The sequence below is a fragment of a genome, unplaced genomic scaffold (genome assembly GCF_019419815.1).
Source record: "Pyrus x bretschneideri cultivar Hongxiangsu unplaced genomic scaffold, Pyrus_bretschneideri_v1 Contig13, whole genome shotgun sequence".
NCBI classification, from domain to species: Eukaryota; Viridiplantae; Streptophyta; class Magnoliopsida; order Rosales; family Rosaceae; genus Pyrus; species Pyrus x bretschneideri.
Window position 1 is genome coordinate 6,372,030 of NW_025999424.1, and position 230,321 is coordinate 6,602,350.

A 230,321-nucleotide genomic window follows, 5' to 3' on the forward strand; every position below is an offset into this window, starting at 1 on the left:
AATAGATGAATCTGATGAATTTATGAACTCAATGAATATGAGAAATCAAATTACAACTTGAACTACACGACTAAAGAAGAGTCCTTAATTATTGAACTTGGAATGTGTTGCAGACGAAGAGAAACCAGTACGCTTCAGGAATTAATCACGGGTTTATCAACTGACGCGTCCTCTCCAAATTCAGACTTTGCTTCAAAATTCGAAGAGGAAGAATCATTGGACGATTTGACCAATCCCAATAAGGAAGCACGAAACTGTTTTGGGTTTAGGGTTCATATGAAATAATGGGGTACCGTTGCTCATCGGGAGACTTTGGGTTGTGAGACGTGGGTGTGGAAAAAAAAACACCACTATTCTCTATTGTTGGGTGTAAAGACAGTTCGTAAAGACGAAATTTTTTTTTTTATTCTTATTTCGTTAAGGATGATTTTGTAATTAGGTGTAAAAATATATAATCTGGGTTTAAATAATTTTTTTCATATATATTGGAGAGCTTGCATTTGAAATCTTCTCAAATAATGTGCATCCAAAAGCACCTATATGAAAATCATAGCTTTAGTTGTACCCTTTCTCTGAAGAAACCCTAACTCTCTCTCAGAAAAAACCGTAACTCTGCAAAAGCTTTAGTTGCCGGTCCCTTGCTTTGGCTTGGGCCGGCGGCAACCTCTCTCCCCCTTCCTTCTAGCCCCTCTTCCCTTCCTTTTTACTCCCCATCTCTTTTCCTTTTTCTTTCCAGTTCTTGGTGTTGTGAAGCATCTCTTCTTCCCTTCCACTCTGTGGGCAACCAATTTTCTCTGCATTGTTGCAGCCTCCCGTCCCCAATTTCCGTGATCTTCTACTTTATTGGCAAGATTTGCGGGTTTGGGTGAATTGTGGTTGTTGGTGAGTCGGATCCCCCTTTTTTGGTTTGTTTTTCAGAGCTTCATGACTCCTCTTGACGAATTCGTGGCAGCTCCGCCTACCTTATCCCGATCAGTGGCCAGTGATGGTTGAGGTGTTCTGGCTACGTTTGGGTTTGGATCGCTTTCTCGCTTTTTCGAAGAGAGATTTTGCGTTTGTGTCGTTCTCGAGGAAAGCCGTTTTGGTTGGGTTGCGCTCTCGCTTTATTGTAGAGAGCCTTTGTGGTTGTGGTTGTTGTTGTGATTGTGGTTGTGGTTTAGTGTTTTTATTTATTGTTTAGTTTGTGATTTTGTTGTTTGTACCTGGCAAAGGACTATGTCACCTTCTCCATGTTGTCTTATAGCAGGGCTTCTTTGCTTAGGTGCATTGTCCTGTGCAAGTTCATCAGAAAGTGTTGTAAAGGTTTTGCTCTCGTGAGCGTCTTCCACCTGGTTTGATGTGGTTATGTGGGTTAGGTTTTGTTTCATCTTTTTGTTGTGTTTGTAATCTGGGATTTTATACTTGAAGATGATGTATCTTGTTCTATTATTGAATAAAATTTCTACCTTAAAATTAGAAACACTTATACACTAGTAGAAAAAATAGTTTGCTCGACAAAAAAATTTCATCGCTTAAGTGGCTCTTGCGTGACGAAAAAAAAGATTGGTCGCGCAAATATGGCAAGATACAAACAAATATATATATATATATATATGTGACGAAAATATTCGTGGCGCAAGAAAAAGCAGGAAAAATTTGTTTGTAGCCAAATGTTTGCGCGACGAATATTTCCACATATTCATCGTGGAAAGTTTCACTGAAAATGGTCAGATGCCCTTAACCACTCTCATTTAGTGCGTATTGGTCGAATCTAAAATTAAGACACAACCTAGACGTTGTGCATGTTGAGAAAAATGTATTTGACACATTAGTGGGCACCATACTAGATATCGAGGGCAAGACAAAGGACACGATTAAAGCTTGTCTTCATTTGGAACGAATGGGAATACGGAGGGGTTTATGGATGAATGGGGACAATGATAAAGCCATAAGGGATCTTGCGTTTTTTTCCATGAAACCAAATGACAAAAAAGAGTTTTTAAAGTTTTTATCGTCTGTAAAGTTTCTCGATGGGTATGCTTCTAATATGGCGTGTTGCGTGCAATTGCTTTACAAAGACCAATGCCTAGTGATCATTTTTAAGTGTCGACGGTTTGATACATACCCAAATAGGCATGGAAGTGTTAAAATCGACCATGGCTTACTATCTGTGAACACTAGCAAAACTTAGTACGATGGTGACCCTTACATTTTGGCAAACATGGCAAAACAGATTTTGTATCTAGATGACCCTAAAGTCGGGAGAGGTTGAAAATTTGTTCAGAAGATGGATCAGAGAAATGCGTATGCTATACCAGAACAAGATCCTACTAACGACGACGTCACTAACCAATGTTTAGAATTTTCAATGGAAAATGATACGAAAACACACTGAGATACAAATCTTATCCAAGAATTGTTTCAAATACAAGGAGTGGCTTTAATTGAAATACTGATTCAGTCAATTACAATTGACCTCGGTAATCTTCCGCGATACAATACTGTAGTGGGCTCGAACGACGACTATGACATACCTATCGATGAGGAGGAATGGGAGACTGAAAATGATAATAACGACGATAGTGAAAGTTATTATAATTCAGATGATGATGAATAATGCAATTTATTTGTGACTTGCTTTGTAAAACATATTAAATGATATTTTTGTAATTTATTTATCTTATGTTATAAATAAATTGTTTTTATTTGAATAAATTTAAATTAAAAAAATTTTGACCTGGGTAAATTAAATTTTCAGTTTATTACGCGACGAACATGAAGGTATTCGTTGCGCAAATGTTCTTTGCGCGACGACTACGTTCCTTTTTGTCGAGCAAGGAGTAGAAAATTTGACTTTCTGGGCGGGCACCAAAATAATTTTGTAAAAATTTGAATTTTTTGTGCGACGAATACATTTCTCTTCGTCCCGCAAGAATCTCGGGATTTAATTAAAATGCCAAACACCTTTTCCCCTCAGTTTTTCCTCTTTGTTTTTCTCGACGCTGTAAACTCTCTCTTACTAAACCTTTCTCTCCTCTCTCCCTCTGACAGCCCTCACTCTCACTCAATCTCTTTCACCCTCTCAACATCTCACCATCTAGCCATTAGACCCCGTTGCACTCTCTTCCTCCTCCGATAGTCCTCTCTCTCACTCAATCTTTGTCACACACTCTCTCTCTCTGAGGTAATTTTTCAATTTGCTTAACTCTAGTGCTATACTAGTAATTAGGGTTCTAGGAAGTAGTAATTGTAGGATTATTTCTTAATTTCAAATTAATGATAGGAATTTGTAATTTTAGGATTTAGTAAAGTTAGGAATTAGGATTTTAGAAAATTTTAGGAATTAGAATTCTAGAAAATTTTAGGAATTTGTAATTTTTGTAATTTTAGGATTATTTCCTAATAACATGCATATCTGCTTTGCATTCATATCTATCTTGATTGCATATCTGATCCACATTTTTATTGCTTACATTGGTTCCCTACACACACACACACACCCATATATATGGGCATTAGATTAGGTTTTCATTGTTGCGGCTGCCGTATCACATTCACACACATATGAGAGCAACTATTAATTCTTGAAAGACATTACTGCATGCATTTTCACATATCAGCATCATAACTCTTACCTTTGTTTTTCTCTCATGTATCGCATTAGATTAGGAGTTTTGATTTTGGCTGTTGATATAGGAATTATGCATTGAGAGTCTAAAGTTAAAGAAAAAGAAAAAAGCATCGCAAGCACATAGCATTGAGAAAGAAATTGGTTAGCAGCATTGCATGTCTTTTATATATTTTAGTTCGAGAGCGAGTATGTTTTGAAGTTATATATAAAATATAGTAGTTTGCATTTGTGGCAACATTAAGACACCGAGGGCATTTATATTGCAGCAGATAGTTTTTCCTTCAAGCTAATCAACATCATATTTTTGAAAGAAAAAATCTTTTGTGCATTGGTATTTTGAGCAGCCCCAAAACCAATGTCTTGTATTTCAGAAAATTCGGTGTTTGAACTCAAGTGTTTTAAATTATTTTAATCACTGTTTTTTATAAGCTTTAATTAGAAATCAATTATGAAAATGTACCTTGTGATTTTCGTAATTGATTGTTTTTCAAAAATCACACCATTCATTCATTCTGCATGATCACATTAGTATCTTGCAAAGTTCGAAAAAAAGTTAATTGACGACCTCGTTAATGTCGTGCATACCTGATTGGCATGTATATATGATTTGGTTGAAAACAGTTTTCCTAAGTCAGCATGTTTCTATTGATTTTTTGGAAGCCTATATATATAGGCATTAGATAGGATTTTCTAAAGGCTGCTGTAGTTTTATGATTACAAAAAAAAAAAAAAAAAGGAGGTTTCGTGTTGCTGCCATATCACAACATATATATGCATTGAATTTTTTTTAATTGTGCAGATGTCGCATCTTATTAGAAGTTGTAAGGCGGTGACAAATGCACCCCGTTCGGTTCCCCCGCCTCCTACTTCAACCGCCACTGCTCCGACAGAAATGATCGGTTAATCTGGTTGGTCCTTGGGTCTCCCAAGTGCCAGCGTCATCGACCTCTTTAGTGGCGCTACCTATTAGTGTCAAGCGTGCTCATCATCGCCCCCGCACGACATCGGTATCCACTACTAATGCCTCAAGGCCACAGCCATGTACAGTTAAATAACTCCCTTTATTTCCTTGTGAATTTAATTATTCATATATTAAGTTCAATCAAAATTGTTACATACTACAATTGTCCAAATTTGGCTTATTCAACTATTGTGATTGTTGTTGGATATCATAGATTATTCATTACAATGTCTGGGGTTTGGGAAATGTTATAATCTTAGGGGAGGTTCTACCGAAATTTCAGTATAATTTGTAGTGTTTGTTTGACTTTTTTTTTTTTTTTTTTTCAGCAAAGAAAAATGCTCTGGGACCTTGTCGCTAGTTAAAGACAGCGAAGGACACCCAGGTGACCAACGAACGTATCATAATTGGATATGACGATCGGCATCAGGCTACACCAACTGCGGATCAGCATAGCGCATTGGCCCACGACATTGGTCACATCGTTCAGACCTATTGCCCTTTGCGATGGAAGTCTTGGAAGGCAATGCTGGATGAGGTGAGCACGAACGTGCACGATTATTTATTTGTCAGTACCTTGACTTTTTATTGCTTTTCCCTTAAAGTTTATATATTTATATTAATTAATGTATGTAATTAATTTGTTACATTGCAGACGAACTACAATTTCGACAACATCAACGACAATATGTTGGTGTACGTCAACATGCTTTTCGCTAAACGATACAAGCAGTGGAAGAGCGACTTGCACCAATATTTTGAAATGTTTGATGATCCGCAAGTCGCTCTTGAGGAAGGTTGCCCGAAAGAGTTTGAGGACCGGGAAGAATATTGGGTGTGGCTCTATAGTCATTTTCAGGAGCCTGCCTAGTGAGTCCGGCATTCGTCTCTGGATATTCGTACCCCGTCAATGTTCGAGCCCTTCCAACTCAAGCATGCCCAGAACTCAGCCCCTTTGACCTCTAAGCTTGTCCTCATCCTCGAGGCCTTCTTGCCCCAAGATATACAGCTGTCTCCAAACGACGACCCCGTAGATTATTCCACCTTCTTTTCTAAGTTTTTTACTCCCTTACATTATTTTTATTGCAATTTAATTTCATTATTTTATTACAAAATTAAAACCAAAAAAAAAAAAAAAAATTAAATTTTTTGCACTACAAATACCTTCGCCTTGCATAATTTTTAGCGATTAATCTGTTTTCATCGCTCAAGAATAACATGTCGTCATGCAAAGTTCTTAGAGACGAAGATTAGTCGTCCCATGTACGTATCCTGACGACTGCTACTCGTATCCTAGCATTTTGTGCGACGAAGATCTTCGTTCCTAAAAATTTGGTGCGACGAAGTTTTCGTCGCTTTGACGTTTGTGCAACGGGGATAAACATTGCGCGACCAATTTGTGTTCGTCACAGTAAAGGTTAAACATAGTAGTGATATGAATAAAAACCTCACAATTAACGAACATAAGAAAAAGATAAGGAACCTTGAAGCTCAAAGAGCAAAAATAATAATTATTTATCCAAAAGATTTAAGGCTAAAAGCTTTAAGTACATAAATTCAAATTAAAACTTCAATAGCCATGAAAACGAAAATTTACGAGAGGAAGAAGAGATTCTGCAAGTTAAAATCCTGCTGGAGTGCATCTATAAAAGTTAAGGTAGTGTCAAATCTGAAGATATTGTGATTGACATATTTGTAGGTGATAAAGTTAATATCGAACTAAATGTTAAGAAACAAAAAACTTTGGGGTACAAGACTTAACAATCAAGAATGAAACTAATTATCAAGTTGCATATTCCAATCTTGTTTATGGAGTAGGGTTCATGATAGTTCCGTCAAGATATGATGAAGCTTGGTCTCATAGCTGCTTGGTAAAGTTATTTTATTTTCAGTTTTGGCTCAATAACAACTTCTATTCAAGGTAAACTCGGGGTCGAGTTCTTTACAAGTGGGACAGACTAATGTAGGATAGATACTGGGTTATACATGCAATAAAATTAAATGTAGAAAGCAGCAATATCAATCAAGAAAAATGATTGGGGAACCGGAAATTCAATGGTTAGTAGATTATTTGCTACTACCATATCCTGGGAATAGCGGGAATTCCAGGTTGTCCTTGACAAGTGATCAATCCAAAGAGCTTCGATCGATGAAAGAAGATATGTTCGACTGTTCAAAGTAATATAACTTTCATTTGGCAAGTCAGTTATGGGCCCGTAATATATGGATTGGAAGAGAATGATGAGATCTACAAACAACGACTCCAGTTGGAATGAGCAAACTATATCGTTTACCATGTTTAATTCAAATTTTAATATTTTAGGATTTTTTTTTATTTTGTTATTTATTTCATTTCTTTTCTATTTGGATTTCTAGGGTTTTCAGGGTTAAATAGATCATTTTAGTCTTGGATTTGTAATATTTCAATTATTATTCAATAAACACGAATTTTCTCTTTATTTTCCTAATAGACTCTCAAGCTAGGGCTTGCTAGTAGATTTTAGCATAGAAATTTTGTTCGATTTCCCTTGTCATATGTGCGCTGCGACCCTACTTGCTAAGTGTTTACCATATGTATGAGTTGAAAAAGAAACCTACTTGAACAACACTTTGCAATTAATGGATAACCACGTCTACTCGCAGGCAAACTCTGAAAACCACCCTTATAAAAGAGTGAAAATGGCAATCCAAAGTGGTGAAAGAAAGTCTTGAGCACATATATGCATGCATGCCATGTTTATATTCCTTGTGACGTTTTGCATGCTAAAATTAAGCTGATAGTGATTTATAAACTGAGTTAGACCTTTAATCTACCACTCCACAAGTTGAAATCACATTATTCGTGGTAGTTAAGTACTATGTGATCGACCACCTAACTTTGATTTGCATGCTAATCAATTTAACTCAGAATGGCTCGCCAAAAATTGTTGACACACAATATCAAGATAATTGCCCATCGATTGGACACTAATGCTTATCCAATTCCCTATTGTGATGATATATGACTGCAAATTTAACGTAAAAATAAATGAAAGTATTAGAAGGTTTCCAGAATCAATAATTAGTTGTCTAATCCAACCATCCACCAATAACAGAGAATTAATTTTGCTTTGATGTTACGTGTCTTTGAGGGAGTATGGAGAAGAACTTAAAGTAGCACCTAAGCACTCTGTATCACATCATATTCATAATTATGACTTGGTAAACTTATCACATCATATTCATAATTATGACTTGGTATGCTATTACATATACATCTAAATTAATTAAACGAAAACTAATGAAAATGATTTGAAAACTTTGAGTTTTAGTGTTAAGGACAAAACAAAGGGTAAAATGAATAGTACCAGAATTGTTTTTTAGTGTTAAAATGTGATTTTTCGTTAAAGTGAACAGTATAATAGATTTTTCGTTAAAACTCTCATTAATTAATTACAGGCGGTTACATACTTCAGTTCAGAAAAGTTTGCTACAAACGGTGTACAAAACCCTTTGCTTTCACCTTTGAATCCACCTTTCTATAATTTTAGATGAAATCGTTTAAACTATTCGTCAAAAAAACAAAAAACAAAAAACAAAAAAAAACCACACACACACACACACACACACGAGATGTAGTTCACAATTACTTATACGATGGATTTGAATAATTAGAGGAGAATATGCGAAGGATAGTTGGTCACACAAAGGCGACTTATCTTGGATAACTGTATATAATTAAAAAGAATCATTAGTATTCTAAAAATTTAATTGTGCACTATTTATAAGAGTATTTTTCTTACTAAATATAAAAAGTTTAAAATAAACAATTAGATGTTTCATATTTAAAGTGTCAATAACAATTTCTTAATTAATTTACATATAATTTAGACCATGGTAGGCCAACTGTACACTATCCACAATCCACTTATAGCCTAAATTTTTCAAGAACTTCCTCAACTATTGATGACGATTCAAAGAATATTTGCTTAATTAGGGTCTTTTGTTGTCACTTCCTTTTTTAGGACACATTTAGAAAGTTTTTAAAATGATTGAAAGTGTTTTTAGAGAAAATTATTTTGAGTTCCAAAAGCACTTGAAATGCTTCTTGCTATTCTTCTTGCATGAAGCACTCCAAGTGCTTTTTGAGGATTCACTTGCAGTTATACCAAAGATTGATTCCAAAAAAAAAATTCATTAAAAACCTTTTCAGCCATTTAAAAGTCATTTTCCAAATAAACCCTTAATATCCTCTTTTGGCGTTTTAATATTTATGTAGTATATATGGTATTGCATAAATTACCTCCATATGGTAGACTATCAAGAGAGGATTTATTGAGGAGGGCTAGTGTTACCGGTGGAAATCAAGCACCCTTGTGGCCCTCTTTGTTGACTCTCCCACCCCTTTTCCCCTCCCTCATAACCCTACCAAACTATTGAAAATAAAATTGAGAGAGAAGTTATTAATTCAAATTCTAGTTAAGAATTTATTGAGGAGGATCTTAGATAAGGTGAATTTGAATCACATTATTGCTAGTTTATTGTGAGATTAAGTCAACCCCCCTTCCCCTTTAAGGTAGATACTATCGTTAGTTTAAAAAAAAAATTTCTAATTAAGAAAATAATACCTAGCTTACCCGATTTTACAACAAAGCAAATAAAAACTATAATTTTTCTCATCTCTAATAAAACTATCAAATTCAGTGGTGGAGGTACATGGAAACCAGGATATAGACCTAGCTAGCCCCCTTCTGCGGCTCCACCGTGACTTAGAGCATGTTTTACAAAACTGTTAAAACTCCCACACATATTGAGTTGAAAGAAAACTGATACAGTTATTAAATAAGGTCCTTGTATAGTGTGTTGCCACCATGTCTTAGCCATTAATTTCATGCTTATGATATAATGTTCCCAATACTAAGGTTTCATTAAACATTTAAAGGTTCTTTCTTCTCTTTAGTATATAATTACTTATGCTAATCTAATTAACTAGCATCATGCGTATTTTTTTTAAATTATGAGGTCTTAAATTGGCCTTTCATAGATGAAGATTTCAATTCTGGTTTCGCCATTGAGTTAGTCATTGGTTTATGAGATTTGAACTGTTTATGAAACAAACAGAGAGCTTGACTTTATAATAGTAGAGACAACGTTGTATCAAAATACATTCATGCTACCAAAAACAAAAACCTCTAAATTTCCTCATTTATTTTGTTCAATTATGGTTTCTTCTAAAGGCCCGTCCTAACCTCGATTTTCTGGATTCGCAAGTCATAATATTGTTTAAATAGTATCGTGTAGTTACAACGCACCTAGCTAGTCATTCAAAATATTACATTATATATATCCCTAGTCTTTTTTTTTTGGAACAAACGATATTATCTACACTAAGATTTGTTGAGAATGAGTCTCACATTGATGGAAGGAGGGACCTTGCATGAGCTTATAAGAGGTTGGGCTACTCCCAATATTGCCAATTGGTTTTATAGTAGAACCTCAACTGTTTTCATGGTATCAAAGCAGGTTGTCCTACGTGTGAAGTCAAGTGGCCACATGTGCTCTACGTCACCCTGTTGTGTTATCCACGTGTTAAGCTTCAAAATTCACCACACGTGAGATGACTTGTTGAAAATGAGTCTCACATTGATTGAGGAGGGATCTTGCATAGGCTTATAAGAGGTTGGGATACTCCCCTTGCCAATTGGTTTTATGGTGGAATCCCAACTTTCTTCAAGATTGAGAGGGTGAACTTAGCCTCACAATAGGCTAGCAATAATGTGGTTCAAATTCTCCTTTTGGTGAGAATCGAACCTAAGACCTCTCACTTACAAGTGAAAAAGAATACTACTAGGCCGTAGTACTAAGTGGGCTATCCCTAGTCTTTTTAAATACATTATATATTTATTGTCTTTATGTAGCCTTATTAGTCATTTTTCGTGCAGTGATAGTCTTACAATTATCTAAAACATCGATATCAAATTTATGTGCATGAAATAGTAGTTATTTTGTTATTATGGGAAAGAAAATTAAACTAGTTTAATTAAATAACACTGATCCAAGTGCGTACGTACTACGTAGTCAGTAGAGAAAGTATTATCCATTACGATCAAGTTGACAAACGCATCAAGAACATTGTTATCTTACGTTATAGCACTTATAAAAAGTAGTTGTATATGTACCACGAACCTTTTTCTAGACTAGAGTGACAAACATCCATATAGCTATAGCTAAAAGTTGATGAAATTGGTATTTCACTATAAAGTCAATTGATAATATGAAGAGTAACTCAAGATCATGTAAGTCCTTAGCTAAAATTGTCCCTTACCAATGTGGGACATACTCTCCATGCACCATCAACTCTCAACACGTCACTGCACGTGTGGCCGATTTTGAAGCCTATACTTAGACAACAAGTGAGTCGCACGTGAGCACGTGTGGCCCTTTGGACTTTCACACGAGAGAAAACCTACTCTGATACCATGATAAAATTGTGATTTCACCATAAAACCAATTGGCAATATAAAGAGTAGCCTAAGAGAACATCATTAAGCCCCTAGTTAGACTTGTCCCTCACCAACGTGGAACAAACTCTCCACACACCATCAACACTCAACAAAAGTGTCCATTAATACCCACTTTTGACATTCTTGTGGATTAATAATGCCTTGTTTGGTTGATGAGAAAACTAAAAAGAAAATATACTTTCGGTCATATCCACCGTATAACACATAATTCGTTAACGGTCCCGCATTTTAAGTAGTCAGAGAATGAGATGATCATAATACACATGATTTAAGTTTCATCCACACTAAAATTAGAATTCCTCGCAAAAAATTCCTAACGCCATATTAGACAATTAAAAAAAATAATAATAAATAAATAAATAAAAAGGACAATCACTAGCGAATTCTTAAAACCTTAGATATTCAAAGAATAAATCGACAATGCATATATCAATGAGGTTTCATTCAGATACCCTTTATCCAAAAACACAGGAAGCACATATATAGGTAGCATCTTAATCTTTAATTATGCAGAGAAGAATCGGATCGAAAGGTTTAGAAGAGGAATATAATAGAATATGAAAGAGTCAAAGGGCAGCAGCAGACTAAATTGATGGTGGAAATATATAGCTGTACTGCTGATCAATATTGTTTCTAAACTAAACTAAGCAAGCTAGCTCTTATGAATGCCGTCTCACCTGCTTTTAGTGCTCCTTGCACATGGAGGGGTCTTGTATTGCGGCCGTTTCTGCTTTTTCTTAATACATGAATGGCCTGCAGGAGGTTGGAGCTGAATTAATAAATAAACCTATCAATCTACTTCCCCCCCCCCCCTTTTTGAACTATTTCTAGACATTTTTAATGTTATTTCGGACGTACGAGGAACTTGCATCCTTCAGGATTTAGTTGTTGCGATATTCTCATGCCTTTTGCATATATATTCATATATCATGTATCAATTATTAGTAGTCACCAAATATAATACCCCATTAGAATCTCTAGAATAAGAATTACTTAAATTTTATCATATTTTATTTGCAAGTCATGTATCGTTTTGGTTGGTTAATAGGACATTTTGTTTTAATTTACTACGTCCTGAGTTTTAACATTTTTTTTCTCAATATAACTTAGAATAATAATGTTGTTTGTAACAATGAAAAAAATATATATATATCTTATTTGGTACTATCTATATTTATACATGGGATCAGTGGATGAGTCGATGAGAAGAAATGTAGCAAGGGCGGCGCAAAAGGGCGGCCTTGTTTGATGACTGTTAATTAACCACAATCACTTTCATGTGCTACTTTCATTACTTTTTTTTTTTTGTTTTAATTAAAATGAACTGTTATTAGCATTCCAAAAATCTTATTGTACACTCCTCACAAGTGTATTTTTCTTTCTAATTATAGTGAATTTGGAGTGTAAAATAAGATATTTTTTTTAGTACTAATAACAATTTCCTTATTAAACTGTTGAATTTTAGGGTTACTTTTGAGGGAAGCTTCCAAAAAATAACACGATTTACGTTATATAATTTGGCTTGGTTGATATTAAGACACGTTGTGGCATCAAATGAAGATCTCCAGTCTAAGACATTGCATCCAAGTTAATTGATAAAATTGTTTACTAGTCTTAGCTACTTCATGTAACTTCAAATCCATTAGTAACTATTTATATTGCTAGACAAACACTTATGTTAATTATCAGACTTAAATATTTATAGAACACGCATTCAGGAAAGTACACAACAGTCGTTAGGTTTATTCAAGCAACATAATACTAGCAAAAGAATATTTTCCAGTTATTTACTATGGTAAGATTTATCTATACATAAATTAGCTAGTTTAGTACTATATATTGTGAAATAACAAACCCATATAATATAGTTCATGTTATTATACATGATGGAAGATTGATCTGGCAAAAATCTGGACTATAGAAGAAATGAAAGGTACACACACACATATATAGAGAGAGAGAGAGAGAGAGAGAGAGAGAGAGAGAGAGAGAGAGAGGGAATGACCACATATTTTACAAGAACTATATATACACTATATGGACAGATATTTCCTTTACACAGTAAGTTATGGAAGAGGAAGAAAGCATCTGCAACTAGCAGAGAGGTTGAGATAGTGATTCTTCTTTGAAAAATGTGAAATTAACCAAGATAGTTCACCAATAAGGACATGGGAACCAAGCACAACCCTTTTTTCTTTAAGTCCGTACAGTCACTAGGTTTTTCATCATCTGCCTGTTCCATCTCTGCAAAATGTCCTATAGTAGTCTCCTCCTTACCCTACAAAACCATCAGGACAAAACAAAATGATTATAATTAATCAAATAATTAATCTCTTTTCAAGAGAGTATTAATAGAAGAAATAATAAGGAAAAGAAAAGAATAGTACCAAATAATTCATACTCATAAGAAGATCATCTATCTCTATCTGGGTTTATACCAACTGGCCTCGAATCAGCAATCTATTAAAATAATAACGACCGCAGAAGAAAAGTCAATTCCCACAAACTAACAGAAATTGCAAAAAGAAAAGAAAAAGGGAACAATTAATTTGTATGTGTGGATCTAAATAAAGAAGGACCTTGGGACTATTAACCGGAGAACTAGCAGTGTCCTCCAAATCATCACCAGAAATCTTTTTGGTTCTTGTATTCTTGAAGCTTAATTTCTTGGAAATGTTATTGGGTGGGACCCCAATAGAGCCTGCATGGTTCTGATTGTTGTGGGAAACTAATTTCCATGCAACACCAGAAGCAGCATCAGAAACCAAAGAAGAGGTGCAGCCAAAACTTTGAGCTCCTCCTCCTCCTTCTTCTCTTCTGTTATTATTGTTGTTTGAGAAGTCTTCAAAGTAAGCAGTCCAACCACTCTCCTCCTCAGTGCATGAGTATGTGGTTTCTTTTGAAGGAACAGCTTTGAGCAGAGATGAATCGCAAGACTTCTCCATGACAGAGAGGGCAGCTGCAATATATTTGCTGCCTGGCCTTTTGATTCTAAAAAGAGAGATTTTTATATAACTGAAAGAAATGATTAAAATAATGAGGAAAAAGGTGAACCCATGGTGCGGTATCTTAGCGTGGGGCAGAGAGAGAGACTGAAGGAAGTTACTAAAAAAAAAAAAAAAAAAAAAAAAAACCAGAATCTCGACATAACACCAAGGGGTCAGAAATGGGAGAAAAATTTGTGCGGGGCTTGTCTTGCCACTAGATTTTGCTGAGCGGCACTACAATCCAATCAAAACTCACCGCATGGAGAAAAACTTGTGTGGGGCTTGTCTTGCCACTGAATTTTGCTGAATGGCACTACAATCCAATCAAAACTCACCGTATGACAATTCTATAATATAAAACTTTTATTACTTTTTTATATTTAAAGCTCTCATAATTATTTTTTCTATGAGATTAATCTAATGTTTTTTTTTTCCTACTCGTGTCTTCCTTTCCTTTCTTTATAAGAATATGATAAAAAAAAAATTAAGCCATCCAAATTTTCTTCCCAAGTCCTTTCTATTGCTGGGAAAAAGGAAAATGGAGATGGAAGTTTGTTCCTTTTTCCTTTGTTGAGTAATATTTTTCAAAATCTATTTTTCCTTTTTAACTTTTCACCTTCCTCAATGTATATATAAAAATATAGTTTTCTTCAGGTATGTGAACTCACCTTGTATCAACAGCCGGTTTTGGTCACTGGGTTTCCAACATTTGCAATCTTAATTACTGTAGTAAGTTTTGTGTTTAAAATATCAAAACGTTCATTATTATTTATAATATTGTTAAAAATATATAATTGAATTTTAAATGAACGAACAACTCTTGTAAAAATACAGCTTTTGTAAAATATGAAATATGTGTTGGATTTTTTTTTTTTCCATTTCATGATAGTGGGAGAAGATGACTTAATTGTTTTTTTTCCCATATTCATATGAAGAAAGGAAAGACAGAATGGGGAAGAAGACAGTAGAGAAAATTTGGGAAGAAAAAAGAGAGAGAGGAGAAGAGGAAAACAAAACCATTAAAAAAAAAAAAATTTATAAGAGCTTTAAATTTAAAAATAAAAGATTATATTTAGACTTACCATGTGGTGAATTTTGATTGGATTGTAATGCCACTCAATAAAATCCAATGGCACGTCAAGTCCCACACAAGTTTTTCTCCAGAAATGGGGAAAGAAATAAGGAGATGGAGAGAGATATAACAGAGAACTTGCAAGGAAAAATAAAAGTTACGGAGGAGGGAGGAGTTGACCTTTGTAGAAATTTTTAATTATGACGGAAATATGAGTGGTATATTAATTATTTTTATACAAATAGTGAGATTTTTTATTTTTTAAGTTATTAGTTTTTTAACATACATATCTCATCATTTATATAATAACATATAATGTACCACCTCATATGCTGTTTACACTGAAAAATCTCTATGTGGTAATGATCAAATGGGATTTTCACAATTCACATAGTAACCAACTTTTCTTTGTACGACTTGTGGGCCTGTGGCATCATGGGTTTCGACTAGGGTTGTGATTTTCACACACCCTTAACTACTTTTCCCATGCTCTTTTATATTTTTTAATACTTAATTTGTATCTTACTATTTAATCTTCCATATATGCCCCTCCCTATTTAATCTTTCATTAATTACCATAAAAAAGTAGGAAGGGTATATATGGAAAATTAAATAGTAGGATATCAATTAAGTATTAAAAAATAGGGATAACTTGATATAGATCCAATTTTGCGAGCCATTAGTAGAATTAGTCCACTTCATTGAAATAGCCATTAGTAGCATTAGTCCAACTTTGTGATATAGATCCAATATGTTTATTTGTGGTTTATACCATATTTACCCCTTAGACTTTCGAATTGTAGTAAATACACAAAATTTCTTAATTATGAGATAATTTGTGGTTTAACTAATCCCTTAATTGTAGGATTAGTTATAGCCATATAATCACCTCAACCCCCAGTCCGTTTCATCCCTCCTTTTTTCCTTCTTCCAAACAATTCCCTCTATCGATCCTCCTCTTTTTTGTCTCTTCTTTTCATGGGTGATATTTTGTGTTCTTCCCTCCAAATTCGTTCTTTTAATGGAGGTATATTATATCATATTTATATTTTTATGTTCCGCCATGTAGGTTCTCAGCATTTTTCTTCCAATACAATAGGTAGTTTATTTTTGTTTTACGGGTAGATTATATCTGCTTTGTAGGTATAAACCATTTTCTTCCTATACAATAGGTAGGTAGTTACTAGATTATATCGGTCTTGTTTTCTTCATAAATATTAGATAGTTACTAGGTATATTTAGGTTGAGTATTAAAGATTCAAAATTAAAACCTGATAAATGATTAAAAAAATTAAAAAATTAAATATTTTATCTGAAGGGACAAATGATATCAAAATATGTATTGAATAACTGGACTTGGTCCAAAAACTAACTAAGTTTTTAGACCTAGATCCAAAAGCCCCTAAAAAATAGAGAGGGATGTGAGAAAAGTAGTTAAGGGTGTGTGAAAATCACAACCCTTTCAACTAAATCCGATCAATGAGTGACCAGAACAATCATTGGGTACTGCCTTGTCAGTATCCAATTTAATCACCCTCTTAGTTGGCCCACTAAAATCACAACACCTGTAAAAAAAAAAAACAAATTAATACAAACCTACAACCAAACAGGATCTTCTTCTCTCTAAACCTATAACCAAACGCCATCATCTTCCTTCCCTTTCTAGGTTACCGTGGCAAATCTGTCATGGTTGCCGTCAGCCCCATCCCCTCCTCTACGCATCTCGCTCCTCGTCATCAACACATGCTTCATAATCAAGATCATTTGAATCTTTACGCAGAATTAATGATTTTTTATGCTTTTAAAGTTAAATTTTGACATGTTACGGGAAAAAAAAGGTTAAATTTTTACCGCAACTAAGAGATTAGAGTTTGAAAAATCACATCAAAATGGATTTCTACCACACCTATTTCGAATTTATTGGTTTTTATCAGTGTTGCAGTTGAAGGGTGACGATGGATGAGAGATATCGGAGGTCTGGGGTGGCTTGACCATTGGAGGATGGAGTGGAGTGGAGTGTGGGGTGTGATCGATGGAGCACAGAGGTTGGAGGAGAGATGGGAGTGGGGAGTGGGTAGTGGGTGGTGACTGGTGAGGCTACTTGAAAGTGTGTGGAAAGTGGAATGTCTGCGTCCAGGAAGAAGAAGATGAGTCTTTCGTTTATGGTTTAATGTGAAAGGATGTTTTTTTGGAGACAGGTGTTGCATTTTTATTGGGCTACTTAATAAGGTGGGTAAATTGAGTACTGCCTAGCCTGTACCACTTGTCCCTTCCGTAAGTCTCGGTAATGTGAAAGTCCTCCTTGCCGTTTCATGTGACATTACTTTGATCGCACAAATTTTAAAATTAAAATTGTTAATTTTCTTTATCATTATCTAAAGATAATTTCTCAAGAAAATTCATTCAATTTTGAGTGTGTTTAGTCATTTATATTTGTCAAACACTCACAATAGCATTCTTGTGATGAATAATTGTCAATTTGTTTGACCTGCATGAATGACGAAACGGTTTTCAAATCGAAAGATTTTTCTAAAAGTAATATTTAGGTAATGATATAAAGATAAATTATCTCATTTCAATTATAACATTTGTACCACTAAATGAGGCGATATTAGTGGGGCAAGGAGGAATTTTCTCTTACTGGGAAGGAGAAGTGTTGTCCCTTAACTGAGGCCATGAGAGATTGAGCTTCAAAACCCTATTTCAAAGCTCAAAGCCCAAGTTGGAATTTTGAGTCAAATTTACAATCCAAATTAAGTTATCCTAGACAAACAACAGTGATTGGTCATTTGACTCATTTCGCACGAACTCATCAAATTCTGAGCCGATCTGTGATTGGAAAACACAAGTTGTGTTGAACACACCCGTCCCTGCCATAACCAATTGGTTATAGGTTAGGCAGGTTGTTCCGGACCAATGCAGTTCGTGCAAAGGTGTCAAGAAATTTTCAAATATTTCATTACTTTGGCCAGATTTTTCCTGGCAAGCGATTATTGAATAAACGACTTGAATTCCATCTAACATGACAGAACAATAATGATTTATCACTCTGTCAAAGTTGTGATCATCGTTAAACTTGATTATCAATTAAAACCCCACCCCATCCCTCCCCAAAAACAAAAAGAAAAAATATCAAACATTATTAACCACACAAATGAAATGCCATTTTGAGTAGGACAACAAAATTTTGGTTCAGCTGGTATATGTTTAAGTACAAAAATCAAATTCTTCATGACAAACATGTGTTGATGTTTATATACAATCAGGGATTTTTTTATTTTTGGGACAAGTGGAAAAAGCCTAAAACAACTAAGTAACAACTGGGATCGAGTGCAAAGCCTATCCCGTGGTCATGAATAATCGGACATAAACACTCGAAGGCTCCTCCAAAAGCTACGAAAATGTCTCTTTAGGCCCAATTTAGCAAAAGCAACATCTACAACATTTTCCCATTTAGTTAGGTTACGCATGAATGCGTGATTATTTAGTGACAAACAAAAAATGGAATGAGTTGTGTCATTAGAGACTTAAAGACTAATATCCATACAAGTCATCCGCGCAAACAACGACTATACATCATATTTAGGCTTTGCGCATAGTGTACATATTTGGTGACCAACCTCAGATAACAGGTGCACCCAATTAGATTGTCCTCTTATGCCGACACCCAGGGCCCAAAGACAGGCCCATGCCCAAGATGCCTTTTAAGGTTTTATTTCAGGTTAAGGAAACTGCTCAAGTAGGGTTAGGAATAATTAATATTTGCCCATCTTATAGAGCAAAATAATAACCATACCCAAATTTTCTTCTCATGTACACTCATCATTAATTTTAATCATAATTTTCGTTTAATCAAGTCAGTTTCGGTGACTTAAATAAAAAGAGGTGTGTAGGAGAGAAAAATTAATGATGTGTGGTTATCATTGTGCAAATATGTTCTAGGCCTGCATTTGCTTTTACCAATTGTGCAAAGATCTATATCATGAAATAATAAAAAATTAAGAAAAAAAAGGTGCACGAATACCTTTCTCGGCTAGTGTTGAAGTGTTCTTTTTCTTCTGGTTGGAAAAGTTGAATTGTTGTTAAGTCCAGAGGGATTGAAATGTCCTTCTCTCGACCTACAACCTGAGGAAATAAAAAGTGAGATGTCAAAGTAATTCTTGTCAACGAAGAATGCCATATTTCAATGAAAAAAAATATTTAAAAAAGATATCTAATATTTAATCGTCACATTATGTGATCTATAAAATATAATTTAAATGTGATAGTTTTATAATATAATGTTGATAAGACAATATTTCTCATGCCCTAGTGAGTAACCTTTGCAACTTCAGCATATTCTATTTCTTTTGAAGTACAGAGGTGCATGCCATGCACGTGCACTGCTAATGATATCAGGAACGTCGAAGATAATCTTGGTATTGTATTTTAATACGGGTAATGGTATAGAGATCAAAATTTTAAGCTAATTTTGTAACCCATATGATGTGGACATTGATGATTAAATTATTACTCAGGTGTTGATTGATCGTGCTTATTTCTTATTGGTAACACATCATTTTGTTTAAAAATTTGGTCTACCTAGTATTATCTATTTTAATACTCACCAATAACATGATTATAGGTACACGGCATGCCTAAGGTATGAGAAAATGAGGTCAAAATGAAGAGGTATGGGAAATCAATCGGAACAAAAGAAAGCTCTACGTACATCTACGTACGTACGATCTTATTTTCTTGGCTTGCTAGCTCAATGTGGTCGATATGGCTCCATGGGCACAGAAATGTAAAAGTTCCATGAAAAATTACACAATATACATACGCAAAGCAGAGAATCCAAATATTCTTCTTCACTAAATATATAGTTATTATCTCTTGGTCGACCTTATAGTACCTAACACTAAATTAATGAAGCAAATTATATAATATGTAACAAGACCTTGAGATCAATGTCAGTAACCGTGAGAATCTGAAATATTGCACAAAATGGCCTAAAAACTAAGTTTGTTTTTACTTATTAATGGTGATCGATCTGCAGCTTCTGCAAGTTATGAAAAGTATCTAGGTTTGACTTGATCAACTAATTAATCAGACGGCTTATTTGATGGTTGGCTGTGTGAGGATCCTAGAAGATATTATTGTATGCGCAAGAAAAAAAAAAAAAAAGAGAATTGAAACCTTCAACTGCGCTAGTGGATTGCTATAGACCCTAATATTAAAGGGGCCAATTACCCTTGGGCATTGGCAGAAGAAAGGGAGTGTACTGTGTTATGAGGCTTTTTTACCTTGACTGCAGTTTGACCTCATTCAATCAGAAACTTGAAAATCCGTAACATTCTCTGACATTAATACAATGTTATGTGAAGAAAATTTTATGCATATCATTGTAGTATACATATGAGAAGAAATTGCCCAAGACTTCTTTGTGGGACTTTCCTGTATTTGACTTGACTCAGCAATTAGGGAGTGCAGCTCTACCAACTGAGCTATATCCCCATGAGCTAAGTGATGCGAGCAATAACTCGTTTCAGTTGATCAATAAATTCAATAAACACTGGGTCCAGCGTAGAATATTGATCAGTCTTGGTTCGATATAATTTAAGCGTTACTGGTTTTTAAAACTCATTCTATATAAATTTTCTCACTTGTGTTTGCATGAAAAGCTGTGTTTATGTTTGGTTTTTACTCCAATATAATGATGATCATTTTTTGCAGTTGAATAATGACTAAAGAGAGAAAACCCAATTACTTGCCTTTGCCCCCGGGTACATGACAGCTACAGAAGAACCCATTAAAGCGCGCCCAAGACGGATATGCATGGGGAATTGCCCTGAAATCAGGATGGCCGACAAGGACATGGTTTCTTGGCAGGACTTGCAATGTGTGCATGACTGGGTTGAATATTGTGGCATATATATCATGACAGGCACAACACAAATTTATGAATCAAGCATTCCTATTTACTTCATGGCATGCAACTTGTTTTCCTTTTTGATAAGATGAGGAATAATATTTAGTTATTTCACTGTACATCGATATATTTATATTAAAGGGTTTGAAATTTAGGCTAAACTGCACAATGAGTTGACTATAATAAATTAGTATCAAATTCATCATTCACGGTAGAACTTAATACCTTCTACTTATAACCGATGAGAAATGTCACTAGATCATATTACATTTTGAATTAAACAAAATAACGTATATATCATATTCATATATTCAGAAATTTGAAAAAAATATTTATCGAAAAACAAATAGGCTTTTTAGCCAAAATGGTCCTTGAGATTTGCATAACTTCTCACTTTGGTCCCTGAGATTTGAAATCGATAAAATTGGTCCTAAGTTTGTCCACAATAAATTATTTTGGTTATTCCATGAAAAATCTCCATCAAATAAGGGCAAAATGGTAAAAATATCCTTGATTTTTGTCAAATCACTTTGGCCTAGTTGTTTATTAAATTGAGGGTAATTTTGTTATTTTAATCCTTATTTAACATAAGTTTTTACACAATGACTAAAATGATTAATGGTGGATAATTTCAGTGACCAAAATGAGGAGTTATGCAAATCTCATAAACCAGTTGACTAAAATAGGCTTCATAACTTCACAGTTTAATGGTGTTAATTTCAACATAATGTAAAGATTCAATGTTTGAATCACAAGGATGTAAAATTACAATATAATTGTCAAATTTTACAATCCAATGTTACATAATACTAACTTGACTATATTAAAGACACATAGTGACTTTGTTATTACTGTACACAAGTTGATTTGTAAATTATCAAATTGGATGAAAACAAATATATGTCACTAGAACTACAACCCCTGAGCATCCAAATATATAGAGTAAATTGTGGATTTTGTCCTTGAATTATTATTCGAGTGAAAGTTAAGTTCTTAAATTATTATTTTTTCAACAAAAAGAAGTCCTTAAACTCGTTAGAAATTGTCATTTCATCCATACTTTTTTTTTCTTAACAAACGATATTATCTACACTAAAGGGGTATGAGAGTGGGCCAAACCTCACAATGGGCTAGCAATAACGTGGTTCAAACTCGTTTTTAGCAAGAATCGAACCTAAAACCTCTCACTTACAAGTAAAGATGAATATTACTAAACTAGTGCTAAGTGGCTCATCCATACTATTAGATTCAAACTATTCTATCTATTTTTCCGTTGATCTAAGATATGTGACTTGCACATGACACACATTTGAAGGTAAAAATCATAATTTTCTCGCCTGTACCCTCCAAAGTGTATTACATGCAAATCACTTGACTTAATTTAAGGACAAATTAAATATAAGAGCATCTCCATTAAAAATATGCAAATTTGAGTTGTAAAAGCTAGATTTACATTAATTTTATATTTTCAAGAGATGTATATTTTAGTTCTACTTCGATGGAAGAGGTGCAAATTTAGGGTCCTATTTATTTTTCTCTCTTAAACTGGTAGTGACACACCCCAACAGAAATCAGGGCATGCTGGCCGTCATGTGAGGGTGACGTAACCATATGCACAGTGCGGAAGCAAATCAATGGTGAACTCCACGTCTCGGTTTGGCGGCAAACCAGGTAAATCATCAGGGAAAACATCAGGAAAATGTCTGACTACCCTTACATCTTCCACACTACTAGGAGCAACATCGTTCAACACCACATGAGCTAAGTATCCCTGGCAACCCTTTGATAACAACCTTTTTGCTTGCACGGCAGAAATAACGCCATGTCTCACCCCACTCTGCTCACCCACAAAAGTAACCACAGGTAATCCAGGACGATGGAAGGTAACTATTTTCCCATAACAATCAATATTGGCACGATTGAAATGCAACCAATCCGTGCCCAAAATCACATCAAAGTCAACAATATCTAACGGGATAAGGTCAGCTGGCATAACAACATCCTCCACCATCACTGGACATCCTGGGTACACGCGATCAACAATACACCTCTCCCCTCTAGGTTCTCGATGGCATTGTTAGATCCCACATGGCCTAGGGGAGTGATCCTTATATGTTTATTCTTATCTCTACCTAGCACGAGGTCTTTTGGAAGCTCACTGGCTTCAGAGTTTATCGAAACTCCGAAGTTAAGGGAGTAGCGCACAAGAGTACTCCCATGATGGGTGACCCACTGGGACGTTCTCGTGTGAGTTCCTAGAAATAAAACCATGAGGGTGTGCCCCTAAAGTGGACAATAACGTGATACGGTGGAGTCGGGCCCGAGATGTGACAGGCAGGGTCCACCTCATAAATATAATTAAAAAAAACGTAAATTTGCATTTTTATTTACATCTTCATGTCATGTTTACATCTCTCCCACTTGAGAGTTTTTTGGCCAACAAAAAATGTAAAGTCGTAATTACATGCATTTTGCATCTTCTATCGGAAATACTCTAACAACTTCAAATCTTATAGTAGGGGAAACTGACAGTTAAAAAAAAATATTGACATTTTTTCAAAAAAAATTATAAAATCTAATAACTTAGTTTTCAGTTAGGTAATAATTCAATGACTGAATCGCACATTACTCAAATATATATGGGCTTGTTTTAGTGATAGAGCGTAATTACCTCTTTATTCAATACCTAAGTTGAAATTAATCTTCTTTCCTATTCGTTTTCATTGTACTAATGTTGACAAAATATTTGATAAACAAATTTGACAACTCTAGCATTATTGATTATTATTGATTTAATTGTAACAATAGTCATTAAACTTTACGCCTAGTTTAAGTATAGTCCTTGAACTTTCACATTAGTTTTCTTACTCAAACTTAACAATGTGTTTTACCATTGGTCTTTTTCACTACCCCGTCCTTTTTCCGTTAAATCTAGGAGTATATTAGAAATTTCATCCCACATCACTAAAAGTGAATTTAAAAATAAGAAAGAAAAAAAACCTAAAAAAATCAGGTTTTGTTTGTAAGAAAATTAACTGATACATAGGAATTTTTTTTCGTAGTTCAATATGTGATTTGTTAGTTGTTTAAGTTCAATCATAGTACGATCTCCTACCAACTTTAAAATCACGTTGCCTAATCTAGCCTCAAATTTAAAACAGACATCATTAATGAAAATGATGAATGGTACAACACATTGTTAGATTCAAGGACTAAATAAACTAACATGAGAGTTTAGGAACTAAAACTAAACTAGGGTTAAAGTTCAAGAATTAATGCTACAATTAAGCTTTGATTATTAATTATTCTTTAATTTATCACAAAATCCATTAGACCAAGGTATATAATTACGCAGTATAGAATGTCTTTTTGCCGGGAATAAATACATCGGAATTTGTTGTGATCTTAGATAAACAGATGTTTGAGATTTCAATTGGGTCACCAAAGCATCACGAGATCGAGATCGTATATTCAATTCTTATTCATGAGCAATAAAAACAAATAAGCTTAATAGATTAAAAAGACGTTACCTAATTAAATAAAGAGAGGTCCCACATGAAATTATTGATTACAAGATGTGCTTGCTAAAGAGGAGAGTTAAAAGAAGTTCAAAAATAGGAAAGTTCATATAATATTTTTGCGTAGACAAGGACACTATGGTTGCAAATGGCACCACGTAACATCTTGCATGGGCGGGACTGGGTATAATTGCATCACAATTTTTAATTTGTTTCTGCTTATCGCCGTAAATGAGCACAATTATGTGATACATTAGTTATCTAAAATCCCATCGGTAGGGTTGTGGTCCTTGTGGATTATGCAAAAGTATCAAAATATTAACAATTTTATAGAATTAAGGCCAACCTTACAGATGTAGACTACTAAACATGTTCAATTCTTTTCATCTCAATTTTGGTTTTTTTAATCAATTCAATCAATGCTAAACAGCATTGAACACAATCTCGTTTTCTGATCGCCATAATATATGGTAGTATATTAGGGCTGGTTTCAGTTCAGCTCGAATCGTAAATATTGGAATAAGGAACCAATCCTGAATTGAAATTCTGTTACCGAAAATCAGTAATCTTAAAATTATTTCGGTTTTTTTTTTATGCGGGAAATCGGAATCCCTTGCAGCTTCAAACTGTAGGGGATTCAAACCTCGACCATCGACAACCGATAGCCATAAATAATAAAAAACAAACCACATTAAACCCAAACTGAAATTTAAAAACCCTAATTGGGGTTTTTTTTAATTAAATCCCCAATTGAAAACCTCGATTTTAAAATCCCTAAATCGAAAGCGATAATTCGATTTTTAAAACCCCAAATCGAAAACCCGATTCAATCCTCAAATCGAAATAGAGCGAAGGAGTCAGAGTCGAGAAGAAACAGAGAGAGGGTGTCGGAGTTGTTGGAGAAGATGAACTTTGAGGTGTGTTGTGGTGTGGTGTGGGCTGTGGTGTGGCCAGAGAAGAAACAGAGAGGGGGAGTCGGAGTCGAGAGAGATGATGGAACTGGGAGGGACTTCTGAGTGAGAGAGGGAGTTTTAGTTTTTACAAAGGGTTCAAATTCAATCTCATGCAAATCCAACGACCACTGATATTTCAAATACATATTATATAATAAAAAGGATTAAGTACCTAAACCCCCCAACTTTTTAGTGCTATTCCAAATCGATCTCAACCTTTTTAACAAATAAGTACCTAACCTATTGAAAATGTCATTTCCGTTAGGCTCTAGTTAATATCCCATATATAGATTATATTCAAAACCCACCAATTAAGTACATCATGGTCATTATTAGTATTAGTTGGCTCAAAATTCAAATTTCAAACATATATTAGATAATATGGAACCCTATGATCAAACAAGTATTGATTGAATCGAAAATGAACCAAACTTGAAATTACATTAGGAGGGCAATCTCCTAACAACAAAGAGCGTTAAGAACAATTAGGGTTTCAAGGAGCTTGTTTATGCTCATGTAATTTTCTCATTTGCTGATTCTTGGCTCGTAAAGCTTCTAGTTCTTCTTTGTGGGCGGTAAAGATGGTGGTGGCCGCGTCATGATGGTCTATACCATTTCAGCAACCTCCATGACCTTCTTCTCAATGTTGGTGGCTTGAGTTGTAGGGTGGAGTTGGTGGTTTTGTGTTGGGTTTGGAGGTGATGGCATGATGGGGTGGTAGTGACCATTAGTTGGTGGAGGTTATGCTTCCATGAAGTTCTATTAATTTTGGAGATAAAGTAAGCCCCAGTTAATTAACAAATTTTAATTGGGGCTTAACGGATATAACATTTTCAATAAGTAGGGTACTTGTTTGGAATGTTTAAAAAAGTTGAGATCAATTTGGAATGATACTGAAAGGTTGAGGGGTTTTAGATACTTAATTCTAATAAAAATTACTAAAATATATATTTATTGTTGGGATTTTTTTGGTATCGATTACCGAATGATTTGATATTATCGGTTTGAAATTTTTTCGGGCCTTGGTGCTAAGGTTCGAGAAAGTTGAAAATAACGTTTGTAGTAGATGAATGTATACACACACACACATATATATATATATATAATATGTATAATTGTGAATCTACCCTGGCCACGTCTTGGTTAAATTTTAAAAACGAAATTTTTTACATGAAGAAATTTTGAACGATTGAAATATGATCAAATTATTGAAATGATAATATTTGGATACTAATCTTTGTATGCACATATGACAATGATGTACACTTAAGCATGATTTTCCTAAATCCTTTCAAAACAAACAAATAAATAAATTTTTAGATCCAAAAAACCGTGTCGCGTATTATACTCTCCACTGTTTTTAATTTGTTTGTTATATTGGAATTGGATAATGTCAAAACCTAAACAGCCTACTCATAGTTTCAATGCAACCAAATTATTCTTCTTTTTTTTATATATCCAATTATACAATATTGTTTGTTTCCATAATATACTGATTTTGTGTGAATATAAGCCTAATTAATGAAAAAATAAATTATACAATAAATCTCAGTAAGTAGGGTCAATTATATGAAATCTAAAACGCGATTGCGCGTGAAAAAAAATGATGGAACAAGTTAAATAAGCTTATAATAAATGCAATAGTTCATTACCAATCGTGCCATGTACCCTAAACTCTTGAGTTTCTTTGCATTCTCGGAATGTTGTTGATTCCTAAGAGTTAAGAAAAGGAGGGGTGAAAGAGATGCTTGAGCTATTATTTCCTCTATGGCTAATGAAAATGACTTGAAAACTTTGAGTTTTAACAATAAGGATAAAATAAAGAATAAAGTGATTAGTATTAGGATTGACTTTTTAGTGTATCAATGTGATTTTTCATTAAAGTAAATAGTATCAGAATTTTTTCGTTAAAGTTCTTTTTAAAGAAAGCTTTAAAAAGGAATTTTCCTAGAACAAAAGAAAATTGATGATTGATCTGAGGGGAATAGACTTGGTAGCACCTAGACCGTCTGATGAGGATAGAACAACGACGTGGACCATAGAATTAGGGGCCCAATTTCCTTGTGAATAACAAGATGCTACATCCCATTCCCATGATAAGGTTGCTTTGATGTAGATTGGTTTAATTGGTCAAATGAGGTGGATTGTCTACCCTTTTATTTTCATACTCTTCACATATCTTTCTGTTTGTATGATCATGGTTAAGCCATGTTAACATTTTATATTCTTATTACATTTTGTTTTATTATTTCTATAAAAAAATTAATATAAAATGTTGACGTGATTTAACCGTGACCACACATCACAGGAAGACATAAGAAGAGTATGGAAATAGGAGGAAAGACAATCCACCTCTTGGTCAAAAACCAAATGGGAATTTAATTAGTTATATCCTTAATCTCTAGTCTATACGGTAGTATAATACTGTCACGGCGGAATAGTGATCGTGGCATTAGTAATAGAAGAAGAAATGGTACGAAATTACAAAATTTAGAATTGTAAAAAACTGAAAGTTAAAGCCAACTTTTCAACGAGAAAATGACACGAAGGAAATGTTCGTAATTGTAAAGAGTCAAATACACTTTACTCCACACAATTTGGGGCAAATCACTCTTTGATTGTGATATCTATTTTAAATTTTTAATCCACTTGAATATTACACTAAGGCCTCGATCTGTATATATATAGAAAACTAAATTAAAAGGGATAAACCACTACTTTCAACGTATATTGAAAGAAGAGGTAAAAATTTTGTGGCAACTTAAAGTTGGAGATGAACCACTAAAAAAAATTATCCAATTCAATCCTTCCACAAATTGAGGATTAGAAGCGAGAAATTTTGTATGAAAAAGATGACTACCTTGAAAATATTTTGAATTAATTTAGAATGGTTATCATTTCCAAGTCAATCTTCTATACCAAACAAGCCCTAAGAGATTGATTGGTGATTTTCTAATGAGTAGTTTGATTCGATTTTTTACCATCAAAACCACTTGAATCGTATTAGTTCAACTCGGTTGCGGTTTTGATCCTCTATAAATCTCACCCCCTATTGAAATTATCGTCCATTTCTTATTTTATTGTTTCTTTGCAAACTTTCAGTTGTAATAACTAAACTAGCCTATACACGTTGTGTCTCTGAATACTTTTTATTTTTGTTTTTAAAATGAGAATGAGGGAGGGAGAGACAGAATGTGAGTGGGACTGTGGGAGGTTTTTCTTTTTTAAATATTAGATATATTTTAACATCATCTCTAGGTAAAGTAAAAATTGTTTTTTTAATATTAGATATATTTTAACATCACCTCTAGGTAAAGTAAAATTTGGATATGTAAAATTACATTTTACCCTTTTTATTATGTGATAGAAGACTAAATAGTCTTTTCACTCTCTTTTAGTTAATAAACAGGGTTCTATTAATAGGTAGTTTAGAGTATATGGTCTTGAACTTTATTTGTATTAATGTGTTAGTATGTTAGGACTTATGACAATGTCTGTTCTTTTGTATCCAAATTTAAATCTTATTCTCTTAAAATTAAATTAATTTTAGATTATTTCTTTGTAGAAATACATTTGTATTTATATACAAATTGTGAGTATGTAAAGGTAAACGAATTTCACATCGGTGAAAAAAACATTGCAATGGCTTATAAGATGTTGAACTACTTTTTATTTTGGCCATTAGTTTTATTGAAAACATGACTTTAGCCCCTGAAACTCAATTTTTGTTACATAAAACCCGACATAATTTTTTTTACTTGATTAAAACCCATTGACTAGGCTCCACACAAGCAAATTCATTAACTACGTTTGACTTCACCATTGTACATTTTTTGAATGCCTAATATACCCTTAGCTACATTTTTGACCTATACAATTAATTGTATGCGGATTAAAAGGTGGATTAATGATTTTTGAAAAGAGAAATAACCATTAATATTCATATTATGATTCGATCACAATATATATGATGTAATTTAACAAATATGTGGGGAATCAATAAATGTGCCTAATGGTTGTGCTAATATATGGAGAATAATTTACCTACAACATAAAGAAATGCTATTTGACTCAAATTTATTTTACATATAAATATAGGTAAATTATTTTACACACATATATTGTGATAGCCCGTCCCGAATTATTTGTACTGTAGATGTGAAATGACGTTTTTGCCCCTTGTGGATATTTGTCATTTGTGTGATTGTTTTGGGGTTTTGGCTGGTTGCATCTGGGCCACACAATTCATCCTTATCTCCATCACCTTCTCCCAATTACCTTCTCTGTTCTGAATACTCTCCCCCTCTTCTTTCTTTTTTTTTTCGTACGGACAAGTACCAAAACCCTTGAAAACGTTGCAGATCGAGGTGGAAAACTATACCTTTGTGTTCGTGAGGACGATACGAGTTCAACCATACCCATTTCACGTAAGGAATCATTCGATTTCACGTTGAACCAAGGAACCCCGATTTTGGTCACTGTTCATGCACACGTGAAATGTTGTGTTTCAGGGAATTTGAAGCTTATCGGAAGCTTAGTGAGGTCCTTAGTCGTTGGAAGGATTTGGACGTCTGGATCTTGAGTTACAGGTTTGGCCGAATTTTGTGAAGTTTCTCTGGTGAGATTTCATGAATTTCAGAGCTTGAAAGTGGTAAGGTTTTGTTCTACTTGTTGTAAGCTTCATTTTGGTACCAATTTCATGGAATTTGGTTGAAAAACGAGTGAGAAATGAAGGTTTGAAAATTGTCCTGTTTTTCGGCGACGGCGACGGCACCGGAGGTGTGCCGGAGAAGAAGACGGAATATTTCGTTAGTTTGGATGGAATATTCTTAACGGCGTCAGGTTAACTTTAACGAAATCTGTTAGTTTTAACGGAATATTTCTGACGGTGTTAACTAACGCCGTTAGTGTGCCTGGCACATGGCCGTACATGGGGGGCACGTAGGGCCGTGCCCTCTCCGGCGCGTGGTGGCGCGTTGGGCATCAGAAAATTATTTTAAAAATATGGGGATGTTCGTGAGGTTGAGTAGATCACGTTGGTGTATTCACACACCCCATTTGAGCATTGTATGAGAAGTTATTACATAGTTTTGGTTATGAGCTTTAAATTGACGTTTTTATAGTTATTTCGCATATAGGTAAGACCTATCCCGAGGACGAGTGCAGTCACTCGAGATAAGGGGGTTACGACCCTTCCACATACCAGTAAGTGGGCTTTTGGTTTTCCGTATATACCTATTTACTTGTAGTTTTTCCCAGAAAATGATATAGAATGTTTATATGTTTTAAATGCCATCCATTGCATTTGCCTATTTATCTATGCATTAGTAGTAGCATATATGTATGTTTGGTGCTGCGGACGCACAGGTAAGTGCCAAGTAAGTTATAGTTTATAGTTGTGACGTAGTGGTTATATGAGATACATAGAGAGCTCATAACTTGTACCCCCGGTGTTAGTGCTCCCGCCTAGAGTAAGGCATAGTCCTTTACGTGATGTTCACATCCCGTACCACACGCTCATCTTGGATCCAAGTTAGGTGCACAGTCCTGTTGTATAGACCATTATAGGTGGTTCCGACTCGTAGGTGACTCGCGATTATTCAGCCAGTTTTCACGTGATCGTAGCACTTGAGCGTATTTATTTACACCCAGTCCTATCGTACAAACCACTTTAGGTGGTTTCGACTCGTGTGCAGGCATAGTTAGTGAGTTGGGGATTTGAGCTCTAACTTCAGCCGTATAGGTCACGTTAGGTGACTTCGGCTGACATGTTATTTGCATTGATTGATATTACCTGGGTTACTTACATTTTATGTGGAGGCATTCGCCATGGCATATTTCTAAGCATGTTTTCGATATATGTGTATATTCTATTTTCTAGGAAACTATAAAGGTTTTACGGCAAGGGATTAGAACTTTTGATATTGAAATGATTTTGAAAAACTTTGTTTTTGCCCACTCATACTTTCTGTTTTGCGCCCCTCCAGGTTCTAGTTGGTTTGCTCTTTTGGTGGCTTACGAGGAATCCACGGCATATCTGACAGATTATCATCAGTGTAGGACCACCTTTGGGTGTGTTTAGTTAGTGTTGGTTCCTCTGGACTGCACTAGGCTCTCAGTGCTCTGAATATTATTTTGCACACTTATGCTTGCACTTGTATGTTAACTACTCTGTGTATAGTTTGGTTTTTATTTATTTGTATTTTTATTATTATATTTTGCTTCCGCACACTGTGCATATGGCTACATCACCCTCACGTGACAGCCAACACGCCCTGATTTCGATCGGGATGTGTCATATATAATAATAATATTTTACATATAAATATAGGCAAATTATTTTACACGCACATATATAATAATAATAATAATAAAATGTGTGTTTTATATATATATATATATATATATATATATATTAATACATGTAAAATAATTTATGTTCAACATATAGAAATGTTATTTTATTCAAAGTTCATTACCTATATTTTACATATATATAGGTAAATTACTTTACACAGACATATATATGGTCACAATAAAATGTGCCTAACATATGTGCCTAATACACGCAAATTAATTTACCTACAAAATTAATTTACCTATATATTACATATAAATATAGGTAAATTATGTTCCACACCATTATAATAATGTGACAAATATATATATATATATATGTAATGGTTTACCCACAAAATATAAAAATATTACATTATTTCAAATACATATAAATTACAATTACAAATGGCTTAAAAAAACGTCAAGAGGAGTAATTAGAATTTTGTGCTCATATTATGTAGGCATGATTGAAGCCAAAATCGGAAGGTTGTGTGTGAGAAAACGTTAGAATGGTTGTGGTATATGTTGTAAATTATCTGAAGTAATAGGTCATTTAATGTCTTATGTGGTAACATATTTGAATTTTGGGTTTATATTGGATGTTTAAAGATAGGTGGGTTTTAATCTAAAAATTATGAGTTGTATGTGTAACATCCCACATCGACAAACGGAGATGGGGTGATGTGCCTTATATGTACATGCCCACCTCCATATAGCACGAGGCCTTTTGGGAACTCATTGGCTTCAGATTCCATCAGAACTCCGATATTAAGCGAGTTTGGGCGAGAGCAATCCTAGGATGGGTGACCCACTGGGAAGTTGCTCGTGAGTTCTCAAAAACAAAACCGTGAGAGAATGGTAAGATAAAAGCAGACAATATTGTGCTACGGTGGAGCCAAGACTGGAATGTGACAGTATGAGCCTATATCTAACGGACCCTTAGTTTTATAGTGAAATCCCAATTTTCTTTATGGTTATAAAATTCCTTTTTTTTTTTTTTTTTCTTTTGATGTAGGAATGATTTTTAGGATGTTATAGATGTATAAATTATAAAATGATGTTTTGTCAAGCTATAGAATTCGGATAAGTAGAAAAATTGTAAAATAACATAAGGATTGGGTTTAGGCCCTAATCGACTAGACCAAACCGCCCAATAGTTGTCTACTTTGGTTTTATATCATCTTCTTCATATTTTTTTTTAACAAACGATATTATCTACATTAAAGGGATGAGAAAGTAGGTTAAGTTTCATAATGGAAGAGTCATAATAATATGGTTCAAATTCGTCTTTGACTAAAATCGAACCTAAGTACTTACAAATGAAGAGGAATTCCACTAGACTGTAATATTAAGTGGCAAAAACATACATATTTTGAACTACCGTTTTGATTAATTGGCTTAACACACATAATCATTTGTCAACCAAATAGTTATAATCTATATAGTAATTTGTTTGGGCACATTTTGAGTGTGAAACCGACGTGGTTTTGGGTTTAATCGAATTGGGATAATTCAGTCTGGGTCTCATTCTTCTCTTCTGTGCCTGAGTCTCGACCTTCTCCATTTGAGTATCGGTTTCCTTTTTTTGTTTTGTCGTCGGCGTCGTCTTCTTGGGCGGGTCGTTTGGATTTGCCGAGAAAGACAGTCCACAAGGAATTGAAGTGTTTAACAGTGTTTAGAAGAAAGATTGACCTTTTTGTTTTTATTATTATTATTAATTTTTCAATGTTTTAACAGTGTTTATGACTGTAGTTAGTGTGGACGCACGTTAAAAGTTAAGAAAAGCCACAGAGAGGTTACATGCAAATTTAGGTAAAGAAGATTTGAACCCATTCAAATCGGCCCCTGGTTACCCGACAGCTTAAATATTATATGCAAGGAACCATGAAGTAATTTTGTGAATATAGCAACATTATATGATAAATCATTTTCAAGCACATTATTTTTGTTTTCCCTAAAAACTAATATTGGAACAACCGCTATTCAGCAAATTTCATACCACAAGAAAACTAAAGTTTATTGTAAATCAATTCATGGATACCAAAAATTAAAGGGAAAAAGATAATAATGCTACGCCTGGTTCAATCCACATGAGATATGATCTATAAGAGAAAGAGTCGAGTTGCTCGGATTCCAACCACTGGCATTTGACATGCAGTTGCGTGAAATATGAACCATGGGACCTACTAACCTCCCACCAGTCCCATTCTGGTGGTTGTTGCGACTGGCTAATGACAATGTGTTCCTAATTTTGTATGGAATGGAACGCAGCGTTTGACTTTGGTTCAAACTTAGATGGAACACACAGGTTACAGGTAAACCCTAATGATGTTGGGTAGGAAACGTTGCCATCAATATTTCACAAATCTACACAACTATGGAAAGTTGAAAATTTTGGATAAATTACCGGTACTACATTCACAACGATAGCAAGTTGAGTGTTCTCTTCTTCTTTTTTTTTTTTTTTTTTTTTCGAGTGAGTACGAGCAAGTTGAGTGTTATTGTTAATTATGAATTCTTTTTTCAAATAATAGAAACTTTATTATAAATATTTACATCTAAAGTTGTCACATTAAAAACTCAAAAAAGTGCTATTACTAATCAGTGCTCGTACTAGTTACTACTACCGATCAACGTGACAATTAACTATATTAAGCGAGCTACTTGCATGACATAATAATTATCAATCTAAACTATGTAAATTTTGGCGATGTCATATCAATTCGAGAACTAAACTGTAATGAGCATGTAATACAATATAGTTATGCATACTAGACCAAAAAAAGAAAAAAGACAGTGATATCCACACACCTCTTTTTACCTTTCGCATACCCTTTTTAATTCCTGATTATTGATCGAGTAAATTAAAAAATATTAAAAGACATAAATTATAGAAAGTGTGTATGAAACAAAGAAATTAATACGGTATTTTGTTAAACAAAAAAACAAAAACAAATTCTATGCAAGGGATTGGGATGGTATACAACACATGGATAAGGTAGACAGATAAATGGTTGGTAAATTATGTGAAATCGAAGGGGGTATGCAAGAGAGTCATGAATGTAGTAAATGCCATTTGTCATGCAGACCCTGCGTGGGATCAGTTTCTAATTTATTGCGAGAGATGATTTTGCACAGGCAGAGAAACCGATTGTATGAGGAAGGGGGTACTCTACTACGTATATAAATCCAATGGATATCACAGCTAGTGGAACCCCTTTTACCCCACCGCACATACATGAGTTTTACACTGCCATGCACCAATCATCTAAAATGGTCTGTCATGAGATTCGCACAACTTAGTCCTTGAAATTTAAAATCGAGAAGTGGTTTTTGAGATTGTCAACTGTCAATTATTTTAGTCATTTTATGACAAATTTTCGTTAAACCAAGTGTATTTTTGTCAAATCAATCTCTCCCCTTAAAATGGTGCTTTTTGCAATTTAATGGAGATTTTTCATAAAAGAACCAAATTTATTGACGATGGTGGACAATCTCTAAGAATACTTCTATCGGTTTTAAATCTCATAGATCAAAGTGAGAAATTATGTTAATCTCAATTACTATCTTTTTTTTAAAAAAAAAAAAGTCGATTTATTATGATATGGTCAAACCATGAAGGGTCAATATAATTACCTTGAATCAAAGACCTTAAATTTGATAATAAAAGCCAATATAAATATCATTTGGAATAGCAATTAAGAAGAGGAAAATATGTATATCAATTATATCATATTAAACATTTGTATTTTGAAATACCCTTAAAAATTCTGACAATCCTTCACATATTTCAAAATACAAAGAAATCAAGAATATTGAGAATAAGGAAGTACCAAAGGAAAGTGAGAATCAAATACATCAGAAAGTGATTAATAAGAATAGAAGAAGTAGATACTGAAAGAGAAGCAGAAGCTTTTAGAATACTCTGCATTTGTTAAATCCAAAAAAACTACATAAAATTAAACAGAGAATTGTAACATCCCACATCGTCCAGGGGAGTTTAAATGTATATTCTCATTCCTACCTAGCGCGAGGTCTTTTGGGAGCTCACTGGCTTCGGGTTCCATAGGAACTCTGAAGTTAAGCGAGAAGGGGGTTAGAGTAATCCCATGATGGGTGACCCACTGGGAAGTTGCTCGTGAGTTCCCAAAAACAAAACCGTGAGGGAATGGTAAGCCCAAAGCGGACAATATCGTGCTACGATGATGGAGAGGGCCCAGGAAGTGATCCGTCCCAGGCCGGGATGTGACGGTTTAGTGAAAGTAAACTTTATAGTCATTATCAAGAACAAATTATACTAGTGGTAGACAAACAAGACGTAAGCAGAATTAATTTAATCACAAGAGAATCTCATAATAAAATAGATAAGAAATATAATCTAATACATTTAGGAACAATAGTGGTAGGAGTTAAGAGTTTAACCAGACCACAATTAGGGGTTAAAGTTTTATAAAAAATTATATCAATAGTTGCAAAGATATTTTCGATAAAAATTGACAATCTAGAAACATATATGACTGTTGTATAGAATTATATCAATAGTAGAATAGAGTTGTCACTTGGCAAACTTGGGACACAATATGACGTTGTGTTTTCACGCTTTGAAGAATCCTCGTTTGCCTATTTTTTCTATTTTAACTTAGGGTTAATTTTTAGTCCCTAAGTTATCACCTGAGTGAAAAATTAGATTCTTAAACTATTTTTTCAAAAAAATCAGTCCTTTAATTATAAAAATTTGCTAATTACATCCCTAATATTATATTCAAAGCTACTATATACATTGGAGGGTAGATGAGTAATTTTACATAAAGAAATAGTGTATGAAATTAACTTTGGAGGGGCAAATTAAATGTTAGATTCACAACCTATATAAAATCTTAAGGGTTTATAGGCGAGAAAATAATGGTATTATACTCTAAAGTGTGTCAAGTGACTTAAGTTAACGGAAAATTGGAAAATAGCTTTGAATATAATAGTAGGGATGAAATTAGCAATTTTTAATGAATTTAGGGACTTATTTTACCCAAAAAATAATTTAGAGACTTAATTTTCACTGAGGTGATAATTCAGGGACTAAACCAGCACTTCACCCTTCACTTATGATAGATCATTCTGCTGAAAATTAATAATAATAAGGGTGGAAAAGTTCAAATTTGTAGGCTTTTGTTTGGTTGCAAATGATTAGATGGAATATGATTACTTTACAAAACACTTGTATTAAACTACGTATGGAATAGCATCACACAGAGTAAATATAAACGAAATGTTCATATCATCGAGTAACTTGACACATTCTATGCATGTACTATGAGATAGTAATTGTTGAGAAGTTGAAAAGAAGTAGGAAGAGAAGAGTAGTGGAAGAAAATATGGGTGGATTTTTTCTTCGATTTTTTAAATAATTTTTAATTATTATAATTTTATGTTATTATATTAACTTTTTTATACTGCCACTTAGTACTACGGTCTAGTGATATTCTTATTCACTTGTAAGTGAGAGGTTTTAGTAACCAACACTCTATCAAAAATGATTGAGTATGAGTCTTCTCTAAATAATAGCACAGGTTTAACTCAACTGTATATGATATGATCGTCCTCGTTACTAAGAGCTTATAATTTGCATGTACAAATTGGTTAATCTTGACGAATATCACTATTTTGTCATTGCTTCACATCACAGTCGTTGTGTTAATTTTGTAGCATTTACTTTCTCCAAATTAAATATGCATTCTATATTGGAACACTTATGCTAGTAGGTTATCCTTTGTTAGTATAGTGTTACTTCGGTAGCTACCAATATTAATTAACCATAATATTATATGCGCAAACCAAACTTCATATCAAAATCAGTAGTGAAGATGAATATTGTTTGGTTCATTTAATTCATGAAATATTCTTATTTGTACGTTATCTTCTTTTGGAAGGCTAAGCTTTTTACATCACATTAAATTGTTGATTAGATATAGGATAATGCTATTCATACATTGTTTTATCTTCTACGCAGTCTTGTTAGGTTTTGTTCATTAATCTTCCTCAATTCATTCGATCCGATGACCGAAAATTAAAAGGAGTGTGTTAAAAGTAAAAATGAGTGCGTAAATAGCACCATCCTAATTATAATAGTGCTGTAGACAACAAAAATACAGATATTCATACTCTAGTATTGTGTTCAGTAAAATAAAATAAAAAAACTCTAGTATTTGATAAAATAAAATATAAATATACATCCCGTCAACTACGCTCATGTTTTTTTTCTTATGAAAAAAATGATTCATCTCAATGATTTCAATTCTATGACCATTTTTTCCACGGCAATTTGACAGTGTTTTTTACCTGCAAAGTTGTTTTCAAAGACAATTTGTTCATCTCTTTTCTTAACCTATCACCATTTGGACTTTTAGTATTTAGTTTCTACTTTTTGTTTATCATCGTATCTAGTTCAATGAATCCTGCAAACAAAAATTGCTTGAATAAAAGAAACCGCCCACACACAAAGAGTGTGTGGAATTTTTTTTATTTTTATTTTAAAATTAAAGGAGCAAGGAAGAGAGAGGGAGAGAGGCTTATTGTGTACTTTTTATTTTTTTTATTTTTTAAATTAGAGATGATAAAATTACATGCAGATCAGGCTTTAACAAAAAAAAACAAAAAAGCACAATTTTATTTTGTGAAATTACTTTATTGTCTTTAATTTTTTTAATTGTGATAGAAGACCAAAATGTACTTTCATTCTCTTTTGATTGACAAAGAATGTTTCATTAATATATAGCTTTGATATAATTACCGCCAATAAGAAAAGGAATAAAATTTCTTTAGCCCTTAAAACTCAATTTCATTCATATAAAACCTGACATAGTTTTTTACTCAAATAAAACGCAGTGAATGGTCTCCATATAAGCAAAGTCATTAATTCTTTTTTACTTTACACATTTTACATTTTTCCAGATGCCTAAAATACCCCATTACAATTTTTAACCTATACAGTTAATTGTATGAAGATTTGAAGGGAGGGATTAATGATTTTAAAAAAATGCATTAATGTTTAAATATTAATTGCATATTATCACCAATTGGAGATTAATCCTTCTGGAAAAGAAAAAAAAAGCATTAATTCTATTTTACTATTCTTAACACTTCGTAATTGTTTCCCAAATTTACATAATAATAGGCAATTTTAATTTAATTTTTCCCTTTTCTTACCAAATGAAAATGACACACCCCGACCGAGATCAGGGCATGCTGGCCGTCACGTTGAAGTGATGTAGCCATGTGCACAGTGCGGAAGCTAATAAAGTAGTAACGTAAAAGTACGAATAAATAAAAACTAGCATACATAAGGTCAAAGTAATAAGTGCTAGCGTAAGTGAGACACAAATTCAGAGCAGAAAGCCTAAAGCAGTCCAAACTAAAATAGAGTTACAACAGTGCACCCGAAGGTGGACATACGCTGGTGATCGTCTGTCAGAAATGCCGGAAAAGCCCTCTAGGAAACCACCAAACCAACTGAAAAGCTAGAACCTGGAGGGGCGCAAAACAAAAGCGTGAGTGGGCAAAAACAAAGCTTTTCGAAAACCAATTCAATAAATAAGTTCTAACCCCTCGCCGTAAAACCTGTATACTTCCCAGAAAATAAACATATGTACGCATATATAGATATGCCAAATCATGCTCAATAGTATGCCATACCAAATCTCACGGTGAAATGCAAGTGCTCAGGTATAAATCACATCAAAGTATATATAGTTTGGCAGCTGGAGTCACCTAACGTGACATGTACGGCTGTATCTAGAGCTCAAATCTCAATAGCAATAACTAAACCTGCCCACGAGTCGGAACCACCTAAAGTGGTCTGTACGACAGGCCTGGGTGTAACACATATAAACGCTCTAGTGCTACGATCACGTGAAGGCTGTGCGAATAATCGCGGGTCACCTACGAGTCGGAACCACCTAAAGTGGTCTGTACGACAAGACTGTGCACCTAACTTGGATCCAAGCTGAGCGTGTGGTGCGGGAGGTGAACAACACGTGAAGGACTGTGCCCTACTCTGGGCGGGAGCACTAACACCGGGGGTGCAGGTTATGAGCTCTCTAAGCATCTCTAACCACTATTGAATGCAAATATGAAATAACGCTTACCTGGCACTTACCTGTGCATCCACAACACCAATTATGCATACGTATATATATACGATTAATAAAGCCACTAATGATGCATAAGGAATGATAATATAACACATGGCATGTAACTAATAACATTTAAATCAATTTCTGGGAAAATAATAGTATATAGGTATATACGGAAAACCAAAAGCCCACTCACTGGTATGTGGAAGGGTCGTAGCCCCCCTGCCTCGAGTGACCATGCTCGTCCTCGGGATACGTCTCACCTATATGCGAAAATACTATAAAAACGTTAATTTTAAAGCACATAACCTTCCCTTCGTAATAACTTCTCATACATTGCTCAAAATGGACAATTGAATATACCAACGTGCTCTACACAACCTCAGGATCACACCCAAATTTTTAGAAAAATTTTCCACCACTGCACGCGCCGCCCACGCGCAGGCACGTGCCTGGCACGCTGACAGCGTCAACTGACGCCGTTAGGAATATTCCGTCAGTTTTGACAGATTCCGTTAACGGCGTCAGGAATATTCCGTCAGAATTGACGGAATATTCCGTCTTCTTCCCTGGCTAATCTCCGGTGCCGTCGCCGGCGCCGGAAAACTGGAAAATCTTTAAAACATTCTAACTCCTTCATTTTTCATCCAATTTTCACGATTTTTGTACCAAAATGACGCCTAGAACTAGGAGAACAACGATATACCACTTTTAAGGGTTAAAAACTACGAGATCTCACCTGTCCACACAAACCAAATCCGGCCAACTTCGAATACGGTGATCCCGACGCCCAAATCCTTCAAGCGAACTACTCCAAGACTCCTTGGGACCTCACCAAGCTACCTACGAGCTTCATTTCCCCTAAAACGTGAGAATTTACGTTTGCATGAATAGTACTCAAATCGGACAACTTCGAATCGACGTGAAAACGTTGATATTCTTACCTGAAAATGGTGTGGTTGGGTTCCCACGAGCCTCACGAGCTCGAATGTGTGCTTGGTTCCTTCGATCTGTGAGTGTTTAATGGGTTTTGGTGTGTGTCCGTACGTTTTCAAAGAAGGAGGAAGGGAATGGGGCTCGGGGAACTTACAGGGAAAGGGGACAGAGGGTGGTGCAGGTGTGAGAGTGTGTGTGTGGCCCAAAGACATGCCAACACAACACAAAAACACCCCATAAACGTAACGAAATTCAAACGTACATTTTTGATATTTTCGGGACGGGCTGTCACAACCTACCCACCTTAATAGAATTTCGTCCCAAAATTCAAAACAACCAAATGTAACCCCTAGTGACCAAAGAACAACCTAGGATACAAATCCCTCATCCTATCCTCCGTCTCCCACGTAGCTTCCTCGACCGAATGATTCCTCCACAAAACCTTCACTAAGTTCACCGTCTTGTTCCTCAGAACCTTTTCCTTCCAATCTAGTATCGTCACTGGTTCCTCGTCATAAGTCAAATCTGGATTAATCTCCAAGGGTTGCGGAGGTATCACGTGAGACGGATCAGCAACATAATGTCAAAGTATGGATACGTGAAACACATTATGCACTCTAGCCAACTCCGGAGGCAACTCCAACCTGTAAGCTACCTCACCAACTCGCTCGGTGACCATGTATGGTCCGATGTACCTGGGACTCAACTTCCCTTTCTTTCCAAACCTCACAACACCTCTCCATGGTGAAAGCTTCAGAAATACCCAATCTCCGACCTCATACGCTCTGTCCGTAGCATGCCGATCTGCTAAGCTCTTCTGCCTGTCCTGGGCTGCTTTCAAGTTAGACTTAATTACCTGAACATTTTGAGTAGTCTCCTCAACAATCTCTGGACCCACTAAGACTCTTTCTCCAACCTCTGACCAACACAACGGTGTGCGACAAGCTCTACCATATAATGCCTCAAACGGCGCCATGCCAATACTCGAATGAAAGCTGTTATTATAGGCAAATTCCATCAAATCCAACCGTTGGTGCCAAGCATCACCAAACTGCAACACCGAAGCTCGTAACATATCTTCCAAAGTCTGAATAATTCTCTCTGATTGTCCGTCCGTCTGAAGATGATACGCCGTACTGTAAAGTAGTCTCGTACCCAAAGCTTCTTGAAAAGCCACCCAAAACTTGGATGTAAATCGTGGATCACGATCCGAGACAATACTCACAGGGACACCATGGTACTTCACAATTTTCGAGATGAACAACTCCGCTAATCGGCTCAAGGAATACTTCTCCTTCACTGGAATAAAATGTGCCGACTTAGTAAGCCGATCAACGATCACCCAAATGCCATCAAAACCATTATGTGTACACGGGAGCTTGTACACGAAATCCATGGTAATATTTTCCCATTTCCACTCTGGAATGGGAAGCGGCTGCAACAACCCAAACGGCTTCTTTCTTTCTGCTTTAACTTGCTGACAAACAGCACGCCTACTCACATACTCAGCTATCTCTCTCTTCATACCCGGCCAATAATAAAATGGTCGAATGGTATGATACATTTTAGTAGCTCCTGGATGCATGGCATAAGCCGAGATATGTGCTTCATCGAGAATTTCTTTCTTAAATCCAAATTATTCGGCACAAACATTCTCCCCTCTTGCATCAACATGCCATCCGAATCACGAACTCTGAGGTCTCTCCTCCTTCCTTGATCTCGAGCTTGGATTAATTCCTGAATCTCCCTATCAGCCACATGGGCTTCACGTACCCGATCAACTAAAATTGGCCTAACTTGAAAATTAGCAAGTAAAGCCACATCTCGATCTTCTGCTTCTAACCTCACTCCCGTAAAACGCAAGTCTGCCAAAAGAGGAATACGACTTGCATACAACGCATTAATGCGGCCCTGAGACTTCCGGCTGAGTGCATTAGCAACTACATTTGCACGACCAGGGTGATAATCAATCGTACAGTCATAATCGCTGAGCAACTCCAACCACCTCCGTTGACGAAGATTAAGTTCCTTCTGAGTAAAAAGATACTGAAGACTCTTGTGATCTTTAAAGATCTTACATTTCTCTCCATAAAGGTAGTGTCTCCACAACTTCAACGCAAAGATAATAGCGGCCAACTCCAAATCATGTGTAGGGTAATTCAACTCATGAGGTTTCAACTGTCGCGAGGCATAAGTAATCACCCTACCATGCTGCATCAACACACATCCCAGACCACTTAAAGAAGCATCACTATAAACCTCGAAATCACCACTATCGTCCGGGAGTGCCAAAACAGGTGCATGAGTGAGACAATGCTTCAACTGCTGGAAACTCTGCTCACACTTATCATTCCACTCAAATTTAACATCTTTCCTCGTCAATCTCGTCAGTGGTAAAGCAATCACGGAGAAATCCTTAACAAATCTCCGATAATACCCCGCCAACCCAAGGAAACTTCTCACCTCAGTGACGATTCGCGGTTGCTCCCAATTCTCCACAGATGCTACCTTCTGAGGGTCCACCAAAATACCCTGAGCAGAAATGACGTGCCCCAAAAACACAACTTGGTCTAACCAAAACTGGCACTTGCTAAACTTAGCATACAATTGGTGTTCCCTCAACCTCTTCAACACCAAAGTAAGATGTCGAACATGCTCCGCCTTAGACTTCGAATACACCAGAATGTCGTCAATGAAAACAATAACAAACCTATCCAAATATGGCTGGAATACTCGGTTCATCAAATCCATGAAAGCAGCTGGTGCATTCGTCAACCCAAATGGCATAACCAGAAACTCGTAATGACCATAACGAGTCCTGAATGCCGTCTTAGGAACATCATCCCTATTAATCTTCAACTGATAATATCCAGATCTCAAGTCAATCTTGGAGAATACACAAGCACCTCGAAGTTGATCAAACAAATCATCGATACGTGGTAACGGATAACGGTTTTTAATCGTCACCCGATTCAATAATCGATAATGAATGCATAGTCTCAAAGTTCTGTCTTTCTTCCTCACAAACAGTACTGGAGCTCCCTACGGTGAAGTACTAGGCTGAATGAAACCTTTATCCACTAATTCCTGCAACTGAACTTTCAATTCCCTTAACTCAGCGGGAGCCATACGATAAGGGGTCAAAGAAATAGGATTAGTACCTGGAAGCAACTCAATGGTAAATTCCATGTCTCGATCTGGTGGTAAACCAGGCAAATCCTCGGGAAAAACGTCGGGAAAGTGTCTGACTACTCTCACATCCTCAACTCTACTAGGAACGGCCTCATCCAACACCACATGAGCTAAGTACCCCTGGCAACCTTTAGACAACAACCTTTTCGCTCTCACAGCAGAAATAACGCCATATCTTACCCCACTCTGCTCACCCACAAAAGTAACCACAGGTAGTCCAGGACGATGAAACATAACTATTTTCCCGTAACAATCAATATTGGCACGATAGAAATGCAACCAATATGTGCCCAGAATCACATCAAAGTCGACAATATCTAACGGGATAAGATCAGCTGGCATAACAATACCCTTAACTATCACTGGACACCCTGGGTACACCCGATCTACAATACATCTTTCTCCTCTAGGCATAGCGAACTCTAAATCATACCCTAGAGGTGTGGGGCGAGGTTGCGTCACTTGAGCAAATGTATGAGATATCACAGAATGTGTAGCACCACAATCAACTAATACTCTAGCAAAATAACCAAGTATATTTAACGTACCCATGATCAGATTCGGATTGTTCTGAGCGTCCTGCAGCGAAATATTATGAATACGCCCCTGGGTCTGCTGTCGTCCACAGCGACCTCTGCTCGTCTGACCACTGCGACTCTGAGTACCACGCCCCTGACTGGGCTGACCAGACTGCCTCGAAGACCCCGCACTACTCGAAGCAATCTCACCCTGCTGAAACTGTCCTCCCTGAAACCACTGAGAACCGCCTGCTGGAGCTGGAGGATACGACATATAGCCGCTAGAGTACGGAGGATAACCACCCTGAGAATATGGGTCCTGGGGATACTGATACTGTCCCGGGGCATAAGGAACAACATCACCCTGATAGTGATAGGCCCCACCTCGACCTGCCTGCCCGTAACTACTCGGACCCTGAATCTGCTGAATCGGCGCAGGTGGCGGCAAGAAAGTCTGCTGCGACTTCTGCTGCTGACTCTGGGGACAATTCACAGCTCGATGTCCCATCTGCCCACAAGTAAAACAACCATTGCTGCCACGCCTGCACTCACCAAAGTGCCGATTATTACACCTGCGGCAAAGTGGGGCCCTACCTCGGCCACCATCACCCTGTCTCTGGCTTCTAACACCACCAGCAAACCTACCTCCACGTCCCTGACCAGTGGCGCTGAAACCACCGCTAGAAGAGCTAGAACTAGTACCACCCTTCTTGAAATTCTGAGTTTGACGAGGCCCGAGCGACGCTTGACCTTTACCCTTAACATCTTTCTTCTGATTACCATTCTTCTCTTCCTCATCACTCTTGCTCGACATGTTTTCAGAGTCCTCAACTCTCAGAAGAACCTCATAAAAATCCTGGTAAGTATCACAGTAGGTAATAGTCGCCATCGAACGCCATTTCTTCTTGGTGCCTAAGCGAAAACGACGAAGCATCTCCGCCGGATTACCAGCAATCTCAGGATGATAGCGAGACAAATCAGTGAACTTCCGATAGTACTCATTCACTGTCAGCTTCCTCTATTTCAACTCAGTAAATTCCTGCTTCTTACGATCGATGTACTCAGGGGGCACAAACCTTCTCTTGAATAATTTAATGAAAACATTCCAATCCGTCTTCTCAGCTGGAGTCAAACGATGAAGCTCCTGCTCCCACCAGGCTGCAGACTCCGAACCCAGAAACCACGAGGTCGTCTCTACCCACTTCTCGACAAGAAGATTCCCCTGACTGTGCAAAACACGGAAAGTCTTCTTAATATGCTCTAACCATCGCTCTGCACCCTCATGACCTTCATTACCCTCAAACTTATCCAACTTCAAATTATACATAGTCTCCAGAGGAGTCCTCTGGGGAGGGCGAATCGCCGACTGAATGGCTGTAGCAATAGCTTCCCCCAGCTGAGCGATATCGGGGAAACTAGGCTCAGCAGAGCGACGTGGTTCCCGACGAGGCGGCATAGTTCTGACAGACGGCACCAAAACCATTAGAATACTCACAAAGACACAAGACTGCCAAACCTAGGCTCTGATACCAAACTGACACACCCCGACCAAGATCAGGGCATGCTGGCCGTCACGTAGAAGTGACGTAGCCATGTGCACAGTGCGGAAGCTAATAAAGTAGTAATGTAAAAGTACGAATAAATAAAAACTAGCATACATAAGGTCAAAGTAATAAGTGCTAGCGTAAGTGAGACACAAATTCAAAGCAGAAAGCCTAAAGCAGTCCAAACTAAAATAACGTTACAACAGTGCACCCGAAGGTGGACATATGCTGGTGATCGTCTGTCAGAAATGCCGGAAAAGCCCTCTGGGAAACCACCAAACCAACTGAAAAGCTAGAACCTGGAGGGGCGCAAAACAAAAGCGTGAGCGGGCAAAAACAAAGCTTTTCGAAAACCAATTCAATAAATAAGTTCTAACCCCTCGCCGTAAAACCTGTATACTTCCCAGAAAATAAACATATGTACGTATATATAGATATGCCAAATCATGCTCAATAGTATGCCATACCAAATCTCACGGTGAAATGCAAGTGCTCAGGTATAAATCACATCAAAGTATATATAGTTTGGCAGCCGGAGTCACCTAACGTGACCTATACGGCTGTATCTAGAGCTCAAATCTCAATAGCAATAACTAAACCTGCCCACGAGTCGGAACCACCTAAAGTGGTCTGTACGACAGGCCTGGGTGTAATACATATAAAAGCTCTAGTGCTACGATCACGTGAAGGCTGTGCGAATAATCGCGGGTCACCTACGAGTCGGAACCACCTAAAGTGGTCTGTACGACAAGACTGTGCACCTAACTTGGATCCAAGCTGAGCGTGTGGTGCGGGAGGTGAACAACACGTGAAGGACTGTGCCCTACTCTGGGCGGGAGCACTAACACCGGGGGTGCAAGTTATGAGCTCTCTAAGCATCTCTAACCACTATTAAATGCAAATATGAAATAACGCTTACCTGGCACTTACCTGTGCATCCACAGCACCAATTATGCATACGTATATATATATACGATTAATAAAGCCACTAATGATGCATAAGGAACGATAATATAACACATGGCGTGTAACTAATAACATTTAAATCAATTTATGGGAAAATAATAGTATATAGGTATATACGGAAAACCAAAAGCCCACTCACTGGTATGTGGAAGGGTCGTAGCCCCCCTGCCTCGAGTGACCACGCTCGTCCTCGGGATACGTCTCACCTATATGCGAAAATACTATAAAAACGTTAATTTTAAAGCACATAACCTTCCCTTCGTAATAACTTCTCATACATTGCTCAAAATGGACAATTGAATATACCAACGTGCTCTACACAACCTCAGGATCACACCCAAATTTTTAGAAAAATTTTCCACCGCTGCACGCGCCGGCCACGCGCAGGCACGTGCCTGGCACGCTGACGGCGTCAACTGACGCCGTTAGGAATATTCCGTCAGTTTTGACAGATTCCATTAACGGCGTCAGGAATATTCCGTCAGAATTGACGGAATATTCTGTCTTCTTCCCCGGCTAATCTCCGGTGCCGTCGCCTGCGCCGGAAAACTGGAAAATCTTTAAAACGTTCTAACTCCTTCATTTTTCATCCAATTTTCACGATTTTTGTACCAAAATGACGCCTAGAACTAGGAGAACAACGATATACCACTTTTAAGGGTTAAAAACTACGAGATCTCACCTGTCCACACAAACCAAATCCGGCCAACTTCGAATACGGTGATCCCGACGTCCAAATCCTTCAAACGAACTACTTCGAGACTCCTTGGGACCTCACCAAGCTACCTATGAGCTTCATTTCCCCTAAACCGTGTGAATTTACGTTTGCATGAATAGTACTCAAATCGGACAACTTCGAATCGACGTGAAAACGTTGATATTCTTACCTGAAAATGGTGTGGTTGGGTTCCCACGAGCCTCACGAGCTCGAATGTGTGCTTGGTTCCTTCGATCTGTGAGTGTTTGATGGGTTTTGGTGTGTGTCCGTACGTTTTCAAAGAAGGAGGAAGGGAATGGGGCTCGGGGAACTTACAGGGAAAAGGGACAGAGGGTGGTGCAGGTGTGGGAGTGTGTGTGTGGCCCAAAGACATGCCAACACAACACAAAAACACCCCATAAACGTAACGAAATCGAACTAGGGGCAAAACTGTCTTTTCACACGTACGTTTTCGATATTTTCGGGACGGGCTGTCACAGAAAATCTGAAGGGACACTGTAAAATAATTTACATAAAAATATAGGTAAATCAATTTCCATTTTTAGTAAATTAATTTTAACACACATATAATGAGTGGTGTTAAGCCCACAATGTTGTTTTATCACTCCACCCACTCTAAAATATAAATGCCAATGACAAATATCTCTTCTTATAAAATGACATTTATGGACTTAAACAATAACCACTAACATTTTGCCACATCAACATTAGTTGAAATAGCACAAAAGAAAAAAGGAAAAAAATAATTTAAAAACCCACGCTACTATACAAACCCAACCAGTCCACATCTGCACGCCTCCCTCACGGCGGTGTCGAAGCCAGCAGCTCTTCCCTCTTCAAATTCCCTTTCTCTCTCATGACAGGTTGCAGCCTTAATCTAATTCCAGCGAAATGGAGATTGTGTACGGTGAAGGGGAAAATATGGGTAAAATCGTGGATGTGGATGGTTGTGAGGCTACAACAGTGTTGTGAAGGGTGGCATGGGGTAGGGCATGGGTGTTGGTGTAGCTAAAGTTTTTTTCTTTAGATAAATATATTACATATATGTTGATATATACCTATTACAGAAAATAAAATTTAAAGAACTAAAAGATATTTAAAAGGTTATAAGTGGAATAAGAGTAATGGTAGGAAAACTAAATTTGTAGACAAAATTGTGTAAACTAAATGACATATAAGTTGGTGATTGGATTATTACTTGCACGTTGATAAATGTGCTCATTCCTATTGGTGGCACATCATTTAGTTTGTAAATTTTGTCTACAAATTTAGTCTCTCTAACATCACCCTTGGAATAATGGTGGGGGAAAGAATGGTGTTATTATTTACCTTTTTATAGTGGGTGGAAGATAAGACAATGGGGTGGACTTAGTACCACTCCATATGATACACACACACAGACACACACACACACACAATAACAATACAATGCGAATAGTCTATGTAATCATACATGCAAAAAATGTATTTGATTAAAAATTAATTTACCTATATTTTACGTATTAGTATAGTTAAATCATTTTACACACCACATATAATAACAATAAAATATCCTGAATATATGTAATAATACATGCAAATTAATTTACCTACAAAATAAAAGAATGATATTTGATTCAAAACTAATTTACCTATATTTTACATATAAATATAGGTAAATTATCTTAGACACACATATATAATAACAATAAAATATACCTAATATATGTAATAATACATACAAAATTATATATCTATAAAATAAGAAATGTTATTTGATTCAAAATTAATTTTACATATAAATATAGGTAAAATGTTTTTTGCACGCATATATAATAATATAAAAAGTGAATAATCCATGCAACATAATTTACTCACATAAAAGATTAATTATTTGTTTTTTTCAAACAATATTATTTGATTCAAAATACTTGATTGTACGAAAGAATTCTTTTTCATACGATAGATGCCTATTATTTTTTGAATGTGGGTAAATTAATTCATATATGTTACTAACATTTATGATATAAGAAGGTAAAATTTTCATATAGGTTTAATTGTCATCATAATTAGGATGAGTAATAACATATTGACATAATTGGGTTTTGTAGCAATAAATAGTGAATATGTTACATATTTGTCTACATGACAATCTGTTTGAAATTTAGGTTTTATCTGAATGTTGAATATTAGGTGGGTTTTTGGGCCGGATTTGTGGTTATTGGTGGGTCAGATCTATCACATACAATTGGTTTCGATGGGTGAGCTTCCTTACATAGCCATATGTATGGCGGCTCCGCCTTGCTTAGCTCGTGGTCACTATAGATCTCTCTAGATGCGATGAAGTTGCTGGTGGTCTTGCCAGTGTGTCATAATCCTATGCATTTGAGTTTCCTTCTAGGATTAGTTTAGATAACTTGTTTATAATGTTGTCCCACTTTGCAAATAACGTGGTCTTACTTTTTAGCGATTTGGCTTCTAGTCTATTGTGGTTGTAGTCTTTAAGGTTATATCTCCACATCAAAACACCACATACTTCACAACTTCCTTGTATTGCGCATCTTAAGGATGATCATTCAATCACGCGGGTAAACCTCTTAACTAATGATTATTTTAGTAGTAAATTTTGTTTTCATGACTACATCACTCCAATCCAAGTATAATAGCTCAATGGATTTTTTCTATATAGGTCGGTCACTCAAGCGTATATGTGTGACTGAAAATTATGTTACTGACAGTTGCCTATCCGAACTTCTGAACGCCCACACTGATGTTAACAATTGCATATATACTCAGTACTATTTCATAATCAAATGTGCTCATACATCTTTACTTTTTATGTATCAGTACACGAGAAATCAAGAACTATGGAATTATTCCCAACATGCAAACACCATACACCAATAACCAAGATCACCAACAATTTGTCGATAATCCAGTTAGAAAGCGTCTTCTCTTGTTCATAGGGATTATGATTCTCTTCATAGGGAAAGTAAGCACTGTTGGAAAAGATTCGGATATAAATTTGTATAGGATTATTGCGTGGTAAAAATTCAAATACTAGGCAGTAGCAAATAGATTGGGAGAGAAAAAAAAAATAGAGTTTGGTAGCCGTCATCCATTGCATACATACACTTCCTAGCAGAAAATTAAGCTCTCTCCCTATATATGTCTCCCTCTCTCTCTCTCTCTCATTCTCTCACGCATGGCAATTACACCTTTCTCTCCCACCATTAAATGCAATTGCACCCTCTCAATACGCTCTGCAATTACTCCCTCTGCCCCCCTATCTCCTTCCTTGCCTTTCTCTATTTCCTAAAGCCACTTCCCTTTCTTCTTCCTCATCTTCTCCTTCTTTTTCTTTACCTTCTCCAACTTCCAAAACCTTTTACTACTCCAGAGTTGACAATATATATATATATATATATAAAAATCTTACACACCAAAATTCGGACGCCGGAAAACCACTTTTGGGGCACCCAGAAGTGGTTAATTTCCCGGCACCAGGTTAAGCCCAAAACCAGATCTACAGCGCCTCGCTCTCTAGGGGTTTTGATCAGGTGCAGATACACAACATCATACATCTATAGGTACATATTCTTCCAACCTAGATTTTCGCATGCCCTAAACTTCTCATTTTCTTTTTCTATTTTTGTCCGAAGGCTTCTGTCTTCTCAGTATTTGTAACGCTTTTTACAATTTTTGTTTTTTGAGTTTTTCTAACATTAATTTGGCTTTTTGTGCAGCTAGGGCAAGACCAGAAAATATAAGGAGAAACTTGGGTTGTTACAGTTTGGATTACTCCCGAGATATTCGTGTGCGTTATATGTTTGGTTTAGATCGATCGATCGATTTTTTTTTTTTATTTTTTTGAAGACTCAAGCCGTATTGAAATCGTCAACCCCTTTAATCTCTTCATATACTCACACTCTCCAGTTCATCACCAAGTGCAAAATTGAACCGTGTGACAAAACCTCATTTTGTCTTCTCTCTGTCTCTTTGTTTTTTCACCTGAACATTTTCACATTTATCCCTCTGTCTAGAGCAAACTCAAAAGTCCAAATCAACCTCAAACCCACTAAACTAAGAAACTAATCCCCACAAATTAAAATTCAGGTTGTTTTTGAGTATTTTTGGCCTTGAAGTATGCCAGCCGGGCTTATGATTCCTACGAGAAACATGCCTTCCATGATGGGAAGCAATGGGAACATTACTGGGTTTGCATCAACTTCAGGACTCACACTTGGTCAGGTCAGTGTGCTTAAATTTGAGTTTTTTGTGTAATTGGTATACTGATTTACAAATCTACGCCTTTGCTTTTCAGGCAAATTAGATCTAATTTTTTCCAATGATTCGGCTATTTATCTAAAATAAGTTATTTTTGAACCAAGAGAAAAATTAACAAGTGGATTTTATAAATCAGTACGTCAAGATCCAATTTCCTAGTTTTTATCCTTATCCATCTTCGTTTCGGTATTTTAACATTTTAATTAATTAATTTTATAACGTAAGATGGGTTTGACTACTCAGGTAGTTCAAAAAATACTTTTGTGGCAAAATCCGTCTCGGTATTAGAAAAAAGTTGGAATGGTTTCCACTACAAACACGGGCACAGAGATCTAAGTTCAACGCGTTTTCTTGTTCATTATTTCAAAGAATATTTTAGTATTGACCTAATACACAGGTCAGCGTGCGCTAAGAAACTACTATATAGGAGATGCGTATTGGTTTTTTTTTATTTCCTGTTGAGTGGATACATTTTTCCATTTTGTTGTTATTAGATTGAAAAACCATAAGCTTGCTAAGCCCTTGGGACAAAAATCAATATCTTAAAGATCTCTGGATATGTTGCAGCCAAATATGATGGACGCCGGTAATCTGCACCCGCTAGACATGGCTCCAAACACCTCTGAAAGCGACATTCCTCGGTTCCGAGATGATGACTTCGACAGTGCTAACAAATCCGGCAGCGACAACCCTGAGGGCGGTTCCGGTGATGACCAAGAAAACCCCCGACCCAAAAAGAAGCGTTATCACCGCCACACTCAGCATCAGATCCAAGAAATGGAAGCGTAAGTAATATTTATTAAGTAGTCTCAAACCTCCTAAACAAGCTTATGTTAAGCAGTTGTTCGAAATCTTTTAGTTCACCTTTGAATTAGTCTTGTTTTGGTTGTTTTATTTAGTTTTTTCAAGGAATGTCCCCACCCAGATGACAAGCAGAGGAAGGAACTGAGCCGGGAATTAGGTTTGGAACCATTACAAGTCAAATTTTGGTTTCAAAACAAGCGCACCCAAATGAAGGTATATATTTGTTCATGAAATATCTTTAATAAGGGCTTTGGAATACTTAAACTTTGTCTTTTTTAATTTTTCCTTTGTTGAAGCTACTAATTGACTGTTTTTGTTTGCTGCTAATGCTACATTACAGACTCAGCATGAGCGGCATGAGAACACACAACTTCGGAACGAAAACGAAAAGCTCCGTGCTGATAACATGAGGTACAGAGAAGCGCTAGGTAATGCCTCATGCCCCAATTGTGGCGGCCCAACAGCTCTAGGGGAGATGTCTTTCGACGAACACCATCTGAGACTCGAAAATGCTCGATTACGAGAAGAGGTAGAGAAAATTAAAGATCAAGAAAATATCAAACACATTTATTACTTGGTGGATATTTTACCTATTTTAGTATAACAAATTAGGATGACATTCTATTGGCAGATGCGCAGAATGTTACATATATGTTTCAGATTCGTGGCAAATGATATGTCGTCTGATTGATAACTTATTTCCTTTATTGTTCAGATTGATAGTATATCAGCGATAGCTGCGAAGTACGTTGGCAAACCATTAGGAACCTACCCTCTCATGTCTTCTCCTGTTCCTTCCCGTGGTCAACTTGATCTTGGGGTTGGGAGCTTTGGTGGTCAGCCAGGCATGGGCGGTGAGATGTATGGTGCTGGAGACCTTCTCAGGTCAATCAGTGCACCAAGTGAGGCAGACAAGCCAATGATAATTGAGCTTGCTGTTGCAGCTATGGAGGAACTCTTCAGAATGGCCCAAATGGGTGAACCCTTATGGATGACAAGCTTTGATGGCACCACCACCGTACTCAATGAAGATGAGTACATCAGAACATTCCCTCGTGGAATCGGGCCAAAACAAAATGGCTTCAAAACTGAAGCTTCACGTGAGAGTGCAGTTGTTATCATGAACCACATTAACCTTGTTGAGATTCTTATGGATGTGGTAAGCTTAACAACTCCATTACACATTTACATACGTGTCTTCATTAATGTCATCATCATATTGTTCTATTAAAAAAAATTAATAATAACGTCTTTGAATTAAGGAATCACATGAACCCTAACTATTACTTGTGATTTATAACGCGTAGAATCAATGGTCGACTGTGTTTTCTGGGATTGTGTCAAGAGCTCTGACCCTTGAAGTCCTATCATCTGGCGTGGCTGGAAATTACAATGGAGCCTTGCAAGTGGTATGTAAATTTTCCCCTCAAAATTCAATTTTAGCTCTCCTTGTTTTATCATGAATTGTTTAGATTTCGTGCCACATATATTCTTGCATTAAAATACTGTTTGTGATTAATTGGTAGATGACGGCAGAATTCCAAGTTCCTTCACCACTTGTTCCAACTCGTGAGAGTTATTATGTGAGGTACTGCAAACAGCATGCCGATGGCACCTGGGCTGTGGTTGATGTTTCATTGGACGACTTGCGCCCCAATCCTGCGCCTAGATCTTGTCAAAGAAGGCCCTCGGGATGCCTAATTCAAGAAATGCCAAATGGATATTCAAAGGTATACAATTAAACACTATATAATGCGTGTTTCACTTTCATGTGACATTTAATTATGGCCGAATTTTTAAAGTAAATATATTTCATCAATTGATAAAGTTTTGGTGCATTAGGTTACATGGGTTGAGCATGCTGAAGTGGATGAAAGAGGTGTTCACAACCTCTATAAGCAGCTGGTTAGCTCCGGCCATGCATTTGGCGCGAAACGATGGGTTGCCACATTGAACCGCCAATGCGAACGTCTAGCTAGTGCAATGGCATCAAACATCACTACTGGTGATATTGGAGGTAATAACAATTTAGTTTGCTATTTCATTTTTCTTTTGTAATATTTTCGGGGAATGGTATAAGGCACTAATTTTGCATGGGGCTATTCTGCTACGTTTTAGTATTCACTAACAAAATAGTCCGTTAAAAGATTACGCGTCTCGAAAATGACATAATCTGTTAATGCCCACATGTTAATTTAAGCCTAATTATTTTCGATATAAATTCATTAACCCTAATTGTTTCTATTTGTTACGTTCATGGTTAATTAGTGATTACAAATCAAGAAGGGAGAAAAAGCATGCTAAAATTGGCTGAAAGAATGGTGATTAGCTTCTGTTCTGGAGTGAGTGCATCAACCACTCACACATGGACCACACTGTCTGGAACCGGTGCCGATGATGTCCGGGTGATGACCCGAAAAAGTGTGGATGATCCCGGAAGGCCTCCAGGTATTGTGCTCAGTGCCGCCACATCTTTTTGGCTTCCAGTTCCTCCCAAAAGAGTCTTTGAGTTTCTCCGCGATGAGAACTCTCGCAGCGAGGTACAGACACTTCAACTAGTCTTCAAACTTAATTAGTTGTGCTCTGATTCTTGGAATAAATTTACCAAATCTAATACAGGACCCAAATTAATGCGTACCTACATTTTGCAGAAGCCTGAGAATTATATTCCAAATTATAAATAAATATTACCATGCATGTGTCTCAGAAAAATGTAACAGAACTAGTACATGAACCATTACTAAAACATACCATATACGGACTAGCATACACAGACACCATTTGCACAGTAAGTAATTTCAATGGAAGATCAAAAGCATATTTGTCACATCCCACATAATATAGAAACAAATACCACAGAAAACCTAGGCTTATTTTGTGTCAACGTCAGCCGAAAAAAAAAGGAAAGGAAAAAAAAAAAACCAAGATGGAAGTTTGGTTTTTACAAACAATCAGCTAATTAAACTGAAAGCACACATTTATCCGCCCTAAATTGTTCTAATTGAGTAATTGTGATGGTCACTTATGCTTGCAGTGGGATATTCTTTCCAATGGGGGAATTGTTCAAGAGATGGCACACATTGCGAATGGTCGCGACACTGGGAATTGCGTGTCTCTACTACGAGTAAATGTAGCTTTATGTTTTATAATAATTTTGTTTTCCCTAATTAAGTATATTTCTTGCTCTTCACATAACAATTGACATAGTAACATAAAATTAATTTGTAGAGTGCCAATTCAAGCCAGAGCAACATGCTGATACTGCAAGAGAGCTGCACTGACCCAACAGCTTCCTTTGTGATTTATGCACCAGTTGACATTGTTGCCATGAATGTGGTGCTGAATGGGAGTGACCCTGACTATGTTGCCCTTCTTCCTTCTGGGTTTGCTATACTCCCGGATGGAGCCGGCATTGGAGACTCTGGCTCTGGTGGTGGTTCCCTTCTCACTGTTGCTTTTCAGATCTTGGTTGATTCAGTCCCAACTGCTAAGCTGTCTCTCGGGTCGGTTGCAACAGTTAACAATCTTATTGCTTGCACTGTTGAGAGGATCAAAGCTGCATTGTCATGCGACAATGCGTGAACTTCATGACTCAATTAGTTAATTTAAATAGGTAATCTAATTATACATGGCACATGTTACAAGTTAATTGCATGTCACATATTTGGTGTGTAATATTAGTCAAATAATCGTTTGCCCTTATTTTGTTGCAATATTTTGAGGACGAGGAAGGGAGGTGAAATGAGAGATACAGCTGGTGGTAAGGAATTTCGGCAGCTTATACCCGGGAGGGGAGAAGTCAAGAGCGCACCCTACATGATCTTTTTGTATAATCTATAGAGATTAGGGGTTCGGGTATTGACTTCGTTGAACTATGTTAAAGGCAAATTAAGCGCTTGAGACCTTATTAATTTTTTGTTTTTGCTTGTATTGAACTTTCTCCTTTTCCACCTCTAACCCTGTACACAAGATTAGGGTTTTGGCCATATATTGCTTTTCTTTATGGTCAAACGTTCAGGGTTTCTTTTTTGAAAAAGGTTTTTAAAAGTATGGTTTTATTTTAAGAATTTTCTTTTTTTTTTTAAGTAATTTGTGTTGAATGATTGTGGATTGTTTGCCTTTGTTGGTATTCGCGACTTTTGATTTAGGCTGTTTATTACGGAAAAAGTTATACAATGCATCAGTGTTTGAGATGTAACATTGCATTCAAAAATTGGATTTTGATAGTTACAATCCGACTGCTCAAACGCTAATACATCTTATATGCTGGTGCATTTCAATGCAATGCACCAATGTAGAAAAAAAAAGCAGTTTTATAATCCCAAATGTATAGAGTTATGTGATACCTTAAATACAAGTTGTTGATAAAAACGTAGCCCTTCATTAGCTCAATTGGTTAGGGGAGGTAGTGTAAGGATATAGACAGTGGCTAGGATTGTGCCATTTGTCACAAGATTGTAAGCCTTAGTTAGTTTGTTAGAGAGTGTGTTCTCTATATAAATACATCATTGTAATAGCTTGAAGTTAAGAAAACCAATATAACAGTTCTGCAGTTTCTCTTTCTAAAACCTTTCTCTCTCTAGTTCTTGAAATTCTTATCTTTTCACTCGATCTCTCCTTTCTACATTAACATGGTATCAATCGCCATTGTTGCTCATGCTGCTTTTTCCGATCCTTCGGCTGCTTCCGCTCAACTTCTCGATCTTTGATTCTTTCTGTTTCTTGACAACAGTACATTGTTGCGTTCTTGGACGAATTCTGGTATTTTCTTCCTCTGTGATTTCTAAGGTTTCCGAATTTCTTGATCTCCTTCTTTCTGCAATTACAAGATTGTGCACACTAGGTGTTTGTGAAATCTCTTCTATCAATTTTCCATCTCAATTATGCAAATATGGTTATTTCATCTCAATTGCAAATTCTACAATCGCCTATTACTGGTCTTATATCTACAATTTCCACGTCTATGAATGTTAAGCTTGATGATTCTAATTACTTGAATTGGCAATTCCAAATGCAATTGTTACTTGAGGAACAAGGTATCATGGGATTTGTTGATGGCTCCACTCCTTGTCCATCTTGCTATATTACTTGTTCTGCTACTTCCAATGCTTCTGGTGCTGATGCTGATTATTCTTCTACTCAATCTAAGAATGAAGATTACATTGTTTGGAAGATGCACGATCGTGCCTTTATGCAGTTGATTACTGCAACTTTGTCACCTGTTGCAATTTCATGTGCTATTAGAAGCACAAGTGTCTGTGATCTTTGGACTTGGTTAAAGGAACAATTTTCTATTGTCTCTTGGACTAGTATTTTTCAGCTCAAGTCGAATCTTCAAACTATTAAGAAAGGGGCTAATTTTGTGTCTCAATATCTACAAAGAATTAAGGAAGCTCGCGATTACCTCTTTGCTGCTGGAGTTACTTTTGCAGATAAGGATATTGTTATCTTAGCACTAAATGTTCAACCTCCTAAGTTCAATACTTTTCGCAGTGCTATAAGGGGTTGTGAGAGTGTTATTTCTCTCCAAGAATTCAGGGTGCAACTTCTTGCTGAAGAATTGATTGTTGACAGCAATGTGAATTCTCAATTTATGTCTGCCATGATGGCTAATAACTCTGGTGGTTCTAAATTCTCAACATCAATTTGGTGGTGCTAATCCTGGTTTTTCAGGTCATAATTATGGGGTGGGTATCGATCTTTCAACAATAACAATAAGGGTAAAGGAAAATATAATCAGGGATATATGTATCCTAATCCTAATCCTAGACAACAGTTTCCCAATCATGGTTCACATTCAGGGGTTTTTGGACCTTCTCCATCACAATAAGTTCCTTATCAATTATGTAATCAGCTTGGCCACACTGCTCCATTTTGTCATTCAAAATAGTTGGAAATATAGGGATGCCAAATTTGTGGTAAGACAAATCATACTACCTGGTATTGTTTTTTCAATGATAAATGTCCCAACTGTGGTTGTCCACATTATCCTCAAATGTCCAGCAATGCTTATGCTCATTCCGCACCAACTTTTTCTCCTCAATCCAATATCCAAGCTATGCATACAGTATCTTCTCAGTCATCTTTAGCCACCACACCTCATCGCCAACCACAAATTTCGCTCACTAACTCGGGGGCTACAAATCATATGACTACAGTTCTCAGTAACTTGTCTTTGGCATCTCTTTATCTTTCTAATGAGAGAATGCAAACTGGCAATGGTAAAGGTTTGAAAATATCACATATTGGTAGCTCCATTATTCAAACACCTGTGCAACCATTAAAATTGAATTCAATTCTCTATGTGCCTAGACTATCTCACAACTTGTTATCAGTTCATCACATTTGCCTTGATAACAATTGTTGGTTAGTGTTTAAAGCTTATTATTTTTGGATTCAGGACAAAGCCACATGGAGGATATTGTACAAAGGACAATGTAGTAATGGACTTTACCCTATTCCATCACTTGTCAATCATTATTCACTTTATTCTCAAGGTAATTCTACAACTTCTGCATTGCTTGGACAACTTGTTACCTCTAATCTCTGGCACAGTAGGTTAGGGCACCCCTCAAATAATATTGCCTCTGTAATGCTAAATAAGTCTCATATATCTTGTACAAAGGATATTGTTCATATGCTTTGTCATAGTTTTTTAGAGGGCAAGTTCACTAAATTGCCCTTTGGATATTGTTCATATGCTTTGTCATAGTTTTTTAGAGGGCAAGTTCACTAAATTGCCCTTTCAGTCTAGTGAACACAAATCTGTAATTCCATTTGAAATTGTACATGGTGACCTTTGGGGTCCTCCATATAATTTCATTGATGGTTACAAGTACTATGTGACTCTTATTGATGAGTGTACTAGATATTGTTGGTTGTTTTCTCTTGTTAATAAATTAGATTTCTTTGAAACTTTTGTTGCCTTCCATTCGTTTGTGCAAACTCAATTCTCTGCTTGTATTACAACTTTGCAAATTGATGGTGATGGGGAATATATTAACAATAAACTTCAAACCTTTCTTCACAGTAAAAGGATTATTCACCATAAGTCTTGTTCACATACCCCAGAACAAAATGGCTTGGCTGAGAGAAAATATAGACACATTGTTGAAACCACTGTCACACTGTTACAATCTGCAAAATTACCTTCTTCTTTATGGACCTTTGCTTGCCAAGTTGCTGTCTATCTTATAAATAAAATGCCTACACCAGTTTTGAAAAATTGCTCACCATTTGAAATACTTTTTGGGACTCCTCTTGTTTTGACACATCTTAAGGTGTTGTTTTCCTCTATTGAGACCTTACATTCAGACAAAGTTACAAGCTAAAACCATAGAGTGTGTTTTTCTTAGGTATGCATCCAAATACAAAGGATTTATTTGTTTTGATGTGTTAAAGGATAGGTTCTCAATTTCTAGGCATGTAGTGTTTGATGAGTCTAGATTTCCTACACTCGTTTGTCTTTATTACCTAAGCACAAACCTATGACATCTTTTTTCTCTCAGTTATTGCCACCACTTCCAATTCCAAATATGGACAATGTCTTAGTTCAATCTCAGATAACACCACTATCACCACCACACCAAGGAGCATTCTCACCAATAGTCTTACCTCCACCAACAGACTATTTATCCACTGAGATAATATCCTCGCTATCAATTTCTTCTGCATTACCTCACATTTCACCATCACACCAGATAGTATCTCTTCTCTGTCCTTTATTGTTACTACAAGTCTTACTCCTCAACTCCTTATGGACTCTGACTTTAGTCTTGGTCTACTTCAAGTGGTTTTACCAAATGCTCCACTCAATCTGCATCATATGCAAACTAGAAGTAAGAATGGCATCATCAAGAATAAGGTGTTTTTGAGCCAAGTAGCTGAATCTAGTGCTGTTGATTCAACTTTGGTGGAACCTGCAACCTATAAATCTGCAATGAAGGTACCAGTTTGGTTTAAAGCTATACAAGAAGAGATTGATGCATTGAATAATCAACACACTTGGAGTCTTGTACATTTGCCTCTTCCCAAGAATCTTGTTGGCTGCAAATGGGTTTTCAAACTAAAAAAGAACTCAGATGGGACAGTGGCTAGGCATAAAGCTAGACTTGTTGCAAAGTGGTTTAGTCAAGAGCCTGGCTTGGATTATGGTGAAACCTTTAGTCCTGTGGTTAAACCAACCACTATGAGATTAGTTCTAACTTTGGCAGCTCACTTCAATTAGACTCTCAAACAATTGGATGTCAAGAATGTTTTTTTTTTCATGGATTGTTAAATGAAGAAGTGTATATGGCTCAACCTCCTGGTTTTGGAGATGTTGCACATCATGAATTAGTTTGCGAACTTCACAAGTCACTGTATAGGTTGAAATAGGCTCTTCGAGCCTATAATGACAGATTTACAAGCTTTTTTCCCTCTCTTGGGTTTCAATCCACATATTTTGATTCTTCTCTATTTGTTAGGGCTATTGGCAAGGATATTGGGGTGTTTTACTCTATATCGATGATATTATCATCACTGGCAATTCTACTTTAGTTATTCAACAGGTGATTCACTTTTTAACCTCTGAATTTGACATCAACGACTAGGGAGAGCTCCATTATTTTCTGGGAATTCAAGTTACCAAAACTGCCAAGGGGTTATTTTTGTCTCGATCCAAATACATTTAGGATTTGTTGCAGAAAGTTAAGATGGTGGATTGTAAGGCTTGTGACACTCCTTGTTTACCTTACAATCGGTTAATTAAAGATGATGGTACTCCTACAACAATCCAATAGTATATAGAAGTATAGTTGGAGCATTACAATATCTCACCTCCACTCGACCGGATATTGCATTCTCAGTTCATCAAGTCTACCAATTTATGCATTCTCCAATGGTGTCACATTTTCAAGTAGTTAAGAGGATTTTAAGGTATCTAAAGGGGACATTATCTGTTGGCATTTCTTATACTCAAAGAGATTTAACATTGAAGGCATTTAGTGATGCAGATTGGGCTGGTGATCCCAATGATAGGCGATCAACTACTAGTTTGGTTGTATTTTTAGGAAACAATCATATTTCTTGGTCTTCCAAGAAACAAAACACTGTTTCTCATTCATCAACAAAACTATAATATAAAGTTATGTCTACTACATCTGCTGAGATTGATTGGATTCTACAATTGCTGGAATTTATGCATGTCAAGTCTGCAGTCCACTCCTGTTCTCTTTTGTGACAATCTTTCTTCCATAGCATTGTCCTTTAATCCTGTTCAACACTAATGCACGAAGCATATTGAGATTAATGTGCACTTTGTGCGTGAAAGGGTTACTAAGAAGAAACTTTTTGTTCAGTTTGTCTCATTTCGAGAACAATTTGCAAATATCTTAACTAAGGGTTTCAGTGCTCCTCTTTTTCAGTCTCATTGTGTCAATCTCATGCTTGGATCATCGAATCATGAGTTTAAAGGGGCATGTAAGGATATAAACAGTGCCTAGGATTGTGCCACTTGTCACAAGATTGTAAGCCTTAGTTAGTTAGTTTGTTAGAAAGTGTGTTCTCTATATAAATACATCATTGTAATAGCTTGAAGGTTAAGAAAACCAATATAACAGTTCTACAGTTTCTCTCTCTAAAACCTTTCTCTCTCTCTCTCTCTCTAGTTCTTAAAAATCTAATCTTCTCTCTCGATCTCTCCCTCTCTACATGAACAGGTAGGGGGAGTTAGGATGAGGATGGGCCAAGGGGTTTGCTTCTTCCCATTTTTACTAGGAAAAAAACAAGCAATTAAAGCAAGTCTCCAAGATGAGCGAAGAAGCTTAATCTTAGTTAGGGAGGAAATTATCTCAAAGGTGACAAATTTTAAGTTGAAAAACGCTTAAATGTAAATTATATGTGGATAAATTAGGTAATCCAATAATTTCATATGTGCCACCGGTTCTTTAGATTGCGAAGATATATACTCTATGTAACTTGCTATTTATTATCAAACAATCAATTAAGAACTATTTATCAAATGAGTACAGATCATGTCTAAATGTATGATTCTAGTTGAGTTTAATAATTGTCCGACAACATTTGATCACTTAACCATAATTCTTTTTGCTTTTTCCAGTCCATTTTAATGTAGGCATCACATCATCAGATATAAAGATTATTCCATTAATTAGTTACACATTTTGAACATCTGCAACGTAATATTTAAATTGTACATACTTTTGTACAGCAAGAAAACTCACTGATTGACACTTAATAACTAGAAATATGAACCTCTCTAAACCCTCATTGACTCTTAGTCCTCCATGGTGCAAGAGAAATTGCAGTTGTAGTACAAAATTACTAATTGGAATAAATGCGGCTTTTATAATTAAACAGGAAGGCTTGTTGCTGGGTTCTGGTTCAACATGCATATGTAATATTGTCAGCAGTGCTTTGTATTCATTTCATGGTGTGAATTCTTGGAAGTAATGTTACAATTAATGTATCTTCAAACTCTGTATCATCTCATAAAAATGATGACCTTTCTGCACTATATCTAGAAAGAAAATGTAAAAACAAGAAGTCAAGTTGAAAAGTTTTCACGATATTGTTTGCCATGAACCATTTGAGACAATGCGCGGGCACACGCACACATACATACGACAAAAATTATCCATACCCACAAATTGTGATGCACTTTTCAATAGAAAAAATGGATGTCTATTAGACTAAGTCTTGATGACCGTATGATTTGTAGAAAGAAAAACAACGGAAATATCTAAAATGAATGGAGGAACCCACAATGAACTGGCATGTTTAACTGACATCACACCAATAGTTTTCTAGGCATCACGCTTAGGGTTAGATTGCATTACACGAACCTGGAGAAATGAAGCTTCTTGAAAAGTTCTGTTAAATCTATCTTCATCCAAATGTGCTCTAATACAACGACTCGTGTGTCCAAATATTATGATTTTTATAATTTTAAAGCGTGAATTTACAAAAATGCCCTTTGAGGTGAAAAACGTTGACTTTTGTTGACCGCCTTGTCATGTCACGTAAGATTCGTTTCCTTGGCGTATTCTAGTAGTAATCATCATTACAAACGAATGGGATTAAGCATAATGAAATTTAGAGTTATAACAAAAGAGTTATGAACGAGCAAAGATAGGGATGAAATGGTCATTTGACCATAATCTAGAAGGCTCCAGATTTGCTAGAGCAACAATTTGGAAGCCACGTATGTGGTTGTGATGAAAAGAAAAGAAGAGAAATAAGGGGAAAAGAGGGAGAGAAGACCAATCAGGAGAAAGAAAGGTGGGATGTTGCCCAATCAGAAAAGAAAGAAAGAAGGGAAAGGAGAGAAAAGAGAGCCCAACCTTTAAGACCCCTATTCGACCCGTTTGCCCATTGCGACTCGGTTCCCTGAATCAGTTCTTGGTGCCATTTTCAGACAAGATTTCGTTGGTTTTTTTGGCAATTCGTAGCCACCCCTCCCCCCCCCCCAACCTGGAAACAACTCTACATCAACTCCTCTTCCATTTCCACCTAAATCCCACTTTGTTTAACCCCATATTCATAAAGAACGAAACCCGTTGGGTTTATAGGTGCACGGCGGCAATTCGCCGTTCTTGCAAGCACCATCGTCGACCACCACCCTTGTTCAACTCCCCTTAAGGCATGGATCAAAGCCCAAACACGTTTGGGGGCGGCGGAACGTGCAAATTCGACGAATCGAAGAACAACCATTTTAGGGTTTTCCAGCTAATCGAGGTGGTTTTTCAAGCGTTTCCCAGTCGAATTGGACTTCGTCTAGGTATGAAAGTTCTTCCCCTTAATGAGCTATACATTCCTGTAAAATTTGATAATTTTTGGAGTTGGTCAAAAAATTGGATTTCCGACCGTGGCCTTCTAGGTCACCGCCTCATGGCGGCTCATGCGGCAGCGCGTGGGGTGAACCCAAAGTCCTTCTTTAGGTTTTTCAATGTGCCAAATCCGAATTCACTATCTATTTTCCCAAATTTGACTATTTTAGTAAAGTTTTACTAAATCGTCCCTATTTGTGTTTAGGTGCGTTGGTGGGAAGTGGCACCATCCTGGCTAGTTCGAGCAACTTCTAGGCAATGGAATACTTGTGAGTGGACCCCTTCTTAACTTGCATGGTTTTTATAAAACATTAGGTTGCATTCACGAAAAGCATGATTTCTTGATTTTACATTTATGCATTATTTACGATTTATTTAAATTGCTTTTACGAAATATTTATTATTTCTCGAATTTATGTTTTACGAAAGGTTATGAATATTTGGATGTTCGTATATGAAATTCTATGGTTTTCAAATGTGATCTATTTTACGGATTTATGAATATGAACTATTATGGATTTATGAGATGAGGCTTTGAGCTTTTTAGCTCCGGTGATTGGATATGAGATTGCGAGGTATATTTTTGGTACGTATCTAGTAGGTTATCATACAACACATCCACACAACACAGGTATGTAGATGTCTATGGCTATAGGACACAGTTGAGGATAATTATGTCATACCCCCCAGCTTCACTAGCCACAGCTAGTGTCAGTGTTATGATGTTATATGTTTCTTCTCTAGCGTAATCCAGAGTTATATAGCTTCACCTTTGGGTGATGGGGTCTACCATGTTTCTTCACTAGCGTAACCCAGTGTCGTAAAGCTTCATCTTCGGGTGATGGACAGGTACTGCCTTCGGACGACTATGATACCCATAGAGAGTACAACATTGATGGGATTCAAGAAGGTTTTCCGGATTTGCCTTCGGGCGGCTATATTCATTTCTGACCATGGTTTCATACGTACCGATTTGATGAACGTTTTCATGGCATGTAGAGTTTTCAGAAAAGTACTATGTAGTATTATATATATGTGTTTTCAAAATAGGGGGTTAGTATGTTAAAAAAGAAAATGGTTTTCTTATTATTATTAGTATTATTATTATAAACTTTGGTCCACTCACCTTTTTTGTTTTTGCGCCCCCCTTAGGAATTAGAATTGAGGCATACAGTCTCGGCGTCAGGGCAATTCAACGTAAGGATCTTCGAGTCTTCTTAGGCTAAGACCCATTCTTTTATTCATACCTTTTTATAATAATTCTTCCACATTATCTTTTAGTAGTTGTATGCTCTAAACATGGTTCTGCATTCGTATATTTCTTTCTAATCACATATTTTCATTCGTATACATGTCTAAAATGGTTTCGTCACCCTCGAGTGTCAGCCAGCACATGCCTATTATGATATTTGAGGATATCGGGATCGGGGCGTGTCATCTAAGGACTGACAAAGATGTAACTTACAAAGTCTTTAACTTAATAGAAATATGAAGTAATATTTTTTTAGAAAAGTAGGAAAGTAATTTTTTTTTTTTTTTAAAAAAACAATATTATGTATCCTAAGATTGGGGAAGTAATAGAAAATTACTTCTTATTCGTATAGAAATAGGATTGGACCTGCTGTAAGGCCCATTCTTTTTCAAAACCCTAGACATGAAAAGACTAGAAAACCCTAGAATCATGACTTGCGTTCTTCATTTCGTCTCATAGGCTTAGATAATGACTTTGAAGAACAAAATAAATTATCAAAAAGAAGGGAATTATGGAGAATTTTATGAAACTCAGATTTTAAGCTTGTCACATTACTTAGAATGAGCATCTATCTCAAATTAATTGACAATAAATGAAAAAAATATTAACCACTTAATGCGAGACTTTAATGCATGATTTCCATTAAAGTCATTTGAGAGATGTCATTCGACGAACTACCATTTGAGACAAAATATTCGATTATGAGAAGCGGTAAAGAAAATTTAAAGATCAAGATAATCTCAAACACATTTATTATTTGGTGGATATTTTACTTATTTTGTTATAACAAATTCAGATAACGTTTTATTGTCAGATACGTCGAATGTTACATATATGTTCTAGATTCGTGGCACGTGACAAGTCACCAAATTGATAACTTTCTCCTTTATTGTTCAGATCGATCGTATATCAGCGATAGCTGCGAAGTATGTAGGCAAACCATTGGGAAGCTAATTCTTCTCCTTTTCGCAGTCCACTTGATCTTGTGGTGGGAGCTTTGGGGTTCAGGTCAAGCATGGCCGGTGAGATGTATGGTGCTGGAGACCCTCTCACGTCAATCAGTGCATCAAGTGAAGCAGACAAGCCAATGATGATTGAGCTTGCCGTTGCAGCTATGGATGAACTCATCAGAATGGCCCAAATGGGTGAACCATTGTGGATGACTAGCCTTGATGGCAGCACCACCGTACTCAATGAAGATGAGTACATCAGAACATTCCCTCGTGAAGTCAGGCCAAAACAAAGCGGCTTCAAAACTGAAGCTTCGCGTGAGAGTGCAGTTGTTATTATGAACCACATGAAACTTGTTGAGATTCTCATGGATGTGGTAAGCCTGCCAACTCTATTAGACATTTACATACGCCTTCATTAGTGTATTTATATCGTTGTATTGATAACACTTTTGAAGGAAAGAATCGCATGAACCCACAGTATTATTTGTGTGGATTTTGTAACGTGTAGAATCAGTGGTCGACTGTATTTTCTGGGATTGTCTCAAGAGCTCTGACCCTTGAAGTCCTATCAACTGGTGTGGCTGGAAATTACAATGGAGCGTTGCAAGTGGTATATATATTTTCCCCTCAAAGTTCAACTTCAGCTCTTCTTATTTTGTCGTTAATTGTTTAGTTTTTTGTGATACATACTTTTGTATTAAAATACTGTTTGTGGTTTGGTAGATGACGGCAGAATTTCAAGTTCCTTCACCACTTGTTCCAACTCGTGAGAGTTATTATCTGAGGTACTGCAAACAGCATGCCGATGGCACCTGGGCTGTGGTTGATGTTTCCTTGGACAACTTGCGCCCTAATCCTGCACTCAAATCTTGTCAAAGAAGGCCCTCAGGATGCCTAATTCAAGAAATGCCAAATGGGAATTCAAAGGTTTACAACACACTATATATACATATCATACATGTTTCACTTTAATGGGATATTTTAAGGCCCAATTTTTACAGGATACATTAATTTCATCTAATGATAAATTTTGCTGCCTTAGGTTACATGGGTTGAGCATGCTGATGAAGTGGATGAAAGAGGTATTCACCACCTCTACAAGCAGCTGGTTAGCTCCGGCCATGCATTTGGTGCAAAACGATGGGTTGCTACCTTGGACCGTCAATGCGAACGTCTTGCTAGTGCAATGGCTTCTGACATCCCTACTGGTGATGTTGGAGGTAATAATAATTTGGCTTGCTATTTCATTATTCATTTCTTTAATATTTATATGGCGCGAAATTTTACATGAGACTATTATGTTGCGTCATCCTATTGACTAACAGGATAGCCCATTAAAAGATTGGTCATATACCGTTAATGCATGTCCGTTAGTTAATTAAGCCTAATTCTTTTCGATAAAAATTATATAACTGTTATTGGTTATATTTGTTAAATTCCTGGTTAATAAGTGATCACAAATCAAGAAAGGAGAAAAAGCGTCCTGAAATGGGCTGAAAGAATGGTGATTAGCTTCTGTGCTGGATTGAGTGCATCGACCACACACACATGGACCACAATGTCCGGAATAGGGGTTGATGACGTCCGGCTGATGACCCGAAAATGTGTGGATGATCTCGGAAGGCCTGCAGGTATTGTGCTCAGAGCCGCGGCATCTTTCTGTCTTCCAGTACCTCCCAAAAGAGTCTTTGAGTTTCTCCGCAATGAGAAGTCTCGCAGCGAGGTACATACACTTGAACTAATCTTAAAGCTGAATTAATAGTCATCTGATTCTTAGAATAAATTTACCAAATCTATTACATGAACCAAATTAATGCACATATATTTTGCAGAAGCGTGAGATCATATTTCTATTTATAAGCAAGTATTTTAATGCGTGTATCTCAGAAAAATGTAACAAACAAGTACACTGAACCATTACTAAAACATACCATAAACGGACAACAGATGCATGGATAGAAACAATTTCCACATTAAGTAACTTGGATGGAAAAGGAAAAGTACATACTTTCACATCCTACCTAATACAGAAACAAATACTAGAGAAAATCTAGGTTTCTTTTGTGTCAACCACAGAAAAAAAAAAAGATCATCAAGATAGAAGGTTATGTATTTTACAAATAATCAGAAGCTAGATATAGAAAGCTGATCAGCATCTGCTAAACTGGAAACACAGTTATTCTCCTTAAATTGTTCCAGTTGTAATTGTTATGATCACTACTTGTGCTTGCAGTGGGATATTCTTTCTTATGCGGGAATTTTTCAAGAGATTGGGCACATTGCTAATGGTCGTGACACTGGAAATTGCGTGTCTCTACTACTAGTAAATGTAGTTTTATCTTTTATATTATGTTTTTTTTTCTCTAATCAACTACATGTATCTCTCTTCACATCACTAATTACAAGGTAACATAAAATTTATTTGTAGAGTGCCAATTCAAGCAAGAGCAACATGCTGATACTGCAAGAGAGCTGCACTGACCCAACAGCTTCCTTTGTAATTTATGCACCAGTTGACATTGTTCACATGAAAGCCGTGCTGAATGGGAGTGACCCTGACCATGTTCCCCTTCTTCCTTCTGGGTTTGCGATACTCCCCGACGGAGCCGGCATAGGAGACTCTTCCTCTGGTGGTAGTTCACTTCTCACTGTTGCTTTTCAGCTCTTGATTGATTCAGACCCAACTGCTAAGCTGTCTCTTGGGTCGTCGGTCACAGCGGCTAACGATCTTATTGATTGCACTGTTGAGAAGATAAAAGCTGCGTTCTCATGCGACAGTGCATGAACTGCATAACTCAGTTAGTTACTTTCTAGGTAAGCTAATTATACATGTCACATATTACAAATTAATTACGTGTCACATATTTGATGATCGTTTGCCTTTACTTTGTTGCAGTATTTTGAGGACGAGGAAGGAAGGTGAAAGGAGAGAAACATAGATGGTGTTAAGGGATTTCGGCAGCTTATACCCCTGAGGGGAGAAGTGAAAAGCGCTTAAGACCTTTCCTTTATTTTTATTTTTTTGGATTGAATAACTTTCTCATTATTCACCTTGTACACAGTAATTGATATTGCTAGTATTTGGATTGAACTTTCTCATTTCTCATTTATAAAGAGATTAAGTGTTCTTGTTTTTTAATGGATATTGCTTTTCTTTATTGTCAATCACTCTTGGTTTCTATTTTGCAAAAGATTTCTTTTGCAAAATAATGGAATGTGGATAGTTTGCCACTGTGTTGGTATTGCATGGCTTTTGATTTGAGCTATTTATTATGAGAAAATTTTGACATGAGATGATGAGAGGGGGAGGAGCGAGAGAGAGAGAGGAGAGGGATGGGGGTTGGGAGACGAAGCGAGAGAGAGGAGAGAATGAAGTATCGTGATGCCTTCATTAGTTTGTCGCTTTCTTTCTTTGGGAAACGTTTAATTGTTCCGCCTTTGAACAAACATCTCAAAATGATGGAATTGACGTTTTTGGCCGGAAAGGCGTCACTGATGTCTTCGATCGGGCGCCGGCATGGATGACCAGTTTAATTTTAGTAGTGCCGGATGTGAGATTATGACATCATTCCAACAAATAGTAGGTCAATTTAGGTAAAGAAATGGAAGGAGAAATTGAACATATAGTGAACTTCCTCTTTTGTTTAGGTAAGAAATGAAAGGAGAAATTTAGCAGAGTAGTCAAATACAAACCGAAACCAAATCATCTTGAACTGATAAGATCCAAATCTCTAAGCCCTTAATCAACCTGCAAGTAACACAGAGGCTAGAGAGGAAGAGAGAGAGAGAGAGCAGAGCTCCTGAAAACAAATTCTGATCTCATTACAAACCAAAGAGCAAGTGCTCTTATACACGAAGAGTGACTACTGCCAGTTGGCACTTCTAACAAATAACATGTAAAACCCTCAATTACAACTAACTTGACTCTTAATTTGTGATTAAGATAATCACAATCCTAAGTTCATAACATGAACGAAAGATTTCCATGTAACTCTCTGGTTTCATATACTGTAGATGACATCAATTGCCAAAATCTTCCGATCAATCATCATAAGAGTTTGAATGATATTGATCACTCTCACAATGACTACAAAATCTGGATCAGTTTTGTATCTCAAGCCTTCTTTTTCCTTCCCAATGTCGGTCTCTTGCCAATGGTTGAAGTAGTCTTGCGGGATGCTGGCAGAAGCCCCCGCAGTACGGCCAAAACAGCTAACCCAAGAAAAGGGAAGTAAAAATATATCAGCATATCAGACGCCTTGCCGGACTGAACCAGCTCCGATAATTCAGTAATCTGAAATTTTCACAAAACCAGAATCTGTTATAAGAAAGTAAGGTTGAAGAAAGGGGTTGACATTGACACTTGACAATCCGATATGAAATAGAAGTTCAATATTACGGACTTTCATTGGTGCAAATCCAGAAGAACTCCACCTCTCAATCTCATATAACCCAATTACGATTCAATTGCTTATCTGGTGACTGCAGTGGCGTTTCGTTTCACATCCAATGCATGCATAGATCAGGATGCCAAATGCATCATCACAGTAACACGTTATATTCGAGCTTGGTAGAATTTGATCGAAAGATAACAAACACATGTTCAAATATCATACTTTGAGAATTCTGTAAGCGGATTGATTTCTGTCACGAACTTTGTAATTGTATAGTCTAATAACAAGATCTAAGCAAACCAAATGAAAACGTGAAAAAGAAAAGAGATGTAGCAAACACAAGTTGTAAAATCAAACAAAACAATCAAATTGGCTATAAATTATAACGTGAATAAAGACACAAGGAAGAAAACTTTACAATGGAGCCGAAGAAAGAAACTCCATAGATCAAGCAGGTGGTGTTGAACCAAGACTTGGCGGCCAAAATTCCGTACAAGTTGGCCAGCGCAAGAGGCCACTGAAGGAGTAGCTGCAGCCAAACGAGGCCAACAAAGAAATGAGGTTTCTCGGTCACAAGATAATGGCCTAAGATGCGCACGTATAACCAGCTCTGGAGTTCAACCAGCCAGTCTGGGAAGAGGCACCGAGGCAGAATTATCTGCGAGTCGAGCAAGGGCGCTGCCACCGCAATTACGATGAAGAAGACGATGAGTGTGGCATCTACAAGCTTCAACAAAGCACCCATTTTGGTTTTTGAGGGTAGATAGCTTTTTCTTTGAAACTCTTCAACCTTTCTTATGGTGAACCCTTCAACCTTTGGTTGGTGTGGTTTAGAAGGAAATAAGCAAAGAGATGAGAAGCAATCAATGTCAACTTTATCTTATTCGAAAGAAATCAGAGATAAGATTTATATGATCTGTATATAGATAGGGTACAAGTTACAACAACAATCAACTAATTTTTTAATGGCACTGTACATCTGCTACAGAAACCAGATTTCTCCCAAAGTACACAGCAACTTACAACTCGTAGAAATAAATGTGCGTGGGGTAGAGAAGCTATAAGGACTTGGCTACGGTACATGCATTTACTTAATGCATTCACCATCTAACGGTTAGATTGGTCAGAAATTATAATCTCTCTTTTCGAAAATATAGGAAGAGAAGAGATTCAGGACCCAAAGAAAAAGCTAAAACACAGCAATTTGTGAGGAACTTCCATCTTTTTTTTCTAAGTAATTAACAAGAGAAGAAAGGAGAAATTCAGCAAAATATTGAAATACAAAGTATACAAAACTGGAGAATAGCTACAACGTTAAAAGACGATATGCAATTAACCGAACCAAGTAATAGTGAATCCAATTGCTAAAATCTTCCAATCTTGCATAAGAAGGATTTCATTTGTTACATTGCTAAAATCTTCCAATTTGTTGCATAACCAGCAACTGAAAGGGGACAAACATGAAACTCTCACAATAACAATAACTCGCAAAATCTAAGTCAGGCAGTTGTCTTTCAGGCCTTCTTTTTCCTACCCAATGTAGGTCTCTTGCCAATCCTTGAAGTAGTCGTGCTGGATTGCGGCAGCAGCCCCCGCAACATGGCCAAAACACCTAATCCCAAAAAAGGGGAGTACACATATAACAGCTTATCAGAAGCCTTGCCGGACTGAACAAGCTCTGATAGTATTGTAACCTGAAATTTTGACAAAACCAAAATCTGTTAAGAAAGAAAAAAGTTGAAGACGGGTGGTTGACAATGCAATATGGAATAGTTCAACATGACAGACTATGTATGTGCTGCCGAATCCAGAAAAACTCCACCTCCAATAACCCAATTAGAATTCTCACCACCATTACGTAATAATTATGAGAGTGTTTATGGGTAATGATAAACAGTTTAACACTAACCATGTGACCTTAAGACATTGCTTCGCCTATAATGGTGTTTCGTTTCCAATCCAATTTATGCTTAAAATGAGGAAGCGAAATCCATCAGTAGAGTAAATATGTTAGAATTTGATCGATGCTAATAGTTTTCGGAACTCTCTTATCTGGCTAATTCTTCATGCAATTTGTAATCTTTAAGTTACATAACATCATTCAAACAAGTTTCGCTTCATTTTCTATCTTGTACATTTTAACATCTTTGACTTATTAAACCACCCTCGGATTGGATACTATAATTAATCCATGTTAAATCCTATAAAAGTTACAAACTTGGAAGATAATTAACAAGAAAATATATAATTAACCAATTGAAAACTACAAAAAAATAAGGGATCCAGTAAAACCCAAGATCTAATACCAAACAAATCACCAATTTGCTATAATTTATAACGTTATTAAAAGAAAAGAAAGAAGAAAACGTTACCATGGAGGTAAATACCGAAGCGCCATAGATCAAACAGGTGGTGTTCAACCAAGACTTGGCGGCCAGAATTCCGTACAAGTTGGCAACCGCCAGAGGCCATTGGAAGAGCAGCTCAACCCAAACGATCCCAACAAAGAAATGAGGCTTCTGGCTCACCAGATAATCTCCATAGGTGCGCGCGTACCAGCTCTTGAGCTCCACCAACACCTCCGGGAAGAAGCTCTGCGGCAGACATGTCTGCCCGTCGATAAACGGCGCAGCCACCGCAATCACGACGAAGAATACGAAGAGAGTGGCGTCTACGAGTTTCAACAGAGCACCCATTTGGAATTTTCAGGGTGGATAGCTTTGCTTTCCTTCAATGGATCTCTCTGGTTTGCTCCGTGAAACTTTGGTTTTGTTTGTGTAGTCAAATTTCCTGATCTGAACGACGTGTCGTTTCCTAATATTTTTGGAACATATTCAGACGCCAAGTCGTTTTATTGTTTTTTTTCCTTATCAACAAGGCAACAAGACTATATTCCTATTCTTTGCATCCCCAACTTGGATGTAGATTTCAGTTACCTTGGCTTGCAAGAAATGTAAGATTGATGGATTGATTGTCCTTCGACACAATTGTACTAAAGGAGGGTGATTTCGAACTCATAAAAGTAAACACTCACGTCAAATTTTCTTATTTTAAAGAAAAATTAAAAGTTATTGTAAATAAAAAGTTCGTTTTCTTAGCTATTTCAAAGAAAGCACCCAAAGTTAAGCAGGAATAGAATTTCTTTTTATACCTAGGAATAAATTACATTCCGAAAGCACCCAAAGTTAGGCAGGAATAGGATTTCTCTCTTTTTTTTCTTTTTTTTTTTTTTTTTTGAGTACATCAATATTTTACACTAAGGGGATGGGGAGTTCGGCCAAGTCACACAATGAAAAGCCTAATTTGGTATCGAATTTGCCATCCAAGAGATTTGAATCTAAAACCTCTCACTTTCAAATGAAGAGAAATACCACCAAACCGTAGTCCTGAATAGCAGGAATATGATTTCTTTTTATACCTAGGAGTAAATTACATTCCAAATTATCTGGGGAAACTTGTTAAACTACAAATTACGAGGGAAAAAAAAAACAAATAAAGAGTTCTTCTTTTCTCACCCCCCCTATAGGTTTAGCACCCTAACTCTTAGGTTTACCCTCTAAATCAAGATAACTAATACTTTCTTCCATATTTGTGCCACATGTATAAAGAACTAACTATGATTAGTCTATATTCTTAATATTTTTTATGGAAAAGAAAAAACTAAATTAATGAAGAAAAAAATTTACCATCTATTCTCTCTATAATATCTCGTCATAAATTGTTGATCGACACTAATACCCCCTTTCACCTCCCACTTTTCAGGCGTAGAAGTAGCAACAACTCCTAAAAGAAAAGCCTTTAATTATCATACGCCTCCAAGAAAGGGTGTATATGATTCTTTTAAGTGAATGAGGTTCCCCATATTACTCATTCGATCCGGAAGTTGCCTACAAGAAAGACTGTATATCAACCAAACTAACATTTCTTTGGTTAATTCTTCTTTCGATTTTCCTGTACTACAGTTTTTACTTTTTATTTTGATATGTCGTGGCCGAATTGGTAGGACGGGAAAGGGTGTATTAATGCCAATCAATTGTTTGATGAGGATTAGAGAGAATAAATGGTGGTAAGGTTTTTTGCTTAATTAGTTTGATTGTTTTTCTTTTACACAATAAATAATTAAATAGTTTAGACTAACTATACTTACATTTTTTAACATGTGACGCAAATCTGGATCGAAAATAATGATTATCTTGAGTTAGGGAGTGAGCAAATTAAAACGAACTCAAAATTTAAAATGAAAAAAAAAAAAAAGAATAAAACTAATTAAAAGAAATATAAAGCAATTGGGAATCCTTATTTAATAAGAACTCCGCTTTTGATTTTCATAATACAAAAAGGAAAAAGAGAGGGCTTATAAAACCACCCGCTTCTCAACCTTGTTTATGTCCGCGAAGTAGAAGTTGAAACTTCCTGTCAAATCCCACAACAGAACTGGTGATGCCGATACGCGACGTCAAGACCCTCAACCCTATGAAATCCCACTCCGCCACGAAGCTCTCTGCCGATGCGAAAGCATTCTTTCCAGGAAAAACAAGCAGCCGTGATAAACAAAACCCTAATCGTTCAGCTCTTTTTCCTCCACCCTTGCCCTACCACCAACAACACTATATTCCTCCTCCTATGTTTTATCACCGTACATCATGTCCTACACCGGTCAATCCGCAACTGCAGTGTGTTCAGTTTCCTCCGTTTTACTATGTTCCTCCTAATCCCGAGATCATGATTGACCAAGGCCTTACGGTTAATCCATGGGCTCCATTACCGCCACAAGATTTACTGGTTTTGAGAAGTAATATCGTTAGGCAAATAGAGTATTACTTCAGTGATAAAAATCTAAAGAAGGATCATTACCTGATTTCGATTATGGATGACCAGGGATGGGTTTCGATATCCACTATCGCTGAATTTAAGAGACTCAAGAATATGTGCACCGACATACCGTTTATCCTTGATTCGTTGTTGTTGGGCTCGACCAGTGTGGAAGTGCAGGGTTACAAGATACGGCCACGGGACAATTGGTTGAAGTGGATTCCGGCTCATGCAGACTCTACCGTAACATCAAAACAGCATATTCAGCCGGAGCAACTTAGGTCTGCCAATAATCGTGATAAAATTGTTGACGCTTCATCTGATGGAAAATACTCAACGGATCTCTTGCTATCTAGCACTGGACATGGAACTGCAGATAGTGTTCTTGACGGTGGATCTCTTGTGTTTACTGCTGATAATTGAGTTGGCCCATAGATTGGCAATGGGGTTACTCATAGAATATTGGTTCGGTTTTCTCTGTCTACGTCTCATGATTTGGTTTGCTTGGAAGAACCTGCTGACGCAATTTTCAATATTTTGTTAGGACGATAGATGATAATGTTTCATATTTTAGTGTGTGGTACATATTTTCCTTCGATTGGATGAAATTCCCGACAAGGTTTTTTTTGAGGCCCACACTTCTATCCTCTTGTAAGGTTCCTTTAAAATATTTACATAAATGAATAATTGCATAACGTACTCTTTTAGATAAAAGTATTCTTCTGTTGATTTTCAGATTGTGGCCTTTTCGAAAGAAAATCCTCCGTGACAATTGGTATACGGAGGATCAATTCAATCTGGATGTGCTTAGGAACTTAGCATGAGATGAGAGATACGTAAATCGACATCCGTGGAAAATAAATACTGTAGTAACTTATGTTTATCTTTCCTTTCCTTCAAATTCTGATATGTTACTAAGAGTTTATTGATAAATCCAATTAGCAACAACTTTCAATCATTCATAACAAGAGTTTATTGATAAATTGAGAACATGGACACATAATTGACATATATGAACTATCAAAATAATGATAAATTGCAAAATGTGTCTGCAAGTTCAGTTGTACGTCAAGCCTTCTTTTTCCTACCCAATGTAGGTCTCTTGCCAATCCTCGAAGTAGTTGTGTTGGATGGCAGCAGCAGCCCTCGTACTGTGGCCAAAATGCCTAAGCCTAGAAAAGGGAAATACATATATAGGAGGTCATCTGAAGCCTTGCCGGACTGAAGCAGTTCCGATAATATAGTAACCTGAAGTTTTCAGAAAAGGAAGACATCTTAAGAAAAAAAAAAGTTGAAGAAAACGAAGGATATACAATCCAACATGAAATAGAATTCAATGTGATCACTAGACTTTGTAAATTGTAATTAAATGGTGCAGAAACAGGAAGAAGAAACACCCTCCCCATCATCCAGTTATAATTCTCCTCACCCATCACCATTAGATATAATTAGGTGAGTTTTTACCGAGTTAACTGGAATGACTAAAATTCAACATGTGAGCCTAAGACACTACTTTCACCTTCAATGGTGTGTATCGTTTCTAATTCAATGCATGCCTAAAACGAGGGTTACAAAATAAAATGTGGTAATATGCATGTATGCTGCAGATTTATGAGGAATTCCCAACTTTACAACCAAATTCGATAATCTACTAGTTGAATCAACAGAGTGCGATGTCAGGATTTTATACCACTTTGGTTTAGAGTTATAGGTTTAACCGATGCTAAGAATAGATAACATAAGTAAAATAGTTTTCAGAAGTCTATTTAGCTAGCTAGCTAATTTTTTTTAAGCACCCACTTCCTCAACATCTTTCACTTGATTACTTTCTCCTTTCTTCATTTTAGTGGGCCCGCCATGAAATTTGATCGACCACTTTAAACTTCCCAAAGAAAATCAACATGACTCGTACATCCAACCTTATTTGATATCACAATCATTCTGTCTTAAATCCTTAACTATAACTAAAGGTTACTCATGTGGAACCCTTTTTTCTTTTCTAAAAGAACATTTAAAAAACAAACTATAAAGTTAGGGACTTGTAGAGCAACGGGTTAAGAGCAGACCATGTCCTCGATTCTTCACTCATATCGCTTGTATAAAAACCGAAACTACTATAACATTACCAATGGAAAACAAGAGAAGGGAATCTAAAAAACCCAAATTGTGTAAAAAAAAACCATAGTTCTAGCTAGAATCAATAACAACAACAAATTGGCTATCAAGTTATGATGTTATTAAAGAACAATAAAACGAAAACTTTACCATGGAAGTGAAGACCGAAACGCCATAGATCAAGCAGGTGGTGTGGAACCAAGACTTGGCGGCCAATATTCCGTACAAGTTGGCAAGCGCGAGAGGCCATTGAAAAAGCAGCTCGAACCAAATGATCCCAACGACGAAATAAGGCTTCTGGGTCATCAGATAATCGCCATAGCTGCGCGCGTACCAGTTCTTGAGATCAATCAATGCGTCCGGGAAGAGGCTCTTGGGCAGACATATCTGCGCGTCGATTAACGGTGCTGCCACCGCGATCACGACGAAGAAGACGAACAGAGTGACGTCCACAAGCTTTGCCAAAGCACCCATTTTACTTTTGGAGTAACAGAATTACAGATTCATTCGTTTCTTCCTGATCCTAACGACGTGTAATTTCTTAATAGATATGTTTGTTGCACTGACACGCGCTCAATCGTATTTTTCGTAGTGATTTGTTTTATTGTGAGGAAAATCTAAAGACTGAGGGGGATATAGCTCAGACGGTAGAGCAAGCCGATCGATGCCCCGTATCTGCATATTTTCATTTTTTTTTCTTCCTCTAAATAAAAGATTTCATGACTGACTAACCTATGTGTAATAATTATTCATAACCCTTCTAACTTTATAATTCCCTTTCTTTTTTTATACAAGTGATGATGAAAAAAAGGAAAATCGAACCTTAAGTAATCGAGTGCATGCATGCATAAATATTTTTAACCTGCTTGAGTTATACAAATTCTTGCTCATTTTTTAGTACATGTCAAACATGATAATCTTTTTTTTGTTTTGTGTTTTAAAATAAAAAAAGTACAGAAAGATGCGTTAATGGCTTGTTTTGGAATTTTCAGATTATGCCTATTTGACATGTACTTTTTTTTATTAGAACTTAGGTATACTCTTTGTAAAAAAATGTATTCGAAATACGGTACTTTATTGGAGAAAATCAGATAAAAAATTCAGAATTTCTAAATTCCTAATTACATTCCAATTTACATCCAAGCTTTTCAGAATATTAAAATTTTGGGATTTCAAATTCGAAATAGAAATTCTCGTACCGAAACTGGAATCTCAATTTCTTATCCAAGTGGACCTTCCAATAGTGCAGTGAGGAGTCCAAAACACTGCAGCCCATAACATTGTCTTCTTTTATCAACTCTTTCACATAAAGGAGTTCATATAAAAAATTAATAAAATCAGGTTCTCACTTCGTGTAAAAGAACAGCAAAAAGAAATGATGAAATAAAAGATTTGAGTTCTAGTTAATTTTCATATCCTTTGTTTACTATGGCTGAAATAGTGGTGGCGGAGGGTGGCAGCAGCCCACGCAGAATGGTGAGGACACTTAAAACAATTATCACAATTTAGCTGACTAATTAGGGTATTCTAGGCAACTTGTGATGAGCATGTGAGTGCATGAGGTTAAAATTCTGCATCGTTGATCATACCAACTCATTGTTGGAGTAGAGAATCTCACAATGGTCATATGAAAAAATAATATACGATTACTATATGGAGTTTTCACTTCTAACATCATTGAAATCTTTTGTGATAAAATTCAACACTTAGCAATAAGTAGTTAAGTTGAGACAATATCGGTGATATTAATGGTTGACTATGCTGGGCCTATAAAGTTTATCCCTCATATGCATCAAATCGATCAAATCAAACTCTAAAGTTAAATGAGTTTTGGCAAGACTAGTCCTAGGACGGGGATTATTTCCTAAGAAGCCCCCATTTGCATGCTTTTCGTGACTTCGTTTGTTTCTTCTTCCCTGAGGGGTATGCATTTTAACTTACGGCCACCAAAAAATTCCCAAATAAACACCAACAGCATGATTGACATGCTATTAGTTCATAACAATTCTTTCTCATAAATACATTAGAATTTAAGGTACATAGATGTAACAGAATCTGAGTCTAAGTACGACTAAAAGACGTAAATTTTGATAAAGAATCTGAGTTCTAAGTTACTTTCCGATACTTTGGTTGGCCGGTGCTTTTTGTTGTTCTTTTGTCACTGGTCGAAGTACTGGCGTTAGACGGAGGGAGCAACCCGCGCAGTATGGCCAGGACGGCAAAGCCCACAGCAGGGTAGTACAACATCAACATTGTATTAGATGCCTTGCCGGACCATAACAGCTCTGGTAAAATAGCGCCCTGCAATTTTCACCAAGGCAGAGAATATGCAACAAGTTGAAAGAAACGAAGGAATCTTTTATAAACATCGCTCCATACATGTGAAATAAAAAAATAAAAAAAATAAAAAAAAAACTAATTTTCAGAATTGCCTTAGTTCTAATTCTAGGAGAAGTTCCAAAAACAGTGTCTTTGTGACTCTCACACGGTCACACTTAATTAACTAACGCCTCATACTCATGAGAAACTTTTTGAGTGTGAGAACTACACTGAAAAATCACTTTGTACTTAACACCTCCATCAAAACCAGTCTAACTAAATCTTAACAAGAAATTGAACAGTGTAGAAACAGGCAATTAAAACACATTAATCATAGTGACAAATCCATTTAAATTGTGAGGTTGCCGTGTAAATATGATATACTTAATCGACTTAAATTATCAAAATCTTGGAGGTTTCAACATGGTTTGTTTATATGTATTATTTGGACTAGTTTGAAGAAGCAAATAATCAGCACCCAGGTGAAGAATCAGTATGTTTACAAAATTTAAATTAAATAAGGAAAAAAATAAGATTGTTTTTGAAGAAGGTGATTTTATTTTTATCGAACTTTAATTGATGTTAGAATAGATTTTAATTTTGATCAGTAGCCAGGTACATCATTCTATGTACAGAATACGTAACTGCGTGTATAATCATAATAAAGTAGCTAACTGAATTCTCAAAAATTAAATTTTAATCTAACATTGGAGCTTGTTAGAAATGACAGAGAAGGATTATACCATGGTGGTGAAGAAAGAGGCGCCATAGAGCAAGCAAGTGGTTCTGTACCAAGGCTTAGCTGCCAAAATCCCATACAAGTTGGCAACGAGAAGGGGCCACTGCAGTAGGAGCTCAACCCAAACGAGACCAACGAAGAAATGAGGCTTCTCTTCACCAAGATAATCGTCGAACTCCCTGACATACCAGTTCTTGAGCTCCACCAGCGAGCTTGGGAAGAGGCTTTGAGGTAGACACAACTGCACGTCTATTAGCACCGCGTTCACCGCCACTATGGCGAACATTACGAAGAGTATGGCGTCGATTATCTTCACAAAAACACCCATTTTAGGTTTTGATTTGCTCGATTTGCTCTCTTTCTCAGCTTGTTTAGTGTGGTGGTATTGAACCAATGCTTAGCAGGCAAAAATGAATCTTGAAGATATTTGTAGGGGCCTACTGGCACACCATCTTTGAAGTCTACTCTCATTAATATTATATAATTTTAGAGATTGCCATTTTTTTTAAATAATCCATCAGTAACATGCATGTTAACTACTTCAGCAATTTCTTATTGTTAGACAATTTGATACATAGTATCCAGAATTTTTCTTTATTTGGTAAAAAAAGTTAGGGAGAGGAAGGCTACTCCATTTTAGGATTAAGGCTTACTATATAAGTATTTTTGAAGATTTATAGACAGGGTTTTAGTCACTTTTTTTGTTTTTACATATCGCCCGCATCAAGAGAGATTGTCAACAGCGGGACACGAATTTAAACCTTAGTCTAGCAAATGTAACAAAAATTTGATTATAAGGAAATAATATTCAAAGGTAATATCTTGATTAGTACATATAGTAAGACAACCTCAAGAACCAATTAGCTTTTGGTTTAGCGATTGTTATCTTCATTTGGAGGAAGTCTCAATTTAACTTTAGTTGACTTATTGCTAACATATGTGATTTATGTATATTAGGACATTATATATTTGCGATGAGCCTTATACATATATACCTGGTTGTCACTAATGATTGCATAACTTATATATTTCCATTGTGTGGAAAAATAATATTTAAGTAGAAAAATAAATCATACCAGAATATTTTCCTTTGATTTTACCCTTAGACTGGATAACAAATAAATTTGTGTTATGATTCATAAGGCAGATATTATATAGTTAGACAAGATTCTTCATTGGAAGACAGAACAGTTCCAGGTCCCAATTATAACAGCCTATAACATCAACATAGCAGAATTGCAAAAAAATTATAAAGTTTACAGGAAAAAAAAGAAGAAGAAGAAAGGATAAAAGATTTGAGTTCTAAATTATTTTCTTTGCTGGGGTGGTTCTTTTGGTTGTTCCTTCGCCGTTGGTGGAAGTAGTGGTGGCGGGCGGTGGGAGCAGCCCGCGCAGTATGGTGAGCACAGCAAACCCCATAGCAGGGTAGTACAAAATCAACATTTTATTAGATGCCTTGCCGGACCATAATAAGTAACAATTCCGGTAATAAATTGCCCTGCGATTTTCAGCATGCCAGAAAATATTTAACAAGTTGAAGAAACTAAGGAATATTTTGCAATTATCAGCTCATACAAGTTAAAAAAATTAACTTTTAAAGTTCCTTTATTAGTCAGCTCCAATTCTAGGAGTTCAAGAAAAAAAAAAGGCCAGATAAGCCCCATTTGCTCTCTCCATCTTTTTCATCTATTTCAACCACATTTACTGAGCACATTATTAATTATTTCTCTAATACAAGTGTGTTTTAGGGTTCGTAAATGTGGTCATAGAACTACAAATAGCATTATTCAAATGTAAAAAAATAAAAAATAAAAAAACTCTTTTTACCATGTGTGTATTCTTTGTGGCTTGTTTCATAACTTACGAACAAAAAATGTCAATACACGCTTGACAAACATTTTTCATCCAGAATTTGGAGGGGGTGGACCATGGATGGTGATGTGAGAGAGTGTAGGGTTATTACATGGAGTAGTGGTGGGCCTCAGGTATGTGAATTTTATTGTGTCTCGGCCGCACAAACACGTGTCCAGATACCAAACCCATAATTTTTCCTCACACTCAGCACCCTTAACGATCAAAACCAATCTAACTCTCAACAAAGAAAGTAGAGAAGCAGGTAGCTAAACTAGCTAGAATAATGTACTCTCACTCGAATTTCCTTCCGTATAATTTAGATTAATTTAGTTTAGACTGCCTTGCTAAGAAAACAAAATCTCAACCAACCAAGAAATGAGAGAGGAATGTTACCATAGTTGTGAGGAAAGAGGCGCCAAGCAGGAGGTTTTGTACCAAGGCTTAGCAAAGCAAATCCCATACGAGTTGGCAACCATAAGAGGCCACTGGAATGTAAGCTCAACCCAGATGATGCCAATCAAGAAATGAGACTTCTCCGCGACGAGATTATCATCAAACTCGCGGATATACCAGCTCTTGAGCTCCACCAGCGAATTTGAGTAGAGGCTCTGAGGCAGACACAACTGTGTATCTATCAACGCAGCTAACACGGCCGCGATTTTCAGAAAAGTACCCTTTGTTTTTCTCGATCTCTTTCTCAGTTTTGATATTGCTAACTAGATTCAAAAATATACTTTCATAGGCACTAAGGCACAAGGCACTATCTTTGAACCTTGAAGCTAATTAGGCAAAGTCTACTGCCACTAATTAAATATTAATCTTCATTTGGTCATTGTTTAATATCCACTAACCAACGTCCATGCTTCAGAATCAGAAATGAATTCTTATTAAACAATTTGATAGGCAAAGAACCACCATGATTGATACAATAATGTACCAAACTGTTTGACAAAAGAACATTACTTCACAGAGTCGTACCAAGAATAATTGGGCAAATTACCATTCTACAAAAAACCAGTACATTTTGTTCTTGAAATATATTAATTTCCTCCATACAATATAAAGTCTTAACTAGGCACAACGCAAATGGCAATCACAATGATGAATTAATACAAATTACTCTGAGGATGAGATCGATTTGCGTTTACAAAATTTGGGTTGAAGTTGAAGCGCGAGTCTTTTTCTCGATTAAACTTTCTTCTTCCTACCTGAAGCAGGTCTTTTGCCAATGGTTGCAGTATGATTGGTTGATGAGTTGGGTAGCAGCCCACGCAGTATGGCTAAAACACCCAAACTCAAGAAACAGTAGTACACCGTCAGTAGCTTATCAGGTGCCCTTCCTGACCATGTCAATTCTGCAAATATTGGCACCTGCATGAAAAATTAAGGGCGTAAAAACATTTTAGAAGAAGATAAACGATAAACGATAATGATTAATGAAAAATTAATGGACGTGATTGCGATTTATATCTATTACATGAAAAATGAACTGTTATAAGTTGTATCCTCTCAACTGATCATTTTATGCAGATTTCTCTAATGAATGTGACTCGCATACGCTAATCCCACACGAATGGGTGACATGGGTCTTGTTTTTTTTATTAAAAAAAATTATATATTAGGCAAACCGTCAATTGAGATGCTACAAATAATTTTATTTGAACAGTTATGGAACGCTAGCAATATGAATAATTACCATGGAAGTGAAAAGAGATATTCCGTAGCTTAGGCACGTAATGTTGAACCAAGGCATGCTAGCCAAGATGCCATAAAGGTTAACAAACACAAGAGGCCATTGAAAAACAAGCTCAATCCACATGATCCCGATGTAGAAATCAGGCATTTCGGTCATGAGATAGTCGCCAGACTCGCGAGTGTACCAGTTCCTGAGGTCCACGAGAATGTCTGGGTAGAGGTTGCGAGGGAGGCATGCTTGCGCTTCAATCAACGGTGTTTTGAAAGCGATCACCAGGAGCAAGAGGAAGAGTAACGCATCAATGAGCTTGACAAGAACACCCATTTTCTTTTTTCTTGCTTAGTTTTGGAGGTTTGGCCTAGCTATGTTTGCGAGGAAAGGAGAATAGCTAGCCAGGAAGAAATGAGAATGGTAGCAAAAAGAGGATCTTGGAACTTTGAAAACTCAACATGGGGTGCAATTTATATTGGGTGTTTTGATTGGAATTAGATGCTTTCCGGATCCCCTCGTTAAGGATTCCGAGAATCAATTAATAACAACCGTTCATGAAAGATCGTGTGGTTATAGTTTTTTTTTTTTTTCCACATAAAATAAGGTTGCTTTACTTTTGAAAACATAAAAAGTATTCAATCATGATCGCACGATCTTCGATGAACGATTGATATTAATTGATCCATGGTTCCCCAAAGAGGATATCCTTCCGTTTTGACTCACTCACACCGGCCCCTCATATGTTTGGGGCATTTAAAATTGCTTGGTTATCGATTGGGCTTGGCAAATGAACATATCCTCATTTTCCATCTTAATGAAAATAACATTTTCATTTTTCAAAAGTAACGAAATCAAAGGGTGAAAATAAAGATGATGGCTTCATGGGGTAAATTCAATAACACTTTTAGTGAAAAAGATTAGGCGGTGCTATTCATACATCTCTTTTTACTTTTCAAACATTATTCTTAATTTTCGGTCATTGATCGAATAAATTGAAGAAGATAAAATAATAGAAATTAATAAGGATGTGTGAGGAATAAAAAATAGTGTGTAGATAGTGCCATTTTTCATTCTTTTATTGACGATTAATTACAACAAGTTTTATTTATGTATATCTCTCAAAAAGTTTTAGAGAAAGTGTTTTGTTTAAGATAAACAAAAATATTTCTCTAAAATTGTTTGGGACGATACTTTAGTTTTTACTTTTTAGAGTTGATATCACGTCTTTAAGTTATAGTTATGTATACTTTATCAACATAGACACCTTCAATGTTGAAGCCAAAATGTTTTTAACTTCTCAAATATGTTTACAACTTATTGGCCTGAAACTTTAGGTAATTCCATATTGCCATCCTCAAGAATCTTATGTAGGAAAAACAACATTTATTAAGGATAAATAAGTTAAAAAATAATACTTTTTATGTCACATCCCGGCCCGGGCGGGTCACTTCCCGGGCCCGCTCCACCACCGTAGCACGATATTGTCCGCTTTGGGCTTACCATTCCCTCACGGTTTTGTTTTTGGGAACTCACGAGCAACTTCCCAGTGGGTCACCCATCATGGGATTGCTCTAGCCCCCTTCTCGCTTAACTTTGGAGTTCCTACGGAATCCAAAGCCAGTGAGCTCCCAAAAGGCCTCGTGCTAGGTAGAGATGGGAATATACATATAAGGATCACTCCCCTGGGCGATGTGGGATGTCACAATCCACCCCTCTTAGGGGCTCAACGTCCTCATCGGCACACACGCGACCAGGGTTAGGCTCTGATACCAATTGTCACATCCCGCCCCGGGCGGGTCACTTCCCGGGCCCGCTCCACCACCGTAGCACAATATTGTCCGCTTTGGGCTTACTATTCCCTCACGGTTTTGTTTTTGGGAACTCACGAGCAACCAAATTGTCACATCCCGGCCCGGGGGGGACCACTTCCTGGGCCCGCTCCACCCCCGTAGCACGATATTGTTCGCTTTGGGCCCTGACTACGCCCTCACGGTTTTGTTTTTGGGAACTCACACAAGAACTTCCCGATGGGTCACCCATCATGGGATTGCTCTAGCCCCCTTCTCGCTTAACTTCGGAGTTCCTATGGAATCCGAAGCCAGTGAGCTCCCAAAAGGCCTCGTGCTAGGTAGAGATGGAAATATACATATAAGGATCACTCCTCTGGGCGATGTGGGATGTCACATTTTAACTACACCTCTATTAAATAATAACCTCTTTAAAATTAAAAAATTGATTTGGTCCCAACTTTTTACTTTATAAAAATTTTATTGTATATCGGTGATTTGAAATGTCACAAGTTTTTTTTTTTTTTTTTTTGGACAAGAAACGATAGCATAGTCTTTCATTAATAAACACCAAACAATTACAAAGTGTCATGGGATACATATGGAATGAATTTGCACAAAGCAAACAAATAATAGTAAACCCCTAGTAGACACCCATAAGCACAACCACACAATCGCCAAGCGCAAGAACTACCAATACAGATCTGTCACAATAAACGATAGCTGCAGCAGAGAGATATCGGCAGACACAAGGGTCATTGCTTGCCAAGCGCAAGAACTACTAGTACAGATCTGTCACAATAAACGATAGCCGCAACAGAGAGATACCGGCAGACACAAGGGTCATTGTTGAGTAGCGAGGCCACAAAAAGTCATCGCGAAAGTGCGAGAACACATCAAAGTCATCGCGAAAGTGCGAGAACACATCAAAGTCATCATTAGCAGACAAGACTCACAATTCACAACGCACAAAGACGAAGACCAAATTAGCCAAAACATCAACGCCACCGCGGTGCATAAGGGCGAGAGGAACTAAACTACACCGATAAGGCATACGATGTACAACTCATAATAGGGGAACGAGGCACTCAGGCCTAGGTCACCTACAAATTCCGGACAGTGGGACACCGGTGTCCACACACAAACCGAGCCGAGCCGCAACGAGGCGTACACGCCAATGTCACGAGTTATGTATCACCAATATTGCCCTTCTTTCATAAACTTTGTTTGCGAGTTTTTTTCTTTAAAATTAAGGACACTATTCTACTTTAAACAATAATATAAATTAGAATGAGGGGCTCAACTCAATTGCAATTGGGTGCACATTTACTCTAACTAATCCGACTACAACATGATCTCCAAGACTTTGTTCATGGTCAAATTGTCGATTTTTGTTCTAAAAAGAGTAAACTGCTGTTTTACTCTTTGAATTATTATCTTAGTTGAAATTCATCATTGTATTATTTTTTTGGTAAATTAACTCCCTTAATTATTTGAAATCAATCAATTAACCCCTCACTGTTAGATTTGATAAAATTTCATCTACTTTGTTGTCAAATACTAGTACAACTTTATCCTCAAAAGTGAATCACATGCTAGTATTTGACAGCAAAGTGGGTGAAATTTCATCGATTGTCTATGAGAGGTTAATGGAAAATTTAAAATAATTTAGGTGATTAATTTATCAAAAAAATAATTTAGAAAGTCAATATCAACTAAGTGACAGTTTAGAGGATCAAACAGCAGTTTACTCATTAAAATGGTAGTAAAATTTTAAAATAAAATCATCTCATGAAAAGCACTTTCCTGCCACTTAGTACGATCTAGTATTATTCCTCTCTACTTGTAAATGTGAAGTTTTAGGTTCGATTCTAGCCAAAAGTGAAGTTTAATCATATTATTGCTAATCTATTATGAGACTTAGCCGACTCTTTAATCTTTTAATATGTAAAATATCGTTTGTTAAAAAAAAATACAAATAAAAAAAGAAAAGAAAGGAGGCACTCTCCTGTTACATCGTCGGCCCAATGTATTACAGTATTCTTATAGAATTGGGACCGAAAGAGCTGAAGACTGAAGCTTGAGCTGCGTACTTTTACCTGAACGATGAGCGAGACTCGACCGGTGCCAAGGAGAGAGAGCCCATGGGGGAGGCCGGAGGGTGATCATCGCGAACCGAAGGCCCACCGATGCAATGACCGGGCGGAGGACGTCATCCAGGTAACCCAAAACCCTCCCCTTTTTTCCTTTTAATTTTATGATCTCTTAGGCTTATGTGAGAATTGAGATATGCAGCTAAATTTATGCAAGAATATCAGTTTTCTAATTAAGTTATTGAACTTTCTTATCAGAGGAAATTGATTCAACATTGAGTTGGAATTTAATTGTTGTTCTGGTTGCTCTGTGTTTATGGGTGAGCTTGTTTGAAATGTTTTGATGGGCTTTTGGGTACGAAGAAGTGAATGCAAGTGATTTCCAGCTAAGTAATTTTTTGACTGCTCGCGGTTGATGGATATAATTGTATGGTTTTTAGTTTAATTGTCGGTTGATGGATCTAATTGTATGGTTTTTAGTTTAATTGGGTGTTTGTGCTTGGTATAAGTTGAATTTTCAATTGAAATAATGGGAATTTCGCTTTTGAAAGAATTTAGTCATGCATCAAAATTGCATTTGAACCTCCTATAGTTTAGGATCTCCCTATATGTTTGCACTGAATCACATTTGTTTTTATCAGTTATCGTAACTAGTAAAACCGAGCACAATGTTTGCCTTTTTCCCCGGTTAATCACAATGTTTGTTGTTTGGGATTAGTGTAAAGATGCTGAATGTAGAGCAAGAACAAGTTAAGTAAATCAATACTAGCGTAGCTCATCGAGGATAAGGAGGAGGGCGTTTGCAGATGTCTGTTTGTGGAAGTGAGGAAAGAAGAAGCTCACGAGTAAGAGGATTCATCTTCAATGTGAAGGTGTCATCATCAGTCTTGATATATGAGCTAGATTTTGGTGATACCGAGTGATAATTGTGTTGGGAAAGGACTTGGAGAGTGTGTGCTGATTTCTTTCTACTAGTAACTTTGAAAGTTTTCAACTTCCCTTGCTTTTTGTAGCTGCTTCCAGAAAGATCATGTTAAAACGGCCTAATTACTTTCTTACTTTTGTTCTCTACGAGAGAGGACTGGTGTGAAAAAATTTTAGAAATCAACATTAGCAGTGTTTCATTCCAATTTTGTCAGTTGATCTTTGCCTGTTTCTTGTGTAGGCTTGTTTTGAGGGAAACCCATTTAAGACAGTTCCAGGGCCATTTAAGCTCTTCTGGCAGTGCATGCGATCTAAACCCGGGTATGATTGACCTTTAAAATGTTGTCCCAGTGTATAATTATGTATCATATTCCTACCCTAATGACGCCATAATGTGTGTGTGTGTGTATGTATATATATTTGTAATTATACATGTAATGCTGCGTCAGTTACATAATTCAATACGTGTTACACTGCCTTCTGTGATTTCTGAAGCATTTGTGTTGTTCTGCAGGGAGGAACCAACAGAGCCATTTACATATTTGCAGCTGGATCCCCCAACAAGAGAGGTGAAACTTGAGTGAAGCCACCTTTGATATTGGAATCAATATCGCTCTTAGGTTGGCGCATTGTCTCAAAATTTCCAGTTTTTGTTATCTTTTCTCTTAATAATATAATGTTGGACCGCAACTAAGATTACGGCTCCCAATGCAGTTGAGTTCAGCAGCTTATTTGAGTTTTATTTGAACCATCAACTTTGTGTCATCTTTTCTTAAAATATAAGCATTTGTGGTTGTTCGTTTCTGCAATGCAAGTGTAACTGCAATTTACTAGTTTTGTCTGCCACACTTTGTCAAGTGCCGGCTTTTCTTTATCTCCAAGGCTAAAGAAAACTAGGTGCATTACTGCTGTTCTTGCTATGAGATATCAGATTTTGAGTTATTTGCATGATCAAATATGTATAGACTGCAATCGTATCAAAAATTGCTGAACAAAACTTTATTCATATGTGGAGATGTGGGCTGTCCGCCTCTGCCTTTCTCCAAGTCATGAAATGGAAGACAAAAAACAAGGTCATGAAATGGGGGAAAAAAAGGAATCGTTATCAGACTGATGACTACGGCAACTCCAGCCTCCAGGGACCGACCAGTTGACTCCATATATCTCTGGGGAGCAAAGAGATGAGAGAGATCCTGCTATATTCTGCTATATTTACAAAAATCCAACACTAGAAGTCAATGATGGGCTCTCCGATGGTCAGATTGCGCTCCACTGTCCAAGGTAAGTCGAAGAGCTTGGCCGTTATGAATTTGAAGATCTTGTTCACGTTTATGTTGTATGTTGCACTCGAAAAGAACAACGTTGCGTTTAGTGCCTTTGCATATGCTCTTGCCTGCATTCACATTTGACATGAAAAGTCAACCAATGAACATCCTCAAACGGGAGCACAAATTGCTCAAAGGGAGTTATGAACTTAGTTTATTTTGGCCATCGAAAAGCGTTTTTTGATACTCAAAAGTGTTTATGGTAGCATTTAGCAAATTAAGAAAAGAAGTAGGAATTCTTTTGGTTATAGGGTCATCTAAAAGCGTCTTCTGATAACCAAAAGTGTTTTTGGTAGCGTTTAGTAGATTAAGAAAAGTAGTAGGAATTCCCTTTGGGTTATAGATGCAACTTGTTAGTGTTTTACAGAGAAGCCTTTTGGGTTATAGATGCATCTTTTTAGTGCTTTATAAAGAAGCGCGTACCAATTGCTTCTTGATGAATCGATTTCTAGTGTTTTTTCAAGAAGGATTTAGATTTTTAATAAAAGCTTATAGTACTTTTGACATAATTGCTTAGTACTTTTGAAAGTCCAAACAAACCCTACCGGTAACCAATGTGGATTTTCAAAGGCCATGACAAGTAGTTGGACACATTACTATTTCATAGTGGTTGGGTGGTGTTTGTAGCCAAATTGAATTTGTATTAGCTTCCGTTTTCAGTTTTTCTATTGAGCATTGACTTGGATGTCTCCAACTTCTCGTCATCTTTAGCTCATCCTAGGCAATTAGAGGTGACTAGGCCCCTAATCATTGATTTTTTTGACCAAACTCTTTTTTATAATATTTATGGTGTCAGATGTGTCGTATGTAAATCATGAATTATATTTTTGCGGCATAAAATTAAATATTAATTAAGATAGTTAAGAATATCGCTTTCGAAATTAAGAATTTATGCTAGTTAGTAAGCATCTTTACCTGACTTGCAATTGTCCATTGCAAATCTATGGGGAGTTGGATGAACTCATCGAACTTTGTTCCAATTAATATTGGGATTGCCGTCTGCAAACCAACATGAAAAAAGCATTTTACAATTGCGGAAAAAAACTTGATTAATTTTGTGAAGAATCATGCTTCGCTGCTGAAATTATAATAAGTGTTGTTGAAATTTAATCACAAATTGACAAATGTCTAATTATAGTTTCTAATTTTTAATTATTCAGACACGTAATCATTTGTGATTGGTTTTTCAACAGTGCTTACTGCTATTCTTTCAACTGCGAAGCATGATTCTTTTGTGAATTAAGAGAATGGAATGGATTTGCAGTTACCTGATTCCATTTCCTTGCTCGGTGATACCATGTTATGACACTGCAGTCACATAAATTAAATTCATGGTTTAGCATGCTAATTAAAAATTTAAACAGGATTAAAATACCAAAAGCTAGAGATTGAACTTAGAAATTCACCTATTTAACGTACAACGACTTGTTAAATCAAACATGAACAAAATAGCTACGGAATCCTTGCAAGCAACAGGAATATTATCCTGGGATTTTACATCACCTGCACCAAAATTAAAATAAAATTATTACAAACTTAATGAAATATTAGATTGTAAATCGAAGATTAATTCATTGGATTATATTAATACCTCCAACTTCCCAAATACTATAGGAAATCCGTGCACCACTGACCAACAGTGTCTTATCCATCGAATTTAATCCGGTGGTGTCTGTCTCTCCTCCCTCTTCCTTCTCATAATCTCCTACATACTTTACCTAAGCCAACCAAATAAATTCAATAAATAAATATAAAAATAAATAAATGAATAAGAAGAAGAAGAAGAATGAGAGTGTGAAGTGATGATTAAAACATAATTCATGGTACAAATCATATAATATATGAACAAATTTTTAATCCTTAAAACATGACGAATTCATTTTTCTGCATATGTTCGTATGTCATACAAATTTGTATATTTTAGACGACTTTATTGTTGTTGGAAAAGACGTTAAACCACAAAATTACCGTAAGATGATACGTATGATTGTGTGAAATTTCTGTCTATATTCCATAACCTAAACGTGAAAATCAGAAAGAAAAAAATATGTCATTTAACTAACGTCGAGAATTAATGAAGAGATTAATTACCACAAAGCTAGTTTTTCCAATCTGGCTATCTCCCAGGAGGCTGATCTTCAACGGCACTAAATCGGAGCTGCTAACACGGTGGCTACTCTTGTTCCGATGAAGGTGATGACACGTGAGGTCCCTTGATTTCGAGGACGGCGACGATGACCCAAAAGTGGAAGGGGTGTCGTGCGCCGACGACATGGCGGCCGAAATGGGCAGCATACTGTACTGGACCGGCTTTCCTAAACAACACATGAGCAGCCGGTCCATGACGCGGCGGAGGACCAAGACGCGGCGTTTAACTCTTCTCCTGAGGCTGAAGTGGCGTATCATTTCTTCAACAAAAAGTAATTAGCTAGTCGATCAATCTTCAAACTTAGAAAAAAAATGGACGGTTGTGATTGTGGCGATCAAAGGTGGTGGTGGTGGTGGTGGTGTGGTGGGGATGGCCTCAACAGCAACTGAGCGACTCTTGTTCTGTTTAGGCCATGGAAACTGAAAAGCTAGCTTCCATTGCTCTCATATTTTCATGACTTGTGGTATTTTTAGAATATTTGCTTTGTATTAATGTAATATTTTCTAAATATCCTTGTTTTATTTTTTCCAATTTTCTTTTGCTTTTTGGCTTCTTTTTTTGCGGTTACAACGATCTTTTGCTATCAATGTGACTACTTTAACGGGACAGTTGACCGGTAATAACATGGACATAATCCCAATCGAAATAAGTCCTAATTGCCTTCTTCCAATGCTACACGGATTTTGGTCCTATCTACATGTGTGTGACAGTGACACCACCATAATATATTCATAAACATATTATTACGAGAGATTTTTTAAGTATCAAGGTATTCAAAAGGTGCTCTACATGTCAAATACAAGTGAGAGAAATAATAATTTTTTTCTTATCCATCCACTTATTTTATATCACCGCTTGAGTATCGGACACTCTGAAAAATTTCTTGTATTATACCATTACACAAAAAATGTTTCTTGTAAGTTTACGGTTGCAGAATTTTTGTAATGGGTTTTATGAGGTTTATGAGGAGTTGTATGCATTCCAAGTTTATCTTAAAACTTTATTGTATCTGAATCAGTAATGAGTTGTAGGACTTTTTTTCTGGTTACTTAAAACACAAGGATCTACACTTTCTGGATTAGCTCAAGCGGCAAAGAAGGATGAGATAAGTTGAGCTTATAATAGGTCCTGTGTTCCATTTTTTTCCAATCCAATAAGAAACAAGATTTAGAATAGGAGGTATGCATAACAAAAGCCATCAATTTCTTCATGTTTCCATTTGGTTTCTCAAGTGATGTCTGATTGACACCAAACAATCTGTGAGTCTTTCCAGCCTTCAGAATGGTAGACTGCCGTAGTGAAGCCGCAAGCCGGTCGTTTTGTTAAAAGAACAAAAATATATAGTCACTTGAATTAAGTTTGGTTTCTTGTAAATTAAAGAGCATCAATATGACGCACCTAATCGACTTCAATAATTATTATGTAGAAAATAGTAATCGAACTTTTCCAGAATAAGGCAATACCATACAGAGTACATCAACAACTTTAAGCATAGTTTTAATCATATAAAATAAAATGGCCAATTTGAATTCAAGTTAAAGTGAGGTCTTCAATTTTTTAACCTAACAAAGGTGTGTTGTTAAAAAAGCCGTACCAAAGGGTCTGTATACTTAATTATATATACTAGCAACGGCTAGAATTTAGTGATCAATAATTAAGTGGTTCGTCGGATGAGGAAATCATGAATTGGAGTTATCAGCTTAATTCTTGGCTTGTTTAAGTATTTGGTTACGGAATATAATGTATGGGCCAAATATAACTCTTAACAAGCTTTTAATTTACTGGTAGTTGCCTCTATTTGGTTAAAAGATGTCTTATACCACATACACATTTGACGTGTAAATCTATAGTGTTCATATAATTATAACGAACCATTATACTAACCTGGATTTTGATGATTGTTTGATATCTTCTTAACGCTTCTTAGGTTCTTCAAGCGCGCTTAGTATAAACTCTTTCAATCTTCTATTGATTTCTACTCCCTAGGCTATAATACTAAATAGATAGTATCACATAGGTGTAACGAGCAGAGTACCAATAACAACCCTTATGTAGATGTTATAACCTAATTAATGAGAACACTCATCACAATCCCACTAATCTTATGATTCTATACTTTATTAATTAAGCTAAAAGAATGTCGGGAAACGCCTTTAACCTAACTTATATAAATATCTTGTTTTCACTAAACCTTAGAGACGCAGGCGTCTAGTTAATGTTCTTAATTTTACCCTTTCGAGCTCTATCTGTAACTTACTATAGGCTCGAGAGATAAAGAGAAAATGTGTACAACAAGACATCTAGCAACAAGAAGAAGGGAAAGGAAAATGATTGAATAGAGGAACTCCCGAACATTACTATAGGCTTGAGAAACAAGGAGAAAATGTGTATGACAAGATATGCGGCAACAAGACATCCAGCAACAGGAAGAAGGAAAAGGAAAAGGATTGAATAGAAGAACTCCCAAACATTACTATAGGCTTGAGAAACAAAGAGAAAATGTGTACGACTAGATATCCAGTAACAAGAAGAAGGAAAAGGAAAACGATTGAATAGAGAAACTCCCGAACATTTGACGATCTCATTATTTTGATGAATCATTTTTTTAGATAGAAGAAGATTATGTAAATACTTACCCAAAATGTCACTTATCAGATTCTTGTGTAAGACTCTAATTAATTAATTAATTACTAAGCATTCTCAAAGTCACCACGACAGTGAACACAAGTTCAAATTTAAATTAGTATGATCCATGCATACGTGGCTAATTAAGTAATAAAACGGGTTCCCTCCCCCAACTTCTAGTGACTCTCCTCCCAAGTCTTGACGTGGGGCCGACACATACACGTTGACCGTCGTATACATATATGCATTTTGCAGCATCCCACGTCCATTCGATCGAGCGATGTATGTTCTTGGTTATTCATCACGTTTGATGTCTTCACACGGCTTATATTTGGATTACACAATATTTGGCATACCTAACGTATCTCATTTTAAAGTCATTTTGTTGAAATCAAGTACCTACCGCTTTTGATTAAGTACTTTAAACTGAACCTAACAATCGTAATGACTTAATTTTTGTAGAAAATATCTTTATATGATGATCAAAAAAATTAATCATTCCCGCTATGATATGTGAACAGTGAAAACTTGTTAATTGCAACTAAGAAAACATTGAGGTGTCCTATTTGAGTGAACGCAAGTATTGTCCTAAAGAGTATAAACACCTCCTAACGATATGGAAAATGATTGAAGTACCAAAACAAAATTTGAAAAAAAAAAAAAAAAAAAAAAAAGGCTAATGGTTGGTTTTGCTTTAATTTTGAAATATCTCATCAATATATTGCGTACTATTTGAAGAAAACTTTCACTATAGTATTTGGAATTATGCACGTCAAATAATTATAGAAAAATGATAAACACTTTTTCTCACACACTCATGTTTAATCATGTTCGTAGCCTTCATTAGATTTATATAATATGATGGACAGAAATAAAGAGAAATGTGTGAGAGGCTACAAAAGGTTTGTGCAAATCATCTTCCTTATTATAATGACATATTTACTGGTTTTTATCTATATGTAGGGATAAAAAGATGAAACATTCAAAATGCTATAAAATGAGCTTTTCTTATCAAAGCCCTTGAAGAAAACAATTCAAAATGCTTAAAAAAAATCAACTAATAGGGGACAAAATAGTAATACAAGACAGTAATTTAAATTTTGAATGAAAATTATATATTAAAAAATAAAAATAAAGTCCATGTAGTGGATGGTTTATGGTGGACTTCAATTTTTTAAATATTTTTTAATAACAAAACGTCATTCAATTATTAAACTAAAATCTAAAAAATAATTTAACATAAAAAGGTCAATTGGCATACGTGTATACATGTGGTAAGAGGCTAGTCTATATATAAAGTGAGAGGAATAAAAAAATGAAGCATTTAAAATGCCACAAAATGCCATTTTCTTATTAGAGCCTTTGAAGAAAACAACTCAATTAATACGGGACAAAATAGTAATATGGTGGACTTCAATTTTTGAAAATATTTTTTAATAACAAAATATAAGTCAAATTAAATTATTTAAAAAGCTCAATTACTGACACTCAGCACTACAGTCTAGTGGTATTCCTCTTTACTTGTGAGTGAGAGGTCTTAAGTTTGAATCTTGTGGATGACGAATTTGATACCAAATTAGATTGCATATTGTGTAGCTTAGCCGAACTTCCTCTCCCCTTAGTGGCTACTATATATAAAGAGAGAAGATAAAAAAAGAGAAGCTTTTATAATACTTAAATTGCCCTTCTCTCATTAGGCAGGGGGGTAGGGGAGGGGGGAGGTTATTTTTAATGAAGGGGACTTTAAATCGGGACTAATTAGTACTGGTTTGGTAGGTATTAAAAAAAAAAAAAAAAAAAAAAAAAAGATGAGTTCAAAAAGGTGTTTGGTAAACACTTAAAAACAACAATATCAAACCAACCCTAAATCTGCTTTTTGGTTTTTCAAATTTTGAAACGCAGGTAGGTTATTGGCAGCCTAATGTGGAGCAAAAAATAATACAGAAAATCTTGGAACTGACATGCGGATTTCTACCCACAAGTGACGAGAATACCCTCATTAAATTAACGAGGCCCACATCCATTTCACGCGCAATTCAACCCTTAAGACTCGAGCTACTGACTGCGACATCTCCAAGCTCTCATGCTCATGGCAAGGAGAAAAGTTAAAGGTAATAAATATAGAATTTACTCAAACCCTATCTTTAATGCTTTTCTTATTGAAAGGCCAACTCAATCAAGCAATGAATCACAGTCAAATTCAATCAAGAATTCAACGAGATAATTCCAAGTTATTAGTAATTTAATTAATATTGTTGTGATTATTTCTCAAGTATCTTTAAGATATCCCAACATCTTAAGGATACTTTCCTACTGCATCTAACGGATGACACACTTTGGCCAACTAGATGTCGAGACATGGCATGTCAATCCCTACACATGTGGTTGGCTATATATATATCTCATTCTTCACCAAATTCTGGTAAACTTTTGTTACGCAATTAAGTCCTAAACTCTCTATTAGGTATCAGAAATCCATTGGTCAAAAAATTCTTACTCCATGAGGGCGTAACTTTGGTCTTTGATCAAAAGTTTAATTGTTTTGTAGTCACTCAAATTTTTGCTACCACATCTATCACTTCAGATATTATTATTCTATACATCTTAGATTAGTACACTCCAAACTAATATGATCTTGTAGATTCCAAACTAATATAATCTTGTAGGTTGTAGCAATCAATCTCAGATGATTGAGGTAGACTTTCCAACTCGTTTTCATTTGGAATTAATAGTATAATTAACTGCATGTTCGCATGTTCCATATTCAATTCAAGTGTCACTATCATGACTGATGGGAGACAATAAAACAAAATACAATTGATTGAAAACGAAAGTAAACTTGGATGTTATATGGAACTGATTGCGGCAAGATTGAAGAACTATTAAATAACACAATTGTTCATTCAAGTTTGAGGGAGATGCGAAACGCGAGTTAGACCAATTAGTCAACTTAGCATTCCCTCTTGCATTCGAGTTTGAATCCCCTCCCCGTACACTAGAATCAGCAAAAGGTTTCAAGCCAAACATTCTATTCAGATATTCAAGGGAAAATTCATTTCACTTGGAAAAATGGAAAAATATTAGTCTACAATTTCTGGAACTCTGTCCTTCAGATAAAATAAGGAGTACGAGCATTATTGTTTTACGATGCAAAATGGTCTAAAGCTAGCAAACATTTTCTCACAATTTTTCTTTTCTTTCTACATACCGTGTAAAGTTATTCTATATACCTAGCTTGTGGCACAAGCATTGAATATAATTAGTATAAATTTTGTTTACCATCAGCCGCAAACAATCTTCCTCACGAGCGCGAACGGGGCTGCCGATCAGTGCTGGGGCTAGCTTCGTCCTTCCCATCATTACTCTTTCGCTTAAGCATGTGCTTGATCTCAGTTTCTTTCTTATCTACAAAATCAATAAGATCCTTGAAACTAGTTGACCGGAGTGAGCGTCTAGATCTTGGGTTTGGAGGTCCAATCTCCTCAACGTCCACTTCCACAGGCTCTGGGGTAAATCTGCGGTATTGAAAAAGGATTCTGCAGAAGAAAACCGTAAGAGCAAGGAAGCATGCAATGCCGCAGATAAGAAACAGGCCCCAAAAGCTTGTTAGAGATAGCCGGTCGTCTTCATCGTCATTGAGTTGAATAGAGCACTCGTTATGCGTAAGCCACTTATTATGTATCTTTTGGAGATCACCATTCTCTGATAGTTGAAGAATCGCTGTCGACAAGTCGACAGCAAGAGGAGAATCCCTTTGGAAGGCCTGAGACAAGGAATCTAAATATGAGAATAAAACAATATAGTGGCTGTCTTGTGAATTCCTAACTGAATTTGTAACGATAACGTTATTTGTTCAAGGCATCCATAAGAAAGATAATCAAGGCAGTGTAGTTTAAGATCAGCATTTCATGGTCAGGATTTATATTTCTCAAGTTAAATGTATTAATATTTAATACTTACGAATCCCCATCCGCTTTTGGTAAACTCCTGCCCTACAGTCCTGAATGCGCATTTGGTGGTGGACATAAACAACTCAATGTAAGGAAGCTCATCAACGATGGCAGCTACCCCACCACGTCTTGGTCCATCCGTAAGGGCTTTAATATAGGCTTCCATGTCTTTCAACTTAACGAGTCTAGATTCTGCTATGTTTAGCTCATCAACCAAATACTTCCAAATGAAGGACCCGTCTTGAACTCCGATTGGATCATTACTTGATACCAAGCTATTAATCCCTTCAATCCGTGATGTCAGCTGCTGCACCGTGAGAATTGAAGTCAAACTAGCGGTGTAGCTGGAATTGATAATTAACACTACAAACAACCATATAACCAGCACCAGCCGTCCCAGGGTGCTCACAGGTGTTCTCTCCTGCACCAAGTGCAAGTCACAAAGGATGTTAGAAGTTAATCTTACAAGTTGAATTCACGAGATAAAAGGAAGATTAAGCATGAAGTACATACTGTGTGAGAAAAACATTGTGGAGAAACTAAACCTGCAAAGCAAAAGTGGTATCAGTAAAAGTACTTGTATAGGCACTCACCAACGGCCATAATGATGTAAGACATACCAACAAATGGTTATGAGCTGTTGCCTCGGTGGACCACGGAACTCGTGATTCATCCGGTGCTCAAGAATCCAAACAACAACTCCCACAAAAAGGAAGAAGGCGCCGGTGACCAACCACATTTGATATGTAAATGGCTTGAGGAAAGCCCAAGGTTTTGATTTTGCCTGTTTGACAGGAACAACTACGACAAGTCCCGATTCCATGTAAGGCTGTGTAAAATCAACTATTCTTGTCCTATTAGTAGTAATTGTAACATCTCCAACAGCTGCATCAAAGTTCTGAAGAAAAAAAAAAAAAAAAAAGGAGCAAATCAAAGTTCTGATTAGACAACCATATATAAAGGTGATTATGTTCACCTCTGATCAAAATGCTAAAATTTAAACCTAGATACTCACATTTTGCGCAACCTGGAATACAAGATCGCTGTACTCAGGATTCCTCTTACCATTTCCATACAACACATACGTCCTTGGCACAGCATATGGCAACAAGTTTACAGCAGCTTCAAAGACATCAATACAGTATCCTCTGACACCTGGAGGGCTCTTGTCTTTAGCCACAAAATCTTGGTAACTTACCCGATAAGGTACTCCAATTCGAAGTGGCCTGCCATTGTTGGGAAATACCCATCCACGAGGTGTAGCTGTAACTTCACCAGGCCATATAACGCTATAAAGTTGAGCAGTGGTATTCTTATTGAATGGCTTCTTATATAATATCTCAGGAGCAATGACTGAGAGGACCAGTAGAATTTGACCAATAGCCAATTCTACGGGAACCAGTTCCTCCAATATTCAGAATGTCATATGCTGGACGAACTAGATATTTATCCTGATCAAACTCAATCTGACCACTTACACCTGTGAAGTTCGTCTTAAGAATCGTCTGTAGATATTTTTGGCCCCCATCAAAAATACGGAGTGATGTTAAGTGCAGTGTGCTTCTATTTGTGTCTTTCAACCTTGGGTCATCAGAGAAAGATACTTTCCCACCTTCATTGAAAAAATCATCAAGCGCACGGGCAGCTAACCAAACAGAGTCATACGCATAGAGCGCATAAGAATTGAAGCTTGGACTACCTTCATGTTTCAGTTTGCTCCATCTAGACATAAAGCGCTTTTTGAGATCGGTATCTGGGGTATGATGACGAAGAGCAACAACCCCTTGCAAGAGATTCATTGTGTCGGGGCCAGGGGGATTTAGAGAATCTAAATGAGAAGGAAGCCAATCCGTTGCAATCCAAACATAGCCACTGGTCATCATTCCAAGTGCCTTGGCAATGGAAAAAATTGTTAAACCGGAGTCAGGATTAACATGAACAATATAAACGCGAGATTCCATGAGGTTCACTCCCACCAACAATTCACTGATATCACTTTTGGAGGCTCCAGGAGAAAAGGCAGCCTTGTATGAGATCTTGGAACGCTTCTTTGCCAAGGCATCACCTAGTATAGCAATCCCATTCCTGCCATAATCATCGTCTACGAAGATTGCAATTACTTCTCTCCATCCAAAATACTCAACTAAATCAGCAACTGCATACACTTGGAAATGGTCACTCTGTGTGGTTCGGACAAAATATGGGTACTGGAGAGCAGCAAGGGAGGGGTCTGTTGCTCCAAATGATAGAAGTGGTACATGGAGCTCATTAACAACATGGGATATGACATGAGCTATTCCGGAGGATTGCGGGCCAATTGCAGCAACCACATCGTTTTCAATCAGCTGCAGAGCTGCAAAAAAGACGTCACTCTAGTTTTTAGTTTTAAGACAGAGAGCAAGGCATGGATAATAATTATCCTTATAAATTTTAGTTCTCCATTGTCTCATCCAAGACTCGATTCCACACCATGAACCCACTGATTATCAAAGTCGTACTCGATATATTTAGTTTCAGTCTGACACAAGGACATAGTAATGCCAATACAATTCAAACTATAGCGCTCAAGCAGGAAGAATCATACAAAACAAACCATTTACAGATCATAATGCAAATGCATAAAACCAAAGACTAGTATTTCAAGACCGTGATCATCAAGCATTCTAAGCAAATGCATAAAACCAAGGACTAGTATTTCAAGATCCTGATCATCTAGCATTCTAAGCAATAGAACAAGAGCTTTGAGCGGGAAAAAAAATCAGAACACCACTAAGGAACAAAATGTGCAAAACAAGAACTAAGAGGCTCGAGATATCCTATCAACATTACAAGCTACAGCAGCTAGGATGAAACTTATGGAAGTAGGCTTTTCGATTTTTAAAAGACACCAATACCAGAATTCTGCACTTTCAAAAGGCAACAAAACAGAAAAACTCAACATTATGATAGCAACCATTTTGATAAATGAAATCAGTAGCAGCTTGCTCTGAAAGCTGGTTTGTTATTTAGTAGCAGCTTGTCTCCCCAATATTGAAGGAAACTGCAACTTAGTAGACTATAAAAGAAGCAGGTTGTAGTTCCATACATGCTCTAGAATTCAGTTTCAGGAAATACCTTCAACAGTTCCAAGAAATCCGCTGCAATTCGTATCATGGAAAATAACGTTCAATTTAGTCCCGCGAAGAACGCTCTGATCAGAATTGACATCCTCAATTGCAGCTAAAATCGCTGGCTTGGCCGCCCTTCCAATAACCGAATGGAAAGTAAACAGCGCCCCAATATTCAGAGTACTCGGCCTTGCAGACGAGTGGGTGGCATTTTCAGTCCCAGCCATCACTTCCATGGAGACCCACATGCAAAAGACCAATGCCAGCAGTGTTCTTGTCTTGCATACATGGCTAGGCCTCCAGTTCATCAGCAAGATCTCCATGCCTACCGAAATCTCTGCAACAAGCCGGTCGAAAACTTGTCAAGTCTTCAGGTTGGACTAGGCATTTAATCAAACATAACAAAGACCTGTAAAGAATGGCAGATTGCAGATTAACATCATGGGTTCCAAAATTCTCAGAAGATAATCCAGATTAAAAAAATTTACCTTGAACATCAAGATTCTGCAGCAAAAACCCAATTAAAATTCCACTTCAATGGTCTTAGAACACCTTGGATTCTTGAAATTGATACCCAAATGGGTACCAGATGAACAAGCCTGAACATGGGCTTTACTCAAAAACTTCTACTAAAAAAAATAGTAATAAAAAACCCCTTAAAATCCTTTTGAATAATGGCTTAGACCACCTGGATTTTGAAAATTAATACCCAAATGGGAACCAGAAGAACAATTTTTAACATGGGTTTTACCCAAAAACTCCAGTTTTGTACGGCTAATCAGTGTACTAAACTACCATCATGACCAAATCAAGCCAGGAATCTCAATTCCACCAAATATTTTATATGAACAAGTTGGTGAAGCAAACCACATGCAGCACATAAAAGTACAAATAAACATAAAATAAAACAAAAGGAGCATTAAACAATAAGATTTTCCAGAAGAAGTTGAGTGGAAGAAGATAGCATTTTTAGTTACCTGAGTGAAGAGCCAAAGTTGGAAAAAGCTTTTAGCTTTCAACAGTTTATATATAGCGTAGATATGCAGCTGCATATGCTGTTTCTCTCAAGTCCCAAACTTCTGTCTTCCAGCAACAGTCTTCCAAGCACAAGTAAAGAATCAGCTTCTGCTTTTCATTTTTGGGATATTTGCTTTCTTTTACATCAATATTATTATTATTTTTAATTATAACAGGTGGATTTTGTTGTTTCATAATCAGAGTGGAACATAATTAAGTTACCAAAAAGCTCTATCATTCATTAAGATGATACACAATGTAAATTGTGTTTTCAATACTCATAATGCTTCTGTATTTATAATAAAAATTAGAAGAAAAGAAGAAAATAAATAAAGAAAACATGTTTTTATAATCCAAGTGTTAGTAATACATTTTTTTACACCGAATGGCAGAAAGAGAGAGATTTAAATATTCGACTCAATTAGTTATAATCCAATACATATAAAAACATATTACATTGTATAAAATGTGCCATACATATGTGATACATGCGTGAATTATGTGTGCTTGTGTAAGTTTGAGCGTTTAAGCATAAATAATATTTGAACAAATTAAAAAAATTGGATTTGTGGTAGACAAGTATGTCTTATCACTTTCAAAACCCACTATAAGTCTAATATATTTATTTCAGTTTCACATTTGGATGGAATCTTAGAGAAGAGATTAGAGCCTACCATGGAATATGGCATTTCACTATTTTGCCACAACTTGATCCTAATCAATGAGATTTTGCATTGAATTTCAAATTTTCAATAGGATGATGAGAAAGAAGAATAGGTGCTAATGGTAACATTTCAAGACCAGTTCCAAGTCCTGATGTTGACTAAAAAAAGCATGGGAAAAGAAAAGCTAGAGTCGAACTTTAATTATTGACGAGAAAAGAATATGCGAAATGTATTAAGATAATTTTTAAGTGAAAAAATAAATATGTGATGTATTAAATATATAAGGTTTATTCAATAAGATGTTAACATAATAAGCGTTTTTATTTTAGCTTTCTTGGTGATAATTAATACCATAAATATCTATGTGATGGGGGGCCATTAATAATTTAATACTGCCAATTTAATGTTGTATGGCCGCCCAGCAAAAGGTCAGATTCTTGGATGGAAAATGAAAAGAGATAGGAATGAAGCTTGTCAAATTCCGTTACCACAGTTCACACAGCCATCTTCATACTCATTTTTCATGATGGTTAAGTTTCGTACTTAATTTTCATGATGGTTAAGTACCTCTTTCAAAATTGTGGAGGATCATGTGCAGTTTTTTTGGGTATAAGCGTTCAGTTCTAACACATTTGACTGTTAAATTTAATTTAACTGCTTAAACTGAGTGATTAATGACCATTAAATCAAATCAAACGATCAAAATTTGTATACCGGATGTCTAAAATTTAAACCATGTACTCTTATAGGCTATTTGATCACAACCTCAGCCATGTCCCATAATTTATGCTTCAAATTAAAGAAGTGTATTGTCCCAAAATGTAATGCCTCTCATCCTCAATTTTTAACATGTGGTTGGCTCTGCATTGATGAATACTCAAATTGTTGGTTGTTGGGAAGGAGGAAAATAGAAATAGCAATTCAAGGCATGCCATTTTGTGCTTTCAATTCTTGGGGGAGGCCCTTGTCCATACCAATTGTCATTAAAATAAGAATCTTGTCGTTTCCATGGAATTTGGTAAACCTAATTATTGTCCTTCATTCGCATGGGAAGTAGGGACCTCTAATTTGGCATGACATGAATATTAACATACTTATTTTTAATTAATGATATATCATTTAGTTTGTAAATTTTGTTTACAAATTTAATTTACCTAGCATTATTCATATAAAACATATTAAAGGGCTGCTAGATGAAGGTATTAACAATGGAGGGGATTCAGAATTTGGTGTAAGGGAGTGGGCACATTACTTTATCTAAATGACGTAGTTACATGGGATTAGGATTTAAAACTTGATGCAAGAGGGTGGACGCACTATATGTCATTGGTCTAGTTTTGTATTGAGAATGAATCGCATGTTAGTGGGAGGCTTATAAATAAATTGAGCTACTCTCTATATGACTAATTGGTTTTATGATAAAACTTTAAACTTCTTCATGATATCTAAACAGGTTGTCCCGCGCGTGAAACCTAACAACCACACGTGTTTTACACCTTTTTTTTTCTATATGTCCATATGTTAGACTTGAAAATTTACGATTTGATGCTGTCACCTCCGCTAAATAGTAAATTAGAATCTTTTATATGATGACAGCAAATAGAATATTGAATAGAAACCAAAAACATCTCAGTTACACCTTAATAAAATTATAAAAAAAAATATTTGTACCATGAGTTTATATAATATAATATATATATACACACAGAGTGAACAAAAGAATCTCATAATATGTAACTAGATTAAAATCGAACGATAAATTATTACAATTTTTTTGAACCATGAGCTTGAGGAGAACTATGTATACACACAGAGAGTTGTCAATTTTTAAGAGCCTGGTCAAAAATGAATTATGACAAAACCTTAATAATAATCAGTCTCGTTTCCAGACAATCTTCCAACAAAAAGAAGCCGACGTGTAGCACGAGTTCCTTTTACAAAATACTTATCTTAATTTTTGGGTTTTTGTTCACACAACGCTTTGGTTATTTTCTGTGGATTTGAATGCACATTTGTCATCTCAACTGGAACAAAAATACAAAATATCTCACACTGATCCAAGCAATTCCTGTTCTTTTCTCCACAAGGGAGAATAACATCACCTCAAATTACCCACGTCTTTCATTGCTTTAATAATTCACGCGTGTTTTATCACTTCAGAATGTCGAATAACTTTTTAAAGGTGTAAGTAAGTTGCTGTCCGTTTATAAATATTTTCTGAGGATCCGGTTTCTCTACCCTTTCAGTTCCAATACATTCTCATTCTCTTCTATTTTGCACGGTCACGATTAAGTCACGACATTTTACTATACTAATAGAGGCACCCTACCATGGGACGCAAGAAGTACGAATTATGTCACAAATGGAGAGACGAGAAGGACCCTCTTATTAGTGTACAAATTCATATAAATTATGCATTGCCACTCATGTTTCTTCATTGTAGACACACCAAACAATGATTGCTTACCTCATTTTTTATTCAGGAAACCACTTCTGCATACCTAAATTATTGCTGAGTAACTTGCCAAAATCATTAAAAATAAAAAATAATAAAAAAATAAAAAAATCTGCCAATAGGTTGAGAAATTGTGTTAACCTTTTTATTTTATATTTTTCATGTAAAAAATATGTTAACACTTCTCTACATGTGTAGGCCTCTTTACTCTTTACTCTTTAGTCTTTACCAGTTCAAGGCTACTTTAGTGTTCTTTTATGGCTGGATACCGAAAGAAATGAACAATATATTTGTACTAGGACACCTGAAACCCGACAAAAGCATCCAACTCCGGTAAAATGGAAAGGTGATTGGTAACTTCTCAACCATGCAAAGTGATACAATGTGTGTATATATGCAAAGCATATTTGCCTTATCTGCACCAACCAAAGCTATTCTTAGGTTGATATTTAACTATAGGACGGCTTATTTTTAGCTATGTTCCCCTACTACTTGATTTTAATCTCATTTTGCTTTATGTAACTCAAAAATCATTAATTTATTTCCTAAAACTCAAAGTTCGTTACACTTTGCCCTCTGGAACTCGATTTTGATTTCATTTTACCCCCTAAAACTTGAAAGCCATGTCTATAAAACTCAAAATTCTCACTACATTAGTTTAAATCTGTTAATTTCCTTGTTGGTTTGATTTAAGCTAGGCTAATCAATTTTTATATTTTTCATCTCTTCAATTTCTTGTCAACTTAATATTCACTGATTGTTGAATATTAACGCATAATGAAGATTTATAATCAAATTTACTGCACATGTGGCATAGTCTTATTGGGTGTTGGATCCCACATATGTTTCCAAAGCGACCTATAAGTTTTAGGTAGAAGAGAAACGAATTTTGAGTTTCAAGGAATAAAGTGGTAACTTTTGAGTTACAAGGGGCAAAGTGAGATCAAAATGGAGTTCTAGGGGCATAGCTAGAATACCGAATTGTCAATTTCAAACGCGACATATTACACTATTTGAATTCGTACGAACACATGACCTGATGTGTAAAAACACGATTCAATTAGTTGTTTATTAAATATTATTTTCTCAGTTTTTAATGTAAATTCAATAGAATGTAGATGAAAATTGAAAGATCGATTTTATAATGTGTCAGTTGCTTTGATTAGTTTATAAGGGGTTTCTTCTAGCATGATCTAATATTATTCATTTAGTCTAAATATTTGACTTTCTTTTTGTCATAAAAAAAAATATTGAAGCAATTCACACATATAAATACATTTAAAATATGTAAATCGCGCATAATACGCCGCGATTCAAAAAATTAAATGCGTGCATGAATGCTAGTTATTTTTATATCATGTGCATTAATCAATTTGTGGGTCAACAGAAACACAATACACATATAAATAATCCGAACAAAACCTATCGCCACCTATTAAAAAAATATGATGGTGAATTCTTAATACAATCACCCTTTAACGGTCAGATTTGGTCGTTGAACGTCATTGCAACATATCTAACCGTTATCGGTGAATGTATTGTAGCCAGATCCCATGAAAGGGGAAGGCTTTATACTTTCACTTTTTATTGGCTGGGAATATGTAGGCATGTGCAAGGCAGAAATCACTGCCAATAACAGATGCAATAAAAGCATCACACCACAGCATCATCAACAAAGGAGATATCAGAATTCAGGATAATGCATGTTTCCATTATTCCTCCTTGAACAATGAATCTTGTTACAATGGAAACCCATCTCTCTTAACAATTTTTCTGACAAAACCTAATGGAAAAACTCAAAATTGCTCCTGAGGTTTTGCGGTTGTGAACAAAAATGCCTTGAATTATTAACGCCTTACTACTTCAGTGGGTAAAGTGAAAAAATAAAAGGTAAACTAATGAAAAGAGCTTGAAAACTTTGAGTTTTAACGATAAGGACAAAATAAAAGGTAAAGTGAATAGTACCAGCATTGACTTTTTAGTGTAAAAATATGGTTTTTCGTTAAAGTGAACAGTACCGCGAGCTTTTCGTTAAAACTCCCAAAAATAAAAGCATTGTGTCCCATTTTGAAAGCGACGTCAAGCCGCACGGTATATTTTGTAATTAACTCAAATGTTAAGAGAAGCATTTCTGAATGAAGCATTAGGGAAAGAAAGTGATATATACAGTAAATGCTAAAAAACTGATAAAATCAAATAAAATTACTCTGTAGTCTCTGTTAACTATCAGAATTCTCAAACTTAAATTAACATAAGCAAGCTTGTTCTCCCATGATCTAGATATTTATCAGCTAACCTGACCTTGAGTACTGTCACCCTGTGCAAACATTTTTTTGATAGCTTCTTCCTTCTCGTCAATGAAGTCAACAAAGTTGACCAGGACCTGAGACCATTGGGAACTCCATGAGCTTGAGGATAAAGAAGATGACAGCGGGTTTGCGTGCTGTTTCTTGTAGCGCACAAATTGGTGAACTGCTCTTAGCAGAAAGATTATAAGCGCAGCGAGAGTGAAGCCGCCACATAATAGGTATAGACCCCAGAAGCTGATCAAGAGGAGTTGGTTAGACTCGTCAGATTCCAGATTCTTATTAAGACAACCCGTCTTGCAGAACCATTTCTCGTGAATCTTCTGAAGTGCTCCATTCTCCGAAAGTTTCAAGATTGCAGTGGACATGTCAATAGCAAGGGGAGAATCTCTTGGAAAAGCCTAATTCACATAGTGAACAAAGATAAGAAAAAGGCCATAACACAATATTCAGTGAACAAAACTTACAGACAATAATCATTTCAGAATTCAGATGTTCGTTTAAGTGTGCAACAAGATCAGAAACGTAATATCTTATGTGAAAGACAAAGGTACTTACAAACCCCCATCCGCTCCTTGTAAATGTTTGCCCAATAATTCCAAAATCAGTTCGACTTGAAAGAAATAATTCAACATAAGTAAGCTCATCTATAATAGCTGCCACCCCTCCATCATCCGGCCCTTTCCGCAGTGCATTTTCATACTCTTCCGGGGAGCCTAGTGCAACAAGTCTTGACCTAGGAATGTAGAGGCTATCAGTCAGATAGCCATAAGCAAATGACCCCACTTGGTACCCTATAGGCCAATTGCTTGCAATCAAACTATCAATTCCAGTGATGGGTGACGAAAGCTGCTGAACTGTAAGGATTGAAGTCAAGCTTGCAGTATAGCTTGATGTGATCACCATCAATAGGAAAAGCCATACCACCATCACCATCCGCCCAAGTGCGCTCACGGTATCTTCTTCTGTGATTGATGAGAAAGTAAATACTTTACTATTTGAAGGGATGGTAGAACAGGAGTAGTACAGGCTAATTTTCTTTGTTCTTTCAATAAGAATACATAAACTCATGAGGAAATGATTACATACTGTTAAACTACTTATAAACAATATGCAACTGGAAAAGTACGTAGTAATCTAAGAGATGTGAACTTTAGGAAGAACATGCTAACTTTTGGGATTCATTTTACAAAGAAAAACTAGATTGCAGATTCGAAAAGTTTGCTTACGGTTTTTCTTAAAAAGCGTTGAGAAGCTGAACCTGCAATATGAAAGGGTTGATTGATGTCAGAACCTAGTCCCCTGTGAATGTAAGTGGATCTTTAAATGCAACATGATTGGTTAAGTTAAAAGTACATAATAATAATATTTGCAGTAATGATAAAGTACTCAAGATATTAATTTTCAAAAAGAATTGTAAAGGACTCCATTTACAAATACAGAAAACTTACAGAAACATTGTAACGATCTGCCTCTTAGGGGGACCCCGAAAATCTTTGTTGACTCGATGCTCAAGAATCCACATTACCACAGCAATTATCACAAAGAAAGATGCAGTGACACACCACATCTCCAATGAAAATGGTTTGAGAAAAACCCAAGCATTTGACTTCGAATTGTCAATAGGAGCCACTATCACTAGCCCGGTGGTAGCATAGGGCTGAGAAAAATCTGCCATCACTGTCCGGTTTTTCACAATTGCAATGTCCCCAACAGCTGCATCAAACACCTGGTGCAAAATTTCAATTAGAAGAAGAGATGGATACTGCCGTCATGCCATCATCTATTTAAAGTTTTCGGTACTTGACATTAGATTCTTCCGAGCTATCTGCATGTTTTGACTCATAGTCACATCATGTTTCCATGCATTGGCAGGTAATATCACCCCAAAAACCAGTCACATTTTAAGTGTTTTTTGGATTCCAAATCAAAACTGTGTAAAGTTTACTTACCTTTTCTGCAACCATCTTCACAAGCTCATCATAACTGGGATTGGACCGACCATCACCAAAAGGTTCAAATCTGTGAGGAACATCATACGGGACTAACTTCTGTGCTTCATTGAACACGTCAATACAGTATCCTTCGATTTTATGGCTGTTGTTCAGTTCTGTAACAAATTCAACAAAGCTCACTCTTTTTGGAACTCCAATTCTCAACGGTTTTTCATTATCTGCAATCTCCCAACCGCGTGGTCTTTCTGTATTTCCACCTGGCCACGTGATATTGCCAAGCTTCTGATTCAGTGGAGAATAGCTACTTCTTCTCCTTTTAGGAGTTTCTGGGGGAGAAACTGATAAACCTGAATAATTAGTCCAAAAACCAACTGTACGAATTGTCATCTGATCAATATTAATGATAGCATAACTCCCAATAGCACGGCTTCTTTCATGATCAAATTCAACGTGACCAGTTAAACCACTCATATTTGTCTCCAATAGCTTCTCACGAAGAAGAGATCCACCATCAAAGACTTTAAGCTTGCCTAGCTGAATTTGAGATGGTTTCGTGACATGTAATTTATCAATGACAGAGAATGAGATATTTCTGTATTCATTTATAAAATTTTCAATCGATTGTGCAACAGCCCAAACTGTGTCATAAGCATAAAGTCCATATACATTTAACTCGGAACTTGCTAAACCGTCTTGCCGCATTTTTTTCCACCTAGTCATAAATGCACGCTTTTGCCTCGACTCTGGGATATGCTTACGAAGAGTAACTACACCTTGAAGGACAGCGAGTGAAGTATGATTCATTGAAGAGAATGAATCTATTGTAGTAGAAAGCCAATCTGTTGCAAACCACACATAATTGCTTGTCATCATATGAAGTTCTTTGGCGACAGTAAAGATTCTCAACCTGGGATCAGGATCCACGTGAACAATATAGACACGAGGGCCTAGCAATTTGGATTTATTGAGCAAATCAGCAATGTCACTTAGATTAAAATCAACAGGCAATGCCAACTTATAAGAAATCCTTGACATTATTTTGTCAAGTTCATCATGTAAAGAAGATATTGCATTCCTCCCATAATCGTCATCCACGAAGACAGCAATAACCTCCTTCCACCCATAAAAATCAATTATACTAGCCATAGCAGCCATTTGGTGAGCATCGCTTTGTGTAGTTCGGAGAAAGAATGGGAATTGGAGAGCAGAGAGAGTAGGATCAGTGGCAGCATATGAGATAAGAGGTACTTGGAGACCATTAGCAATTTCAGAGATCATATGAGCTATTGAAGAGGACTGTGGTCCAATTATGGCTACTATACTTTTGTCAAGCACCTGAAAAGCTGCTCCCAAAAAGTGAGCCATTAAGAAATGTGGGTTAGATAGTTTGCAACTCTGAGTAAAGTTCAACATCCAACGTCCCAAGCGAGGATAAGAAGCGCAGCATGTGGAGATATTAAAAGTGAATTAACTTTACAACGAGACATAGTGCCATTGAAAATGAATATGAAAGACATGGAAAGAGCTAATGAAGGGCTAATAATGGTGAAAGAAATCTAAAACTAGTCAGAGCAGAGGTGCGAAAATCAGCGATTGATTCCACATGTGTTTTGGAAGTTGGAACTTCAAATCTGCAACAAATAAGAGAGGTTTCCATATAATATGGAGTCCTAGCAACCTGAGAATATCCTATAAATCGTCTTACGACTCACTAGCTATGTTGCTCGGACACTCCGAAACCCCAAAGTGTGAGTCGGACACCCCCCAAAGTGTGAGTCGGACACCCTGACAGGCTGACACGCCTCGGACATGGTTTGGACACAGGAACCCCAGACTCAGTTAAGTGGTACTACAAGAACACTAGCAATGAAACACTCAAGCACCACAAAACTACTACTAAAACACTTCAAAGACGCTAAACAAACGATTTTCGAATGACACCTTTCAAGGAATCATTTGAAAGTTCTCTCAAATGCATTGCATCTAGTTGTTTTGGAATACCTCTATCTAATTTTTGTTGTACATTCCTAACAAATTTGAAAGTCCCTCGTCCGAAAGCACCATAAAAGTTGCTAAAACTCAAAGTTGACCCAAGAAAAGAACAACCACAACAGCTCTAAACTGTAACAAGTAATGATAGTCATCTACAAAAATAAGAATACTGATCAATTGAGTACCTTCAACCGATCCCAAGAACACACTAGAATTTGCATCCTCCATATGCAACTTCAGCTCCGTCCCACTGAGTATTCTTGAATCTGCATTAACATCAGATAGAGCAGCTTCCATGGCTGTCTTTGCAACTCTACCAATAACCGAGTTGAAAGTAAAAATTGCTCCAACATTCACAACAGAAGGCCTCTGGCAGTAAAAACAGCCAGTAAGGAAAACCCATACCAGAAATTGCAGTGGCAAAACTACAGCACCCCTCATTTTTTCCTCCACCGCAGTAACTCCTCACGGTAAAATCTCAAACTTTCCTAAAACCCATGTCCCGAAAGCTCCATATAGTCAATAAAAATGGCATTAAAAGCATGAAAACGCATGGCATATTCAGCAAACTTCGGATAAAGATTAAAAAGGAAAGCTTTATCGCTTGATCAGTGGACTACCCAGTTGAGAGAACTCATTGATGAACTGAAAAACATAGAAAGTTGGTAAATTTCACCTAAAAACTATTGATTCCCAGAGAAATTTCAGTTCAACTTCACAGAAGTGAAAATTTAGACGTCCACTGCTGAAGGAAGGAGGAGTTTGGGGTAGCTGAATAATTGAGTTTGGATGTGCGTCAGACAGCGAGCATAATTTTCTACCGTATGAAAAACGAGAATCGCACAATCAAAAAAAAGTTTAAGGTCCACTTGCAACGTCTTTTCCTTTATTTTCTAAGAAAGTATATAAAGGTTGGGACTTTTCAGTCATTTTGCGAATGTATAAAATTGTCTAGAAAATATTTCGACCTCTAAAGGGAATTGTATTTGAAAGAGGCCTTCAGAGAAATGGATTTCCCACTTTTCTTTTTTTTTTCTTTTTTTCTTTTTAAATAGAATTTAGCAGTTGGAGGATTCACGCATCATCGAACTTTAACGACCTAAATTGTTTATTTTTCAAATTGGACCTTATAGATCATCCTTATAAAATATTTGTCAAATAAAAAATATTAGAGGTATCTAATTGTATTCAAAGAAATTGATGAAGACTTTGTTATAAGAAAACATCGAAATTTCACCGTTAAAGTTTTGTAAGATGATCTAATGAATCGAGATATACAAAATAGATGGTTTAGATCTTTAAATTTGATATGCAGTGGATTCCACAACTAATCTATTTTTTAAAACAAAATGAGAATTCCTTTGCTTGAAAGCCCGTGTATTTGAAAAAGTTTTAATCTTTTGGGCTCTTACATGGACCTTAAGAGTTGGGCTTGGGAGAACCCAAGTTGAAAGGGTAGTTTTGTCATTGTAGCAAGCGGGTGGGAACTGGATAACAAAAATCCATCCGTTTCTCTTCATCGTCCAGAGAAGCAGTAGACAAAAAGCTTAGCAGCTGATGCTCTCAAGCTCTTGAAAAAAATGGCTTCCTCATTCACTTCCTCACCTTTCCAAACCAGGTAACTTCACAATTTAGTTTTACTTTTTACTGGTCTGCTCACTAATTCAAGCATTTGCTTTCTGTTCCTTCCTTATGGGGTCAAAATTACAGGTAATGATTTGTAAAGTTTGAATCTTTCTGACAATTTGAAGCATTTTTCAAGAAGATTAAATTATGGGTTGTGGGCATTTCAGGATTTGATTAGTTCCAGTTAACTTATTCTATTAAATAGAAAACTGTTTTAAGCATGTAGAATTTAATCTGGAGGTAGAAGACGATAGCCTGTAACCTTACCTAAATTTCACATTTCAAACGCTGCCGTTTCGATTTCATGGCAAGCCACTCCCCCACCATACCCACACGTCGAAAGGTAGGAAAATTAAATGCAATTAACAAATCCAATGCAAACATGGAGCAAGAGAAGCAGAGAATACCATTGTGGGGAGTGAATAGAATTTTTATGCAGTTTTAATGCTCAAGGCTCCATATTTTAGTGCATTTGCCTCAGCTGAGGCCAATGGTGGTATCTCAGGTCTCAAATTTGGGGAAACGTCTGAACTTGAACAGGATTCATGAGTTTTTCAGACACCCAATTGAACATAAGAAATTAATGTTAGACTGCGTTGTTATGTTTTTGAAGTTTCCTTTACATTGTTCTCAGGTTTCAAATTTTGGAAAATGTCCAAACTTGAACTGTATTCGTGAATTTTTCTGAAACACAGTGGAACTTAAGAAACTAATGATTAGTTTGTGTTCTTATGTTTTGAAGTTTCCGTTCCTTTGTTCCCCAGTGTTTGGAAAAGGTCGAAACTTTCATGAATTTCAGAAACCCAATGGAACATAAGAAATTACTTTTTGCAGTTTCCATTACATTGACTAGCTAGTACTGGACTTTTTTTACATGAGTTCGTAATGGTAAATTCATGAATTAGGGTGGTTTATTTCTGATTTGGTGAACTGCGTTTTCTGCCATTTTTCAGCAATTTGTGGTCGGCTTTCTTGGGCGAGAGAAAGGGATTCTCTGTTTTTAGTGTACCTCATGTTGGGTTTTTGAAGAAGACGATAGAGTGCAAGGAATCACGAATTGGAAAGCAGCCAATTGAAGTGCCATCCAATGTGACAATCACATTGGAAGGTCAGGCTTTGGCAGTAAAGGGACCATTGGGGCAGCTTTCACTAACTTACCCGCGAGAAGTGCTGGTTCAGAAGGAGGATTCTGGGACTCTAAGGGTCAGAAAGGCAGTAGAGACTAGAAGGGCAAATCAGATGCACGGGCTTTTCAGGTACATTTCTTTCATCCTTCAGCCATCTATTTTGAGTAAAAAATCAGTCTTCTCATCCTCATGGTTTGTTCCTTCAATTATGGTTTTCTGGTGATCTCTTGGAGTCCAAGTATCATGTTGTTTCTTATGAAGGAAAAGCTGTAACAACATTGGTATTTAAAGTGTTTGTGATCGTTATTATACTCTGTTGTGATTGAATGTCTGCTTTTCCATACCATAGCTTGTTTGATCATGAAATTTTCACTTTTTTATACTCGGTAGTGACATTGATGGTTGAGTTTACATCTAAAGCAGGCATTAGTTTGATCAATAAACCTGTTTGTTACTCTCTCTCTCTCTCTCTCTCTCTCTCTCTCTCTCTCTCTGTGGATCGACATGTGTCTTATATGCATATATGAACTAGAGATTTCAACTTCTATTAGGAAAGACAGGACCAGATACTCAGACAATGTAAGTTTTGGAACAAATTAGTACTGATATGGGTTGTTAAGAGTGTGGTTAGGTCAATAAATCACGTAGATACATATGCACATGCACTAGTTCACTTTGTGTAACAGTTTCTTATAAGTATGGTTGTTGCATTCAATTTGATACCAGTTATTTGATGTTTCAAAAGCTTATATGTACAATCTAAATTTTGGTGCTTGGCCAAGTAAGCAGGGCACATGCAAGTCGGGCTTTAGATTTACGAAAAATTAGGGACTCTCGTCCTCCTGACCCTTTACATGCCTCTTCAAATAATTTACTTAAATGAGATTTACAAAAAGTTTTTTAGTCTCCTTCTACTATCCCTTATGTGCTTGTTTGAATAATTTGCTTAGGACACTTACGGACAACATGGTGGTAGGAGTGTCAAAAGGATTTGAGAAGAGGCTGCAACTGGTAGGTGTCGGTTATCGAGCTACTTTAGAAGGAAATATCTTGGTACTAAGTCTTGGGTTCTCCCATCCAGTTAGGATGGATATTCCTGATGGCATACAAGTGAAGGTTGAAGAAAACACCAGAATCGTTGTTAGCGGGTATGACAAGAGTGCTATCGGTCAGTTTGCTGCTTCGATCAGGAAATGGAGACCTCCGGAACCATACAAAGGTAAGGGTGTGAAATATGCTGATGAAATCATAAGAAGGAAGGAGGGAAAAGCAGGGAAGAAGAAGTAATAGCCTTTAGATTGTTTCATTTGTTTTTTGTATCTTCACATTCGTGCTTGTCAAATATGTGTCAGAATTATCGAAGGAACTGACATTACCGTGAGCAATTCATCGCTAGTTGATGTTGTTTCATTTTTTTCCCCAGTACCTGTAAGCTTGATCTATGCCAGTATAGTAGTTTCTGTAATTTCAAATTAAGGTGGATGCTGGAAAGTTGGACCTCGCAAACAGGTCATGTTGGACATTACCCGATTTCTTAACAGATCGACACAAACCTTTTCACCCGTTAAGAATTATAAATATAATAATAATTTATTTATTTTAATTAAAAATCTAGATAAAATGCATTGTACCAAATAAGTTAATTACGTGACCATATTACATGATAAAATTTTAGAAGAAACTTACCAAATTATATAGTTGATAGCTTAGAAAATAAAACAAAATACAATGATATTGTTTCTTATCCTAAACAAAGCCCTTTTTAACTGGTCTACCTGTTAATGCTCAACCCAAACATTGAATCTATGTTGTGCGTTCATGTCGTTGCATGAGGTTGTGCATGAGCTACTATAAATTAAGGGGTAGTGTTAGAGAGGTCAATTTTTGAACCAAATTTACAAAACAAATGATGTGGTTGTAGATGATTGAATTATTAATTTGTTAAAAAGTAAATTGCTTACTAATTTCTTGTTAGTGAATGATTTACTTATTAGATTTCTCTTTTGTCCTTTTGTATAACTGTTTTCTATTGTGATAGCTTGAGCTCATATGCCAAGTGTAGGGTCTTAGATCAATTATTCATTTCAATGGCTCACATGCCTTGCAACTGCCATGTGTCATAATCACAGCGGCTTATGTATTTGAATTGTTTTGATGACTGATTTAAGAGAAGCATGTATATGAATGAAATGCATCATTCTGCAAGAGTTAGAATGTTTCAGTTGTGATATTCTTTTTCTCTCTCTAGCTATTTCTTCTCTGTTCTTATTGCTTCATTCGAAATCCAAGTATTCATCAATGGAATACTATCCAAATCTCAACATGGTATCGCGAGCCTAGGTTCTATTTGGAATCGGGGCGTTGAGTCTGTGAGTGCTGTGCTTAAAAATCCAACGTGAAATTTTTAGCTCGGTTCATCGATTCAGTTCTCAATTTGCTAGGTCGAGAGGTCACCATCTTCCGGGCTCCAATATTCAATGGTGACATTTATGAATTTTGGAGGATCCGAATGAGTACCATTTTCAAATCTCATGGAATCTGGGATTTAGTTGAAAATGGACTTGAAATCTCAAAATCGAACGGTAAGAAGGTTGAAGATGAAGGCTCATCGGATTCAGAGAAAACTTCTCTGAGTGATGAGCTAATGAAAGATACTAAAGCACTAGGTATCATTCAAGGAGCTGTTTCAGATGATATTTATCCTAGAATCTCAAATGATAAAACCTCAAATGGTGCTTGGGATATTCTGCACCAAGAATTTCATAGCAATAAACAAGTGAGATTCATCAAATTACAGGGTCTACGCAGTGATTTCGAGTACACAAGGATGAAGGATAATGAAACCTTGTCTGTGTATCTCACTTGTCTTCTCTAGTTGGTGAATCAAATGAAAGGCTTCGGTGAAGATCTACCCAATGAGCGATTGGTTCAGAAATTGCTCATAAGCCTGACTAAAGAATTTGATCTTGTTTGTTATGTGATTGAACAAACTAAGGATATTGAAACCATTGAGGTGCAAAAAGTTATTACCGCTTTGAGTATTGAGGGTTCTACTGATAGAGCATTTGTTAATCCCACATTGCCTAGGGGAATGGATCCTGTAAGTCTTATATGTATATTCACATCTCTACCTAACACGAGGCCTTTTGGGAGCTCACTGGCTTCGGTTTCCATCGGAACTCTGAAATTAAGCGAGTAACGCGCAAAAGCAATCCCATGATGGGTGACCCACTGAGAAGTTCTCGTGTGAGTTCTCAGAAATAAAACTGTGAGGGCGTGGTCGGGGCCCAAAGCGGACAATATCGTGCCACGGTGGAGTCGAGCCAGGGATGTGGTATGGGCCCAGGCCGGGATGTGACAACATTCGTTAGTATGAGTGTGAATCCAAAGGAAGCTCAATCTAGTTCTTCTTTTGGTAACTTTAAACCAAAGAAGAATTGGAAATCAAAGGGCAAGAAATGAGATTCAAAACCCCAAAATGCTGCAAATCAAGGTGTCAAATATGATCAATGAGGAAAATTTGATATGTCTAAAAGGAAATGCAAACACCGTGACAAGCTATACTATGGTGAGTGCTGGTTTAAATGGAAGCCAAGGTGCCATGGATGCAATCGATTTGGTCATCTTATCAAATGACTATGATCAACCAAACAAGGTCGAAAAGCTTGCAAACTTCGCAAATCAGGTATCAGAATCTGCAACCATGTTTTATGCTCGCCATTCTGCTACTATTGGGAGAAATATGAACATATGGTATGTAGACAGTGCATGTAGTAATCACATGATATCTCATGAGTCATTGCTTATTTATGTTGATAAGACTGTGAAGTGTATACTTAAAATGGGTATTAGAGATTTAGTACAGTTAACATGCAATGGTACTCTGGTTATAGAAATGAAGGGTGTGACTAGGTATATCAAAGAGGTTATGATTGTACTTGGATTAGATGCAAATTTATTGAGTGTAGGGCATATGGTAGAACATGGATATTGGCTTGTGTTTGGTGATTTCATGGTTAATATTTATGGAGATAGACAGATGGAAGATTTGATTGCAAGTGTTCCGATGGAAGGAAACAGATTTTTCCCTTAAGTCTTGAATAGGTCAATCCCAACATGGCTAATAAAGCAACTATTGAAGAGTCATCTTGGATGTGGCATGGAAGATTTGGACATCTAAACTACATTAGTTTAATGCTCCTGCAAGATAAAGAAATGGTGTAGGGTTTACCTAGACTACAAGTCTCTGAGCATATTTACTCTGGATGTGATACAGGGAACGGTCACATGGAACCATTTGACAAGGGAATGACTTGGAAAGCATCACAACCTCTAGAACTTATCCATTCTGATATTTGTGGTCCAATGTAGATCACCATTCTTAGGGGCAACTGAATCTTCCTTACATTTGTCCATGATCACATTAGAATGTGTTGGGTGTTTTTCTTGCAACACAAGTCATAAGTTTTCTGCATTTTCAAAAGGTTTAAATTGTGAAACTGGGACTAGAAAGGTAGTTAACGGTTGCCTACTCTCCACAACAAAACGGCATTGCAGAGAGAAAAAACAAGACTGTGATTGAAATGGCTAGGACTATGATGTATAAAAAAAAAATCCCTTAAAGTCTGAAGCTGTGAACACAATTGTGTACTTGCAAAATCGATGTCTAACAAGTGCTTTGAACAACATAATTCCATTTGAAGCTTTTAGTGGAAGAAAGCAAGGTGTCAAACACTTGAGGATACTTGGTTCTTTGTGTTACATTCACATTCCTTCACAGAAAAGGCATCGGAGGAAACAGGTGAGAATGGAGTATTTGTTGGATATGGCAGTTGTGAAAAGGGATATAGGATTTTCAACTTGAGAACTCATAAGGTTGAGCTATCAGAAAGCAATGTGGGACTGGGAAACTAATGAGGCAGTGCAGTTCTCTATTCCTTGCTAAAGAAAGCATAAGCATAATTGAGCTTGATTCTAAGGCAAATAATTCAACTCAGTTGATGTAATCTCCTCTAAGATCTCATACATCTAGTGATCTGCATACAGCCCAGAAAGCTAGTTCTGTTGGTTCTCCAGTTTCAACTTCAAAACCTTATGATCATACTCCATTGAGATGGAAAAGCTTGAGTGATGTGTATGCTCAATGGAAGATGAGTATCATTGAACCTGAAGATTTTAGTGAAGCAGTCAAAGATGAAGCTTGGAAAAAGGCTATGACTGAAGAAATCTTGATGATATGAAAAAAAAAAAAAAAAAAAAAAAAAAAACCTCTACTTGGGAGTTAGTTAACAGGCCAAGTAACAGACCTATTGTAGGAGTAAAGTGGGTCTACAAAACAAAGATGAATCTGGAACACAGAGCAAGACTTGTAGCAAAGTGGTACACACAGAAACCAGAGGTTGATTTCAATGAAACCTTTGCCCAGTGGCAAGGTTAGATACCATTAGGACAGAAAGGTTGGAGACTGTGGCAATTGGATGTTAAATAAGCTTTTCTAAATGGTGTTCTTGAGGAGGAGGTATATGTGGACCAACCTGATGGTTTTGTGATTAAGAAGGCTGAAGACAAAGTGTATGGGCTAAGAAATGCTCTTTATGGCCTAAAACAGGCACCAAGGGCATGGTATGGTGAAATTGACACATATTTAATTCATTGTGGCTTTCATAGAAGCTCAAGTGAAGCAACTCTATATGTGAGAACCAAAGAAGTTGTTGGTACTCTAATTGTGTCAATCTATGTAGATGACATAGTATACACAAGGAGCAGTGATGACACGATGAATGAATTCAAGTCTGAGATGATGAGCATATATGAGATGTCAGATTTGGGATGACAGTGAATTTGCAGATGAGAATCTATACAGGAAAATTGTTGGGAGTTTGCTATATTTGACTTGAAGCATTATGGAGTTGCTAAAAGAGTCTTAAGGTATATTCAAAGGACAATTGACTTTGGAATTAAGTATGTGATTGGAAAGGTTGCTCTATTGATTGGTTAATGTGATATTGACTAGAGTGAATCTAAGGAGGATATGAGAAGTACCTCAGGGTATGCATTTTATTTGGAAGTGGGGCATTCTCACGGGCCTCAGTTAAACAGCATAGTGTGGCACTTTCAACTGTAGAAGCTGAGTATGTCAGTGCAACTGAAGCAAACACACAGACCATTTGGCTTAGATTTGTGCTTGAAGACTTTGGAGAAGAGCAAACTACGATAACACATCTGTTATAACTATATTTGAGAACCCTGTGTTTCACCAAAGAACCAAATACAACTGCATAAAGTTTCACTTCATTAGAGCTGCAATTCAAGAAAGTGTGATCGATTTGGTTTTGCAAGAGTGAAGAACAGATTGTTGATATTTTCACAAAGGCTCTTCCCAAAGATAGGTTCAACTACCTGAGAAGTCTACTTGGTGTGAACTCAGTTAGCAATTTAGAAGGGGGTGTTGAAAAGTAAATTGCTTACTAATTTCTTGTTAGTAAATGATTTACTTATTAGATTTCTCTTTTGTCCTTTTGTATAACTGTTTTATGTTGTGATAGCTTGAGCTTATATGCCACGTGTAGGGTCTTAGATCAGTTATTCATTTCAATGGCTCACATGCCTTGTAACTGCCATGTGTCATAATCACCGGGGCTTATGTATTTGAATGGTTATGATGACTGATGTAAGAGACGCATGTATATGAATGAAATGCATCATTGTGCAACGTTACAGTTGTGATTATTCTCTCTCTCTCTCTCTCTAGCTATTTCTTCTCTGTTCTCCTTGCTCCCTTCGAAACCCAAGTATTCATCAATGGAATACTATCCAAATCTCAACAATTAAGCATTAATTAACATGTTTGTTTCTTATTGGTGACACATCATTTAGTTTGTAACTTTTGGTTTAAAAATTTGGTCTCTCTAGCATTTTCTTAAATTAAGTAGTCGTGAATGGTAAAATTATGGAAGACAATAATAAGAGAGTTTTAACGAAAAGCCTATGATATTGTTCACTTTAATGAAAAACCACATTTTTACACTAAAAAGTCAATCATGATACTATTCAGTTTACCCTTTATTTTGTCCTTATCATTAAAACTCAAAGTTTTCAAGTCCTTTTCATTAGTTTTCCTTAATAATAATGATTAAATTGTTATGCAATACATGTTTTTATGTATCATTAATCAAATCATAATCGACCCCAAGATGAATGTTCCTTCATTCATAAATGGTTTCTCACTACTTCAGAGGCTCGTCTACATCCCACGTATTCAACCTTTTCTTTGCCTCTTCCACCTGCAATTCAATTAAAAAAAAAATCAAATTTATAACTTTTATCTATTAAGTGACGCCCCTTTTACACGACATCGTCGAATCAGTAAGACGATTATATCAAATTTAAAAAAAAAATCACTTGTAATATTAATAACTCATACAAGATAAGCCCCCAAAAATTATAAATAAAAAAATAATAAAAAAAAGGGAAAAAACAAAAAAAGAAAGAAGAAGACTTGTATTCAAATTTGATACCTCTTTGTTCCAATCAGTCCGAATGGTGACCCACATTAGGATGAGTGTTTGCATCAATGTGCCCCCCACCATTCCTAACCATATTCCCTAAAAATTATCACACGTAATTGTTACCGTCATCATCATTTGTATCATACGTTTACGATCACATTACAAGGTATAACATAGTACGACAATTAATGTAAATAAACACCTGCATCATGCGATTAGATTAGCTTAGTGACAAGAACATGACAATATACAATCCCGTCCGAGATTTTTCAGTTTGATGTTAGTGTTTTTTTTTTTTTTTTTTTTTTTTTTTTTTTACCTTAGCGCCGAGCTTGAAGTAAAACCCTAGAAGCGCACCAAAAGGTACTCCAACCACGTAATAACATCCTACATTCACATACGCAACAAAAGCCTGCCATCCACACCCAACAGCAACACCTGAATTCAAGCAGTGACATTCATTAGCATATATTTCATTTAGTAAGCGTAAAGTTCATAGATTGATGCTCCAAGTTATATTTACCGGACAAGACTGGCTGGACTCCATTAAGGAGGAGGGTGAGGGCGAGAAGCGGGCAGAGATCAGATACAGCAGCAGCCACGGCTTCACCTTCGGTGAAGGCGTAGCTCAACTTATGACGCAGTAAAAGAACAACTATGGCTGCGAAGACTGAGATAATGAAAGAGACTGTAGTCACCACCACAACTGAAAATGCTGTAGACTTTGGATGTCCAGCTCCAAGCTCATTACTCACTCTCACACTGCTTGCAGTAAATCATGAAAAGCAAAAAGTAAGTTTTAATAATTCTATGTTCTCTACGTAAAAAAGTTATGTGACCTATCCATATATGTACAGGACCCTTCGTAAGGGGAGTTCAAATCCACCACAGCTGGACTGGAATTTATATCGACAATCATATCCTAACTGTATTGGTTATCAATATCGTTCACAGTACTGGTACTTCTGATAATTGATAGTACAGTTGTCGATATAAGTTCAATTTGGTTATCAATACGAATTCTGCTCCAGCTACTGTGAAACGGGATCCCTTTCAGAAGGGACATGTATGTAATATCCATGGGAATGATCCTGACCTTGCCGCTGCATTTAACCCAACTGAGATCATGAAGACCCATCCATTGATTGTCATGCTGCAATTGATAAAAAAACCCTGATGTCAAACTTAATTAAAGGCACACAAAATTAGGTATCTACTGAGAGTTGGTGGTTGGTTCTGATAAACTAGCGCATCAATTATTAACCACCTTCGATGCGGTAGCTCGGAGAGAGCGTGACATGACGACTGCAATTGTAAGGAATTATTGTTTTGTTGTCCCACGCTTGATGCTCTTAATAGAAGAGGGAGTGGAACATTAAATAAAATGTCCCACGTATTAGAGAAAATAAATCCCCTCTCCAAGGTATATGACTCTAGCCTCTATGGAACTGGATTTAACAATCTCAGTCGTGTCATGAGCCACCGCCAAATTAATCGGACCAGGTATACAAATCACTCTAGGTGATTGGATTCAACCCAGTCTCATACGTCATGGCCATGCACGCCATTCCCAAGTCTTCTAATTTCTTACTCTACTATATTTACATGTAAATAAACATGTCATAGTTCACCCATCAAACAAAGCCATGTATACAAATGAAACGAATTCAACCTAGTCTCAATTATTTCTTGACTCATGAAATCGGACTGTATCCTTTATGTGATGGCGAGATTGATGGTTAGACACATTTTTGAGCTAATGGTCCAAAGGATTGGCTAAAAGTAAAAGACATGAGAAAACAATGAATAAAGACATAAAATCGGGTTGTATACACCGCCCTTATGTGATGGCGAGATTGATGGTTAGACACATATCACGTACTATATCCATTCCGTATAGCAAGTATGATTTAGACCCTACATATATATATGCTTGGCTGACAACTTCCCATTTTTGTGCACCGTGAATTTTGCCAAAAAGAACTTATTAGGAAAGAGACAAAACACAATTTGGGTGATATGCATAAGGGACAAGAATATTTATCATATAATAACAAGTGCCACGTGTGGGTACGAAATTAGACTTTGAGACCCCAAAATAAGTTCCTAGCCAATTCGTTCACATCTTCTATCTAGCCAGCGATTACTATTGTCCAAAAGGTGGCTACCCACATATGCAAATTCAATCCAAAATGTAAGCTAGGTCTTTCTACCGACATATGTGCAAATTCAATCCAAAATGTAAGGCTAGATGTCAAAACTTAAGCATAAGCACCCCCATCTAATCCTAATTCCAATATAGATAGACAAAACGATACGATACTACTAGGCCACTCATATATAGATGTGTAACCAGTCACAGACATATCAATCTAAATAAGTCTCGTAATGAATTTACAATCATCAATCAATCAAGTGATCACACAAAAAGAAAATAATTAATTCATGTTGGTCGTGTTCTGACACCGCTTTAATGCACATGATGAAATAAATATGAATATTAGATCTTACTAATTTTTCTTTATTTTAAACAATCTACCAATTATGGTGAGTGTGATTCATGAGGTCAAGACTTTAGGTCACATGTTCTCGATGATTATTTTGATTTACTATCATTTAGTCTTTATTTATTTTGAATTAAAATTAGTGAATGACAATTATTGATATAAAATAAAGAAAAATTAGTAAGATCTAATATTCATATTTATTTTATTCATGTGCATTAAAGCGGTGTCAGTACACGACCAACATGAATTAATTATTTTCTTTTTGTGTGATCACGTGATTGACACTAAATCAAAACAATCATCGAGAACATTTGACCTAAAGTCTTGACCTCATGAATCACACTCACCATAATTGGCAGATTGTCTAGTTAAAAAATAAGAATAATAATAAATAAAAATAAAAAATTCTGCACACTTTTTACAATCTCTCGTTTACTTTTATTTTTAAATTAAATATAAAATAATTTATAGACACAAATAAACAAAAATGTAGGAAATAAAATAAATGTGTAGTGCGCATTCCTCATCTTCTGTTTTTCTATTATCTATATGAAAATATCTATGCATGTATATTAATTGGTATCCAGACATTTGGTTGGGCCATCTGGTTGCCGTGTTTAATTATCAACAAAAAAACAAAACAATATACTTTGTCCCTAGTTTTTTCTTGTGGTCAGTGTAAATAATTAGCTATATCAAGGTCCGACCAGTCGTCAGTAGTGGCTTATAATAATACGAAATAGATTATTTTCGGATCTTTTTCTAAAAAACTCACGAATTAAATGATTTGAATTTTTGAAATTTGATATAACAGTTAAAAATTATTATAACTTTTAAAAGATTTTACTAACTAATATGTTTTTAACAGTTTGATCAAATTTTAAAAATCCAGATCATTTAATCAGTAGATTTTAGAAAGAAAAAAAAAATCTGAAAAAAATCTCTTTCCACAATAATAAGGCATACTCGTGAAGACCAATTATTGTCCTGTGAAAAAGTATAAGCACTTTCCTAGGGGTCAGGTAATAATACAGGAATGAGGTCAATTTTGGAACTCTAGTGTCCGGAGATTGTAAATGGAGAGATTATAAATCGAGATCTGAATCATTTAAAGCTTATAAATTTTCGTAAAGTGCCTTTTGAGGTGGGTATAAAATCAAAATGAAGTGATCCAAATTTTTTGATTCACGGGTTGACAGATATAAAGATCTGAAGTGAATCCCAGGCCACAATAAAATCACTTTTTCGACAAAAAGTAAAAGCACTTTTAACAATGGCTTACCAGATCGAGAGAGAGTCGAGGGCCAGCTCAGGGTTTTCCAGCAACCCAGCAAGCAAAACAAGAATCTGAAAGTACCACGTCTCAAGGCAAAGCATGACAGCAGATGCCACAGACAACTTGAAAAAACTATACAATCCGCTAAAAGCTTGCCACGAAAACCCTGTCCACGTGTGCTTACACCTGTCACTCTTCACAACGTACACGAACTGTGCCACCACAGTGATCCACCACGATAAACTCAGCACCAGCGAAGCACCCAGCAAACCCAGTCCTAGTTTGTACACAGCAACCCAGCTGAGTACAATGTGAATTACTAGGGTTCCAGTCGATATGTAAGCACTTGGGGCTACTATGCTTTGCGCTTGCATGAACTTTTGGATCGGGAAGTTGACAACGTAGGCAAAGATCTGAGGGATCAGTCCGTACACGTAAACTGCAGCTGAAGAAGCAATGCTTGGAGATTCACCGAGTAAAAGTAAGATGGGTTCGCAGAAGATGTAAATAATGGTGAGAAGTACCCCAGGGAAAAATAGGAGGACTGATGACCTTTGCAGGTATATGCCCAGCATTTCGTACTTTTGGGCACCATATGCTTGTCCACATAGTGTTTCCACTGCGCTTCCCATACCTAACTGTTCAGTAAAAGAAAAAAAAGTCAGACAGATGTCGGAATTAAGGCCACCTCATTAGATTTACATGTATGTTGATGAAGAAATTGATGCGAACTTTTTTAAACTTTTCAAATTAAACGTAGAAGATAGATTAGTCGAAAGGAAACTTATCCCTTCGAATCTCCCCAGAAATGGTCAGATTCAGAAATTAAGTTTTCTTCCTGAGCATTTCCCAGTTCAACTTATAGATAATACTTGAAAGTTGACATTTGTTTCTTCGGATCTAGTGAATTATTTGATCCAAGATACCAAAAGAGACATGTTAACATTTGTTTCTTCCTGCTACGTATATTTAACGTAGTGATTTATTCAATTTATTCACTAATTTTGTTTTCTGAAAAATGAGATGCAAATACGCTATGATCAATAAACTTATTTATCAAATTTTGATTGCCAAATGATGTGACATTCTGTTAATAATTCCGTTACATACCAAAAGACCATAGGCGAACATTTGGATGCCATTGTTCCCGAGGGAGGAGGCGGCGAGCTCGAGATTACCAAGGTGGCCAGAAAAAATTTGGGTGGACATGGACATGACATAGTTGATCATGTACACGATGATGGCGGGGGCGGCGAGGATGACAAGGAGCTTGGACTCGATCCATAGGGCGGGTTTGAGCCGCTGAGAAAACGGCTTGTCAGTGTCGGATAGTACTTGTTCGAGCTCACCGCTCGCGTGCTCATCGTGAGAATGTTTTGAGGATTGGGTGGAGGTGGGCGGAAGGGGAAGGTAGGATTCATGCAGAGGATGCTGGAGCTCATTATTTGCCATTTATGGAGTTTTTTGTGGAGTCTTCTGGGTGTGTGGGAAGAGTGGTGAAGCAAATACAAGTAGGAAGGAAGAGATATAAATGAGGGTTATGGGGTACGTGACAAATGAGATGGGTGAGATCTGGACAAGGGAGCCAACGTGGTGGAAGTTGCAGGTTTTGATTTGTGAGCCAAAGACATTCAAATCATATGTGAGGCGTGGAACACATGGCGTGGGATCGAACAAAAAAGTTAAACGTGGTAATAATGTAATAAAACAAAAGTTAAATGATTTTTCGGCACTCTTGTTCTACCATGGCACACTTATCGGTTTATTTATCGAAAGTGATATGTATTTGTTTTCCTTTTCTTTCTCTACACATCACTATTTATGGTTCCTTGATTCTATTCAGATTTATCAAAATCACTTCCTAGATTTTGTTACTTAATTCTTCTTCTTTTTTTATTCGATTTAAATACCAAAATTAAACATGAGTGACATGAAAAAGAAAAAATGTGTGAAAGTTATATTCCGAATGTGCACATATTGGATTGTTTATATACTTGATAAACTTTACTTCTATTTCTAAAGTTTGAGAGCTTACTATCCAACGTTCAAACAAATATGAGTTCGACTAGTTGACCAGATTTGAACCGTCTCTCTTTAATCACTATGGGATAAACGTTCGACCTTTATTATTTAAAAGCTTAGTACAAATTTGTATTTTTTTAATATTCAGCGGTTAAGCAAATATGAGTTAGATCAATGAGTCAGAGTCGAATTCTCTCCTTAATGAGTATGGGCTAAAAATTCGACTGTTAATATAAAATTGTATCTTGTTAACAACATTCAATTCATATGCCCATGTGTTGGAAACCAAGTTCAACATGGTATAGTAGGTGTTCATACTTCATATTGTGTTTTCTTTATTTGTATTTTAATGTCTCTCAATTTGGACTTTCTAAAGTGTGAAAGCAATGAACAAAGTTGCTCTTTTGCATTTCCATCTACCTAGGGTCTTCCATAATGAATAACTACACACAAAAAGCCAAAGAGGAAATGTTCCTTTCTTCTTCCTTTTTTGGCAAGTCTCTTCCTAATCACCAATAATTTGGGGATGTGGAAAGTAAAATACTTGCTGACCAAAACAAAACGTGCCTAGATCATTGGAAATGATTTATAAAATGCAATATTGTAGAGTAACGGTGATTCTATTTCATGTAAGTTTCTTTCTTATATGAGGAATTGTCCATGTCTTTAACTCGTGGATGTCAAGTTCACATCAGATCACATGCGCAATGGAGGTGGGTAAAAGCTACTGTTATATAATTGTAAAAGAAGCAGAGAATCTCTGGTATTTGCAGTCAAACTTTATGTAAGAATCTTCAGAACCACCAAGGAGGAAAGCAAGGCCTACAACTCAGACCTGGAAATACCACTATACGTTAAATTTGACGGAAAAGAAGATATATTTGATTGAAGGACCACTCGTACAACATAAAGTTAAGTTGAAGGATGAAAAAAACTAATATGAGAGTTCAGAGACAAAAACTAAACATAAAGTAAAGTTCAAGTACCTTTGCTACCACGCACCTCACAAAAACCAAAAGGACAATAATATTGGCCATATATAATCCATCCACACATGATACATGGAACAAGCTCCAATATTTGGTATAGAAATCAATAAAACCATGAACATAAATCCCTGATCCCATGTGAGAGATGCTTAGAGCCACTCTACTTTTAACGCGTAAAACCCTCTCATATATATATATATATATATGTATGTATGTTATCTCATATGTATCTCCCTGCAGTCTGTGTGTGTGTGTGTGTGTGTGTGTCTCATATGTATAAATATATATAATTATAATTTCAACAACCCTGAAATCGTGGTTTACGTTGAGTTGAAAATATTGGTTTCACATGATATGCAGTGAACCCACCTCACCGCAGAGCATCTCCATCACAAGCAGTGAACCCCACCCGACCGGACCACCCCTAACTACCTATTTCGTGATATAGGTGTCCATTGTCAGACAGATTAGTTTGCAGACATACATATATGTTACTAATTGCTAGCCTTGACTTGTAATTTACTTGCTGATAATTGGAAAATGTTTTCTTATCACTACTAGTACTAGACACTAGCTACATAAATATTTATGTTGATACATTGAAAATTCATACCAACCGTTGATTATATCTATAAATTCTATGCATGAAAACTCAACATATATACTAGTTTAAATACCACACAACACAAGCTAAATAATATTCTTTTACCAAACTTATATTGTTAGACAAATGTTTTCGTTGTTTACTCAGTATATGTTGTGAATTCATTTGTTGGCTTTGACTTTATGTTTTACTAGTTGTTTTAAGAGTATGATCTGTCCAAGCAAAATCCATCAAGTCTGCTTTCTGCACGTCATCGTTTCAATAGCCTATAAACAAAAACCAGTTCATCATAACACGCAAAAATATAAAAGCACTGTTCTAGCTTATGATATGAGCTCATATGATACTTTAATTCGTTAGATGATGAACTTGTTATCCATGGACGGTTCCTACTTTTTTATATGCTTAATATTGTAATATAAAAGGCAGTTAAAAGTTGGTGAAGCCCATCTGCGTAGCAAAATTTGCAGGTGATCAGGATGTAACATGTTATTAATGCTTATCAAACTTGCATGTATAATTAAGGAACAACTTACATGACACAAATATATGGTTATCATGATTCTCATTTCAATAACACAACGTCATATTAAAAGTATATATACGTGTCGTTAAATTATTGACATGAGACGCCACCGTATAAGTGTACTATGTGGCACTACCATGGTAAATCCTTCTCGTATAATGGGGTAGATCACTTGCTGAATTGGATCATGACGAAATATGTATGTCTTACGTGCACAAACTGAGTACCATTGATTTGTACGATTGATTATTTATCGGATCATCTCATCGTCTTCAAATTAAGTAGCTAGCTAGATAATAGGATTAGGACTATAGAATAGCAATGATCCAAGCTGGATTATACCAACTTTCTTGCATACTTAATTCTGATCGATACCTCTTTTGGAAATATGTATATTGCATAGAATCCAGCAAATATGTGTGGAAACAAAACATACCATCAGCAACAAATTTAAATAAGCATCACCTGGCGTCATCTACAGTGGCTATACCTTGTATAAGTTTAGCAGTACTAGTAGGGGGACGGACTTGATTAAACTAGAATTAGTATTAATCTAAGTTTAAGCTCAACATATAATACATACGTATTGGACTGATTTGAAGAAATCTGAATCATTACATCAATGCAGATACTTTTGGCCGGAGGTTGGTTGACCAATACTAAAGGTAAAAAAAAACTCAACAAAAGGTTACCTTAACATAAAACAAACACTACATACAATTCTATATGAGAATTGAGAATTGCTTAATAATTTTATGTGAGGAAGTGTAGTGTTGGTCTCGAACAGTAATTAAAAGTTAATCCCACTTTTTCTTTCAAATATTCGGCGCAACAAACGCAAACCTCATGTGCTTTCTCCACCCTCCTCTCTATATCTTTATACAACACTTTTATATAACCCCTCCCACCTCTCTCTCTCTCTCTCTCTTTGATATTCTCTCTGCCAAGTACTCCATTTTTCTTCAAAACTCAGCTATGGGAAATTATTTGAGAAGTAATAACAAGATTCCGTCACAAGATTATGAGAAGCATGAGACAGCAAAGGAATTCGAAACCCTAGAAGCAACAAAAACAGCAATTGCATTGCCATCCAAGTTGAAGCAGGAGAAGAAGTCTGTGAGGTTTAATTTACAAGAAGATCAAGAAATCGGCAGACGTAGAGGAAATATTCCTGATGATTCGAATAGTGGTGGGGCTGTGAGGATTAGTCTGGTGGTGACTCGGGAGGAGTTGAAACAGCTGCTGAATTATAAGAAAGATTCAAACCACTCTTCTTTGGAGGAATTGATGAGTGCTCTGAAGTCCAGAGGAACTAGGGTTTCCGAAATTAATGGAACGAGTGGGGATGATAAAAGCATAAGCAGTGGTAGTTGCTGGAGGCCAACTTTAGAGAGCATTCCAGAGGATCAATATTGATGTATGTATGTATGTACATACACACACTAATTGTAGAATTAGAAAACTGGTTTGATTATGTTTGATGTGTGGCCTAATTAGTATGTATTATTTAATCACCATATCATCAGTGTACTTTCACTTTTGTGTTGCATAAATTGAAGACAATTAGAAAAGTAGGTGATCGTTTCAACCGTCGAATATCATACTAACTCATTTCTGCTTTACTAAATGGACAAGGACTCCCATTTTCGGTGTCCTTCCGTACTTTCCTGTTTGTGTGGTCACGGTTAAGCCACGTCAATATTTTATATTACTATTTATTTTTGTCTTATTATCTCTATAAAAAAACAATATAAAATGTTGACGTAGCTTAACCGTGACCACACAAAACAGGAAGGTACGGAAGAGCACCGAAAGTGGAAGGGCAGACAATCTTTGTCCTTGCTAAATTGCAACTGCGGCCAAATTATTGTTGAAGACAGTTAGGCTATTAATTTTTGAAACTTTTGAAAGTAATCTCTCACATTCTGCTAGGGAAGAAATAATAAAAATAACAATTGCTGTTGCCACAAATTCTATTCCCAAAAACTATATTTTGATTACACCTCAACAATATCAATTGTACTTGAACTGTTAAATAATTATAATCGGTGATACTGAAGTTACAGACTTGAATTTAATCAACCTGGCTCTACTCCAAGTTCAATGCCCCCACTAATAGAAAAAATTAGAGTGTAGTGTCTAAGCTTTAGAATTAGAAGAACGCATGCATTGCCTGCGATAACAAGGTTGTGATTGATCCTACCTACAGAGTTCGTGAGGAGCAACCATAAACAGTAATAAATGGATTGTCGAGGTTTCAAGTTCGATTCTCATGAATAATGAGTTTGATACCTAATTATAGTCAACCCTTTAAGTTGTTTGATCTAAATTTCCCTCCCCTAAAATCCTTGTATCAAAAAAGAAATAGAAGTAACACAGAAATAATTGTTGGAGAATAGAATCTTGCATTGGTCATATAACAAAATAATATACAACTAATATATAGTAGTTTCCACTCCTAATATCATCAAGACTTTTTGTGATAAAGACCAACACCTAGCAATAGGTGGTTAAGTTGGAACAATATCAGTGACATTGGTTGCCTATAAAGTTACCATAGTATCAGAGCAGACTATTCTTTCGACACGTTCTGGATCCGATTTACTAGACTTGAATGTGCCTAGCTCCAGCTTAAGTATATTAAATACTGGGTCCTCGAAAAGTTGCGTTGGTTCTAGTCCTTGAATGTGGTCAGGCACTTAAAAAGTTGTGTTAGCTCCAATATAATAATTTGACCAATTCTCGATGTGGAAATTGGTTTCTCTTGTGACCCCATATGAGACCATTGAGGAGACATGTTGGAGATAGGATCCCACATCAGTCGTATGACAAAATAATATACAACTAATATATAGAAGTTTTACCCTTAATATCACTGAGGTCTTTTGTAATGAAACGCAACACCTAACAATAGATGATTAAGTTAGGAAGTTTAGCAATACCAATCAAATCTTTTAAGCTAATATTCAAGTATTTGAATTTCTATTGGGTCGCTAATTGACAAATCGACACACAATGGGGGTGCTTTGGCTAATTGACAAATCGACACACAGATGGGGGTGCCTTGGCTAATTGACAAATTTGTCAGGCACAGATATATTATGACGTGTTTTCTTGTATGGATCTGGGCAAGATTTTGCTCGTCATGCTTTTGGAATCCTTGAAGACTACAAGAGTTGTTCATCGTTCACACACATAAGTCATACTAACCCTATATAATTGAATGAACCTTCTGTCATGTCCAGTGAAACCCGATTTGTCATGGATACCTACATCAAATTTGTGCCGACGTCTTTTTAAGCTGTTAAATCAAATTCAATGATCAACAATCACCAATTTTAAACCGTTTAAATTTGATCCAATTGTACAGTGATATTTGGTGCCTTAAAGTACCTAAAAAGTCGAGCTAGTGGATCAAAAGCATTACAAAATATCAAACTGAGAAACTCTTGTTTGATACTGCAACATCACCGTGTTGTATAACGATCTCCTCGTGCTATAACATGTGTTTAATCACTGATCCTTGAAATTTGGTATCAAGAAATGAAATTAAAAGCTCGTTTGGAACTGTTTCTTTAAAAACCACCACTTCTCATAAGCACTTTCAATAAAAGTGCTTCTATAAGAAGCGCATAGAAATATCTAAAAGCAAGGGACCATGAATTTATGCAGAGTTGTGGAAATAAATAAAAAAATTAATCGTCGCATGACAATAATTCAATTTAATATCAAATCGGGGGTGGGGCGTTAGATTCATCATATGCCATGAAACAAAATATCACATTGATCGTATCACTGTTCAAAGGCATAACACTGCCTATAATCTTGGTGCACTTGAAAACCCAAGGTACATGCGTAAATGCTTTAGAACAAGCAAACAATCGAAACGGAAAAAGATTCTACTGCTCGGAAACTATATTTTTAACCCGTCGAAAGACCAACAAATCAACAAGCCTGCACAACCTGGATAGTGTTAAAATGAATAACAAAAAAATTTGCCTCCGTCCCGCAAAAAGGGACCTTTCGTGTTATTTTGGGGTCCTTATTCTTCCTCACATTTTACAATTGAAAACGCTTGCAGTGATGCGGATAGCAAGTCCTCGGAACGGCGTGATCCAGTTACTGCTTGCTTAGGTTCCTGATAACGTATTGAAGAATGCCTCCGTGGTTGAAGTATTCCAGTTCCACCTGCAAGTGCAACCAAATCACAACATGAGCAACCAAACAGTATTATCACAGAACGTTACTTCACTTGGGTTTAGAAATACAAAAGCAAATATAATACACGGATGATGAAAGTAGCAAGTACCTCAGTGTCAAAGCGAACAGTGCAGGTGAAAGATTTTCTATTGTCCGTTGTGACGGTCACATCTTGGCCAGGTTTAATCTCACTAATGTTGCTTGGGAGGTCAATGGTATACCGTTCGTGACCAGTCAATCCTAGCGTGTCTGCATCCTCACCGGCCTTGAAACAAAGAGGAATGATACCCATCCCCACCAAATTACTGCGATGGATTCTTTCGAAACTTTTAGCAATCACTGCTTTAACGCCCTGTTGTGTGGCAAAAGTTAAGTCAACCAAACAAGAAAGATACTGTAATGAAAACTTACAAACTCATTCAAATGGCGGTGTAAAATAACTCACCAATAGCATTGGGCCCTTGGCGGCCCAATCCCTGGAGCTTCCACTTCCATACTCGGCTCCGGCTATTACAATAGTGTCGTGCCCATCAGCCTTGTATCTCTGAAATAGAAACAGAAGATCGATTGCAAAGATTTAGTGAATAGTTTTCTGTAGTTAACAAAAGACAGAAATTTGTGAAATATTCATTGGCAACTCACAGTTGCTGCATCAAAGACAAAGAGTTTCTCCCCGGTGGGAATGTGAACTGTTTTAGGCCCTACTTCCCCATTCAAAAGCTTGTTAACGAGGCGGATATTGGCAAAGGTTCCCCTGGCCATAACTTCATCATTGCCACGACGACTTCCGTAAGAATTGAAGTCTTTGCGGTCCACCCCACGCTCAAGAAGGTACTTGGCTGCAGGACTGTCCTTGTTGATGCTTCCCGCTGGGGAGATGTGATCAGTTGTAATACTGTCACCAAAATTCAACAAGCAGTACGCATGCTTCACTCCATGAGCACCAGGAGGATCCATGGTCATATCCTTGAAGTATGGGGGCTCATGAATGTAGGTTGAATTAGGGTCCCATGAGTACAGTTTGGATTCGGGAACTGATAGCTGATTCCAAATGGGGTTGCCCTTAGTAATTGACTCGTAAGTGCTCTTGAACATATCTGGCAACACGCTGGATTGCACTACCTACAAAACATACAGTCATGAGTTAATTTTGTATACTGCTGAAGTTTCACAACAAATCCAAAATTCTAATTTACCTCAGCAATCTCCTCTGTGGACGGCCAGATATCCCTGAAATAGACGCTCTTACCATCCTTCCCTGTTCCAATTGGCTCCTTATCAAAGTCAATGTCAACCTGGAAAATGAAATTTTAAGGTTAACTCGTGTCGATGATTGTTTCATATGATGGACGAAAAGAGATCACTGCTGGCAGAATAACAAAATGAATTATTAAAACTCACACGGCATAAAAGGCATTCATAATAGTAGTAAATGACAGTGGGATAAAGATTAAAGAGAACATGCAGCAAATACTACTTCATGATGCTTCAACATCCAACAATGTCTTATTAATCAATTTTCTTGTTAAGAAAACAGTAAACATGCCAGCAACCAAGTGATTCAAGGAGTACGGAACAAGGGTAAATTAATTAAATATTGTTAATATTTTTAGACACTATAATCTGATATTGAGCTCCAAATGACAGGATTTTAGAGACTATTTGCGTCAAGACCAGGATGAATGGATGTTAACATATCACTAGAAATGTAAATAAAATCATTCTGGCCTATTTCAGAATCAATAAGTACGAAAAGAAGTTTTACACGGGAAAATGAAATTTATAAATTAACAAAAAGGTGTATTATTCCTTCTGAAAAATGTATTTTTCCTCCTGATGGCAAAATCCCATAATCATTAGAGCACGATACACACATAAGAGGAACATGAAAGGCACAACCAGTGAGAATAACTCATCTTTAAAACCAAGTAAATACAACGAATATACAGGTGCAACAAATAAAGGAGATGAAGAAAGAAAAAAAAATTGGGTAGTTAACTATTGTCCATAGATGAAGCTGAATCACATAACCAAAAAAATAAAGCCACAAAAATGAAAAAACAAATACTTTGCACCCTATGCAAGTATGACATACCGTTCCAGCAAGGGCATAAGCAACCACTAAAGGAGGAGAGGCAAGGTAATTAGCTCTTGTCAACGGATGAACACGGCCCTCAAAATTCCTGTTTCCAGAGAGCACAGCAGCTGCTACAATGTCTGCAACAGAACGATCGAATTTTAGATCCACATGCTAGAGCTAGAGTAGAAACTAATAATATAGGACTTGAGTTCTTGTGAAGGAAATGAGAATTCATGTAACATGTAAATATGCTTGAGTTTTACAAATTATATAACCTTTTTATGCAAAAATAAACAATACTACTTCAACATTACCATTTTCCGATATAGCAGAAGCAACACTTTCGTGCAGATCCCCTGAATTCCCAATGCATGTTGTGCACCCATATCCAACAATATTGAAACCTTGTTGATCAAAATACTTTTGCAATCCGCTACATCAAACATATTAACTTTCAATAAACAATTTGTATCTAGTTTTAAAAAGTCTAATTCTCCAAAAACAGAAACCTACCTCTGTAGCAAATATTTTGTAACAACTCCAGAACCTGGGGCAAGACTTGTTTTAACCCATGGCTTGACCTGAGTTGCCAGCAAATCAACATTCAATTATACAAAAACAAAAAAAGTTTTCTTGCACAATCCATATTGCAGACAAAAGAAAGAAAAGGGAAAAAAATGGTCGATTGTTGATGAGAACTATAAGATTGCCTCACCTGTAGACCAAGTTCACTAGCCTTCTTTGCAACGAGAGCAGCCCCAAGCATGACACTTGGGTTTGATGTATTGGTGCAACTTGTGATTGCAGCAATCACAACACTACCATGGTTAAGCTCTGCTGGCTGTCCATCGAATTGAAACTTTGCCACTTTGTTTTGCACCTCTTTTGGTATGGCAAATCCCTATATTCAGCAAGAGTTTTAGGAAGGATGGTACGACAACGAGAATTGCAACTGCAGCATTATCTCATAAAATTAAATATACACAGTATCTTACAGCTACAGAGTCTTTACTAATGTCCACTGAGTACAATCCTAAAAATTATGCTAGGATCAGAAAAAATGGGAAGTTTGTTTTCAAATGAGAAAGAAGCAACATTCGAAAATTTTAAGGAAACACTAAGGATAACGACTTACCTTGAACCCAACCTTGTTATCAAGACAAGCATGCCAATCAGATTTCATGTCTTTCAAAGTCACACGGTCATGAGGTCTGCACCAAGAATACAAGTTATATATGATATACAAAAAAATAATAGTAAGCAACGAATGTAACTACACATTGAATAAAAATAACCTCTTAGGTCCTGAGACACAGGGCTCGACTTCTGAAAGGTTCAATTCTAGGTAAGATGAGTATGCTCGTTCTATTTGAGGCTGAAACAAATAACTATTAGTCAATAGATGCATCTCAAACAAAGTTTGAAAGGTTGATTCAGATAATTCAAAACTGATAAGAACAAAAATACCAAAGAGCTCTTACCTCATTATAGTCAACAAACAATTTATTTGCCCGCAGATAACTTTCAATCATTGACACCTATAATTTAATGAAGAGGTCAGATATCTCTTGAATAATACTTATGAAACTAATTATTAGTACTTAGTAAAGTACTCACAGTCTCATCACTTCTACCAGTCAATTTGAGATACTGTAAAGTAACATGATCAACAGGGAAGAAACCCATGGTTGCACCATACTCAGGGGACATATTGGCAATAGTGGCCCTGTCAGCTAACGATAGTTCACCCATACCATCCCCTGCAGACACATACAAACACGAACCATTATATATAGTCAGGGCATAGCAAATGCAATTATTACTTAAAATTACGCGTAATCAGGATCAACTTACCATAGAATTCAACAAATTTTCCAACAACTCCATGCTTCCTCAGTATTTGTGTGACAGTCAAAACCAAGTCAGTAGCAGTAACACCATTGTTTAACTTTCCAGATAACTTGAACCCGACAACACCAGGCAACACCATGCTCATTGGCTGTCAATTTCAAAGCATATTGCATTAGAGGAAAATTTGAAATGAGTTTAAACCATGTAGAGTATTAGCATGCAACGAGGAAAGTATGCATCAAGGTGTATTAAACAACCACATTAAAAATGCCTTCTCAGCTACTTAGGTAATTTTCCAGACTTCACATTACCTGGCCAAGCATAGTAGCTTCGGCTTCGATACCTCCAACTCCCCATCCAGCAACTCCTAACCCGTCAATCATGGTTGTATGGGAATCAGTTCCAACCACACTATCAGGGTAGAGTAAGCCATCATTGTTGAAAACAACCCGTCCAAGATATTCAAGATTAACCTGAAATTACAACGTATCCACTAATTTTAAACCAAATCCATGAGAATTGAAATGCATAGACACAAAGGTTACATAAGTAAATCTTGTTATTAAATGACAAAAATCATACTACTTTCATCTTTACCTGATGAACAATGCCAGATCCAGGTGGAACAACAAGCATATTATGGAACGCAGTAGAACCCCATTTAAGAAAAGCGAATCTCTCCTTATTTCTCTGGAATTCAAGATCCATATTGGCCTGCACTGCATTTGCTGATCTTGCAACGTCAACTTGAACGGAATGATCAATAACAAGATCTACAGGAACCTGCATGAATGCAGAATTTCGTTTAATTGTACATACTAAAACAAGCGTAGGACCAAATCAAGTGAGTACAACGTCCGAAAAGGGCACTAAAAATAACATTAAATTTGCAATTACAAGTTGACAATTGAGTTATAATCTAAAGTACTGATACCAAACCCCTGGGACAGTGACCGAAATAACAAGACTGAACGCACATAGTAAGAACTCCACATACCAAAGGATTGATCTTCTTAGAATCACTCCCAAGTTTGTTCATAGCATCACGCATACAAGCAAGGTCGACCACAGCTGGAACTCCGGTGAAGTCCTGGCAACAAAGTCGTATAAGCATTGGAAAACGAATACAACATACTCTGTCTTCTAAATTCCTACTAAGGGTAAATGATAGTCCCTGAATTACCTGCAAGAGCACACGAGCAGGCTTGAAAGGAATTTCGACTTGCTTTGGGGCAGTCTTTTCCCAATCAAGAATTTTCTCAACATCCTCCTTCTTGACTTGGAAGTTATCGCAATTACGAATAGCAGATTCCAGAAGGATTCTGATGGAATACGGTAACCTATCTGTTACATATATACACGAGAGGATATTAATAATCGTACAATTACATGAAACCAGCAAAATAGTATTCGGATAACTGAGTGCTAGAATAGTACCAATCCTTGGGTCGTTCAGAGAAGGAAGGCTGTAGAATTTGCCAAACTCGCCACCTCCGGGCTTGGGAAGACTTGTCAAATTTGGCTTGAAGGGATTTTCGGAAGCTGGAACCACACAGATGAACAATCAGAACCCAAATTAAGACCAGTTTCTGAAAATAAATTTATAAAATTAAGATAAATGCCCATAATTTCCATTTTTCTATGTCAAAATTCAGATCATACGACACCAGTGTCACATTCATTCAATAAGAAAAGTTTTTGACGAATCGAAATACGAAATTAGACCGGATTCAATAGAGTTTCCGAGTCATTTTTCAATTTTATCAGCAGCCAAACAGTATTCATTTCACAACTACCAAGCAATAGCAGCTCAGCTGCAGAAGCTTCAAAACCACCAAAAAGAATCCAGATTTTCAAAAACAAGCATGAAACAGAAACGATTCAGATCAAAAATAGAAAAGCGACGACCAATCAGAAGCTCCGAGAACTACGGAATGAGAGGAGAGCGTACCCATGGAAGCGATCTTGCGCTGAAACTGTTCGATGACGGGAGCGACGGCTCTGATCTGGGAGCGGAGGGTGTAGGAGGAGCGCCAATGGACACCGCCGTGGCTCCAGCGAGGGAAGGAGCGAGCGGCGGAGGAGGAGCTGAGGAAGCGGTGGGAGGCGAAGTGGTGGTGCGAAGGCCTGAGGGGCGAAGAAACGAAGGTTCTGGAGACGGCGGAGGAGGAGGAAAATCGAGCCCTAGAAGCTCTGAGGAGGGAGGAGGCAGCGGAGGAGGCAGTGTTTATATACATGACGACGATCACGCATTCATAGACAAAACGCTGAGTGCAGAGATAAGGATTCGGTTAGAGAGAGGAGAGTGATAATTGAGGGGAGAGAGAGAGAGAGAGAGAGAGAGAGAGAGAGATGAAGACAGAGGAGTTATGGAGGGGAATGGAGGAACAGTCGTATGACTGCTTAGGGAGGGTGAGGAGGAAGAGGCGTGTGGAGAGCGACCGAGGCCTATGGCTGCGTGCCGCGCTTCTAGAAGTAGACTGGCTTGGGCTGAGCCTCTGAGAGAAGAGAGGGAGAGGGGGTTCTATCCGGTGTGGAGAGGTGGAGGAGCATTTCTGATTGACACTGTCCAATCAAGTATTTCCACATCATTTCTTTGTCTATTTTCTAATAGATGTGATATCCACACACTTTTTTTTACTTTTCCTATACCTTTTTTATTTTCGACCGTTGGATCAGATGAATTGAAGAAAATCAACGAACAAAAATTAACAAGAGGTGTGTGAAAAGTAAAAAAAAAAAAAATGTGTAGATAGCACATCCCATTTTCTAATTGTTTGACCCGAAAAGTAATGTTCATTTTCCAGAAATTGGATGGTTACTAGTTAAGCACTCTTAAAAATTATGAATTTAAAATAAAAAATAAAAAAAATAAAAAGAAAAAAGATAAGTTGGTAGTTTTGTTATGACAGTTTACCATTTTAGAGGCTGAAAAATAAAAAGAAAAAAGATAAGTTGGTATTTCAGCTTTTCTTAACCACCATCGTATGATTCATCAGCGCTAAAAATCAAACCCAAAATATGTTATGTGAAATACAGGTCTAAAATTTATCTTTAACTACTAAACCACTCTGTAATGATTAAAAAAAAGTATGAATTTCATTGCATTTAGATACCATCTAGCCTTGCATAAGTACAACGCACACAAGCAATTCATAATTTTTTTCTACTTACATAAAATTTAATGTCACTAAGATAAAATAATACAATATGACATTGTGCATTAAATTAGTCAATCACACATACTTTCCATAATTTTTGGCTAAATGTACACAATCTGTCAATCAATTACGCTACTCATCACTATATTTTAATTATGTTCTTGAACATGTGCATAAGATTCAATTATCACGGGGTGATTTAGTGGTTCGAAATGAATTACAGATTTGTATTCTGTACGGTACGTCTTGAGTTCAATTCACGAAGCTAGTGACATGATAATGATTAGAATGAGATTGAAATACCTCATTAAGGGCTCGTTTACGTAACCGTAATCAAAATAGGAGGAATTGGATTACGAAGAAATTGAATTGATGAGGAATTAAAATAGAGAGGAATCATAATCAGATTCCTGTTGAAACTGTTTACTTAAATGTTCAAGAATCGGAATAGAAATGAAACTGAGTTCATAGAAGTTGTTTACTAATTCATCTGAATCGGAATAAGACTTAATGTGAAATACCCTTTTTTGTTTTATTTTATTCTATGTATTTATTTTTAAAAACGTTTTAACTATTTATTTTTACTTATTTAGTTAAATTAAAGAATCAAATATCCACAATTGTGTAAAAACCAAATAAAGAACCCAATCACATTCATCTTCCCTCCCCGCAAAAGAAAAAAACCCAGAAACATGAGGAATTTGGCCCTAGACCTCGAGGTTGCAATCATCAAAGTGATGTTGCAGGAGGATGAGCCAGCGAGCGAGAAGCACATCCGTGAGATACTAACATTGGCGTCATCATTCGGAGCTACGTCCAAGCGTGCGTGTTGGCGATGTCGAAGCGGCTGGACCATCGCCTCCTGAATGACGACGATTCAGTGTTCAGGGACAAGATCTCGTATGCGACTTGCAGATCTCTTGAACCTATCAGATTTCTGGTTCCCTCACCCTACCAGATTTCAAGCTTGGATATTAATTTGTTGGGTTAAACAGCAAATTGATAGGAGGGCATCATAGGAAGAGCAAATGGATTCCCAATTCCCTCATCCTCCTGGAATTCAATTACCACATCGATGTAGGGAGTCCAATTCCTCCCATTCTAGGAATTGAATTCCACTTTTTGTGTGGGTCTTACGCACTGTTGATTCCTCACAATTTTAGTAAGGGAAATTTTATTTAAATCCATCTAACCTCTTTCTTCACCCAACTTAATTTTTAAATATTAATTATCTATTTTACCCTATTGCATAATTACTATTAAGTACAAAATAAAATTAATAATAATAATCAAATTTATCAATAGACCCACATACTAACATCACTCTTTGTTTATCCTACATTCATTCCGACTAAAACCATAATAGCTCTGATAGAGAAAAACAAGTTTTTTTCTATTGATGGATGGTGATTTTGAAGTTTTTAATTCTCCAACTAAGGTATGACTTGATTTATAGATATTTTTTTTGTTTGCTTCTTCTTTGGATTAAATTTCATACTTTTTATATTATATTGTATTTATTTCTCTATGTCATTTGTATGCGCCCCAAAACACTATTGCAAAGACTTTTGATTAGTACTGCAAAAACATAAAACTTGATTCTTGGTGCAAATAAATATTGCTCAACCTTAACCACGAACTAGCAGGTGGCATGTCTTGCACCTTTTTTATTCGAAATAGCTACAATTTGTTTATTTGTTTATTAACATAGCAACAAAACACTTAGCCCTATGTCACTTCAAAGTTTCTTAAAAAGTTCATGAAAATGCTTGATTTAAAAAGGACAGAACTGGAGCTTGCATAACATTCTCTTGGCAAATTCAAGTCTATGGAATGATCTCTTGGATCCCAAGTCCATGGATGGGTTGTGTTAGTAGAAAGAAAAAAAGCAGTCATGGAAATGCTAGTCCTATACGGCAGATGCAATTATAGGGGGACAAAAGACGCCTCTTTGAAAAAAAATGCTTGCATGTGATGTTTTGCGCATGCACACACTCATCAGACATACATCCATTTTATGTTAGGTAGTCATACAAATTTAATTCTTGGATTGCTGGTTTTTGTTTCTTCATTCGTATGTGGTTTACTAAGCTAGTGTGTGGATTTTGCATATCTAACCATTGCAATAAATTATTCTCCAGACGTGAGTTTGACCCCATTAAAACTAGACATGTTATAATTGGTTGTATGCATTGTTGTTTGATGCTCTAACCCTTTACCGATTGTCATTTGATTGTCTTGACCTTTTTCCAATTGCATTTCAAGTGAAGAGTTTGACATAATCACCAGGAATTGCAAATTCAACCATGTCAAATATTTTGTTGTCCATGCCTACAACTTTTTTATAAAGAGAATGGGTGTAAAGATAATTTTACATTTTGAATTGGGTTTGAGATGATAGTTTAGGTAATAAATTTGGGTTTAAAAAGATATTAATTCTTTAATAAAAAACAATATGGGTGAAAAGAGTAATTTGGGTATAGAAAGTGGTTAAATGGATTCAAATAAAATTTCTCTTTTAGTAAACACATGTATAATCTGTAATCGAAATCGAACTCCTTATTTTCATTCCAATTCCTGATTAGTAAACACCTCCTAAGTTTTTTCGTTCTTGAAAAAGTAGATCGTTGTCGCGAATCTATTCAAATGGGTTTTTTTTTTTTTCAAGAAAAACAAGAAGTGTACAGATTCGGATTTTATGGTCATTTTCCCAAAAACGACACCATTTACGTGAAGTTGGGGTAGCTTCGACAAGTGGTACCATATCCCTTCCTTTCTCAGAAGGGAACTCGAATCCGGGTGAGTAGGTTGTCAAATCGCAATTTGCTTTTTGCAGACTTGGATCCTCTCCTGATCCAAGGAAAGGATCATTCTAATCAAATGATTTGGACCGTTGGATGAAAATCCAACAGCTACAAACAGGGAAGTCTTTTTAAAGTTATAATAATTATAGCCATTGAATTTTCACCTAACGGCCCAAGTTCTTTAGTCAGAAGGATCTTCTCCTTGGGTTCAAGAGAGGATCCAAATCCGCTTTTTGCCACTTCGGTGGGCTACCACCATTTGACCCGATAATTCATATTTCCGACCCCGAAGAAAGAGCCTGCAAATTTTTATTTTTTATTTTTTATTTTTCTGGAAAAAAAAAAACAAAAAAAGGATGGGGTACACGTCATAAGAGCTGCTTCCAACGGCAAGATGGGCGGTGCATGATCATCACAAGTGTGGACCAGTGATGTATGTTAATATTTATGCAGTTTGTGACAAAAAAAAAAAACTAGATTTTTGGGTCAATTTCAATTATTCAAAAGGAACGGTTACGGTCGCCATTTGAAATTTTGGCCAAGTGGAGCATTTTTGTAACGAGTGTACTATTTGCACACCAAAACAATAAGTTGAAAAGAAGAGCAATTCCCACACGATGAACGTTAAAAATTTGTTCCTCTTTATATATAACTAAAATTATTATAAACTGCAATTTGTCTACAATTAAAATCAACTTTTATATGTGAGGAGACTTAATGCATTACACTGTTAGTTAATTTAAGAAAAGTTCAAACTTAGCTCTTATAATTCCTTGTCTGGACAAGGTGCAATGCAGTTTATTATTCACGTGAGTAGTAACTGTCCAAACTTCATTCTTGAACCCAAATCTATTAAAAGGGTGGAAATGCGATTAAATGAGCTAGGATACAAGTATTTAGAGTATATGTTAGCCTTATATATTTTATTTTAGCTTACTTATTATGTCTTCCTTAATAAAAGAGTAAAGGGAAATTTTATTTTGATCCAGTTATCTTATCTCTACACCCAACTAACAAGTTTTATCTACCAAACTTCAAATTTACCCTTAAATAAATAAGAATAAGAAAATAAACATCGGTATTTTTATCTCTACACCCCATAACTCCAAAACTGGCACACCAGTGCACTCCTCCATTATTTCCAACAAAACTCACCCAAATAACAGCAAAATATTCTCTCAAGTTCATCAATGAATCAGCTTGCTAGAAACCCTTATCAGCCTTCATTTATAATTTCAGCGTAGGTTTTTGGCTAATATGTTTGCTTGTTTGAACCATTATCTGGGAGTTGGCTACTTGCATAAATTATTAAAACTAACAAGTCAGCTTGCTAGAAACCCTTGTTGCTATCTCTTCTAAATAGACACTGACATGGAAGCTTTTTTCTCATATTGCAGGAATTTGTTTCATATCTAACGAATTGGTAAGAAGTTTTCTCCGTTGAAATTATAAATAAGGGCCGCTAAGGGTTTCATGCAACACGGGTTTCTAGCAAGCTTACTTGTTGATGAACTCAGGAGCATATTTTGTTGTCATTTGGGTGTGTTTTACGGGAAATAATGGAGGAGTGCATATGTGTGCCATCTTTTTTAGTTATTGGGTGTAGAGATAAAAACACCAATGTTTGTTTTCTTTTATTTTCTTATTTTTATTTATTTAAGGGCAAACTTGAAAGTTTAGTAGAGAAAATTTTTAGTTGGGTGTAGAGATAGGATAGCTCGGTCCAAATAAAATTTCTCAAGAGTAAATTGTAGCAATTGTCTCTCAATTTTAACTTAAATGAAGCAATGTTCCCTCAACTAAAAATGCATTATCATTGGTCCCTCAACTCATCAAAACGTGCAGTTATGATCCTTTTTGTCGAGCTTGGCTAGCATGAGCTGGTGTTCGGCACAGGTTGCCATAAGGTCATTCGGCCTATAGTAAAGTAAGGTCATTCAAATTGTAGACCCAATTTGTCAAACCATGCATGCTAGAGACAATGATGGAAATAAAAAAGAATGCTAACATTAAGACTTTTGACCTTTTAGTCACAAGAATTGTAGCATTGACCATGGGGTCATTCGGCCTATAAAACATTGGACCATGGGTTGTTCTTTGGTCAAAATGAGATATGACCGTGTTCCCTCAGCAAGTTACTAAGAATCAAGGGCATAATGGCAAGTTCCTTTCGGCCCAATAAGTAAACGGTCGAAGCACTTGTTAGGTTTCTGGCGGAAAAGTCTCTACCTGAGTCATTCGACCTGCAATAGATATATATGCTTACATGAAAAAGTGTTTGTGTAATGTGTGCTACCATGATTGCTGCGTTGCTGACTTTGATGGATAACAGGCCGAGCTGCCAGGAGTGGTTTGTCTCCACCCCTAATTTTTCTTGACTCTCCAAATTTTTCTCGACCTCAGTAGTCAAGAGCTGGGACAGATTTTTATTGGCTACGAATAATTAATTTCCTTAACCATTCGGCTTACGAGTAGAAGTTCAAGGAAACTAAGGGGCAATGTTTAGACCCAAATTTAAACCCTCAGCCCGTGCAATCAAGATCGTTGAGTAAACATAGCTCCTAACCGTCAGATAGAAGAATGAAGATAATTTTGTTATTGTTAAAGGATAATATTATGGTTTTTATCATAATAATTATCTTTTAATATGAATTATTTGCATCTTCTTAAACCTAGATAAATAGGATGCGAATTATATCCCAAGCAAGCAATACAGTTTGAATTGATTTGGGATGTCTGACGGCACTTGGAAGCTAAAAATGAATTTGAAATTCATTTGATCAGGATGTGTCACATCCCGCCTGGGCCCCCACCATATATCGAGCTCGACTCCACCGTAACACAATATTGTCCGTTTTGGGCCTCGACCACGCCATCACGATTTTGTTTATGGGAATTCACACGAGAACTTCCTAGTAGGGTCACCCATCATGGGAATGCTCTCGTCCAAACTCACTTAACTTCGAAGTTCCGATGGAATTCGAAGCCAGTGAACTCCCAAAAGGCCTCATGCTAGGTAAAGATAAGAATATACATATAAGGTTTAGAAGATCCACTCCCCTGTGGGATGTTACAATCCATCCCCTCAGGGGCCCGACGTCTTCGTCGGCACACTTTCGTCCAGGGACTGGCTCTGATACCAAATTGTCACATCTCGACTCGGGCCCCCACCACATCCTAAGCTCGACTCCACCGTAGCACGATATTGTTCGCTTTAGGCCCCGACCCGCCCTCACGGTTTTGCTTCTGGGAACTCATACGAGAACTTCTTAGTGGGTCACCCATCATGGAAATGCTCTCGCCCAAACTCACTTAACTTCGGAGTTCCGATGGAACCCGAAGCCAATGAACTCCCAAAAGGCCTCGTGGTAGATAGAGATGTGAATATACATATAAGGCTTAAAGGATCCATTCCCCTGGGCGATGTGGGATGTTACAGGATGCATGCATAAATGGGTTTAAAGGTGATGGAATTATGATGATGTGATAAGCATAGGATTTGATGGTCTTGGATAATGATGAGATAAGAAACCTAGGTAGATTGTGCCTTTTTGCATGGTGATGGAAGTTATCATATGAGTTTAAAGGCTTTTGATGAAGGTTTTTGATGAGATAAGAAGCCTAGGTGGGCTACGTTTCTGATGTGATGTGATAAAGCCTAGATAGGCTTTATTTTGTTTGAAAAGTCATGAAATCTGAAAGATATGCCTTGGCATTTGACACAGATCAATTTCAGTTCCACGAGTTAAAGTTGCAATTGGACTCTACAAAGTTATCAGGCCGTGTCAAGCAAGAGACAACCACTATAAATACAGAGTTGTATGTAACATTGAAGTCTCTCTCCAATTCAACACACAAACTGTCCCTGCTCAAACTTTCGCTATACGCGAAACCTCTCAACAACCTTGAGATTTTTTTTTTTCTCGTCGACATATCTTCAGTTTGGATAAACAGCACTAGAGCCATAGAATTAGCCGATCAAGGAGCACATTCAGTTTGGATAAAGAACATTGCTTCTCGGTCGACTGATTACCTATCCAAGTCTCGGTTAACAAGGATTTTCGAGTCCTTGTTGTTAAAGGTCATCTCATCAGCCTTATCGGCGAAGTGAGGTGTTACTAGGTTACTACATTTGGCACATTGAAAGCCGAATTTGATATTAAACTTCGCAGAACTAGCAACCTTGTCTTCAGGCTCTAGAACCCGAAGGCCGAGACGTGTTCCTTCCTCGGCTGCAGTCGCAAGATCAAGAAGTCAGCAACGCGTCCAACGCCACATCAACATATTTTACTCCTCGGTTGAACTCGGCCGATGAGTTGGCATGCCCTGCATAGAATCGAAGGATGTAGTTATCTTATTAATTACTTGACCTGCGCACCATGTAGGCTTGGTAGTTTTTAAGGTCAACAAGTATATTGCCCCATATTGGCAAATACAATGCTTTTATACAAGAGCTCTTATGACTCTTCACGTATTGTCCCCTCAAATTGTCCAAAAGAAATAAAAAAAGGGAATACCATGACAATTTTAGTATGTCATCACATCCACAAAGGAACGGTCGTTTATAAAATTAAGGTATATAGCAATTGACCCATGACATAACGGTAACAATTTAAACTATAGCACATCTCTAACAAATATTGATATTTGTCATTTGTTAATGATATAAAAGGTACATTCTACTCGTTTCATAAATAAAATCAATACTATTGCGTATTGCAAGTTTACAACATAATAAAAGTTTAATTTAGACTTCTTATTTCCGAACAACACACATTATATTATATATATATGTGTGTGTATGTATGTGTGAATATATATATATATCTCTTTACTAAAACCCAAACAAAAGTTTCCTGTTCACCAACGATGAACTCATCTATACTAAAACCCAAACAAAATTTCCTGTTCACCAGCAGTGAACTCCCTAAAATGCCCTCCCATCCACTTGTTGTTGCCCTTTTTTTCCATCTGTGCTATAGGAAACAGACATTTTTGCCCTTCTAGGTTGTGCTTTTGCAACCTATGATTTGGGTTTTTATCTTCGTTTGCATTAGGTTATTTTGTGTTGTTGTTCTCATCCATTTTCTGCATGCCCTAACCTTCACTCTCATCTTTCCATCTTTCTTATCCTTTTCTTCTGAATCATTTGTATGAAATGAAATCAATGAGCCCATTCTTTTGCAAACCAAATGAGACGAAGAAGGGTAAGATCATTTCCATATTGACCAAAGCAACATATCAAGCTTAAAATACAAACGTCTTTGCGCTAATTTACCATTTTCGTTCCAGACTCTTTCCTTGACTTATTCAACAACGTAATAGTCAATTCTATTACTTGTATCGCACGGTACGTTTTCATTTATCAAATTAAAAAAGAAACCAATTCCAACCATTTGGTTTCTTTCGCAGTCTTTCACAACATGTCGACAACGAGCACCCACCAGCCAACGCAGGCTCAGCCATATTGCCCATAACCGGACCACACCACCACGACGCTCCAAAAAAAAAAAAAAAAAAAAAAAAAAACCCTACTATTTCTATTCAGTATTGGAGGTTTCCGCGCCTCAACTCCTTGGTTTTGAAACGCTGGCAGCCACCTCTCCCTCCACTTCTTCCCGCCTCTCTCTCCTCCCTCCCCCAAACCTTAAAACCCCCACAAAGCCTAACCCTCTCCATCTCTCCCTCTCTCTCTCTCTCTCTCTCTCTCTCTCTCTCTCTACAAACCACCACCAATTCCCCCCCCCCCCCAATTTCTCCCTCCCTTCCTCTCTCTCTCTCTCTCCCCCTCTCCCTCTCCCAGCCATGAACCGCCGATCTAGATCCCTTCACCGCCGGTCCTCCCCCAACCGGTCGCCCGAGCCATTTCTCAAATACCTAAAGCCCGGCGCGCTCGCTCAAATCCGAGACTCCCGAATCAGCAGGGCCAGATCGCACCAGCTCAATTGGCTCTCTCAGGTCCGTGTATCGCCGCCGTTGTCTCCGGTGTCCGACGCAGGTCTTCCCATGGTCAACGCGATGGAGGGATTTCCTTGCTTCTCGGGTCGGATCTTCGGCCCCAGATGCCCCCAGAGGAAGAAGCTCGCGGCCACCAAGTCCGTTATGTTCCTCAGCCCCTCGAGCCCGGTTCACGACTCGCCAGATCCGATAATCGATCTGTTTAGTACGGACATTCTTGCTGCACATTGAATTGGAAATTGTAGAATGTTCTGTTGAACCCTTGTTGTAGATTAGGTTTTTTAATTTGTAGTTTGTGGTAGTACCTTGGTGGAGAATTGCTTAAGATACAGCTGAGATTATTAATAAAATTTACTGAAAAGTTTCGTAACAGAGCAATTTTTGGGTTGATTTATGATTTGGGTATTGAATTGGGATGCGCTTTAACTGTTTGATGTTTTGCATTCATTGGGGGTTGTCATTCAATTGTGATGGGTTCATAATGTTGCTGAAGTTACCCGAATTGCGGTGTTTGGGTGCTTCATTGCTCATCTTATATGCGCTGCAAATTGAGTTATTGTGTGTGAATTATGTGTCCTGTTTTCCGTAGATGGGTTTTCATTTTGGGACAAATCTAAATCGGTAGTAGTGATAAAGAAAGACGGCTTCTTTGGTATGGTTGTATTCCATGAGACGCGCTTGAACTGTTTGATGTTTTTGCACTCATTCAGGGTTTCCATTAAATTGTGATGGGTTCATATTGTAATGTTGTGCTGAAATTACCTGAATTGTGGTATTTGGCCGCGTAATTGGACATCTTATTTGCGCCGTAAATAGAGTTATTGCGTGTGAATTATGGGACTTGTTTTCCTTGGATGGGGTATGGTCTCAAGACAAATCTGACCCGGTAGTGCTGATAAGGAAAGACGGCTTCTTTGCTATGATGGACGGTTACTTACAAGAATCCATGTTTCTACTTGGCGTTGTGGTTTGCATCTTTGGTAGTGGCTCATGTTTTGTTGTCTGTGCAATTGATACAAGTCTTGTAGTGAATAGGCTATGTTCTGCTTTGCTTATTAAGTGTTGCAGGCTTGCAGTTGTAGTTAATTTCTGAATGTATCATTAACTTAGATAGTTTGTCTTCTTTAGATAAAACAATACTTGTATTGACTCATTAAATCTACGAACTTTTTAATAGCGGTCATTCAACTCAAAGATGCAAGAATGTAGTTATTTGGTTTCTGATTTTGGTGCCACAACGGAAATGCTTTAACTGTTTGATGTTCGGAACTCATTATGCGTTTATGGCTTAGTTCTACATTGTAATTGTTGACTTGTTGTGCATCTTGTTCACGCCTTAAGTCGAGTTATTGTAGCATTCCCAATAGGTAGTGCTGAATCTGCTGAGAAAGAAAGAGGGCTTTGTCGTTAACTCTTATACATCGGTGACTTTTTAACTGCTCATTTAAATTAGTTCCGTTTTTTAACTTCTGACATGATAGAATTTCTTGCTTGGTATCGGATGTATGAGTCTTCGGTAGTAGCTCCGTTTTACCAGAGTGTTCTTGTTCATGCAACTGCAAGTAACTGCTGCTATTCTTGCTTATCCTTGTGACAGTGATCAGTTTTGATTCCATGTTCTATCTCAGTATCATTGGTTTGGAACATGCGCACGTAAGTTTGTATCCTTTCAAGGAGTTGTCCGGGATAACTGAACTATTTTTACTATTGAAGAGCAGATCATACATAGGCTGAGAAAATAGGCTGGTTAAACTGCCGGAGCAAGGGCTCCCCATCAATGGATGCATAACACGCTCACTTGTGCGGGGGCAATTGTGCCCCTGCACGAGTGAATTATTTCCCAATATGCCCCTGCATGAGTCAACTATTTCCCAATATTGAATCATTGAAGGAGCATGCTTCATGAGCTGGGCCAAACAGGTAAACAACCTTTGTTCAGACGATAATAGGTTTAGCACCATTAAACGCATTGGAAGTGACTTGAACCAAGGCATTGAGTGAGGAGATGGAGGCCTCCCCGTAAACCCTATCGGATGAGTTTTAATAAAGTAAAACGGTTTCCACACTCATTTCACACTCTACGCACTCATGTTTAATTTTGTTTTTATTTATCATATTCAAATGCTAGAATGCAAATGAAAGAAGTGTATAGAAACCATTTCCATTAACGAAACGCATCATTCTTCCATAAATTTTACAACTTGATAATTTCGTTTCACTCCCAACACTAAAGGGTGTATTCAAATAAGATTTCAAAGAATAATTTTATGAATTTTGAGAGAACATGGATTTTAATGGAGTTCGTGAGACTTCTATAACAAATTTCATTTTTGTAAAAAAGGAAAAATAAGAAGATAATTGAAAAGCGAAAAGACAATGTACTATGTTAATATCCCTTCCGGCACCACTGTGTGAAGCTCTGCGTAACTACCAAGCGATTTAAGAGTTCTTTCTGGAATCGCAGACTCACAAAGCAAAAAAAAAAAAAAAAAAAAAAAAAAAACATCAATGGCCGAACCCAAAGCCAAATACGATCGCCAGCTCAGGTACTCTCTCTCTCTCTCTCTCTCTCGTCTCTCCTATTCCCCGTTTGTCCTCCACCATCGCCCAAATTCTCCAGACGCCACTCTCAACTCGTTCAATCCTTTTCGAAATGGTTTAGCTCGTTCAATCCTTTTCGCTTAAAATCTAATCCTCTGTTTGTTTACACCCATTTGAAATTGCAGAATCTGGGGCGAGCAGGGGCAGGCAGCCCTAGAGAAGGCCAGCATATGCCTACTGAATTGCGGCCCCACCGGCTCCGAAACCTTGAAGAACCTTGTTCTTGGCGGGGTTGGAAGCATCACCGTCATCGATGGATCTAAAGTCGAATTGGGTGACCTCGGAAATAACTTCATGGGTATGTTTAACTTTTGTGTTGGTCAAATGGGTATGTTTTGAATTTGTTGTTTTCACGTGTGATTACTGTTTTTTGAGTGTTTTATGCGCTTTGGTGGTTGGGTTTTTGGTAGTTGATGAATCGAGCGTTGGGAAATCGAAAGCGAAATGCGTTTGCCAGTTTCTTCAGGAGCTGAATGATTCCGTTAAGGCGAAGTTTATCGAAGAGTATCCGGAGGTTTTGATTGAGACCAACCCATCATTCTTTTCTCAGTTTACCTTGGTTGTAGCTACTCAGGTATGGGGCTCTACTAATAGCCAAAGTATGCTTACATATTTTTACATGACAACTTCATTACCAAGTTTTCTCCTTACATTCCTGCATTCTCATTACGATGTTTTTTTATTTTTTATTTTTTTATAGTGAGCATGTGATATCGGTACATTCGTAAATAGAATTTGATTATGTACATGCCTTATACTCAGCATTTCTTTGTTTCCTTGTTTGTTATAAAACTTGCCTAGTTTAGTTTTATGCTTAATTTTAGTGGCTATTTGGATGGTGGATGTTAAGTTTACCTGACTTTGTGAAGTTACAAGTATTTGTCCTCGGTATGCAATAGCTTTGACGGACTGTATTGAGAATCTAGGTCATTAGATTCTGTTGCGATTACTTGTATTTTTCGATTTCTATTGTCACTCTTGTTAATTGTAATATCCCTGATTTTCTAATTTTAACTATTAGCTAGGGGAACGTTCAATGGTAAAGCTTGATAGAATCTGCAGGGAGGCAAATGTGATTCTGATCTTTGCTCGCTCTTATGGCCTCACTGGGCTTGTCCGTATCAGTTTGAAGGTAATGCAGTTTTGAGTTTTTGATGAAATTGTTGTCTCTGTCTTGGTATTAATATTCCTGAATTTAAGCATTTGAATTTTTATCTCCAATTGGTGAGAGTAATGGAAATTGTGAGGGATGAGATATGATGTTACTCTACAGCCGTGGCCTAGTTTGAAGATTGATAGTGTACTGATGATAGGTCTTCGTCTTTCTCTGATTGGCTACATCATAAGAAAACAGAACGTGCTTCAAATTGCTTATATGGATATGGTTTGTTATCCAAACTTACAATTATCTAGATGGAAAGGTTCAAAAATGGATCTCACAGAGCTATCGTTATAATATTTTTCTTTGAATCTGAATAGGTTCTCCATTTTCTCTATGTTTTTTTTGGGCAGGAACATACTGTGATCGAGTCAAAGCCTGAACATTTTCTGGATGACCTTCGTTTAAATAATCCATGGCCTGAGCTGAAAAGGTATGAAATTCTGCTTTTCGTGTTTTCATCTGAGACATTTTCAGAGTTACTTATTTGGATTTCTGACAACTAAGTATTTGCATGCGGATTTTATTTTATGCTAATTGCCCTTCGCCACTAATGACTGGTATTCTGATTTCTTAACCTATATGTGTGTGTTGCCTAATGAATCAATGGTTCAATAATATACACCGTGTGTTTGGTTTTCAAGATTCTGAATGGATTCTATCATCTATTGTAGGTATGCAGAAAACATTGATTTAGATGTGTCGGATCCTGTTGCTCACAAACACATGCCATATGTCCTCATTCTTGTCAAGATGGCAGAGGAGTGGGCCAAAAATCATGATGGTAAACTTCCATCAACTAGGGAAGAGAGAAAAGAGTTCAAGGTTTACCTGCTTGATTTATACATTTTATGTTTGTTTTTCTTCTTTCAATTGCTTTCTACTAAATATGTTTATTTATTTCCCATTTATCTTGGATTACTTAGGAGCTTATTAAAGCTAGGATGACTGCACTAGATGAAGATAACTATAAAGAAGCCGTTGAGGCCTCCTTCAAAGTCTTTGCTCCACGAGGAATTAGTAAGTGTATCATTTTTAAGTTTGGTTGTAGTTTCCCAGTATATTATTTCAGAAGATGATGTTGTCTTGTTAAATTTCCAAGAACGGCAAAATAATCATCACCTATGTTTTGCAGTCTGACTGATTATTCATGTTAATGAAATATTTTAATATTTTTGGTAATCCTGAGCTGCAAGTTGAGCTTGGTTAGAGACTTAGAGTACTTGCATGGATGACAGTGTGGCAGGCACGCTTGGTGATTATTATATCCTACTCTCACTCCAATGGAGTTGGGGTTGAATTGGCATTGTTGCTTGCATTGTTTCGGACGAACAGAGTGTATCCATCTTTCCCCTGTCATTCACATAATATAATTAATCTGGAAAGCAAAGATAAATGGCATCATCCATAGCTGATGGAAGACTTATACATCTTTGTTGGGTGTTGCCGTATACTTATTTGGAGGTTATGATCATACAGCATTTCAGCCTTGATTATTGGTGGTTGAATATCAGTCTGACTTTACAAGTGGTTAATTCTGTTTTTCTTCTCATTTTATCTCTTAGGTTCAGACTTGCAACGGGTAATTGGAGATAGCTGTGTGGAAGTTGATTCCAGTTCATCTGATTTTTGGGTGATGGTGGCAGCGTTGAAGGTTTGTTTGTCTGTTTGTTTGTTTTTTCCATGAGAACTGGATATAGCATGCTTAATGTTTTTTGTGTTAAACTGAGGTGCTCAGAATAAAGTGATTATCACCATATTGCACATCATTTTTATGGTTTCAAATAGATTCCTCTTTTCCTGATTTGGCTTCCAGGCCCTCTGTTTTTCTCTGGAAAACAACCGATCGGCCTATAAGTTTCAAGACTGAAACTCTGATTTTCAAAATTGTTTAGTGGTAATTAGCGTAATGTTTAGGCAGTTGACCACCATTCATGCATATTTTGAACACATAGCTTTGAGCCCCATTCCTACGTGTTTATGCTAGATTTGGGGGATTTTATGTGAAATACCCAACATGATCAAAGAGAATATGTGTTCAGAGTTCTCATGCTGAGTTTGTCTTCCTTGAATTTAGAGATTTCAGCCACTTACAATGGATAAGTAAGTAGCTGACCAATATTTTTGATTGACAAAATCACATGCTTATAATTAGCTTGTCCAATAGATCCATACCATTGTCAATTTCTTGACTAGCATAATCAGAAATCTTCACTTTGCAGGAGTTCATAGAAAATGAAGGTGGTGGCGAGGCACCTCTTGAAGGATCAATACCAGATATGACATCTTCGACAGAGTTAGTGACCGATCTTATAATCTAGCCTTTCTTCTTTCTCTCTGTTTTTGTGTTTTAAAAAAAATAATTGTTGATGCAAGAGTTCTTTGTACTCTCTTGTAGGCACTATATATCTTTGCAGAAACTCTACCAAGCCAAGGCGGAGGCTGATTATCTTGTTATTGAGCAAGGGGTTAGGACTATTCTGAAAAAAATTGGTAGGGATCCAAACAGCATCTCAAAGACAACAATAAAAAGTTTCTGCAAGAATGCAAGAAAACTCAAAGTAAGTGTGTCGAGTTCCACTTTATTGTGTGACTGACATATATTGCTTCACCAGTCCTGCTAGTATTCTTTTAATTGTAAATGTGGATCCAAACATGTTCATAAGATTCTAATTTCACCTACCTTATTTTTAATAAGTTTTCACCATTTTATAACTTCTTTTTGTGGTAAGGAATCCAATTGATTCTGTACTCCATAGACTTACTCTTTATAATTTATTTGATTGCTACTATTTTTAGGATATTTAGTAGTTATCTAGTGATGAAATAGAGTCTTGTGATGACTTTTCCTCATTTGTGGATACAATTTGGACCGTAAGGTTTGCAAAACAGTTGGAGCTTAGATCTGAGGCATCTTTCCTGCAGAATTTTAGCTAGGAATGCAGTGTGCATATTAGGGATTGATGTCGTAGTCTTTCAGAAACATTTTACTTACGCTTCTTGATGTTTGCCTAGCGGACTTCAGTTGAACACTAATCTTTGCTTTGTAGGTTTGCAGGTATCGCCAAGTCGAAGATGAGTTCAATTCTCCAACCGCACTAGAGTTGCAGAAGCTTCTAACAGATGAGGATCACAGGTACATTATGATTTTGTTACGTTGGATTTTTGTTATCTTGTTTGTAGAATTATTATTTCTTTTGTGGGATGATATATTCTTGAAGATCTGAGCAATAAAGATTCCAGAATCCTTTTACATATTGTATAGTACCACTCTTATCTATTTAAAACGTTTCTACTTGTCAGAGTAGAAGGGGAATTGTCATGTGTTTTCTTGATAGATTTGTTTTATTTTATTTATTTAAAGGATTAGATAATGTTGTTTTTCTCCCACCAAATATATTTTCTTAAATTTTACTTGAGGCAAACTAATGGAAGTTTTGGCGGAATTCAACCCCTTCCTGAAAAAATAGAGCAAATGAACTAAAGTATTTATCCCCCAACCCAAAATAAGAAAGGAATATACATTACATATAACTGTGGATTTGTCTTGCTCAAAGTTCACTATTTCATTTGATTTCCATGACAGTGTAGCTGCTGGATTTTATGTTTTGCTTAGAGCTGTCGACCGGTTTGCCGCCAATTACAACAGTTTTCCTGGGCAATTTGATGGGTAACACCTAATACTGTTTATGACTATATTACGGTACAAATTTATAATATTGTACTGATTATGCATGTTCCTTTTTCCCATAGTTTAATGGATGAGGACATATCTCGATTGAAGACTATAGCGGTTGGCCTGCTTAGTGATGTGGGCTGCAATAGCGTTACATTAAACGAGGACCTAATCAATGAGATGTGTCGATTTGGTGCTGCCGAGCTCCATGCAGTTGCTGCTTTCATTGGAGGAATTGCATCTCAGGAAGTGATTAAGGTTTGTGTTTCTAGCTCTGCTTTGTATGTAGAGATTAGTGATATCATATAGCTACTTAAAGTGACATTTACTGTTCTGACACTGTTACAGCTTATAACAAGACAGTTTGTGCCCCTTTCCGGAACTTTTGTCTTCAACGGCATTGATCATAAGTCTCAATTGTTGTCTCTGTAGCGGCTCTAAAGCCTGAAATGATATAAAATGATGGTATGTTTTCACGTCTGGTAAATATCCGGTATGTAGCACTTGCAACTTCTGTTACATTGAGCTATACTAAGTTTTGGTTTTCATTTGCAGATAACCTTTTACGATTGGAGTGGGAGAAAGTTTGAGGTCACAGCGATCTTACGTGCTATTGATCGGAGGCTTTGTTTCTGCAGTTGAGATTGGGCAGTTTGCAGTGAAACATGATTTTTGTAGTTTTGTTTCTCATTCCATTATCCTGGATATGTCAGTCTGGCAAAGAGAGAAGATATAAGAGAGTGAGAGATGGAGAGAGTGATACAATATATATAACATTTGACTTCCAATTTGTTATGAAATGGATTTCTTATTAAGTATACATGCCCTTGTACAGCGTTAACCACTTGTTTGGGCTCACTTACATTTTTTAGGTAATCATCAAAAGATTAATGTTGCAAAAATTCACTGAAATCGAAAGTCGTTTAAGTTTTATGTGGCTTATCAATTTGCATGGATAATTATTTCTCTATACTTATCAAGTAAATACAATAAAAAATATATATATTTTAAATCTGTTTATTTATACATTGTATTTGTGAAAGCGCAAGCTTTTTAGTTGGCTGATTTTTTAGATCGTACATGATATAGATTTTAGGTGTGTCCTAGTTTCTAGGTCCAAGTATTGAAGACGTGCACTTCATACCTTGCATATGATTCCATCATATCCTATCATTCATCTGTGTGACAAAGCTGTGTGCGATCTCTTTGCTCGTGAGGAGGACCAGCAAAGTGCGTTGTGTTCATCGAAAACAAAGCAAAGGAAAGATAGTGTGCTACAAGAACAAAAGTACAGGAGAGAACTTCGAGTGTAGTAAGTATTTGTCTTTCTGTGTCTTGTCAAAGAGTGTATGTGTTGTTGATTTAAGGGTCGCGATAATTTGATCAACGAATGGCGCGAGGTTTTAGCTCTCGGCAATGGAAAAATCGGAACGTGTAGTGATGTTTGTTGATTTTTCTCAAGAATGATGAAAAATGCAGAGTTTTCTGAATCTTTTAAGTGTTTGGGAATTTGGGGTTTGAGAGCTTTAAAGCTTCGGCGTCTGAGTATGAATGATTTTCTGGACTATATTCCTTGTCTTGGTCTTGGAGCCTTCCTATTTATAGAGTCTCCAAGCTTTGCCTACAAAAAAACCAAGACTTGATTTGTATCTTGGTTCGTAATTTGACTCCACTAATTAATTCAAATAAATTAATTTGGCTGATATAAATTAAAACTAATTGAAAAATTATTCATTCTTCTTTTTTTTTTTCCTGTGAAATGTCATCATATGTCCCTCTTGATGACTTGTCTGATTTTGATGAGTCATGTGTCCTGTGTACAATTTGCGAGATACATGGTGCATACCACATAAACCCTTATATGTCGAAACTTTAACGTGTTGGTGAACATTTACTTCACCAAAATTTTGATGTCTACACCTTATTTCCTAGTGAATTCTTTAACTGACTGTGTACCAATGAATTTTCTCTATTATGTGTAGGATTTTACCACGTAAAAGAAATAGTGTATCATTTGTTCTTTTTATCAGCATATTTCTTTTTTATTCTTCATGGTACCTCATCTGATATTTTAATTGAGGTTGTTTATCTTTTGGGTTTGGATTCTAACATCTACCCGCGTTTTCAATTTATAATTACTAATTATGTATAATCAGGCATTGTATATGCGCTTGCACCCGACCCAAGAACAAATACAAATTGAAAAATATTCTGTGTGCCTGCACATGGATTAGGTTTAAAATTGATCGAAATAATTTACAGTTAGGAGAAGGAAACAAATTAAAGTTCAAACTCTTGACATCCTATCTAGCATGGTGAATTAGTGACATGAGAGTATCTCTCTCAACAAGGATAGGAAAGGAGATTACTTGAAGACCAAGAAACTCAAAACTATAAATAGAACTCTCAAAAGACAACACAAACTCATGGAAAACTTGAACTCTAAGCTATCTTGACCTTCAACTTTTAGCCAAACCCAACCAAAACTCACAACCAAGCCAAACCGATCAATCACACAACCAACAATGGTGTTGGCGGAATTAGGAGGGCGCATAACCCGTGCCCTCCAGCAGATGATCAAGGCGACGGTGGTCGACGAGAAGGTCCTGAACGACTGCCTCAACGAAATCAGCCGCGCTCTGCTCCAATCCGACGTCCAATTCAACCTTGTTCGCGACATGCAGATCAACATTAAAAAGACTGTCAATCTGTCCGATCTCGCTGCCGGTCACAACAAACGCAAGATCATTCAGCAAGCAGTGTTCGATCAACTCTGCCAAATGCCGCAAGATCCAGCAGGGAAACACGATCAGCTTGTACCCAAAAAGGGGAAGAAACCGAGTCAAGTTGTCATGTTTGTTGGTTTACAAGGGTCTGGAAAACCACAACGTGTACAAAATACGCGTATTATCATAAGAACAAAGGTTGCAAACGCGCCTTAGTGTGTGCGGACACATTCAGAGCTGGCGCTTTCGATCAGCTGAAGCAAAACGCTGCCAAGGCTAAGGTACCGTTTTATGGAAGTTACACAGAGGCGGACCCTGTAAAGATCGCTGTTGAAGGTGTGGAAAGGTTAAAAAACGATCAGAACAATAATTTTGATCTCGTAATTGTGGATACTAGTGGGAGGCACAAGCAAGAAGCTGCTCTTTTTGAAGAGATGCGTCAACTTTCCGAAGCAATTTGTCCGGAACTTGTTGTGTTTGTATGGATGCGAGTATTGGTCAGTCTGCTTTTCATCAAGCGCAAGCGTTTAAGCAAAGCGTTGCGGTTGGAGCTGTCATTGTTACAAAAATGGATGGACACGCAAAGGGTGGCGGCGCTCTTAGCGCTGTTGCAGCAACAAAGAGTCCTGTCATATTTATTGGAACGGGAGAGCATATGGATCAGTTGGAAGCCTTCGATGTGAAACCCTTTGTCCGGCGTCTGTTAGGCATGGGGGACTTGTCTGGACTTGTGAACAAGATTAGCGAAGCTGTTCCAATGGATCAATGCGCAGAGATAACAGAAAAGATTTTACAGGGCGGATTTACAATAAGGACTATGCAAGTGTGGTTTCAGACCATGCTAAACGTCGGCACACCTAGCCAGCTCGCTTCGATGCTGCCCGCAGAATGTACGAGCCGGTTATTTCCTGCAGGAATTAGTGACGATCAGGAAAGTCAGAAACAGATGAAGCGGTTCTTGGTCATGATGGATTCGATGACAGCTCAAGAGTTGGATAGCCCGAACCTCAAGATAAGCGAGTTGCAGATAAAACGGATAGCACAAGGTTCTGGTCATCAAGTTAGACAAGTAGAAGAGCTGATTGAAGTGTGCAAAGCTGCTAGCAAGAATTTTAGCAAGAGGAAAGCGCTGCTTCGGAGTTTGAACGGCGGAGACATGTGTGCGTTAACCCGGAATATGAGTAGTAATCCGCAGCTGCTCAACCAGATTGGGGGCATGGGTGGTTTGAGAAGCTTGATGAATCTGGGGAGGCTGTAACTAGTATTGTTTTGTTAAAAAATGAAGTGGATTTTTGTGGTGTTGTGGCTTTTGATTAATTAGACTAATAACTAATTATCTTTTGTGCCTTTCTCCATGTTTATTTGGATGTTGTTTCATTTAAGTTTACATATTCCCACTGATTAATAAGTTACAAGCCACTTATTAGTCCTACGGTCTATTGGTATTGATCATAAACATTCAGCAGATGAAGCCTTCTTGACAGGATTGTAGACGCTAAATTTGCCGAAGTCCCTCCTAGCACTGGAAAAAACAGTGCCCGTTATCAACCCCTTGCACAAAGGAACAAAATTTCAGCAGCTAAACGTAATTATAAAATAAATCGCGTCAAGCATAGACAAAAAGCGGAGGGAGAGATGACGATGACGATGTGATGGTGCCACGACATGTATCCAAAGCAGCATTAACTTCCATATGTGATATAATTAGCACTACAAGAAATGTGCCTGGGCGTTATATCCCAGCCGGCAGGTTAAAAAAAAACGAGGATGAACAGATTCAATGATCACTTGTCTCCACCTTTGGTAAATTGAGAAATACCATCTTCGCCATATTCCTTTAGCAGATGATCCACAACTTGCTTGCCAAAGTGACATTTCTGATCTATGTTTACGTTCGGAAGTTGCCACATCTGCGGCATGACCAAATGTAACTGATCCATTCGGTGTATCTCTACTCCCCCATCACCACCACCACCACCATCATCACCAGCATTTACAACAGATACAAAATGACTATCGGCAACTCCACTAATGTCCGAGTTCATGTTCTTCTCAACAACGGCAAAAGCTTCTTCTTCAGTCCCCAAATCACCATCCTTCACCATGAAAGTATCTCCATTTTCTGTTCCGGTAAATGTTTCTGCTTCAGCGGTGCATGAATCACGTAGAGTGTCAGCTTCCGATGCGTTCACAATGGCAGATGTGGACATGGTAACTGTATTTTTCTCCTGCTCCGCATCTGGTTGAATACTCCCCTTAGAATGCATTAAAGAAACTCCTTTTTTCTTCTCAAAACGTCTTCTCTCGTTGGGACTCATGCCAACCAGCAATGCCCCTTCCAAATCTTCCTCAGATATTTGCCTCCCTCCATAATACTTCATTGCTATCTGCAAAGCGAATAAATTAAACGCGCACACACATAAGATCCTAAACTAACAAACTAACAATACTACAAACCACTGATATTAAAATCACACACCAACAGTAGTAAAACATTTGATGTCAAAACCAACTTAAAATCAAGGGTGCTTTAACGAAAAGCTCACGGTAGGTACTTTTTACTTTAACAAAAAATCATATTTTTACGTAAAAAATTAATTATAGTACTATTTACTTTACCCTTTATTTTGTCTTTATCGTTAAAACTAAAAATTTCAAACTATTTTCATTAGTTTTACTTAAAATCAATACAATAAGTCAATACCATTGTGATCAATACAATAATTTGGCGGCACTTTTGAGTAATACTTTTCGCCTTGTGCCTCGGGCTTCATTGCATCCGACAATGGTCCATTGGGCCGTACGGAGGATTAGAAATTTTTGAGAAAATAGCGACAGCATTTCATTTTTCCAAAAGGGAATTACAGGACACGTAACATCAAAGCTTCTTCCAATAAAAGATCAGACATCGGGTCCGGGGTACAGTGACAGAGGCAATTAGAGCCTTCGAATCCTCAATTATATGCCCAATGGTAGACAGATTGATAGAATATTCGTTTAGCGCTATCACAATTTGAAGAGAATTACTTTTTAAAATGAAATTTTAAAAATCCCTTCGAGCTGGCAAAGTGAGACCTACAAGTCTACAATTATTTTTTTTAGTGCAGATAATACGTTGGTAACTACAAGTCCACAACGTTACTGATTTTCAATGCAATGATATATAGTTTCTAACAAGTGTTAAATGAGTTTGAGAGGATCATTTATGGTTGTGCTATTTATAGTGTGGGTACATGACTAAAAAAGATTTTTTAATGTGTCTAGAATATGATCTTTATACCGTGTCATAATACAAGTGTTTACTTATATGAAAAAAAGATTTTTAACTACTTGTATTATGATACTTGTATATATAAACTGTATTCTCGACACACTAAAAATTTTCGTCAGAAAAGGCTCTCATGTTGCAGATCTTACAGTGTTAAGACTCATATATAGACAACTTTCTTACGCAACCTTCTAAGGTTAGCTTGCACACCTCACGACTGCGGCAATTTGCTTTTTCTTTTTAAATTATATATTAAATTGTTTACATACACATATAGATGTCAATTGTATAAAATACACAATTAAGGAAAACAAAGCAAAATATCATCCATGAACTCAAATTTCACTATTTTAAGAGTAGTGCTATTCACACATTTGTTTTACCTCTGACACACTCTTGTTACTTTGTTTTTTTATTTTTTTCAATTCATTTGATTCGACAGTCGAAAATTAAGAGAAGTATGTGAGAGGTAAAAATAAGTGTGAGGATAACATCATCTTATTTTAATAGTGGAAAAGACGCAACAATCTGCTACAGCGGCGCTTTTTTTTTTTTTTTTTGAAAACTCAGCGGGGCGCTTTCAGTGGCCCAACAGCTTATAAATAATTTGCTTCCATTCCATGAAATAACAATAAAAGAAAAAATGGATTGGGAATTAAACAACATGATGATATTGTTTTGGTTTCGTGTGGGAATAAGTGGGTGAAGACTTAAGAGTCCATGAGTTGATTGATGCCATCTCTTGACAATGACATCGAAATGAATGGCAAGCTTGGCCCTATTCTTTGTCCTTCTCTGCTTCTTACAAAATAAAATTTTCTGAGTGAGATATCAACTGAGTCGTCGACCCATGTTATAATTTATGACATAGAGTGTCACATCCCGGCCTGGGGCGCACCATTTTCCGGGCCCGCTCCACCACCGTAGCACGATATTGTCCGTTTTGGGCTTACCATTCCCTCACGGTTTTGTTTTTGGGAACTCACGAGCAACTTCCCAGTGGGTCACCCATCATGGGATTGCTCTAGCCCCTTCTCGCTTAACTTCGGAGTTCCGATGGAACCCGAAGCCAGTGAGCTCCCAAAAGGCCTCGTGCTAGGTAAGGATGAGAATATACATTTAAGGATCACTCCCCTGGGTGATGTGGGATGTCACAATCCACCCCCCTTGGGGGCCCGACGTCCTCGTCGGCACACACGCGACCAGGGTTAGGCTCTGATACCAAATTGTCACATCCCGGCCCGGGGCGCACCACTTCCCGGGCCCGCTCCACCACCGTAGCACGATATTGTCCGCTTTGGGCTTACCATTCCCTCACGGTTTTGTTTTTGGGAACTCACGAGCAACTTCCCAGTCACCCATCATGGGATTGCTCTAGCCCCTTCTCGCTTAACTTCGGAGTTCCGATGGAACCCGAAGCCAGTGAGCTCCCAAAAGGCCTCGTGCTAGGTAAGGATGGGAATATACATTTAAGGATCACTCCCCTGGGTGATGTGGGATGTCACATAGAGAAGTATGTCATTTAGTACTACGATTATGTGTTATATTTTTCACTTATAAATGAGAGGTTTTATATTTGATTTTCGTCAAAAGCAAATTTGAACCACATTATTGCTAGTTCATTGTAAAGTTTAGTACATTACTCCACTATTTAGTATAAATAATTTCATTTATTCAAAATAAAAAAACAAAAAATAGAATTATTCGCCTTGTGCACTCTTGCCTTCCAAATATCACTTGACATTATGTTTCTTTTTTTTCACTTTTTTTACATTATTTTGAAATTCAAATTCTTAAAGATACCAAAACCAGAAGCTAGAGTTCAACAACAAAAAAATAATAATAATAAAAAAAGAAGCTTAAAGTAAACAATGGATGGGAGGGAATAAAGGGAATTGCAGATGGCACGTGTGTATGGGCCTGCAGACATAAAGCAGTGGATGGAAGATGGTGGCCTACTCTAGATGGCGCATAAATGCTGCCATTAAGGAGGCCCAGTTTTATATCTGTGGGACATACCTGCCTTCATGGGCCTGCCGCCTTCATGTGTGTGTGAGAGAGAGAGAGTGTGGCAACTCGGATTATGATTTGTAGTATGGTAGTATGGTTTAACAACTACATTTCAGCTAACATTGTTGTGTTTAATAATGACAGCACAACTACTAAAATTGCACAATCTTTGGTTTTCTTTTTGGGGGTAATATTCTATTATTATTTAATTGTTTTGCAGGAGTGTGGAAACTTCTCGAACTAAAGACCTTAGTGAGTGTAGGCGTATGAATAATTTCTGATTGTTAATGTATATGAACTCTATAATAAAACTCACATGCATTTGTAGTTAGAAGTCAATCATACGTGAGTGAGTGACTAATATAAGCATTTCTATTATGAAAACGGAAGTTCCTTTACAATTCTAAAATTTGTATGGCACTAGCAAATGATTTATTTTTAAATTTTATGGTATGCTAGAAAATGTGAAAAAATCAACAATTAGGGTTAGAGATGATGGAATAAAAGAAATTTGGATTGAATCTTGTGTATTACATCATTTTTTGTGCGCATTTCCAATCAGATCAGGGAGAAATACCATGTTAAACAATGACTCTAAAAACTTACGATAATAGAAAATATATTAAACTTGTATCATTCCTCACACAAACTCAACCAGATCGAAATACCATGTTAGACATATGATAATGACTTTGAAAGCTAGCTGAAGTTGCTAAAAAAAATGTCAACAATCTATATCGAACTTGCACCCTCCATCGTGCGCATACCACATATTACATACAAATAGGCGACCTATATATGATGTATATAAAGCTGACAAATTAAATCAAACTAACAATTTGCATCTTGGAATGACGAACCTTTTCCCCTTATGTATGTAGGATTTTCATATCTTTTGAGGTGGTAAACAAAATCTGATTTCTCTAATTTGTTGTAAAAGTTAAGATTTTGCTTAAAGCCGTAGACAATGGCAATCATACTCTTATCATAAGCAACAAAGTACCTTCACTTGTTCTAAAAAAAGGTCATCCCATAATGATATAGCTAGAGAACGTATATAAAAATGATGCTATAGCTTCCCTTGCAAATTGGCAAAAATGGCAGAAAGTATAATTTTCATGGTACAGAAATACCCCTTGGCTTCATGAGAAAGACTTGTGTAGTTCTGTTGGCTTGGATAAATGGGATGCACCTGCAGCTGCACCAACCAGTCCCGTGAAATGGCGGTTGCTTAGAGTTAGAGAGAATATGAACTGCATGAAGTTGTGGTGCTGTAAAGCGACGGGGAATCCTTTTCCAAGCAAACATATCCCCCAACCGATCTCAACATCGCACCTTATTTTCTTTCTCTTTTCTTTCTTAATTTTGCAATTTTTTATACATGATTAGTTCATTTATTTGTTAGACAAAAGTTATAACTGTGGGGAGAATCTAAAATTATTCATTAAAATTGATCACTCTAATGTATGTTTTATACCACACTTACAATTGTATGAATAATATGAAAATTAGAACTTTACCTAAAAAGTAGAAACAAATCAAATTAAATGTAAAAAAAATCCATAATAATCTTAGATTTGATTATCGCTAAAGACGAATTTGAACCAATTGTTGTTAGTCTATTATGAGGCTTAGCCTACTCCTCCACCTCCTTAGTATAGATAACATCGTTATTTAAATAAAAAATTCAAACAATAGTACATGTTTTCTAGACAATACAATATGCGTGTTGCTTGCACCTTTTCTCTAATACGATATATAACTTTGGTTGCAATTGCCAATGGAAAGATCTTAAAAGAGTGATTGGCTTTGCATGTTACGTGTTTCGAAACACTTTTTCTTGTCCCTTGATAATGTTTGTGCATGAATAATTGGTCCATATTGTAAATAACTTAATATCTTAACAACATGGCTCTACAATCACAGTTCAATATGCATCACAATAGGAAGAAGGAAGACTGATACTAACCAGCACCGATGGGAGGCATGATGGCTTTGAGTTCACAAGGTTGTCTTCTACTCTCTTCAAACGGAAGTGTTCTAGCAAGGAGTAGGGTTTGCTTAGAATGAAACTTTTTTTAGAGCAGGGACATCCTTAATATGGTATTTAGGGTTCCTTTAAAACCGCATATTATAGTTAATAGAGAGATACACAAAATCACCATTTAACATAAATATTGTTCCACTAAGGCATGTACAATATGTCTTACTTAATTAGGGTACCAAATAGTCAACTAATGTATCTTGGTTCTATGATTCTTGTCAATCAATATAAATCACTATGAGAGTCAAATGAATTTTAGATCAAGTGACCCGACTTTCAAGTAATTCGATTATCATAATAAGTCAAGATGAATCTTACACATATGCACTGTTACTGTTACATAGCATCACCATTTTTTCTCTCTTAAATACTTCCAAACAGAAAATGATAAAGAAAAAAAAAACTGGATCCCCCACAAAGTGATCAACAACTCACCATTTTCTATTGGAACACATTCATCACACTTTTAAAATAGTTGAAAAATAATTCAATCAATAAAATTACGTTTCGTTGAAGGAAATGTTTCACTCATAAAACATACTTATTAAGAAACTAATTTTACAGCTGATTATTTGATTAAGTTTGGTTATAATCATGAAGTAGACGATCACAATTGTGAATCTCTTGATGGCGGACTACTTTAGAAAATAAAAAAGTTCTGCAAGTTCAAATTAGTGCATTCTTGTTATGTTTGGATTTTGCTCTTAATTAATTGTTCACCCAAAGAAAAGAATGTTTAACTTTAGCTTCAATTCAAAATGTCATAATTGTTACAAACAAGAAGAAAAAATTGGCGCTCTTTTGTCCTTTCTTAAAGAGAAAAATAAAACTTCACTGTATTAGTAGGGATGGCTTATTAGCATGATGGATTCACTGTTTATGGAAGTAGTACTTGAGTATTTTTAGAACTTCAAGTTTAATTAAGCTAAACTTATTAAGTTTTAATCATGTATTTTGGATTTGAAAATTCTCTATTTCGAATTATCGTAACAGTTTCAAACTCTTCTCTTTCACTATAAAAAAAAGGAAAAAAACTAAACTTATTAAGTTTGAGTTCCGATGAGCTTATTATTTGGTCCAAACCGACCAATATCGAGACTGCCAACTAAACTGAATCTTAACTCTGAGTTTCCAGTAATAAAAATGTAAAGAAAAACTAATGAAAATGTTTGAAAACTTTGAATTTTAAATATAAGATAAAATTAAAAGTAAAGTGAATAGTACCATGATTCACTTTTTAGTATAAAAATATGATTTTTTTGTTAAAATGAACAATACCGAAAGTTTTTCATTAAGTTCCTAAAAATCAATTGGGTGTTGTTCAGATATAAAGGGTAAATCCAAGAACCATTATCCCAACACATTAATCAAATTGAAACCCAGCTAATTAATTTGCTCTCCTGAAAGAAGCAGATAGGATGTCCAGCCCTCTGTAACGTGGAAATACTCAATAATCCACGTGACACGTGGCCCTAGTCCCATGCAGACTTTTGCAGTTTCCACTTGAGTTGGAGCACCACATGTCATATAATTAATAGACAACGTTAAGGTCCTATTAATCATATCGTGTCACCAAACAAATGTTTAGATCTGATCACGTATACGTGCTACTTTTTCAACCTAATCTTCGTTTGAAAGCGCTTTCAAAATTACTAACTTGTTGCCTTTGGCTTCTCTTTTTGTGTACAAACCAGGTTCTTATCATCAGCTTAAGAGATTCTCATAATCTTTAAGTGCCTCATTCCCCCCATTATTTTATTGTTTTCGTATGATGATTATAAAATAAAAGCCCTCACAAATCTCAGTTCATGATTCATGAACCACGATTAGAGTTAATATTTTGTTGTTCTTTTTCAAATGTCCCTCCAAATTCAAATTCTTCGATTTGAAAGTCTTTCCTCTTTTCTTTTTCCTCACTTTACCAATAAATTTTAAATATTTTTCTGTTAATTAAATATGAGAATTAACAAATGCTTGTGATTTGCAATGTGCTTAATCGGAATGGTACGATAACTTATTAGTTTTACTAGGTTCAATCCTAATCATATAGTTCAATAATACTAGAAATATCAGCTTATTCTTATTATACTAAATTTTGTTTATTTTTGTTTTACATAATGAATTAGTCGTTAGCTTAATTAGGCGTGTAATAAGTTGAAACTACAAGAAAAAATGACTATCGAGACTATTTTTTTTCCTTTCTCTTGGCTAAACTGTTGTTACGTCGGCTAATCTTTCCCCGATGAAATAATTTCGTGCAATACTCGATCCAACAATATCCAATTTCAAAAAACTATGAGTTTAGAATTATATAATATATATGTTAGGGAAATTTTATTTGAACCCACCTAACATTTTTCTGCACCCAACTTAAATTTTAAATGTTAATTGTCTTTTTTTTTTTTATCATATTGTATAATTACCATCAAATACAATATAAAATTAATAATAAAACTTAAATTTATCACACCCTATAATTAAATCTATCATCACTCCTTGTTTATTTACGTTCATCCGACTAACACCCTAATAGCTCTTGTAGAGAAACACAAGCTTTTTATTTATTTTTATTTTTTTATCGATAGATGGTGATTTTGAAGTTTTGAATACTTCAACTAAGGTATAAATCAATTTTTGAAAAAAAAAAAAAAATCGTTTGATTTCAATTTTTTAGAGTTTAGAAGATGAGTATTTGGGATTTCCTTCCAGAAGCTTCCTGGCCACAGCTTCTTCTCCTACCGTGATTGCGTATATGTTATTCTTAGCCTTATAAATCTTTCCTCAAGATCGAGACTATCCTCCAAGGTGATACTCAGTCCATCCAACACTTCCTCCTCATGATCCATTTCTCAAACGGCAAAAACCAATCACAACTATAGAACTGAGTAGAGAACAAATCCAGATAGGATACTCCAGCAGCATAGAAATAGGCTGCACAATTAGCAAGCATAGAAGCCTAAAAAAAGTTGATTTTGAAAGAAGGAAAGAGGGAAGTGAGTTGAAAGAGAGAGACACGGGGAAGAAAGAGATTAGAGATTTTGAGCTTTTTTTCTTTCTGATTCTAGTTTCTTTGAATACACAACCAAGCATCTTCTTCTGCTCAAGAAAATCTATTATTTTTATATGCAAATAAAATCACGGGTACATGAATATCAAGAAAACAAGAAATTGAAAAGTGTTAGGTATATGGAAGATTCATAAACAAGTAGAAACTTCACCAAATTATTTAATTTTGGATTTTATTTTCTAAATACGTGTAAAGATAAATTTACATTTTTAATTGGGTTTGGGAGGATAATTTAGGTAATAATTTTGGGTTTAAAGAGATATTAATTGTTTAATTAAAAATAATAAGGGTTTAAAGAATAAGTTGAGTGTAGAAAAAAGTTATATGAGTTCAAATAAAATTTCCCTGTTATAGGCCCCCATTTCTTATTCAAGATCACATGCGTTGAGAGAGTTAAAAAGTGTACAATTGGGTGGATTAATTAAGAGTAATTATTTACTAAGCCTAAATTTTGGTCCTTCCTTAAAGCCAATTTCAAAACATATTTAGTATAACACGTTTAATCATGCCCTTTCCTTAAAAAAAACCCAAATAACATTAGATGCAATGGTTTTAACCTTTTAGTTGAATTTCATGAGGTAAAAGTTCTTCTTGTGATATTAGAAAGTCATGATAAAACCCTAAACGGAATCATTTGTGTAACAAACTCTCCAAACTTGTCGAATGCATTACTAACATTATCATATATTGTGCATTATTAGTTGTTCAAACGTGGTAATTAACGATTTATGAGCACCTCAAGTGGGGGTTTAAAATTACTTATTTTAAGCCTTCGTAATGATCCTATGTGCATTATTAAACTCAACTAACATTATTATGTGGTCAAAAATGGATGGAAGAATACTTGCATTTTAGGAAAGGTCAACGTGCAATTGCGAGTTGCAAGTCTTAAGGAAAGAGATGGATTCCAATGATCACCCAATTTCTTTATGTATTTGTCAACATTACCTTAAATTATGTGAAGTATATAGTTATCCATCTATGATTCGAACACTGCACCCAAATGGTGTAGCAAGATTTAAGTGAGACAAGAAAATCAAATCTAAGATCTGAAATGCGAAAGTGAATACTCTTAACTACTTGAACTATGAATATCTCGTAGATTAATAATATGTCCATAAAAACATCATTCATTACTTGGCTACGATTGCATATCCTTATAAAGCTTATAGAAAAAGACTCTCAATCTAATTCAAAAGAAACCTTCATACGCATCTCACAATGTGAGGTGTGAACCATAAACCACATTTTCTCCATGTGAATACGAGTGATGAGAACATGTCGACTGTCTGCATGGTCCTACTCCCACCCAATATATATGTGTTGTAGGAAGCAGAAAGTGAACTCAAAAATATTGGGAGAGACAAGAAAAAGAAATGTTCAAGGGCAATAATGTGATTTCAGAAACTGGGAGGTACCGTTTGGTAATTTAGCTTTAAGTTCAACAGCAGTTAGTGAGTCATCTCTCACTAACGTTCAACGTCCCTTGCCTGCAAAGTAGAGTTTCTAGAGAGAGAAATTAGAGAGAGAGAGAGAGAGAGAGGAGAGGAGAGCGAAGGCATTAAGGAAGGAACAAAACAAATGACAAGTTAAAAGAAAGCACTCAGTTCTGTTCTGATTCTCTCTCACTTTCAAAACGGTGCTGTTTCGTCTTCTTCTTCTTCTTCTTCCACATTCTTTCATGGGTTTTGCTTCAAAAAGCTGATTGTTTTGGAAGCAGAAGAGAATTGGGGGAGAAGAAGAAGATGTCTTGGAGAAGCAGAGGAGACCCATCTGCTTCTAGAAGTTTTATTTCTCAGAAATGGACCCTTTTTCTTTGTTTAAGCTGCTTCTGTGCTGGAATGTTCTTCACCAATAGGTACTATTGCTTTTGAACAATTTTAATATTTTACCACCACTTTTTTCGAATTGTTCAAAATTATCTGCTTCTGGGTTTTGAACCAATCGGTTATTTATACTTGCTTCTGTAATGGGTTCGAGCCAGTTTCCTAAAATGGCTACTCAATTGGAAAGTGTTTATTTATTAACTTTCTATTTTTAGATCTATGAACACTGGTCGTTATTGGTTTTGGTTGTTGGATTTGAATATTGATAAACTTGTGATCTTTTTTTGTTCTAATTAGCTGGATGATTCTGAATTTTCAATCTTTTTTTATGGTTAATTATTTTCTGAATTTGATTAAACATGCATGAATTTCTTAGGAGACATTTTATTTAGTTTCAGGATGAAAATTTGGTTGTTGACATGTCATGAGATTTTGATGAAAATTTATGTGCTGGTTGCAGAATGTGGACTATTCCAGAAAGTAAAGGTATCACAAGGAGAACAGCTATGGAAGAAGAAACATTAAATTTAGTTTCCGAGGGTTGCAATCCGAAATCGGTAATGTCTTATCTCTAACTTAATTTCGTATCATCACAAGACTCATTATTCACTAATGTTTTAAAATTTGTATATCATGTTCATCATCTGAAGTTTTCTTCTATGTTAATCTGATTTGGTGCTTTTAGTTGAATCAGAAGGAGGTAAAGCGCGAAAATAAGGACATCTTTGGGGAGGTTTATAAGACTCATAATGCTATACAGTACGTTACTGCTCTCTCGTACAAGAACATAATGTTTCACGATTTTGGTTAATTAACTTAATTTCTAAGTTTTCGATCGTGTGCTGAAATAGGACGTTAGATAAGACTATTTCAAATTTAGAGATGGAATTAGCTGCAGCAAGGGCAACACAGGAGTCAATACGTAGTGGCTCTCCATTATCAGGAGACTCGAAGACTGATTCAACTGGGAAGAGAAGGTATCTGATGGTTGTTGGAATTAACACTGCTTTTAGCAGCCGGAAAAGAAGAGATTCAGTTCGTGCTACGTGGATGCCACAAGGTACATAAACGGATTCCCTAATTCCATTGTTGTTTTCTATTGGATTTGTTTACATCTGTTGTCTGATTACTTTTGCTTATGCAAAACATGAATTATAGGCGAGAAACGAAAGAGGCTGGAGGAAGAGAAGGGTATTATCATTCGCTTTGTCATTGGTCATAGGTGACTGTTTAATCTTTGTTCTTGCTAGTTAATCATTCGCTTTGTCATTGGTCATAGGTGACTGTTTAATCTTTGTTCTTGCTAGTTAATCTTAAGTAGGAGGGCTCCTATGCATTCTTTGCATGCGATATATTACCTTTTGTGGTCTGCTAAAATAGAATTCATCGCAGATGTAGTTTAAGTCATTGATCTGCCAGGCTGCAGTCTATCGAATACCTATGCATGAATGCATTGGTTCCCATTCAGTTATAGCTGATGGAAGCCAAGACTATAATTCCCCCGTTTACAATCTATCACAACTCCGTGTCATTGAACACCCTTATTTCATAAAAAGCATGAAATGCTGTAGTGTTGGTAATTGAAAGGTATCCATGTAATCACAAAACAAAATCTTCTTAGAGTCTAAAACTCAGTGTTTGTCCGTTGTACATGTTCGAAGCAGCAGTACGTTTTCTATTTCTTTCTCTCCGGGTAAAAGAACTTTCAAGCCTCCATAATCTAGATGCCTTACTAGGTTCAACTTAAAATTGCTATATCTTGAGATTATTGGGATAATTGAATTTACAAGTTTTTACCGTTCCTTGTCTAGTGCCACGTCAGGAGGTATTCTAGACAGAGCTGTTGAAGCAGAGGGCAGAAAGCATGGTGATATCCTGAGGCTGGTAATGTCCTTTAGTCGTTCTTCTGTTGTTATTCCCCTCTTCGTTCCACATGTATGCTTGCAGCTCACTTGAGTCTTGAACGTAACATGTTCATCTCTATGCCTCTTTCGCAGGACCATGTTGAAGGGTACCTCGAATTGTCGGCCAAGACAAAGATATATTTTGCTACTGCTGTTGCTACGTGGGATGCAGATTTTTATGTCAAAGTTGATGATGATGTCCACGTAAATATTGGTAATTTAAAACTTCTTTTACAATGATAAACATTTTTCGTACATACCATTGTCCATGATGACATAAAAAGTGAAAGAATTAGGTTTCTTTTCCATTTGAGAAACATATGGATACTACCAAATCGGTAGTCTATTTCAAACTACGTAGGCTCTTCACCCTTTGTGAAAACTCTTGGGTCGTTTTAAGCTTACAAGATCTTACTGGATGGCCAACTTGGGTGTACCTAGACTGGTAGAGCAATTTATTCATCTCACTGTGCCCATCTCTATTCAATTTTCTGCAGCGACACTAGGAGAAACACTAGTCAGACACCGAAAGAAACAGCACCTCTACATTGGATGCATGAAATCTGGTCCTGTTCTAGCACAAAAGTAAGCCAGTGCTTATAATTGTTCTTTATCTTTTCCTTTGGGGCTCAGATGATTTTTTAGAAAGTAACTGACAATGTGTTCTTGACTATTTGATCGTACAGGGGAGTGAGATACCATGAACCCGAGTATTGGAAATTTGGTGAACCAGGAAACAAGTACTTCCGTCATGCTACAGGACAGCTGTATGCTATATCAAAAGATTTGGCTACGTATATATCAATAAACCAGTAAGTTTCCCACCTTAAGGATGGATATTGAAATACATGTTCTGTTTAAAACATTATGCACTTGGGATGCTCATTTGTATGCATATGTCAGGCATGTCCTACACAAGTACGCTAATGAGGATGTCTCACTGGGAGCTTGGTTTATTGGACTCGATGTGGAGCATATTGATGACCGGAGACTATGTTGCGGCACCCCACCCGGTAAGTTGTACTGTTGTACTCAGTCAAAATTAGTTATTTTGAGTGTAAAAATAAGAGCGCATGCTCGTTCATTGTAGAGTTATTTAAGTTCTAATGGAGACTTGTTTGCTGCAGATTGTGAGTGGAAGGCTCAGGCAGGCAACATCTGTGTTGCTTCATTTGATTGGACCTGTAGTGGGATTTGTAAGTCAGCCGAGAGAATCAAGGAAGTCCACCGCCGGTGTGGGGAAGGCGAAAACGCCTTGTGGAGTGCTACTTTCAAATAGGTAGCTCGAACCTCTTCCAACCTCGGGAAGACTTTTCGAGCTGCAGTATAAAGGCAGGTGTGCTAGTCTTTTATTCTTTGTTCATTTTCCTTCTTCTGTACTGAAATATAGAGAATTACAACATCAAAAAATATTTAGAGAGAGAGAGAGAGAGAGAGAGAGAGAGAGAGAGGTTGCTGTGTGGATCAACTCCATTTTAATAGAGGATATCGGCCACAATGAAGCAGCTGCTAAATTGAAAATAGAGGGGGCTCCAACCCATACGATTCTTTGAGAGGCTTGAAGAGCCAACCTGTAAGTTACAGTTCTTCTACGGTAACAAATGCAACAATAAATATGCATATCTTTCTGGGAGCTTTTACAGCCTTTCTTGTGCAGTCTTGTTTCCCTTGGTATATGAATATGAACATACATATTATTTTGAATTGATGTCTTTCCCAGTTATCATGTGACTCATCTCACACGATCCGTGGCTCCACCGATGTTTTCGGGACATTCTTGCATATATTGCCGTGTGACTTAGGGCACTCATCCCGTGCTTAATGAGTGACGTGATCAATGCTTACTCACACGGCAGGAATATACACCTGTTGGAATTCCTCTGTCCCACATCGGCCATAGATTTAGAGAACAAGTCCTTTATATAGAATTACCTCACTCTAACTAATACCGAGGTTTTTTGTATTAAAACACCACAGCTGATTGAAGTGGACTCATGACCCGTCTACCTGAAATTTAAAAATCCAACGACCCACTAATTCCTGTCAGGAGGATCCCAAAGATTTGCCTCCACTAATTCCATCCAATTCCAAATACTTCATAGTCAATTAATTGTAGTAAATAGATAGATGGTTCGTATATTTATAAATATGAATGATTCTGATTATAAGTACAAAATTTTATGAATGTCACGATGTATTTTAGAGAGAAGTTCCCTTCAATCCTTAAAGAGCCAAGTCTTTCTGTTTAACTTGGAAGTTGCCAAACATTAGAAACTTGGAAGTGTTGTTTTCATGCCTATTTCAGATGCTGAAATCGATGGTTCGAATTTGCTTTCTATAAAGACACAAATCTATCTTTCTTATTTTACTTTTCACAAGCATGTATTTGCATGCTAACTAGAAAAAGACAGAAAATTGAAAACGACTTCATTTGCATTATTATTAGAATTAGCAATTACCTTTACTAGGATTTTACAATAGGGACTTTCTAGTATGGACATACAACGGGATCCATGACTGTTACGCTATGGTTGAATGATGGAAATAAACTTGAAATTTAGATAAAAGTTTGAATTTATAAATTGATATACATTAATTTTGTTGTTTGGATTTATAAATATAGAAATTTAGAATTTTATGCGTGAAAAAAAAATTAGAATTTAAGACCTCCAATTCTTAAGTTTAAATTATATGTAAATATGCGTCATTTTCTATCTTCTATAAGTGGGAGTATAAAAAAAAAAAAAAAAAAAAAAAACCACTACTTGTCACCACCACCATCACCCGCCATTATCATCACCATCACAAATGCCCCATCACCACATGCCGTTGTGGCCTTTGCAGCTGGCCACCACCTCTGCCCACGTCATCGCTGACGTTGCCACCACCGACCATCATTGTCGTTGTCGCCCACCCCACCACATGCATCATTTTCTATCTTCTATAAGTGGGAGTTCAAAAAAAAAAAAAAAAAAAAAAAAAAAAGCAACCATGAGTGGCAACATACCACCACTTGTTACCACCACCATCACCCGCCATTATCATCACCATCACAGATGCCCTACCACCACATGCCATTGTGGCCCTTGTAGCGGCCACCACCTCCACCCACGTCATCACTGACGTTGCCACCACCGACCATCATTGTCGTTGTCGCCCACCCCACTACTAGCACATTTCTTAACTACTATCTTTTATTTATATATGGGTAAACTACAAAAAAACTACATTAACTATTGGTATCACGACACTTTCATACCTCATCTTTTAAAATTGATAATGTCATACCTCATCTTATGAATTTGTGCCAATGTTATATGTTCCGTTAGCTTGATGTGAATTTCTCAGTTAAATGCTGATATGACTTGATTCAGGGCCCACTTTCTATTAAAAAAATTAATAAAATATTATCAAAAACTAAAAAAATTATTTAATATTTTTAAATATTAAAACAAAAGTTAAAAAAAAAAAAAAAAACATCACTTCGTCCCTTCCCCCCCTCTCTCTCTCTCATCTCCCCCATCTTCATCTTCCAGCTTAATCTTCAACCAAAAAAAAAAAAAAAAAAAAAAAAATGAAAACCACCCTAAAAAACCCAACCCCTGCCAACCCTAAATCCACCACTTCCACCCCATCACGAAGGTTTCTTGATTCCACCTCAACGAGATCTGTGTTTTTTTTTTGGGTTGCAGGTAGTGGGTGCGAGGGTGGGTGCATGTTTAGGGAAGATGGGAGGGGGGAAGAAAGGAAGGGGGTTGGGGAAAATCGCGAGTTGGGGGGAGGGAAGATAAATTGGTTTTTTTTTTTTTTTCCTGGGTTGTAGGAAGGGAAGGGGGAAGAAGATGAAGATGAGGGAGAAGAGAGAGAAGGGGGGTGGGGAAAGGGGACGTGAGGGTTTTTTATTTTATTTATTTATTTATACTTTTCTTTATTATTTTAATATTTAAAAATTATTAAATGATTTTTTTGTTGTTTTTAATAATATTTTATTAATTTTTTAATAGAAAATGGGTTCCGGATCAAGCTAGGTCAGCATTTAACTGAGAAATTCACGCCAAACTAACAGAAGGTATAACATTGACACAAATTCGTAAGATGATGTATGACATTGTCAATTTTAAAAGATAAGGTATGAAAATGTCGTGACACCAATAGTTGAGGTAATTTTTTGTAGTTTACCCTTTATATATTAATCATGACTCTTTACACACATATGATTCCGTATTCTAATTTCATTGTTCTTTTATGTTATTTTTTAAAATTCATTAGTATTAAGGGGAGGAGGAAGGTTTGAATATATTTACAATAATTCAGGGGGAGTGAGAGTTATAAACACGAGACGCATAGATGAAACCAACACTATATCAACTGGAACATTGAATCACATTTTTTTTAGATTAATCAAACAAGAACTTTCATAAATTCTAAAAAATAAAATTATATCATTTCTATTTCCGTCATTTTCAAATTCCTTAATAATCTTAAATTTCATCATTCAAACACAATAGATTCTTGATTGTTGAATCTTTGATCGGACATTCGTTTCTTCAGGTGTACACTATACATTGGCGCACAGTAAAAGACAAAAAAGTACAATTATTTTCTTCATTAGAAACTACTTAGGACATTGTCAAAAGTACAGTTGGTGTTTTATGAGGACAATTTAACCCAAAAGTTAATAAAACACACAGAAAACTTTGCTACAACTGGACAAAACAGCTATGCCTTTAATTTACTGCCACACCAAGAATAACCTTTGGCAATATGCATTTTCTTGCCATATGCATAACAATGTCGAATCATCCTTGGTTTATTTTACTGTAGAATAATCTTTGTCTTTATAACAAAAATGGTTTGATGTAAACAAACTGGCAAAATGTAGCATCTAAAAGTGGCACACAAGATTTCAATTAACCAAACTATGAACATACAAAGCCAATCCAAGACGTCGGTTTCGAAGTAGCTTTCTCATCCACATAAACTTATGGAGAAAATGGCAACTCATCCAAAATACAATTGACTTCTTTTGGTTAAAGGCTTGTGAGAAACTCAACAAAATTTGCCGACATACAATAAAATGGTCAAGCATTTGTTCTAATCCCAGCATTCCAAATACTGAGAGTTAGTTTAGGCTAGTAAATCAGTAAGAGAATTGTTGTTGACACTCTAAAAACATCATTATGTACTGTAATTTTGCAAGAACATACAAAATAGTGTATTACATTTTAGAGTGCTATTAACAACTCCCTTCCTCAAATGTGGAGCAAATCTTGTAGAATGTGAGTAGTCGATCAATCAATGTAATACAACTCGACCTACCACTCGCATCTCACAACTATCTCAACATTTCCCTTGCATTGGGGAATGTCTAGAGAAAGTAGATATTGAATTATAACAAGCTAAGAACTTAGAGAAACTTTCACTAGACAAAATTCAAAAACCCTAATTTATGTCAAGATGAATAATGAAAAAAAAAAAAAAAAAAAAAAAGAAAGTGTATACCTTTGAATTGGAATAGAGCAAAGGGTGGGATATATGATAAGAGGAACAGTGGCACGTGATATTGGCACGGCTCAATCAAAAAGCCGAGCTCAAGCACTTTGAGAGCACTGTTTTCTTATTGAACCGGACCAATATCCCGTTCAAACTGATCCCAATCCATCTCTTTCTTTGGCTTCCATTCCATGCATCTTTTCATAGAATAGGCTACAAAACAAACACATCATTTTCATCTTTACACAAAACAAAACTTGGAGTGAAAACAAAAAGTTAATGATTTTCGCACTTCCACTTTCTCCTTCCGCACTCTTCACCTTGTTTCAGTCCCAGACAAAAAGGGCTGAGTATAGAACAAGAAACACGAGTGCAAAAATCACTTCCCGAAGAAAAAGATTAGAAGTATATGAACTTACATTATGTGTTACAAAACCAACAAAATAAAGAGTTTAATATGGGTTGAAAAGTAGACAAAACACAAAAATTAGGTTGTAGAAATTACTGCTTATAAATTGATATGAGCTTGGAACAAGAACTGACAGAATATGTGAAAGGAGAAGAAAGGAGGTAATTTGGAAATGAGGCAATGGGTGGAGAGAACAACTTAAACATATTAATAATGCAGGAAGAGCAGAGAGAGAAAGAGAGAGAGAGAGAGAGAGAGAGAGAGAGAGAGAGAGAGAGATGAATGTATGTCTCTTTCAGAAGCTATTGCCCAACAAAGGGAGGTGGCTACCAGTTACTAGTGGTGGTAGCATTGAAGAAGTTGCATTAAAATTTACAACCACCTTGCAACAAAGGAAGTTGGGAATATTAATTTTGAACAAGGTACAAGAATCTTTAAAAAATAAAAATAGGTCACGGACACAAATCTAGGGCTTTTAATTTGAGCATTTATGGATGATGGGGTAGGGGAAGAAGAGATGTTCGTTCTGTTCAATCCGCATTTATGTTATTTGGTATCAAACATAGAGAACCTTTGTTTTGTTTCGGGACGTTTTGGTTTGGTTTGGTTTCGTCTCGTAGGTTTTTTGGTTCGATTCAAAACCCCTTTCACCGCCATCACTGCATACTTTTCTTCAACAGTGTTTTTAAAGGTCTCTGCAATATGGGGGCATTGATTAACTTTGTAGGCGTTAGGTAGTAGAGTAGCTATATACAGGTGACATGCCATGCCATGCGTTTTATGTTTAGGTTGCAGCACTGAAAGTTGAAATTTGAAACCCTAATTATTCTAGTTGTCAATTCGTGCCATCATTTTGGTGAATTACTGTTCGGCTTTGGCGTTTGGAAATTGAGACCCAGTACTGAATTTTCACACATGATAAGGTACTCGGTTAGCATCATACCCCATTGCCATATCTTGTAGGTGAGAGGTCAGCGATGGAAAAAAGTTGGTCCGCAATTTTCAAAAGTTTTATGGGCAACTTTGTAAGGAAAGGACTTGCCAAAAGATTGATGACACGAGTTGCATGAAAAGTTATTGTATAGTACCGAAATACAGTCATGTAATATAACAATTGACACACATAATATATGTGTCATACTACCACACAACTAATTTTTTGATTTTATTAAAAAAAATTAATTAATATTGACTAATGAGACATTAACACCAAAACATTGATGAGGATGATTTACATTGTTGCACTTACTATGCTTGATTGGGTTTTTTTTATATAATTGGTTGTATATTCCTGTTTTTTTATCTCTCACATCATATGAAAGAGAAAAAAAAATATGACACATGTTTTATATATTTTGCATGTTTCTCGTGATTGGGTTGTGGAGCCAAAAATAATCACGAAGAATATAGAGGTGACACGTGGATTTTAGAGTAGAAGGACAAAATTACCCTCGAGGAGCATTAGAACTCCTACACGCGAGCAGTGGACAGTCATTCCTCAATCAAGTCAAAGTGCCCACAATAGGTATTTATTCAAAACCTATTTCATCCATCCTCATCAATCTTCTCCACAAGGTAACCCCAAATCATTCATTTCTAATTATATTAATTAACTAATTAATTGATTTAGGGAATTGTTATTGGCACTCAAAAAATCTCATTCTACTCTCCAAACTTTCTATATTTGGAAAGAAAAATACACTTGTGAGGAGTGTATAATGAAATTTTTGGAGTGCCAATAACACTTCACTATATTTATTACCAAATTGATTTATTAATTAGCTAACAAATCATGAACCTCACCCAAAAAACCATCCAAGTGGCCGGTCCTCCTCCTCCCCAAGGGGCCGGCCACACCCCTATATAAACCACCTAATTTTCTCCAAAACTCAATTCCAATTCTCTTGCTAAATTCTCCAAATATTTTTCCCTCAAAATTCTAACTTTGGCATCGGAAGTTCTTCGGTCAAAGCACCCCCCCAATTCATCGTGAGCGTGTGAGGCTCTTGACCTTGACCTAAGGTGTTATTTGTTTTATAGTTACAATTTTGTTTAAAAACAAGGAGGAAGAAATTTGCATCCACAAGAATTTTGTCATGATATGGACGACATTGTGGAGCACTCTACAAAATATATGAATTTTGGTAAGATGCGACGAGATGCATTAAAAAATGTGAAACATGTCATGTGCGGTCATTTTAAGATTGATATACTGAGAGATTAAGCGACAACGTCTTGATGTCGTTCAACATCATTCAATAGCTGGGGCCTTTTATGGTAAGAGGAAGGGTCGAGATTAAGTCAAGAATAAGACTCCGAAAGATCTCAGTAAGTCTTGACCTTTGGTAGAATTTATGTTTAGTTATTTTTACATCCTTATATGTTTCCTGTAAGGGGGTCATTTGGAGTGTGGATGACGTTTTTGACAAATGTAAACGTACGAAAATGATCCTATCTCGATGTGTAATCTTCCTGTCTTAACATACATTTTCATCATCTACGACGATGGAGAAGTTGGAGCTCAAGAACATTTTCATTACGGAAAGGGATCATCTCTGGATCCCTTCCATCAAATCCATCTAATCATTCAATTCGGGTCCTTGAAATTTGATCCAATGATTAAAGTTATTATAACTTTTAAGGGAACCTCCTGTTTTTAGCCGTTGAATCAAATTTTAAGAATCCGAATTGTTTGATTGGGTAAATTTGGTGGAAGAGATCTGAAGAGGATCCCTTCCCTTCATTACTACGGACTAAAGTTTTGGCCACTTGAGTGGGCCTAATGCCTAATGGTCTTGGGTCTCTCTCTCTCTCTCTCTCTCTCTATCTATGTGGAAGGGTACAAAGTTCATCCTATAAAAAATTTCTCTCGGCCAAGAATGAGCCTGCTTATCTCAAATTACAACATAAGAACAGTTTAGAGCATGTGTGTAAGGAGTGAAAGCTCTTAATCAATTAATTGAATTACAAGTTGCTTGTAATATGTGTAGGTGATTTAACATGTATTGTTCTAAGTTTTTTTCTTGTATTTTTAATTAGAATATTATGTACCTTAAAAACAAACGATATTCCTAGAGTGTGCCCTTAATCAATTGAATTACAAATCGTTTGGGGAAAATTGAACTTTTTTTCTTCTTCTGAACATAGGATATTATCTACACTAAGGGTGTGGGAGAGTGAGCTAAGCCTCACAATGGGCTAGTAATAATGTGGTTCAAATTCATTTTTGGCCAGAATCGAATATAAGACCTCTTACTTACAAGTGAAGAGAAATACCACTAGACCGAAGTACTAAGTGGCAAGAGACAATTTAACTTGATGATTCTCAATTGTCAATAAGTGAGGGGCAATATTGGCTCTTAGAGCGTTTAGAACTTTTCACATTGTGTAAGAGCCGACATTCCATGTCCTACATCGTAGTTTTCTAAAATTTAATATCGCCTAATTCTTTATTTTTTAATGAAATTAGGTGAGAAAAATATTTGAATGAGGGGGTAAATTGCTGTAACATTACCTATTTGATAAAATAAGGTTCTTTGTCAACCATTTAATTGTGATAAAAGTTAATATAATAAAGGTAAAATATTTATTAATATTAATCGAAATTATTTATAAATTAAGGGAAGTTTGTCCTACAGGTTGGATAAAGTTGAATGTTGATGCATATGAAGGGTAATACTAATGCTATTGAAGCAGGGGTATTCCATGAGATTCTGATGGAAAATAGGTAATTAACTGGATTTTGTTCTAATTTGGGAACCGGAGAGATACTTGCAACTGAATTATGCGGGTAGTTTTTTAGATTGCAACTTGCTTGGAGATTACAGGTGGTTAAATTACTTGTCAAATCTAAGTTTGGTCTCACAGTGTTGTTGGTAATGCAAATTCTTGTTCAAAATCATCCTTTGGGTTCTGTCATTTTTACTGAGTCCAAACTTATTTTATAAAATACAATTCTGGCATGTGTCAAAGTACCTGTTAACTTGTTACACAAGCTTACGTGGGAGGGCATTTGGTGATTTTCTTCCTTTTTTTAATTATATAAAATATTTATCTCTCTCCAATTTTTATTTAATTAAACGCGCACCACTTATTTAAAACCCTACTTTCTCCTTTTATTTTGTTCTCTATAATTGAGGGATTTCAGAGGAGTTTCCATGGCCAAAAACGCGTTCAAGATGGAGCACCCTCTCGGTACGTATTTTAATTTACAAGAAAATTTTTAAAACTATTACGTTTGACTTTTTGATTTTTCTCGTGTGCTTTTTATTAGGTTCAGAATTGTTGTTTTTTCTTTTTTGGTGTGGGAGTTGTAGAATAGTTCTTGATCGTCAGGAACCCTGGCTATATTCTTACATTATTTATGGGTTGGTTGATTGCTCTCTTCTTTGTAATATTCTGCATAAATCCTCTGAAAGTTTTAACTTTCCCATATCCTCAAATATTCTATAATATCAAGAAAAGATAAATATAAGTTAGGTGCTTTTACGGTGCTGAATTTAGACTGGTCTTACGAACCTTGAAACCGCAGCAGAAGGCCAAAAACCCAAGAATTATATATTTTCCCTTGTGGGTTTTAATTGTAATTTTTGTTCTTCATCCTGTGACTTTTGTTATATGATTGGTGTCTGAGAAACTGTTGACAAACACCATGTGGCACACTGTCACAAATTCTATTATAGAAAACCATTGTCACTAAATCTTGGTAATGATTTCGTTCCTGAGAAGTTGTCGAAAAACAAAAAGATTTGAGTTGAGCAGCCCTAACTTACGATGAATCTTCGGTAATAGTTCATATAGAAATTGTTGATTCGTATTTAAAGGTATATGTAAATTATATAGCGTACCTATGGAAGAACAATCGACTAGATGGCTTATGTCTGTCAAGTTCCAGATCTTGGATGCTAATTGAACTTCCTTTTAAATATATATGTAAATCTGTGCTGAAGTTCCTCTCTAGGGTTATTGGCCATGGTGGTAGAGTACCCATGTAAATTGTTTTTTTTTTTTTTTTTTTTTCAACAATTTGTATTGAAGTTTAAAGAGTGTGTTTTTGTACATGCCAGAAAAGAGACAAGCCGAAGCTGCTCGCATAAGAGAGAAGTATCCTGACAGAATACCAGTATGATTGTTATTTCTTTCCATTGCAGTTGTGGGCATGTTTCTCTTCTACTTTTGTTCTGTAATTCATTTCCCGCTGCAGGTGGTTGTGGAAAGGGCTGAGAAGAGTGATGTGCCTGAAATTGACAAGAAAAAGTAAGTTGTTTCCTAATACTTGCTCGTCTCATAGACATTTTGAGAACCGCTTTCCTCTTTGCTTCTATCTGTGACATCTCTGGATTCTGGATATCATATCAATTGTGCAAATTTTGTTTGTTGTCTTCACGTGTTTACGCTCTAATTAGTCAACGTACGTGATTGTTTTGTTACACCTATTGTTGTCCTCTTACTCCAAATATTTTATTATTATCTTTTGCCAAAATTTAGTAACAAATTATTTGTGCCTGGTTTTCCTGAATGTAGATACCTGGTGCCTGCTGATCTGACTATTGGCCAGTTCGTGTACGTTGTCCGGAAGAGGATCAAGCTCAGTGCTGAGAAGGCTATTTTCATCTTTGTTAAGAATATTTTGCCACCCACAGGTGAGATATAATGGCTCTATTATGGCTTTGTTCTCTTCAATATACTTGATTACTACAAAACAAGAAATTCTGATATGATAGGTTACTATTTTATATTCAGTTTTATAGATGCTCAGTTTTATAGATACAATTGATTTGTTGCAGCCGCTACGATGTCTGCTATTTATGAGGAAAATAAGGATGAAGATGGCTTTCTTTACATGACGTACAGCGGCGAGAACACATTCGGGACATTCTGAAGACAGAAGAATAAAAGAAGTTACAAGTGATGTAAATTATCTTTCAGTCGAGTCGATGGATTATTTATGTGTGCGTATGTAGATCCCAAAATTTCTGCTTAAGCCTTTTCTTTGCAACTTTGTAATCTAATTCAAGTCTTCAACAAAAAAATTGAAACTAAATTTGTAGAATAAAGATATCCTACTTGCGTCAAAGCTTAGTCTTAAACCTCCCAGAGTGGTTCATGTTGGCTATGGTAATCAGGTTGTTCGAGTTTGATTCCTATAACAATTGGGGGTTTCATATTTCCTATAGAAACCAAACTCATGAGACTCTTATTGAGCTCATCTCCATTTGACTTGAATTTTCCGACTTCTGAGTTGGACTCCAATTTCACATAAACCATTACATCATTAGGACCAAGGGTTCTTACTCACTCAGAAAGCCATCACTATGTTCCCTCTGCCCCCTCTTTTTCATATTAATTTGTAAACTAATTTAAGAAGGACCGAATCGAATGAGAATGAAATTTGAATGGGTTTTAACCATCAACATACGAAGTATAAATACACTGCAAATAAGAACATTGTTAGGTTTGTACATAGAAACAACATTGTTACACACTCACTGTAAATGAGAACACTGCTAGCGTTAGATAGAAGATAACATCAAGGTTTATATTGCTCCCATTGAGATAAATTTTTGACACCGTACTTTATTCAAATTGGTGGTGATGGAAGGTTCTCTAAAGTATATATATGCCTCCATTATATTTTTTTTTAAGTAGTGCATTTGCTCAACCCCTAAAGTGCGGGCAACGCTTGATGTGTATTTAAGCTAACCTAAATGATAGATTAATTTAAGGGAGCTTTAATGAAAATGGCTTAGACCAAGATTATTTTAATAAAAAAACCACCCTATAGTTTTCTTTAACCAAAAGCATCTCAAAATTAACCATAAAGACAGAAACCTCCAATTCTATATGTGCTGAATTACAGAGCCCAACAGAAATAAAAATAAGTTTCCAAAATTACCCCAACAAGGAGGCGCAGGTCTGAAACTTGTTTGTTCTCATGAAGGAGAAAACTCACGTTAGCTCTAAGCAGAGCGTCGATCATCGTTTCGTTTTCTGGGTTTTTCTTCCTTCATTCTTGGTGCATATATTAGTTTTTGAATTTCCTTATTCAAATTAGATTCAGATTTGGAGAATAACCAGACTTTGAGAAGAAAAAAATCCCAAATGATTGAATCCAATCTCCAAAAGTACAATTAAAAAGAAACGAACAGGAAAAGAGTTGTGCAATTGAATCAATGAGGAGGACACTCAAACTAAATCCATTTTCCATGGAACAGGAAAAAACCAAAAATTCCAATTTCTTGCACCCATTTCTCCATAAAACTAGAAAGAAAAATATATCTCTACCTGTGATAGAACCACCTTCCCCAATTATTAAATCTGGAAAAGAAAAAGAAAATAGAAAAAGTAGACGAGAAAGAGAGAGAAAAGTGACTTCAACCATGACATTCAACTTTCATAACACTGTTAATGTTAAACATTTCTAGGAAATAATATGATTTTTTTGCCACTTTATTAGAAAACAATGAGACCTGTTATGTTTTGAATCGTAGCTGTTTCTGAAAAAACTAACATTGTCTCTGAAAAAACTAACATTGTCTCTGGAAAAACCTAACACTGCCTCTGGAAAAACTAACACTGTCTCTGGAAACAGTGACTTAGTTTCCAGAAACAATGTTACTTAAAATCTAGAAACAGTTTATTTTTACAGTCCAGAAACAGTGACCTGTCGTTGTTATTGAATAGCATGTAGATCTCAAATTTATTTTATGGAGAAACAAACGATGAATTCCACTGACGAAGAAAAATTGAAAAACATTACCTCAAATCCACTATGAATAATAATGACGATCACATTTCAACGAAATAATACAAAATATAAATTAAATAACATGATGATCTATATTTTTGTTTCAAAGAAAAAGAAGAAGATCTGCAAAACAACGATGAACCCCATTAACGATGAAAATCTGGAACTCAACCTAAAAAAGTTAGGGGTAAAATCGACAAATCATAATTTATCATAGTTGGGCCATTTTTAGATATACTGTTTTAATATGGGCCTTGTACTAATCATTAAACAAAACTTATAACATGATTTTTTTATTAAAACTAAAACTTTTCAAGCCTTTTTCATTAGTTTTCCTTTAATTTAAACCAAATTAAACTCGCAAGCGCACGAATCAAGTGTAGAAATATATGCAAATACAAGGTCGATCCCATATGGATTGCTTTTAATAACAATTCAACCAGTTGAGTACGTGAAACTTAACTTAACTAGGGAACAAATGATTGATTAATTGATTATGAAAAATAATTAAAACTTCAACTTAAAATTAAACCAGGAATATGAATAACAAAAACACGCAACGAATGAAAGTTTAAAAGAAATTAATGTGATGAAAGCCTAAGGTCATGAATCCACCAATAACAATCCTATTCTCTTTTCTTCAAGCCGATTACTATCCAATTACCACGCCAATATTTAAGGTTATTCTTTCTAAGATATGAATTAATCCGTGGTCAAACATCAACTCGTGTGTCTCTACGTGACAATTATATCCTATTGGTTAGACATACAGTTGAACACATAAAAACCCATTAAGCACTGAAGAATTATGTCAACCAAGTAGGACCAGTTTGATATTGGTCATCTTCACTAGTTTGTCTAGTCTTCTTAATCTTAAATCCAATAAACCTAATTGATTGGTCATCCTCTTAGATTTATCTAGTTATCTAGAAACAAGTTCACAATGATGGCTAGTCATAAGAACATTCGAAACTAGAATAGATTAAGCACAAAGATTAAGAACTAAACATGGCATATAATCAGATAGTAATCAACAAGATACTTCGGGAATAATCATGTCATGGCTTCATCATAAACCTTAGAAAAGTAATTTAGTTACGCATAATCATAATAAAAATCACAAAAGAAGTCATGGAAAAAGATAAAACCCGGAAAAGAATGGTAAGACATGCTAAGCTTCCTTCCTTCCCTTTGGACAACTTTTCTCTATTACCGTTTCCCCTTTAAGATAGCCTAGAGCACTCTATTTATTCTAATAAAATCCTAAAAAGTCTGATAAAAAAAAAAAAAAACTCTCCTAAAAGAGAACAACTTCCTAAATAATCAATGAGAGGAAAGAATCCTTCTTGACTTGGGAAACACAACATCTGACTTGCACACCAAATTTGAGGTCGATTTCTCTTTTGGAAAATTCTGAAAAAATATGGGAAACTTAAATTTATCTCTTATCTTTCCAAGAATATATCACACGCCACTAGGAAAAATCGGGAAAGCCTTCAAATCTTCATTCTCCACAGCTGCGTGGTTCTGACTGGAAAACTACTTCTGTCGGATTGACTTTGAAAACTGGAACGTTTGGCTTTATGAAAAATTATGAAATTTGGATACAATGATCTTCCGCTTCTTAGCTTCCTTCTCCAATTGACCTTGCATCAAAACTCCTTCGAAAAGTCGAATTATGACCAAAAACGTCATGCATGCGCAAATTGGCTGAAACAGAGAAAATGAAAGTCATAAGGCTCTTTTAAGACCAATTCCTTAACAAAACTTAGGGATAAATAACATGAAAATGTGATAAATAATGCACCTATCAATGCTCCCCCATTGATTGCCTTTAGGTTAGATTAAATTTCAAATTTGGCTTTTAAATTAATTAAATCTAACCGATCTAACTGACAATCAATTGGGGAGAGAGCATCACCCTCACTTTAGGAGGGGTGAGCAAAATTGCACTATTGGTTAAGATACACATTGTTGTGTCGGTGTTTCTACTAACCAAATTCGAAACTTTATTAATGATTATCGTAAATTTGAGAGTTGATTTCTTCTGAGTATTAAACAATGGGATTATAATTAAAATGAAATTGAAAGAATATTGTAGGCATTGAAATTTCGTGTTTACAAATACTAATCAGAATAATTCGGGGTTCAATTGGAAAACAAAAATAGACAAGAACCAATCAGAATATTAAACAATGGGAATATAATTAGAATCTCATTTCTTATTACTGCCTTTTTTTCCCATGACGACTAGGAAAGGGCAAATAAAAATTTCACGTTGAGATAAAACTATATCAACTAAGCATAAATCAAACTTCACAGAAAATGAATTTATTCCTTCTAATCATGTTTTGCAACATGGAGAACTCATTATTTTCACTTCATCAACATTTAGCTAGCGACATTTGGTCACTTGGAAACCTTGTCTTTGTGGCGACACTTATCTTTAATCCAATTGATTTTTCCCTTGGCCTTCTCAGCACCCACCTTGGCTTTCCCAAGTCCCAATGCAGCTGCGTTTTTCATATGCTTCTTGTCGTTGCTGCTGCTCCTCCCTTCCTCTTTCTGATCTTCTACAGCAGGCTGCTCATCATTCTCTACTTGCTCTGGTTCTTGTTCGTGCTCGTGCTCGTGCTCTTGTTCTTGGTAGGGTTCTGGTTCTTGATAGTATTCGTATTGTGGTTCAAGTGCGAGTTCATCGCAGCCGTGACTTCCTGAGCTCAAGTCTCCAACCCAGCTTAAAACTTCCACAACGAATTCCATACTCCTGTCGCAATATTTCATTCTTTTGCGTATGTACGTAACTCAAGACCCAACACTGTGTAATATGTCATGTGTAGTACTAACTATCACAATTCACAATGCTATTTCTTTTAACAGGAAAGTATGGATGATTTTGATAAAATATTACATAAAGAAAACACAGGATAAAATAGAAATGGTAAAAGTCTAGGTGGGAAATAATTTAACATGACGCACATGTAATGCTTAAAAAGAAACCCAGAGGCCTCAACGTTTTTGGGGTGCACAGCTAAAAAACCATAAAATTAAGCATTACGTAAAGGGAAATTAAAATCATGAAGATAAGATCGTAGGGTTTCATTGTCCATGTGGCCCAGAACATGGAGAGATTCTTGAGTGTCCCAATTTGTGTATGTTTATATGTCTAATTTTCACATCACATAATTAAATAGACAATTGTATACATCAGTAATAAGGCGAATTTTCTTAGAATAAGAGTTAACCAACAGGCGAGATGACAAATTCGCAAACCTCTCGTACTAAAATAAAGAATGGTTCATGCACTAAAAAACTGTAAATTAAGCAAACCCAACATTATCCCACAAACACAAACACAAACACATACAGAAAAATAGTGAGAAAAGTACCTTTGATGTGTGTGGATAGCAAAGAGCAGATGTGTGGACTTATGGGCATTGGAAATGGGGGTTTTAGACTAAAGGAGAATTAATTGGAATACACGTAATATATGAAATTTCTCTCTCAATATTTTCATACCTTTTATATAGAAAAGTTGACTGGTTAATCCATATTTCCATTTCTTCTTCCTATACGTATCTAAATTATATTAATAAAATCCTCTGTCAATAAAAAAAAAAGTAAAAAAATAATTTTGTCTTCTACCACAAAATAAAATCATGGGCAGTAAAATAAATTCACACAAACTAACTTTTACAGTTATTTTTCAAGCCCTCATTCAAGGGTGATCCTAACATCCTATAATTTTGAAAAATAAAATATAAAAAAGAAAACTTACCTCTCTAATCCACATTCCTTTTTTTCTCTCTTTCTCCTTCCCATTTTAAACTGAAACTAAAAATTATTTTCACACACAAAGTGTGGGGCATATGCTAGTTATTATTAATTAAATGCATCGTATCTTAATATTAATTGCGGTGACACTAATGGTAAATTAAATATATACAGGTTAATTGAGATTATGCCAGGTGTCAAATGGGCTACCCTGACTCATTTAAAGGCAGCCCATATGAGCTTGGGTTGCGTTTGGACCGACCCACTTAATTAACAAATTGTGTTTGGGTCGATCTACTTAATAAAACATTAAGCCCAACCCAACCCGCAACCATGGCTAATTAACACTTGGGCCGTGCTGGGTCGTTACTAAAAGAGCAACTTTGCAAAACAAACTTTAATTATATTAAAAGCTAAAAAAAAAAAATAGTAAGTGACTTGTAATTCAATCGATTAAGAGTCTTCGTCCTAGAACATGAGGTCTCATGTTCAAATCTGTCTTCCCTTAATATAGATTATCCTATCGTTTGTAACAAAAAAAAGTTTATAAAAAAACTTAATTGACCATGTTATTAAGCTAAATAACACTAATATTAAGTCTTACTAACTTTAAAATATATGTTTGTAATTAAAAAATAATGAATAAATGAGAATTTTTTTATGAGCCATGGTCCGAAAGATTTTTCATATGGGCCATGGTCCGGTTAGTCAATAGGGTCTAAATCTTAAGACCGTTCCATCCACTTTTAACAAATCGTGTTGTATTATGCTTTATTTAAAAAGAAAACTAACGAAAAGTCTTTAAAAACTTTAGTTTTAATGAAAATGACAAAATAAAGGTGTAAGTGAATCCAGCAGTGACTTTTCAAGGTAAAAATGTCATTTTTGTTAAAATTGAACAATACCGAAAGTGTTTTATTAAGATTCCTTTATTTAAATAGGTGTAGACTGTGTCATGCCTTATTTAAATGGACCATACTTGTGCCGTGCTCGTGACACCTCTACGCCAATCATAACTCATTGTAGCAGCTTTCTTTGGGGCTTAAGGAATTCGCAAGGTTTGAGTTCCTTGGGGCTTAAGGCTGTAATAAGGTTTGAGCACACATCTAACCGAGCAGCTGGAATAGCTCAGTTGGTTAGAGCGTGTGGCTGTTAACCACAAGGTCGGAGGTTCGAACCCTCCTTCTAGCGTTTTTTTTCTCATTTATTTCTTCCTTTATTTTAATTTCATCACCCTATTCATCTCCGTCGAGCCATATGAACGCAGCAGAATCAATGGCTGGGAAGATGGGCTATGCACTCCCCAGTTCAACCTTTACGAGGTCATTTGGGTCAAAAGATAGTAACTATGTCGAAGCTGGCATAGTGCTCCGTCCATTCGCACCATTTGCTGAATATTGTGTGGTACCATACCAGTTCTTAACAAGAAAGATCGACAGAAATGATGGTATTCCCTTGCCTGAATATATTAGCTCGGTAATTTTCTTGCCTTAATATATCGGAGTGCGGTAATCACTTAGTCCTAATTTACTTACAACTAATCAATTAAGTAGCAATAAGATTAATTCTAACATGACATGAATATTGTTGTGATTGATTAATGATGCGTTGGGGTGCCTGGGTTTGCAGCATTGTTGGGAATTGAGGTGCGCTAGCAGACCCAAAACCAGGTTCCAATGTGTAAATTCGGCTGCAGCTGGGGCTGTTGGAATGTACGCAGAGCAGTTAGCCAAGCTCAGAGGCTATAGGGTCATTGGAAGCACCGGATCAGATGAGTACCAATCATCATCAATTTGCTATTTCATCCCAATTGGAACTTTCTTCTGCACCAATCGTCGTCACAGGTGTGGTTTATCGTCTATGTATGATTTTAAGAAAGTCGAAGGAACGCTAACCATATGCTTAACACATGCAAGTAAAACGTTGTTTTCGGGGAGTTGGGCAGAAGAAAAGTGGTTTAGATAGCTGTTTTTTTTTTTTGAAGTTTTACCGTAAAACTAATACCAGTAATCTAGAAGGTAATCCAACCCCTCTACTTTTAAGTTGGAGCATGGATATCAAACAATGGGCATGACATGTGGCTTTGATCTAATTCCAAATTATGCTCATACCGAGCACAGGGAAAACAATTTTTTCTTTTCTTTTAGTATAACGGTAGATATTCCTCTTAGATCCAACCATAAGGGGCCAATGTTTGTCAAAACCAAGCACCATCTTCAATTTTTTAGGTTGACAATTATCCAAACTCAACACAATGGCGATCGGCCTACACCCAACGCACCGGCGATCGATATATACCTTCCCCCATGAGACATACCTACATATTTATCACCTTCTACCAATCAACGTGAATGTTCATTTTCAGGTTCATGGTTTGTGGGTGCAAGAAAAAATTTAACTTCTTCGTATGATAGAGTTCAACTAAGAATCGAATTCTAGTTTGACATCAAGTTGGAAATAAAGATTAACCGTACAAATTTAAAATTCTCTTCTACTACTCAAATAACGCCATCTAAATAAAACCCTAATGAATAAAACAAAAATAATTTTTTTTTGTAATTTTTCCACAAAATCTACTTAAAAAGAAACGGCTACAAAGATTTTGTTTCAAGACCGTACAGAAATTTCAAAAGTTTAAGACATCGCTATATATGTTTTCATTATACCAAAGGATCGACGTCATATATATGAGTGCAGCACCTTCGTTTGGAATTTTAGAATATGAATGAGGTCAATTATTTGAAGTGCCCTTTGAGTAACTATAGAACCAAAAATAATTAAATAAAATTAACAAATATTTAATTACTTAGTTGCAGTAGTATTTAAAATAATGTGCAAAGGTTTGGTCCTTCACCATTGTGAGATTTTGTCCTCACATTCTTACATGTACCTCCTTATGTGTAGAGAATTTTCGAACCAAACACGTGAACAACACAAATTGGGTGACATGGAGTTGGACTTCACATGTGGGCCAACCTAACTCTGATACCACGGAGGAAGTTGAGGTTTCACCATAAACAATCGGGATGGAGATTGGCTCAACTTCTTGTACGCTCTTGCAAGGTTTGGTTACACTGATGTGAAACTTTATCTTCACATTTTCACAACCTTTATTATTGTATATGAGACCACTTGTATCAAAGAATTAGTTTTTTTCCAGCCCATGACGAATTTTCCTAAGTCTATTAATAATTATAGTTTTAGAGGATTAAGTTGATTTTCCAATTGTAGTGGTTATCCCAACCCAATTGGAGTTATTTTCAATTGGAGCGGTTTTTCCAATTGGAGTTGTTTACCCAATTTAAGTTGTTTTTCTAAATGTAGTTGGTTTCTCAATTGGAGTATGATTGATAACTAGATTCTAATTAGGATTGGTATTCCTTAGTGAAGAAGACCTCTATTATGCTATATAAAGGGACTATTGCACTAGTTTTGAATTGGAGCAAAACAATAAGTTGTATACCACTCGAGGAGTTAGAGTGAGAGAATGGCAAAGTGTGTGCGAGGAAAAAGAAAAGAGATAAGAGTGTATTTCTTGTTCTTGTTCTTTCATGTTTTCGTCAGGTCTGAATCCTAGAGACTTGGCAAGATTCTTTGTTGTACTCATTATTGATACAGTAATAGATTGTTGTAGTTGCCCCATGGACATAAGCATGTATAACCAAACCACGTTAATTCATGGTGTTATTTATCTTGGTTATTTGTTTTCAATTTCAAGTTTGTTATTTCTTCTCATTCTTAAATGCGATATTTGTACAGCAAGTGTGTCAATTTTGTGTACCTAAATAGCATAACTTTACTAAAAGTGCAAAATTAATTGCTATTCTTGGTATAGTAAAATTGACAAACCAAGATGATATGTATAATGTACGCCAGTTAAGAATCAACGATTGGACGAGGTATGAATTAGAAAATCCAGAAAATCTGATGGCGTATTGCTACATCGCCCAACCTGACAAATTACGCAAACGACAAATTATCAGATGAGACTGCAACAAAATCGTGACTGTACATTTCTTTCACAAGAAGTATTTCTATTACGGTTTCATTCTTGGAAGTACTATGTTTTAGTGTGTGAATGCTAAACTTTGAAATATCTATTCAATGCAATATTATTATGAGTTTATACATGGGAGATGTTAATGACACTCTAAAAATATCATTTTCCTTATAAATTTACACCTAATTGTTATACAAAAATTCCAATAACATCTCCCTTAGAGCATCTCTAATAGCCTCGGTAGATGATGTTGTTTGGCTATTTTAATGGAAAAATCACAAAACCTAAGCTCTAAGAGGTGATGAAGTTTGATTTAGTGTGTGCTAATTTGTAAGGGAAGAAGAGAAAATCACATAAGAATGAAGATGGATATGAGTGCTTCACTCTCTGCAAAATCACAGAGAATGTTCTTTCTCTTCTGTATTCACACACTCACACACACAACAATGCATAATGGTATGTTATGCAACTAGATTCTCACCATTACATCAGGAAATGATCCCAGCCACACATCTAGCTAAGTTCTAGGATCTTTACACATCACTTAGACATAATTACAAATGAGCCCTACACTTGGTGAAAATAACCAAAGTGGATACACAACTAAACACAAGGCTTATTTTACCAAACTCAGATTAGCTCAATGCTTATACACTAACACTCTCCCCTTTAAGCTTTGAGATGATATGACTCCAAGCTTATCTCTGAGATAGTTGAACCTCTCCCTTGGTAAAGCTTTGGTAAAGATGTATGTTACTTGCTCTTTGGTTGGACAATAGATTAGATCACTAATTCCTTGCTGCAAGGCATCTTTAATGAAGTGATACCTTCTGTCAATGTGTTTTGTCCGCTGATGAAACACTGGATTCTTGGTTATTGAGATTGCAGATGTACATTCCAAAGGAGTTGCTTCAGTTTGTAATTCCCCAAAATTCTCCAAAACAAATCTAAGCCAGATAGCCTGAGCTGTAGCTTCTGATGCACTAATATACTCTGCCTCTGCAGTTGAGAGTGCAACACAATTCTGCTTAACAGATGTCCATGAGAAGGCTCCACTTCCAAATGAGAATGCATAGCCGAATGTGCTTTTGCTATCATCAATGGAGTCTCCCCAGTCACTGTCATAATATCCAATTAGCATTGCATCATTTCCTTTTCCATACTTCAATCCATGATCCAGTGTCCCTTTGACATATCTGAGAACTCTCTTGGCTATCCCATAATGCTTGTTTGTAGGGCCATGCATATATCTAGCTAGTAAACTAGTTGCATACATCACATCTGGCCTTGTAGCAGTGAGGTATAACAAACTTCCCACAATCTTCCTATATTGCTCTTCACTTGTTGCACCACTTCCATCATCTTTGCTTGCTATATGTCTCGCTACTTTGACACTGTGAATAGTCCCTACTAAATCTAGCGAGGAAGGGAGAAAGTCGCAAGCTAACTATACATAAACAAATCTTATTTCAATGTTCTTCCTCCACAGGCTGCACTGTTCTTACTCCACATGCTGACTAGGTCGTGGACTATGGATACATCGACGACAGAGTGATGAATTTTGTGGAGATTTGGACGAGCTTCGGCTAGTATATTCAAGGACCAAGCCCATTAAATCTGGGACGATAGAGTCGTTCATGTCAATTGTAACGACAATGAAAAACCTAGTTAGATATGGGATGATGGCCGATGAGATTTAAAATTGGTGAAGTAACAAATGACGGAGGGAGAGTCTGACAGACAAAAAAACACGAAAGAAGGAATAGAAGTGGTTAGAGAGAACTTGACCGAAAAAACAAAGAAATGGGAGAAGGGAAAAGGAAAGAGAACTTGACGAGAAAAACAAGAAAAGGGAGAAGGGAAGTAGAAAAATAACTTGACGGAAAAAAAAATGGTAGAATAATTGGTGTTAAAAATTTGAATTATGGAATAATAAAATATTAAAAAGTTGAATTATTAAATAATAGAACATTATAGTGTTTGTTAAAACAGATATACATATTTCTCTAATTAACTTATATAGATCAATTTTTGTTTGTTTAGATGGTTTATAAATTTCTGTGGTTTTTAGGTGAGGCTAATCAAGGAGGATTTTGGATATGATGACGCTTTTAACTACCACGCCGAGACAGATTTTGATGCAACTTTGACCAAGTAATCATTGTTTAACAAATTAGCATTAAGATTTTGAGAAACATATATATGAACATGAAGACTGAAAATTTTACAGGTATTTCCCCGATGGAATTGATGTGTACCTTGACAATGTTGGCGGTGGAATGCTTGAGGCTGCTCTCAACCATGTCAACAAGCATGCAAAGATCCCTCTTTGTGGCATGATATCAGGCTACAGTAAGGTTATTTAATACCATTACTGCCCTTTGTCTTCTTCATACGTATAACTGTCATGCACATATATTTAATTATTTGTAAGCAATATGACCCAATATCACATGCATAAAAAGACATGTTATTGGAAATTTATATATCTAGACATGTGCATATGTTCGTCCGTTTCTCAAATGCAAAGCTCATCTATTTTGTGCAGGTTGATAGAGGGGGTGAGGAATTTGATGAATTTAATCGGAAAGGAGGTGAATATACAATGGTGGAATTGTGAGTTCATACTTGCATCGTTGGGGGGATTTTGTGAAGGAGCCACCTAAAGGAAGGCAAGATTGGTTATTCTAAGCTCAAAACATTCCATGGAACTGAAAATTTCTTGGAGAGCTTAGGACCTCTCTTCACCAACTCTAATGTGGGAAGACTAGTAATCCAAGTCAAGTAATAATATTCGGTTGAAGTAAATCTATGTTAAGGCATCAATGCTTCATGAAAAGGATGTAATTAAGACATGGTTGTTCGTTGAAATTGAAGCCTCTAGAATTGCTTAGTTGTTAAGAATTTAAAAGCGTTCATACTAATTAATTAGTTTCAATAAAATTATTTGGATACACAAAACTGACATACGTACTTATGGACACATTTTTTAGTTTAGGAAAAAGTTAAAGAATTAGTTAGATAAAGAAACATATTTGAATGGTTGTAGGAGAAATTGCCAGAGAATTAAGAAAAGGGCACACAAGGTTTGTAGGGAAATTGGATTCAATCGCTAGAAACGGGGTGGTGTGGAAACTGCCTCACATTGTGCATGAGTTACACGGACAAGTATATCAATGCCACCAATCTTTTGCTCATGCAATCTTTATGTTCCCTAATAACCCCATGCACTTATCACAATGTGCCATAGTGAACATTCATGCGTTACCCCCATTCCCTCAGGCCACTATTATTCTCCCACAATCCCCGCAAGCTACCAGTCCTGACTATCTTACATATGATCTGTTGCAAGAAATTGCATGAGGTACCTAAATTATTGGATTAACATAAACTCTTACATTAGACTTAGGCCTTCCACAGTGGAGAATAACTAATCATAAAATAGGAAAAACGAAAAATTAAGTAGGTTCCACAGTTAATAGTACAATTCAGCTTTATTGTCACTATTGTAGCAATAATATTATCATAGGAATCAAACTCATCAAGGGTTTTGATTTCTGTTTATATGAATCAAACCACCAGAGCATTGTGGAAGTTCTACTTCCATAGTGGTATGGATAATGATTTGTGTTCCCTCTACAGAGGAACCTACTTGTTCCCCCACTTATAATTAACATATCTTCGTCGTATGAACATCAAAACCGGAACTGTTCATTCTCTTTATCATCATCTAAATATCATATCTGCAAAATTTCATTTACTTTGGAGATCTTTTAGCCATTCATGCGTGTTAAACCAATCAAAGGCTTTGGTAAAAATTAGCACCTCATGATGAACCATTCATTTGTTTGAGGCATATGAAGGGCTAAAAGACCTCTAAATTAAATGTTTTTTTTGTGTGGATATAATTTTTAGTTGATAATAAAGAAAATGTGCAGTTCCGATTATGATTTTTGTACGATAAAGATACGTTAATTATAAGTGTGGAACAAATAGGTTCCCCCCATAGGAGGAACAACATTATTATGTGAGTTTGATTCCCCATTTACAAGAGAATTAAGATGTTTGAGTTTGATTGCTATAACATGATTTCTTTAGCGGGGTGTGAGTTTGATTCCCATATACTATAAGAATCAAACTCATGAGACACATTACACTCAGAGTTCAAGTTTAAATTCCGGCCCATTGTGTAAATTTAATTTTAATTCATAAGAATCAAAACTCAAATTCCCAACCCATTGTGAAAAGGTTAAGTTGGAAATATTTGACCCTCGACTGATTTTACACTTCTGCGTATAAGCGAACAATGATTAAGAAAAAGAATTTTATTATTGAAACTAATAATAATTCATTGTGCACTCTTCGTAAATACATTTATTTTAAATATATATATATATATATAAAGTTTACAGTGTACAATAAATTTTTTCTTGAAGTGCCAATAAAAACACTCATAAAAAATTTATATATTTTAAGTCAACTATGAAACGCACGCTACATACTTCGGTACTTGAACACTGATCATGCCAATGGTTAAGTAGGTATATTTTGTTTTTTTATCCAACTCGACAATTGATCTAGTACATAGATGTGAACCAGAAACTGAAAAAGGTCAAGAAAAATTAGTAACGGATACAAGATATACATTGTTTCCCCATTGACCAATTTCCCTTCCATCTCGACTCACTGGTCCTATAGTAGTGGTCAATTAGTAAAACTAGTTGAAGTTTACTATTGGCTTTTCTTTTTTCTTTTTTTAAGTTATTTTCTGTACCTTTTTAAAAACGTTTGTTTGGGCTTTTTAAGGAATTTTAGTGATATATACATCGATCATTACCAATTTAGGATGAATTAGAAAAGCAAATGGGGTAGAACTTGAAAAAATGTTTGCGTGCATGGTCACTCCAATTCAAAAGCAGCAACTCCTATGTTTGATCTTACATTTTCAATACTTTTTTTATTACAACATCAGTGAGGGAAGAAGCCAGGCGGTGAATAGGGAAAAGTGGTTATGCGTGAACCCTTTCTTTTTGCCAAAATAAGCCAACCCTACTTGAGATCAAGGGATGGGTTGGCTCCCGAAGGCTGCAAAGAACACCTCTATATTTAGCAAATTTTCAGTGATATTTTTGGCTGAATTTCGTGATAATGTTGTCTTCTTGTCTCTTGGATTTTGGATTTATTACATCACAAGCCCTAAGTTTGGCATGGCGTGTGCTCAAAAACTTAGAAAAAAGTTAAATTTTAGTGCAGATGAGAAAACGTCACAAATAGATGAAAAATCGTCACGAAAAACGTGAGGGTCACATAAACTTTGGTGATGACATTGTTCGGCCACAGCCAACACTCAAAAATTTCTATTCATTGGGTTGGTTGAGTTCCTATTTTTGAAGCATAAAGCTTCTCCATTGGGTTCGTTTAATCCAACAGCAAGCATTTTATCATATTATAGAAAATTAAGAAAATTAATTGAAAAAAAACCCCACAAATTAATAGATATTTAAGAAAGGAAAACATAAAATAGGATAAATTTAACAAGAATCCATGAAATGGTTTTAACTCATGAAGAACTGGTGCCATTAAAGCTGAAACTAAAACTCTAATTAAGTTAAACACTGATGATATATACAACACACGCATAACATAAACAACATTTTGATTTTGGTTTTTGAGTTTAGTTACTCGACTTCAACATAAACGCTGAACTAAAATAGAAGAGAAGTTTCATTAACCCTAAGACAATTTTTGTCTTCCTTACTGCTAGAATAACTAGCCCTAATTATGAAAACTCTAGCTAACTAACAAGATAAAACCCGCGAGACGGATTCACTAGCCTAGTGAAACTCTCTAGCATATTAACCATATGCACACTAAGCTCTAGTCCTCGTCAGTACACATATGTATGGACACTCTCACTATCTCTAGTCTGTTGAAGCAGATGATCTCAACATGAAGCTTTCAATTCTCAGCATATGCCGGGCATGTTGTTCCAGTAGCAAGAACCTAGGGAGCGCTTAACTTCGGATGCTGCCGCAGTGTTGGTCTTCACTGATGGTGTCAATGGTGCATTTTGCTGAATCTCTAGACTCACATTGTCACTAGTAACGACACCTGACATCGATGCCCGGTTAGACATGCATCCTTGCACGTACCATGACTCAGACACTGCAGGTGCAGAGGGAAAGTTGAGCAGGCTCAACAAGTCATCATCCATCTCCTCTAATGGATCCTCATTTTGTTTCATGCCTGTGCAACAAAACCACAGGATTATACATAGCATATACATATGGGTATGATCAAATGATAAAAATCGACTTCCTACATTTGTCAAATTTGTTTACTAAATTTTGTTCTCCAAACGTAAAGAGATAGTATTTCAGTTATAATTTGAGCCCACTAGATATTGTCTAACGACTAACAACATAAAATGCTTATATTGTCATACTATTGATTAAGTCGGTTTATAAATGTGTTGTACAAGATAACATTAGTCTAACAAGATAATATTACCATAACATGCGTACTCTTCTATTCAATTTGGTGAACAATTTTGATGACACTATTAATTACACTAAAACACAAAAGGCATGCAAAAGTTTTTGTATTTACCAATTGCTGACGGAGAGGAGCTACCATCCCTCTGATTGTCAGCACTATTCTCGCCGCTACTCTTCGATTCAACCTGCACGGTGTCTTCGGCCTCCTTCTCAGCTGACTCTTGCCCCTCCTCTTCCTCCTCTTCCACCATAAGACGTTTCTCTTTACGGGACCACCCTGACGAACAGCTGTTGCCACTCTTTGCTTTCTTATTCGATTTATTCTGAGCCTCCACCAAAACATCATCCAACAGACCACTATTCCCTTGGGACGGCACAGGTGCAATTTCATAGTGATCTCCAGTGGTATAGCCTGAGCCCCCCATCTGACCCTCACCGAGGCCATTAATACTCAGCAGTGTTTGGTTGGAAGGGAGCTCTTTGGACCCTTGAACCAAAGGGGTTGGGTCATAAGTAGGAGTCCCCATGATCATGGAGCTCAGACTAAGATTGTTGTAACCACCAAACCCTCCATGAGAACTGTACTGACCTATTAAGGCTTGGTTTGGAATGTTGCTTTGGTTGAAGAGAGCTGAAGACGATGACGACCCGAATGGAGAAACCGGGGACAAAGGCATAGCAAAGCCACCATTTCCATGGAATTGAGTCATGGGATTGGAGTAAAGAGAAGAAGAAATGTGGTGGTGGTTTTGAAGAAAGTAATTGTTATTAGGGTTTTGGTGGTCTGAGGTGGAGGAGAAAGTACTTGTGATGTGGTCGTAAAGAGAAAGCTGCGAGGGACTGAAATTGTTAGGTTCCCAAGGCTGAGAGGAAGAGAGGAGTGATGAGAATGAAGAAGCAGAAGACGAAGAAGAATGTCTAAGTTGGTGGTGGTACTGGAAGGCGGCAGCCGGTGCTTCTTGTTGAAGGTCACGAGGGTAAACTGGCAAACCGGCTCTCTGGCGACGCTTCATTCTAGTATTCCAGTAGTTCTTTATTTCATTGTCAGTCCTGCCGGGTAACTGATGATCGATGATATGCCAAAAAAAAAAGTAACAGATAAACATGAGCTTCAGAGAAAGAGAAAGTCAAACAAATTGAAAATTAAAAAAAAGAAGATAATCAAATAGTTAAGTCCAAAAGAAAATTAAGGGAAATGGGGAATCTGGTCAAAAAAATGAGATCAGTACCATATATACAATAAGAACACATTAAATTTTTGGCATATACAGGAACAATGGATTCATTATTACAAAAAAAATTTGAGCTAGCAAAACTCAGAAACTAAGATTTTTACACCAAAAAAAAATTTACAAAAAGGGGTTTCAAACTCTGAATCTCTAACTTACTCAGAATTTAGAATTTTATACTTGGTAATCAAATAGAATAAGGAAGCGAATCCTCCACTAGGTTTTTATACATTTTAGACAGATAGTCCAAGAAGACCAAAAAAAGGAAGTGAAAGCAACTCAGGTCACAATCAGAATAAAAGATAAGAAAGAAAAAAGAAAAGAAAAATTACATAAAAAGGTATAGACCAAGGGACAAGAAAAAAGAAACAAAGAAAGAAAAAAAATTATTCCATAGAGAGTACATAAATAAAATAAAATAAAATCCAAAAAATCAAGAAAACCAAAAACAAATGAATGAACAGCAAAAAATTAACCTGAGAAGCCATGCGAGCCCATTTGTTGCCGAACTTAGCGTGAAGCTCGATGATGAGTTTCTCCTCCTCAGGAGAGAGTGAGCCTTTCTTCAGATTAGGCCTCAGATGGTTAGCCCATCTGAGCCTGCAGCTCTTACCGCATCTAGCCAGCCCTGAATTCTTCTGCACCGCATTCCAGTTTCCCTCTCCGTGCTTCTTCACGTACTCAATCAAAATCGCATCCTCTGCGGCCGTCCAGGGCCCCTTCTTGAGGCCCCGCTGGTGGTGGTGGTGGTGGTGGGAGCCGCCTCTCTGAGCTCCTACCGCCACCTCATGAACTCCGTCCAGGACTCCGCTGTTGAGCATCATGATAATTTTTAGGCCTATACCTAGCTAGCTCTATATTGGTTATATGTGAAGCTACCGGCCACCTATGTTTCTTTCTTAATTCTTCGAGGTTGGTTTTGTTCAATGTGGTTTTTTGTTTTATGGGATGCTTGAAATGTTACTTTGAGAAATTGGGAGAGAGAGAGACAGAGATATATGAAGGTTTGGAAGGGTTGATCTTTTCTCTCCTCTCCCAGGGTGTGAGAGAGAAATGCAAGAGAGAAAGAGGGGAGAGAATTGGAATCCAGAGAGAGAAAGACAGATACAAGAAGCTAGAGCTTAGATCTTGTCTCTATTCTAGCTTTGTTTTTGTTTTAGATAGGGATTTCAGATTTAGAGAGAGAGAGAGAGAGAGAGAGAGAGAGGATGATAGGAGAAAGAAGGGTCTCTGAAGTTTGGGGGCTTTGGTGGGAAGGGTGAGTGTGTGAGGAGAGAGAAGGGAGAGAGAGGGGGGGGGGGTGATTTATTTAGAGGTACGAGCTTCCATTTCGGTCCGGGTTGCATGCTAAGTGGTACGTCCATGGACACGTTTTTTATGTCCACCCTTCATTGCTATTGCGCCACACTCTTCCCCTCTTTCACTTCTAGAGCACCATTCTGGACATTTCCACTTCCCCTATTTCTTTTTTCCTATATATAAAAGAAACCCAAGTATTGTAAATTCAAATCATATTCATTTCACTTGTTCTTCTTCTTAGGTCAAACTTCAAAGATACATTTTAAGAAATACGTTTGAAATATACCATATACTAAACCAATTTGGACTACATTTATGAACGGCATTGCTCGCCGGACCTCTCACAAGTTCGGAGTTCATGTGGGGGCGATCAAGAGTTAATTACAAAAGATATCTTATCTTTTTAAGACTAAAACGACACGCGGAATTAAAAGGCGGACGACTTTTCTTGACATTCTTATCCAATCAGTACTGAAAGTTATTATTAGAGTTACGTCAATTGTGGACCAGTGTATTATTAGTTTTTGTCGTATGTTATTATGAAATTCTTGTCGAACTTATCAAGGGAAGAATTCACATCGCTGTCTTAAATTTATTCCAGGAAAAATTTTCTCTTTATATTTAAATATATTCGAGCATTTTTTATTTGAAAAATAAAAGGACGGAAAAAACAAAGTTATCACCAATTCTCTTTTTCTGACTCCTTCTATAATTAATTACATGGATAGAAAATATGCAAAATTCGACACCAGTTAGCTTATAGTGCTTGCTTAAGTTTTTATTTGCTGGGTGAGTTTATGAATATGATACAAATAGTTTAATTTATCAATCAAGTAGTACTATTGAAGTTTACTTGACTCACAACATATTTTAAGAGTGTCATCATAAGTTTGTCAACTAATATACTTAACAGTGAAATTTTAGTTACATTGGAAGGAACATTTAAACCTAATCTAGTCCTCACTCATTTTCACCTTCCTCTCTTGCTATTTGGGCACTCAATGGCAATTTTGTATTTCTATTAAAATGAACGTTACCTTCTCTTTTATTTTGTATGTTTGTGATTACTTTATATTCACTCCCCTTCTTTCCATCAGTAAAGATTTGAATTTGTTTTTCTTCTTTCTATAAAATGTTAATGGCTTTCCTTAAAAACGTATATGCATTTTGACTATATTAATTATAACTTGAACATGGTGTTTTTAGAAAATTTTGTTTATGAGTAATGTGAAATAGTAATTTCTTCTTTCTTAGAAGTTGAGTAGCTTGTTTGGTATGTAAGCAAACAACATGGCTAGAAACTCAATTGGGTCAACCACAATCCTTTGTTCTTTGAATTTCATCCTAAAAGTTATAGAAGTTAACCCTATTTTATTATATTTAGTTGTGGTATGCAGCCTTGTCTGGTACGAAACTATATTCCCCAGGTTTTTTTTTTTTTTTTTTTTTTGAGGAAAACCTCGACGGTGCGAGGGTATTTTATTGATATCGAAAAAAGGTACACCTAGTAAAAGGGGCATAAACCTAACCCCTTATAATCCAAGAAAAAAAGAATAAAAAATACATGAAAAGAAGGGAGACATAAACATTACCCTAGAAACAAAAACAAAAAAGATACAAGGAAAAGAGGGGGGGGGGGCATGAAACATAATCCTTCTAAAACCGAACCTAAAGGTCTAAATCTGTAAAACAGAACAAGCAACATGACAAGGTTAAGAAAAAAAACAAGGAAGTGAGACAAACCTGTATGTCGAGAGACATATTAATTTGAGAAGCATAAGCTAGGTAAGCCAACATAGTCTGAAAGCAAAGCAACACGAACTGTCATTGCAAAAGACAAGCCCATATTAGCAAAATTGTCTGCAACTGTATATTCACCAAGAATAAAATACAATGTTTTTTTTTCTTAAGACCATATTTATTTATCATTACTAGAATGAATTGTTCTAATTATTTATTTGAAGTTGTGATGGAGGTATCTACATGAAATGCTAATTGTTATAGAATTTTGAAGATCAGTTGTGAGTTCAACCACAAGCTGGTGGCCTCGGTGATAAAGAACGGATTGCGAGGCTTCTTTCAAACTAAAAACTGTATGTCTCAAGTTCGAAATCTGTTGCTGGTGTGGAAGTCAGACTTGTGGCCAGTAAGAGGCTGAAATGCCTCTGTGAGCCTTTCCGGCCCCTGAAAAGTGAGGATAATTGTGACTTACCACCAATTGTGTCATTTCAAAGAAAAAATGATAATAAGCTGTGAATTCAATTTATACAGGTTTATTCCCATAAAATTTATAAGTATTAGAAAATGTGATCGGATTTAATATAACAATAATGGAATTAGTTTTCTTAGTCTCAAGTTCAAAATTTGTGGATCCATGTTTTAAAATATTGTAATTGTTCCTTAATTACACTTGTAATTGTTACTTAGTTACATTTACAATTGTTACTCAATCGTATTACATGTGTAATTGTCGTGTTAATATCATATTTATACAATAATCTTTTTCAATGCCTATTACATGTAGAAGATTTGTACAATTTACATGATACTTTTAATCACTCTTTTACATTATTTAAATTTGAACTTATTATACTTTACAAACTTTTTTATACATATTTTTCGGTCAAGTAAAGATAACGTCGAAAACAATTGATGACAAGTATTTCAATGAATAATCTATAATATTTTGATTAAGTTAATAATATACAAAAACAAATATAGATCGTGACATCTATTTTTCATAAAATATTTTTGTATGAACTTACATATTCGTTTCTTATCAATTTTGTGTCGAAGCTTTGGTTAACAAGCTTGTTCAACAATGTGTTAGCATAGTATACTTTTTTTTGTAGACATTGCATAAGTTGCAAATTCAATTTTTTTTCTCATATTACCTTGTACAAAATTAAATAAACAAACAACAGAGAATGAGAAAATCCTTTTTTTTTTTTCTCATTTGAATTTAAGTAACAAAAGCCACATTGGATTTCAAAAAACAAAGAAAATGTACATTTTGTTGATTTTTAAAATTCCAATCACGGGATAATCATGGACTACAAAAGATTGCGGCCCATAAAAGCTTTTAGACCCCATGTAGAATAAAGCCGAATATAAACCATATCTTATTGAAGGACTAAAGAACTTTAGATATAATAGTTTAAAACGCATTACTATAACACTATCAATCAACTACTCAAACACTACAAACTTTTAACTTAAACACTACCCATGCTCTTTAAGGACACAAAAAAAGGACTTTCAATGACACTTACCAAGGAGTCATTTGAAAATTCTCTCAAATGTATTGCTCTAGTATTTTCTAAGTCCCTTTTTTCTAATTTTGTATTGCATTCCTAACAATTTTAGCCTAATCTCAATGAAACCTTTATAGTCCCATATAAAAGTGCACCAGTAAGCTTTGTGATAAAGGTATCTAAAAGCCTTAAAAACATGACCCTAAATACGAAAAGTAATTCCTCTTTCTCTCTCAAATAGTGCGGCGCAACACACACCCACGACATGGAAGTTTCTCAACTTAGAGACAAGTCAAGGAGTGATCTTCTGACTTCTAAATACCAACATCAACAAAAGAAAAAAAAAAAAAAAAAAAAAAAAAAAAAAACCCAAAGGGTAGATATCTTCACCACATCTTCTAACCTCTGCATTATCGCTTACGGCACATCTTCTAACTTGTGCAACCCTGACTTCATACTCCGAAGACCAAAGTAGTACCAGATTCAGTATACCATATGATCTTCAAATCAATTGGTGCCTTTTGCATTCAAATAAGGAAGAATGACTTTTAAAGACCTACTCAACATAGCTAACTCCAATATAAAATCTGAAAGTATATCTATTGGTCTGTATTAAATCTCTCTTCCAAGACATTTCCGCATTTCTTTCTAATCTTTGTGCTGGAAACAGAAAAACTTACAACATTGATTCTCCGGAAGACAAGAAACCTCCTTCTGCATCGTGAATTCAAGTTGTTGCCACTTGTGTTTAAATTCAAACACAATACAATAGAAAAGTGCAAACCACACCTGGAAAAATTGCTGTGACTCTACTTGCTAGTAACATTTAACAAAGCTAAGTCCTAATAGAGGTCTCGAACCTGTCAAATCTAACAAAGCCGGACTCATTTAGTGTTTCATTTCGTACACAAAGAGCATGAGCGGCAATCAAACACCAGTGATGACTCCTCTGTATTACACATAAATTTTCTGATAAGCACAAACCCAATTACCAAATATTTGCCACAGAATTTGAGTATAACAGTTATATTCATGGACTTTCATAAGTCAAAGCAAAAATGTAAACAATGTGCCAACAGGGTTTATAAAAAATTATGATTTACAGGACCATAAAGAACCACATTTTGTTAAACAACTTGAAAAAAGAAGATGCCCGAAGTACCTCCTACACATTGTTCGAATCAAAGCAATGATATATGTCGAGAATCCCCATTCTTGGTTTGTTTCCTTCTTCAGGCATCAGATGATCTAATGCCAGCACCACAGGGCTTTCCCGGAACCCAAGTTACATCCAAACTTCTGAGATTTTGCAAGCAATTACAACATGTCCTTGATAAAATCAAGATTAAGCGTGTCCTTAACGATAAGGAACAATCCTAGGAAAAGAACAAGGGTTATCCCTGATGACATAATCCCCTGCTCTACTTCTAGAGGGAGCTTTCTCCCACCCCTAGCAGCCTCTATGAGGATGAAAGCCAAGGTACCACCGTCTAAAGCAGGTAGTGGAAGAAGATTGATTACTGCAAGGTTGAGATTAAGCAAGGCTGCAAACTGATAGAGTCCATCAATATTCGACCTTGCAACTTCTGCCCCTACAGCTATGATTGCAACTGGACCTGAAACCTTACTAGCTGTCTGTGAGAAGTTTAGAACAGTCTGCTTTAAACTATCTAAAACATTAGATGACAAGCCCCAAAATTCTCTCCCAGTATAATTAAAAGCTTCAGAAACACTTTTAGGTTTAACTTTCGTAAACTTAACATTTGGCGATAATTGCACTCCGATTTTGCCTGTTCCATCATAATTCTCATCCGGTGTGATCCCAATTTCAAAATCCTGCTGTCCCCTCGCGACCTTAAGAACCACATTTCTTTTGGGATTCTGCTTAATCACATCAACAATCTCTGAAACACCATTAGGACCTCCTCTTGGCAATTCATTTCCGTTAACCTTAAGGATCACATCGCCGGCAAGCAACCCATCTCGGGAAGCAGCGGAGAAGGGGCGAACCTCGGGCACAAGCACCCCAGGATAGGCCTCTTGTACAGGCAAACCAACAGACAACACTTGAGTAAATATTATAAGATAGGCAAAAATAATATTGGCAACCACACCAGCTGAAACCACAATTATTCTATCCAATATTGGCCTGTTCTTAAGCAGATTCTTATCGTCAACTGGAATATCACTATCTGGATCATTATCTGGAAACCCCACAAACCCACCTAGAGGAAAAGCTCTAATAGAATACTCCACATTGTTTGCGTTGAATTTAGCTAAAATTGGACCAAAACCAACTGCAAACTTACTTACATGGATGCCTTGGAGATAAGCAGCAAGGAAGTGACCGCTCTCATGGACAACAATTATGGCCGTTAACACAGCAGCCGCCTCCAAAACAGACTGAGCACTTTCAAAGTTGCCATAGTCGAACCCAGGAATCGCACAAGTCCGAAACTTGAACCTTTTCCCATGTGGGCACCTGCCATTTTCAGAGAAAAATCGATCCTTACAGTGAAAACCAAGGTCTGGTGAAGAAAATGAGCAGCAAATGGAAGAAGATGGAGGTTTTGGGTGGTGGGTTTTGGGTTTTGATGGAAAATCAGATATGGGTAATTTGGAATTGGATAACTTGATGAGAGAGAAAGAAGAGGAGGGTGGAGAAGCTGAGAGATTAATGATCATGGTTTATTTTCTGTGGTTTTTTGGTAGGGGGTTGTTTTAAGAAGGTGAGGTTTGGTTTTGTGATGGAGGAGGGATTGGATAATTCATAATCTCCTTTCCTTTTTGGGTTTTGTGGAGGGGAACTCAACTGACTCATTTGTCTTCCCCCCCTCATATTTCTCAGCATTCGGGTGTGTCGTGTTATCTGTGCTTTCTTTTGTTTTTGGATTGAAGTTTCTGTGCATTTTAGATGGGCCTGTGGGCTGTGTCGTCGATAAAAAGGTCGTGTGATCCGATTTGATTAAGTACACAAGACACAACCATCGACGACGTTTTTGTAGCGATATTTCAAGTAAATCATACATCGTTATGTGAAAAATTCTTTTTTTAATTACCTGCAAGGTTTGATTTGCGGTCGAAAATCTTAAACGTTAAGAGTCTTTGATTTTATTTATAAAAGAACAAATAATTAAGTTTGTTGAGTAATTAGAAAGATAGACATATTAATGCATAAAACTAAAGTTTTAATGTTGATATTTTGAGTTTGAGTCAGAGCAATTGAACTTGGGCGAAAAGAGGCAGACGGACAGCCTTAACCCACAAATTTTAAATTTTATTATTTGAATAATTTCACAATTTTATAGTGGCTATACTTATCATTTTTTGGTGTGTCCAAATGAGTTTCACCCTAAAAAAATTGTAGTTGTACACAATTCCCATGACCCAAGGATGGCTTTTGCTTTTCGTTGTTCAAAATCCATATCCATTTTATGATAGTTTTCATTTAAAGGTAAGAGGGCCCTAAAACTTGACCCGATGGTGTTTCCCCATGGTTTACTTGGCCCAGTTGAGGTTGCCAGAATGCTTTGGATACATGATACACGAGGGTTTAAGTTCTTATCTTCTTCATCAGCAGGTGTGTGTTCGTCTCATATTGGTTTGATTGCTTGGAAACTTGCGTATAAATCTGAGTATGCTAAGTTTATAGGGAGTTTTAACGAAAATAGCCTAGCACTATCCATTCTTAATCAAAAGAACATTTTGTGTATGAAAAGTCCATGATGGATCAAGATCTTTTCTTTATTTACTCTTATGTCATTATTTAATTATTGTAACGGGATCCACAATGATGTTGCTATTTATGTCTGGAAATACATTATTTTACATGATGTTGTTCAACTTATGTTAATTTGCTGTCAGCTCTTCATGGTTCCATCATGTTGTCAATGTTATGCAGCTCTTCTTCTATCAAATTGTTCTAGTACTGTTCATCACCTTCTACTAGCTCTGCATCTTTTTCTCTATCTTTTTTCACCTTGTAGTACATTTCTACTGTTTCTTCTTTGAAATCTTGAGGCTTCCAATAGGGCTGATGACTGATCTTTGTCTTATTGTAACTATACATTTCTTCTTATTGTGCTACTAATACCATTTCATATCTAAAATCTTTAAACTCATCTAATGCTAGCATTTGGATCCCTCGAAATTTTAGAATATTTTTGTATGAAGGAGTCCACCTATGTAAGGAGATAGGAGATAGTCTAAAGGACTCTTCATTAATCATGGTTATATGCCTAACTTTCTCCTGGTGGTTGTGGTTGACAAGGTCTACAAGGACAATAATATATGTTGTTCATACAACATAAACAAGAGTGATATCAGTTGTGTTAATGACTTTCGTCCTCAAGGTACTTTACTATTATAATTATACTATTAAAATGCTAAACTTGGCTCTAATAGCAAATTCGCAAAGCATGCCCTGTTAAATAGTCGTGGTCATTATAACAACTAGACATAAACCTTGCACATGGAACTCGACATGTTTCAGCATGACGACAACTCACAATGCATGTATAAGGCCTTAATGGCTGAACTCAGAGGTATGAAGAACTCAGAGGTACCCTGGTTAATGTCCAGTTATTTGTATGGCAAGCATTCAACTATAACAGAGTGCTCGAACAAAGTATGATCGTCAATTTAGCAGGTTAATAATATAACTACAATAGTGTTTCCTTATTTTGGACTAGAAGCCTAATTAAACAAACACACTAATAGAAAGAAAAGAAAACTTACTTAAGATTTGGAGATTGCTAGAATCTGTACACTTGAATTTTTATTGATATATGGAATGTTTACAAAGAAGTGTTTACAAAGGATGCTATGAAATTTTAGGATGCTTGAGTGTACGAGGATTGAAGTATTGTGTATATGGTGTTGAGATGTTGAGGTTTGTTTGTACAATGAAGGGAACTTCTCTTATATAAACTGAGTGAGAATACTCTGATTTAAATTTTTTATAAATGTATGGTATGGACATCTCCTTGGTACTTGTCATCTTCTACTGTTGCTGAAATTGTCAACACTGTTTCTGAAACGTGGTTTGACTTATTTGTCTTTTTCTTTTTTTTCTTTTTTTTTTTTTTTGGCTTTGCATGTAAACTTGCTTGTCTTGATAAATGCATGTGAGCTTCCTACATGGCTGTCTCCTGTAGCCCAATTTTAGCTTTTGCATGTGATATCCTTGAAATGCTTTTTCTCTTGTCTTCTTTCCCATGCCCAATTTGGGTACTAAAGAATTGTTTTGTCCTGATGATTAAAAGGAAAGTTTTAGTTTTCCAAAGTTTATAATTACAACATATTTATATGTGGCATGCTGTAATTTTCGAGTAATGAGAAATAACTCATTATATGTATAGAATTAATTGCGTTCTACAATATAAAATCTTGATAATAATCGTACAAATGTGAAAACTACATAATAAAAGTATAAGTATTCTTAATTAATTATCTAATCAGGTCATTAGTACTGTGGTAGCAAATTTATGTCGTTTTCAGTCTTGACGAAAGTGTACCTACAAAATAAGTAAACACTTTTGATCAAGGCCAAAGCCACAAGCGAGCCCACGAGGTGTTGGGAAAGGGAAGGGGGGAGGGTTTGGCCAACAGATCTTTGATGCTTAAGTTAGTTTCTTTGTAACAAGAAAGTTTATGACTTAAGTGCGTAGAGCATTCTCATCACTTGTGAATAAAGGTCACGTGTCAACTCCAAGATTTTTGGTACTATATTTGGCTTCACAAGTAACAATTTATTGACCGACTTAACGAATTAGAATACAGTTAGGCGTTTGTTGCGCCGGACTATCTCGGACTGGATTAGCTTCAAGGACTAAGCTGGACTGGCTTAGACTAGACTAAACTGGACTAACTTAGTGAAGCGTTTGGTGCAGTATTGGACTAAGAAGCTGGATAATAACAAATTCTAATATTATATTATTTAATATATAAATTATTAATATTTTATTATGATCTTATCTTTTTCTTCATCTTTTCCTACCATTTCCGTCCCACTCTTTTCCTCTTCTTTCATCGTCCCAACCTCTCCCTCTTTTTTTCCTCTTAGACCTCTCAATTCATGTCTCTTTCTCATTCCTGGTCAAACTCCTTATTGATTCCAGTCTCTATTTCTCTGTCCTCCCGCCCTCTCTAGCTATGCGTTGTTCTAATGGAACCTCACGGCTCCAATTTTCCCGACGAGTTGCAGGTTTCCCGATGTGTTTTCCGGCAACCCTCGTTAAATTGGATGAAGTTAGCACCGCCAAAAAATTCACCACCATCCCTGGACCGAGATCTTAGCTTTGAATGCTCGAATCTGTCATAGATTTGAAGAAGCCCAAACAGGCCGAGACTTTCAGGCCATTTTCCGGCCACATTCGACCACATTTTGGCCTCGATTCAGGTAAAATCGTAATCTTGTCACTCCCAGCTTCAATTTGGTATATTTTATATGAAAGTTGGTTGTGAAATGGATCTGAAAGAGATTCGGAAAGTTAATGATTGATCTAGGTGACCAGAGATGACGAGGAGTCTGTCGGGAGTGGTTGTTGAGCATGACGAGGATGAGAAAGAGACGATAGTCTTAGCTAGTCCCATGATTATTGGGGGGTCTCGCTAAGACCTCTTAGCGAAGGGTTTTGTCCATGCTAGTCCCCCTTAGTCTCATTAATGTTAGTCCCAGCATGGAACAAACACAGTATTGGACTAATAGCTAGTCCAGTCCAGTCCAGTCCAACTTAGTGAGGGCAAACAAACGCCCCCTTAATTCCTTAAAATCAAATGCAAAATGTAGCAAAAGATAAGAAAAAGTGAAAGATCTTTTGTTTGGAAGGAACAAGACGGCTACAACAAAAGGGTTTGCTTGCAAAAGTTAGCTTTTCGAAAGGAAGAAGAAACTACTATTTGGCTTTACAGGGTACTTTGAATTTGAACATTGTCACACCAATTATTAAAGAGATGGTGAAAAGGAAAAGAAAACTTAGTTAAAAGTAATCAGATATTTCCATGATTTCTACTCAAAATCCAAACATATCTACTAAGTGGGACTCGGATTTGATTTCTTAGGAGGCAAGACAAACGGAGCAGAGAAAAGTTGGAATCCATCAAATTATCAAAAATTGAAAGGGGGCCATGGGTCCTTGTCAATAGCCCCATAAATGATAAATCTAGCAGCTCTGGTTGCTATCTTCTTCTTGACCCACCCACCACCTACCCACACAACATTCACAATGAGCCCTTCTACCAGCAACTGATGCTATTGATGATGTTTCTCTGACATCAATGCATGGCCAAGCTTAAATGCTACTGGAGAGAATCTTTTCGTTTTTCATGTCCGACCACCTAATATCAATAATTATATCGATAAGTTATTGATTGTCGATATACTATTTATATTACTAAGATTATATTTTGATATTTTGGTATTGCATAGCTGTCAAAATGTTTATCAATAAAAATCTACATGAAAAAGCAAGTAATGACGTCGTATCATCTCATTAAGTAACATGACCGAAGTAGTTTTTTTCCTTAATTTTGAAGAAAGTTCTGAATACAAGTAGTTGCACTACGCCATCTTTTTGTCCAAGATACGCACAAAGGAGGCCCTTCATTAAGGTCTGTCAAAATGTGCCTATGTGAGATCTAAATGCAGGAGTCTTGTTATGTATGTTTTGAATAGATATGTGACACGATTATCGTACTCAATACTCTCTCTTAGTATTTGCTCTTCAAATCTTTGCTTCTATTTTTCTTTTCATTATAAAGGTGTATGAATACATGTAAAATGAAAGTACTAGTACCAATAGGGTCCTCTCCGGATTCTTTTGATACGGATCTTGGAGATTCGTAAATCGTGTCCGTTCATCATACATCATACGATCAGGTACTGTTTGTATTTAATTTTAAATAAAAATATTTAAAATGATTTATGACTGCACGATGTATGATGAACAGATATGATACACGAATCTCCGGGATTCTCACAAAGAGGATCTGGTGAGGATCCGGATTCATACTAGTATACACCCTTTTTGTTTCAATATTAGTAATTGAAGGGTAAAGTATAGAATGATAGTTTGAAGTCATTTCAAGGAGAATGACTTGTATGACACATGTATACCATCAATGAAAAAAAGATAAAGGCATGTTTAAGTTTTTTTCCACATATTTTTGTTTTGTTAAGACAAGACATCACATGCTTATATTCCCATGTCATCTAAGTTGTTTTCTGTATCAAGAGGCTTTAGTAAAAGTTTTATAATGATGAAATGAAAAGAAGGTCAAAATTTTGAGTCATGTCACATAATAAGATGATCTCTAGGGTGAGTATCAAACCAACCAATTCGAATCACATTGGTTAGTTTGGTTTGGTTTTGACCAAGAAAAAAAGTCAAATAATTTAAAAATTGAACCGAACTAATATATTTTTGGTTTGATTCAGTTTTGATACTTTTGAAACTAACTAAAACCAAAACCCAACCATGTATCTTTTAATTATTAATTAATTTATTTTAAAATATCAACTTATTATAAGTTAATTATTTAGAGGTTTTACCATACACATATTATAAGTCTCAACATATTATTAGTTGTAATGACTATTAACAATTAAGAGATTTTTATATCAGGCTATAAATCTGCTCGAAATAGATCGAGCTTACACCGAGTTCGGCTTGTCAAAGCTCGACTCATGAAAGAACCAAGTCGAGCCTAGTTCGTCTTGATTTAAAAACAAGTCAAGCCACCATGTATTTGGGGGCCCAAGTCACGAACAATCTTTCTATTTATTTTTTATAAAATCGAACCAACCAACTTACTATATGAAAGAAATAGCTCGAAACAACTTGAGCTCAGTATCGAACTTGAACTTTTTAAGGTTGCTTAAGCTCGGTTTGAATAAGAAGCAAGCCAAGCCTAGCTCGAGCTCGAAAAATATTAAACAAGCTAAACTTAAGAAAATTGATATTTGGTTTGACTCGCCTCCTTTACAGCCCTATTTATATGTATTTTATTCTTACGTGAGTTTGTAATTAATAAATTGTTTGCAATCATGAGATTGTATTAAATTAAAACTTAGTTCTATTTGACTTGATAAACTTTTTATGTCTCGAAAAATTTAATCTTTCAATCAAATTGGAATGCGTGAGATGTTTGGATGTTTAAAATATTAAAACTCTTGAAATGTTGAACTTTTTTTTATTGATATGTTCAATAAGCTTAAACTGACTGAACCAAACCAATTCCCAATAATTTGGTTTGATTCAATTTCAATGATGATATTGATCAAAACCGAATCCTTTTCTCTTTTTCAGTTTCGATTTCTACGGACAAACATTTTTACAACTATGCAATCGAAGTATCAATATATAGTATCATATGGAGAGTAATGTCGGTAGTTATTAATATATATATATATATATGGTAAATTGAAAAAGACCACATGACAAGAAACAACAAAAGTGCATTACCCCTTCCATAAACATGAAATTAGCCTCCAACACAGTTTATTACATGTACTCATGTGAAGTGATCATATTAAAGCACGAAAACACAACAGACAATAATTTCTCAAGATATTATAAACAAGTAACCAAAAGGGTTTGGATTTCTTACCAATTTATTTGGTAACAAATTGAGAAAACTCATATAACGTACTCTAGTGCTTTTCTTTTAGCATAGACACTCTTTCTTTCATCCATTACTTAAAAGATAAAGATCATACACATACAATTACATGTACAAAACAAGTAAACAACAACACTCTTTTTTTTTTTTTTTTTTTTTTTAATAAATGTTATATAAACAAGGAGAAGTATATGATCGGCTACATGTAAATTTCTTTCCATAAACCGCACATATAAATACTCGATTGGGCGTTTTGTGAGAGATTCACTTGTTTCATATATTATATCTCCATAAGTCTACAATACTGATTAACTGGCTCAATACTCGCAGTTGTATGAAAGAATCTTTTCGGTGTTGCGCATATGCAGATATAGACACATTTATTCCTTAGACTAGCCGTTGGAGAAACTTTCTTGCTAGAGCTAGAAGCTAGTACTTGGCCATCGACAGAGATGGTGAAATGTTTAATGCAAAGGCAAGTGAAAGAAAAGGGTCGTAGGACCTACTCACATTGCAGTTATGGTTACCGATTCACCAGCTCGGTTCTGGATCTGAGATTCCTGAAGCCTTTGGCCCATATCTAATTAATACGATTCCTTTACAGTCCTTCATGCATGTCTGTTTTCTCTCTCCCCAAGTCTCTTTCAATTTTAATGTTTTTAGAGTTTTCTGTAATTTTTTTCTTCATCTGAAATTTTAGATCAGTTCTATTCCTCTAGTGAAAACGAAACAACGAATGAATGGTTTATACCTCAAGATTTATACAACTGTGAACTGTTCTATCTTCTATGTTCGAGTCAATGGTAATAGCCAAAGTTAGGTACAATTTATATATACTGGTCCTGCACAAACATAGGTTTTAACATGCTACGGAAAGCAACAGAAAATCAAAGAATTAGCTTAATACAAACTCGTATTATTATTCCAAACCTACTACATAACGTGAAAAGACATCTTATCAAACTTAAATTATATTGAGTTACAAGAGGATATTAACACCTAGTGCATGTTACAAGGAATCGGAATTGAATTCATTTTGGTTCTTGAGTTCCTTGCATTTACTAAAGTATATGTATGAGAATCATTTAACTTCTTAATTTTACTCATGTGTTTAATAACATGTGAAATAAGAAAAATGCTAGTTTTTCCATGAAATCAGTAATCAAATACCTAAACTTTAAGAATCAGATCAATTTAGCCCTTTATTTCCTTACTTTCCCCTATTTCTAAGTTCTCCCATTCCTTCTCTTATATCTTTAAGTAAACATGCCCCTAATTCGGAAACAAACAGGAAAGCAATCTAAGTTATCTAACCATAACATAAAATATGAAAGGAATCATAATCCTTATCTCACTAGAAAATCCTAAGACATAAAATACCAAAATACTCTAACTAACATGCATAAAAATAAGCTAAATTGCTAACTAGTCAATTTCTCAACCCAAAAAAAATAATAAATAAATAAATAAATCCTACTATATATATATATATATATATTTTTTTGTGTGTGTTGGATAATATATGAACCCAAGCACAAAGATCATGCGTGTATGATGAGTTGATACACGATCTTAAAATTTAAGCAATTTTGAAGCATTGCTCCCGCTTTAAGGTTCCTGCCGGATTTATTTTATTTAACATATACATAAAATACTAATTTGATATCTCATTTGTGTTAAAGCAAGTATGAACGTGCTTTCTTCTCTTTCTTTTGTTTTTATAATTTATTTGTTTTTCTGTTTCAAAAAATCTGGAAGGATCTTTCTTCCTAGATAATTGAATATACAATGATATAGTGGGAGAGAAGGGCATGGCCCGACCTGGAGCATCTGCCCTTAATTTTCTACCTACTCTCTTGAATGACAGTCACCTACATCATCATGCTTTTTTCAGCACCCTTTCCGATTTCCAAATAATTATCTCTCTCTCTCTCTCTCTCTCTCTCTCTCTCTCTCTCTCTCTTAGACATATGGTATCACCAGTCAGCAGCAAACCCTAGCTAGCGGGGAGGAGCTGATGATATACGCATATATGTTATGATCATCTCAAGTTTCTTTCCAATTTTCTTTGCCTAATTGGTTTGATATATAGAAGGTATATATATGGATCTAATAGGAAGCATGCATGGATGTACAATTATATCTTAACACAAAAGACTATTTCTAATAGAACCCAGAGAGAATCAATTAAAAGAAAAATTAGCGCTTAAATCATAGGGTTTCTAATAACACCCAGGGAGAAATTGAGGCTTTAGGAATAAAAGAAGGAAGGGGGGTTTTGATCAAGAACAACATACCATGAATATCTGATGACGAGTTGACAGGATGGATGGAGAAAGATGCAGAAGGAGATATTGACGCGGCTCAATCAGAATCGTATGGCTAAGTCTCCGATATTAGCCACTCATTCAAATTGAGGCGCGCCAATACCTTTGTTATGTATTCACAACTTTCTCCATCAAAACCTAGAAATTGAACCAGACTTTCTTCTGTGCGTGCGTCTTCTTCCTCCATAACTACTGAAATACCCACCTGCAGCTCTCTCTCTCTCTCTTAAAAGATGCTTTTATAGACAAAAACGGCCAGTTTGATGCATTTATCTCCTTTCTTCTGTTTTGACTTATTAGCTAGCTTTGGCATCTCGCCCACATCACCTGCTGCCTAAACGGAAGCAAAAGCCGAAGGCTCATAAAACTCACCTGTCCCAACTTGAAACGGTTTTTGTGTTTATGTACGTATTGCCAATTTGGCAATATTTTCACTCATTTATCCCTAATTTATTTTCTGCTTAGTGCTTATCCCTTAACCAGTCGGCAGGGACTCCACGTAGGGCTATTCATTATTTGTTGTGAAATAGGAGAAATTCTTGCATGCAATCAAAATATGTCTCTTTAAATAAGTATAACACTCATTCACAGGATAAGTGTTATATTAGCATGGAATATACTCTCAGTTATAGCTAAGTATGTCAAAGAGAAAAAAATCCTTGCTTGCAAGTGTGTTTGGAAATATTTTTATATGACTGAAAAAACTTTTGAAGAAAGTAACCAATTTTTAGTAAAAGTGCAAATGAATCTTTTAAAAAGTACTTATAGTACATATTTAGGTTAAAGCGTTTGGAACTCAAAAATGCATTCACCAAAAGCACCTGCAGCACACATAACTGGTGCTTCTTTCAAGATGCATTTCAAGTGTTTTTGGGGTCTAAAAACGTATTTGCCAAAAGCATTTTCAGTGATTTTAAAAACACTTCTAGATGAGTCGACATCACATATTTGATGTTAAGCATGAGAAAAACTTTCTTGCAACGCACCCGTGGAATCCCAATTAAGCTAAAAAGTAGCCTCTGGATGATCTAGAAGCATATATACAAATTCTAATCATTTATAAGTTAAAATGAAATTAGGAGATTGTAATTATTATTCTAATGATATTCCTCTTTATTTGTAAGTGAGAGGTCTTAGGTTCGATTCTCACCAAAGGCAAGTTTGAATCACATTATTCATAACCCATTATGAGGCTTAGCCCACTCCCTCCACCCCTTTAGTGTAGATACAATCGTTCGTTAAAAAAAACAAAAAAATTATTGTTACCTTCTACTCATATATTGGACCAACTTTTCCAAGGACTTGGCTCCCACATACCAAATTAAGTCTTAAAGCGAAATCCAAGTATGTGGTGATTTCTAGAGGTAGGTGAGTAGGTACAACCCCAAAATATATTATGGAAAATGTTGTCCAAGAACAGAAAATTCTCTGCACTTAGCATCATTGTATGTCCATCTGTTTATCTAGACAACAACATGATCAAACTACCTAGATATATAGTTTGGCCATGCTGTTATACAGAGCATACAGACATAGGGTAGTTTAAGCTAGACTAAGCAAATTAGGTTGATTAACTTTGTTCTGTACATGTACCCAATTCTGCATCTTGAGTCCCTTGTTACAACATATCTTGGGACAGATTAGTCCAGTAAACAATTATTGTGTTCTTATTATGAAATCTAAGGAATTAAGAAAAATGGAGCCATATGGAATTCTGTCATGCATGCATAACTTTTGACGCATCGTGCTATAAGAAACCATTAGAAGGCAAGAGAAAATTCTCTAAATTTAAGATTGAATAGTATGACAACCTAACACCATATAAAGTATACTTCAACACTAGGATTGTTTGGAATCCTAATAGAAACAAAATATCAAAATACCAAAAATATCATTAAAACTTAGAATGATGTTAACCCAGTAAACATTGAAATTCAACATAAAAGGTCATATGTCACGGCATAGAGAAGTGCTACACTCGTGATGTCATTTTTTTGAAACGACAGATCATTGTCCAAATTGGAGCTCACATTTGTAACATGTGTACTTTGTTGTTGGATGTGCAGCAATAGTCCAAGCTAATCATCGATCTGTTCTTCCACATCAACTTTTGTTTTTGTTGGTACGTAACCTAGGTTAAAAATCAGACAATTGACCATTAGAGATTACTCGAGAGCTAGCCTATTAAGTCCATGAATATCATCCAAGAAAACTAAGCAAATAGAGTCAACTGTGTATATATGAGAGCCTCAAACCAATTGTCGGCCTGCCTGCCTCCAATCCAACTTTCGAAACAAATTGCAAAAAAAAATATATATTTTTGAGCCAACTAATTAAGTTACAGACCCATCATTGCAACGTGTTCGAACTGCAGCCTCACAAAAATAACTAAGCAAATTAAGCACATAACCAAATGTTAGGATTTTACAAGGCTTAATTAGATTAATTAGTTATAAATTTCTTTAACTACTTTCTGTTAGGATTTTACATGCAAAATTTCAGGTGTCATCCTGGATTGCTAAAACCCTTTTCGAATCGAATTCGGAGATTGATTCTGAAAATGTTTCCAAGTATTTGAAGTTTTCGAAAATCATGAAACCCAACAAAGAAGATATATGTATATTTGTGTTCTGTGTCTTTTTCTGTGTGATTCTATTGATTATTTGTACATCTAATCTTCTACGACTTGGGTCTTTGGTCTTTCGGTTGTAAATTATAATCCTTTCCTCTATTGATAATATTGTCGATTTTCCCTTAAAAATGTGAGAACTACACAGAAAATGAGTGCTGTGTTGAGACGAGAGCAACTGAAGATAGTAAGCCATGTTACGCAATTATATATGCATTGCTAGAGCCATTGCTCTAGAAAGCCAATGCCGCCCAGCGAGATGGGCAAGTCCCAGTTACGGGTGTAGTTTCCACTTGCACTCTCGTGAATCGTTTTGTGTTTAGAAAGGCACACCCTCAAACCTAACGGGCTAACTCTACATATAATATTCCTAAGGCACATACCCTAAGGTTTTTCATCTCCTCAATACCTTTATTGCCCTCGTATCAGAAGCCCACATTACTAAGCTCGACAAACCAAAATCTCAAGGAATTCGATGATTAAGTGCACAAGTTAACTATGGCTTCGTTTTCAAAGGGAATTACATTTATAAGAAGAAATTGGAGTGTTTATTGATATTTGTACAACTAATTAGTAATTAGTTGATTTTCGATAGCAACTGTGCTATGCAATCCAAGAAAATTCCACTTGACTACACCTCCTTAAGTTAGATACCCCATACTATAATGTCTTCCTACGGCAATCTCCCAAAAATAACAGAGCGAATCAAGAACTTAACCAAATGTTTTAGGAGTTCACATATGCTACTACATTTATATATAGAGGGGGCGTTATGGTGCGTTGGAGTGGACTAAAACTGGACTCTTTTCTTGGATTGCACGGCATGGATTGGACTGCTTTGGGGTTTGATATATGTCTTGGCAATGAGAATGAATGGTTACTCTGACCCAAGGCCCCGTCTTCAAGGCCTCAACACTCTTAGGTATCTCAATATATAGCATGTGTTGACTACGCACCATGGGGCATCATTTGTCGCCATATACAACCAAACTAATTTTTGATTTAGTAATACTTCTATTTCAAATGTTGGTAGAGATCCTCAAAACATTTATTGGCCCAACATCGAGTCACAAGTCCATGTGACTAAGCTCGGCAAACTAAAGCCCACACAATCACTTTTTAACTGACCAAATTATGAGTATGTTTCTGATGTGGAATTTACCAAACAAACAGAGACAAAATTATTCCATCATTAGAATTGAACTGAAAAGTAAAAACATGGAAGACAAAGTCTCTAGTACCTTAGCTTTTGCCGTCGGGTGCCGATGCCATATATAATTGAGGAGGCAGCATTCACAAAACACATGGCCAATTGGGTTGGTTCACATGCTCTTCAAACCTCAAGACGTGATTACTTTTTTACCACTTTGAAGAGTTCTTAGATGTGTGCTCATGAATTGGAACATGTAATTCTTTTTTTTTAAATGAATGAAGATTAAAAAATTGAACGGTTTTATTGATAAAATTTATGTAATAAAGATAAGTTATTCTCAAGAAATAAAATGAGAGATGCAAATATCATACATTGAAGTTTAGGTCTCAATGAAAAAGATTATAAAAAGAAAGAAAAAGGCTGAGAGAAGTATGAGGGGTTTTTCAAAGTCCATTAATTCACAATAATTGAGGCAAACTTTTATATATTGACATCCTCAGTTTAAGTTATTGTGGCTTTTCTGAGGGACCTCCTCGAACTACAAGCATCCATACTATCCTAACCCTAATTTAAATTCTGTCATGTGGTCTTATCCTTTTCTTGGGGAAAAAAATGTTAATTAGTGAATGTGTATATTGATAAGCCCACTTCAGATATTCCTCAGTCCACGTCAGCACACATTCAAACTGATTCTTTCCCCTGCAATTTGCAACAGAAGAGTTTGAGTTCATCTCCAACATTGAAGCGCCAGAGTCCATCAACCACACAACTCTCTCCTATCTGATATTATCCATACTTTCAAATACTTCTGGACACACTTTCAAATATTTGTATTTATCTTTTGAATGTAACAAACTGATCCATTGTAATCCTGTATATATGAATGAATGAACACTCACTCGGGTATCGAGTTGAGCTTACACAATTCGAGTACTGCATTTCAGTTTTCAAATCTCTTTTATGGTATCTCAGAGCTAAAAGTTTAACGACTGAAAGCTTTATTATAATTTTTTTTTCAATGGCGTCAAGTTCTAATCCCTCCAACCCCACTGTTCTTCCATCTCTTCCTAATGTCTCCAACCTTCTCACCATAAAGTTGGACCGTACCAACTATCCCTTGTGGCATGCCCAAATGTTGCCCTTGCTTCGCAGCAGGAATCTGGTGTCTTTTGTCGATAGAACCAACAAATGTCCTCCTCCCTTCTTGAAGGATGATGAGGGTGCACTCACTGATGAAGTTAATCTTGAATTCGATGCATGGATTCAGCAAGATGCCATGGTGCTTTCATGGATCAACAATTCAGTTCATCCTACTATTCTTGCATCTCTCATCGGTAAGACAAGTTCACATTCTGCTTGGACTTGCTTACGTGACAGGTATGCCTCTCAATCTACTGGTCGTCTTATCCAACTGCGTAGTGAGTGAGCTTATGAATACCCATCGTGGCGATTCATCTATTGCTGAGTTTCTTGACCGTATAAATTATCTTGCTGATACTCTCTCTCTATCTGGTTCTCCTGTCTCTGATTCTGATCTTGTTGCCATTATTTTAAATAATGTTGGTCCTGCTTTTGAGAATACCGTTGCTTCTGCACAAGCACGAGATGAGGCTATTACTTACAGTGCTCTGGAAGCCCTTCTTTTAGGTGCTGAGCGACGTCAAAAGCTCCATACTATGTTCGAACATGGACCCACTGCTCTTGCTGCTGGACGGGGACGTTCAGGTTCTCATCGTGGTTGTGGAGCCCCTCAGGGTGGCCGTGGTCAATTTGCTTACCAGCCTCCCGCCCAAGGACAGCTTCCTCATCAACCTCGTCCTGTCTATGATGCTGTTTTAGGCGTCCATCCACCTCCAGTTCACATCGGTGGCCACATCCAATGTCAAATCTGTCATCATCATGGCCATTTCGTTATCGACTGTTTCAATAGGCTAAACATGGCCTATAAAGGACGAGTGCATGCTCCTCGTCTCCAAGCTTATACTGCTGCGGCACCATCTTCAGCGTCTGCCTAGCCATCTGGTCTTCAAAACTGGCTCTTTGATTCTGGAGCTAATGCACCCATCACAAATGACTTGACCTTGGTTTCCAATCCACGCCTATACACTAGTACTGATAATGTCAATGGAGTGGTTAATGGATCAGGTTTGCAAATTTCTCACGTTGGTACTTCCTATATTCAAACACCCAACATTCTTTTACTCTCCTTAACACCCTTCATTGTCCAAATGCCTCTACTAATGTTATCTCCATTAATCAATTTACTAAAGATAATAATTGTTCACTAACATTATATCCCACCTCCTACCGCGTCCATGACCTTCAAACGGGGAGGACACTTTTACAAGGCCGAAGTAGAAATGGCTTTTATCCGTTTTCAAGTTCTTCTATGGTCAACAATGGAGCATCGTTGGTGTTAGAGTGTCGGATGCCATTTGGCATTCTAGGATAGGTCACCCAGCTTTTTCTATTTTACGTAGTTTAATTTCTAAAAATAAATTACCATAAACTGGTACTGCAACTTATGATTTTTGTTCATCGTGTCCTTTGGGCAAAAGTCATAAGTTGCCTTTCAATTTGTCTTCATTAATGTCCTCTTCTCCTCTTGAATTAATACATTCGGATGTATGGATTTCCCCTTTATATTCAATTAATGGTTACAAGTATTATGTTGTCTTTGTGGATGATTTTTCTCGTTATGCATGGCTTTATCCCTTAAAGTTAAAATCTGAAGTTTTCGAGACGTTTGTGGCGTTTAAAAAACAAGTTGAAACCATGTTTGACACAAAAATCAAATTTTTTCAATCTGACGGTGGAGGTGAGTTTGTCAATTCCTCTTTTAAGCAATTTTTTATCCAAAATGGAATTCACCATCGCCTTAGTTGTCCACATCATCCTAAGCAAAATGGTCTTGCAGAGAGAAAACATCGACATATTGTCGAAACTAGTTTAACGCTACTTGCTCATACTTCTCTTCCCCAAACTTTCTGGGACGATGCCTTTTATACCGCCAACTATCTCATTAATCGTCTTCCAACAAAATTTTTAAATGGCATCTCTCCCTTCCAAAAATTATTTTCTAAACCACCACAGTATGATTTTCTCAAAATATTTGGTTGTGCTTGTTTCCCTTATTTACGTTCATACATTGCTAATAAACTCCAATTTCGATCCAAACAGTGCATTTTCTTAGGTTATTCTTTAAACTATCAAGGTTACAAATGATATGATCCTTCCATAGGAAAATCTTTCATGTCTCGTCATGTTGTATTTAATGAAAAGTGTTTTCCATACACAGAACTTGCTACTCCACCCGTGTCCTCCTCTAATGCATCAGACTATGTCCTGACTATTGACCCATTTCCCATTATCCCACCTAACCCTATACTTACCCCACCACAGATTTTACCACATATCACACCACAAATTCAAACCTTAGCCCTGCCCCGTTGTTGCATCCACTGACCACTACTCCCCATCATACTCCTACCCTACCTCCATCTACCCTAGAACCTTAGGCCATCTCCAATTGAGGGCTGACTAGAGGGCTCGTTTTAGCCCTCTGGCCCTCCAAGATTCTCCAATATATTAATATTTTAATGAACAGTACAGGACCATATTTGCCTCCGTCTCCAACCAAGGGCCAGATGGCTCGTTTTAGCCCTACCACAAAAAATCATCTCCAACCGAGGGCCATAAGGCCAAACATAATTTATTATTTAAATTTAAAAACTACAACAACTTAAATTCAAATCTAACAACTTAAATTTAAAAACTACAACGATAACTGGCCCAAAAAACCAAAAAAATTAGAATTTAAATTTAATGAATGGTTTAGGTATTTATAAAAAAAAAATAAAAATTGGCCCAAAAAACCAAAAAAAAAAAAAAAATTGAATATAACGGCTAGTTGACTAGCCGTTGTATTCAAAAAAAATTTAAGCAATCTTGTCGGTTATAACCGACAGGAAAGCTATATTTTCTGGCCAACCCCGGGCTAGCTGGTTGGCTGCTTACAAGAAACCCTCTAACCCTCTCCGATTTCGTGGGGCCCTCTCAGATTCCACAGCCCTCTGGTTTAGCCTTTGGTTAGAGACGATTTTCGAGCTATTTTCGGCCTTCTGGCCCTCTGGACCCTTCGATTGGAGATGACCTTATTCCCTCACCACCACTCAACCTAATCCATTGAATAATGGAACAACAAACATGGCATCACACACTCCACACTCCACTCATGGCATGATCACGCGTGGTCAATAGGGCATTCGTAAACCTAATCCTAAATATGCTTGCACCACGGATGTTAACAGTTCTTTGGTTGAGCCATCTTGTTTCTCACAGGCCAATAAATTTCCACAGTGGCGTCAAGGCTATGGCAAATGAATTCAACGCTTTACGGCGCACAGGGACGTGGACTTTGGTTCCTTACGAGCCTTTAATGAATGTGTTGCCAAATAAATGGGTCTATCATATCAAAAAGTGGTCTGATGGTTCTATTGAGTGCTTTAAAGCGTGTCTTGTTGCAATGGCTTTCATCAGCAAGAGGGAATTGATTTTGGGGAGACTTTCAATCCTGTTGTTACTCATGCCACTATTCGATTAATTCTTTCCATTGCTCTTCATTTTTAGCGGCATATTCGTCAACTTGATGTTCATAATGCTTTTCTTCATGGGACATTGAATGAGAAGTTTACATGCGACAGCCTGCGGGGTTTATAGATCCTCAATTCCCCTCTCATGTGTGCCACCTTCGAAAATCTTTATATGGCTTGAAACAAGCACCCCGTGCTTGGTTTCACTGTTTCTCCCATAAACTTGAAGACTTGGGATTCACATCTTCACAGGTAGACTTATCTCTTTTTACATATTTTGACGGGTCTACCATCATTTATCTATTAATTTATGTTGATGATATTTTAATCACGGGTAACAACAGTGTTCAGTTGTCTCAGTTCATAAAACAGCTTGGTCATCACTTTGTAATGAAAGATCTTGGGCCATTACATTATTTTTTGGGCATGGAGGTTTCACGCACGCCTTCTGCTATGTATCTCACTTAGTCTAAGTATATTATGGATCTTCTAAAGAAAACCAATATGATTGACGCCAAGCCCATCTCCACGTCAGTTTCTGTGCTAATTA

General features: G+C 36.3%; 24 protein-coding genes, 2 long non-coding RNA genes, 1 other non-coding gene and 4 pseudogenes across 33 annotated transcripts; 15 read left to right on the forward strand and 16 right to left on the reverse strand.

Annotated features, from left to right (window-relative positions):
* Positions 1–13,066: 13,066 nt before the first annotated feature.
* On the reverse strand, positions 13,067–14,158 carry LOC125474704 (annotated as a pseudogene).
* Positions 14,159–51,025: 36,867 nt separating this feature from the next.
* On the forward strand, positions 51,026–56,996 carry LOC103934236 (homeobox-leucine zipper protein HDG2). Of its 4 annotated transcripts, none has more exons than XM_018644250.2 (13): positions 51,026–51,423; positions 51,580–52,084; positions 52,688–52,905; positions 53,020–53,137; positions 53,265–53,453; positions 53,640–54,083; positions 54,232–54,333; positions 54,451–54,654; positions 54,767–54,941; positions 55,193–55,464; positions 55,959–56,054; positions 56,153–56,537; positions 56,657–56,996. In XM_018644250.2, exons 2-12 carry the CDS (start codon positions 51,980–51,982, stop codon positions 56,504–56,506), a joined length of 2,277 nt encoding a protein of 758 aa, XP_018499766.2. In that variant the 5' UTR covers positions 51,026–51,423; positions 51,580–51,979; the 3' UTR covers positions 56,507–56,537; positions 56,657–56,996. The 4 variants fall into 4 exon arrangements, with proteins under 4 accessions (XP_018499766.2, XP_048435093.1, XP_048435094.1 ...); XM_048579136.1 differs by having other exon boundaries at positions 55,959–56,048; positions 56,647–56,996; XM_009343966.3 differs by having other exon boundaries at positions 51,027–51,423; positions 56,647–56,996.
* A 3,684-nt stretch (positions 56,997–60,680) lies between these two features.
* On the forward strand, positions 60,681–61,151 carry LOC125474743 (uncharacterized mitochondrial protein AtMg00820-like). The gene has a single exon (XM_048578721.1). It carries the CDS (start codon positions 60,681–60,683, stop codon positions 61,149–61,151), a length of 471 nt encoding a protein of 156 aa, XP_048434678.1.
* Positions 61,152–66,663: 5,512 nt separating this feature from the next.
* LOC125474705 lies at positions 66,664–70,005 on the forward strand (annotated as a pseudogene).
* A 753-nt stretch (positions 70,006–70,758) lies between these two features.
* On the reverse strand, positions 70,759–72,233 carry LOC125474895. Its single transcript, XM_048579138.1, has 2 exons — positions 71,770–72,233; positions 70,759–71,251 (listed from the first exon to the last, which is right to left on the reverse strand). Exons 1-2 carry the CDS (start codon positions 72,094–72,096, stop codon positions 71,072–71,074), a joined length of 507 nt encoding a protein of 168 aa, XP_048435095.1. The 5' UTR covers positions 72,097–72,233; the 3' UTR covers positions 70,759–71,071.
* A 425-nt stretch (positions 72,234–72,658) lies between these two features.
* LOC125474896 (sigma intracellular receptor 2-like) lies at positions 72,659–74,153 on the reverse strand. Its single transcript, XM_048579139.1, has 2 exons — positions 73,724–74,153; positions 72,659–73,045 (listed from the first exon to the last, which is right to left on the reverse strand). The coding sequence occupies exons 1-2, from the start codon at positions 74,045–74,047 to the stop codon at positions 72,866–72,868; spliced, it is 504 nt and encodes a 167-aa protein (XP_048435096.1). The 5' UTR covers positions 74,048–74,153; the 3' UTR covers positions 72,659–72,865.
* Positions 74,154–75,791: 1,638 nt separating this feature from the next.
* On the forward strand, positions 75,792–76,586 carry LOC125474744 (la-related protein 1A-like). Its single transcript, XM_048578722.1, has one exon. It carries the CDS (start codon positions 75,792–75,794, stop codon positions 76,584–76,586), a length of 795 nt encoding a protein of 264 aa, XP_048434679.1.
* A 522-nt stretch (positions 76,587–77,108) lies between these two features.
* LOC125474706 (sigma intracellular receptor 2-like) lies at positions 77,109–79,054 on the reverse strand. The gene is made up of 2 exons (XM_048578684.1): positions 78,429–79,054; positions 77,109–77,411 (listed from the first exon to the last, which is right to left on the reverse strand). The coding sequence occupies exons 1-2, from the start codon at positions 78,750–78,752 to the stop codon at positions 77,232–77,234; spliced, it is 504 nt and encodes a 167-aa protein (XP_048434641.1). The 5' UTR covers positions 78,753–79,054; the 3' UTR covers positions 77,109–77,231.
* Positions 79,055–80,232: 1,178 nt separating this feature from the next.
* Positions 80,233–81,749, reverse strand: LOC125474707 (sigma intracellular receptor 2-like). Its single transcript, XM_048578685.1, has 2 exons — positions 81,341–81,749; positions 80,233–80,579 (listed from the first exon to the last, which is right to left on the reverse strand). Exons 1-2 carry the CDS (start codon positions 81,662–81,664, stop codon positions 80,385–80,387), a joined length of 519 nt encoding a protein of 172 aa, XP_048434642.1. The 5' UTR covers positions 81,665–81,749; the 3' UTR covers positions 80,233–80,384.
* Positions 81,750–82,638: 889 nt separating this feature from the next.
* Positions 82,639–84,051, reverse strand: LOC125474745. The gene is made up of 3 exons (XM_048578723.1): positions 84,046–84,051; positions 83,584–83,906; positions 82,639–82,834 (listed from the first exon to the last, which is right to left on the reverse strand). The coding sequence occupies exons 1-3, from the start codon at positions 84,049–84,051 to the stop codon at positions 82,639–82,641; spliced, it is 525 nt and encodes a 174-aa protein (XP_048434680.1).
* Positions 84,052–84,187: 136 nt separating this feature from the next.
* LOC125474790 (sigma intracellular receptor 2-like) lies at positions 84,188–85,279 on the reverse strand. Its single transcript, XM_048578770.1, has 2 exons — positions 84,887–85,279; positions 84,188–84,561 (listed from the first exon to the last, which is right to left on the reverse strand). Exons 1-2 carry the CDS (start codon positions 85,208–85,210, stop codon positions 84,379–84,381), a joined length of 507 nt encoding a protein of 168 aa, XP_048434727.1. The 5' UTR covers positions 85,211–85,279; the 3' UTR covers positions 84,188–84,378.
* Positions 85,280–88,688: 3,409 nt separating this feature from the next.
* LOC103944526 lies at positions 88,689–90,490 on the forward strand. Its single transcript, XM_048579141.1, has 3 exons — positions 88,689–88,884; positions 89,923–90,002; positions 90,196–90,490. Exons 1-3 carry the CDS (start codon positions 88,771–88,773, stop codon positions 90,263–90,265), a joined length of 264 nt encoding a protein of 87 aa, XP_048435098.1. The 5' UTR covers positions 88,689–88,770; the 3' UTR covers positions 90,266–90,490.
* A 166-nt stretch (positions 90,491–90,656) lies between these two features.
* Positions 90,657–93,719, reverse strand: LOC125474897 (septum-promoting GTP-binding protein 1-like). Its single transcript, XM_048579140.1, has 6 exons — positions 93,098–93,719; positions 92,598–92,724; positions 92,413–92,509; positions 92,275–92,314; positions 91,922–92,005; positions 90,657–91,074 (listed from the first exon to the last, which is right to left on the reverse strand). Exons 1-6 carry the CDS (start codon positions 93,410–93,412, stop codon positions 90,910–90,912), a joined length of 828 nt encoding a protein of 275 aa, XP_048435097.1. The 5' UTR covers positions 93,413–93,719; the 3' UTR covers positions 90,657–90,909.
* Positions 93,720–98,815: 5,096 nt separating this feature from the next.
* On the reverse strand, positions 98,816–103,808 carry LOC125474898 (annotated as a pseudogene).
* Positions 103,809–109,090: 5,282 nt separating this feature from the next.
* Positions 109,091–114,046, reverse strand: LOC125474899 (glutamate receptor 3.7-like). Its single transcript, XM_048579142.1, has 6 exons — positions 113,413–114,046; positions 111,233–112,578; positions 110,732–111,009; positions 110,510–110,541; positions 109,839–110,245; positions 109,091–109,681 (listed from the first exon to the last, which is right to left on the reverse strand). The coding sequence occupies exons 1-6, from the start codon at positions 113,666–113,668 to the stop codon at positions 109,262–109,264; spliced, it is 2,739 nt and encodes a 912-aa protein (XP_048435099.1). The 5' UTR covers positions 113,669–114,046; the 3' UTR covers positions 109,091–109,261.
* Positions 114,047–114,707: 661 nt separating this feature from the next.
* On the forward strand, positions 114,708–117,390 carry LOC125474900 (50S ribosomal protein L6, chloroplastic-like). The gene is made up of 3 exons (XM_048579143.1): positions 114,708–114,845; positions 115,807–116,109; positions 116,931–117,390. Exons 1-3 carry the CDS (start codon positions 114,808–114,810, stop codon positions 117,265–117,267), a joined length of 678 nt encoding a protein of 225 aa, XP_048435100.1. The 5' UTR covers positions 114,708–114,807; the 3' UTR covers positions 117,268–117,390.
* Positions 117,391–118,489: 1,099 nt separating this feature from the next.
* Positions 118,490–120,073, forward strand: LOC125474746. The gene is made up of 3 exons (XM_048578724.1): positions 118,490–118,756; positions 118,856–119,080; positions 119,474–120,073. Exons 1-3 carry the CDS (start codon positions 118,490–118,492, stop codon positions 120,071–120,073), a joined length of 1,092 nt encoding a protein of 363 aa, XP_048434681.1.
* Positions 120,074–123,059: 2,986 nt separating this feature from the next.
* Positions 123,060–129,043, reverse strand: LOC103944529 (protein DETOXIFICATION 40). The gene is made up of 7 exons (XM_009354995.3): positions 128,382–129,043; positions 127,278–127,909; positions 124,585–124,641; positions 124,012–124,250; positions 123,808–123,926; positions 123,498–123,584; positions 123,060–123,263 (listed from the first exon to the last, which is right to left on the reverse strand). Exons 1-7 carry the CDS (start codon positions 128,721–128,723, stop codon positions 123,207–123,209), a joined length of 1,533 nt encoding a protein of 510 aa, XP_009353270.2. The 5' UTR covers positions 128,724–129,043; the 3' UTR covers positions 123,060–123,206.
* A 3,344-nt stretch (positions 129,044–132,387) lies between these two features.
* LOC125474747 lies at positions 132,388–132,828 on the forward strand. Its single transcript, XM_048578725.1, has one exon. The coding sequence runs from the start codon at positions 132,388–132,390 to the stop codon at positions 132,826–132,828; it is 441 nt and encodes a 146-aa protein (XP_048434682.1).
* Positions 132,829–135,173: 2,345 nt separating this feature from the next.
* On the reverse strand, positions 135,174–141,982 carry LOC125474901 (aconitate hydratase, cytoplasmic-like). The gene is made up of 20 exons (XM_048579144.1): positions 141,495–141,982; positions 140,981–141,085; positions 140,727–140,887; positions 140,541–140,633; positions 140,141–140,326; positions 139,855–140,016; positions 139,547–139,691; positions 139,310–139,452; positions 139,174–139,230; positions 138,988–139,067; positions 138,828–138,903; positions 138,408–138,593; positions 138,206–138,273; positions 138,007–138,125; positions 137,708–137,829; positions 136,809–136,907; positions 136,255–136,734; positions 136,058–136,156; positions 135,722–135,964; positions 135,174–135,600 (listed from the first exon to the last, which is right to left on the reverse strand). Exons 1-20 carry the CDS (start codon positions 141,778–141,780, stop codon positions 135,532–135,534), a joined length of 2,979 nt encoding a protein of 992 aa, XP_048435101.1. The 5' UTR covers positions 141,781–141,982; the 3' UTR covers positions 135,174–135,531.
* Positions 141,983–151,231: 9,249 nt separating this feature from the next.
* Positions 151,232–151,838, forward strand: LOC125474708. Its single transcript, XM_048578686.1, has one exon. It carries the CDS (start codon positions 151,314–151,316, stop codon positions 151,695–151,697), a length of 384 nt encoding a protein of 127 aa, XP_048434643.1. The 5' UTR covers positions 151,232–151,313; the 3' UTR covers positions 151,698–151,838.
* A 2,011-nt stretch (positions 151,839–153,849) lies between these two features.
* LOC125474902 (NEDD8-activating enzyme E1 regulatory subunit AXR1-like) lies at positions 153,850–159,722 on the forward strand. Its single transcript, XM_048579145.1, has 15 exons — positions 153,850–154,012; positions 154,193–154,365; positions 154,478–154,641; positions 155,089–155,199; positions 155,580–155,659; positions 155,901–156,051; positions 156,153–156,246; positions 156,792–156,880; positions 157,449–157,522; positions 157,625–157,787; positions 158,277–158,362; positions 158,813–158,896; positions 158,980–159,160; positions 159,251–159,367; positions 159,458–159,722. The coding sequence occupies exons 1-14, from the start codon at positions 153,975–153,977 to the stop codon at positions 159,332–159,334; spliced, it is 1,572 nt and encodes a 523-aa protein (XP_048435102.1). The 5' UTR covers positions 153,850–153,974; the 3' UTR covers positions 159,335–159,367; positions 159,458–159,722.
* Positions 159,723–161,352: 1,630 nt separating this feature from the next.
* Positions 161,353–162,925, forward strand: LOC103944622 (signal recognition particle 54 kDa protein 3-like). The gene is given in 3 exon segments (XM_009355095.3): positions 161,353–161,818; positions 161,821–162,105; positions 162,108–162,925. Coding segments are annotated over 3 exon segments (1,455 nt in total). The 5' UTR covers positions 161,353–161,427; the 3' UTR covers positions 162,887–162,925.
* Positions 162,926–173,367: 10,442 nt separating this feature from the next.
* Positions 173,368–177,380, forward strand: LOC125474903 (probable beta-1,3-galactosyltransferase 2). Of its 3 annotated transcripts, XM_048579148.1 has the most exons (12): positions 173,368–173,875; positions 174,304–174,400; positions 174,529–174,602; positions 174,695–174,903; positions 175,002–175,051; positions 175,094–175,122; positions 175,655–175,727; positions 175,841–175,961; positions 176,245–176,332; positions 176,434–176,559; positions 176,651–176,760; positions 176,875–177,380. In XM_048579148.1, the coding sequence occupies exons 1-12, from the start codon at positions 173,763–173,765 to the stop codon at positions 177,024–177,026; spliced, it is 1,242 nt and encodes a 413-aa protein (XP_048435105.1). In that variant the 5' UTR covers positions 173,368–173,762; the 3' UTR covers positions 177,027–177,380. The 3 variants fall into 3 exon arrangements, with proteins under 3 accessions (XP_048435105.1, XP_048435103.1, XP_048435104.1); XM_048579146.1 differs by lacking the exon at positions 175,094–175,122 and having other exon boundaries at positions 173,371–173,875; positions 175,002–175,065; XM_048579147.1 differs by lacking the exon at positions 175,094–175,122 and having other exon boundaries at positions 173,371–173,875; positions 174,538–174,602; positions 175,002–175,065.
* A 2,952-nt stretch (positions 177,381–180,332) lies between these two features.
* Positions 180,333–181,907, reverse strand: LOC125474709. The gene is made up of 2 exons (XR_007256142.1): positions 181,660–181,907; positions 180,333–181,453 (listed from the first exon to the last, which is right to left on the reverse strand). It is a non-coding gene; the product is annotated as an uncharacterized LOC125474709 (long non-coding RNA).
* Positions 181,908–185,722: 3,815 nt separating this feature from the next.
* LOC125474710 (autophagy-related protein 8C-like) lies at positions 185,723–187,725 on the forward strand. 2 transcript variants are annotated; one of them, XM_048578687.1, is made up of 5 exons: positions 185,723–185,843; positions 186,716–186,771; positions 186,853–186,905; positions 187,173–187,291; positions 187,436–187,725. In XM_048578687.1, the coding sequence occupies exons 1-5, from the start codon at positions 185,807–185,809 to the stop codon at positions 187,528–187,530; spliced, it is 360 nt and encodes a 119-aa protein (XP_048434644.1). In that variant the 5' UTR covers positions 185,723–185,806; the 3' UTR covers positions 187,531–187,725. The 2 variants fall into 2 exon arrangements, with proteins under 2 accessions (XP_048434644.1, XP_048434645.1); XM_048578688.1 differs by lacking the exon at positions 185,723–185,843 and adding an exon at positions 185,922–186,016.
* Positions 187,726–193,837: 6,112 nt separating this feature from the next.
* On the forward strand, positions 193,838–199,790 carry LOC125474748 (annotated as a pseudogene).
* TRNAN-GUU lies at positions 194,288–194,361 on the forward strand. The gene has a single exon. It is a non-coding gene; the product is annotated as a tRNA-Asn (tRNA).
* Positions 199,791–202,887: 3,097 nt separating the features above from the next.
* LOC103944625 (transcription factor MYB101) lies at positions 202,888–206,055 on the reverse strand. Its single transcript, XM_009355098.3, has 3 exons — positions 205,373–206,055; positions 203,780–204,728; positions 202,888–203,416 (listed from the first exon to the last, which is right to left on the reverse strand). Exons 1-3 carry the CDS (start codon positions 205,718–205,720, stop codon positions 203,136–203,138), a joined length of 1,578 nt encoding a protein of 525 aa, XP_009353373.2. The 5' UTR covers positions 205,721–206,055; the 3' UTR covers positions 202,888–203,135.
* A 4,404-nt stretch (positions 206,056–210,459) lies between these two features.
* LOC125474904 (probable membrane metalloprotease ARASP2, chloroplastic) lies at positions 210,460–212,289 on the reverse strand. Its single transcript, XM_048579149.1, has one exon. The coding sequence runs from the start codon at positions 212,132–212,134 to the stop codon at positions 210,767–210,769; it is 1,368 nt and encodes a 455-aa protein (XP_048435106.1). The 5' UTR covers positions 212,135–212,289; the 3' UTR covers positions 210,460–210,766.
* A 4,074-nt stretch (positions 212,290–216,363) lies between these two features.
* LOC125474905 lies at positions 216,364–221,887 on the reverse strand. Its single transcript, XR_007256318.1, has 2 exons — positions 221,368–221,887; positions 216,364–216,787 (listed from the first exon to the last, which is right to left on the reverse strand). It is a non-coding gene; the product is annotated as an uncharacterized LOC125474905 (long non-coding RNA).
* Between the last annotated feature and the right edge of the window lie 8,434 nt (positions 221,888–230,321).

Excerpts from the sequence above, each read along its gene's own strand:
- LOC103934236 (XM_018644250.2), top strand. The coding sequence starts at position 51,980 with ATGCCAGCCGGGCTTATGATTCCTACGAGAAACATGCCTTCCATGATG. Across the intron at positions 52,906-53,019 it reads CAGATCCAAGAAATGGAAGC|TTTTTTCAAGGAATGTCCCC; the intron begins GTAAGTAATATT and ends TGTTTTATTTAG. Across the intron at positions 54,334-54,450 it reads ACAATGGAGCCTTGCAAGTG|ATGACGGCAGAATTCCAAGT; the intron begins GTATGTAAATTT and ends ATTAATTGGTAG.
- LOC125474743 (XM_048578721.1), top strand. The coding sequence starts at position 60,681 with ATGGACTCTGACTTTAGTCTTGGTCTACTTCAAGTGGTTTTACCAAAT.
- LOC125474895 (XM_048579138.1), bottom strand. The coding sequence starts at position 72,096 with ATGGGTGCTTTGTTGAAGCTTGTAGATGCCACACTCATCGTCTTCTTC. Across the intron at positions 71,252-71,769 it reads TTTCTTTCTTCGGCTCCATT|ATTACTGAATTATCGGAGCT; the intron begins GTAAAGTTTTCT and ends TGAAAATTTCAG.
- LOC125474896 (XM_048579139.1), bottom strand. The coding sequence starts at position 74,047 with ATGGGTGCTCTGTTGAAACTCGTAGACGCCACTCTCTTCGTATTCTTC. Across the intron at positions 73,046-73,723 it reads CTTCGGTATTTACCTCCATG|GTTACAATACTATCAGAGCT; the intron begins GTAACGTTTTCT and ends TCAAAATTTCAG.
- LOC125474744 (XM_048578722.1), top strand. The coding sequence starts at position 75,792 with ATGCCGATACGCGACGTCAAGACCCTCAACCCTATGAAATCCCACTCC.
- LOC125474706 (XM_048578684.1), bottom strand. The coding sequence starts at position 78,752 with ATGGGTGCTTTGGCAAAGCTTGTGGACGTCACTCTGTTCGTCTTCTTC. Across the intron at positions 77,412-78,428 it reads TTTCGGTCTTCACTTCCATG|GTTACTATATTATCGGAACT; the intron begins GTAAAGTTTTCG and ends TGAAAACTTCAG.
- LOC125474707 (XM_048578685.1), bottom strand. The coding sequence starts at position 81,664 with ATGGGTGTTTTTGTGAAGATAATCGACGCCATACTCTTCGTAATGTTC. Across the intron at positions 80,580-81,340 it reads CCTCTTTCTTCACCACCATG|GGCGCTATTTTACCAGAGCT; the intron begins GTATAATCCTTC and ends TGAAAATTGCAG.
- LOC125474745 (XM_048578723.1), bottom strand. Across the intron at positions 82,835-83,583 it reads CCTCTTTCCTCACAACTATG|GGCAATTTATTACCGGAATT; the intron begins GTAACATTCCTC and ends TGAAAATCGCAG.
- LOC125474790 (XM_048578770.1), bottom strand. The coding sequence starts at position 85,210 with ATGGGTGTTCTTGTCAAGCTCATTGATGCGTTACTCTTCCTCTTGCTC. Across the intron at positions 84,562-84,886 it reads TATCTCTTTTCACTTCCATG|GTGCCAATATTTGCAGAATT; the intron begins GTAATTATTCAT and ends TTTTTCATGCAG.
- LOC103944526 (XM_048579141.1), top strand. The coding sequence starts at position 88,771 with ATGAGCGAGACTCGACCGGTGCCAAGGAGAGAGAGCCCATGGGGGAGG. Across the intron at positions 88,885-89,922 it reads GGGCGGAGGACGTCATCCAG|GCTTGTTTTGAGGGAAACCC; the intron begins GTAACCCAAAAC and ends TTTCTTGTGTAG. Across the intron at positions 90,003-90,195 it reads TGCATGCGATCTAAACCCGG|GGAGGAACCAACAGAGCCAT; the intron begins GTATGATTGACC and ends GTTGTTCTGCAG.
- LOC125474897 (XM_048579140.1), bottom strand. The coding sequence starts at position 93,412 with ATGATACGCCACTTCAGCCTCAGGAGAAGAGTTAAACGCCGCGTCTTG. Across the intron at positions 92,006-92,274 it reads GAGCAAGGAAATGGAATCAG|ACGGCAATCCCAATATTAAT; the intron begins GTAACTGCAAAT and ends GTTGGTTTGCAG. Across the intron at positions 91,075-91,921 it reads AATGGACAATTGCAAGTCAG|GCAAGAGCATATGCAAAGGC; the intron begins GTAAAGATGCTT and ends ATGTGAATGCAG.
- LOC125474899 (XM_048579142.1), bottom strand. The coding sequence starts at position 113,668 with ATGAGGGGTGCTGTAGTTTTGCCACTGCAATTTCTGGTATGGGTTTTC. Across the intron at positions 111,010-111,232 it reads TGAAGATGGTTGCAGAAAAG|GTGTTTGATGCAGCTGTTGG; the intron begins GTAAGTAAACTT and ends ATTTTGCACCAG. Across the intron at positions 109,682-109,838 it reads CAAGGAGCGGATGGGGGTTT|GCTTTTCCAAGAGATTCTCC; the intron begins GTAAGTACCTTT and ends TATGTGAATTAG.
- LOC125474900 (XM_048579143.1), top strand. The coding sequence starts at position 114,808 with ATGGCTTCCTCATTCACTTCCTCACCTTTCCAAACCAG. Across the intron at positions 114,846-115,806 it reads TCCTCACCTTTCCAAACCAG|CAATTTGTGGTCGGCTTTCT; the intron begins GTAACTTCACAA and ends GCCATTTTTCAG. Across the intron at positions 116,110-116,930 it reads CAGATGCACGGGCTTTTCAG|GACACTTACGGACAACATGG; the intron begins GTACATTTCTTT and ends TAATTTGCTTAG.
- LOC125474746 (XM_048578724.1), top strand. The coding sequence starts at position 118,490 with ATGAGTACCATTTTCAAATCTCATGGAATCTGGGATTTAGTTGAAAAT. Across the intron at positions 118,757-118,855 it reads AATTTCATAGCAATAAACAA|TTGGTGAATCAAATGAAAGG; the intron begins GTGAGATTCATC and ends TGTCTTCTCTAG. Across the intron at positions 119,081-119,473 it reads TGCCTAGGGGAATGGATCCT|GTGTCAAATATGATCAATGA; the intron begins GTAAGTCTTATA and ends CTGCAAATCAAG.
- LOC103944529 (XM_009354995.3), bottom strand. The coding sequence starts at position 128,723 with ATGGCAAATAATGAGCTCCAGCATCCTCTGCATGAATCCTACCTTCCC. Across the intron at positions 124,251-124,584 it reads GGGTTAAATGCAGCGGCAAG|TGTGAGAGTGAGTAATGAGC; the intron begins GTCAGGATCATT and ends TACTGCAAGCAG. Across the intron at positions 123,264-123,497 it reads GGACTGATTGGAACAAAGAG|GTGGAAGAGGCAAAGAAAAG; the intron begins GTATCAAATTTG and ends ATTGAATTGCAG.
- LOC125474747 (XM_048578725.1), top strand. The coding sequence starts at position 132,388 with ATGGGAAATTATTTGAGAAGTAATAACAAGATTCCGTCACAAGATTAT.
- LOC125474901 (XM_048579144.1), bottom strand. The coding sequence starts at position 141,780 with ATGTATATAAACACTGCCTCCTCCGCTGCCTCCTCCCTCCTCAGAGCT. Across the intron at positions 141,086-141,494 it reads GCGCAAGATCGCTTCCATGG|CTTCCGAAAATCCCTTCAAG; the intron begins GTACGCTCTCCT and ends GTGTGGTTCCAG. Across the intron at positions 136,735-136,808 it reads CCACAGAGGAGATTGCTGAG|GTAGTGCAATCCAGCGTGTT; the intron begins GTAAATTAGAAT and ends TATGTTTTGTAG.
- LOC125474708 (XM_048578686.1), top strand. The coding sequence starts at position 151,314 with ATGAACCGCCGATCTAGATCCCTTCACCGCCGGTCCTCCCCCAACCGG.
- LOC125474902 (XM_048579145.1), top strand. The coding sequence starts at position 153,975 with ATGGCCGAACCCAAAGCCAAATACGATCGCCAGCTCAG. Across the intron at positions 155,660-155,900 it reads CCATGGCCTGAGCTGAAAAG|GTATGCAGAAAACATTGATT; the intron begins GTATGAAATTCT and ends CATCTATTGTAG. Across the intron at positions 156,052-156,152 it reads AAGAGAGAAAAGAGTTCAAG|GAGCTTATTAAAGCTAGGAT; the intron begins GTTTACCTGCTT and ends TGGATTACTTAG.
- LOC125474903 (XM_048579148.1), top strand. The coding sequence starts at position 173,763 with ATGTCTTGGAGAAGCAGAGGAGACCCATCTGCTTCTAGAAGTTTTATT. Across the intron at positions 174,904-175,001 it reads TGCTACGTGGATGCCACAAG|GCGAGAAACGAAAGAGGCTG; the intron begins GTACATAAACGG and ends CATGAATTATAG. Across the intron at positions 176,333-176,433 it reads GGTCCTGTTCTAGCACAAAA|GGGAGTGAGATACCATGAAC; the intron begins GTAAGCCAGTGC and ends TTGATCGTACAG.
- LOC125474710 (XM_048578687.1), top strand. The coding sequence starts at position 185,807 with ATGGCCAAAAACGCGTTCAAGATGGAGCACCCTCTCG. Across the intron at positions 185,844-186,715 it reads CAAGATGGAGCACCCTCTCG|AAAAGAGACAAGCCGAAGCT; the intron begins GTACGTATTTTA and ends TGTACATGCCAG. Across the intron at positions 186,906-187,172 it reads CCTGAAATTGACAAGAAAAA|ATACCTGGTGCCTGCTGATC; the intron begins GTAAGTTGTTTC and ends TCCTGAATGTAG.
- LOC103944625 (XM_009355098.3), bottom strand. The coding sequence starts at position 205,720 with ATGATGCTCAACAGCGGAGTCCTGGACGGAGTTCATGAGGTGGCGGTA. Across the intron at positions 204,729-205,372 it reads GGGCTCGCATGGCTTCTCAG|TTACCCGGCAGGACTGACAA; the intron begins GTTAATTTTTTG and ends ATCGATCATCAG. Across the intron at positions 203,417-203,779 it reads CTCCTCTCCGTCAGCAATTG|GCATGAAACAAAATGAGGAT; the intron begins GTAAATACAAAA and ends TTTGTTGCACAG.
- LOC125474904 (XM_048579149.1), bottom strand. The coding sequence starts at position 212,134 with ATGATCATTAATCTCTCAGCTTCTCCACCCTCCTCTTCTTTCTCTCTC.